At 41.1% G+C, this 279,839-nt stretch overlaps 18 protein-coding genes across 53 annotated transcripts; 12 read left to right on the forward strand and 6 right to left on the reverse strand.

Moving 5' to 3' along the window:
- Positions 1–15,688: 15,688 nt before the first annotated feature.
- ercc6 (excision repair cross-complementation group 6) lies at positions 15,689–31,905 on the forward strand. 3 transcript variants are annotated; one of them, XM_044213088.1, is made up of 22 exons: positions 15,689–15,821; positions 16,414–16,619; positions 16,747–16,975; positions 17,371–17,491; positions 17,609–17,723; positions 18,988–19,702; positions 21,040–21,171; positions 21,866–22,024; positions 22,873–23,008; positions 23,268–23,438; positions 23,752–23,928; positions 25,380–25,496; positions 25,846–25,941; positions 26,724–26,942; positions 27,486–27,596; positions 28,199–28,318; positions 28,564–28,658; positions 29,184–29,326; positions 29,470–30,078; positions 30,220–30,388; positions 30,484–30,562; positions 30,664–31,905. In XM_044213088.1, the coding sequence occupies exons 2-22, from the start codon at positions 16,424–16,426 to the stop codon at positions 31,111–31,113; spliced, it is 4,359 nt and encodes a 1,452-aa protein (XP_044069023.1). In that variant the 5' UTR covers positions 15,689–15,821; positions 16,414–16,423; the 3' UTR covers positions 31,114–31,905. The 3 variants fall into 3 exon arrangements, with proteins under 3 accessions (XP_044069023.1, XP_044069021.1, XP_044069022.1); XM_044213086.1 differs by having other exon boundaries at positions 15,690–15,821; positions 18,985–19,702; XM_044213087.1 differs by lacking the exon at positions 15,689–15,821 and adding an exon at positions 15,891–15,909 and having other exon boundaries at positions 18,985–19,702.
- A 1,589-nt stretch (positions 31,906–33,494) lies between these two features.
- drgx (dorsal root ganglia homeobox) lies at positions 33,495–39,825 on the forward strand. The gene is made up of 7 exons (XM_044213090.1): positions 33,495–33,651; positions 33,792–33,880; positions 34,721–34,821; positions 35,437–35,538; positions 37,198–37,370; positions 37,778–37,890; positions 37,991–39,825. Exons 2-7 carry the CDS (start codon positions 33,823–33,825, stop codon positions 38,368–38,370), a joined length of 927 nt encoding a protein of 308 aa, XP_044069025.1. The 5' UTR covers positions 33,495–33,651; positions 33,792–33,822; the 3' UTR covers positions 38,371–39,825.
- Positions 39,826–42,427: 2,602 nt separating this feature from the next.
- LOC122883937 lies at positions 42,428–57,230 on the forward strand. Of its 3 annotated transcripts, XM_044213093.1 has the most exons (3): positions 42,428–42,737; positions 45,071–55,429; positions 55,743–55,871. In XM_044213093.1, exons 2-3 carry the CDS (start codon positions 45,281–45,283, stop codon positions 55,749–55,751), a joined length of 10,158 nt encoding a protein of 3,385 aa, XP_044069028.1. In that variant the 5' UTR covers positions 42,428–42,737; positions 45,071–45,280; the 3' UTR covers positions 55,752–55,871. The 3 variants fall into 3 exon arrangements, with proteins under 3 accessions (XP_044069028.1, XP_044069026.1, XP_044069027.1); XM_044213091.1 differs by having other exon boundaries at positions 42,434–42,737; positions 45,071–57,230; XM_044213092.1 differs by lacking the exon at positions 42,428–42,737 and adding an exon at positions 44,724–44,889 and having other exon boundaries at positions 45,071–57,230.
- Positions 57,231–58,570: 1,340 nt separating this feature from the next.
- Positions 58,571–66,906, forward strand: vstm4a (V-set and transmembrane domain containing 4a). The gene is made up of 8 exons (XM_044213120.1): positions 58,571–58,899; positions 60,113–60,565; positions 63,597–63,650; positions 63,766–63,873; positions 64,003–64,036; positions 64,407–64,555; positions 65,486–65,553; positions 66,310–66,906. The coding sequence occupies exons 1-8, from the start codon at positions 58,851–58,853 to the stop codon at positions 66,460–66,462; spliced, it is 1,068 nt and encodes a 355-aa protein (XP_044069055.1). The 5' UTR covers positions 58,571–58,850; the 3' UTR covers positions 66,463–66,906.
- A 1,499-nt stretch (positions 66,907–68,405) lies between these two features.
- On the reverse strand, positions 68,406–110,304 carry wdfy4 (WDFY family member 4). 7 transcript variants are annotated; one of them, XM_044213101.1, is made up of 65 exons: positions 110,170–110,304; positions 108,966–109,059; positions 107,381–107,638; positions 106,181–106,292; positions 105,146–105,273; positions 104,661–104,789; positions 104,315–104,504; positions 103,500–103,689; positions 102,983–103,143; positions 101,194–101,426; positions 100,957–101,096; positions 100,461–100,591; positions 100,057–100,158; positions 99,723–99,913; positions 98,013–98,743; positions 97,775–97,865; positions 97,466–97,680; positions 97,193–97,296; positions 96,802–97,030; positions 96,377–96,453; positions 96,073–96,291; positions 95,770–95,948; positions 95,435–95,666; positions 94,710–94,858; positions 94,524–94,635; positions 94,233–94,423; positions 93,965–94,117; positions 93,749–93,822; positions 93,240–93,398; positions 93,017–93,111; positions 92,813–92,909; positions 92,488–92,690; positions 92,034–92,200; positions 91,841–91,960; positions 91,576–91,737; positions 91,340–91,492; positions 90,708–90,834; positions 89,887–90,038; positions 89,267–89,505; positions 89,049–89,170; positions 88,704–88,895; positions 88,491–88,600; positions 86,015–86,092; positions 85,696–85,887; positions 85,510–85,585; positions 85,200–85,408; positions 83,474–83,622; positions 83,234–83,348; positions 82,837–82,922; positions 82,683–82,745; positions 79,265–79,307; positions 78,936–79,055; positions 78,714–78,837; positions 78,519–78,628; positions 77,011–77,161; positions 76,045–76,136; positions 74,629–74,838; positions 74,390–74,510; positions 72,721–72,878; positions 71,734–71,892; positions 71,460–71,639; positions 71,025–71,207; positions 70,512–70,599; positions 69,712–69,841; positions 68,406–69,429 (listed from the first exon to the last, which is right to left on the reverse strand). In XM_044213101.1, exons 2-65 carry the CDS (start codon positions 108,984–108,986, stop codon positions 69,366–69,368), a joined length of 9,741 nt encoding a protein of 3,246 aa, XP_044069036.1. In that variant the 5' UTR covers positions 108,987–109,059; positions 110,170–110,304; the 3' UTR covers positions 68,406–69,365. The 7 variants fall into 7 exon arrangements, with proteins under 7 accessions (XP_044069036.1, XP_044069030.1, XP_044069031.1 ...); XM_044213095.1 differs by having other exon boundaries at positions 91,576–91,755; positions 97,775–97,868; XM_044213096.1 differs by lacking the exon at positions 110,170–110,304 and having other exon boundaries at positions 91,576–91,755; positions 108,966–109,192.
- On the forward strand, positions 79,339–82,641 carry lrrc18a (leucine rich repeat containing 18a). Of its 5 annotated transcripts, XM_044213124.1 has the most exons (4): positions 79,339–79,518; positions 80,209–80,299; positions 80,411–80,532; positions 81,611–82,641. In XM_044213124.1, exon 4 carries the CDS (start codon positions 81,615–81,617, stop codon positions 82,461–82,463), a length of 849 nt encoding a protein of 282 aa, XP_044069059.1. In that variant the 5' UTR covers positions 79,339–79,518; positions 80,209–80,299; positions 80,411–80,532; positions 81,611–81,614; the 3' UTR covers positions 82,464–82,641. The 5 variants fall into 5 exon arrangements, with proteins under 5 accessions (XP_044069059.1, XP_044069056.1, XP_044069060.1 ...); XM_044213121.1 differs by lacking the exon at positions 80,209–80,299; XM_044213125.1 differs by lacking the exon at positions 80,209–80,299 and having other exon boundaries at positions 79,382–79,459.
- Positions 109,273–117,266, forward strand: si:ch211-223a10.1 (putative ZDHHC-type palmitoyltransferase 6). 2 transcript variants are annotated; one of them, XM_044213115.1, is made up of 10 exons: positions 109,273–109,423; positions 111,725–111,860; positions 111,999–112,109; positions 112,233–112,365; positions 113,532–113,710; positions 113,891–113,964; positions 114,101–114,263; positions 114,366–114,448; positions 115,043–115,233; positions 115,733–117,266. In XM_044213115.1, the coding sequence occupies exons 1-10, from the start codon at positions 109,330–109,332 to the stop codon at positions 116,216–116,218; spliced, it is 1,650 nt and encodes a 549-aa protein (XP_044069050.1). In that variant the 5' UTR covers positions 109,273–109,329; the 3' UTR covers positions 116,219–117,266. The 2 variants fall into 2 exon arrangements, with proteins under 2 accessions (XP_044069050.1, XP_044069049.1); XM_044213114.1 differs by lacking the exon at positions 109,273–109,423 and adding an exon at positions 110,844–111,147.
- A 139-nt stretch (positions 117,267–117,405) lies between these two features.
- On the forward strand, positions 117,406–128,969 carry arhgap22 (Rho GTPase activating protein 22). Of its 6 annotated transcripts, none has more exons than XM_044213108.1 (11): positions 117,406–117,600; positions 117,846–117,945; positions 121,929–122,125; positions 122,936–123,023; positions 124,991–125,119; positions 125,293–125,503; positions 125,601–125,733; positions 125,817–125,890; positions 126,259–126,380; positions 126,518–127,535; positions 127,626–128,969. In XM_044213108.1, the coding sequence occupies exons 1-11, from the start codon at positions 117,598–117,600 to the stop codon at positions 127,843–127,845; spliced, it is 2,295 nt and encodes a 764-aa protein (XP_044069043.1). In that variant the 5' UTR covers positions 117,406–117,597; the 3' UTR covers positions 127,846–128,969. The 6 variants fall into 6 exon arrangements, with proteins under 6 accessions (XP_044069043.1, XP_044069042.1, XP_044069045.1 ...); XM_044213107.1 differs by lacking the exon at positions 117,406–117,600 and adding an exon at positions 117,654–117,726; XM_044213110.1 differs by lacking the exons at positions 117,406–117,600; positions 117,846–117,945 and adding an exon at positions 117,990–119,276.
- mapk8a (mitogen-activated protein kinase 8a) lies at positions 128,241–140,686 on the reverse strand. Of its 4 annotated transcripts, none has more exons than XM_044213117.1 (12): positions 140,549–140,686; positions 136,167–136,333; positions 135,732–135,861; positions 135,519–135,577; positions 135,221–135,359; positions 134,102–134,267; positions 133,219–133,290; positions 132,634–132,816; positions 132,384–132,508; positions 132,186–132,249; positions 131,139–131,216; positions 128,241–130,310 (listed from the first exon to the last, which is right to left on the reverse strand). In XM_044213117.1, exons 1-12 carry the CDS (start codon positions 140,582–140,584, stop codon positions 130,135–130,137), a joined length of 1,395 nt encoding a protein of 464 aa, XP_044069052.1. In that variant the 5' UTR covers positions 140,585–140,686; the 3' UTR covers positions 128,241–130,134. The 4 variants fall into 4 exon arrangements, with proteins under 4 accessions (XP_044069052.1, XP_044069051.1, XP_044069053.1 ...); XM_044213116.1 differs by lacking the exon at positions 133,219–133,290 and adding an exon at positions 133,704–133,775; XM_044213118.1 differs by lacking the exons at positions 133,219–133,290; positions 140,549–140,686 and adding exons at positions 133,704–133,775; positions 138,688–138,903.
- A 234-nt stretch (positions 140,687–140,920) lies between these two features.
- ptpn20 (protein tyrosine phosphatase non-receptor type 20) lies at positions 140,921–167,360 on the forward strand. 6 transcript variants are annotated; one of them, XM_044213102.1, is made up of 47 exons: positions 140,921–141,063; positions 143,790–143,937; positions 144,139–144,302; positions 145,209–145,274; positions 145,373–145,552; positions 145,711–145,786; positions 146,289–146,369; positions 146,597–146,672; positions 146,926–147,079; positions 147,317–147,388; positions 147,620–147,794; positions 148,037–148,172; positions 148,285–148,423; positions 148,531–148,683; positions 148,896–149,081; positions 149,191–149,353; positions 149,460–149,727; positions 149,829–149,908; positions 150,573–150,650; positions 150,739–150,846; positions 150,996–151,112; positions 151,270–151,478; positions 151,718–151,819; positions 152,080–152,173; positions 152,697–152,782; positions 153,290–153,461; positions 153,963–154,174; positions 154,669–154,767; positions 154,880–155,400; positions 156,314–156,947; positions 157,714–157,884; positions 158,022–158,196; positions 158,292–158,502; positions 158,593–158,630; positions 158,917–159,003; positions 159,735–159,796; positions 160,165–160,326; positions 160,407–160,656; positions 161,118–161,224; positions 161,390–161,472; positions 161,884–162,020; positions 162,109–162,257; positions 162,556–162,646; positions 163,842–164,176; positions 164,294–164,509; positions 165,063–165,125; positions 165,221–167,360. In XM_044213102.1, the coding sequence occupies exons 2-47, from the start codon at positions 143,814–143,816 to the stop codon at positions 165,329–165,331; spliced, it is 7,173 nt and encodes a 2,390-aa protein (XP_044069037.1). In that variant the 5' UTR covers positions 140,921–141,063; positions 143,790–143,813; the 3' UTR covers positions 165,332–167,360. The 6 variants fall into 6 exon arrangements, 5 of the variants coding, with proteins under 5 accessions (XP_044069037.1, XP_044069038.1, XP_044069039.1 ...); XR_006379764.1 differs by lacking the exons at positions 161,390–161,472; positions 162,556–162,646; positions 163,842–164,176; ... (1 more) ...; positions 165,063–165,125; positions 165,221–167,360 and having other exon boundaries at positions 140,938–141,063; positions 162,109–162,248; XM_044213103.1 differs by lacking the exons at positions 162,109–162,257; positions 162,556–162,646; positions 163,842–164,176; ... (1 more) ...; positions 165,063–165,125; positions 165,221–167,360 and having other exon boundaries at positions 140,938–141,063; positions 161,779–161,902.
- Positions 167,361–196,805: 29,445 nt separating this feature from the next.
- On the forward strand, positions 196,806–201,496 carry gdf10a (growth differentiation factor 10a). The gene is made up of 3 exons (XM_044213131.1): positions 196,806–197,511; positions 199,096–200,267; positions 200,413–201,496. Exons 1-3 carry the CDS (start codon positions 197,250–197,252, stop codon positions 200,602–200,604), a joined length of 1,626 nt encoding a protein of 541 aa, XP_044069066.1. The 5' UTR covers positions 196,806–197,249; the 3' UTR covers positions 200,605–201,496.
- A 1,472-nt stretch (positions 201,497–202,968) lies between these two features.
- On the reverse strand, positions 202,969–208,544 carry prdm8 (PR domain containing 8). Its single transcript, XM_044213130.1, has 4 exons — positions 208,336–208,544; positions 207,337–207,556; positions 206,609–206,837; positions 202,969–206,319 (listed from the first exon to the last, which is right to left on the reverse strand). Exons 1-4 carry the CDS (start codon positions 208,527–208,529, stop codon positions 205,250–205,252), a joined length of 1,713 nt encoding a protein of 570 aa, XP_044069065.1. The 5' UTR covers positions 208,530–208,544; the 3' UTR covers positions 202,969–205,249.
- Positions 205,419–232,634, forward strand: antxr1d (ANTXR cell adhesion molecule 1d). Of its 2 annotated transcripts, none has more exons than XM_044213129.1 (18): positions 205,419–205,545; positions 215,077–215,148; positions 215,231–215,302; positions 215,664–215,745; positions 216,397–216,427; positions 216,498–216,571; positions 217,311–217,379; positions 217,472–217,552; positions 217,680–217,740; positions 221,573–221,671; positions 222,034–222,103; positions 225,474–225,552; positions 225,819–225,914; positions 226,018–226,056; positions 226,180–226,278; positions 226,345–226,509; positions 226,632–226,712; positions 231,395–232,634. In XM_044213129.1, exons 3-18 carry the CDS (start codon positions 215,235–215,237, stop codon positions 231,683–231,685), a joined length of 1,485 nt encoding a protein of 494 aa, XP_044069064.1. In that variant the 5' UTR covers positions 205,419–205,545; positions 215,077–215,148; positions 215,231–215,234; the 3' UTR covers positions 231,686–232,634. The 2 variants fall into 2 exon arrangements, with proteins under 2 accessions (XP_044069064.1, XP_044069063.1); XM_044213128.1 differs by lacking the exon at positions 205,419–205,545 and adding an exon at positions 209,997–210,443.
- Positions 232,635–233,751: 1,117 nt separating this feature from the next.
- Positions 233,752–244,787, reverse strand: rrp12 (ribosomal RNA processing 12 homolog). Its single transcript, XM_044213127.1, has 34 exons — positions 244,542–244,787; positions 243,038–243,267; positions 242,682–242,765; positions 242,480–242,556; positions 242,264–242,369; positions 242,062–242,178; positions 241,799–241,937; positions 241,519–241,646; positions 241,318–241,416; positions 241,141–241,232; positions 240,922–241,033; positions 240,564–240,664; positions 240,353–240,467; positions 240,126–240,268; positions 239,908–240,029; positions 239,755–239,819; positions 239,504–239,666; positions 239,238–239,392; positions 238,942–239,009; positions 238,713–238,806; positions 238,450–238,608; positions 238,257–238,337; positions 238,059–238,164; positions 237,842–237,949; positions 237,598–237,755; positions 237,414–237,505; positions 235,612–235,767; positions 235,351–235,523; positions 235,154–235,264; positions 235,016–235,062; positions 234,834–234,912; positions 234,557–234,624; positions 234,378–234,460; positions 233,752–234,266 (listed from the first exon to the last, which is right to left on the reverse strand). Exons 1-34 carry the CDS (start codon positions 244,678–244,680, stop codon positions 234,164–234,166), a joined length of 3,873 nt encoding a protein of 1,290 aa, XP_044069062.1. The 5' UTR covers positions 244,681–244,787; the 3' UTR covers positions 233,752–234,163.
- Positions 244,788–245,211: 424 nt separating this feature from the next.
- ubtd1a (ubiquitin domain containing 1a) lies at positions 245,212–253,637 on the reverse strand. Of its 4 annotated transcripts, none has more exons than XM_044213138.1 (5): positions 251,877–253,637; positions 251,052–251,138; positions 247,072–247,299; positions 246,351–246,536; positions 245,212–246,140 (listed from the first exon to the last, which is right to left on the reverse strand). In XM_044213138.1, the coding sequence occupies exons 2-5, from the start codon at positions 251,128–251,130 to the stop codon at positions 245,926–245,928; spliced, it is 708 nt and encodes a 235-aa protein (XP_044069073.1). In that variant the 5' UTR covers positions 251,131–251,138; positions 251,877–253,637; the 3' UTR covers positions 245,212–245,925. The 4 variants fall into 4 exon arrangements, with proteins under 4 accessions (XP_044069073.1, XP_044069072.1, XP_044069074.1 ...); XM_044213137.1 differs by having other exon boundaries at positions 251,585–253,637; XM_044213139.1 differs by lacking the exon at positions 251,877–253,637 and adding an exon at positions 251,246–251,555.
- A 146-nt stretch (positions 253,638–253,783) lies between these two features.
- On the reverse strand, positions 253,784–258,586 carry zdhhc16a (zinc finger DHHC-type palmitoyltransferase 16a). Of its 3 annotated transcripts, none has more exons than XM_044213132.1 (11): positions 258,442–258,586; positions 257,128–257,376; positions 256,831–257,025; positions 256,636–256,724; positions 256,177–256,205; positions 255,935–256,068; positions 255,651–255,734; positions 255,467–255,552; positions 254,827–254,950; positions 254,600–254,670; positions 253,784–254,484 (listed from the first exon to the last, which is right to left on the reverse strand). In XM_044213132.1, the coding sequence occupies exons 2-11, from the start codon at positions 257,350–257,352 to the stop codon at positions 254,382–254,384; spliced, it is 1,140 nt and encodes a 379-aa protein (XP_044069067.1). In that variant the 5' UTR covers positions 257,353–257,376; positions 258,442–258,586; the 3' UTR covers positions 253,784–254,381. The 3 variants fall into 3 exon arrangements, with proteins under 3 accessions (XP_044069067.1, XP_044069068.1, XP_044069069.1); XM_044213133.1 differs by lacking the exon at positions 258,442–258,586 and adding an exon at positions 257,872–258,335; XM_044213134.1 differs by lacking the exon at positions 255,651–255,734.
- A 221-nt stretch (positions 258,587–258,807) lies between these two features.
- Positions 258,808–266,920, forward strand: mettl18 (methyltransferase like 18). The gene is made up of 2 exons (XM_044213135.1): positions 258,808–259,065; positions 262,227–266,920. Exons 1-2 carry the CDS (start codon positions 258,961–258,963, stop codon positions 263,193–263,195), a joined length of 1,074 nt encoding a protein of 357 aa, XP_044069070.1. The 5' UTR covers positions 258,808–258,960; the 3' UTR covers positions 263,196–266,920.
- Positions 266,921–269,229: 2,309 nt separating this feature from the next.
- Positions 269,230–278,627, forward strand: sufu (suppressor of fused homolog (Drosophila)). 2 transcript variants are annotated; one of them, XM_044213142.1, is made up of 12 exons: positions 269,230–269,621; positions 270,001–270,135; positions 270,495–270,631; positions 272,090–272,232; positions 273,016–273,101; positions 273,721–273,793; positions 274,214–274,367; positions 274,524–274,626; positions 275,032–275,166; positions 276,680–276,818; positions 276,913–276,981; positions 277,069–278,627. In XM_044213142.1, exons 1-12 carry the CDS (start codon positions 269,473–269,475, stop codon positions 277,156–277,158), a joined length of 1,413 nt encoding a protein of 470 aa, XP_044069077.1. In that variant the 5' UTR covers positions 269,230–269,472; the 3' UTR covers positions 277,159–278,627. The 2 variants fall into 2 exon arrangements, with proteins under 2 accessions (XP_044069077.1, XP_044069076.1); XM_044213141.1 differs by having other exon boundaries at positions 269,232–269,621; positions 274,211–274,367.
- Positions 278,628–279,839: the final 1,212 nt, after the last annotated feature.

Raw genomic sequence — 279,839 nt, forward strand, 5'->3', positions numbered from 1 at the left:
ATTAGTATTGTATTAAACAAAATGAAGATGTATGAGTAAGCAAAGGAAATTAGGATTTTTATGTAAGATGCTTTCATCACAGAACACTACATTATGGTTAGAGTAAATGTTTACAGAAACGCAAATGGCTTAATTGGCTCTCTGGCAAATTTGAACAGTGATGCTTCTCAAACTGAATTCCAGCTAGTCTGTGTGGTGTTTAGTCTGACCTCTATCTTTAACACGACAAATGTAGTTTCTGAATGACAGTACATGGGAAATGTAGCCCTTTGTGTGAGAGGAAATAAAGTGTATCATGTTAAAAACTGATGAAGATGAAAGTTGTTGTGTGTAAAAATATGACAGTGTTTTTGAACATTGAGAACAGTGTTGTGGGATGACTCTTTGGCAGACGTTTCAAAAGTTGTCCTTGTTTCATTTTTAGCTGGAAATACCCAGCACCCATCCACCCACACACAGCAGTGGGCCAGTAGCTTCTCTCTCTTCAAACAACCACAGACCCTGAGATCTGGAAGCGTTTCACTGTTTGGTCTTGCAGCGTTGCTTCCCAATGATGCACCGGCCACTACTCAAACCTGCCACCACAGGCAGGGAGGAGCCACACTGGAGAAAAGGAAAGCACTTGATTTTCATGAAAAGACGTAACTCGCAGTAAGCATTAAAATAGAGTTCTAACTTGGAAGAAAGTGCTGACCTCCAAAGGATGGGAACATGTTTAGGATTCTCATGTTGTAGGAAAATGTATTTACCTCCACCAAAGAGGTTATGTTTTTGTTTTGCTTAGTCGGTTTGTCTGTCTGATTTACATTATATTTTGTCAACCGAATATTGTTGCTCTGTTGACAAAACATATTATTTTGTCAACAGAACTGAAAATTTGAGGAACAATTAATTAGATTTGGTGGTGATCTAAAATCAGCAATTAATAGTCATGATTATGAAACAAAAAGAGAAACTGTAGATATTTCTATTATGTCACATGATGACACCTGATCCAGCTCCATTCACTGAAGTGTAAGATAGAAATCTTCAAAATGCTAGTAAGTGGACATTGAGTTTAGATTATTTTCTTACACATAACTAAGAGAGACACTCTCTTTCACTCTCTCACAAATTTTTTTAACTGATATTAGTGACCTCTTTAGGCATAAAGGTTTATTGAGCTCAATGGCTAACACACTCACACACATTGTGAATGCATACGTCACACACCAGTGTTGATTTCATTGCAAAAACTATGCTGAAAAATATATGTAAAACGAAAACCTTTATTCCTCAGTTAAAAAGAGACTAAAACTAAATAAAAAGTAACCTATAAAAAACAATAACTATGACAAAAAGTATCCTCCAGGTCCTCCACAACCAAAAAATATATCTCTTCATTAAAATTGATTTAGCTGCTTGACCTATTGCACTAATCTTGCATTTCAGAAACAATAAATGTCTGCTAGTAACATTAGCTAACGTTACTGTTTTTTGAGCAAAAAAAGTAACAGATTTATGGACTTAAATTATCTTTAATCCCACTGACAATTAGACAAGAAGCAGCAACAAAACATGTGTGTGAATGTAATGTTATTGTTCCTTTCAAGTTGGCTGTCTTTCGTGTTTATAGGATATCAGTGAGAATAAGTGCAGGATTAATGTAATGTTAGGCTGTTAACCATCTAAATCTTCTAAAGGAATAGTACTGCATTAATGTTATCTGATGTTTTAGCTGCTCATCTCAAGCTTAACCCAGACAGTGAGACTCAAACTAAATGAAAATCATGTGCCAAAAAGCAACACTGACAGATTTCTGAAACATATATATTACTCAATATAAATGACCTGTACAACTTCAAAGTGTAACATGCTGTCGCCTATTATAGCCACGTGACAAAGCCACACGTCTATATGTGTTGTATTGTGCTATCTCCTCATATAGTCTGTGATATTTGCAGTTATAACTGTGGAGAACACAGGATCAGGACTCACCGTTGCCCCAGAGGGATGAGCTCTCTGGGGAAGCACGGTATCTGTTAAAACAGATATTAAGTTTGTTATGTTAGCTCTGGGAGGGAGAGAGGATCTGTTTTCAGATGTAACCGCAGGGGTGCTGGTGTGGATGTTTATTTGTCTTTCTCAGTGACAGAGACTGTTATCAGTCACTAAAGTTTAAGTCTGAAGGAATCAGACTTCCTCCATTGATCATAATCCAATAAAACATCACCTGCAGATGGTGGTTAGTCACACTGACTGATGCTGGTACAACAAATATGAACTGTGATCACATTAAAACAACCAAGCAAACACCCATGTGAAGTGTTAACTAGCAGCCACTGTGAGTCACATGGCACTGTGGGGACCGAGGTTTCACCAATAACAGTTTCTTTAATTGTGCAAATTAGTGCCAATTTGTAACATCTTCACATTTTTACAGTTAACCAACATACATCACCCTCTTTCTAAAGGAAATCCTGACACATTTAGATAATCAAAAATGCTCCACTTAGAAATAAATTCGGAGGAAGGGAAACTGGGATACATTGAAAATAAATTTCATTGCAGGGTTTGGAGGCTGTTTTTAGAGCATGTAGCTGTGGTCTGGGACTCATATTGTCTGGCCACATCTGGTTTTTAGACGAATCAATAGCAGAATAATTATATGTGGTTGGATATGGGATGTTAATAAAACCCATCACAAAAATAATATATAAACGAAAGTGTTATATCATGATACTGCATTGCAACCTTAGCAGCATTATACCTGAGGAGGCTTGTTGAAAATGCACACAAACACACGACTTGGACCTTGAGGCTGATACAAACTGTCTGCATTAGAGAGGATGTTTAGATGTTTAGTCTCAGGACCCCCAAACCCTTCAGGGAGAATCTGCAATGCAGGACCCTGAAACCCCTCTAACCTCTAACCTCTCAGAGGGGCACCAAAAACATGCATTTGAACAAAAAGATAGATTTATACATTTTAAAGAGAGAGAGAGAAGAAGAGATAAAGGGAGCTGAGAAGGAGAGGCAGCAGGAACCTGAGGGAGAGGGCAGTGGAGGGGAAGAGAGAGCAGAACAGGAAGGCAGAGTGTGGCCTTCAGTAAGTGCTAAGGATAATAAAGAAGGGCTTAAGAGGGTTTAAAAGCTGTTGGTGGATAACAGCAAGACAAATGAGAGGTCCTTTCCAACAGCAGCACTTGACTGACCCCAGCTGAGTCAACAACATCACCTCGGGAAATCTGAATACCTGGATGAGGAGAGGAGCAGGAGGAGGAGGTTGTTGCTTCTCCACAAGTGTGAAAATTCCTTCACATCATAGATAACGTTGATCCTTTTGGTGTTTTATGCCCTAAAAATGACTTACAGTGCATGGGAGAGAGGTATTAATGGGAAGAAACTTTCACTGATATAGTTTCATGTATTATCCTTATCTGTATTTAGTATACATAAATGTTAGCGTTGATATGTCAGTGATGCTATATTTCAACTGGAGAAATCATGTTGTAGTTTTTGTATACCACATTTCAGACTATTGAAACTTTCCAAATGGTGCTGACATTTTCCATAAACGGAGCTTCATAATGTAAAGGGTTAGTTCACACAAATCACCCAAAACTAAAGCACAGTGGTATTTAGCCATGGAGATATTTTAGTTTTTACTTCAGAGGTTTTGAGATATCCCTTTAAGAGTTAATTGAGTTCAATGGAATTTTATTTGTAGTGCAAAAAATCTCATTTGAAAACTCAACAGCAATATGTCTTTACCCAATGTCAAGGTTAAGATAATCCAGAGACCTCATGACTTTGGCTTTGGAACGACCTACCTGAGGAAATAAGGCTTGCAGAATCAGTGAACTCTTTAAAATCACTTCTTAAAACCCAGTTTTATAGACCTGCTTTTATGTGCTGTTATCTTTTTATTGCTTTTATTCTTTTTATTTGTATTTATTTTTATTGAGATGTTTTGTAATATTTGTATCTCTTTTACCTTATCTTTCATCATCAGTTGCCATTTGTCTCTTTACTATGTTTTGCGTCTTGTGTCTTTTGTAGTCTTGTTTTAAGTTTACCTTAATTATGTCTTGCTTTTGTTTGGGCCTTACTGTTTGGCTTTCTGTTGTTATATTGCCTTCTGGGTATCCTGTTTTTGCTTTGTCTGTCAAAGCACTTTGTAAACTCTGTTTTTAAAGGTGCTTTATAAATAAAGTTATTATTATTATTATTATTATTATTATTATTACTGAAGAAAAGACAAGGGGCAGAGCTGGAGGTAGCAGAGCTTAAGATGTTGATGTTCTCTTTGGGAGTGACAAGAACGGACAGGATCAGGGGGGCAGCTCATGTTAGATGTTTCAGAGATAAAGTCAGAGAGGCCAGATTGAGGTGGTTTAGACATGTTCAGAGGAGAGACTGTGAATATATTGGTAGAAGGATGCTGAGGTTGGAGCTGTCAGGCAGGAGGTCTAGAGGAATTCCAAAGAGGAGATTTATGGATGTAGTGAGAGAGGACATGAAGTTAGTTGGTGTGAGTGAAGAGGATGCAGAGGACAGGGTTAGATGGAGGCACATGATTCGCTGTGGCGACCCCTGAAAGGGAACAGCCGAAAGAAAAAGAAGATTATTATTATCATATAACCCCCATAAAATGGCAAATTGTCATTTTTACACTTTGGTTTTTGTATGGATTAAACAAATTAGATTGATTAGTGAGCTTTAGAGGCAGATTTTGTAACAATTGGACAGAGCCAGGCTAGCTGTTTCCCTGTTTCCAGTCTTTGTGCTAAGCTAAGCTAACCTGCTGCTGTAGTCTTACATTTAACAGACAGATGTTAGAATTAGTTAAAACACTTATCCCACACAATTTATCTCAGACCTAATTGCAGCCCAGCCCAAATGGCAAATTTCCAAATTATTTGACTTGTCACTGAATCAGAATCCTTTTTTCAATATAAAAGGTTTTTGGGTGTGGGTTTTCACTGGGAATCAAGCATTGGCAGTGCTTCCCTTGGACGAACACTTTGCCAGCTCTCTGAAGCAATGAGAACATGACTGTGCCAACATTCATAGAAAACGACTTCAACTTTCTGTTATTAACTGACAAACAGAATGAGAAGGATGTATTAGATCATACTGGACAAGAGCACAAAGTAAAATAAACATCTGTTTTTAATTTCTCTGGGAGCCAAAAAGTAGTCTTACTAAAAATATTTTGTATCCAAACAACAGATGTTACTAATGTTAAATCAGCTGCTTTTTACTGGTAATTGTCAGTCAAACACATTTCCATGTAAAGCAAAGCATTAGAGCTGATGAGCAGGTGAGACCTCACACAGTTATGTTGATGCAGTGCAACTGTGAGCAAAACAGATCACGTAGTAATAATAAATAGAGTTGTATTTTTTTTGCAAGTGGACTGTTTAAGCACAGGCTTTCTGGAATAGTAAAGTAAAGACAACCATGTGCTTGAATCATTTCTCATTTCATACAGTTTGTTTGACAGCATTGGCATATGCCCTCTACAAATGAAAACATTGAAAATAACTAACAAGGCATCCTTTCTGAAAATATCTGAAAGATGAAGATTCCCTGGTTGCAGAGCTTGATAGCATCAAAATTAGGCCCAGAGGATAAATAGAGAAAAAACAAATAGAGCTATAGGTTTCTACAGAGCAACACAGCTTTTCCCCCAATGCTTAATTTTTGTTGGTAGCGCCTCTGACTCTTGCTGTCTGAGCACAGACTTTTTAGATCTTTTTACAAAAAGGATCAGATGTACTGAAAATAGCCAGGAATCATCTGTGACTTGAGTTTTAAAGTTGACACAATTCTTATCTTTATTTCATGAATTATTTGCATAAATTACATGAATAACAGAAAATTTCCCACAAACTGTTAAAAATTATAAATTGAACTGTACAAACATTTTGTGACATGAACAAACGTGATGTTAATTGAAAATTATAATTAATAAATATCAAATTATGATCATTAAGAATTAAATAATGTTGGTTGTTAGCATAAGGATTGTTGTATTTCTGTTCCTAGTCTTAACCAGCCTTTAAAATAGCTTTATAATTTGCATCAATGTTTCTGGATGACACCTCAGTTTAAAAGATTTACAGATGGTTACCAAAAGTCTTATTTTAAAATGAATGTGTGTCTAAGCTCTAAAACTATTTTGGTTCTTGGCGCCACTCTCACTTTAAGCTTGATGAGCTCTTTCCTCTCTGTTTCCTTCTGTGGAAGTCTCTGCACTCACATTTTCAACCACCTGATTCCCGTAATGCCAAGGGAACATTTGAATGATGTTACATAATTTCTTTGTAATGAAATATGCTGACTTTGCTCAATGAAAATGCCCAGAACATTTCCTCTTCTCAATGTCACCATCACTGTTGCATTTTTCCCTAATCCACATTAGCACGCTAGCCACAGCGACGGCAATTTACTGTGGGCCACCCAGATATCTGCCACAACAGAATTATGAAAGATATTCTAGTAATGACAAAAGATGTGTTACCTTAAATAATAAAAATGCATTCCGTAGAAAGCCAAAACACTTTCCCAATATATAAACAAACCTTTAGTCATTAAAATAATGTCAATGGAAATGGAATAGTGGTCAACCAATAAACATAGATCTATTTTTACATGCAGCAGAGATCTGGCCAGCTTCTTCTGAGAATCACTTTGTTTTGACCTTGTGAAGAAGTGTTGCATTCTTCTGTTGGTCCCAATTTTCCTGTTTTTCCTCACACCATTTTTCGCTGTCCTCAGCTGTCCACTCTGAACAGACCCCAGGTCATCACAAACATGTGGCAAGATAACAAGACCTCCATTAACCAGGACCATGGCTCCCCTCAGGATATTACAGAGAGAGGCAAAACTCGTTCTGGACAATAAAAAATGCCCTGACAGGAAACACAATAGCCTGTACTGAAAAATGACAATAAAAATGGCATGACCTTAAGCACTCACTACTAAACTTAGACTGCAGGCAAATAGTGGATGGATGCTGGAGTCATGAAGTCTGACATGAGAAAGTTCAGTGCTCGCAAAACTGAGATTAAAGATAACCAAGATGACAACTTAGAAAAAAACTAAAAACCATTCATCTCAAAAGAGGCAAAATAATAATGATTCCTTACACGACAATAAAAAAGCAGGCCTGGGATTATTCTTATGATGAACGATGAACCAGCTTTTGTCAGTAGTGCAGTGTAATCAATTAAAGGAATAGTTTGACATTTTGGGAAAAACACGATTATTCAGTTTCTTTGCAGTGAGTTAGATGAGAAGATTGATACCACTCTCATGTTTGTGCGTTAAGTATGTAGCTGGAGCTGGGAGGCAGTTAGCCATGCTTAGATGTTTGGCTGTTGTTCACCAAGAAAACTTTATGACACATAACTTCCCATAAAACAATAAATTGCCATTTTACATTTCTGTTTGTGTATGGATTAAAGATGTAACATGTTAATTAGTATGTTTAGTTGGGGTTGGTAGATGTTTTTGAACTCTGGAAAGAGCCAGGCTAGCAATTTCCCTCTGCTTCCAGTCTTTATGCTAAGCTAAGAACAGTGATGTGATTGCCTAGCATAGAAAAAAGTGAACAAACTACATAGTCTGAACTGAACAGAATGAAATTATTTGAACCAGCAAATGATTCGTTACTCCCACCTCTACTGCTGTCTGCTGCCCACTTCTTCAGTTAACAATCCGTGATACAGGAAGCCAACCGAGCTGAGTGAAGAGAGTCAGGAAGGAAGGAAGGACAGTTGTGGGTAAAAAGAAGAAGGGGACATGGTTGGCAGCAGCATGGAACTGTATTTTCCCTGGTTGAATCCCTTGTTTGTATTAAAGTGTGAACTGGTGGTAGAGAGGAAGTGCTGGAAGAAAGGACGCCCAAAGACACAATAAAATGGAGAAGAAAAGCAGGCATTTTACAGTTTCTATATTTGTTCATTCCATTTCTCTCTTCCTGGTCTCAATGCTCCTTGTTGACCTGTAATACACAGAAAGCATTTATTTCTCATCAGTGACATGACTCCTTTGCTGATTCTTCGGCCCAGAGCTGATATCAGATTGGGTTGCATAGCAGCTAATAGACTCTTGGCTCTCAGACATGGCACTTTATCTATTCCAGAGTTAGTCTTTCACTTTCCCAGCAATACTCCTCATTTATCTGGATATGTCCTTGGTGTATATGCATAAATCTGCTGTTCTAGAGTCCTGTGCACTCCTGGCAAGAGGTGTGCTGTTGCCTCAAACTCTACAAAAAAGGGTCACATGATGGTCACAACCTCAGTTCTTCTCAATCTTGACACAGCAGACTTTGTGCTTGCCCAGCTAATTCAATGTACTTTTGATGCATCGATGGGACACAAAGCATTTGTAATCAGAGCCTGATGTGCAGTAGATTTGCCAAGTCTCTGTTGAAAGTCTAGAAACCAGAACATGCAGCCAGAGAAACGACTTCATAAGAAAGTGACAGAGAATACTCATTATCAACCCAAGTAAGTCACAGCTGAACTGGGATTAACGTTCTGTAAAAGGGATCTGGTGTAGCACTTCATATATTCATCTAATGCACTGAGTTGTTTTTCAAGATTGGTCATTGCCTCCCACACATGATATCTTTGTGCAGCTGGAAATACTTCTGAGTCCGTGATTAAAATGTGGTCTCAGAAGACGTCAGCATGTTTGATTTGGTCCACTAAAGAGATCAGATAATCTTGTTCATGCATTTTGTTTCCCTGGTCAGTTTTTCTCACAAGATCGTTCTAACAGCAGATTTAAAAAGGGGTTACTCACATATAATTACTTATGTGTGAGAGATATAATTGAAAGTATCTGGAATGGATTATTTTAAACTCAGAATAAAACTGCATTTGTCTACACCCGCTATAGGCAGCATACTGCAAGTGTGAAGAGTGATGCGGTTTCTCTACTTTTCAGTCCACTGGGGACAGCCAGGAAGCGTGTTAGGCCTTCCTGTTATTGTCGTAAGTGCAGACGCTGCTACTTACACTGCGGCTCTGTTTGCTCCTGGCTGCATGCATGCGTACTTCCAATCATGCTGAGTGAGGACAGGGGCCAAGTCGGTGGGGATAAAGGGTAAGTGTGGCAGAAGGGCAGGAGTAGAGGAGTGAGCGGGTAACAAAGCTTTTGGCTTATTTATGTTATGACTCCCAGAGCAGATGGGGGCCCTGTCCCAGCTCCTCAGTCATGAGGAGTACCCTGCCTGGGCTCAACACCCTGTGATCCTACCCTGGAGTAAATCAACCACTCGAAACCCTGTAAACTGCGAGCTGCCTGAGCAGCCTATCATCCCCACACTACACTCCATAGGCCTGTTGTAAATCAGCTGGGCATCAGCGAGAGGGAGAGGCAGACGGAGAGAGTGAGGCCAAGGTCCTGAGAGACACAAAGCTCTCTGCCTCAATGTGTGGTTTTAGTTGAGTTTTCTTGGACGGACACACTGGCAGACAGAAACTTAGTGCATGCCCACAGACCATCTCACAAATGGACAATATAATAAAAATACCATTTTCTATTAGGCTGAAAAGATCATGACATCAGTACCCCCCCCCCCGAAAAATAGGGAACCCCCTAAAGCCTTGGTGTAATTTGAACACTGAATGTAATATATTGCTCTTGTTATTGCTTACTTAGGTCCAGTGTGTAAAATTTAGGTGGAACTATTGGCAGTATGTTTTCATTAGTGTAGTTATCTACATAGGGAGATGGTCCCCTTCCACAGAGGCTGCCATGTTGCACCGCCATGTTTCTACAGTAGCCCAGAATGGACAAACCAAACACTGGCTCTAAATAGGACCGTTCACGTTTTCACGAGTTTCGCGGCCACGGTAGTTTCTCCTACACGTTTGGAAGGGGAGGGTGATGCGAGTGGTATTCAGTGGTTCAAAACTGCAATTTCACAGCTAGATGCCACAAAATCCTACACACTGGACCTTTTAATGTACAACCACCTTTTGTAGCTCCTTGAATTTGAGCATGTTTTCACCCAACAGCAATAATCAACTAAAGACTTGAACTGCATGAAAGTTCCCTAAGACAGGACAAATGCTTTTAGAGTGGGTTTCTCGAAAAATATTTTAGCTGTGAAATAAAAGATTTCTGTGAAATAGCCAAAAACAATATCTGTTGCTGTAAGTGATTTATTTATGCAATCGGGAAAATCCTTTTTTTACCCACTTTACTTGACACCATCATTAAACACTCCAGGGATTCAATCTACTGTACATAATGTAAGTGTAGAGTTGGCAAGAAGTGTTGAGTTGCTTTCTGTTCCCAGAACATCCAGACAATGTCTCAATATGCTGACAGGAAGAGAGAGTTTTGAAACTTGGAGCTTGACCTAACCTTTGTCACCCAGCTTAATCCCACTCTCTGATCCTTTTGGCCTTGACCTTATCGTCCAAACTGTGATTCATTGTTAAAGAATAAATGATAATCTTTTCCCCCACTTCCCGGAATAAGCTTAGACACACCAGATTTTAAATAACAAGTTTATCTCCCTGCATTATTGTTTGTCCCCTTATTAACCTTAGTAAGATTACTTCAGCAATGCACTACTTGCATTACTTGTATTACTTCAGCACATCATCACCACTGATTCCTGTTGTTATGTGCTCTATAACTTGACTTTATTGGAAAACTGTTATTATGCCCATGAAGCAAATTTCCCAGTGGGCGAGGTCCCTGGTGGGCAAAGGTCCCCCTGTTAAAGTGTTCAGCACACATTTCAGACGATTGTGCACATGTTTCTGATTAGACAGACAGAACAAACATACAACAAACAATAAAGCTGTTCAAATGTTCTCTATAGATGTAACACATGTGGGCTAAATAGCATCAAACCTATCTAGCACCACAGGGTAGCGGCACAGAGAAATGTGAAGAATCTGACTCTGACTGCTAAAGCGTTGAAAGGCACGGAAAATCACAGCTCACAGCCAAATAAGTCAAAGAAACTGAGCACTATTGCATTTGACATTTGGAAACAGTTAGTTTTGACAGTGAATAAGTGAATATTATAGGTCCAAACTCGGGTGATGGACTTTGTCAGTATTAATTTACCTTGAGTCTTGATTCAGAATTTTGAATCAGAATCAGCTTTATTGCCAATTTTACACATACAAAGAATTTGCTTTGGTATTTTGGTGCAAAACAATGACCATAGTAGAAATATAAAGAACAAAGTACTGCAGGTCAAGAATCATAAATATAAAATTGAGAATAATATATTAAAGAATATTAAAAAATATTATAAGAAAATAAGAAAGAATATGTACAATATGACATTATTTAAATGACAGTTTGTGCAATGTGCAAAATATTTATTGTGCGGTTTAAGAAAGACCCCTTTACACACTACTAAAATTCATTATGAGAATGAAGATATCAGACAGTGTAATGACAGAGAGGAGGAGGGGGTGAGGATGTTGATGGTAACTTCACTATGCTTGCAGACTATTTGATTCCTGAGTACAAAAAGATTTTACTGACTGCAACCCTTTTCAAATTAAAAGTGGAAAAAAGCTGATTTCTGATTTTCTGCCTGTGAGGTAGCAAGGCAAGGGAGAGTCATAATTCAGCTTAAACTGTTGGGAGAGAACTTGGCAGACTGGAAGTTTTCCTGTTGTAGGAAGTTTAGATTTAACTAGATACCTATCTGCTCCCTGTCTTCAAGACTTCACAGATGAACTGATGTTTTTACAGGGGAAACCTACCCTGAGAGCATCTATCATCAGCTTGGCAACTGGGAATGTATGTTTTAACAATTTGTGAACCAACACTGGAAAACAGGCCCCATGAAAAGTGAAATAAGCCTGAGTTTAGGATGTAAAGTCACCAATCTAGCCATTTCTACATCTGTATTTTCTCTGCATGTGTCAGCTTGTGTTTCAGGCCATGCTCTGTGTCAGGGCACTGCTGCCACTGTATATCACCAAAACTTTCCTGATCCCATTGTTGTGGTCTAAAGCTATCACTGGCAGGAGTCCTCCAAGCCACATCTAAGAAGAGACTATATTTATCACTGGAAAGCAATGCATTGTCAAGCTAGCTCTCACAATGAAACACAAACACACACACACATAAATACACATGTACACGTATAGTAAACTGAACCCACAATGCGGTTCTGGTGCTTTCATGTGACGTGTCACCGTACCACACAGGCCACGTCCTGATTCTTTCTTGTGTGGTTTGTACCAGCTGTGTTTGAGGTCTGCTAAATACACAATTCTGTGTGAACTCGCAGTAATGTGTCGACACAACCTGACCTGGAAGAGGTAGACATATGTGAAAATGTGTTCGCTCCTGGTTAGAACCAGTTTGCATGCAGGTGTTTTCCTGTGCACTCTAGGAATCACTTTAAAACCTTTTATAGGGAGATAAAGATTAAAACCCATTTCCTCCAGCTCAACATTTTGGACAGTCCACCTCCGAAACTAATTTTCGTCTAAATGTTTATAAGACCACAGTAGTGTACAGTTGCTGTGTGGTTATGTGCCCACAAACGTACATAAACACACACCTGCTGCTGAGTGAAATCACAAGCAGATGCATTAGGCATCTACTGTTGCATGGCAGAGGTCTGATGCACCCGGATGAGAACCCAGTCCATCCCTGTAATTACTATCAGACACACAGACATAGACATGTACTAACAGGGACAGGGGAACACATGTGAGACATTAACACTGACATTATGGCCACACATGTGTAAAGTACAATATGGCTTATATAATATAGACATGATGATGCTTTACTCATGTTGATTTATCAACCAGTCTGCGGGTTAAGAAAACATCATGGTTCTCGTCTCCTCCCGGTTAGACCCTGAGGCTTTCACTCAACCCAAAAATAAAAACCAAGTGTTCCACTTAACTGCACAATATTGCAGGACTTCACCTGTAGAAATGTAGTGATTTAACAGTGTGTCTGCGTGTGTGTGTGTAGTGTGACATATGGAAGCGTGATGTACAGTATCTCTGTCTTCTCTGTGGCCTGCATGCATATGCTTGCATACCCACAATTATATCAAGTTTCAGTCAAGACAAGGAAATTGGAGGCTTGTAATACAATAACGTAAGACAATATTTATTTTAGGGCCGCAACTAACAATTATTTTCATTATCATTTAGTCTGCCAGTTATTTTCTTGATTAATCGACAAATTGTGCAGTCTATGAAATGTTAAAAAATCAAGAAAAAAAGATTTTTTTCCCAGAGCCAAGGTGACGTCTTCAAAGTGGTTGTTTTGTCTGACCAACAGTCCAAATGTAATAATAATTTACAATAATAGAAAACAGAAAAAAGCAGCAAATTCACAGATTTGATAAGATGAAACCACCAAGGATTAATCAATTATCAAAATATTTGCTGATTAATTTTCTGTCAGTCAAGTAATCAGTTAATTGACTAATTGTTTCATGCATTTACACAACAGTTTTCCATCCAATTATATCCTTGGAAAAAGCTAATTTTTGCATGTGTAAATGCCTTCCTTGAGAAGAAAACCCAGGCTCAGGAACAACTTTCTTAAATTCACAGAAATGAAGTGTGAGGGAAACAAAATGCCCTTCAGCAGTGGAATTTCTGTGGAGTTTAGAGCCAGAAAAACTTCAAATCCAGTCCAACTATTCTGAAAAGAATTAAATTCTACATCTAAATGACCACATAAAATACTCATATTTCATTGTTTTACTGTGGCACACACCACAACACACATTTCAGTAAAAAAAAGTCTTCATTACAATGTTAAAAATGTGAAAGTTCTAGTATAAGGTACAAAATGATTTCAGCAACGCAGTTAACAAGGTCAGAATAGAGCTGGACCACGCTGAAATCTATCAGAGAAGACCCTTCCAAAACCATAATCACCATACCATATTCCAGTGCAGTAATAAATCTTGTTTTGAGTAAGATCCTAGATCTAAGTAAATGATAATAATAAATAACCCAACAACAACAACAACCCTGTAGTATACTATGAATGTAAGGAAAAAACCTCTTCTTTCACAAAATTCTTTGTAAAGCAATTTTGTCCTTGAGACATTCGTCAGGTTCCAGGCAGCTGATGAAGGCCATACAGACTAAAACACCCTTTATCAAAGCGAGGAGGACAGTGTGCAGGAGATAATGGGTGAAACACAACTTCATACTCCATCACCACACGGAGAAGATAGAGTATATAGCATGTATCACCTGTGCTACAGTTTCTTGTGTTACCTCACTTACCCTTTTTATGCACATAAACACTCAGCATGTTGTGTAACTCTACAGAACGTCTCTGAAAAGCAAGCCCCACCATTTTTTTTCACATGTAAACTAAACTTATAGTGTTCTCTCTTTAAATCTGGCTCCACACTTGTTATGCTACTGTCAGGATGCAAAGCAGCACAGAGCAGCAGTGTTAACATCACACCACCGCACACTCTGGGATTTGCACTCTACCCTCCTACACCCTATAAATCTACTTACTCCTTGCATCCAAAGAAGCAGGGTTCATCACATACGCTCATGCTCACACATGAATGCATGCACACAAATAAAGTTAAGATGGACAGCTTTACCACCCACTAAATCCTGTGTGCTCAGTGTGGTCTATCAACTAAATTATGATGTGCAGAAAACACAGCCATGTACATACAGTACATATTATCGCCTCCTCTGTGATAAAAGTTGTCAAGTATTGCTTAGATAAACAAAAAATGGAGGGTGAAGACAGACAGGGGGTTTACATTCCTCTCTGCGGCTCAACCTTACAGTCACAACATTGTGTGAATGTGTATTTCCCACCATAGGTGATTCATCAGCAGCTTGATAGTTTATTTGACTTACTCTCACTCCTATCTGTAGGTTTTTATATCAACCACCCAGATGAAAACCAACAAAGAAAACATGATCAGAGCTCTGCACACAGTGTGTCTTCTACTAATTAAACTACAAGTAAAGGCCTACTTCTTACTTTGACACAGTTTCCTTTTGGTTCAGTACTTTTTAAATTCAAATCCCCTCCAGTGTCTATGGAGAGTTTCCAATGAAGGTGACCCACATATAAGCAAATAAAATAGACCAGTGTCTCCATCTTCCTACACTTTCTGAGCTAAGGCTGACAGCAATTCCTATCTCTATATAGATTTGTCTGTTTACACAAATAACTCTGTTTGGAAAGATTGCTGGCCTTTTTTACGTCACCGCAGTGCAAGGCGGAGAGAATATTTTAATTAAGTCCTTCATTTATTGTTGCAAGACACTGAAAATAAACTTCCTCTGAAATGCAAGTATTTGGCACTGCTCACATTTGTGACATCCATTAAGTACAGGCTTTCCAAACACATTAAAAAGGGATTGATGCTTTGCAGAGGAATATAAGTTTTGTCATTTGGAATGGCTTACTGGACTTATTGCAGGGTCTGGCTGGACTGCACCCTGATTGCAACACAAAAACTCCCAAACTTTCTTGCTCCCTCTTCGACACATACAACTAACTGGTTCCCAAGCTGATTATGCAAAACACAAATACAATGGGTTACATGCCAAAATGTGGTCCAACACATTTTCATTGAACTGGGGGTGGTTCAGTGAGTTGCTCTACGGTTAATTCTCCACTAAAATAAGTGGTTTCGTGGCGCCATCTAGAGGGCAAGAGCCCCTGCAGCTGTGAACCAGTAGAGGGCGCTGCCCAACAAGTTAATCATTGGACAGAGAGCACAATGCCTTCTCTGGCACCGGAAACCAGGAAGCTTGGGTAGCAACATGACATAAACTGGCTAGTGATGTTGTGTAACTACACGTTTTGTAAGTAATTTGTGTCATTGTCGTTTGGACACTCGGTTTAATGTACCCATATTCAACACTGATAACGTAGTAACGTTAACTGGCTGTGGTATGAATCTGTATGTTTTGGTAGTTTAATTTAAGTCGAAGTGCTGCTGTTTGCCTAAACAGCTGATGATGTTCGGCTCAGTGTTAGCTTAGCAGGCTAGCATAGCCACTTAAACAATGGACAGCTGAGACTTTAATGTTTGCAACTCCACTTTATGTCAGTGTTATAAGGGTCTAAGTAACCGCTTCTTGTAGTACATTATTTGGTTAGAACAGGTATTAAAACTATGAATTCCCCCTTTCTACACTTACTCGGATAAATTGCTTGAAGTCAATTATCCGTTAATGTTAAATACGCTAGCGTTAATTACCTAACGTTAGTTAATAAAGTTTGCAGTTACGGTAACCTCTTTGGATGCAAGATTAAGTTAGCCCACAATATCAATATTTAGTTAACGTTATATCCTTTATTAAAGTACCACCAGGGCTTAGAAGACACATGGGTCTTTGGGACCACATCATCTGTTTGACATCTGAATAACCAACTGACTGACTCTGTTTGCAGCTGCATCACTATGCCTGTAGAGGGTTCAGAGGACCAGGTGCCCTCCTCTCTCTCCAGCCCTGCCAGTGCTGCCCTTACCCCGGGAGGGGCAGAGGAGGATGGGGCTATTGGGGGCTCAGCAGTCTGCTCTTTCCCTGAAAACGGTCAGGGCTCCGAAGCTGCTGCAGCCTATCCTGCCAACACTGGACCTGGGGAGGGCAACAGCGGTGAGCTATGCAACTCTTGCATCAAAAGAGAGTAGGGATGACCATAATGAATAGCTTTGAACTGACACACAGAGTCATTCCTGGCCATCTAATGCTTTCATATATTGTCATCTGTGGTGTGGTACAGGTGGTAAGAGGTCTGGAGCCCTGCTGCAGATCAACCGACAGCGTATCCAAGCAGCATCCGCCAGTTCTGGAGCTGATGAACTTCATGGTCTTGGTGTGGCTGTATATGACCAGGATGTCCTTGAGCAAGGTGTCCTGCAGCAAGTGGACGAGGCAATCCACGAGGCCAATCAGGCTGCTGCTAAAGCGGAGGCTGAGAAGGAATACCAGTCTGTGCTCGATGATGTCAGGTAAAGGACAATAACTGCAATAATAGGAAGGCCTGAGCTGGTCTGAGGTTTCCTCTTGGCAACATAGTTGGGTTGAAGTGTTCGTGTGAAAGTCCTTCAATCTAGGTCTTCATAATTTATGCTGATATCAGTATCATATAATTAACTTTTATATGTTTGATGAAATGTTGCGATTGAGATACTTTTTTTTCTGTTACCTTTTAATGGAAAAATATCATACTGTTTAGTAGCTGTGGTAAAAGTATAATAAACAGTCAGTTCCTCCAGGACTCTCATCAGAATTTTAAATGTATAAAAAGCTTCTCTTTGGTGAATTTATAACAGGTGCAGTCATCCAACAAACCTTAAAGGGGCTGATAAATCTTACTATGTTTTTTTAATGGTGTGTGTTTCAGGTCCGTTACAGCGTCTCTTAAACATATCAACAAGATTATCGAGCAGCTGTCTCCTTATGCTGCCTCCAGCAAAGATATCAGTAGGAAGATTGAATCTGTCAAACGACAAAAAGAAAACAAGGTAACATACTAAATATGACAAACCCTTAAATTAAAATGATATGATTTACATGATAATGTTGCATTAACATAATATTGATAGTGACTGTGATGATGATGAAAACACCTTTTAATTCAGGAGAAACAGCTGAAGAAAGTCAGAGCCAAACAGAAGCGACTTCAGGCCATTCTTGGAGGAGAGGACACCCAACGAGTGGAAGCTGAGTTTTTGACGGAGGATGATGGAGACAAAGGTGAGGTGTCTTTATTTTTAACCTGTAATTCTTTCCAATGTATTGACTAAAAGCATTGTCTACTAATTAATGAGGGGAATCAATACTGAGTCACAGGTTAAAAAAAAGTGCTAGTTCCCTGCTTTCTATAGACAGTGTGAAACCAGGGTCATGTTCAGCACTGTCCAAAGTGTAGCTAAACAAAGCAGAAATGGAAACAATGCAAAGCATTAATACCAGTTGCAGTTATGGTGGCCAAGAAGGCTGTTCTGTGGCATTCCTCGTTTAAGGAATTATCAGAGATGATTGTAAGCAAAGGCATCAGTACATATTGGGTGGTTAAAAAAATACACTCCATGGTGCAGTGGCGGCTGTTTGGAATATCAAGATGTTCATATATGTTACATCTTCAGTGGCTTTCATCCCTGGCATACCCACCAAAATATATGTTTTGGAAAGATGTTCACTGTAATTAGAAAAAAGTCACAAATTTGTGCAAAACATTTTCACATTGAACTCTCCCCTGATGTTTTCCTTGTGACAGCTGGGTTTCATTTGGTGTTGAAATGTATTTTCTCCAGTTTATATGTTGGCACTCGGAACTGTTTACTGTGTTGCAACAGCATTTGAGATCTGTTTGCTCCTATTTGATGGGTGTGTCTGAAGTGAATCCAATACATCCATTGTGTTTATCCAACAGAACTGTGATGTACAACACCACAACAATTGTATACTAACACTTTGCTGCATGATGTCCATCCAAGAATGTAACCAAATCTGTTTGACATATACGTTATGCAATGTTTTGGCAGAGCTGAACCAAATAGAAACCACCTTAGGCTATTTGGGCAACGTATTTGAAAATTGCAACCTATAAAGAGCATTGTTGCAAGTGTCTTTTGCCAAATGTGTTTCAGTGCTGATTTAGCCTTCACCCCTGAACACCAGTTATTTATTAACAGCTTGAACAAACTAATTTAAATATACTGTAGCTGCACACTTAACTGTGGAGTTTTCTTGTTAACAAAAACAGTTGTGTTTCTCACCACATTGTGTTCAGTGCATTTCCTTCCTCATAAAATACAAACAGAAACCTGCTTGCACACATGCATCTTCTTCCTCATGTGCATGCATGAGATGCAAACAAAACAGGGACCTGCTAATCAAAACATTGCTTGTTTGTCCTACTAGTGGTTTAAAAAAAACTCCACATGGTACCTTTTTATGAACTGATACTCAACAGTTGTGTATCTAACCCTGCTTGATGTGTGTGTTATACCAGAAGCCGGGCCATCCACACTGGGGAGCATGCTCATGCCCTCTCAGGAGACCGAATGGGAGGAGCTTATCCGGACAGGTCACATGACTCCTTTTGGAACACGAATCCCACAGAAGGGGGTAAAGAAGGAGCCTCGAAAAGTGATGCTTGTTGAGAACTCGGCCTTTGACCAGTACTTGACGGACCAGGCCAAGTTGGCTACTGAGAGGAAGAAAGTCCCTCTTCTAAAGAAGAAGAGGAGCTCCGGACTCAGCCCTGATGAGGAGGCCAAGGGAAAATCCAACAGAATTGTTTCCTCTTCTAAGGATAAAAAAATGAGGAAGCGCATGCGAAAGCTCCAGATAACTGCTCTGAAAGCCCATACTAAGGCTCGTCCCAAGGCTGAGCCCCAGCTCCCAAAGCCAAGGAGGAAGCGTCGCACTGAGGGAGAGGAGATAGACAGCGAGGGGTCAGAGTACCTGCCCAGTGATGAAGGCATAGATCCTGACCAAGAGGAAAGAGAAGCCATGGAGGAGGGCTTTGGAGAGGATGATGAAGAAGAGTATGAGTTAAAACCATACAAGAGAAAAACTGAAGGGAAAGGGAGGAAGAAAATAAAGAAGAAAGAGGAGAGTGAGGAAGAATACTGCCCTGAGAGTTCAGATGAAGAGAAGGATGAGAAGAGTAAAGACAAAAAATGCAAAGATGATGGAGATGTGGAGTACTACAGACAGCGAATAAGGTATGATCATCTACTTGCTGCTATAAACTTGTATAAATTATTGGTTATTTTGTCCCCAGTTTTGTAATTTGTTTTCAGATTGTAAACAGTGGATTTGTTCTTGGAGTTATGGTTGGATGCAAAGGTGCGAAAAGTTTTCATCAGCAAGTCTTCTTCTAAAGAGAATGCATACATCCATGCCTGTAAATGACATACTAAACAAACACCAGATTGAGCCTTTAAGTTTGCATCACATTTGCAATGGCAGTGGTGCAAATGTGCTATTGTTGTTCCATTTAGTTAAGGAGAAAGCCGTCGGTTTCTGCTGGCTCCATAGTGCAGAAGGAGAGTTAATCCCAGATGAGATTGGCAGCTGTTTCTTGACTAAGCAAATTCACTCCCTGCTCTTCTTCTCTCTCTGCTCTCGTACTGGCCTAATTATCCTCCTGCACATGGTCTTACACACTCACTCACTCTAATGCTCAAATTAATGGAAGAGCAGCCCTAATGAGATTTCATATTTATAGCTGCCAAATAAATTGTGTTGGCATGTGTCCTTTTTCTACACTGCAGTGATTGAATGTCAATTCAACAGCATAGACACGGAGTGGATGGCAAGGCTAGCTTATATGAGGAATGATATTATTAGAGCGGGCAGTATTTGTAGTTGGTTGGGGGGTGGAATGGGGGCCAAAAAAGTGTAATTAACTGAACCAATGCTTAGTCTTGACTTAATTAGAGAGTGTGGTCTCCCAGGCCCAGCTAAAGGACCAGTTTCGTGGCAGGGTGACAGGACCAGGCCCAAATGAAGATGGATTCTTATCCTCTCCACCTCGCACCTTTCTGGGGAACTCGCACTACTAATTGTCTGTATCAATCTTCATTTGCTGCGCGACGACTGTGCTTCTAACTGCACTCTCTCCTGCACCGTTAAAACTCTTCTGCTTTACATTTCCCTTTTTGCTGTAGACGTTCCACTGCTCAAGGGAATACCCACAACTCAAAATATTTGCTATGCATATACCTGTGTAGGCAAGTCTTTAAATAAATCACAGTGCAAGAGGTGAATGGGACATCCATACAACTATTCTCTATACCTGTCTTGCCCTGTTTTGGGTTGCATGTAGCTGGACCTATCCCAGTATGCATATGGTGCAGGGTACACCCTGGACAGGTCACTAGTCTATCACAGGGCTAATACCTAAGCACTAACGCTAAAAGTTTAAACTCAGTTGCTTGTGTTCACTAATATTGACAGAACTCCCCGCCCCCCCAATATCTTCACAGTAAAATAGAGAAATGCTTTTTACCACTAGATGTGCTAGAACTTCATTAGTACGTACTCATTGTCTTAATAGGAGATGGAAGCGACAACATCTTCGAGAAAGGGAGGAGAAGAGAGAAAGAGGTGAGGAGCTTACAGATGACAGTGATGAAGAATTTGATGAAGGCTTCAAAGTACCCGGTTTCCTCTGGAAAAAACTGTTCAAGTAAGTTCAGTGTGATTACATTGTTATCTCAAACAAATATCCACACAATCAGTTAAAGATGTTTTCAACTGTCAACTAATGAAGTGATAGCATGTGACTAATAGCTGTAAAGCAATTACTTTATAAAAAAATATCTGTGTACTTTGTGTACTTTCTTTGGTGTTTTGGTCTACAACACACCTACTGCTTCTAACAACCTTTGTCTTGAAATGATAAAGATAAACCAAAGATTATTTGATCAAGACACCATAAACTTGATTTACTGATACTATAGGTCACTAGTATTCCTTGTTAAGTCATTTTGTCTGTTGTTTCAAAACACTTTTACTATTAAATATAGGTTTTCCAAGCCAACCTCTAGTATCTGTTCATAACTTCTCTTATGCTATTTGTTGTTTTCTCAAAACACCACGTTTGTTACAATTTACTAGAAATTATGTTCTTTTTTGCATGTTTTTAGTAATAAGTCAATTTTAAAAAATTTACTTTTGGCTTGCAAGTACAGATACATCATTCCTCTATCTGGTAGGGATTATGTTATTTGATCTGACACTTACTGGCAAGCATAATGGAGCCAGATTTTAGTTAAAATACTGTGTGATTACCAGGCCACCTTGCCATGTGTGTGCACTTTAATGCCCATAATTGCTGTCATGCACAGGTGTTTTTGCATACATGTATATCACATTGTCAGGTACCAGCAGACAGGTGTGCGATGGATGTGGGAACTCCACTGTCAGCAGGCAGGTGGCATCTTGGGAGACGAGATGGGATTGGGTAAAACCATCCAGGTCATCTGCTTTCTGGCTGGACTGAGCTACAGCAAACTGAGGACCAGAGGATCCAACTACAGGTACACACACACACACACACACACACACGCAAACAAACAAACTGTGGCCAGAGACTGTGTGTCTGTATGGTATGAATATTTGATTAGGGGGATTTCTGCTTGAGAGTGTTCATCTGAATTATTAAGCATGTTTCAATTATCAGACTCTTCACGTTCTTACTGCAGACATCAGAGAAAACACTGACACTCTGTGTGTGTGTGTGTGTGTGTTTGAGAGAGAGTGTGTGTTAGAGTAGAGTGAGTGTCTTTATGAACACTTAAAATGAATTTTGGACTCATGAAGTGGGGGTGGAGCAGGTGTGGGACAACAAATCAACCATGGAAAACATGACGCAGTGGTGGTGATAATCTGGTTTCACTGCACAAACGACTTTTAGGAGGTGGAGCTTCCCACCCAGTCAATACTCTGTCTACAATAGACGCCCACAAATTGATTGCTTGCAAACTCAATTATGGCCAAGTATCAATAGCTTCCACCAGGCAGAGGTTCATACCAGCCCATTAGCTGACAGAGTTAGTCTTGACAGAGGAGCTGAGCATGGGTCCACGCACCTTCTTTGATTCATTTGTAAGACACAAAACGAATGGAGCTTTGTAGTAAGATCCTTCTGCTGCATTATTGTACCTGAACACTTAGCTTCCTCTATTTCCCTTATGCCTGAATGCATCACACATTCTACATGCTAGCAAAGCACATTTTCACTTATTGGGAAATGGCCTTTATTTTCTATAATTTGGTGTAGAAATGATTACTGTAATTTGCTAATGAAATTTGCTGAGGTTATCCGAAGTTAAATTAACCCTGAATTCCCTTGTTACCCATCTCTGTACTGTGTGTTTGGTTGTAGGTATGTTGGTCTGGGTCCGACGGTCATCGTGTGCCCAGCTACAGTCATGCACCAGTGGGTAAAGGAGTTTCATACCTGGTGGCCTCCTTTCAGAGTTGCTGTTCTACATGAAACTGGCTCATTCACCAGCAACAAGGTAATTGTTTGTTCGTGTGTGTTGGATTTTCATATTCATAATTCAGTTAGAAAGTTTTCTACAGGGTCTTTTTTTCCTCTGGGGGGCACTAGAGGTCTGTTTATACAGCATTATCTCCTAACCTTCTCCCCTCTTCCCCTCTCTCCTCACATCACATTAAAGGAGATGCCCTAGTTTGACGCTCATGCTACCAGAGATGGTTAGGAATTGCACTGACGAAAACATGTATTGGTCTATGTGGGGTTTTTTTCTGTTGCAGGAAAAGCTTATTCCAGAGATAGCATCATGTCATGGTATCCTGATAACCTCATATTCAGCTGTGAGGAATATGCAAGACATCCTGCAGCGCTACGATTGGCACTACATTATACTGGATGAGGGCCATAAGATCAGGAATCCAAATGCTGGAGTTACCACTGCCTGCAAACAGGTATTGTTTCAGACACATTCATGAACACACAAATTTTAACCACAACACTTGAAGCATCCATAGAGTAGTAATGACTTTTTCTTATGAATACATTTAAACTTTGCAGTTGAAAAAGTAATACATGCCTTTTCATTTGTGTCAGTTATCTAGATTCCCCCTCTCCACATTCCTTCGCACCATCAGAGCTTATGTTCCTGCCTTTAGAAGAAACTATTTACTTCCATTCATTCTTGTACAGCAACATCAAATGTGCTGGAACATCACATCGATCTTTAGGAAAATATAACGTACATTCTGTCTTCCCTCTCTCTAGTTTCGCACTCCCCACAGGTTTATCCTGTCAGGCTCTCCCATGCAGAACAATTTGAAGGAGCTGTGGTCTCTGTTTGACTTTGTCTTCCCCGGCAAACTGGGGACATTGCCTGTCTTCATGGAGCAGTTCTCTGTGCCGATCACCATGGGAGGATACAGCAATGCCTCACCTGTACAGGTACTGGAATACACACAAACAAATGCACAATTAGGATTTGTTTAAATTGTGATCTTTAATCTACCTCCTTATTTTTTAACTACGAAGGGTTGGTGTACAATAGCTCCATCAAGAAATGTCACTCCATTTGAGACTTGAAACACATTTTCAAAAGATAAGAGCAAAGCAAAAAAGTGTAAAGACTGACCATAAGGGTGTCATTGTGCTGTATCTATATTTTAGATTGTACAATTTGTTTTAATTTGATAATTTTTATTTAAAGTTAGAACAAAGTACATTTTTGAAGTAACAAAGTTACTCAAGTTAAGTCAATTAATCCAGCGACCCTATAAGTAAACCTATAACCATAGCATGGGGGGAGCAAGGAAGGGCTAAAGTGTCACTTAACAACACTAGTCACACACATGCATTTACGCACAATTTTGGAGAGCAAGATGGAAGCGAGTCAGAAGGAGAGATAGTGGAGCAACAGAACCATTAAGTGCAGTGCAGGATAATGTAGGTCCATGCAAAGGAACTTCAGTACATCCCTAGTGTGTGAGAGAGAGGGAGAGGCTAAAGTGGAGAGCCTGTGAGCTAAATTGTAGCCCTTTGTCATTAGTGTTCAGTCGTTAATAACCCACTGACTGTATGGATTTAATTATTTAAGCTGGCTATTGATGCTTCTTCCGCTGTCGATAATAAAAACCTTTACTAATTATTAATGTTATTAAATGGTCAGAGAGGGCTAAGCTCTGCTGCCTTATCCTCTTCTGGAAATTCTCAGAGCAGCAAAGCAGGCCCTCAGCTGATGTTCATGTGTATGTACAACTAGACGTACGTAAAAACGTACGCGGGTGGGGTGGGGCTTGTGGATGTTGGATCCATTACTGAAGCATGCGCTTACATCCCCTTGTGAATCCACTCAGCAGCTTGTGCAGAGATCGCTGGATCATCTGCTGCCCACCTCTTCTTTTCCACTCTGACCTAAATCCCACCATGTTATTGTCCCCTCCAGCTTTGCTGAGTATGTCTTTGATTCCTCTGTGGACCCCCAGTGAGTTAATGTTTAAAAGGCTAACTGGCCTTTAGCACTGACTCTGGATGAGGTGTAGCAGGACATCTGCAGCGGGGCTCATAGTGTGGGGTGGGACTGAGTGTTTCTCAAGATTCCTCTCTCTTTCCAATGGAGCTGGCCAGTAGTACTGATGAAAGAGGAGTGCTCTGTCCCTCGAGACCAACAGCACTCTGATCAATGTTTAATGGCTCGTACTGCTGAGAGGGACAGCAACATGAGGGAGGTGATGAGAGAGGGCGGAAGACGGGCTAAACGACAATGATGCCTCAAGAAACAGCCACACTGACAGGTGTGAGTGTTGATGTGGTTGGGGTTGACACGCTGAACTGAATCTTGCTTTTGTTTTAAAAGCAGTTTGTTTGTGCTAAAAGGTTTAACTGTTGTTGCTTTTCAGGTCCAGACAGCGTTTAAGTGCGCAAGCGTGCTGAGGGACACCATAAATCCTTACCTGCTCAGAAGAATGAAGGCAGACGTCAAGGCCAACCTCTCCTTACCTGACAAAAATGAACAGGTATTCATCATACTTACACCTTAGACATTTGACATGTGTCACGTCTAAGGAGTGTTTGACGAATGTGCAAGGCCCTTGTCAGGTGAAGCCAGCTAATAAAGTAGTAAAGTAAAAGGAGGAGGTATTCATTAAGGTGGCCAGTCCCTGGTCTGTCCTCGCGGCTGACGCTGGTTGACTCCTCAGTCCACTTCTGCTCATTAAGTCAGTCCCTCAGGACAGCAGTGGCTCCAAAAAACATGTTGCTTCCCTCTAATTTCTCTTCTCAAACACTCCACTTCATCATGGGGCTTTAAAGCGGATGAACACTCATTACACACTCTTACACTGCCCTGTGTGCATGTGTGCGTAGGTTCTGTTTTGCAGATTAACAGAGGAACAGCGGCAGGTGTATCAGAGCTTCTTAGATTCCAAAGAGGTCTACCAGATATTAAACGGGGACATGCAGGTAAGCCTCACTTTCATAGTTAAAGCAGGTTTACTGTTTTTGTTTTATGCTTCTTCCATTTGGGCACTTTGTGTTGACCCATGCTGCATTACAAGGACAAGGAGGGCAAAACTCTGTCGAGGAGAAGACTTCCAGGAACAAGACTTTCCTTATTCATTATTTAACCTCCTAACTGATGAATATCAGTTCACCTCTCTTGCTCACTGGCATTTGTGTGTATTTTTATGCACTCTGTATACTTAAAGAACAAGACCTTGAAGTGGCATCAGTGGGATTACATTTTTTTTGCTATGCAAATTTTGTTAAAACCCTAATAGCTTGACTTCAGTATACTTTAAGATGCTCTCTTTAAGGATACTGTGCAGTTGGTCTTCTCACATTAGCCAAACCCTGGAGAGAGAGACTCGACCATTTATCACCACTGACCAAATGGACGTGGTTGGAGAGCCAGGGGTGACCACAGCAGATTGCGCATACACACACTCATGCTCTTATAGACATATTCAGTGGTCACGCTCAGTCCATTAACCACCATTACTAATGCAGTGACCGTTGGGCTTTCATCAAGAAACACGGCCTTTATTGTCCGTAAATAAATTATATAACTCATTCCTGTAGACTAAAGTAAATGTGTTTATTTGTTTAAAGATGCAACGCTGTAAAATCCAGTGAAATCTACCCACCTTTTATTCCAACTTGTCACCTGTCACCAATTTTGTGTTCATGAAAGAAACCATCTATTTAAGAACCTTTTGTTCCTTTTTCTTTTTTGTGCTGTTTAGGTATTCTCAGGTTTGATAGCGCTACGTAAGATCTGTAACCACCCGGACCTTTTCTCGGGCGGCCCCCGGATGTTGAGGGGAATCCCAGAGGACCAGCTAACTGAGGAGGAACACTTTGGCTTTTGGAAACGCTCAGGCAAGCTGATAGTGGTGGAGTCACTGCTGCGTCTCTGGTTCAAACAGGGCCACAGAGTGCTGCTCTTCACTCAGTCTAGACAGGTTAGGAACATGTTTCTCTGACTTTCTGGTTCACATATCAATCGCTTTGCTAAAATAGCAGTTAATATATATATAATGCAATTTTTTTTTAGAATTGTTTCTATTAATGCACTATGACAAGACATGTAATTTATTCCCTGCTTCAAAATAATATCTTGTCACATCACTTGTAAATGTTGTCTCTGTTTTTGCTGCTGGCTACCTACAACCCTTGTGCCTGTAAAATTGTGTGTGTGTGTGTGTGTGTGTGTGTGTGTGTGTGTGTGTGTGTGTGTGTGTGAGAGAGACAGGGAGCGGGAGGGCGAGAGAGAGAGAGTGTGTGTTAGAGAGGCCCCAGCTGTTGCAGTCAATACCAATGAGATTATACCTCAGAGGGAACCTGAGACCATCCCTGTCGGTATCTCTGTCCATGTAATATTAATCTGCTCTAATCCTTTTAGAGATAATCCAGACATCAGCCCCTCTTTTCCTCTCTCTGTTTCTCTCGCCATATTCCTTTTCTCACTGTCTCTTTGCTGTCTTTATCGTCTCCCTCCATTACAGATGTTGGACATCTTGGAGGTATTTGTGAGGCAGAATAACTACTTGTACCTAAAAATGGACGGCACTACCACAATAGCTTCCCGACAGCCCCTCATCGCTCGCTACAACGAGGTAAGGATTAGTCTTCCCTAATGGCTCTGAGTGTTTCCCCATGAAAATCCTGTCCTGAGGGGCAAAATGCTTCAGTGGAACCCTGCACACCGTGAGGTGGAAACACTAATTGATGACAATCTGTTGTTCAAACTGGATGTACCTTATTGCCTCTATACTGAAATACAGATATGTGGAAATATCACTGAGCATTACAACAATTAATTAAACCTTCTGATTCTGTTCAAATGCATGGCAAAACTTATCAGTGTTTTTTATGCTGCACCAGAATTGCCCTACGAGGGCCTTAAAGATTTATTGAATTGAATTGAATTAGAATTTAATCTGTTAATATCGACGTCGGATCAAAATTTACAATTTTTATGGCAATTTGAAATTAAGTTTTTCTTCTCTGTAGAGAGAATTAAGTAACCAAAAGCCCAGTTTAGGTTAAGCTATTTTATTCTATTTAAACAGGGTTTAATTCTATTAGTTAACAATTTACTAATGAAATGTATTCATATGATTATACCCCAAAGTGATTATCGAAGGGAGTATAAAACTGTGGACATGATGTTCATTAATCACTGACATTTTTCCCCCCTTGCCTTTCTTTCTTATAGGACAAATCCATTTTTATCTTCTTGTTGACCACTAAAGTCGGAGGTCTGGGAGTCAATCTGACTGGAGCCAACAGAGTCATCATCTATGACCCAGACTGGAACCCCAGTACTGACACACAGGTTAGACAGATACACACACTCAATAGTTCAAATAAAACATTTACTAGGTGCATTATTTCTCATGGATTTTTATTATTCTACTTGTGTACTGTTATTTGCAACTTAATATTACCTAATTTCCAGTTGGACACCAACTTTTCCTGTCTCCAACTATTTTTCCTTGTTTATTTAAAGCCTGAAAAAACCTTGTCTGTTTCAGATAATTTACCTGAATCATTTATTTGAATGTATTGTGTTGTTCATAGGCACGGGAGCGAGCATGGAGGATCGGTCAGAAGCAGCAAGTGACAATCTACAGACTGCTGACTGCAGGGACCATCGAGGAGAAAATCTACCACAGGTCAGAGTGCAATTTTTCTTTTTCTTTGTTAGGCCGTAAGCACTTCAGCACACATGATATTCGATCACAGAACTCAATTAAAAAGAGATTTAAAAATCCTGGACTGGCTTTTGTGCTTTCTCTCACCCAGTCTTGCATTTTAGTTGTCTTTCCATTGACTTTCATGACACATGAAATTTCATGAATATTGGTAATAACAAGACTAATTGCTCACACCACTGCTGTATTACTACTTGCACTATCCCAGTTCTCAGTAATTGAAAAGCTTTCCTGCATTATTAAATGGCCAATCAAGGACTTCTAAACTGTTGCTCTGTTTGGTTTGGGTCTGTAAAGTGCTTTTAAAAAGCAAGTTGGAAGAACAGCAGGGATTCTATTTTGATACATACAGTAGTGCGGTTAACTAATTTTCTCATCCATCAGCCAAACTACTCTGTGGTGACAGAGGATCAGGGTTGCCTGCTGAGGTGAAATAGCAAATTACACACAGGTATCTAATTCTGTATTTTATCTGTTGTAATTCAGGCAAATCTTCAAACAGTTTCTGACAAATCGTGTTCTGAAGGACCCCAAACAAAGACGGTTCTTCAAGTCTAACGACATCTATGAGCTCTTCACCCTGTCTGACCCTGGAGCTCAGGGAACAGAGACCAGTGCCATATTTGCAGGTCTGCAGATTTTTCTTTTTGTTTGTCAATTTTGTTCTTGCCAGAGAAACATTTTATTGTCCAATTAAGAGATTATATAAATCTCTTCTAAAAATAGGTTCGGAAGAATTCACCTAACATGTTTTGTTTTGATTCTCATACAGGTACAGGTTCTGATGTCAAGGCACCCAAGAAACCTGAGAGACCAAGGCCATCACACATGGTAAACCATGGCAGCCATGTACATAAACACTCCTCAGCAAACCAGAATGAAAGTGGTGCAGACAGCAAACACTCCTCAACAAACATTCATGCATTAAGAGATGGAAACACTTCTCCGTGCAGTAAAAACTCTCAGGGTAAACCAAATGTCCCGACAGACTGTCAAAGCACCAACCAAAATGGTGTGGCTGTAGAGCCAAATATTCCAGCAAATACACAGCATATAGGACAAAATAACAGAGACTGGGATGCAGCCAGGCCAGCAGTCAAAAACTCAAACTCATCCAGCTCTCACCAACACAGAGACAAAGACTCTACCCTGACTAGCCCACAGAAACACAGGGAAAAGAGGAAGCACTGCGACTCAGCTGACTCAGACAAACACAAACATAAGAAACGGAAACATTCCCAGGATGCTCGGTTTGAAGGCCACCGCATCCCTCACTTGGTGAAGAAAAGGACCTATGAGAAAGCGGAGAGGGAAGAAGATGAAACAGGGGACCAGAAGAAATCAGACGATTATGTTTTGGCAAAGCTCTTCAAGAAATCTGGTAGGTTTTTTGTGCACAAATCCTATCAGCCATATCACACATGGGTTATTTAATAAGTTATTTAGTAAGCCTCACAAAACAATAATCTTCTTTTTTGACTCGTCTTTTTTTTTGCTGCTCGTCTTCCTCTGTCCTCTTCAGGTATCCACAGTGTGATGCAGCATGACACCATCATGGAGTCTTCCAACCCTGACTATGTTCTTGTGGAGGCAGAAGCCAACAGGGTGGCCAAAGATGCCCTGAAAGCCCTTAAGGTTTCTCGCCAGCAGTGCAGGCTGTCCTACAATAAACCCCCTACACCACCTGCAAGGTACACTGTCTCACACTCACACACTGGGGTTGTTTAGACCTTCACTAATGTCATTTAAAACAAACATATCTCAGTTTTTCTGTTTGTTCTCTCAGGAAACGGTTTGGACAAAAGAAGAATTCTCTCCTGGTTGCACCTTCTGTTCAATCTGTCACTACTCCGAACAAATGCAAGGTAACAGCAATCTTATTATGAAAAGATACGCAGTATAGTTACAGCAGTTATTTTGCATTAGTGATGCAATGTTGTGTAAATCCATCTGTTTCTCTCTTTAGGATGCTGCTATTATAAAGAAGTCTGTGTCAAAGAAGCCTGGTTTAGGAGCTCATTTCAGTGGGGAGGGGCCAGAAAGTGAGTCAAACTCCGCCCCACTCTCCTCCTCCTCCCTGCTGGCCAAGATGAGAGTCCGTAATCACCTCAGCCTGCCCTCCAGCCAAAGAGAAGAAGCAGAGGAAGAGGAAGACGGCTCTGGAGCTCCAGGAACGAGCTCCCCCCCAGCTCCGCCCACTGAGCATGACGAGCTGTTGGTGGATCTGCGCAATTTCGTAGCCTTCCAGGCCAATGTGGACGGACAGGCCACCACCCAGGAAGTGCTGGAGTATTTCAAACCAAGACTGACTCAGAAACAGGCGCCTGTCTTCAGAGAGCTGCTCAGGAGCATCTGTGACTTCCACAGGACTTCTGGTCAGGAGGGCATCTGGAGACTGAAGGAGCACTTCCGCTGAGTGAAGCACAGATGAAAGTGGAAGAACTGACTGAACTGTGATGCATATTTGAGTACTTTTCAGCTATGAGTCTGTAGAGTACGAGCCTACAATATCAAGCTATTTTTCATTACTTTTTGTTATGTTGTTGTTTTGTTGTTGTCCGTTACGTTGAAATTGACAAAAATATTTCGGCCACATTATTACAATTTGTTATGGAAGGACCCTATTGTAGGAAAGCCATTTTACTGTACAATAAACTATTGGGTTAACTGACAAACTTGATTATCAGTTAATTATCCGTTAACTAAGTCTCACAGGGACAGTCCGTTGCAATGTATAATTTGTTTCAGCTGCAATGTGAATCAGTTTGGCTTTTTTTGCTTTCAAGCGTTATTGCAATTGCTTCTGTTTCTGTTCATCGTTGTTTGTACCTGGTTATACTTGAATGCACTTGTTTTGTCTTTGCCTGAAAGTTAAAACTGTATTACCTCGGGTAATGATTTGCTCAGAGATATGTGTTGTTTGCTTTCAAAATTTGTACCTTAACAGTCTCACTTGTGTCCGATTTTGTAATATGCTTCTATGAAATATAATAGGGGAATAGTGTGTCATTTTGTAAATATGACCAAATCACCATAGGTTTTGGTAGATTTTGTAATGACTTACTTTTACTATATACAAATATAGTGTGGGTGGGGGACTTCAAACTAATATTCAAATGACCTACCTCCAATTATTTGTGAAAAATTGGCGAAAAGATTTCTGTAGCTGCCATGTTTTATAAAAAAAAAATAAAAAGCTGGTGTTGCACTTTCTTGCATATATTGTGTGCAATAAACCTCTGCAACTGTTTTTCCCTTGGTTCTTTGACCTCTAGATAATATTAAAGTAAAGGAAGACCTATTAAATTAGTCCGAAACAACGGAAAAACTAATTGTATTTAAAGTAGAGGATCAGCCCATAAACAGGTAACGTAGCGAAAAACGGAAAGTTTTTGGCCTGTTTTTCCCAGTTTATGGTAAATTTCCATATTTACCACAATAATGGTTGTAGATATGCAATTGTTGACATGATTTGATATATCAAATTTGATATAATTTAAGGTCGCTGTCCTAGAACTCATTACGGAGTTTTACTTGAGTGTGGAAGTGTGGTGCTGACCAAGGTCCTGAAATGTAGTCCGGTAGATAACTAGGAATCATGTAAACATGGGACCCATAATCTGCAAAACCTAGTTAAAGTGAACTTGTGAAATTGTTTCTAACCAACGACGATGAGAGTGTAATTTCATTTAGCCATTTAAGCAATCATCAGAGGATGGATAGGAAAGGCGCTGACAGGAAGCAGATACACACATCAGGCCTGCAGTCTTGTCAGAGTTGTCTAGACCAAATATTGGGATAAAGTTATCAGCCGTTATTTGATTTCAATTTTCTCCACGCACCTCGCCGAGGTCATAATAACAACTTTATTTTCAGTGGTGCATAAATTAATTACGCGCATTTAATAACTAAAATATCATTATATTCCCCCTTTAATAACATAAACGCTGCACGCCAGGGAAACCCTTAATAGCGCGGGGCCCTGTAACTGGCCATTATCCGCCTGTAATGATATTACAGAACCAATTACGCGCCATTAGAAGGGATTTTCTGCACTTTATGTGGTTTAGTCCAATCCCGCACTCCTCTTCTAAATTTCAGCTGCTTCTCGAAGCCTCATTTTGCCTCCACCTCAGAGACGCATGGCGTCTGCGCTCTGCCGTCCCAGATGCGCTTTAAAACTAATTGAAAGGGTCCCGCAGCAGATCATTTATCTGAGGAAGCGAAATAAATCGCAGGACCCCTTGCTGTGAACAAAATCAAAAATTTGGCCTTGTGAGTGTTCTACATGCGCAACCCCTTGTAAAGTGGACCCCCTAACACACCCTGACGAGCAATTAACCCACCCGACAGTCAATCTAAAACCCAAAAGCAGTCATCCTCCTTTTTTTAATATATGAAAGAACCAAATAAAAAGTGCAGCGGGTATGTGTGCATGTTTATGGTTAGGGAATATGCTTGACTCTGGAATAACAATCACTTGTGATGAATTTTTTTGGCACCAGAGCAGAGCTGCCGTTACCCTGGGTATATCTCCCCTCTCCCTCCCTCTCTCTTTCTGTCTTTCTCTGACACACACACACACACACACACACACACACACACACACACACACCAGGGGTTGGGGGTGAGAGAGACAAAGCCGTGATAATCCGATTAGGACCAATTAGGCGTGAGATTCTGCGACACTAGCTGAAAGCCTTAACACTCTGTAGACAGTTATACAGTCATAGAGACATCTGGACACTCCCAGAGAGAGACAGAGCGAGAGATGTGTGTGTGTGTGTGTGTGTGTGTGTGTGGGAGAGAGAGCGAGAGAGAGAAAGAGAGAGAGAAGGAGGGAGGGAGAGGGAGATCTGGACACTCCCAGACAGAGAGTCAGAGAGTCAGAGGAAGTGCAGCAGCTACCTCTCTCCAGAGCGGGAAGTCACTCACATCAGCATCCTCACCGCAGGTACGACGCTCTCTCACATCTACTCCCGCACGCTGCCATCTCTTCTTAGGACGATTTAATTTGTTGAATTTTCCACCATAGATGTGAAGCAGCTGTAGCCGATCCGAGGCGTTGGGCTGAAACTTTTGTCTCTGTTCCAGGTTCAGTTTCGCAGCCCAGAGACGCGCCAGGATGTTCTACTTTCACTGTCCGCCTCAGCTGGACGGAGAGTGCTGTCGCTCTAACACATGTAAGTTTCCTCTCCTGCATTTTTTACAACATCGTTTTCAGTTGATTTCAAACAGCTGCAAGTTGTTTCTGATATCTCTCTTAAAGCCGGAGTCTGAAAAGTTTTGAGATGTTCGAGCCGCGCACGGAGTGTGTTGTTGGAGGAGCGAGGATAGGCCTGAGCATATGTTTTCTTTTTTCTATGTTTTATGATCATCTTGAATTAATAATGAAAATGACACAGGGCTATAGAAAAAAAAACTTATTTTCATACAGTGATAAATTCAAAGATTTTCATACTGTAATCAGTAGGCAGTGATCGCCATAACCACGCTATGAAAACAGACATTTTCCATCTTTAAAAAATAAAACTTAAATAGGTTGACTGTGTAATGCAGCTCCATACACATTTGTATCAGTCTAAATCAACGGATATTTTCTATTTCCCACATATTCAGAGGTGGATATAAAGGCTTCAGTCTGATTTCCCTCTGCGATATCAATCTGCTGGCTGTTTCGGTGAAAAGCGCTGGTGGTTTGGCCCCAGGGCAGAGGGGGCGTTTTGTCCCGGGCACAGATGTTGGGTGTCATGGCTCTTAGTCCGTCACGGTTCCCCTCAGACACCCGACATCAATGTTTCATGCAACTAATGGAAAAACAAAATGTGCCAGAGAATAAATTCCCCAAAATCTTGTCTGCTTTGGCCAATATTTATCTTTTTTTTCTCTTCTGCGTTTCTTTTTTTAGACATGGAGTCCAAGTTCCTTTTCACACATTTACTGGTTTAATTTAAATACAACCACGGGATTGCAAACCTCATTTTATTAAGTGACTGAATTTTCTCTTATAAACTTGTTTTCAGTGAATTCAAGCGGTTTTGGCAACCACGCCCCGGCTGATTTTGATGATGGATTTCTACGTAGAAAACAGCGCAGAAACAGAACAACATTTACTTTGCAACAGGTAATTATATTCCAGGACAGAAATATCGCGAACAAGAAATATCTGAAACTTCACTTTAAGCGAAATAGGCTTAAGGCAATATATTAAAAGTAGGAAAATAACAGGCAAAAACAATTTGCAAAGTTTTCAAAATTAAAGACTTGAGAGAGAGTTGTGCTTTCCAGATAGACAAAAATGAAGGCCTTTATAATTGGCTTGATACGATAACAACCTAAAAGAAAATAACATAATTGCTTCACACATATGAAAATAAATATACAAGATTAGGGAACCTTTATAAATTAGTTGTCGCCCTTTGTGAAGATCATGCGTGGGTATAACTAGAAATTGCCCTCTCTATGCATGCAGGCAATTTAATGTTAGGCTAATATTTAAGCCTATTGTAGGCTACTTAACTTTTTTCATCTAATAGTCTGTTATCTTTGTTGTTGTGTCGCTTATGTTTAAGCGAGTTTAAGGGTTTTATATTTATAAACAGCATAGACCTGATGAGGATATTGAGAATTAAGGAAGAGAAAGAAAGAAAAGCCTAAATAAACAGAAAAGTACCAATAATTAAAATCAGACAGAGAATGAACTTATTTCTAGTATAATTGGTGTTTCGTGTCCATGCAGTTGGAGGCTTTGGAGGCTGTCTTCGCCCAGACTCACTACCCGGACGTGTTCACCCGGGAGGAGCTGGCCATGAAGATCAACCTGACCGAGGCCAGGGTGCAGGTAGGCTGCAGCAGCGCAGTGTGTCCTGGGCACGTTTGACCATGCGAAGGAGGGTAAATTAAGCCACTCTGTCATTCCTGCGATGCACTTTAATAACATCAACATAATGGTGAATATTAGATTAGCTTGATTAATCGGTCATTCATAATTAACCAGCGATAATGTTCCTCACTAATTTGTCCGCGTCTTAAAGGTAGGAATACATCATCCATGCAGATCCCTTAACCGTAACGCAGACAGGAAACGATATGTGCTTTAAAAGAGGGCAAAGCCTGCAGTCTCCAAAACTCTCTGTCTCTCTCTCTCTCTCCCACACACCCACACACACACTTAAAACACAAACACACACAAGCACCTTAAATTTGGCAATTTATATTCCGCTCCTGCCCTGCACATATAGCCTACGCCGTTATAAACTTGGCCAGATGTAATTAAGTTATGTGTCCTGTATGTAATTTCCTGCATTCCAGATTTGCTTTTGGGTTTTGTTGTGCGCGCAGATCTAATTGTGGGAAATATAATAGTTTGCCTTTTGTTCCCCAGGGTCATCTTACTATCGCTTAAACCCAATGGCGAGGTTGATAATGGAATCCAGCGCTGTAAATTAGGGATTGTAAACAAATTATTCCTCTCCTAATCCGATTACCACATTCCTATTATTAAATCTGAACATGAATCCACCGCAGTATGCAGGGATATTAAACTTACATTATTATTAGAAAATAAATTTCCTTTCTGTTGTAGTGTTGTTGCCCCCCTTTTTGTAAAGTGTCAATGGGCCTCCCCCGCATTAAGAGCACGCAGCAAATTGAGATTAATGGAGCAATTATAGCCCATTCAGAGAGGGTGTGTGTGGGGGGGGCGCGACTTCTAGCTGGAAGGTGCAAGGGTGAGATAAGTCCATTGGTTGTATTGTTGTCCTGCCACCAAAATGTTGTCCTTTCTTTATGCTGAATGAATGCATGTGTTTTGTTTGACTGTTGACATCATTTATACCTCCGGTACAATAGGAGGGATGCAGAGCACATGCACACAGACTCTAACCTCCATTCACACATCATGATTAATGCCTGCTAGAACCAAGTCCTAATCGAATCTGATGTTGTCAAACAATCACTAAATAGGGAAATAAACGACTTCATCATAGCTGCCTCTCTCTCTCGGGCAGCACAACTGTCAGTGGGAAGTCATTAAAATATGATAATGAAAAATTGCTCAATTAAATGTTGTTATAGGCGGTGACCTTCATTCGATTAAGACACCAGAACTTGGCTATATGTTCCCAGCTGCATGGATGGTGAAGTTTTTGGGATAAGTCGGGGACTGTGGGAAACTAGAGCGCTGTTGTGACACATTCAAACACCTCTTGATGTACAAGACAAAACAAAGCAAATAGGAGCATTTGTTTAAACTTGGCTGGATCTGTTAACAAGATGTAAAAAAAATATATGTGTGCTTTATGTTTGCATTTGTTTGTGATATGCCAAAAGAATATTCAAGAGAAATAAAGAGAAATGGCATAGATAAAAAGCTGCATTCAGTGGATAAAATAAATGGATACTAGTGTGTCAGGAAACGCCGCGATATTCCAGTTTTATTTAGTAATTTAATTTACTGTAATCATTTTGCTTTTCATCTTCCCTTTCTTTTTTTATGCAGGTTTGGTTTCAGAACCGCAGAGCAAAGTGGAGGAAGACGGAGCGAGGGAGCGCAGACCCTGAAGGAGGGAAAGAGCAGATGAGTGAGGGCACTCCTCCATCTCGCAGCATTAACTCTCAGTCCCCAGTGGACCACAGCAGAAAACAGAAAGAACCACTGGAGATGCAGCAGAGGTGAGAAAAGACAGACAGATGACTGTTGTAGCTGTAATTGTTGTGAAACAGTATCCTGTTGGCGGGAGAAATGCGTGACAGAAAGGTTGCTGGTCCAGATTTTCACACTGGTGGATCGGGGTGGTGGAAAGAAATAAGAGGCAATATCCGTTCTGTCAATAACGGCCACCACAAAACTCTGATAGCAATCTAGATCATTTCTGTAGATTAAACTGTGTCCTTAATAAACTCTTCCAATTAAATTGACTATGAAACAATCAAAGTCGCAGAGAAAACCAGCTCTGCAGTGCACAGTGTAGTTAGAAAAAAAGTTGCAGATATTTCTAGAAATGTAGGTGTATTAATAGAATAATTTGCCAGTTTAAACTTCACTAGATAATTGAATATAGTATGTCTGTTTTCTCCAGTATCAACAGGACAGTGGGTCCAAGTGGTCCGTTCTTCCCATCTTGTATACCAGGGACACTCCTCAACTCTGCCACCTACGCCCAGGCCCTCTCACAGGTCGCCACACTGAAAGGTCAATATGATTCAAACAGAGATGGTGATAATGATAATGTGATGATGAAAATCTGGTTTTCAGTAGTCTCACCACAAGTCCCACTTTTGTTATTTTTCAGGTAATGGTTTGTGCTCCTGCTGTGTTTCTGACCCCATGGGCTTGTCCTTCCTGCCGCCCTATGGTTGTCAGGGCAACCGCACAGCCAGTGTGGCCGCCCTGCGCATGAAGGCCCGTGAGCATTCTGAGGCCGTGCTGCAGTCTGCCAACCTGCTCGGTGCGGCGACTGGGCCCGGTGCCGGCGTGGGAGTCCTGTCTGGAGTCGGCGTGGGCTCAGCCGGGGTGGCGAGGCCCACAGTGGGTCCTGCCATCGAGGTGCCCGGCACTGTGGGAAGAGGGGGAGACAACTCCAGTCCCAGCCTGGCCACCAAGGTCCCAGTCCTAGGCAGCAGTCCTGACAAACACCCTCACTGTTCCAAGGAACCACAGGAGAAAAAGTGAAGCGCTGGACATAAACGTGTACTGATACTCTAAATCTGTGTGATCGTGCCTGTTATTACTACTCTACTCTGGTCCTATGAGCAACTAAGCACAACTACTGACTGACTCCAGAAACAGCCTGGGAAAGACTTTACTGAAATCACAATGTATGGATGCAAACATTAAAATACTTATTTGACAGTAAATTATTATTGTTTGTGAGAAATGCTGAATATTTGGGGCCTTGTTATCCCCACAGAAGCACAAGTGTGGTTTTGGATCTATATATGTCTTCATGCACTCTTGGACTCTATTTGATGGACTAACATAGATACAACATGTGTGCAACAAAGACCTATTTGATAATGTGAATTTAAGTAATCTTGAAACAGCTCCTCTCATTTTCATAAAGAGGACAGATGCTTACATTGTGAATGTTAATGCATGTAAACTGTGTAGAACTGATGGCAGGACAGTGAGGATTTTGGCAATATGTTTATGATATCAGGTCAGTAATGGGCTCAAACAATCTCTCATTCTTTTGATTTTAAAGTGAAAGTGCACTTTAATATTAATCAGCCATTTTCAGTGTAAATGTGTACATGTGCCAGAATACAGTATGTTCATGTGTGAACCCCAGGCGGTCTGTAGCAGAACCAGTGACAGAGCAGTGGTTGTCCCTTCCACTCTGTTAGCACATCTGTAGCGTCAGCAGACAGGGAACACACAAGTCCTGTTGTGACATGTTCTTTAAAACAATTAAAGATGTAGTCGCTCATGTTCCTCTCCTGTTGCCTCTCGCTCCGGCCATCTGTTCTGATACATTATTTATCAGTTTCCCTTAAAGCCGGGAGAGGAGAGCAATTGTGACTCTTATTATTTATTTACTTTTAGGAACGCTCACCCTCTTCCTTTTTCTCTTCCTCTCTCTTCCTCTTTTTAATAAACCCCATTAAACATGATATATGCTATTTATTAATGTTGAATTTACATTTTAAAAAGTATCATCTCTCATCACCTCAGGGCTCTTCACACAGTAGTTCATCACAGGCAATACATGTGTTGATTTATTATTCCTAAATATCTCTCCTCACTAGAATGACTCTTGAATAAAGGATCAGTTGATCAGATTGAGAATACTTAACCGCGGAGCACACAACCAGTAGTTGGGCTGATTCAATTTGCGTCCTTGAGGATTTTCAGGAAATTACTTTTGATAGTCAATAACACAATTAAGTAAACTACACACACATTATCATGAATAATTGATAAGAAATTATGTATTACCATGAAGTACTGGTTCAATAATTGATGAGGCGACACCCTGATGACACAGAAGAGGGAGATAATGTCAGAAGTCGTGCCAGGTTGTACACAGAGTACAGAGCACTCACATCCTCTTTTTTTTTTTACACCATTATGTGTGCATGTTGTAAATACCCTACAAATATTCCAATAAAGTGACGCTTTCACTGACTATGAGTCACACTCTTGTGACATTAACACTTTTTAAGATTTGATGGGATTTGTATTTTATTGGAATACCATATTTCCTGACAAAAAACCAACACCAGCCATACAAATAAATTGCCACTTTTGAGACAGAAATATCTAAATGCAGTCAAAATAAAGTCAGGACCTATTATGGCCTATTTTTATTTATTTGGTATAATATTATAGACCTGTTGTATAGCAGGTACTGTATCTTTCCATGCCCCAAATAATATTACCAAAAACATCATGTCCTAATATAATGATTTTGCTTTAAGTGTATGAGAGAGCTCCAGAGCAAAGATGTTAAGCCCCCTGACATGGCAGCTAATGATAACACAATATCCTTATACAAATCATCTCCTTTTCCAAAAATGTACCAATATGGACGACGGAATCCAGCCAACTCATACAAAAGACGTGAAAAACACATTCGATCTCTCCAAAATTGAATACAGTAGTTGTGGAATTTAATCATTAGCCAAAACAAAGGATGCTGAAGTTATAATGACTCCGATCATCATTAAGTTCTGCATGGTGCCCATAATTCACTGCTTTAATATTTGATAAACAAGTCAAGTTGGTGTTGACATTCAGCTGTGCATGTGGCATCATTGATAATTTTCTGTTACCTAAAAAAAGTCCTGAAGCGGTTTTGTAGAGCATTGTTATATCAAATTAGCTGGAGAGCAGCCAGAAAAGCAGACAAACATGGTGAATATGGGGGACAACAGTTGAACTCTGTTCTTACAGTGCAGTTAATGGGCTTCTTTTGTTGCAGTAATGAAATATTTTGCAGGGATGTGGGGAAATATGTCCTGAAACAGGGAGACGTGCACATGCAACCATCCACAGACAATATAAGGCACACAAAAAGAGACAGTATGCTCAAGAAAGACTGACACATACATACAATTATTTTGCTTGACATTGGGTGCAACACCTAAATTTTACTATTCAAGATTCCAAAGTCAGACATGAAGTGCATTCGAGGCTGGTCCACTAAGGGGCCAAAAAACCCCACTACAGTATAATCTCTGCAACAGAGCTGATCAATAACCCAATCAATTAGAATCAATTAAGCTAATCTCTGAATGGACATAATACAAACAAAGCATATCTTAATGCAGCAAGTAATGTGCCTGTCTGCTGTCTGCCACATAACCACAGCTCCGCTCTCCTTACTCAGCACAGTGAAGAGCATCCTCAGCATTTGTGATCAATGCTTACAGTCCTCAAAAGTAACTATGTTGAAGCAAAGTTGGAGAGCTGCACTGTGCAAAAACTCATACTGTATGTATCAAAAAAGTCAAAAAATAACAGTACAGACCAAATGGAATTGGATGTCTGTTTTTAATTTGTCCACTAGAGGGATTTAGTGAGCAGGAAGCTTGTCCAGACTCTTCATAGGCTTCATTTCAAACTTCAGTGGGAAAATTGAGCATTTTGGATAAACACACTGAGTCATTTTTGCTGAGGGAAATTTTTTGTAAATAGAATTTTATTAATCAAAACAAATTTTTACCAAGTGCTGCGTATTGAAGGCCCAAGTAGCAAAACAAGGTGATAAAGCAGCAAGTTGCAAATTCTGGACGAGGATGTGTAAGAAATCTAGAGATGGATGTTTCTGATGGAAAAGAATCCAGTGTGGAGAGGAAAGTGGTGGATGAGAAGGGCGTGTCGGTGGAGGTGGTTGTTTAGACGGGAGGAAAGAGATTAGTTAAAAAGGGATTACCTCAGCCTTTCCCAAAGTTTAGTGAGTGTATGCGAAACCCTCTGTGTATATGTGTGTGTGTGTGCATATGTGGAGGAGTGCGTCTCCATTAAGGCCCATGTGTGTGTGTCCATCATCCCGCCAGGCTGGCCCTGCACCCGCCAAGAATCCCAGGAAACTATCTGCTACAGCAATCTCCTATTATAGCAGCGGGCTGTAGAAGGGGAGGGAGAGAGGGAGGTACAGTTCCTCCTCTTCCTCTGCCTTATGGCCTTTTCTGCTGGGGGTTGAGTGAGGCTGTAGCCAGGGAGATTAGACTTCCATAGTTTAAGTGCTGCAATAAGTGAGTGTAAAATGCATGTTGAAACGAACCTCTCAGATACTGTTTGTGGTATTAAATGAAAAACCTCTGTGAAAGGAAATTAATGAGAAAATGTAATAAATCTGCTAAAAACGTTTCTGTTATATGGCCTTATATTCAATAGAAACCTTCATTCAAGTTTATGGTGATGATAGCAGGTGGGTGGTGACATAGAGCCACTTGTTGACACTCCATATAGTGCTTGTCAGTTCTGTTCAGCGAAGACGGTAGCACTCCAGTGTGAGCCAGTTGAGTTATTTATGTCTCCCAAAGGGGCACCCAAACTACTGCCCCCACCAACTCACCTACCCAACACCCACAATAATAACAAATCTTCAGGAAATTAGGTTTTTCTCCTGGTTTAGACCCCACAACCTCCTCAGCCAGTTGTAACACTTTCCCAGTTAGTGACAGTTAGCTCTAGCTGCTAATGGCCAACAGTTAGCTGTCCAGATTTATAAATAGTAGAGAGGCTGTTTGTTTCATCCGTCTGACACTCGACACCAAAGGATCTCACAGATCCGCATGCTAGCTCAAGCCCTCATTCTGTCCCCAATGGTGGACACTCTCTCTGGGACAACTCCTCTATTTCTGTCTGGTTTCCAGCCCCTAGTCCCGCTGCCTGCCTCTGGTCAGATGCTCAAAGTGACTGTGGACTATATAGAGGTTTTCGCTTTGGATTGTTGTCAATAGAAAGTGGCAGAGCTGCCAGAGAGGGCTTTTGTGAGGTGACAGGGCAGGTTCAGATCAGCAAGGCCTTTTTGGGGGGACGGAGTGAGGAGTTTACAATAAGGCCCAAATTATGGATTATAAAACTGGAAGGTAAGACACGAGCTCACTTCTTGTTCATGTTGAAAGAGGGACACTTAAAAATAATATATAAAAAGCCTCTGAGAAAAGTTAAAACAATAGATATACTCGACCTTCCACACATGCATGCATTCTCATTTTCAATGAGATTAATTTTAAAAGTGGGCATTTTCATGCAGATAAATAAATGTTCCCCGCTTTAATCTCCAAAAGAAAATATACATTCAGTTACTAAAGGTATTGACAGAATTTTATTTTATTCCACAGGCAGCTGCTGATGTTTATAAACATTTGGTCATATCCTTTCTGCTCTCAGAAGTGACAGATTTGCTGCTGTTCAGTCCATTTGGACCACCTGTGAAAATGAGGCCTATTTGGTGTCAGGTTTTAGAGTTGGAGGCCCGTCTGGACAAAAATAAACCTGTCACATGCAAGAATGAACAAAAATCACACTGACAGTTTGATATGAGATTACTGCTGAAAAAAAGGGCTCAAATTAGGGAGCGTTACCGCAACTGCATGGTTTTTAATGCTTCTTTCCCGATGTATGTGTGTTTCTCTACTGAACAGAATGTGTTGTTTGGGTAGAGATAATGACATGACAAATGACAATGACAAAAGTTAGAGATGTTGTGTCTTCTTTTGAATATTTTCTTAATGCTTGAAAGAAGATGCTTAAAGTGAGTGTGACTATAAAATACGTGGCCTCACCAAAGTTGCTGCTTAAGGACAGAGTTGTTGCATGTGATTTTTAAACTTCCCTATATTTCTGCACCAGTTTTATTTGATAGTCACTGAGCCGGGCAGTACAGCAGTCTGGTGTGTAGCTGATCTGTAGATGCGTATGAGATGGATAGCCTCCAGGTCAGAAGATATTAATGAACTACTGGATATTCTGAGCAAGGTGACGGCTGCCGGGCAGCTGCAGTAAATTTAACCAGAACATACCCATGACGTTACCTTGTTGCCTCTAAATGTACAAACATTTTATTTAAAAAGCACAGTACAAGAGAGGGAGTATGTGATAAGAAAGCTATAAGATGGCTTTCTCCCCAGGTTGGAAGAAAGAAATTACTGAGATGTTGAGCATTGCTTTTAACTATTATGCTTATTGTTTAAGTATGTTTTGCATTATATCCTATATAACATTTTAGATTCAGTTTATTACGAGTACAGTTTTGAAGGCCCTCCACAAGCAATGCACAACACCCATCTTAATGGTGATAAGAGTGACAAAGCTAGCAAATGTAAATGTGTAAACACATACAAATATGTCACAGCACTCACCCATGGCCTTGGCTATTTCAGATTTACAGATCAGAAAACACTGATTTTATTTATGAAAAAGGATCTGCACTGAAAGCACCACTAACTCCCCTCTAATTGGTTTATGCTTTATACACTTTTTATTTTGTAAATTGGTCATTTTGGTAATGTTTTTAAGCAGTCTACATTTGTTTTTTTAATAACTTAACTGTCACATTAAAACATTTTTCTGAGGACAGATTATGCATTTGCACCAGCAATAAACTTTCTAATTTTACCACTGAAATCTCAATTCTCAATCAGCATTTCTATTTTAGGATATTGTAATCCACTTTACACCTGCTCTCTCCGTACTGTAGTAAATAATGTAATGTTACAGTTCACTAGTCCTAACCAGACTTTTTGACTCTTTCACTCAAAGAGAAACAGCTTGATGGAAGTCTAACCTGCTGGTCTAACTTGTCTAACCTCTTATGTTAAGTTATTGTACAGCACTTTGGTCAACTTTGGTTGCTTTATAAATAAACTTGATTTTATTTTATTTGATTATCAACATTAACACATTGATAATGTGAAATTATGTGTTAGTTAGTTCCAACCTCTGGTTATTGTAATGTAAATATCTAGCTTTTAATCCAAAGACGCCAAGAAATGTGTGTTTGTGTGTGTGTATGTGTGTGCCCATCTAAGTTTGTATGGATGCGTCCTGCTGTACCAAAATAACTCACGTGAGGCTGTCTTTACTGTGCCTAGCAACAGTGTAGTTTTATTCACAACATGTCTCTGAAGGTCACAATGATTGAGTAGAAGGATTTACAGGGCTGTTCAGATCCACATGCAGTACATTGCTGCTTAATGCAAAGGAAAAAAGCTTCTTATCAAGGCCAGCTATCATAAAGTAAGCACCACAACAAATGAGTTACAGTTTTTGAAATGATCTAACATGAGAGAAAACATTTTGTATATCTTAGGCTTTGAATCAAGGTTGAAATACATCACACACATTTTTATTTTAAGATGAATGGTTATGTAAGTGCCAGTGAGGTCCAGGTTAATTCTCCTTTCTTTTTTTCCTGTAGGAAAACAACAAATTCCAGGATTGTTTTGGGCAGAGGCCATCTAAAAGGCACAATGTCTTAGGAGCTACTGGCTGTACAAAATCCTCACTGGGGGCCCAAACCCTGGGTCCTGTAGCTTCCGCAGCAGGCAGAGGGTATCATTTTGCGGTCTGCGTTTGCATGAATGACTGAACAACTGTGGACAGAGCTCTTTGTTAGCGAGCCTTCATCATGACCTCAGTTGAGAAGCGCCGCTCAGGCCGAAAGAGTGGCGGGCATCGAAAGCACAGCGATGGAGGCTACAGCGACACCTCCAGTGGTGGGTCCTTTCTGGATGAAACTGACCGTGAGGTCAGCAATCTGACAGATCGAGCATTCAGGAGTCTCTGCATTGGAGATGAGGCTGTTTATAATGACTCAGACGTCTGTTCGTCTTCACCCTGCACCCAGAGAGAGAGGCAACTGGCCTTTAGCCAGAGTGGCCAGGACAGAGAAGACAGAGAGAGGGAGGAACTTAAGAGAGTTGCACATGAGAGCTTCAGCCTTAGTGTGCAGCAGTATGGACAGGACTGGATCCATGGAGGAATGTATGGGGCTGAGATCCACAGAGATCCACAGTGGGAGGTTTATGGGGAAAGGACACAGGGAAGAGTTTCTGCTACATTCCAGCACTCCTTTGTGGAAACCTCTCAACAGGAGGAAGAGCAGCTGTCCTTCCTCAGCAATGGACCCACAGAATTTAGTTCACAGCAACACAGAAGTCGCTCCAGAGTTTCCTCTCTCATCAGAGCTTTTAACTCTGAGGGACACAGGGATGGAGCAGGGATGGATGGTAAACTCAAAGAGTGGAATGATGAGACAAGCTGGGACAAATCAGCTCTGATGAGCATCCAAAGAGAACTTTCTGAATTCTCTACATCATACCAGCAAAACTTTAACAGTGGTCATTTCCCCTCAGCTAGCCCATTCTCATCCCGAGACACCAACTTCTACTCCTCTGAAGGAGCAGCAGTGGCTCACATGAATTCTGCATCCTCTTTTATGAGATCTTCCCACAGTAAACACAGCATGTCCGCGCAGGTCAACTGTAATTCTAACTTCTTTATACACAGTGAGTTTAGTCCCTTCAAGGTATGGAGGGACCATAACAGGTTTCCCTTCCAACAAGGAGAAATCTCAGGGTTTATGCACTGTTCAGAGTTCCCTAAATGGTATGATACACCAATGTACAAAGAGCTTTCACTGGAGGCCCAACCACAGGGTCCTTATAGGTTCGAGGAGAGGGGTATTAGACACCCAAGGAATAACTTGCCACCAGTGGTTCCTTCCACCCCTCCACGCTCCACCTCAACATCCACAATGCTGCAGAAAGCTTTGGCCGTGGAGAAACGGTGTGAGTCAGAGTTGGCAGGTCATTACCCCAATAGGAAGTGGACACAGAGCCTGGGAAATAACAGGCTCCCTTCCCAACGCCCATCAACTGCATCACCTACCATCGAGATGTCTCGGCGTGTCCAGGACACCATCAGCTCTGTCAAAGCCCTCCAGCAAAAAATCAAAATGACAACAGAGAAAAATATTGCAACAGGGATGACATCAAATCGACAAGCAGTACTTTGTAGCAATGATAATTTAATTCCCTTTGGAGACAGTGCAACAGTGGCATCAAATGTTGTCAGCAGTAACACAAGCACAACTCCCTTCAACATCAGCCAGTTGCTCACACCTTTAGTCCATGCACATCAAGAAAAAGAGACATCAAAAGTCCAGCAGTATGCAGTTTCCCCTCAACCTCTGGAACATCCTCCAGTGCGAGCTGAAAGTAGGGGAGCCACTCCTGATGTTCGGATGTCCAGCTACAAATCCAGAGCCACAAGCCTACTTTTTAATCTCAAAGACAACAGGAAAAGAGTAAAAAGCACCTACAGTCCTACCAAATTTAAAGGCTTGGAGACACTGGAGAAGAACAAACAACCCTCTATCCAGGAGCCTAGAGACACGGTGATAGAGATCCCTGATTTTCCAGATCCAGACATTCAATTACCCCAGGTAGAAGAATCCAGCAGGACAATTGCTGACTCACATCAATATATAAACCAGTATCACAGGCCTGGATTGTCACTTACAACACAAAATTCTCAGCCTGCAACAGCACATACAGGTCAATATTCAGAATACACTTACCAGACAGCTCAGATGCAAGGGGAGATGGTTCATCACTCTGGGTTCACTGGCTTCATACCTGAAAATTACACTAGCAATCAGCTGACTAATGGACAGAATCTCCATGAAAACTTATCGTCATTTACTCCCTATAAGCAAGGCATGATAGATGTAGAAACTCTGGGAGCAGATATATATAGACTGAAACCATCTTATAAAGCTACAGAAACGTCATGGCTAAATGCTGACAACAATCAAAGCAGAGAATATTTAATAAGTAAGGCAAATACTGAGCAACATTTTAATGAAACAATAGGAAGGGAATTCACAAAGGTGGATAGATATCAGCAGCTCAAAGACAACAAACATGAAAACAATAATGTGTCCACACAGGATAGGTGGAGACAGACAAACAGCCAAGACACAGAAAATCTCAGTCTGAAAGCAGCGATCTCTCCATGGAAACAAGAGATAACTGCTTTAATGGAAAAAGACCAACATGCACATGTTGGTCACAATTTACCAAGAGACAAATACAGAGGAGAAAATCAGCAAAGTATAAATAAAGAACTTGAGAAAATAGAGTTGAGGGAGAGTTTTTGTGCTGGAACATCTTTGCATAAAAAGGCTGGGTTGGTCAGTCCTAACATTTCAAACCAACTGCCGCAATATGCTCCATTTAGTAATGACACTGAAGAAAATCCAGCATATTATGGACAACAGCAACCCGAAGCATTTAAGGACAAATATGCACTTCAGAAGTATTACGGACACAATAAGGCAAATGAAATTAAAGATAATTATTTGACACAGAATTATAACAGATATACTGATCAAGAATACAGAAACCAACAAACCTTTAATTCGAATAAAGACAAAACTATGCTCACACAAGAAACTGGTCAGAGAAAACAATATATGCCAATTCCAAAGGGGCATGAAATGCAAAGTCTCCAGCCAATAGAAGGTAAACCACAGTTTGAACATAATATGCAGAAAAATTCATTATCGAACCATGACAATGCATCTGCCCTCACAATGGCAAACTGGATAAAAGATAAACAGTGTGATGAGGTCATGGCTGAACAGGCCATGGCAGAACATATAAAAGCCCAACACGCCCAAGCACAGCTGGCAAAGCCTCAGCACTGGGTTCAAGTGGAGCAGCCCAAAGCGGAGTCGGCTAGGTTAATTTTAGCAGGGCAGACTGGTTCAGAGAAAGTCAAAGCAGAACAGGCCAAAGCAGAACTAACAGAGCACGAGAGAGTAAACCAGGCTAAAGCAGAACATATTAAAGAGGAGAAGAGAAAAGAGGAGCAGACAGAACAGTCCAGAGAAAAACAGCCAGAGCTTAACAGAGAGGAACAGACGGAATCAGAGCGAACCAGAGTACAGAAGGTAACAGAGGAGCCAAGAAATATTACAGAGGAAGCAGGAGCTGTTCACATGAGAGAGGAGCAGGGTGAGCAGGTCAAAGCAGAACAAGCTGAAGCAGAGAGGCTAAAAGAAGAACACATAAAAACTGAACTGGCAAAGATCGAGCAGGCTGGGCAGGCAAGGATAAAAGCAGAGCAACTTGAGGAAGAGCAGGTAAGAGCAGAACAAGTTGAAAGAGAGTGGATGGAGGCAGAACAAATCAGAACAGAAAAGGTCAAAGCAGAACAGGCTGAAGCAGAGCGTAGAAAAGCAGAACAAGCAAAACTAGAGCAGATAAAAGAGCAACAAGCTAAAGCAGAACAAGAGAAGACTAAGGCAGTTGACGTGAAAAAGGAAAAAGCAGACCACATTAAAGTTGAGAATGTTAGACAAGAGCAAGCTAAGGAAGATTCAATTCAAGCCGGTCAAGTAAATGCAGGGCAACCTACAACACAGTTAAGTAAAGCCAAAGAGGAAAAAGTTGAAGAGAGAAAGGCAGAGCAGGCAAAGTGGGAACAAACCAAAGTGGAGCTAGCAAAACTAGAGCTAACAAAAGCAGAGAAGGTGCAGGAAATGTCAGCTAAACCTGCAGCAAAACTATCAGTGACACAACAGGTCAAAAGTGAGCCAGATAAAGTTGAGCAAGTTAAGACAGAGTTAGCTAAAGCTAAAGCAGAATTGGCTAAAATAAAGGAGAAAATGAGTGGAGAGCAAAAAGAGAAAGTCAGAAATACAGTTCCCACAAAAGAAGATGGGATTAAGAATGATTTTCCTTTAAGGGTTAATATCAATAAAAGTGAAGAGTACAAAGATCAGGACCAAGCAACACAAATGCATCAACAGAGGGAAGACTCAGTTGTTGTCAGCAGGCAAAGCACAGATCAAGCTAATATAGGAGCTGATGACTATAAGTGTTTTAGAGAGAAATGTGGTTTTACCGATACAACTTCAACAAACAGAAACAAACATCCAGCTGCAGGAAATGTTTCTTCAAATGATGCCAATGAAACACCAGCTTTATCTCTTGATAAAGTTGAGACAACAAATAACGAAAACTCAAAAGACAAACGTAGTCCTACAAGCAGATCTGCAACAGCTAACACAGAAAATAAGGTGGAAGCAGGCAGCTTTAAATCCAGTGAGGTGACAGAAAATCACTATGTTTACTGTGAGTCATCCAAAGAATTCAAATTATCCGGTGCTGATAATTTACCTACCGATGTAGATAAAAAAGAAAATAGTGACACTGTTACTGATAACGTGAAGGATGACACTGATGACAGTGTTGACCCTCTGAAACACGCTGATGTTTCACAGCAAAGAGATTCTGATTTAGCTAAACCTCTCCCCCTTGAAAGAAAACCCAAGTCAACTGAGCACAGTGTAGTTCCAGGTAAAGATCTGCATTTTACACCTCTCAGAGCATTGTCCAATAAAGAGAGAGCTCAGACCAAGCAGGAGATTCTGACTTCCAAGATAAAAGCTCATGCTGAAAAAGAGATTTCAGCAATAAAAGAAAAGGGTTTTGCTATACGAGATGGATTTATATCCAAAACTTCTACCAAGCAATTAGCAGGTAGTCAGAGTATTAATATACGACAGAGGCCACCATCACAGGAAGTGTCTAAAAAGCATGAAAGCACAATATCCAGTAATATTACACCAAAGCACCAGATGGAGCTTTCAGGAATAAAAATGGAACCAGTCAAGTCTGTTTCACCTCCAAGCTCTGCTACAATACCAGTTAAGTCTGCAGCAACCACCAGTCAGTTAGTAGACCATTCACAGAAACAAGTTCCCAAAGAACTAATGAGCAACGACAATGTGCCACAACCACCCAGAGAAGTAAAACTGACGGGAAGTTATTCCATGAGCTCAGATGAGGGCTTGGTAGAACATCAAAAGAAAGAGAAACAGTCTGGAATTAAGTCACTAATGCAAAGTAAAGAGCAGGCACCCAATAACAAGCAAGGAAAACAGGAAGCAAATCATGGAGAAAACTCTGGAAAACAGACAGAGGGACTTAAAGACAATCCTGCTGTAAACACTGACCATCTCAACAAGAAGAAAGAGGATCCATTACAAGCTACAGCTCTGGTTGAAGCTGAAAACTCCAAACCTATGATGACAGAAACTGATGAGAGTAAACATGAAGCAGTTCATGAGGACTCAGCACCTTCACTAAATCTTGTTTTTGGTCAGAATGAGACCCCTGTAGCTGATGACAGCTTGCAGATCACGGGAATAATGGTAACTGTACGAGAAAGAAAGCCATCTGTGAACAATGATCAGAGGAATAACATCACTCAAGAACAAATTAATGCAAAAGAGAAAGAGTGCAGTAATTCAGAGCTAGATACATGTAATCCCAACTCAGGTCTAGACGTAAGTAAAGGAAATAAATCTGAAGTTAGCAGAGTAAAGGCAAAGGACAGAGTTGTACAGAACACTCATCCTACAGGGAAGGAAGATCTAACTAAAGTTGGTATGAATAATTATCCTGAAAACGTGCAAGAAACTTCAACCCTACAGACCAAACAGAACAATGTGCCTGAAAATGTCACTGTGCAATCTTTTATAAATGCAAGCCTCCTAAGTGAAACACAACTCCAAAAACCACTGGCTGAAAAAGGTGTGCCCTCCACTGTCACTGTACCTACTATAAATAAATTGTTGGCTGAAACTCAACCCCTTCTCTACAACCAGGACATAATAGCAACAGAAACCAAAGACTACACAAATAAAACGCCAAAAGAGAACTCAGCAAAGAGCCTAAGGACAGGTGAAGTAAAAAGTAATACCGAAGAGAAAAATCCACAAAAAAGGCAAACAGCACACACCAATGAGAACCTCATGGCCAAGGTGGTAAACACCGGAATCAGCTACACAAATGATTCAAACAGAGCTGATGCTGAAACTCTGATAAAACTTGACGTCCAGCCATCAGTGACAGAAGATATGACAACGGTCATAAATCTGTACAAAAGCAGGAACATAGATGGCAAGAGTGCACCCCTACTGGAGGAAAAGAGACATGACTCAGCACTACCAAAGTCATTCAACAAAACCAGTCCTTCTAACAATTTTACTGAGAATGAAAACAGAAATGTATCTCCAAAACATCAGTATAAAGAGACTCACACTGGAGAAAATAGTCAAGTGGACGATAATGTGCATATAGGCAGCATTGCCATCAGAGTTGTGCCAGCAGTAACTGAGAAGGGCAACCTGAAAATGGCGGGAAAACATCATGTCACAACTGTCCCTTCTGATGTAGTTGGAGCTAATGAACATAAACAAATTGTATCATCAAGTCATGAAGAAAAAGTGAATACTTCAAACAATGAAGACAGAACAAAAGACCTCACTCCAACAAGCAGTGCGAAGCAGATGACGGAAGACAGTTTGGAAGATAAATTGGGATTACACTACGTGTTGTCTGATTCACTGAAAATCAGCAATCACAAGAACAGCATAAACGCAACCAGTGAGAATACTCAAGCTGAAAATGGAAAGCCTGAAAAAGTTAATAAAAGTGGGAACTCAGTGGATATATCAAAGATACAACCAACAGAGGGAGACTACTTTCAAGTGCAAGGGGTAGCGGAAACAAATAATGAACCACACAATAGTGCAAATGTTGGAGATACGTCAGATGCTGTTTCAAAGGGAAGGGAACTTCCAGGATTATTACCAAACAAGGCAGATATCAGCAATGAATTATACAGTGAAGGAAAAAAATGTGTCTTTGCATTGGATCGAAGTAAATGGAAAACAGTGGAATCAAGTTCACTTAGAGTTCAAGATGAGAACATGAAAAGGAAAAAGAGGGAAACGGAAGATGAACTGGCTTCAAAACAGAGTCCCACAGAGAGACATTATAAAACTGATAAGACAGCGGCAGGTCAAGCTATTCATATCAGAAAACATCACACAGAGAACCAGCCCAGTTTATCAGCAAGGGAAACACAGAGTTCAAGAAATTCACACCCAACAAGGGAAAAACCTGAAGTTAAACCAAAACCAAAAGAACGGGTATCCACAATACCTGACATATCAGCAATTGCGGACTATGCCAGATTAAAAGTAATTGTTTCAGAAGACCAGGCAAACACAATTCAGGAATTCCCACCCAACAAAAAGGAAGGATTCTTTCCACTTATACAGGCTCGTCATAGCAGACGTCCAGTGTTCACTGCTGACCCACAAGACCTCTCTGTGAAAGAGAAAAGTTTGCCAAATAAGACAGAGGTCAGCTCCAGAGTGAACAAAGAGCCCAAACCTTTAGTATTTCCCATTACGGAGAAAGAACACCAAAGGACGGGGATGTTCAAACTGGGAGACAAAGAAAGACAAGAGAAAATGCTTGTAGATGCCAAAGCCAATGAAGATGTATTAGACACTGGGGCAAAACATGCACAACATCTCAAAGAAATCAACATGTTGCCAACAACTCATCTTAAGAACCAGGGAAGTGAAGAACAAGTGGAAACTGATACCGAAAGACTTCGTCAAGTAGATCAAAGCATTCATCAGCCAAACAATCCTCACCTGCTAGCAACAACCTCATCTTCTACAGTCAACACGCCAAGAAACACTTCTGTGTCACAACACCTACAGCCACTTGATAACTCCAATCCACATGAAGAACTTGAAGAATGTTCCTCAAAAGTTGAAAGAATACAATATTTAAATAAAAACTCTCATCCACCACTCACTTTGGGGGAAGTATACAACATTGAGGAAAGCACAACAACTGAAAACGCACTGGTTAAGAATGGGGAAGAGAGAACAGAAAAACTGAGACAAGAAAGATTTGCAACTCAACATGAAGAAACCAAAGCAAAACAGCAGAGTGGAGCAATACAGTTGGAGGAAAAACAAGCTTCTAGGATACGAGTGGAGAAAACAGCAGAAGACATGAAAATAAAACAAATGATAGAGGAGAGTAGAGCTTCTCTGGCTGAAGAAGAGAGGAGAGCCGCTCAGAGAGAAGAGGAGAGGAGAGCAAGAGAGCGGGAGGTCATAGCTTTTAAGATCAAGGAGAAGCGGGAAAAACTGAGAGAAGCAGAGAGAAGAACAGAGGAAGAAAGAAAAGCAAAACAGACAGAGGAAGAGAGAGCTGCTCAAAAAGAAAAGGAGATGAGAGCAAAGCAAAGAGAAGAAGAAAGGAGAATGAAAGAAAGTGAGGAGAAGAGGAGAATAAAGGTTGAGGAGGAGAGGAGAGCAAAACTGAGAGATGAGGAAGAGCTGATCAAAGAGAACGTGGATAAGAGGAGGGTGAAACAGCAAGAGGAGGAGAGAGCTGCTCAGGAGGAGCAGCAGAGGAGAGCTGCACAAGAGGAGCAGCAGAGGAGAGCTGCACAAGAGGAGCAGCAGAGGAGAGCTGCACAAGAGGAGCAGCAGAGGAGAGCTGCTCAGGAGGAGCAGCAGAGGAAAGCTGCTCAGGAGGAGCAGCAGAGGAGAGCTGCTCTGATTGAAAGGCGTGCTAAACAGATTGAGGAGAAGATACTTGCTAATATTGAGGAGGAAAAGAAAAAAAAACAGGGAGAAGAGGAGAAAGCTGCTCAAATTTCAGAGGAGGAAAGGATCAAACAGATTCAGGAACAGAAGAAAGCAGAGCAGCAGATTGAAGAGCAGAGGGGAGAAAGACAGAAAAAAGAAGAATGGATGAGAACTCAGAGACAGGAGGAGAGAGAGAGAGCTGTTGAAAACGAGAAAACAATTATTAAACAAAGAGAAGAAAAGCAAGCCAAAGAGGACAGAACCAGACTCCTTGAGGAGCACCAAGCAGCACTGAAACAGGAGGAGAAGAGAGTAGCACGAGAAAGGATGCTGGCTCAAAGAGAGGATGAGATCAGGGGTAAAAAGAGAAAAGAAGAAAAGTTAGTAGCTTACAGAGAAAAGGAGAGAGCTGATCAGATGGAGGAGCAGAAAAGAGCAGCACAGAGGATGGATGCTCTCCAGTACTATGCCATCACCTCAACAGAATCAGAGAGGAAACCCAGAGAAAGACAACTCTGCTCCCCTTTACCTTCCCAACGAAGAAACAATCCATCAGGGCTTGAGTCAACTGAGGACTCAGGATCCCACACTAGGCCTTGTAGGCCACATGCCCCTGCATCTCCAGCTCCATCTCTGCCCCGCTCCAGCGCCTCCTCTCCTGCTTTGGGAGCCAAGCCCTCAATGTTCAGGGTGAAGGATAATACCATCAGAGGTTCCTTTTTCACCAAGTCAGTCAAACCACGCTTCCATAAGAACTTTGGAGAGGATTTCCGAGTGGGTTCACCCCTGGGGTCAGAGGGAGGAGAGGAGGAGCAAGAGACAATGAGACGCAGTGCTGGAACTCCTGTCCATCCTGACACAGGGTTAAACAGACTTGCTGCTATCAAAAAATCCTCGACTTTTCAGCCAGCATCTTCATCACAGGATTACTCAGCCCCTCTCCCACATCACAGGCCTTACTCCAGGAGAAGCATCGCTCTAGATGAAGATGACTGCCGCTCTGTCATCAGCAACATGTCAGAGGATGTGGAGAGTTTTGCCACCAGCGCAGCAGACCTAGCAGATGTACGAGGCCTGTATGACTACGAGAGGCCAGAATCAGCCTGTAGCTTCAGCAGTGATGTGTCCCGTTCTTTTGGCAAGCCTCCAGTAGTTCCCCCAAAGAGTGAGAAAGCTTTACGCCGTGCGAAAAGGTTGACAACTCGGAGAATCAAGAAGGAGTTGTCCAAAGCTGTAGCAGACAGCCCTGCTGGAGTTGAGAAACCTCTTCAAGAAGTCTCCTCCTCCTTCACTGAGGTACGCTCCTCCAACCGCCATGCTGTGGCTTCCCCTCATTCTTCCCCACCTGTCTCCCTCGCTCATGCTCCAATATTGGGGTCTAGCTTGCCTCTTTCCCACACAGAACACAAATCTTCTCACAGCTCTTTCTATGCTTCCCCTCATGCCACTGGTCCTATCTCCCTCCCAGTTGCCTCACCTCATGCTACTGCCCCTGTGTCCCTCCATGTTCCCTCTCCTCATGCTACTGGCCCTGCTTCCCACCCTGCTGCTCCTAAGACAGTTTCTGATGTTCCCTCTTCTCCCACTCTCCATCATACCAACCACCCAGCTCCAGTGACACAGTACCATGTAGAGTCAAGCTATCCCCAGTCCTACCCACTAACCCAGCGTAAGGTGCTGCAAGACCTCGGCTCTGGTCAGTATTTCGTAGTGGACGTGCCTGTTCAAGTGAAAACAAAGACTTTCTTTGACCCAGAGACGGGAAAGTATGTACAGCTGAATGTGCGTGAGTCTGCCCAGAGCACCTCCCGACCCCAGCCCCAGCAAACGTACCTACAGCCTCAGCTCCAACCCCAAATGCAGGTCAAACGACAGCCCCTCTCCCAGGCCTCTCCAGCTGGCAAGCCCGTTGTGCTTTATCAAGGCTACCAAGGTTATCCCCAAGGCTACCAACCTGCAGCTATCAACTCTGTGCCCCACAACACGTCATCAGCCCCTGTGACTCTCCACCAGGACCAACAGCCTGTCAGAGAGAGCCACCGCTACGGATATCCAGCCCCTGAAATGGGACAGAACTCTGAAGGGCATCGCTACAGCCCAGAGAAGACTCCATACATGGACACAGTTAATAATACAGACAAAACATATACCACAATTTACAACACACATGGCCCATATGAGTTGTTCCCAGAGTGTGACACAAACAGCCAGCTTGCAGGAAGCTCAGTTTGTGAAAATGATAACTCAGCCCACTCACGATATCATCCCCGTGATATAATAACCATGAGTGAACTAGATGACTTTATGGAGCTGTCTGACTGGTGATAACAAAGACTAATAGCTTTGACTCGAAAGGGGTTGATAATGTAAAGCAGGTAAATAAAGGTTGATAAAATAAAAATACCCAAAAGCTCAGTATGAATGGATCTTTATATGCAGTAAGTTAAGTGTTTGTAAATGACTTTTTCAAGTGAAAATAGACTCAGAATGTTTTTGGTTTGTAGTTTTAAAAAGTCCCTGTGAAATTTTGTTAAATTGTTGCTGTTGATTTTGGAGATTCACTGTTGAGCTATTTATTGTGTTACAGAGAAGTTCACCATTCCATTTGACTTTTGAATGTGAGAAGCTAAGATATGTTTCTTATGTATACAGTATGATTAGTATCCCGTTGCCTCCTAAACCTAGAGGTATGTTATCATACATCAAACAGTAACAGTATGTCAATAGTGTTTAGTAGTTAGGAGAAATTTTGGTTTCTGCTATATGAACACTGACAGGCCTGCTTACGTTTTCTTTTTCTTTTTTTCTTGTTGGAGGAAAGCTACTTTTGGCATTTTGTGATGCATGAAATTTTGTTAAACTCATGGTGATGAGATTATTGCTGTTTTTAAGGTTTAATATCGTACAGTAGTCCATTTTTAAAGTTGCAAGTTTGTGATAATGTTTCTGTGTTGCTGTGAAACAGAGTAGTGTGACACGGACTTATTCAGGCAATAAAAACAAACTTCATTCAACCAAATAATTTCTCAACACAATGACTGTCTTTCAAAATCACCTTGTAAAGCATATAAATAAACAAAAAGGAAATATAAAAGTTTGCTGCAACAGGTTGATTTCATTTTACTACTTAAAAGACCATAATAACAATATAATGTTACTGTCACTGGCATCCTGTTCTGGATCTTGAAATGTACCCTGGGTCTGAATGACTCAAAATGAAATGAGTCTTTTTACTGAGTGCATAAGACAATTACAACGTGTTATTGAGAGAGCACAATAATATGTCCTGAGAGAGTTCATAAACACACAAAGAGAAAATAACATTTTGTTGATGACATTTGTGTGTATGTGTCCTTTTTTGCAATATGAATCAATCTAAATGCTTAAATCTTTGCTTACTATACCTATGGGATCCAATGATAGAAATAATACAGTGTGAAAATGTCCTTTTCTTTGATTTGATTCACAAACTCAGATGAAATGTTCATGGCTGTGGTGAGAAAGCCTGCATATACTCCCCAGTTTCACAGTAACCTCAAGTATTGTTGATCCCCTGAGATGCAGTAACCTGCTTTGACCACTGCAGGGCAGAGGAGAGCGATTCCTCCACTGGTGCAAAGACTTGAACTTAAGACTTACGTAAAGGAAAACTTGAGGGAAATCCCAAGTAAAAGATTTAGTTAAGAAGACATATTATCTCTCCACAGTTACTAGAACTATCATTTTGGCACTTTTACACATGACCCTCAAGTGATAAAAATTGTACTACAGCTCAAACGTAAACTGTATATATAATACATTTACTATCTTTTCAAAACAAAAGATTTTGTCGTGCTTAGAAAAGATTAAACCACCTCATCAACCCAGCCAGTCCTTTTTCCACTGAATCCATGCATTTCAAGAGAATCCTACATACGACCTGAAGGGTTAAATCTGTTGTGTAATTCCATTTGGCTTTGGCAGAGCTCATAGCGCCAGCAGAAGCCCTGCCTCAGCAGTTTAGCCTGCCCAATAAAGCAGCAGGCTTCATACCACTGGGACAGTCTGACAACCACAGCCAGAGACAAGCCCATGCCACTCTGTCCAGCAGCCAGACAGGGAGAGGTCCCAGCACACACATACATCCACATAAATGCATGAACACATGCATGCAGACACAAAAACACAGAGCTCACATATATGAACACCAACATTTGCTCTTTGTAAACTTTATTGGGAGATGCAAAATGAGGATTAACCCTGGACTTTGAGAGTAACTTGGGTGATAGAAATGCGCATTCAGCGCTTTATTGTGTACACTTCTCAAAGTGACACACAGTGCGACAGGCACATGCACGCACACAAACCACGAGACTTGACCATTGCTTTAGAGTTCTGGGGTTTTGGGCCACGGTCCAAGACTCCTCACAGGAACACAGGAAATGACATTTCCTACGTTTTGCAGGACACACAGAGAAAGAGAGAGAGAGAGGGAGAAAGAGACAGGGAGAGACAGTCAGATAGAGAGTGAGAGAGTGCTGGGAGAGTGAGTGGGAGTTTCTAAGTGGGAACAGAGCATTCACTGTTTCATATTACACAGAAAAGAGGAGAAAGAGGAGAAGAGTTAATGGTGGGTAAGGGCTCTGGTGGGTTGTGCAGTCAGGCTCTGTTTTGAATGTAGCTGCTTGTGTAAGTGCTGTGCAGTTGTCTGGGTTTATGGATTCGCTGACTGTGGAAAATGTACTTCTCTATAGTGGTCCTTGTCCTGACTAAGGCTCTGGTCACAGGTAAGTTCACCTTGTTTACAGCAATATAAACTGATAAGAAAGCAAGCAAGCAGGCAAGAAAGAAAGATAATGTGTCTAAAGTAGCAACTTGATCTAACATCTAACATACACCACTATAGAACCATACATTTTGAGTTTATTATGAAATTCTGGCATGAAAATATTGTCAAACATACAAAAAAACACACCTCCTAATAGTTGTTAGTCTACAACAACCAAAAGTTGCAAGTGCACATTATTGGCAATATTGATGTAGCAAAAGTTTTTTTGCAAACTGGGCAAATTGTTTAAAATCAAACCAGTTGTGGAGTTAAGGAAGTTTGTGCTCTGTGATCAGAGAAAACCTCACTATAATTTGCATTCTATAAACTGCCATAAAGTGGACCTACAACTCTGCCCTATAATCTTTTGGTTATGTTCAGTTTTGTGTTTGGTTTGAGTCCCTGTTGCTGCTTTTGTTGTCACATTAAATAGTGTAGGACAGACCCCGAGGGAGATTCCCCAACTAACACAGCAACAACAAAAAACAGCAATGCAGCCCAGATGGTCCCTGTTATCTTGTCGTGTTTCTTGTTGTCTGTTTCTGGGGTGTACCATACTGAAGATGAATGTTTCCCACCTGTAGATTCTCTTTGCCTGTCTGATCACACATATTGTGTCCAGACTCCATGTCTCTTCTAGACAGACCTGACCCAGCTGGCAGTGGAATAAAACACAAGCACCTCCAGTCGTCTTATGCTTTCTTGCTATTACAGACTGAATTCCCATCCAGTGATGGAATGACATATATAAGTAGAACCAGAGATAGTGTGAGTTCTAACACCATAAATCCAAGCAGCCACTGTGGGTGTGCATATAAACTTACTTTGTCTAAATGCTACAATTATGCTTAATTGGCAGGAAATCAAACATCTTGCATAAATGAACTCCTTTCCATGTGGGGCACATTACCAACTCTAGTTAATTACTAATTTAAAAAGCAGGGAGGAGTCTTACAAGCTACCAGATCATAGTACTCTGTGAGTGTCCCTATGTTTGGAAAAGAATATGTTTTATGGTTTGGTTTGATTTTATACTGTAATATTAACAATACACTATGCAAGAAGTACACATATCCAAAAAAGGAACATATATTCAGTAGTGTGAGATATTAATGTGCAAAAACAAAAAATATATTTTAAGAAACTGTACTGTTTGCGTCTTTTGTCAACAGAGGTATGTCAAGCCCTGAATGTGACAATGACCCCTGGGCCTGTTATCATGGTAACAGAGAAAGACAACTTGACTCTGTCCTGCCTGGTATCTCAGAGGAAGAGGAGCGGTAGTGTCTTGATCCTTCGCTGGTTCTTCTCTCCTCTTGCTGCTCCTACTCTTGCGCCTCCTCCCTCCTCTCCATCCCCCTCTCCTCCCACACTCGAGCCCTCTCAGTTTCTGATCGTGAAGATGGGCATAAAGAAAATGAAGCTGTATGGGAACTACACCCGTCGTTTCCCCCAGCCAAAGTTTCGTCTATATGAGGAAACAGAGGGCGAGGTGTACCGGTTGTGGATTCTCAATGTGACAGAGACGGACCAGGGTTTCTACACCTGTAGAGTTCAGGAGATTCGCAAACACAGAAACACATGGAGAGCATCGTCAAATGGTACCAGCACCACACAGCTGACAGGTAACTAAAGGTGTACTTCAACAAACTCTGCTCTCCATGTCACATTTGTCTGTGGAAAGACCCAGGGCCCCCTTCTGGCTGATAATGGGGTGAAAGTTGAGAGAAAGATGATTTAATTTAAATTGAAGCTTGTTAGCCAAGTGGTTAGGGGTTTCAGACCCTTTCTCAGCAAGCATCCTCCCTATCTAGGTGTCATTGTGCAAGATGTTAGCCCTACAGCATTTGGGCAGTGTCCCCTGGTGGAGGGCACACCAAAAGTGATCAGGTGGAGAAACAAAAGACAAATACAAGTCATGTATTGCACTTTTTTAGCAGAATTAGGAGTCAGAAAGTCTTACATTTCTACTTTTTTTATACTTTTGTGCAACCCTAGTCACTGACAAGAGAGGATCAAACGCAAAGGGGATTTCTGGTGTTATTACTCTGAAAATGTTTTCCATGGAATATTCTTTTCCAAGGAATTCCCTTACAGCTGAACACAGTCAGCTGAGGCATGCTGGCCATGTTATCTGGCAATGGAAATAACCGAATAAATGAAGAGCAACAGTTTTTATTAAAGGCTAAAGGGCAAATAGAAATGTGTAGCATGTATTTTCTAACTCAAGCTGCACTATTTGCTGTAAGTTGTGCCTATGTGTGTTTGAGTGACCCCAATCCTCTGGCATTTCCATCTCAAAGCAATGAGCTCACACGGCCAGACCGCACTCAACAATATCGCTCTCTGTGTATGAGTGTGAGGAGTAAAAGGTAGAGTGTTGCTGAGCTGGCTACGTTTAAAAACTCTGAAATACATGACGTCAGCATTCTGGGTTTACTTTTATGCAAGCCTCAGGAGATAATTTAGTGGAGAATTCAGTTGCAGTGGAACTTACTTAGTCTGTGCCAATATGTACCTACAACAAACAACCTGAACAAATCAGGTTAAAAACTAATTAAAATCACATGCAGTAATAAATGTTTCTTTATACAGTACAATCCTTTACCTGATTTAACTGGACTGGATGGCACAAAGCCATCTGTCACTGTGGGATGCACTGATTAAAGGGGTTCACTATAGACTTAAGATGCTGCTATACCGTGTGGCAACACCTGACACAGTTATACAGTTCACCTTTCACTAGTTTTATGGCAGAAAAGTGTTGAGGTTTGAGTCAGACAGAGCCATCTGACAACGCCCTGCCCTATATTCAGGGCAATGTCGTACTAAGGAAGCCACCCAACCTCAGGCATCTATGACATGCAGTGACCACAGAACCAGAAACACAAGAGCTGACATTATGAGATTAAACAAAGAGAAAACTAAATTGTAACTGTAATCCAGGGAACCCCTCAGTCTGCAGATTTCAGTCTTCAGATCTCAGAGCAGAGGCTACACCCCACTAAGATAATTGGACTACGCTTATTCTAACGATTTTGCACACAAGGGAGATGATTTTTCCACTCCCACATCTCTAAATCCAAACTTCGGACCTTCAGACCTTAAGGTTGAGTGATTTCAGCTGCTTTTCTAAACTGGTAAAATGAGCAGACAATCTGCACGGTTAAATTGAATCTTATTAGACACTGCTCACTGGCTTCAGGTTTCTAACCCTGGTTAATCTTTCTACATCCTGTCTTCACAGCTGCACTGGGGGAAAGCAGATGAAAGCAAATAAATCTATACCTGATGGTTGTCGGCTTTCATGAAAACCTGCGCAGCTTTTCTTGTTGTTGCATAAACTTGGCTCTGTTGGGTAAGCAACAGCTTGTGTAGACACATCTGTAGAGAGTGTGTACTATAATAGCTCCCCAACAGCTGACCTGTAACCCAGGGCTGTGTGCACAGACGTGGGGTTTAGCATGTGTTTAACCACAGTGTAAAGGTCAGTTATGTGGTTTACTTACATTAACTGTTTACTGCTCACAATGTCAAGAGATGCCTGTTAAATGTAGCCCGTCACCTCGTCTACTTTAAAAATCTTTATCTTTGGCAGTCATGATTTTTCATTTTGCGGTAAACAGTGGGTGGACAAAATAACAGGAACACCATACAATCTAATGAAACATAGATTGGCCCCCAAAAATTAACGTAGCATTGAATTATCACCTTTATGACAGTCTCAACAAAAATTGTAGATTTAAGATTTAGAAAAATTACATATTGCAGGGCTCTTGTATTGCATTGCTGTAAAATTTGGTTATATGTCTATAATCAAACTTGTTTTTTAAGTCTTGTTTCTTGGACTGGATACATATTTTAGAAAAGAATTATGCATGAAAAGATCTAATCAAACACAGCAGTATCTTGAAAAACACATCACTTGTGTTATTTTATCTAAAGTGTCTTCTGCAGCCTTTATAGCCTGTAAAACTGATCACCGATACAGTTTTTGATACAGTTTTTCATGTTTGGTCACAACACAAAAGCCATTGTGTTGCTCTCTGACATTAATTAACTTGATATTCAGACTAAACGGCCAACAATTTTGCAGGCAGTTCAGTGGCCTGGAAACAGGCTAGAAGTCAATTAGAGTTAATATCTTATCATTTCTTATTAATATGTTTATCAAACTGTGTTTAAAATACATATTAAAAACTCATTATGGGGAGCAGAGACTAAGTAATTTATGTACATAGCCTCTGTTCACTCTCCTCAACCTCTTGCTAAATACCCCTGACCTATATACAACCTATTATTCACACAATGACAACAACTTCCTTTATCGTTCACTTTTCACTCTAATACAAAGAAAATTGCAACATTAAACAATTGTGTAATGACCAACAAAGGGAAGTGGAGATGCAGAGCGATGGGGAACTCCCCCAAACACGGTCCAAGAACACAGCAATACGTGTGTGTGTGTGCATGGTGGGTTTGGCTGATGCAGCAGCAGAATCTCCCCTCAGGCCAGCAGTTTTGATATTTCTGAAAACCACTGAGGCTGTCTGCTGTATTGGGTCAGTGCCCTCAGACAACAGCACTTAGTCTGGGCACAGTTTTCTACCCTCAATGTACTATTGTTGCTGACCTTTTTAACAATTGATTCTCCAGTGCACTTAACGCTTGAGGATGGTACCAGTGAAGGACTGTGGCGTTTATTTGCAGGTACGGTTTTCATCTGTAGTCCTACTCCTATTTCAATTTGCCATAAACAAGTCTTATTTTGATAATGCCAGTGTTCAGATGCCTTTCTCTGGGGTTATGTCTGTTTGTTTTGTAGATGTGTATCTGTGTGCTGTGCTGATTTGCTCACTGGGCCTGTTGTCCATTTTCCTGTTCACTCTGGTTCTCACTTGCCAGTACTTTCACAGAAGACACAGGCTCAAAGGTAAAACTGTCATTTGTTTTCCTACAGTAAATTCACCTTAACATGTGTTTCAGTTTTCCTATTCAAAACAATAGCTGGGTGACTTTGCTGTTAAGTCAACATGATTTTTTTCTGCTACTTTCTCCACAGCCAGTTACCTTCTGGTCAAGTGTCCAGAAAGCAGGTACGGTTGTTTACTAAAACTAGTGCTGAAACAATTAATTGATTAATCGACCAACTCGATCAACTGAGGGAAAATTAACCATCAACAATTTTGTTAATCAAATCAAGTCATTGCTCAAGTCATTTTCTCTGTTTTATATCATTGTCAATTAAATAACTTTGGTTTTGGATTGCTGGTTGGAAAAAACAAGCTATTTGATGACATCACATTGAGCTCTGGGTACTGGACATTTTTTACTGATCTGAGACATCTTACACTAAATTATTCACTGATCAATCACAAAAATAATCAACACATAAATTAATAATCTAAATAATCATAAGTTGCAGCTGTAATTCAAACTTTAAAAACTCTCCTCTGTTCCATGCAGCTCAGGAGAGACTGTAACCAGCTCCAGCAGTTCCTCCAGTTCCTCCCCAAGAGCCCAAAGGAAACACACAAGACAGAAAACTGACAGAAGAGTAACAGTAACACCACCTAAACTACCCGAGGAGCCACCACCACACATACCAGCCAAAGGTAAAGTGACTATTTGCAGGGAGGATGTCACCTCTTGGAGAGATTAAATTCTTTGAGAAGTCCATTAGGCCAATGGTTCCCAACCTTTTTGGCCTTTTAAAATGTAGCAAAGTCTACTTGTGACCTCACATCATAGGTTAAGGCCTCAGTGTGGACATGAGTTATGAGCAGTTTAAGAGTATTTTCCTTCTCAGAATGTTTAATTTAAAAGATGTGAGTGCAGTATTTCACAAAAAAGAGCAAACATTTTGAGAATAAGTCGAAAAAATCCCAAACATAATTGTGACTCCTCTGACCACTGCATTATAGGCTGTAAATATGCCTTACGCAGTGAACTTTTTTCTGATTTGAACCACCAAGATCAGATGTTTTCACAGTCTAATCTTTTGGTCAAGGGGGGACACAGTGTTTTAGTGGATAATAGTGTCACCTAACAGCATGGAGGAGCCTGGTTCAATTCCCAGTCCTTCTGTGTGAAGTTTGAGTTTCCTCTTAAACACTTGAGGCATTAGAGTCACAGAGGTCTCCAGCCCCATGAAAAGGAATTAGTGGGTAAAGAAAACAACAAAATGAAAGTATCCAGCAAGTACAAAAGCAGAAAATGATTCTCTAGCATCATTTAATTTCCTTGACAAAACAGCATAGTCTGAGAGAAACTGGGAGACCAGCAGAAAACAGTCTGAGAATGAAACTTAATACTGTACTTGGGTAAAGTACTGCTGCCTGTATTGTAAGTAAGTAGGTAAGATCAACACTGATGCTGAAATTGACAGAATGAAGCTCTTATTTCTGTTATATACAATACTTTGACTAGGGTTAATATAAAGTGGTTGTGAAGGATGATTTTGCTCTCAACCACATAGTCATATTTGTGAGTTTGTTCCTCCTGGCTGTTGTTTTGAGTCAATTAAGGTCGTCTCTGTTTTTTAGTGCCTGTTGCTGCAAAGAGACCTCAGAAGCCCAGAAGGTTAAAGACTCATCCAAGAAGTTCTGCCACTGTAAGTCTCCTCCTCACCCATCATACAAGCACAAGACCTATGTCTACTTCTTCCATAAAATAATTTCTTATTTATTAATATATGCACTTTGTGTATATGTTAAAATGTATTATCAACATTTTGAAAATATGTTTTTCATGTTACTGAGATACATGCAAGAGGGAATTTGTCTCATGACTGCATGATTGTCTACAGGAGTTTATTGCCATCTCTTCATTCAGTTATGAGTTTGATAATTCTATTTAGCTTTATTGCTTCTCAAACACAATTATTTATTTAGAGTGCTTCATTGGTTTTATATCTACAATAAAAATGTCAAACAAGTATATACAGAAGAAAACTACTCAAACTAAGGATCATCAGTATTTCTACTGATGCCGTTCTTGTGATTTTGTAGTGAAATTAAGCTCCGGAGATGTGAGCTTTTTTTTAATGCACGAACATACTGATTGGATTAGTGCAACTACGAGGATCTGAGGATGTTGGAAAGGGTTCTTATTGTACCAAATGTTTTTCGAGTAAACTGAATGTTCCAAGAGGTCCTGTAAACACATACTTTCTGCAGCTGAAAAGCACTAAGGGGATGTTTACCATGAAGAGCGGAAGAACACTACTAGATTAAATGCAGACAATATTTTTTTCTAAAATGTCTGTTAACTATATATATTTTATACATATAGTATATATTTCCTCCTTTGCCTTATCTCTGGGCTAAATTCCTTCAAGTTTATCTCACTCTTTCCCTCCCTCCTCCAGCCTCGAGTATCACAGGAGGATAGTCTGACATATGCAGAACTGGAGCTGGTCAGACCGAGGCCCGAGCCCCCAGCCTCCTCCAGCCCTGACCCCACACCCCCCAGCCCGGACACTGTGTATGCTCAGATCCTCTTCCAGGAAAAACAGCTGTAAACATAGCAGCTCTGGACACATGGATGTCATGGTACCTGCTGGTGAGGGCAGCGATTCAGCTCTCCAAAATGAACTGAGTGGCATCCAAAGGACTATATTTATGAACTATCAGTATGGCATTTAGCTTTGTTTTTTGGCTGTAAGTATGTTACAACTGTTGGTAAATGAGGGTTTTGTGTTTCCTCGGCGCAGTTCCATTCCAGCACAGCAGTTTTTGGGTCTTATAATTCTGTTGTTTTGTTTGTTGGCATCGCTGGCCTGTGAGCCAGATGCTTGTAAGAATGTTCTTACTGTTAACTATTCTGTATAAACACAGGAGACTGTGTGGAACTGTTGTCCAGGCTCTCTTACTGCAGTGTCATAAGGCATTGTAACAGTTTTCAACTGTATTTATAATTACAGCATTAATACACCAAATTAATAAATATATGCCTGGGTCTGACATTTAAGAGTACAGTCTTTTATTCATATAAATACTGTTTTAAATGATCTCTTTAAAGTGGATTGGATTGCACTTTGTCAGATTTGTCGACAATTTGTCTGGGGTTGCAAACAAAATCTGTTGTACACTACAAAAGACAAAACCAACACTATATTACAAACAGCTGCAGCGCATTCAGTGTCTGACATTCATTATAGCAACAAAGCTTGTAGAACACAAACATCACATTATCCCTGGCCTACTGAGAACCCATTTACTGATATAACAATTTGACAGATTGAGAAATGAAAAATGAATGAGTTCTGTAACATGTTAAAGCTACAGTTGGAAATTTGGGGAAATGTGCGTATTCATTCTCTGGCCGAAAGTTAGATGAGAAGATTGCTACCACTCTCCTTTTAGTCAGGTAAAGATAAGTCTACAACCAGCAGCCGTTAGCTTAGCTTAGCATAAAGACTAGAAGCAGAGGGAAACAGCTAGCCTGGCTCTGCCCAAAGATAACAAAATCCGCCTACCATCACCTTTTGTATCCGTACAAAAAAAACCAAAGCATAAAAATGACAACTTCTGGTTATACAGGGTTATGTGCCGGACCTTTTCTTCAGTTCTGTAAGTCTTGTCATCACCGTGAGTTTGTGAGACAACCAGCAGAAACCCCAGCCAAGAAATAGTCTGACAACCCTTTGTAAAACTGCAACTTGTTGTTTTTACACTCAAGAGCTTTAGAGATGCCAGTAGTTTGTTCCCTTCAAACACAGCAAGGCTAGTTATTTCCCCGTTTCCAGTCGGTCGTAGAAAAGGGATAGAAACAACACAGGGAGTCTTCTGCTTCTGATTTCGAAGTCTGATCAACATGGTACAGGCATAAACAGCAAATATAAATGCTGGAAGCAGCAGGCATTACACTCAAGTACCCAAGAAAGGTGAAGGGTGTAGGCCATTTTGTGAAGGTCAGTGTGTGAAAAATGGGATGAAGATAAGAGGTGCATGGAGAAAGAGAATGATGCACATCCACACTCTTCTCTCTCTGAGTGGGAGAGATCGAGAGAGAGACCATCATCCCCCACAGTTCAGACTCACTGACTAGGATGAACCCGCTAATGACAACATTTATTCAAATTAGACTAATTGTAATCATGGTTAATAATTAGCTTTACAGTGCATTATAATTGGGTTAGGCTACAAGATGGTTCTGCCTAGGTGCAATAATTTATTTGATTTAATTATTCTGAGGAACCCAGTGGTTTGACATTTTATATCATAAAACCAGCGGTGTAGAGAGAATGGAGATGGCCGTTGTCTTTAGAGAAGGTCATTGCTCGCACTCTGGGAAAATTATGAGGACTATTTTCCACTCTATTAAGCTACTCCACTTAGCACAATTAGCCACACACACAAAGGTTAAAGAGAGAGACCTCTTCCTTTATGATAGAGGAGTGGTGCATGTGCATGAGAGAGTAAGCAAGAAAAGCAGACATAGAAAGAGAATAAGCCTCCACAATTTTGACAATCTACCATAATTTAATATGGCAACTTATTTATTGGAATATCAGTGCATTGATGTAGGTCAGTATTGTACTTTTTCACTGAAAGCTTAAGATACATTTTTAGAAAGGGTTAAGTTTCATACCATCTCTCTTCAAATGGGTCAGATTTACCCAGGAGTGTGTTGTCGAGGCAGTACAGTGATTACAGAGATTGAACAGTCTGATGTGGCTAAAAAGGCATATTTGTCCTTGGTTAACCATAAACACACACACACACACACGCGCACACGCACACACGCACACAAAAAGCTGTGCCAAGCAGAAAGAATACCTCAACAAGACTCAAGCACATTTTACATCATCCACAACACACACTTGACATGATCATAGTAAACTTGTGGAGGATAATGGTACAATAAATGAAAAAGCAGTCCAATTCTCAAATACTCATAAATGCCACATTACAAAGCAGATTGAAAACACATTGTACAAAACAACAAAGAAAGTTCAGTAAACTATTCACAACTAACTAAACATCCTGGTTTGTTCATACCACATTTACCAAAGTAAAACCAAGTAAAACTACAACCAAGTATTTTTATGATAATGGATGCTTGTAGTGCAGTTCGTGAGGAATGAACTGCTCCAGACTCACAGGAGAGGATTTAGGCAAATGGCTTTCAATAGTTTTATTTAAAGTTGTTGAAATTCAGTATTTACAAAGAAAAATACAGAATTAAATAGTTATGTAGGAGATCAAATATTCTATATTGTCTGAGACTTGAATATACCAAATATTGTAACATAGTTCTCCCTGAATGCACACACAGAACTGAAGTGAAATACAGCAGGTTTCAATGCTCAACTGGCGTCAGACCTGAGACAACGATGGATTTTCTGTCAGAGTCTCTGAGGATAAAGGATGTGTAGAAATGGTGGCTGGAGACACGATTCTGCTCAAATCCTGCCACCTCTCACTCACAGGTCCAGGTGAAAACTCTGCCCCAGGCATCGCCCGCCAACAGAGTAGCATGGCTCCTACACAGAAGAGAGCGTGCTTAAATAATGTGAAACTCGTTTTAAATCATATGCAAATGTATTCTGTTGTAAAGCACGCAATAATACACATACAACATGAGTCAGAGTTGGTGAGAATTCAGTTTTCAATCGGTTAGTTCCAGAAGTGTATTAGTTTTGAAATTAAATTTAAAATTAAATTTAAAATTAAATGTTAAAGAGTTAAATGTAGTTTGAAGGTGTCAAGTGTAAACTGAATCCCTCCTCTCTTTGCTGTGAGCAGGCGCATGATATTTACTGTACCTGGACATGGCCAGCGCCGTGATGGCTGGATTATACTTGAAGCGGCGTTGTGACACAGCCTGACTTTTGTTCAGCTCTTGACATAACACCAGATGTCTCTTCCATCCTTTAACCTGGCATGAGCTGCTCACTGTGGATACATCATGAGAATACATCAATCCCCATTTATTACTGAATCACAGGGCAGGTGTCCACCCTGTCTGTAAGCCTGACCCAGCAGTCCCCACAAAAATTTAAATGTGCATTAACCCAGTGTTTGTCTGTGGTCAGCAGGCTGTTAAAGGGAGAAAAATCCCTTGAATATAAATGCTTCAGTGTTACGTAAAGACTGTCTCAATGTAATTTAGCAAGCATAATACTCCTATGAGGTGACGCGAGGCTGTAACCAACGTATGCCAAATTGGATCTGGGTATTATTGCTTTCTAAATTATACAAGCACACACACGTCAGCAGAATTACTCATCAGTGTTTACTGCCTCTATGTTTAATAACTTTATAACAACATAATTCCTGCTAGCCCTAATGCTAGTGAGGGATGGGGTAAGCATTACAAGCTCTCATCTGAAAACCACGCTGTCTAGCTCTGAGATGAGCGGTTAAAAATAATCATCTCACATTTAAGGATTTATCTAATTAGATAGTGATAGGTTTCTTTTTGAAAAACAAAGTTTAAGAATAATTTCTTTTTGTGGATTAAAGTCAGTCTCACAGTTTCGCTACTGTCAGCCCCTCCCATCATCTGTGTTGTCATAAGTACAATACCTATATGCATATTCTATCCTACTGCCTGTAACATTACCGTCTTTCTCTGTTCGGTCTTGCCCTGGGGACACAGGCTCTTCTGGAGGGCCAGGTAATTGTGTTCTGGTGTACTCTGTCTTCCATATCTGTATGAGAGACACATAACGAGTAGCAAAATCAGACATAATTCAACATAATAACACACTCAAATACACACCAGCGTACACACCTATCCCATAACTCAAGGTAATAATAAAGTAATAATACCATTTGTGTGTTGTGCATTTGGCATGGGCACTCACTCCCAAGTGAAGCCCAATTTAGAGTTTGCAGCTTTGATTGCAGAGAGGCAGCATATGCTTATATGCAGTCACACACCACACACACAACCCATATGCTGTTATTATTACATCAAGATATATATAAATAAATAAATAAATAAATAATACCTTGATGGACATCCAAGCTGCTACCTGCGAGACTAATACCAAAATACAAAGAGCTGGCAGACAGTGACTTTAAAGACATTCTCTCTCATACACACAGTAACTGCACGCAAAAAAACCCTCACCCGTACGATGCCATCTGCACAGCCAGTGACGACGACATTCTTGGCATCCCACTCGTGTCGCTGTGTGAATCTGACACACAGGACATCTGCCCGAGGCCCGCAGGAAGTGTCAGTGCAGGTCAACAGCTGACCCTTCATGGTCCACAGGTAGAGAAGAGGTCCCGCACATGACGCAATCTCCCCCTTGGACAGAGTAATATGGTGTTGACACCCATGTGCGCAAAGATACACACAGAGATGTATAAAAAAGCAAAACACACACAAAGAGGATATGCATGCTGTCAACAATGAGAACCCTTCCTTCCTCATGCTGTGAGCTGAATGAAGGGTAACAACATGACAAAAGTGAGCCAAAAATTATAAAGAACAGATGAAAGAGAGATTTTGAGAGAGCAGGATAGGGAAAGACAAAGGAGATCAAGCAGGTGGACTTACGGTGAGTTCATTAATAGCCAGTGCAGAGATGCTGGTTGTGTGTCCTCCTAACTGGGTGACGTAGCTTAGCTCCTCCATATCCCACAGGATACAGGTGAGGTCACGGGAGCCACTTACTATCATGCTGTGGACCTCAGACACAGCCAGGCATGTCACTGAATCTGTGTGACCGTATAACGGCTGTGAGGAAAAACTGGGTCAGTATGTGTGTGCAAATACATGCTGGATGTTTCTGTTAAATCTCTGTCGCAAACAGACATGCAGACAAACTGACCTGTCTGAGTTTCATGTGAGTGACTTTGTCCTTGTTGACTGATACATCCCACACACACACCACAGTGCTGGTTCCTGCAGTGATGATGGTCGTCGGGTTGGGACAGGCGGCGCACAATGTCTCCCCCCAGTCACACAAACTCTCACATACAGCAAAGGTCTAGAGATGGACATACATAAGTAGACCATTATGACACTGATTATGTATGTATCTATTAAGTATATATGGTGGAGTGAGTTTATGGATATGTTTTAGCAGTTTAATTCAGTTTATATTTAATATTTTCATAAGATCATGTGATGCAGACTTGTAGTTGTCAAGGAACCTTGATGGTAGTTAAAAAAACGAATGTGTTAAATTATCTTGTGTTAAATTGTCTTGATATTAATTTTACTTTTATTTATCTTGCACCATTGCATATATGGTGAGTGTTGTAAACCCCTCAAATGCTGTACGAAACAGAAACCAAGATATTGCTGAGATATAAAATACAGTGTGTAAGGCAAGAGATGGCATTTCCAGGTATGGTAAGTAAGTAGTAACTATTTAAATAGCTGTCAAGAAATCAGTTGACACAGCTAACATGTCCGTGTGGAGCATTATGAAGTGAGTGAAAGCTTGGCAGAACATAAAGATTGCCTCACTGTTTTGATAGAGCTAGTGATTGTAAGAGTCGACTGATACCGATTAGCACACTGTGTGTGGCCCAGTGAGATGCTTCATATGTATGTGATTAAATTGGGTAAAATTTTGTTTCTATAAATGTGAACTATCATGAGTTGAAAAGTTGTATACTATTAAAGTTTACATAATTTATAGATCCAGTTCTCACATTTAAAAACAAATCTATATTTCATCGCCATGCATTGTGGGCCTGCATAGGATTTGCAATTTCATCATTTCAATTTGATTCATGCAACTTGGTGGAGCTGAAAGGTTGTGCAGTAATACAAACAATGTAAAATGGATCTCGCCTGACATACATACCTTTTTTGTGGCATTGTTTATAAAGGCACAGCTGTTGTCAGGGAAGCCCCAGCTGAAAAGGCAGCCCAACAGAGGCGACAGGAGGAGATGGTTTCTCTCCAGGACCATGACCTCTTTTTCCAGGCACAGTATCTGACCTACCGGGCCTCTCTGCAGCTCTGCAGAAAGGTTTACAGTGTTACTGAGAGTGGGGCACCATCAGCGAGAAGTTGTGGAAGAAAGTAAGAGGGTGTTTTTTGTTTTGTTTTTGTTTTTTTAAATTGTCATTTAAACCATATGCACCCATAAAAAGTTCATTCTGTCTTTTGTATATCTGAATAAACTTGCCTGACCAAATAAAGGTAATGGCTCTTCAAAAAAATCCCATTAAAAGAGTTTGGTAGCTCAGTGAACTTTTAAAGAATTTCATTAAAATTGACCATTGAAGACTGGGCAATTAAAACTGATATTCCCAGGTTACAACAAGCTGAGGCTCTGTCCTAGGGGGACACCTACCCTGCATCATGGACAGCACAAGTTGTGTGTGTGTGTGTGTGTGTGTGTGTGTGTGTGTGTGTGTGTGTGTGTGTGTGTGTGTATATATATATATATATATATATATATATATATATATATATATATATATATATATATATATATATATATATATATATATATATATATATATATATATATATATATATATATATATATATAGAGAGAGAGAGAGAGAGAGAGAGAGAGAGAGAGAGAGAGAGAGAGAGAGAGAGAGAGAGAGAGAGCTGTAATTGTGCCTGTAACTGACCTATTCATGCAGGTACAGGCAGAAATCATTATATCCTATCGCCAGTTCTGCTTCTAAAATCCCCAGAAAGTAGTGTCTGCATTAGTCTTAGCATTCCTCCTCCTATTCATCTCTATCTGCTTATTGATCAGATCAGACACTCTAAGATTTAATATGAAATGTAATTTGCAGGAATCTCTCCCTGAGCATTCGCAGATTCATCTCCTCTCCCTCAGTGGGCCTGTAGGGATATTCAGATTATTAAGTAGGGCTCAGTGGAAGAGTCATCTCCATACTGTAGCTCTAACAGATAGCTCCTTCTACTCTTCCATAGTGTAAATTAACCTATGGACATTCTCGCTCTGTTTCAACATTTCCCTTGAGACCTGGGCACATCTTGTATATAATAATTTACATCAAACGATGTGAAATAAAGGAAGAACAATACATAGTGCCAAATGCAGATGACTAGAATTGTTTGAATTTAGTTTACTCAGCAGAAAATAGCTATGTTAATTCAGTTGTTTGGAAATATATAAGCCTTTATAAGCCTATATTATTATTTGCTTTAATTTTATACCATCATGTAAAGGAATAGAGATTTCGGCTGAGAGTACGTTAAATATGAAGCTACACCCAGCAGCTGACTAGCTTAGCTTAGCATAAAGACTGGAAGACTGAAACCGGTAGCCTGGCTCTGTCCAAAAAGATTGTTTTTTACCTTTGGACAGAGCCAGGCAAGCTTTATCCCCCTGCTTCCAGACTTTGTACTATCTACTATCAATCCTTTCATCTAACTGTTGGCAAGAAGGCAAAAAAGCTTATTTCCCAAAATGTCGAACAATTCCTTTAAGATTAAGATAGCTTATTTGCTGCCTGAGCTCCTCTTTTACTGTCTATCTGTACCTCTGAATGGCTGCGCAGTGGTCTTCAGTTTATCCAATTTGAAGAAAAATGGTGTTGGATGGGGTGGCGAAGATCCCTCTTTCTTAGAGCCACTGCGGGATGGATGTGGCTTGGTGAAGAGCTATGGAAAAGACAAAGATGATTCAAAGAAGGATTATTTGTTTAAAACAATATGATACAACTACATGCAGGAAGCAATGTACTTTTTCTGCTTTCCCCACTTAGTTTATTCTTTTTACCTGTTTGGGAACCTGGCCAAAGTTGCTGATGTATCCCAAGATGGTGCTTTTGATGACAGGGTCCTTAGCATTCTGCCGGCCTCTCTGAGCATAGAAGTAAGGGTGGAACGAGTTCACACTTTCTACAGCAGCAGGGCCTTGTTGCCGGTACCCGAAAATCAGGTCGATCCACAGGTGGAGGTGGGAACTCACGTAGTCACTTTCCAAGGCCTAAGGGAAACAGTGCAGGAGATTGTTGCACAAACTAAGACCACCAAGTAAATAATATTACAAAACTACTATACATGCACTGTGCAGTCTTAAAATACAGCGGTGTGCAGTGCTCAGTGTTATTACAGTGGGACCAAAACCATCAGTCAAACTGTTAATATGAGAGTTTAGAAACACAAGAAACTTCTGTGAGAACGCACAACCAATCAAATTATTCAGGTACTGTATGATTTCTTCCAAAAGTCCATTTAGAAGTCTCAAACAGCAGGAAGCACAGCTGTGTTATGAGCATATCTTCATGTTTGAATTAAAGAATGATTTGGGTAGAATTAGCCAGAAAGTGGTTTTGAAGAGTTAATAAGGAAAAGTGGGCATTATGACCAGCATGTGTATCCTTGCACCCATTCTTAATAAACCCATCCTGGAATATCAGAAAACTGAAGAAAAAAAAAAAAAAAACACATCATAACAAGGATATATTGTCCTGAGTTAATTTGTCTATGGATGAAAAAACAATCTTCTAAAGTCACAAATTTTATGAGAATGGTAGGCAATATGAGTAGTTCAGTAGATTACAGAGTGATAACCAGCTTAGATGCCCCAGGATTGGAAAAAGGGAGGGTGACACTGTAGAAATCAGACCAACAGAGAGAAAAAGAACAGAGGTATACAATAACCCCATACATTTAAAGAGAAGAAAGAGCTGAGAAAAGAGAGAATATTCAGCCCATGAACAGCTGGCAGAAATAATGGCATTATGAAAAACAGAGTCTTGTTGTCCTTCAATATCTGTCATCTAAACTTCAGATACAGGCCTTTTGATGTATTTTCTTGATAAGAAAGACCACTGGTCGTTATATTTGAATAGAAGTCAGTACTAAAAGAATTTAACTGAACCAAACTCAGTGAGAAAAGATGGCCTTTAGAGAATTTAATAAATAAGACAGTGGCTGCTGTGAATAAGATCTGTCTCTTATACTATGGTAGAAAGAATGAAGACAAACAGACTGAATGCAACCAACACTATTGCAGTGCGACTATTACAGTGGATACTTGTTTTAGAAACTAAAACAGTCCATCTTCTGTGTACATACATCAGCTAGTATTGACAAACATTATTAGGTCTTATGGGAAAAATCTCTGTATGTAACAGGCCAGACTGGCCAATTGTAGCGGACATGCCTGGTGAGGTTGGGGGTCACTGACCTCTCGATGGATTCTAATGAACTCCTGGGGGTCCCCTTTCGCCCATGGAGGCAGCTCCACATCACCCAGAGTGGTACCATCTTCCATACAGCCTATAGAGATATGGATACACAGTCACATCACATCACCGTGTGTCATCCTAAAGATACCCTGTGGAGTGTTTTGCCACTGGTGGCACTATGGAGCAATGTTTTGATGAGTGGTTCCCCGTTTTGCTACCACATGCACGAGGATGTACGTGTATATGCATTAGCACCTGAGTAACGCGATCCACATCCCTGCCAACAGCTTCACACAATTCCACTGATCGACTGTTGTTGGCAGTAATGTGCCAATTAACAGCGATGCGCAAGCGAAAAGCAGGGAAGAAGACTGCCAGCTGATGTAAACAATTTATAATTTGTTTTCTTTTTTCTTCTTCCCAAAACTGGCTTTGCAAATGTTTTAAAAATAAGGAAGGAAATGCATTCCACACATCCAAGGATTACAAGAAAACTTAACTAGGCACATTTAAAGGATAAGGCCGGTGATAATGTATATTGTTCTCCTTACGATGAACATGGGCACTGTAGTTTATTATTATTATTTTCAACCCCAAATACACCATCCTGCTGCTGTAAATACTCACTAGACCACCAAATGTGCCTCAATCTGCAGCTTAGCCTTTAAAAAAAACAAACAATATATTTGTGACCAGGTTTTAAAGATTTACGTCTTCTAGAATGGGCTTAGGGCTGAGAGCCTCAGACAGGGTAGGGAAGTCGGAAAGTACTGCAAGACTGAGATGATTGTTGGTTTGAGTCTTTTTATGGGATTTGTTGACAATAAGAAAACTATAAAATAATGATAGTCTAATCTTTTAAGCAATAACTAACAAAGGCACTTGTACATGGCAAATATCTTAACAGGAAATTCATACTTTCAGTCATTCATTTAGATACACAGAGGATGATTTTTGTGCCTGACCCAGCTGGATGTGGTTGGAGTTGAGCAGGAAGTCAGGCAGGTAGAAGAACTCTGGGATCAGTTCTCTGACGTCCCCCATGTTGTCTCTGGAGGCCGACTCCCAGTCCTTCTTTACACTGTGAAACATCCGCTCTGGGATATCCAACCCACCCTGTGGAAAGACGAGGCACAACACTCAGTACACTGTTGAACCAAACTTTGCAATAGGCATATTAATAAAGTAGTCTGCCTGATTCAGTGTAGTGAACCATATTTTATGTTCTTCACTGTATTATATAAGCAGGAAATATTTGCTACTATTTGAAGGAAGCGTTTCATCTTTCTGTAAAATTCCATAATCTATGATGGAAATCTCATGAGAGAGAATGTAATTTAGAGTAAAACAATTACCTCAATGAATGAAAATAGCATATATACTGGTAAACTCGGTTAGAGATGTAAATCCAGTTATGGATATTACTACACACCCGTTATGCGCTTCACAAGACAAAAAGGCACTGTAATTCACCAGACTAACATCTTTATTGCTTTATTCTGACTATCAAATATGCATGCCTTTTCATTATAATCAATTGGATGCTGTACTGTAAATTGGTAACATCTGTGGCTATTTGCATTGGCTTCTTTTAGATGCTTTCTGTAATTATTTGCATATATATTGAAATCTCCCTATAATCTGCTTTCATACCAAAAACAGCATTGAAACAGGTTTTGGAGGGCTGAAAATAGCTCATATTAGAGTCATATTATTAGCAAGATTATGTTTGAAAATAAAAAATGACAAAGTGATGAATGTCAATGGGAATCTGGAGCACTGGGAAGAGCCTGTGGGTTAGTGGAAACAGACTGATAATAAAATTAAGTTTCTTCCATTTCTTCAGAAATATCAAGACAAAACCTTCAGTGATCAGCAGTGATTACACTCAGAATTTGACCTTTATACATTACATAATATACATTTATCATTTACTGTAACATGCTTTGGTGTGTACATGTATTTGGTGTGTTCATGTGTGTGAGAGCCAAGACTTCTGCAGAGCTCCAATATATAAGATGAGCCTTGCATTCATGCCAAAGAGACACAGTTAGTGGCAGTGAAATCTTGTGCTACAGCTGTCAGGTTTAGATTTTATCTGATTCATCAAAAAACACACATATTTGCTGTGATATAATCACATTAGTGAAGTGTTTGTTTAGTATTATACTTTTGCATATGATGGATGTATTTAATGTTAGGGCACAAACCAATAAAGTGAGAAACAGAAACAGAGGAAAATGCTTCCATTTTCTATTCTATTGTGAACTAAAGTAGTAGATTTTTTATGATGTGGAAATGGGTCAATAAGACAACAATTCAGGTAATTTCTTCCTGACCTCCCCACTGTGGGCACTAAGCCACAGAAGTTTATCTAATACCAGCTTATCCATTTTAAGGAGATAAAAATGACCAACCATGATTTGAGAGTCTAGCTGTATTGCATTGCACTTCCTGGTGTTCAAGGCCTCACCTGCAGTGTCTGGAAGGTGTGTGAAAACGGCTCCATCCTAACAAGGAAGGACGCTACGATGATGGCTGAGGAGTAGTGGGTGCAGTAGTGGCATTGAGCCGATAAATCTCCTAAGGAATAAAAGTGTGTTGAATAAAAAAGTACAGTGAATAGCAAAAGAAAAGAAGAACGAAAAGTTAAGAGCTGAACACATACCTTCACCCTCAATGTTCTCTACTTCTTCATATCTCTGGATGAACATCTGTCTCCTTTTCTCTGTCTGAGCTCCCATTGGCTTAGACAGGTCACGGAAAGTTGCAGGATTTGACAGATCAAGTGTCTATCAAGGACAGAGATAAATCAAACCCGTAACCCTTTCATTACCCTACAATGAAATATGAATGTTCAAGACAAAGATGTTACTGTGTGTGATCTTACCTCTGATTGGTAGTCAGCTAGGACCCAGGGGAAGACTGGATACTGCATCAGGTCATTGTATGTCCTCCCAGCGATGGTGTTCAGATGCATCAAGTACTCAAAGTTACTTATTTCCCCTCTCTGGAGGACAGACAAGAGTAATATGAAGCAGATAACCACCTCACAAAACACAGGAATATAGTTATAAACAAACGTGGAACTGGGTTACTATTAATGTCATATCTATTCAACATTTTGGCAGTCTCTACTGATGTCAAAAGAAGTGAATCCGTAAGCACAAACAACTCTGATAATTCAAAATGGATGAGGGGCCGTGTTTATTACATTACCTGCCATTTAACAAGGGCTGCCTTTTCAACCACAGGAGTCTTCCTAAAGCACAATAAAAAAACAAATACCTTGAATTAGCATCAGAGGCTGTTTACTGAGCAGTGCCTACCAACACAAAGTTTTCTGCTTGCATTGTTGCCTAGCAACCAGTATTGAAATGTAACACAGCAGAGTTCTGAAGCAGCAGAGTGGAGGTGAGTGAGTGAAACAGAAATCGTGTGTACACAGCTGTAGGAGCCGTTATGGGATTGAGGTGAGCTACAGCATAAATAGTGTAGTACAGATGTGGAGGATGTAACACACGGTACCACCTGTAGGTTGTGAGGAAATATACTTTTGGTAACACTGTAACTTGTCTGACTAGTCTCCATCAGCAAAGTGAGCTATTTAAAAGAGGAAGTAATATTTTCCTTGTAAGGTAAGTTTTTAAAATGACAGGCAGAGGTTAATGATTACTGGTCAAACAGGAACAACACCTCTCTTTCAAATTTCTGCCTAAGAACAGTTCACGGATTTACAAGAAAAACATGTAAGATTTCCTGCTTCATTGCTAAGAAAAACAATAGCTTTTTCTCCAGCTGTTTCGCTAGGTGTTTGTTCATAGAGTGTTGTGAGGTGATTCACTCAAATAGAGTACACTTAAGAGTACAAAAACTGCTCAATCAAAATACCTTGTTTTCCAATTAATCTACCAGAATATGTGTTTGGCTAAACAAAACATCTATACTAAATGACAATGTTGCTGAACATTTCATTAGTATTTTACTCGTGGAACACCTATCTAAACTTGTTTAATCTCAATCAGGAAAGCATTCAACTGCTCCTGAAATCTCTTTTCCCTCTGTGGCCTGTAACATGGCAATAAAGTCCTGGCGCCAAGCACCCTAGTTGCTAAGTAACGCTATTAAACAAGAGGAACCTTGACTTTCCCTGTTCGGTGTAGGGAGGCTAGGGAAATGCTGATATCACAAACGGTGCATTCCTGATCTTTCCTCTTGACTTCAACGCCACATTTTGTGAGATAGGATTGCCAGGTATTATTAATACAACTTCTACATGCTGACCAAATTGGAAATGTAGTTTTAAGGTGTTTTTTTTTTTGTTGCTCATGACTACAGTAATGGAGGTTTTTTTTTGGTACATAGGTGAGAGGCTTCAAGCTGAATGGCTTGTTCACAGGAGCTAAAGCTGTTGGTATGTTTCTAAAACGGAAGACAATCTCATCACTTGATTAACATCAACTCAGGAAAAAAGAAGATAAAATATGGTGAGTACATACCTTCATGTTGGAAATGTAGATAAAAGTTTTAAAAACAAGAATACAGAAGGATACAAACTGAAAAATTAAATAAGGATGCATACAGTAAATGGATTTAGAGAGCAAGGTGCTACTTTAAGTGTATCCATTTTTTCTAACACCAAAAAATCCTCCCCTCATCCAATAACTCCTGACCAAATTATTTTGTAAAACTACACTAAATCAATCATTGCATTTGGCCCAGTATGTGTTATCTAATTGCAGGCAATAATTTCATGCAATAGTTTTCTATAGGAGGTTATAATGGGAACAAGCACCAGTGGATAACCTCTCTCATCCTGAGGATGATGAATGAGGCGAGAGAGGGCCTTGGGGTGTAACACAGACACAAACAGACACACACCTTGCTCTTTCAGACAGGGAGGGGAGAAGAGCGAAGCCCTCATCACACTCCCAACACTCCCCAACTATCATTTATCAAAGTCCTGATTTGACTCTTTGTGCACGCGCACACGTACGGTAGTACAGTACATCCATGTTTGTACACACACACACACACACACAAACAGAGTGCTTGCCTGAAAAGAGCAGCTCAATCAGTTGAATGGTGAGGGAGCATCAGCACTCATTTGTTTTTGTTGTATTACCCAGTGTCGCCTCTCTCCTATTGTTCCCCTGCATTAGCCTTAATTAGAGAGTCGTGCTCTTAAATACCCCCATGGGCGACACTGGGTGAACACGCACTAGTGCAGACAAAACACTGCGACACACGTGTGCGCGCACTCTCAGAGACACACACACACACACACACACACACACCACTCAAGCTCTCATACCTCAGAGAGCATGCTTTCCCTACTGCCCCGGGCCATACATAAGCCCTTGTATCTGAATAAATCACATCAGGCTTACACACACATATTTACACGTAAACATACACACAACACATTTATTTGCTATAGTACTGTGTGGTGGTGTAGATTAGATAGATTATTGTAAATAAGCCTCTTGGGGGCAACTATCATTAAAGTGAGGCTGAGCTGAAATTTTAAACTGAACTGTTACATAGTAATTCTCTGTGTTGCAGTACCATGCCCAAAGGGAAGGGAGCCAAAGGGACAAAGGTGACCCTCAAGATTGCCAAAAAGGCTATACGGATGACCCCAGATGGACGGCGCAGACTAATCCTTAGCAACATGGGTATAACCATCTTTCCAAAGTGTCTCCTCAAACTGTCCAATGTGGATGAGTTGGATCTCAGCCGCAACCTGATACAGAAACTCCCAGACAACATTGGGAACTTCTCGTCACTCAGATGGCTGGATCTACACAGCAACAAGCTGGAATCTGTGCCCGAGTCCATCGGCAACCTGGTGGGACTCACCCACCTCAACCTTTCTAACAACCGCCTAACCTCTTCAGGTTTACCTTCCACATTGGGATTTCTCACCAGCCTGAAGAGTCTCAATCTGGGGATGAACCAGCTGGACACCCTGCCTCCCACTATGCTGGCTCTAGATAGCCTCCAAGAGTTAGGCCTGTTTGATAACCTCTTCATCAAGCTTCCAGAGTTTGTGAAAGTGCTACGCAACCTCACTAAGGTGAACATGAAACGAAATCCTCTATCATATGCTCAGGGGGATGCTGAGGGGATGCTGAAAGAAAAATCTGAACCAGAGGAAGATGTGTACCTGGTCCATGAGAGCAGCCTGTGTAGGACATGCCTTAAGAGATGTAAAGAGCAGAGGGAAAGGCTTACGAGAGGGGGAGGAGGAGGAGGAGGAGGAGGAGGAGGAGGAGGAGGTGGTGGTGGTGGTGGTGACATGTTTGAGGACAAAAGGATAAGAACTTATCCAGGACTGATGGTGCCAAACTCAGTGGCTACAGTCAATCAAGATGTGTGGAGAATAAAAAAGGTGGTACACAAGCCAATCAAATGACCAAACAGCTGCTGACATCATCTTAAACTATGGAACAAATTGAATAAATGTCACTTTTAGGTAGCCATAAAAACTATAATAATATTTGCATAATATCTTACTATATGTCACACAACTATTTTTTGATGTATTTTCCATTTCAATTGATGAAATAAAAAGAGTGATTACATTTCTAGAAGTATTGCTGTTGGATGACTGTGACTAACGGTGGACACTTACCTGGCATTAGCAATGACCTCAGCAACCCCTCTGCCTTTTAATGCTGACACTACCATGCACAACCTGCAGGGAGAAAGCGAGGGGAAAGAATAAGGATCATAGTCAGAATGCTGAAAATAAAAACTTTAACATCCAGTTTAAATAAATATGGTACCTTTTATATGCAGAGACATGGTCTCTATTCAGGAATACCAGGAAGGCTGAATGTCCGTTTTTCATGAAGACCTCGATAGCATTGTCCTGATTGTTACAGAGAGGCACAGTGGCTATTTAGTAACTCAGACGCAATGACATTTGTGTCTAGTCAATATTTTTATCCATATGATCTTTTTTAGACCTGGACTTAGCATGCATCTTGACTGATTCTCTAAGCCACATGCAGAAACAACTAAACAACTGCAGCAGCAAGCAAAATGCACAACAAATCTGATTTCTATGACAAACTTTAACATCTAATGTGAATGTATTCCAACTAAATCCTGTGTAGACACAATCTGAATATAAGATGAATGTTAATTCAAAGCATCTGTGGGAGCATTTGGATGTCTAACCTCTAAAAGGAAACGCATGAAGCGGGCCTCCTTGATATCCTCATAGAGCCAGCGTCTGCAGCTGGCTGATTTCAGCTCTTTACTCAGCATGGTGGAAATAAAGGAATCTTTCACACTGGCAGAGAATGAAAGGGACACCGAGGACAAAAGATGACTAATTGAGACAATGGAGAAGCTAATGTATGCTCATTAGATGCTTTGCTATAACTGCACACAACTGTAAGGCACACAGAGCTGTACCTGCTGGGGTGGTGTTTCCTGCAACAAACATCTCCGGCAGGACTAAGAGTGAATCCCTCACACAAGAGCAGGCTCCCCTTCCCAAACAGCAGCACCCCCTCCGTCACTCTGAGGCCGCTCACCATCACTACACACATCTTAGCCTTTACCTACAGAGAGCAGAGAGAGAGAAAGAGAGATACATTAAGCCCCATGTGAGAGGCACAATACACATCAGCACATTTCTCTCCCGGGACATGACATGGCAGCATCACAGGCACTTCGGGCTTTACTTGATTGATCATTTTAATCACATATTTTAATCATTATTAAAAAGACACAGTTGAACACTTCATTATCAGAGTTGATTGATGGGGAGAAGAAGGCCCAGCCCCTTTTTCAGCCATGTGACTGTGTGTTTAATCCAGTGCCAAAGTGGACCCACATGCTGCTTTCAGCGCTGGTTGCAGCTAATGCTAACTGCATTGTGATAATGTGTGGCTAATTCTATTGTCTCCCCTCATTTCACAGTGAGTGTGTGCACCTGGCTGTCTCCCTGTGTTGGCCCCTCTGCAGGCCTTCTGGGACACAGCGCCCAAAAAACCATATGGGGCCCCAACATACCCGCAGGCCCCTCACAATTTATACTAATCAAATAAGACTCCCTACCCCCAGACACAGAGTCACACACTTGGTGGAGGACGCCCTGTCTGGCCATTATTAGGAGAATTAATCACTGCCACACACACAATGGGAAACCTGCTAAGTGATCAGAACCTCTTGTCTGAATGCACACAGAGACACACTATGATAGATATGGATGTGAAAGCGTTTAAGAAGAGTCAAGGTGAGTGAGTCTCAGCTACATGGCACAGAAAGCTTACATTGAGCTATATCATGGTCAGATTTTATGGTAGTTTCCATCAGTGAACACAAAGTGGCATCAGGCCTACTCTCCCTAACAATGACAAGATTTCAGGAAAAAAAACTAGTTAAATTTATTGTTATCAAAGATTAAATACATAACAATAAACTTGTTTCCTTATCTCCTTACTGTGCTCTGGACAGATATGCGTTATCAGTCTGTGGGTGATTTAGCTGATGATGGGAAGAAGGAGAGAAAAGGAGGACTTTTATTGACTGAGAGCCTAATGTCAGACCATTGATTTCTCCCCACACACATTACTGTCATAATCACACTATTGGCGCTGGCAAGCTAATTATGAGTGGGTCTCCCTTTGTGTGTTACTGTGTGTGTGTGTGTGTGTGTGTTAGTCTGTGTGTGTGTGCATTTTTCAGAGCTAATGACTGTGTTCATTTGACAGGAAGCTCAGCAGGACTCACACACTGAACCACTGCAAGAATCAGGACACACGTGCACACATCACACACTTACTAAGCGGATGTAAGACAGCTTGCATCACCTCCTACTGTTTTTATTAATACTTCTGTCAGAAACATTAAAAGCCGCGGCTGGTTGCCGGAGCGATGAGAGTCCCTGTCAACATGTGCCTTGGTTTCTAACTCACTGGAAGAATGAGAAGAGCTGAGCTGGGCCTCGACATTAAAACATTACACTAATGAGGAAAGATGAAATTCTGATAGCAGCGCTGGGCTATTGGAATCCCTTAGTCTACATCAGATAATTATGATTGTGAATATTAGCAGGGTGAGAAGGAGTAGTGCTTGTGTTTAGGCATGTTGTTTTTAGCCAAGCCTTCCAACACACCCTCCTGCGCTACAGTACCTCCTCTCCAGGGTGCAGCTTCTGCAGGATGATGCGTATGTCGGAGCAGTCTTGTGTGTGGGAGCAGGGTTCGGGGGAGCAGGGTTCGGGGGTGAAGGGGTCAGGTGTGTCATTCAGAACAGGGAAGAAGGTCAGATGGTCACAATCCTGTCCTCCCCCTTCTTCATCCTCTTTAGCCTCTGCTCCAACTTCACACAGGATCTTGGGCTCTGTCACAAATGAAACAAATTTTCCCACTAAGCTAACATTCAGCCTCCCATATTCTGGTAAAAGTACATTTTACAAAAATAACAGGCAACACTTTTCTTACCTGTATCACCTTCTGTTCTATTTTTGTTCTCCTCAGACATACCAGTGCTTAAACCCAGACACAGCATTCCTTGCACCTGTAGCAACATATGGCATTGTTAAAGGTTGGACTGCGAACTAGTTGTCACTAACACTAAATAGGACCCTGCTCCACCCAAAGATCTCACTCTAAACTGAAAGGCTATACCCGTTTGGACAGTCTCAGAGCCTTTCTGCGGACACGCGCTCTGGTCCGGTTGGGTCCTTCAACAGCATCTTGCACCCAGTCTCGGCTCAGCATCACCCCTGGGCCAGGGCCGAACACAGATCTCTCCCTCAGCAGCTCGGCCTCCACATGCAGCCACATGGAGCTCACTCGCTCCCACTCACTGGCTCGTAACTGGGACACAGAAACGAGCCCGTGATAGAGGGAATACATGAGACAGAGATACGCGTTATTACAGCTCCAATTTTTCCTTTTTAATAGCATTTATTTCAGTATACTTATGGTAACATTTCTGTCAAACCTGGAAATGGTTTGTCCTCATATTCTCAAACATGCTGTGGCCTCTCTGTCGATGTGACTCCATGTAGGACAGAAACTCCTACAAAGAAACAAGAGTAACCTGATGGGTGCAAATGAAAAGAGCGGGCGGCACAATCGCTCTTCCTCTAGCTCATATTGTACACACACGACACACATCATGTTCACAGAGATTGTATATTCATAATGGTATTGTTGTTTCCTCATGCAATTACAATGCATTCATATAATTACATCTGTTCTAAATTACATTCACTGGGCAAAATAAGCTAGTGGCTACAGCCTTACAATAACCCTGTCTGGAAATGTAATCATTTGTTGGTGTTATCTAATTAACATAAACATTAATATCACTGAGCCACGCCACAGTCAAGGGCAAGGTAAAAATGTGTGTGTGCCTTTATTGTGTGTGAGTAAGTATGTATTTGTCGATTAAAAGAAAAGAAAAGAAAAAATGGAAAAACCCAAAACAGAGCCGTGTTGACACTGCAGGATACTCATGTTCAGCAGACACACTGGGATCATATTCTGACTGTTAACTGCTTCATTAAGCCCATCATCACAGCAGTGCTCGCTGAGAGACTAGTGAAACAACATGTGTCCATCCTCACAGCTGACCCAGGAAAGCCATTTAATTGACTGAATGAACATGCAGTAACTCTTTATTTCGAGTCTTATTTACAGATGCTAATTCTGCGTTTTGTGGTATAACCCCATGAATGTAATAATTGATTTCAAGTACAATAAAAAAGCAACTACTTCTGTAATACAAGAGATGCAAAAATTCAACATGATTTCAGAAAAAACCCATGCATAAAAGTTGACAACAAACTTTGACAAGCCCTCTGGAGAATGAAAACTGTTTCTCTAAATAACTGACTGCCTATCCAAATGAGAAGTTGTGCAGAGAAAGAAATAAAGGAGTAATCTGAGGGGAGATTATAGAAATATTACAGACAAAAAAGAGAGTAATAATGAAGTTTGCGAACTGGAGCCGTGTTGTGACAGATAAACAGCAAGTCGGCGTCATCATCTCCTAATTTCATTCCTTCATTTGGACAAACATAAGTAATATATAGCATTAATTACCCTATTTAGCAGATAGGAACCTCATTGGCTTTTTAAATGCTGCATTAAATACATAACTCATCTCTTCCCTCTGCAATTAACATCAGAACATCACACTCATTTCCATTTTAATGACTTCCCAACAATACGCCACCTTTGATGATAAGGCAACATAATGTCAACTTCATTCTGGGCTGGCAGTGAATGTGTAATGAACTTAACGTGATCATTAGTGCTGTTAATTATCTTTCTAATATGAGGACACAGATATGATTATGGAAACTGCATTCGCTGATGAAATAAATCTCTAGAAGAATTGCACTGAAGCTTGACTGAGGACAGAGTCTCATACTCTGCATTCTCATTCATTACCTACAGTAGGCTTTAAAACTCAGTTTTTTGCTCAATAAAAACAGAAATCTGAGACTCGGAAACTATGCTCAGTGCTCTGTAGAAATACATTACTATGGATCCAATGACTGAACAGAGACTCCCCACAAGCTCATGACTTGCCAACCAAAGGTCATAAGTTGATGATCCAGAAATTAATTAATGACTCACTTGTTTCTTCATGAGGATGAATGGAAAATGAGTAGACTGGCTGACCACTACTGATGATTTGAATATCGTTTTTTGAACACTTGCTGCATGTTGCAACCTACTAAGAGCGAAGTGGTGCAACACAACGAGAAGGCAAATGTCCCTCCCTCTTCTTCTCTGCCTCTCAGATGGAAAAACAATTCATCACCCTCCCTGATAGCCTGTCAAGGACTGATATGATAAAGAACAACATCAAATGAATAATGTTTTCATCAGATTGGTACCACTATAATTGCCAACCCGAATTCTGTCGGCAAGACACGTGCACAAACAAGAACACACACATACACTTTGTGGGGGTGAGACAGACACACAGACGCGGTAATTTCATGCCTGTGTGCCTGAGTAATATGTCCCCGCTCCCTGCTCCAGATGGCTCGACGTCTTAAGCGTTGTGGGGGAACTAATGATGTGGGCCACGTGTTTCGGGGGGAAAAACAACAATAAACGCGTCTTTAACCTTCAGCAGCAAACAGTGTGTTGTAGTGAGTGTTCCCATGGATAGGCCTAACAGATATCAATTACTATGCCCACTCAGGGGCAATCAGCTGTGATAATCCAAATCCATTTAAAGAAATAATCAAACACCCCCACAGGGCTGGACGGCCCACAGCACAAACACAGCAGTGACTTTGGGATGAGTGTTTGGGCACAGTGCTCAGGGATGCAGGGGCACCTGGGAAAAAGTAACAGCCCTACACTCCTCAAAGGGGAGTCACAAGCATACACATCTCTCCGTCCTGTCCTGTGCAAAAGAACCAAACATTGAGAGAATGTGAGTGTGTATTTACCTCTACTGTTACTGACTCTTTGCCTAGTCTGCCCAAAGCTGAGCGAACAGCGTTGCTGATCATATCAAACTTCTTCTGAGAGCTGCTGGCCACCTTCTCCTTCTGAGACTCTGAGGAGGTATATAAAGACAAACAAAATCCAAATGTCAAGAACATAAAGCTAACATTCAGGCATCTTCTCGTTCTGCAGTTATTAGTATAGTGAGAGCTAACGTGTGTGTAACAGCCAGGCTTTGTGTGCCGTCTCCTCCCACAGAGGGCTGATGTCAGTCATGCTGACAGGCCCTGTCTCCGATGTGTGGCTCGCTGAGATCTCTATCTTATAGGTTTCTTCAAGCGTGTGTTGCCTCTCCGTCATGACCTTTGACCAGCAGGACTCCGTTAAGGACACTAGTTCACTGTCATCTGGGACACACACACACACACACGCACACGCACACACACACATTTGTTCTGAACTCTCTAGTGACCCAGGAAACCTCCATAGACTTAGAAAATCTACAAAAATGTCAATAAATGAATGAATGTAAATAAACCCTCACATACTGGCCATCATACCTGTGGTAACGTCTGCTCCATTGCTGAGGCATGCAGAATGTCTGGTTTTGGTAGCAAATAGGTGGGACGAGGCTTTACTGTTGTGCAGTTTTCGTGCCATACATCCGAAACCTTCAGGGTAGCTACAAAAAAAGTGTGATTGTGTGAATTACCAGTGAATCCTGGTTTCAACTACATGTTTGTGTGTGTCTGCATTTGGGTTTTGCTTTCGCTATTACCTGCCAGATCGTATCAGCAACAAACAATGAAGAAGGCATGTAATGAAGTTCACATTTGCATTGTAAGTTGCCATGACAACATCCCAGCGTTCCATGAAGGTCTGTAACGCCCTGATGACCCCTTCCTTTCCTTCTTGGGAATGTCGCGGTTGAGACAAGAAATAAAGCAGGACTTTATTGGTGCACGAGTAGAGGGCTGACACTGTCTTCTCTTTCTGAGTTTGGCCTTTCTCCAGAGCCTAGAAGTAAACAGCAGTGTATCTGTTATCAGCTGGTATAAAACTGAAGTGAAATATTTGTGACATGTGGGCAGATTGTACATTTTCACAATCCAGAGCTCCAATTGGTTAAAATTCAATTTCATAACTTCAATTTACAAATTAGCAGAAGTTTTCAGGTTTATGAAATTCAAAAGTCAGATTTACGGTGAAAACATTTTTTCCATATTTTTTCATTTTTTTTCCTTTCTATTGCCTTTGCTATTTATTACTGATATGTCTTGTGAAGCACTTTGGGCTGCATCTTTGCATGAAATGTGCTATTCAAATAAAGTTATTATTAAGTATCTATATGAGGTACATGTATACTGCTGTATGTACATGTCTATGTGTTCGTCTCACCACTACAATCTGATCTGCAAGGAAGTTGAGCAATCTCCCAGAGTCTCCCAAGAATGTTCCACTGTAAAGTTTCTGCAGCAGAGTCTTACTGAAGAGCACCACATTCTCCATTAACCTGCCCATCTGTCCTTCAGGCCTCTCACTCTTGCAGTCTGAGAGGTAAAATACAATTAAAAAACATAAGAAGCATTACACAGGGATCCAGACTAACTTTTTACATTGGTGGCACTGGTGCGCCTAACTCATTTCATTTTTAATAATACATTTTAAGCGTTTTTTGTCAGTTCCCATACATATTGGTAATTTCTTAACACATGTAAATTATTGTAAACAGGAATAAAGGTGCAGATAAATGTTTTTTTAAATGGACTTAAATTTAGTAAAAGATAGCTTTTCTTTGGCTATATTATAAACAGTATTAAATTTTATTATCATTTCTGATTCCTCACTGCCTCGGTTTGCCGCTGTCTGGGGCTGAAATGCTGCCGGGAGACTGCTCTGCCAGCTATGCTTTAACGTTTCAATAAAAAAAAAAAAGCACTGTTCCCAGCCATGCTTTGGGCGCACTCTTTGCAATAAATGCAATGCATAGTGCACACCCAATTGGTGTTTGTTAAGAAATATTTTTATAAAAAATTATGTTAATCAGACCTGAAAATTTCAGGCGCACTGGTGTGACCAATGAAAATGTTTGGTCGCACTTGACAGATTTTTCGTCACACCCTGGAGCCCTGGTACATTCAGATGAGAGATTTTTTTTTTTTGCATGGAAATAGTTGGGCCAGTTTGAGATATGAGGAAAGCATGCATTGCAATTCTACCTTGTGAGTTGAGATGAGTGTCTTTTTCTTCCTCATGGCTGAGCATGTGTATGATGTCCATAATCCACTCTAGCAGCTCAGTCTGGAAACTCTGCCTCTGTTCCAGCAATGCACCATCAGGGGAAAACTGTGACATTTAAGCACTTTATTAGTTAAAAAAACATGACTGAAACTAATGAACAACAAATAGAAATAAGAGCCGTCACATATCAAAAGTTCCATCTATTATGCTTAATAGTGAGGGGAACACCTTGTCTAATATGTTGTCTCAAGTGTAGGTGTTGGTAGGTGTGTGTGCATGCAGGTTTAGCTTATCTAGCTGAAAAACACCTCTACAGAAATCTGTAGTTCTGGGTCTATTGGTGTTCTCTACCTCCTAGTGGTGAATGATTTTATAAACACTACCTTGGCTCTGCCTTATTTAGTAACTGAGCAAAGAGTGGCACCTTCTGGAGAAATTAGAGTTTTGCAGTATTATAGTATATTGAAGAGCCTTTTTTAGTGGGAATGCATTTTGGCAATAATGTGTGCATAATGTGTTGCATGTATGTCGATATTTGAGTGTGATCTGAACAAAATAAATTAAGTAATTGGTTGTATTTGTGTGTGTGTGTGTGTGTGTGTGCATTCACCTCCAGCAGCAGAACAAGAGGATGTGTGCTGGTGTTGGCCGACACATTAAGAAGACTGTCCATTAGCAGAATACGGATGAAGTCGCACACTGGCTTCCTATTTGGATTGAATGTGACCTCACCTCCACTTATTACGCAAGGCTCAACCACACCCTGAAAGAAGTGGACAAACCAGTAAATAAGACCAGAGTTATGAGAACTGTTAGGGTTTCACAAACCCAGAGTAACGCACAAACCTCTGAACCGTCCAGAGGGTACACAACTCCAGCGAGTGCATGGAGGAACTCTGGTAATGCCCACAGTGGGTCTTTGGGCCGGAGGTTATGCAGTAGACAAAGGAACTGCATCACACTTGCTGGGAGCTGCAACTCCCATGATGCATCAGCGCCTGACATGTGCTTTGTTGAAAGAAAAGGCTGTTAAAACATAAGAAAAATGCATTATACATTATCAATTTGTGGTGAAAAATACTGAGAAGATATAAGGTTAGTTCATTCTTACCTGATTAATGATGACTTTGACTAATTCCAGCAGTATTGTCGCAGCTTCAACACAGAGCTGCTGAGCAGGAGTGTCTGCTTGGCTGTCAATCAATGACTGTAGGACATCATCCAAATGCACCTGTAGATGACACATAATAAGAGCATTATGACAGGGATGATGAAGATGATTTGCAAGATGAACAATAACTCACCTCTCCCTCTGCAGTGTGACTGGCCTTCTTCCCCAGCAGCAGAGCAGCCAGGGCTTCATGCACCTGAGGCAGGTGAGAGTGTTTGATCAGTAGCCCTTTTAGAACATCAAAGCCAGGACATGTGGTGCTGGAGCACTCATAAGACCAAGAATGGGCTCGGAGGTTGTCTGCAAGGCAAGAAATCAATGATAGAAGTTGATTTTGGATGAAAGTAACAAATTCACAGTCATAAGATTTTAGTCTAAGATGTTCAATATGTCTAAAAATATTTAAATACAATATAACATCACTATCTAGTTTGATTTATTTATAAATTACACACCATCATCATTGTGTATCAAAATATCTAAATCTTCCCTTCATATGGTCACAATATGATTCCAGTGAAAGAGGCAAAATGACAACACTGAATTATTTCCCTGCTTCACATGAGAAATTATTCAACTTTATGTACCCATGACAGCAAAGGGTTCCTCCATGCCCTCAATGAATGTTGCTGGGAGTACCCCCTCTCTGAAGCTGTTCTGCTGGCTGGGACTCGACAGAAAGTGTGTGAGCAGGACGAGACCCAGTTTCAAGGTGGAAGGGTGAAGGTGGGGCTGAAGGAACAGCAGGAACCAATCACTGCCCAGGGCATCAAATAAGGCCTTCTGACGACTAGTGGGGAATAAGAACATGATGTTCATGTTTCTGCCATGACATTAAGGCACATGAAATACTTGGATAATATGTTTTGGTTCCAGTTTTGGTTTAGTTAAGTAGTAACAGATGCTACTCACTCTTTGATTAGGAGGCTGTCTGAGTTGAGGATTTCGCAAAAAGAGAGTAACATCTGGTTGCGGATCCAAATGAGGCTGGCTGGATCAGAACTCACAGCTACAGCACAGATAAGACAAATCTACGTCAGCACCGGTAACAACTTGTGTCATCTGTGAGACATGTAATGCACTGTATAGAAAGTAGTTATGTGCTATATGGTGTACCTGGCATATCCTGTGAAAGATCACTGTCAGATATCTCATTGCCTTCATTCATGTTACTAAGAGGAGGGAGTGTGTAGACCAAGAAGAGCCCAAGTCTGACCAGATAAAAAGAACATATTTTAAATACAGAGCTATTCCTAAAAACTGAATTGATCTGACATCTTTATGTGAAAACTGTATGACAGGAGCACTTTGTTGTGGCTGATGTATTCCCAGACCGTACCTGCATATGTCCAGAGGGGTGAAGTGAGCTTTTAGGAGGGATGTGATGACACAAGAAATGATCTTAACCTTCTGAACAGTCACAGCAGGATCAGAAAGTTTGAATAGCAGCTTTGGTAGCAGGCCCATACTGTGCATGACCGCTGCATTCCTGCTTTCACTGCAGAGAATCCAGAGATAGAAACGGAGAGAGCATTAATATCAATCACAATCTGTTCCCACAGACAGAAAATCTAATTCAGCAATCCATGCACACATTCAGTCATTCTCTTCAGCCTCTGTGACTGATTCTGTTGAACATTCCCTTGACTATTTCAGTTATACATTTCCGTGATATTGATGACAGGCTGCTGCAGATGTTGACAGAACAGCCGATAAAGTCTGTCCTGAACAAGACCCTCTTTATTGTGTTATGTAACTTGTTGGCCACGTGAGTTAATAATTAATAAAGATTAAAGCTACAACATATTCTGTGTAGTCTGGTCACACGCTGATAGCTGTGGAAATTACCTTGAAGATTTCAGGATTTCAGCAAAGTGGTTCAGAACTGAAAGGTCCAGATTATCTGTTGTCTTCTGCCATACCTGAAAACATGGTATAATGAGAGAGCAACAAAACTTAGCTTCAAGATGCAATTAAAAACTTTCCAAATAAATACAGCATGGACATAAAAATGATCCATTCCCTACTTCCGCTGAACTTTTATGCTAGAATTTGGATGCTTACCTCCAGGTCACACAGCAGGGCCTGGAAAGCAGGTATGTTCTGTAAGCAACCAGAACCAGACCTCAGCTCCACTGAACTCGAGAGATACAGAACCAACTGTAAGGTTCTGTGGCTGACCAGACTGCTTTTCATCTTCAGCAGGAAAGCTAGCAGCTACAAGGAGTGCAAATGATATATAAGAACAGATCACAGTAAGGTAAGCAGATTTCAGATGTCTGTTTATGCATATTGTGTAGCTACTCCAGTGATTTTACAAGATCTGGCAGACCTTGTATCCACTGATGCGGTTCATTTCCTGCTGCATGGCAAGGTTGGTCTCCAGCACAAAAAGAAGAACTTTAACAGCTGCATACAGAGCGCTATCATCTGGTGCCATTGCAACTAGACTGAGAACAACTGCAGGCCCACCGCTGTAGAGGAAACCATTAGATGCACTGCTGGGGGTGAACACACGCACACCTAGAACAAAGAGACCATGCACTTAAAAAATGAGCCTGCAAGAATCAACTAAAGCGGAAATAAACTAAATAAACGGAAATAAAAATAATACTTTATTTACCAAAATGTCCAATCAGGGCTGCTCCTATGGTGCGAGCTGTACCACTCAGGTGCTGGCTGATGTTTCGAGCTAGGAGCACAGGGGTGGAGTGATCCCGAGATGTTATCCCCATCTGTAATTACACACAATGATTGCTACTCTGTATCAAAACAATAAACACATAGGTTCAGCATGTGCCTGCCTTACCTCTTTAGCAATCAGTCTGCAGTCCACCTCATTGTAATCCTCTCTGATCTGTGCAACAGTTGTTAATGTAGAAATTGCTGGGTTGATGCCAAATGAGATCCTCTCCTCAGGAACCAGCCTGAGAGGGAGAGACTCATCTGGATCATGGCCTGGCCACAAACAGAGAGGTGAGACAACATAGGAAGGTTAAGTAGAACTGCCTTACAAAAGTCAAATGTGATGCGTCACCATAATCATCACTATCTAAAACTAAGAAAAAAATAGCTGTGCATAATGCAATTGCATTTAATTAATATATTAATTAGAAAATATGTAAATGTAAATATATTTGTCCTCACATAACACATAAGTTGTAAGAATTTGAAGTATTTATAGTATAGTTTGTTGTTCTGCATCAGTATATAAGATACTCCTATATATCGAAGCACATCATCTGTTCTGCAGAGAAAATCATGAATGCAAGCAATGAGCACCATGGTAACATCATTTACTGCATACCATGGCATGGTGGGAACACATAAATAACACAAAAAAGATAACCAAAAGATTGACTGATCAAAACTATATTCCTAACGTATCTAGAAACAACCTTATCTTATTCTAGAATCATATGTTACTCATAAACCACAACAAAATACATTTACTGATTCAGCATGTATAATTTTCCTCTTATCCAGGATGACTTAAGGGAAGTAAACAAAAGACATAAATTGCACAAGAATCACCTGTGTTGCGCAGAGCCAGGAAGTTGCCCAGATAGGTGGTGCCTTGTGTGTACATGACAGCCACAGCCTCAGGGCTCAATGCCTCTTCAAAAAGGTAAGAAGGACCCACTCGCCACACTAGAGCAGCATGCTCCTTCCAGAGAGCTGGTGTTCCTATCAGTCCGTACACATCAATCACAGCTGTGGGGTCCATGGAGACATACTGACCAGGGAATGGCTGAATATACCTCATCTGACAGAAAATGCAGAGGCTATGATACATGAATAGATAAATGCCACATTAGAAATAGAATCAATTCCATCATCAGCTCCTCATCTCTCTCCTCTTGTCTTACCTTTCCTGTCCCCACTGCCTTGCCGTTGAAATAGGCTGAGGCCAGACAGCTCTTCTTCACGTCTTTGGCCATGACCACAGCCAGATGGTGCCACTGACCTGGGACCAGCATACTGGAGCAGCGGAACCTCAGCGAGGTAGGCAAAGAAGTGGGAGTGCAAACCTCTGGCTCCATCATGTCTGTTAAACAGACATGAAGAAAGACATTCAGTCAAACTCTGCAGTATAAACTGATGATTGTGCAGTCCTATGTTGTGTAAAGTTCACCAAGGGCAAAAATTGACAAAACTTTTATCACTCTTACCCAGGTATGTAAATGCTTCCTCCTCTGTCGAGATAACTAGACAGCCGTCATAGGCTGAGAAGGAGATAGAGAGACAGATGTATTGTTGTTCAGTCCGGGACATGTGGCGAACCACTGACAGTAGACGGATTGGGTGGGAATCACAGGCTGAACTGAACCTGTTGATCTGGAACCAGCAGGCAAATGAGAGACCAGCTGTAGGAGGGAAACCCCGGCAGTCTAAAACATGAGGGAGATGGTTAGACATTTTATCCACATTTATTCACAAATATGTGAGTATTAAACATTTAGACACATCGCTTACCTCCTCCAATTCCACCTGTTGAGATTGAACCAGCTGTCACTCCTTTCACTGTGGCCAGAGAGGGCAGGAAAAGGCAGCTGCAAAGCATACCGTCACATGCCAAGATATTGGTGAATGAATGAATTACATTTTACATTACATAGTGATTTCCTCACGAGTCAAACCTCACTGAGGTCATTTTTGCAGCACATATGTTATATGACTATTTTATGTATAGCATTTGTACTATCTTTCATCAAGGAGAGATAATAATGCACAAGTCTGAAATTTATTATACTTAATAATCATCTTTTTTCAATATTATATGCACTTTTTTTTCCTTTCCCATCAATTGGTGCTGCAACATTAAGTTCCATCTAGTCACCTAGTCTAGTCTATTTGATACTGCAGAGACTACAAAGAAACCCAGTAAAACAGGGACTCACCCATATCCACTCTCACTCATGTCAAACTCTACAAAGGCAGGTGAGGAGGAGAATCGGTGTGGTCTGAAAGTGCGCGGTGACGTCATAGACACCAGACTGATGATCTGGTGGACAGGGATTGCAGATCCAGCAGAGGATCCACTTCGAGTTGTAGACTGTAATAAGCTGAAGGTCCGCTTCAGTGTCTTTACTGGAGATCCCGATGAGGCATCTGCCTCTGAACTGTGACCTGGTTTAGACAACACAACCAAAATCCAATGTGTGCCCAGCTTCATGTCCGCGTTTGAAAGACCAAATTAAACCTCAAGACGATTGAATCTAACATGCATCAGTAAAAAGCAGGCATAAAACAACAGAAAGATTAAGTTATTAAAATAAAACAAGTATGTACCATTTGAAACAGGAGCTTTGACTAGTGGGTGACATTCTAGTTTCAATTGCTTGGCAGTTTTGTCTGCCAAGCACATGAGAGGGTCCCCTAAACACAGGAACTTTCTGAGGAGGAGAAAGTAACAAATACATCAGACACAGAATATTGTAGCACAAATATTGAAAATAAATTAAAAAAGCAAAACAAAAAACAAAACAAAAAAAATACAAAAGCCTCTTCATCTTCAATACAATAAAGACATGCATTTGTCTGAATAGTCTGAGTATGTTTGACCTGAAGTCTGAATGTGTGATGGCCTGGGAGGAGAGCTTCTCCAAGATACGTGTAACAGGTAAATGTAATGGGTGGTTTGGAGCCATCAACATGCTCTGACAGTGGGCCAGGAGTGTGGAGACCAGACCCGCCTCGCACATTATCTGGCGGTTTCGCTCAGATTTGACCATGGCCTGGATGTGGTACGCCAGTGAGAACTGGACCTCCATAGAGAGCTGGGAAAGAGGGAAAAAAATCAGTCTCATTCTGGGGCCCGTTCGTGTATTAGCATGCAACATTAGGGACTATAACAAGTCTAGAAAAAGGTACCTGCGGGTCCTTGGGAGTAAACACTGATGGAAGTAGAGTCACAATAACTCGGATTGCTCCTGGATGAAGAATAATATGATCACAGGTGAACCTACTGTAAGCCAAGCAAAAAACACAAAACGAAGAAAAATATGGATTGATACTTATGAGATCACATATACACCCCATATGAATGTAGAGGAAATTCATCTTATAGAAATATGGCTTCCACCACCTCCAAACTGTTAGAAATATCCACCTGTACTGAGACTCTGTGCTGACTGTAGAAATACTAGGTGCTGTGTTTCTGGATCTTCCCTGTGTGTCCTCCACGGACTGTGGGTCTGATCCCAAGTGGACAGGAGGGGACCCTGAATACACTCCTTCATGCTCTGCTGGTCCATTTTGTTTCTCTTTGTCTTCGTCACACCCATCCTCAGGCTCTAGTCCCAACTTTAACTCCAGAGGAGAGTAGGTCCCTGTGGCGAACTGGTCGAGATAAGAGAGCAACCTTAAACATGTCCGAAGTGTGACAGGTAGATTGGACTGCGGTGTGGTGGAGGGAGAGGAGGGAGTTTCAGGGGCCTCTGCTAACTCAACAAACTGGTAGAAACTCTTTCCAGGAGACTGGTTGTCCTCTGCCGTCTGGGGACAAGAGCCCTCCTCTCCATCCAACTTCTCTTTCTCAGGGCCTTCAGTGTGGAAGCAGCCCAGCTGGAGTAGAGCCTCTGCTAGCCTTTCATAAAAGCCACCAGTCTCAAAATGGTGTGCGTTTACTGTATGAAGATGTACAGCCAAGGCCAGAATGTGGAGAGTGAGGAGGAGGAGGTCCAGCAGCGGTTGATGCCCCAGGGACTTCCACACTTCTCCCTGGGGAGGGTCAGACAGAGCTCCTTCCATGTCGATCACCAGAGACAGCAGTCCGGTGAAGCCTCCTGCTCTCCTGAAGGCGTCCCAGCTATTAGGGCTCTCCAGCACCTTCAGTACAGACTGAAATACAGAAGAGAGGAGTCGGTCAGACCATTTGGATCAGTGAGCATGTGGAATCACACAGCTTAATCATACACGTGACAACGTAGATTCTGTTTACTATACTTTAGAGAGAATGTATTTTGATAGACACTAAGCTTTGCTCAAAGTCTCAGCTTTTAAAAGCATCTCCCTAGTCAATTAAAACAATGTCATGAAAAATAGATGAAAGATATAGATATATCATAAATCATTTCTGGTAACTAGTTTTTGGAGGTGAACAAAATCACATTATCTTTATTCAATTTAGAGACCTAATCCATCAGGTAGGTAATGTGTGAGGCAGAACGCAGAGGGAAATGTGATTAACTGAAACTGGAGTAATCACAATGCCTCTTAGCACTTGCCAACCCAGGTCGTACCCAATCTGATTGCCATCTGCTTTAACCATGTTAGCACAAAGAACACACACACACACACACACACACACACACAAGCTCCTGCATGCATGCACAGACAAGCACAAGCGTACACACTCACACACATTGAATACACACAATATCTGCAAATAAGTGCTCTTCTCGCTGCCATCTATAAAAATGGACACATACAGTGGGTGTGTAACTTAGTTAGGCTTAATCAGATATCAGTCCCATTCACTGATCTGATAGAGGTGGTAATCTTCAGCGTGCCACAGCACAAGGCTGCTGGCCTAATCAAATCGGTCCAGAGTTAACACCTAAACTTGTTTTAGCAAATCAATCTGCATTTGTCTATAATGTAATCAGGGTCCCACATGCTAAGAAAATAAATTCACTAGTGAATTTATTTATAATGTTTTAAGTGCATTACAATTTGTTATGATTTGATGTAGAGTGGAGACTACATTTACAGTTCAGCTGAAGTCACTGCATATCTGCGTGTGTGTGTGTGTGTGTGTGTCGTGTGTGTGTTGTGTGTGTGTGCGCTGTTGTCTGTGACTGTGGGTGCATGTAAGTACCTGCAAAAGGTCCCGCTTCAACCCAAGTTCCTGCTGTGTAGAGGAGCAGAGGGCTCCTATGGCTGTACTCATGAACTCCTCAGGGTTAATCTCAGCTAGCTGCTCCAAAATGCTCAGAGTGGGACCTCGATACTGATCCTCATCCAAGAAGATCTTTATGTAGGGAACCATACCAAGGTCTCGCACTGAAACTAGAACACACATGCAAAAATCAAGTATACAACAGCAGTTTCTAGCCATAACATAAACAGAAGAAACACAAAATGATTGCAGATTGTGAAAGAGTAAGGAATTTAATTAAAAATTGGACATGAAAAGAAGCAAATCTGTATACCTGTGTTTTTGATCGAACGCAAAGTAAGGCTTGACACCACTTGAAGCATACAGGTAGTGAGCAGTCTCTCACTGTCCTCCACACAAGGCAGCTGCTGGTGATCTAAAGAGCACAAGAACTTCAGATGCAAATTACAGAGTAAAATATACAAGATGAGAAGAAGTTCCACATGTGAAATTAGGCTGCTGAGCAACACCTGCAGACCAAAGGACAAAGCTCCACATCAATTATATTTCAAAAAGGACTCACTTTGAAAGTAAAAGTACTGAATCATGACTGGGTGTGTTGCTCAATCTCACGTTTGATGTAATGTCATATTGTTATGTCACACAATGACTCTCTGCTCTTAGTTGTTTAGTCATGATTACATCAGAATTTGAGGAAACAAATATGTTAGTTCATACTTATTTGAGGGGAAGAGACAACTCCAGCCTTCCTGAGGATCTTAGCTCTCCTGCGAAGATCACTGAGCAGCAGCTCCAACAGACCCCAGTCACTCAGCACATCAGCTAGCATACCACTGTGCACTGTCATCCTACAGAGTAGAGGAGATAGATTTTATTCAGCCTACATCAAGGAAACAATGGGCAGAAACAAAACACTTATTTTCCAGAAGTTGCCACCTGTGGTGTTGGTCATTAATTTAAAAAGATATATACTGTATTTATACCTAAAATTGGCAACTTTATCATGTCCTGTGTACATCTGTCTTAATGATCAGACAAACCAAGCCGTTGCAGTACCATTTGGAGAAGGTTATGTTTTTGGCTATTTCTTATTTAAACTAGCTTCACACAACAAATTCTGACTAGCATCAGAGGATAAATTTAGGCTAAAATATTTTAAGCAGGAGTATCCTGAACAATTCTTATTAATATGTTACCAACTAGCACTGCTCACCTGTGAAAACACTTGAGAGCCACCACTCCAAACTCCATCCCCGCCACTCCTCCAGCCAGTGTCCCAGCCCAGCTCTGCTTCAGCACACCCAGCAGTGCCCGCAAGGTCTCATGGGGGATGTAGTTCAACTTAAATACCACCTGTAGGAAACCCAGCAATGAAATCAGACATCATATGAATGTTGTATCAAAGAAAAAGTATTCACAGGGACTTTGCTGTCAACATTAGAAGTCATACCATCTCCAGCAGTGAAAAAAATAGTTTTTGAACAGGTGCTGGTTTACGCCACACACAGGCAGCCAGCTGGGCCATCGACTGGACAGTCCACTCCAAGAGGAAGAAATTGGCTGGGTCCCTGTCCCATATTGTCTGCAGGGTTCGAAGAAGCTGGCAGCACAGCAGAGAATCCTGAGAACGCAGCAAGGAGGCCTGCAGCAGGTGGAAGGCAGGCAGGTTCTTTACTGCTGCACCTGAAGACAAAGGTACATTAGGAGATGAATCGTTAAAAGTGTCAGTACACTTAACTTGTCAAAGGACATTTCAGCTCTTTAAAACATATTGAATTGAATATGGTCTGCATGTTTCAATAACTTTTTGAACTGGGAGAGAATTAGAGCTTTTACGATTAATTGATTAATCAATTAGTTAACAACTATTAAATAAATCGCCAAATATTTTGATAATCAAGTTTTGAGTCATTTTTTAAGAAAAAATGTCCAAATTCTCTGATTTCAGCTTCTCAAATGTGAATATTTTCTGGTTTCTTTAGTCCTCTATGATAATAAACTGAAAACAAGACATTTGAGGACGTCACGTTGGGTTTTGGGAAACAGTGATCAACATTTTTCACCGTTTTCTGACATTTTATGGATCAAACAACTCATCGATTAATCGAGAAAATGATCGACAGATTAATCAACAATGAAAATAATCATTAATTGCAGCCCTAGAGAGAATGTATTCTTGTACTAGTCTATGACATACAGTAATGCAAAACAATATCAGCCTGAGGTCAATTTAGCTAAAAGATGTTTTGAATTTAAATCTCAATTTATCAGATTTTGCTCTGGCAAGGTGAGACAGTCAATTTCTTAGAAAAAGGAAAACCAGTAAATTGCAAACAACCTTTAACACAGAGTACACGCTGAATCCCTGAATCCCACAATTGAGTTACACATACATAGATAGATTGAAAACAAACAACATAACATGCATGAAGGCAAGAGAAAAGTAGCATAATCTGCCTTGATAGAGTTTGTTTGCTGTACTGTCAAAATATTTAGAAGAGGTCTTAGATTTGGGAGCCAAAACACACTTGTGTTTGTTGTGAATAATATATACCTGGTTAGTAATAGGATTCATTTTCACACTTAATCAAAATTGCATCAGAACCAAATAAGATCAGCACAAAACAGTCCCTGGTCCCTCTGCTGGAAAAAGATCTACTCCTTGATGTGATGGATGGGTGCTGAGTGTGTGTGTCTGTGTGTATGTTTGGATGGGTATGTGTGTGTTTATTATGGACACTCTATTTATGAGTGTTGGATGGAGGTGTGTGTGCATCTATGATAGATGGCTGGACGCTGTAGGCCAGTGGTGAATGGATGTGGGGCATCCTAACAGAGTTAGAGGGGAAGCCTCCACTTCATCATCCCAGACATAATCACCTCAGCTTCCTGTTAACCTGAGGTGTGTTGTGCACTGCAGTGGGGTAGCGGTGGGTAATGGGGAGTCAGGGTGTGTGGGAAATCAGGGAAAGGGAGTGGTGTAGTTTGGGTGGGTTGTATGAGGGAAAAAATGCAAAGGAGGGATGAACTGTGTGGGCATTTGGGGGGAGGCCCATTCCCCCTCCCTAAGCCTATCTTTGCTGAGCCATGCATGTGATGATAATTAGATAGTTTGGAGTGTGAATTTGGAAGGGATGGTTCAGAGTTCATCCTCATGGTAGAAATCAACTGTTAAGAGATAATTAGGGAGAGGTGGCCAGAGAATAACAATGAAGAACTTATGTGAAGACTTGACCTACCTTTGGTAAGCGGCGGGTCAAACTTAAAGCCTGGAGGTTGGGGGTTGGTGACACAAAGAGCCACTTTTAGCTCAGTTTTTCCAAGCAAGGTAAAAGACGCGATGAGAGCCAGCAACTCCTCCACAGGCTGGAACTGATCCGCAGGAACACCTTCCTCACAGCTTATGGTGGTAAAATGATAAGAGACAAAAAAAAGGTGAAGTTGAATGAAAGGCAAAGAGGGATAAAGATTTCTCTCCACTGACTAAGAGCAGACAAAATACATTTATATAAAAAAACTGCACCCTTTGAAGGGGCTGGATATTCACACCATGAAATTCCACTTAATTTGTAAGAATGCCTATTTATTCTTGCCTCAAAAAAAAGAAAGAAGAAAAAGAAAAAATCTCTTTCTTTTGATGCCTTTTCATTTCTTTAAACAAGCATGTCCTCTCTAAACGCACTCTTTGACTGAGTCTCATTTACTCCTGAAATCTCATAGTCACATTCTTTTTCTGTTCATGTCCTTTTGCCTCACCGTTTCAGGATGTTCTCAAGGGCCTCGTAGCCATTGTTGGTGTCAAACTCCACGAAGAGGGCTGGACTGATGGCATAGGTGTCTCTAATGAAGCTGAACACAGCCACAGCCACCTCAGCTAGCAGCGGTCCAGAGACATCAGCACTGATGTGCAACAGGTTCTGGATGCAGATACGCAAACAGTTCTTGCCTAATGTGAAAAGACAGTGTTCTTGGTTAGTGAAGTAGTAAAAGATATGCCATACATCAGAACAATAGCGTCTGCACACTCAAAGTTTCCAATGTATCACCACAAACAAGTAATGCTTCAGGTACACTTCTCCTAAGACTGTTTTTCAGCAATACAGTATATGGAAGAATAAAATCCTTCACTCATAGCCTGTCTTCACCCAGGTTTAACAAACTGCTATAGAATGATGATTCTATAGCAAAGAGCTATAGTGTCATGTGAGCAAAAGATCAAATGCTGACAACTTCTTGATGTCCCAAACAAATTAAAGTTAATTTGTGTGTACCAGAACATTTGAGTGAATTATCTGTGCTGATGGAGGCATCATGTGAAACATACTTGCAGTATGTCTCTCTGCTGGGATGTGGGGTCATGAGTCTCTGTATAATCAACTCATTATTGTAACAAAAATATCTGTCTACACAAATAACATTCCCTGATAAAATCTAATTATTCACTTTCTGTGCAGCCTGTTTTGTTTTGTGTTTAGTGCAATTGATGGAAGAGAGGCTATTAAACTAGGAAGCAGAACAATTAAATGACAAACAGAAATGTTAATTATCCCAATAGTTTTGAGCTACCTCACCTAACAAGCTCAGGACAGTGTTGCTTGTTGCTACAGCAGAGACTGCCTTGAGGACACAGGAGGCCTGATGCCTCCAGGTGGCGCTGGTCTGGTCCCATAGTGATGTGAGGCCAATGATAAGACACTGCAGTTCCTGAGTTTCCACCAGTCTCTCCACATTGACTGGCTGCCTACAGAGCTGAAGGAGAACCTGGAACAGGGGGAAGACCAAACAAAAAATTGAGACCAAAATCCAATTAAAAGAATAGAAGCAGCACAGAGGATAGGTGAGTAGAGCTTGCATGATGAGGAAGAAAAATGCTAAGAGTAAACAAACATGTAAAATGAGGCTATTGCCTTAATTGACCTGTGTTAGAGGCTCCGGAAGGGTCTCTTCTATGGCCATGTTCTCCTTTTTAGCTGGAAGGCACACTAGCAGGTACAGACATTTCACCAAAGCAGCAGGGAGCCCTGGGTTTATACAGGACAATATATCCTACACAGACACACACACACAAGTTCACATTTTGATTAGGAAATGTTCAATCCAGCAAAAACGTTCCAGGTCTTTATTTTCAAAATGTATTTATAATACTAATAACAATAACCCATATTGTGCTAGTTTGGGGAAGTTTGATGCATTGTGAAGATATGTGTGGAAATTATCAATATGATGAATATGGTGTAACGTTGTCCAGCGTCCAATGCCAGTCAAGGACTTAAATAAGGGCAATTTCCCTATGAATGAGTGACTCAAATGTAAAAAAGGTTGTCAATTCGACAACATTGATGAACTGAAAGTATAACCTTCACCCTGAAAATTCACTTCACTTAAAGTAAATTATCACTCACTGAGCTGTCAGCTGTCAGCAGCAGCAGAGACTTTAACAGCAGCCATCCCTGATTGTCTCTCGCCTCACAGTTTGTCTCCTTTGTATCTGGCCTCTGGAAGAACCGCACCACCTCACCACGAGCCCCCTCTGAAAACATAAAGGACTCAACATGTGCTGAACAATGACCCCCAAAGACTAAGGGTCATGAACAAGCCAAAAACAACAAGACAGCAAGACTGTCAACATACTGTAGCTGCTTCTCTTCACCATCTACTGTCACTGTAATCAGTAAAATCTAAATCCATATTTTAGTCAAGTGTACCAATGTTCTAATAGAAAGCAATAGCACATCTGAAAAGGGTTTGGGTGGATAAGCATTCTCATAAATACATTTTTCATTTCAGTTTCAAGAGAGAACATTTGCATTGTGTTTCTATTTTGGCAAGTTTAAGTTTTGTGCTACACAAGAGCTCTTGGTGAATCATTTTTATACGACAGTGGTGTGCACCTAAAAAGACCAGCCTCGAATCGCAAAAGAAAATTCACACCTTTGGCAGGTAAAAGAGTTAAGTACTAAATAGCTACCACATGCACCATGTTAACGCCTTATTAAAAACCATACCAGAGCTGCATCCAAAACCATAAGTATCTACTTCCCAAAAAACAAAAAAAGCTTTCTCCTTCCTACCTCCAGAAAAATACAATTGTACATAAATAACCAGCAACAGAGGGACAAAGAGTAAGACATGGGAGACATACAGAGAGAAAACTGACAACATCAGTAGATTGATGTAATACCAGAAAAAGCATCCCAACCTCAAGAAAGGAACTACGTATTAGGTGATCCCATATTTTTGTGAACAGACTGCTTGTGCTTTGGTGTTCCATTTTCAACATGTCAGTAAACTGAATGAAACAAGTGATGTTCAAAACATGAGAAAAAACCCACTAGGAAAGAACCACAGCAGACTGAAAAAGCAGAAGTAGACAGTGGAGGTCGAAAGTCCCTCTATTTGGAAAAAAACTGTATTTGCTGATATGAGATTGTTAATACCTGCAGGTCTTTCTGCCAGTCTGTTGTGAATGTTATGGATGACAGTGTCAGCAGTGAGAGCTGCAAGGCCCTTAATGTTCAAACCTTCAAGTCTGCCACCATCCTCACAGACCTGGGATCAGAGAAGAGAAAGCCCATCATACAAAGATACTGAAGAACAAAAAACAAGTTAAAGCCTATATTAATATATGGACAAAATGAAAAAATGAGATGATGTCTGTAGCTGTCCACTGCAAATGGCATTTTTGAGTGAGAATGGTATCAAAACGTGTCTCTAATATGAATTTTAAGCTGTTTTAGCATGGAATTATTATTACTGTGGTGCTCATTGGGTTGTACTTTGTCATGTACTATATGCAATCATGTATGACATACTTTCTCTGAAGGTTTCCGGTCTACTACATTTGGTGCATGATGAGATGCAGTGAAACAATGTAACCATAACATAGTTGGATCTCAACTACTTTGGCTAATGCATTACTCTATAAATAATAGAAGCCAGTGCGTGCCATGTGCTTTTTTCAGTTCCATAAGAGGATATCGCATTTCACTGAGTTTGCTGTTCTTAAGTGAGGCCCTACGTCCTAGTCAAATCTCTGGTCTTGAGGCACACACACACGCACACACACACACACACACACACACACACACACACACACACACACACACACACACACACAATTTACACCGAGTGTGTGCACAGGTAAAAATAAGTGGGGAGGTTTCTTCATCACTGTGATGCAATTCAGGTGCGGAGAATGAGAAATTCCTCTTTTTCCAATTAATCAAAGCGAGACCTGAAGCGCTTTTGTATTTCATGTGACAGTTTAGTAAACTGTATAGATTTCCTAAGAGACCACATCCACACTCATTCAAGGGAGAGCGACGAGATCAGCTGAGGGCCAAACATCTGACTCCCGCCTCATGTTGTTTTAATTGTTCATTTAAGCGGTCTGGAACAGTTTTGGAAACCAGTGTCCTGAGGCAACCAATTTAACCTTTTCAAGGTTGCGTATACAACTGTGGCACCACTAAATTTCTATTTATTTGTTTAAAACATTCAACACACTTCATTCAGAATAAAGAAAACAAATAACTCACTTGGTTGATTGATGAACTGTAAAATACAACTCTGAAAATGATGAATGGATGAACAATGAGAGATAAATAGGCACATATTCTTGTCTCAGTGCTCCATACCTGTATGTAGAGAGGCAGGATTTTGACTAGATGCTCCTCTCTCTGCTCTAAAGGAACATGGTCAGTTCTGCAGTCAGGGCTTGAGGATGTGTGAATTCCCAGCTCCTGTAGTTGTTCTCTGAGCACTTGTGGGAGTTGGTGATTCCTACAAGAGCCCTCCACTTTGTCCACCTTCAACTCCACAGAGACAGATAATTCCCCTGAAGCACTCAGCTCTCCGGTTTCCTTATTGATCCTTTCCCCTTTAGCAGTCTTGTCCTGGACGGAGGAAAAAAAAAAAAAAACAAGAGAGCCAAAAGTGAGAAATCCTCAGACTGTTCCATCTTTTTTTAGATACACTGAGTTTACATCCAAATTATCTTTTAATCATACTTCCTTGGTCTGTCTCCCTTCCTCAGATAAATGTGTCCTAAATCTTCAGCCCTCCTTCCCTACCCTTCGAGCACACTGTCTGCATTGAGAAATCACCAGACAGAAGAACAGACCAGTAGCAGTCATGTGCCATTCTCATTAACTGGTTATCAACCTCTGTGAGGGATCAACATGGTATAATTGATGCCTAATTTTCAGTAAATGGAAGCATATAATACCAGTAAATGGGACTTTTGACAGTTCAAACCCCAAATGTTTAAAGCTTTTCAAGTTTCAAATTCACCACAGCATGGAAATACTAGTCTCCAGTGCAACATTTATTCACCAACAGTAATTGTGCAGCAGTTTTGGGAATGCCTAAACAGTCATGTCACTTGCAAGTGAAATAGATTTAAACTATTTTGTTCTTACTAAATCAAATTGATCATTGTCAAGCTGATAAAATCCTTGGATGTTCTGTCCCTCTCAGTGTTGCCCCTAATATTGCCAAAATCATTGATCATGTGAAATAATTCCTCTACAATTTCACATCTTTCACATAGAAGGCTGCTAATATAAGTGTTATACTACTCTGTCACACCAAGTGTGGATGAGTAGTCCTGCTCCCACGCAGAGATGTTAATGCATGACTGATGCCTGAGCATTGTTTCCTCATTACAGTGATATTATTTTGGGCACTTTCTGTTTAGAGACACATACTCATGGTGAACAATGAGGGACATTGGTAGAGACAGACTGCTAAACTGATTAGCCGGAATCAGTTATCAGAAATACATTAATACTTTGATGTTTTGTCATGTGAGAGTGTGTGCAATGAGTGTGAGAAACCAACAGCAAGAAAGCACAAAAGCATCCAAAGGTCACTGTCTAAGACTGCCCCCCCATTATACATTTATTACTATTCCTATTTAAAATCTTTTTAATGCACAAATTGAAGGAACTGGCAGGATTACATTTCACTGTGATTGTACCTAGTTATTACATGGGACAAATAAACTTGATTGATTGATTACAAAATACAAGTCACTCCTTACTTGTGAAATGGGAAAGCAACACATACCTCTATTGAGTTTTACAGTGACATACAATCAAGTATGTCAAAGTGAAAAATGCATACATGATCACAGGTACATTGACACTTCTGCTGCCTTCAATATGGCTTTCAAAATGAAACTTATTCATACAACACACAGTTAAGTACTCATATTCTTACCTGGACTTGTGTGAGCGCCATCTGGGAGTTTCCTAGCTCCAAGAGGACACTGTAATCTGTGTTGTGTTATTCCAACTCAGTGAGTGGTCTGTCTCTGTTCCCATGACAGGAGGAAAGACAAGCAGAGACCTGCTAAGACATGACTTGTGCCTACTGTGCAGACCCTAACTGTAAAACTACCCGCCCCTTACTAATCTGCACCAAGTAGACTGAACTTTGAACGAGCACAGCAACTCACATCAGCTGGTCCAGGTCATGTGCCTTCTTACTTCCTTAGAGAAGCAGAAGTGAAAAACTGTTGTTTAGCTGGTTGGATGGGGCCCTCCCACCACAGCTCAAAGAAGAGTCCCTTTTCTTTTTATAGATGTGTCATATAAGGCTGGCATGTTATGAATCAGTGACAGAGGTTCAGAGGATGATTCACCAAGGAAGCCAGCAAACGCAGCTTGTAATTACAGGTTTGTGTAGATAAATTCATGGCTTAAGACTTGTGACTAATTACAAACAATTTGTGTTTTGTGTGTTTGTCCGCAGATAATAACTGGAAAGACAGGCCTATTTTACTGTGTTAAACAGTGTGTAAAATGTTTAGTAAAGTAAACAAACCTTTAACAGCATCAGAAAACATCCTAACATTGTGTTGGTGTTAGATCTTGTAATAGAAGAGCAATCAATTTAGTAGTGCTATAATAAGATTTGTTTTTTCTTTTACATTTGGCTCATGTATTGGGCATTCAGTGATAAGGAATGGGTTGGTGTGGTGTGTAACTGCACTGGAATTGGGAAAGAAAAAAAGCAGCGCTAACATAATTTAGCTAAACAACGCCATCTTGTGGGTTTTAATGATATGCTGACAGCAGCCTGATATTTAGAGAAAATAATCCAAAAAATATAGACAACCTTGAAACCTGGTTACTCATGTACCTTGGACCTTTTGTTTACTGAAGACATATTAGCATGAAAACCACAGGTGTGACCACTGACATTAATGATGCAGCCATGTTAGTCGTTATGTATGTTTTTCCCTGCGGTGGTATGGTGCATGATAACTCAGTGACATGGCTTATTTGGGCACTGAAATTGAACGAAGCCATTATTAAAGTGATTAATTACACCTTCACTTAATATGAAACGTTAAACATTTCTACCATAAAAGGAGTCTGCTGACTTTCATTACGAAAAGCACACAAAAATTACCATTTACCTGCTGTTTTCACTCATTAACACAGTCACAGGGTCACCATCACCTGCTGAAGTCAAAGCCACTCTCACTGGACGCTCACGAGCTCCATAGCGCGACACCCCCCCCCCATTTTCAGGCCCTTTTATTCCTTCTGCGGGCCTGCTTAGTGTTGCCTCCAGCCGGTAACGTATACACTTAGACAGAGCTTTGGCTAACCTCACATCGTGGTGTTGTTGCCGCGATGTTTTTCAACTTTTGTAAGCTGACAGTACGTGCAATGGATACTGTGACGTGTATCCCCTCCTAGCCAAAAATGCACTCTCATTTCAGCCAGTGTCGCAAACACATGCAGTCTCTGAACACTGCAGGTTCAAGTCTTGCTCTCTTATTACCTCTACCGTTAGTACCGTTCGTCGCAGTATGAAACTGTAAGAGGCAAATAATAATGCCTTTTCCTTCAGATAACTTCATTAATTGCTTGCCTATTATAGTTGTTTACATTCCAAATATTTATTTTAAGCTAAAACGTTCTCTATTTCTCTGCAAATAAAGTGTGTTTCAACATGCACATGTTCATAATGACACTACTAATTAACTTTTAAGGTTGCGTTTTATTTATAGGGACTACGTATTTTGTTGAGGCGGGTGACATCACCGGTCATGTGACCTGCTGCAACCAACGAGGGGTCCAGGGCGTGGTCTGCTTCAATCAGCTTAGCACAATGAAATATCGTTACTTTGCAGCGAAAGATGATCTCCCTTCTCGCCTTACATTTTGATGTTGTGACTTAGTGCTTCATCCGAGGAGCTGATTTTGTTTCCGTTGCAGTTTCTTCTCGGTGGAAATATTAGCAGGCCGCTTCTGTGCACCCATCATAATGCATCCGATGCCTGTGTGCTCCGTTAGCGATGGAGACATATTTGACTGTATACAGAGAGGAAATATTGAACTGTGTATACACTTCCTTCAGAATGATCGATCACTCCTCAAGCAAAAAGGTAAGGTAGAATAAGATAAGATAAGATACACTAAAAGATCACATCTTGATCTGGCCACAATGCTTGCTACTGTGTTCCTGTCTGCATAGTTTTTAGCCTTTAACTGTCATGATGGTATTTCTTGATTTGCTCATTAAAAAGCTAGAAAACTGCTGATGAACATTTTTACCAAGAGCAGCAACCTGTTACACCTCTGTCTCTCTGTAATACATATGTTGTCTTTTGAAATCTCTATCATATAACCAGGCTAAGTTATAATGTGCATATATTATATCATTGAACAAGTATAATTTTACATTATGTTTTTTTCAAAGAAAACTTTATCACGCTCCAATGGCTCCTGATGTGATTTTGTCTCAACGCCAAAGGGGAAACCTAACCCTGCTGCAGCTCCTCTGTGAGATGGTCTGGCACAGATCTAGATAGACAGATCCTGTGACAACACAGCACAAAGTCACATTGTGTCAAAAGGAACCTTAACCCCGACTCCAGAGGGTTTTAAAGATCAACAGGCTGACAGACTGTGTATTTACGTCAGGGCTTCAAACCTGACTGTGATGTGTTTGTCTTCATCCAGGCTGGGGTGGTTTCACCCCACTCCACTACGCCGCCCTCCATGGTAACCGCGCCATGGTCGACCTTTTCCTTAGTAATGGAGCTAACCCTAACCTGACATGTGATGCAGGACAGACAGCCTTTCATTTTGCCTGCAGGTGAGCAGCAGTTACATATTTAGGTGTTAAACAAACATGCCTGGATTCTCGAGGTGACAATGTCATGATGTGAGCATTATGCTTTTTGCCTGTACTTGATCCTTTGTAATAACAGTTCATGCTTTTGACTCCTATCAGGCAAGGGAACATCTATATCATACACCAAATGGTGCAGTATGGAGCTGATTTGCGTCTCATAGACCTGCAAGGAAAAACGTCGCTGCATCATGCAGTCACTGGGGGGAACATGTGAGTGGAGGAAAAATAACACATCACATACTTAGTTGTTTTTGTCTTTCGTCTTGTGTTTTTGTGGCTACACAGTTACACAAACATATCATGCATGCACTAACTGTTAGTGATCTTTCCCAGTGTTGCAGTACACTATTTGTGGGAGACTGGAATGTTCCGGTTCTCAGACACAGACATGTACCAGGTGACACCCCTTCACCTGGCTGCATCCACAGGCAACACAGAGGTAGTACGGTATTTGCTCAGAGACCAGGTATGACATAGTCTTCACTCTCTCACTCACTCACATGCTCTAGTTGACCAATATTAAGATCAAACCTATATCTTAAAGTTTTAAAGCTCCATAAAAATGTTTTTGATGGTAACATTGATTCATGAAAATGATTTAAAAGGGTAGCTATTGCTACCACACCCACTGAGAATTAACATGCAACAATGTACTTCTATCAACTAACTATCTAACTCACTAGCAACTTTTAGCTGCTTTTAGTCACTTTTAGCTCATTGTTTTGATTCTGAAACCCACAAATTTACAGTATGGTTAAGTGTCTCTCAATAACCACTCATAAAACTGTAGGCAGCCATTTTCAACAAATAAATTCAGATGAGCTTAATACCCGTACACAATCCTGCACAAAATACCTAAAAGCTGAAATAAGCGTCTGGCTGGTGAAAAAAAGCCAAGCATTTAGCAAGCTAAAGAGCCAGATTTTCACAGGCATTGGTAGCCCAAACCAGAGCTAAGAGCTAAAAGTTAGTATTGTATTAGACTTACATTTACCAGGTGTTTTAGAAACACAACTCCTTCGGGATACTATTGTTGCTGGATGTGTAAAAAGGCAATCATTTGCTGACACCTTAGCCATAACAACTTGATAAGGTGAAGGTATATGAGGGCTGTCTTTCTTAAAGATATTTTGGAGTCTTTCTGCTCCCTAATGGTCATAAATTGCTCAGTGTAACTTTAAACAAATGAAAATGTGGTTCCGATGTACGCCGAGTTGCCATTTTACAAAATTAGCTACATCAATGCAATCCTATAAACAGCTCTGCAATAAAACCTGCCTTTTAGGTGTTGATTCAACTCTAGGGTAATTTTTGCGGCTGTAGTTTGTGGTGCTGAATTGTATTCCATTATATTGAAAAGTGTGTATAAAATGATTAGGGTGGTTCACATAAACAGTTTAATCCCAAATCATCTGTCAACTACAATATGAGCAGACGCAGGATCAATCCATCCACATAAATGTAACCAGAGCCGTGAGTCCCTAAAGCCCTTTATAACAAAGATAATCTTAGCCCATATACATGGAAATGTGACAAAGATCAGATAACTCTTAAGATGCTTTTGTGAAACAGGGCCCAGTGCAGAGGTGACTATCTTTTTGCAGCTGTGCACCTCAACCGTTTGTGTTTCAGAGATGTGCTGTGGATGCAGTTGACCAGCAGGGAGCGACAGCGCTTCACGTTGCAGCAGAGAGGGGTGGAGTGGAGGTGTGCTGGACACTGCTGCAGAGAACAGGGTGCAGGATGCTCTACCAGAAGAACCACAGCGGCCTCACACCACTGGACCTCAGCAAACAGGGGAAAACATTTAGGTGAATCTGCTGTCTCTAAAAATCTCTGGAAAAACACTGACCAGCAGGCTACTGCATGGAATAGTAACACCCCTCAGTACCTTTTTAAATATCCAGTATGTTCGCATTTCCAGATACCTTTATTTCTCTTGGGATCCTGATGCTGATTAATGCATTGCTATAATGTGTATTTTTCTCTAGACATCAGCAACTCACCAAGCTACTGAGTCGGTACAATAATGAGCCAATACACCACAAACCCACAGAGTCTCATGGTAAATATTACTCTGTAGTTTAATTTAAATGAAAACAAGGATGATGATTATGATGATGACAGTGGTTATGATAATAATGGCACTGTAACATTTAAAGTGCTGCGTGTGCGTTTATGCGCATGTCTTTTCTCACCAGTTTTGTATTACTGGACATTGTTTTTTCCATCCCTGAGTGGAGCTGCCATCCTGCTGATAGCAGCCATGTTGGGAGGCTATGGGGGGCTAACCTGCGGTTTGCTCTTCCCCTGGCTGGCCAGAAGCATCTTCACACAGTACCACCGCATGACCACGTACCAAAGGTTAGACAAAAATAGTAGATATGTGAAATTTTTATCAGTAAGTCAACATATTTCACTGTTTGTTATATCGATATGTTAAGATAGCATCTGTCTTCCTTCCAGGTTACCTAACCCGATCTACTTGGGGACCCTCATAGCTGGCTTGTTTCATTCCCTGCTCTGCTTCTATGGAAAAATAATGCTTAATATCCTTAATAAATGTAGCACGTTAAGTGTCATGCCCATGCATATTTTTGTGTCTTCTGTCGGTCCGGCCAGCACTTTGGTTCAGAGAGGGATATTCTCAACCAAAGGCCGGATTGCTTTAAAATTTGATACTGATAATCATGGCCCTCGCAGGATGATTCTTAAATATTATGGTGCCACCCTCAAGTCAACCAACACTTTGACCAACATTTTGCTCTATGAAGATGGTATTCTAAAAGTGATGGATTCACAAATAGTCATGGTCCCCAGAGGATGAATCCCAGTGTTTTTCGTTATCCTCTGACCTTTCCTCAGTGCCACCATCAAGCCAAATTTTCTACTTGTATTCAGTGAATATCAAAATTTAGCATAATGCAGTAAAATACAGGTAAGCACATTCATGCTCCCCAAAGAATAAATTTGCATTGTGGACACTCCACAAGCTTTCTTGTGAATATTGTCAACCAACCAGTGCTCTCCTAGTTTTCCTCCACACCCAAATATACACAATAAGTAAATATAAATGTAAAAGTAAGTTTAATCTAGGATTTTGTATATTAAAATGACAAGTGTTCATCCTTAACCTTTTGAATGTGTGTGGCCAACCAGTGCTCTGGTCCAGGTGTCAATGGTCCACTTCTCCCTAGTCCTCGGTTTGTTCTGTAAGGTTCTGACTCAGGACCCGGGGACACTGGACAGAGCAGATGCAGATCCTCGGTTCTCCTGTATCGCTGACCTGGTGGAGAACAACCAGAGTCCTCACAGGTTCTGTCCATACTGTGAGGTAAGATATTCACGCTGGTCATGGTTCAGAGAGCCGTGGTGTTTTGCATACCCCCATATCTACCTATGTATCTAGTTACCTAATTATCTAGTCATCAGTGTTTCTGTTTAGATCTAGAAATGTACACACAGCCCTTCTTTTTTGGCATGTGCTTTCACATGGTTCATCTTTAAAAAATTCTTGACACACCCCTGCTAAACTCTCAGATTTCACAATGAACCAATCATGTGACAGTAAATGTGATGAAATATTTATGGTGATTAAGTCACTACAAGTCGATTTTTTTTTTTATCCTATAGTGAAATTAAAAAGCAGTAATCAAAAGCAGTAGATGTCTGAAAGTTAGAAAATAAAACACAAAACCTACAGTATAATTTTGAAAAAGGTTGACGGTAAAGTTAAAGATGCACATTTTCATAGGTTACATCATACACAAAGAGGGATTAGTTCTTACTTATATGTTGCTCTCCTTCCCACCCTGTCTTTGCTTTCCTCATAGTTGTTTCCGCCTGACTACACTAAACACTGCAAGCTGTGCGATATGTGCATTAAAGACTATGACCACCACTGCCTTTTCCTCAACCGGTGCGTTGGCCGGGGTAATCACCGCCTCTTTCTCTTCTTCATCCTCTCCATGGTGATTGCCCACCTTCTTTTTGTTGCCACAGCAACAAGTTACCTGTATGATAAGATGCCTGCGGGCAGTCGCAGCTTGTCATTGTGGCTCACATTGTTAGGGCAGGAGTTCTGGGTTGTGGTCATGATGATTTTGAATGCACTGACACTCCTTTGGGAGGTGTGGCTACTGACCGAGCAGTTTGATGCTGTCGCCACGGGAACGACCACCTACTTCAGACAGTGTGAAAGCTCAGCGCGACAGAGGTCACTAGGACAGCGCTGGGTTATAGTGCTGTCCTTTCTGCTGGAGGGTCGAAGACGGGTGGGCAGCGGCCAAAGAGAGGACAAAACTGCCATAGACATTTAAAACCATCTGTCTTGTATCCAGCTTGTTTCATCATCGCTCACTTACAAAAATACATTCTCAGTTTACAGAGTCTTTGTGAGAAATATAACTCTCTAATGCCATATTACATGTTGTACTTGAATGTAAAATTTGGTTATATCTTAATATTCTATTTTAATACACAATAGGCTATAGAGTAGATTCATCAGCAGATTTGTTCACAAAGTGGCTAGCAGGATAACTACCACTAAGAGTTTAGATGTTACCACCTAGTTTTTAGAGACCTCACTTAATACTTTTAAGATAACAGTATTTTTTTAACTGGTTTTCATTGTTCTGTGTAAAGTACTGGATATTTCCAAAACTGTGTTTTAGCAGTGAACGCTCACATTCACACCTGTTTTTGTATTCCACATCAGCATACTTTTTTTAACGTCATTGTTATCGCTGTTTTAAATAAAAGTGTGTCATGGTGTAAAGCATAGTTCAAGGTTGTGAAGATTTGTCTACTCGTAACATTAGCAAGTCATGTGATTAGCTAGTGTAAATGGTTAATAGTGGCTGCCCTGAAAGGCTTTGTTCCTAATGTCATTACCTCTCTGACCTGCTCCTGGTCATTTGGGCCATGTCACTTCCTCTGCTCTCACTAATGGGACATTCTTTTTTCATGCCTTCAATTAAACACAATCATTTCCTATGTGTCCCTCTGGACCATATTTCTAGATTATAGATGATGTTCCCCACACCGCTGAGAGGCTGGTGTGTCTGGACTATGTGAGTCGCTACATCATGTGATATTATTTAGTGTCTACTGTACTGCCTGTCATGCATATGGACTGGTTAAGATAAGCGCATGTAAGCCAGTAAAACTGCGTGCTTTTACTGTATTTCTTTGTCCCTGGATAAGTGTTTATTGTATTTAATATCCCAATATAGTTTATATGCACTAACATATTTTATCTGTGGTGACACAGTTTCTTTTGGTTTCCAAGATGATACCTCATTTGTGCCATGTTGTTTTTATGCTGTATGAAAAATAATGTAAAAATAATAAAAAAATTCACTGAAATCTGCCTCGATTTACGTAGAGAAATCACTAACAGCCATTGGATTTTACTCTGTGGTGAGCGGGAAAATACAAGTACAGTAATAACATCTGAAGGAGAAACTCATAATATGTTTACACACATGTCAGCAATTTTCACTTCTCCATCAAGACAGCTCACTTCCTGAATGAAAGACGAGGAGGACAGCAGGGGAGCATCGCACAGCTGTGTTTTATGTCTCTGTAAAGCAGTACCTATCACAGCAGCTGCTTGGGACTATGTGATGCTTCCTTGTCCAGCACATAGAGTCTGCCTCCGGACTGAGAGTCGTATGGTCTGCCCATCCGAGATGACATGGCAAGTAATACTCGCATGACTGTCTTTATTTCCTTCCTTCTATCACATTCTGTTCACTTCAGCATTCTTCAGGCGCACGTCATTGGTGTGTTTATGATGGCAGCTATAGTAGTCCCTTCTGCTTGGGTATGTGAATGTCATTTGATTTATTTCTTAGTGATTATCAATTAAGTAGAGGACTGAGATTTCATTATTGCCATTGTTTAGACCCTAACTGTGCCTTTGTGTGTGTGTTGTGGCTCTAGAAATGGCCCTGGTGGAGAAGGATACAATGTATAGATGAGTTCGCTGCCATTAAACCATCCAGGACTCCTCTGACCAGTGACAAGCCAAAGGAATTGGCAGGTAAAGCTCTGTTTTTAGTTTCTTTTGCAACAATGATCATTGTATCAAGCAAGGTGGTGATCTGTTTTGTTCGTTATGATGCAACTTTCTGGCTATCTCAGCTCTCATATAAAACTAAGCTCTAATTTTAAGATATTTATCTGGGTCTGCACCATTTCTCTATCATTTCTATCTGTATGAGCTCTTCTCTGTCTGTCAGGGTATGAATTGTTTTTATGAAAGTGTAAAGAATTACATTGCCACTACTGCTACTCCTTTATAAAGCCTCCATTAAGGCAGCTTATAGTGTTAACCATTTGTCATTAACCGGGTAGGTTATTTTTTCTTATGAGGAAAGCTCAGTCAGCTCTCCCTTCTAGCATTGCCTCTGTACTGCAGTGTTTAGCTGCTTTATCACATCCACTACAACCCTACCAGGCAGAATAGAAACAAGAACATCCCACCCTTGAGTGCTGTGGCTTTCACCATACAGATTGCCGAGTGACTGAGTAGTGTGGCATTTCCCTTCAGACTATAAATGTGAAGCTGAATGAGTTGGGATACTAAATATGAGTGCCGTACAGTGGAGTTTTGTCAGTTTTAAACACATGTCCACCCAAATCTATTATCCATCTGCAATGGTTTATAGGCACAGACAATACAATGACTTGGCCGCTCTGCATCAAGCATTTAATGGTAAGAATGGTGTCAGTTAAATCAAATGTATTGATCTGAGGTTGTACTTCAGGTACAGATGAGACCATAATCAAATCTCCATGATCAAACAGCTAAAGGGATTGTGAAGACTGTGGAGCAATGGGAAGTCGATGTAAAGAAATGGGTTACAAGACAGAGGACACACAGCCAGACATATTTATAGACAGTGAGAAATTGATACTGAGAGTGTGCAGCAGGGAGGGAGAGAGAGAGGGAGAGAGAGAGGGAGAGAGGGAGAGAAAGAGAGAGAGAGAGAGAGAGAGAGGGAGAGAGAGAGGGGCAGGGCCCGAGGTATGTGAGAACAACAGCACGCCGGGCCAGTGGGACAGAGAGGGGGAGTGAGACGAAAGGAAGGAGGGGAGAAAGAGGAGAGTGTGCGGTTAAGTGCTTGTAAGTGTGTGCGTGTGTATGTGTGTGTGAAATCAGACGGAGACGGTGTCCAAGTGCAAGACAGTGAGCCAGCGAGAGAGATGCTTGGAGAGGATGAGGAGTAACAGGGCGAGGCAGCAGCGAGAGGCGCTGAGTGTGTGTGTGTGTGTTTGAGGAATAGTGTGTGAACAGAAGGATGCAGTCATGTCTCTGTGAGCAGGAGCAGCACAGCAACGGTAACCATGCTGAGCCCCAAGATAAAACAGGCACGTCGGGGTAAGCACAGTCCCTCCTCCCCTTTCTCCATCCCTCCTCTGTGCTCCATCTCTTTTCTTTCTTTCTTTGCTCTTTTGCTTCTGTCTGTCCTCCCTTCAGTCCATCTCTTTCTTTCCCTCTCTCACTGCCTATGCAGAGCTCCATCTGTCCTGCTGTCTTTGTAATAATGTAACATCAATATTGTTGTCCGTGCTTTCATTGATAATGACATCAAAAAGGTGTAACAGCGCCATGTTAGTACCAAATCTGCACATGTGTCATTCTGCATCCCAGTGACTATCAGCAATGAGTTTTTTTTTTATCTGAAGTGTTGAGGCTTTATCTTCTGTGTCCAATGCTTATTGAGAGTTAACAGGCTCTACTACAGTGATGTAATCCCTCGTGTCTCTTGATTATACCGTCCTCATTCCCAGAAGATTTGATCCTGATGGAAATACTGTGGGTTGTAGTAAATATGGCTGCTGGAAGGATAATGCTCCCTCCAACAATGGCGTGCATCCGGACATGTTCACACCTGAACATGTGACTATGTCTCTTTTTGCTCAGGGTTTATTGGGTTAGTTCTTGGCTGGCATGGTTTTGAGAAGGTGACAGATAGATCAGAGGTGGTGAAAGGAATATAAGGCTCTCTACTCCTGTAAATCACAACAGCTGACTGTCAAACATAGTTCTTCTAACACGGGGTAAAATCCACTTGTGACCGCTGAAATTGGGACACCACATATACATGCCACTCACATGACTGTAAGGAAGCTGTAAATCACAGGAACAACTCCTGGCACTGATATTAACATGATGCTGAGTATAAATACTTGCTGTGCTCTTCATATCAGGTGGTTGCTATAGACAACCGACACATGCTGTTTCAGGTGGCTTGGGGAGTTGTGACAGTTGCCAACTTATCTGGAGGACAAGTATTGGTTTTAAGAGAAGAGTATCCACATAATTGCTATTTCAGAGGCATTTGCACCCTGACAGAAATAGAAGTCTCCTTAAATTCTCCTTGAATTAATTTCACATTTTTGTAAGAATGGACTTAATGGAGCAATATATTGGCGAGCAGCAGCTTCAAGAACCCTTACTTTTGTGTGTGTGTTTAGGCAGGGTTGTTGCTTCATTTCTCCCCTGGCAGTCTTTGTCTTATTCTAGACCAGCCGTAAAAGTAAGACCATAAAAGATGATGGGAAGGAGAAGTGCCTCTTCTTTCTCCTTCACGAACACAGTTTGAGAGTGCAGCAGCCACTTCAGTTTGCTTGCCACGTTTTGTGCGCTTGCCATCTCTCATTTGCTGTAATGGTATTCTCCTTTGATTAGATTCCCAGCTCTGCTCTCCTCTGACCCTTTTATGCAGCATCATCCAGGGCAAATTCATACAGCATCACAGAGTTGGATCTGCACTCAGAGCCTTACATATAAGACCAGAATCCTAAAGCAGTTAAGTAGTGTAGAGTCTTACTGGAATATGTTATTGGTGTTTGAGGCTTCTCTCCATTATCTGTCTGGATATTTGGCAATATGAGGACATTTGAATGAATAATGAAGGGTTTTAGTCAACAAGATATGATCCTTTTGAGACGTCATGCCATTTTATTATTTCCACAAGATTTCATTTATGAGACCCTGTCCAAACTGAAGAAATTTGATACTGCACCATGTTAATTATAATCATTACAAAATATTATTATGGTCTCATTTATGTTAGTATAAAAGACCATTAATACGTGTGTGAAAATGACATTTGTTAATGTTTTATGATTTAATAAATCATAATCTATACTATACTACTATATTATTTTATTAAATATGAGGGAATGCAATTTGAGCAACATTTTCTGAAAAGATAACAATTTGATCCTTGTACACTAATAGTTCTATGCTGACAGTAGATTAAAAAACCAGTTCCTCTGAGATTTCCTGTGGACAAGACATGGCCATGTCTGCTGTATTTATAGATCCTGCTTCTGCTGTCAGCATACAGTTTTGTTAACTGACTGCTTTACGTGGTCTTGTCTCTAGTCTTCTCGCTTCCCAGCAATCATGACTCTGCAAATGAAGGCCATCAAGAAAGGGGAGAAATAAAATGAAGAGTTCAGAAAGAGAGCTGATGGGGGGGGGGGGTCCAGGCCCTTGCAGATACCTTCCCTGCTGTTCTCAGCAGAAAGCAAGATGCAATTAACAGGAAAAAGACGCCACTGATTTCTCTCTCCTCTCCCTCTGCCTTCTGTTTATCTCTCTTCCTCTTTCTCTCTCCGTGACTGCCTAAGGATCGCTCTACTGCCGCTGTTTCTACTATATACCTCTGGTATAGAATTAATAGATGGATTTCATCTTAAAGCAGGATGTCTTTGCTGCAAAATGGAGGCCATGCCTTGGTAGATTGATTTAAGAGGAAATCTGGATGCCTGGTCAAGCCTGTGGGCTCAGCTGCACCCACTTGGGAGACTTCCGTGAATAATGATTCATGACCGTCTGTGGGTGAATTTTTTTTAATAACAGCAAAACTACAAAGAAAGAAAATCCCAAAACAAAATGTATACTCTGTCTTTATGTAACTCTATTTCTTTATCTCTCTCTGTCTCACTCTCATTCTGATGCTCTTAATCCTCCGAGCTCACTTTATCTCTATGCGTGTGTCCATGCAGCACGGTCTAAGAGCATGGTGCTTGGAGAGTTGTCCCGGGTCTCCAGGCCCTGCTCTCCTCTGGATCAGGAGAAAGCACTGAAGGCAGGCTGGCTGAAGAGACAGCGGAGTATCATGAAAAACTGGCAGCTCCGTTGGTTTGTCTTGAGGACTGAAGCTCTGTATTTCTACAAGGACCAGGATGAAACCAAGGCACAGGTGACTTCCACAAAACAATACATATACAAGACAGTTACCTGATGTCACCTGTTGCCCCAGGAGGCTGCATTGCTGTTTGTTTGGATTAATTCTGGTTTGATGCCTGATACATATTCAAGATTCATGAATTCATCATTTTCAGGGCCAGTCGATCCATTGTGTGTTCTCCAACTCTGAAAATAGCTTATTGATCCTTTTAAATCAGGCAACAAAATACATTTTCTAGCCCTCAAGTAAAATAAAGCACTTTTTTGCATTATGTGACCATGATTTTTAAAGCTACGTTATCTTGCTCTTATCTTTATATTTTTGGTGTTAACCAAAAAACTATAGCTGGATAAATATTCATTCATCTTTCACACAAAAGTCATCCTCCATTAAGACATCCCAGCACTCTTCATTTAAGTCGTAGTATGTTGTTATTGCCCTGACACGCACACACTGATAATGGGGTAATTAGCTGCCCTGTGGTTCTGCTGTAAGCACTTAGTGGGTGACCTTTGACCTTCTCTATGTTGTAAGGATCAGAAATGCAAGTACATCAGGAAGTGCCAGAGGGATAAATAGATGAAGAGATGTTTCCCTGAGTCATCCCTCCCTCCATCATCATTACCTCCTTCTGTTGGACAGATGCCCAGAGCTCAGTGTACTCAGAACTCTATAATGTTTAACACGCATTACACGTCCAAGTCCAGAACCAGTAACTGATTTCTTGTTTGACCCTTGAATACCATTGATACGGGTGTTTTCCTCATGCCTGCCTGTCTGTCTTTCTGTCTATCTCACACCTTTCTCGCCTTTCTCCTACAGGGTTGTATTCCTCTTCAGGGCAGTCAGGTCAATGAGCTGCCTGCCAATCAGGATGAGCCTGGTCGCCATCCTTTTGAAATTGTTCCAGGTGAGTTGGCATGGTGACAACTCTGTTGCATAAGGAAGTGACTAAGTATGTAATTCTTGTTCAAGTGACACTGAACCATCTGTTTGGTACTGAGCCAAACAGAGAAAACATTGGGCTCACTTTAGATTAAATTTGTATGTTTCACTAAATCCTGAGGTATGATCAAGCATGTCTAATATAATTTCCCACCAGTACCAATACCAAAACTTAACATGTTTTTTGCAGAAAAAGACATCAAGATCAAAGCTGGACTCAGGCTAAGAGTGCCACACCTAGCTATACCTGCCACCCATGAGTTTTTGGTGTTCAGAAGGTGATGAAACCTCTGTGTTGCTTGAAATTGTGATCATACTGTACATACAGCAGGTCATATCCTCTATGTAAACCTTGTTGACCCAGAATCAAAGTGATAAATGAAAGTAAATCAATAGCTAGGCTACATACAGTATGAGTCAGGCTGTAACACATGCATGAAATATGCAGAACAACAGAAGGGATGTGATGTGTCTGAGTGTGGAACAAGGATTTCATTCATTTCTGCTCTTGACAGCGTGGGGTTGGCATGATTGCAGTCAGAACAGTGGACAGTATGTGCAGCACATAGATCAGAGGGCATGCTTGATAGAAAAGAAAGAAAGAAGTTGTAAGTTGTAATTGGATAGACAAGAAGTTAAGAGTTGGAAGATATAAGACAGTTTGTTTGGCTGTGATCGTAGTGCCTCGGTTTGGCTCTCATGGAATGGCATCTTGGGTCATATCAACATAGATTCACCTGCTCAGTTGTAGCCCCTATTTCCCACTGGCAGTACAGGTTCAACATGGGCCATTACTGCAGCAGGTTGCAACACCTTGACAGTTTATCCTGAGGATGAGGTTTCCATTAATGATGGTACTAAGTACATTTTCCTTTGCTTTGGAAAATGTATTGTAATGTTGCAATACATGTAAAATTTTATATTGATCTATGGTTACTTTGTTTAATACTGAACTGTTCCAAATTGTTGATTAATAACATGCAATAATCTTCTATAACAGAAATGTTTTCCACTTTCCAGCCTATTTCTTCATTTACCACCTCACAAGCAGCCGCTGGTTTCAGTTCATTTCACTGCAGCATGAAAATCGACTTTGATGGTCATGAAAAAAGATAAGATGCTCATTCTGATAAATTACCTTCAGGTTTTAGTTCTCTGCAAGCCCATTTCCATAAAAATGAATGGAGACCAATGGCTGCCTATAAGTTAAGAAACACACTCAAAAATCTAAAACACAACGATATGCTTTGGAGAATGGTTGGCAGTCATGCAAACTACACCGGTGCAGTCTTTTAACACGTGAGATGGTGTCTAGTGTCACCTTGTAGAGAAAATTTGTTAGTGAAAAGACACAGGGGAAAAGGTCCTGGACAGAAAGAGACTACGTTAGAGGCATGGTGCAGTTGCTGCTGTCCACAGGGAACACTACTCTTTCTGGGTCATTTCTCTCACACAACACACTAGGCACCACAGTGCAGGACTTCGTAATGAATGCAGGTACTGATATATAGCCTACACACCAAGGCATATGCAACTCCTACCAAATCCACTTCAAAAATCTATTTAAAAGTCACATAAAGGGAGAGAATTTCACATAGTGTAATCAAAGCTAAAATGAAATAAACTAAAATGTCAAACTAAAATGTCAAACTGGGTGGTATCAAGCTGCGTGTAGCCAGAGGAAGGAGAGGCAGAGCTGCGTGGGTGCGTCTTTGTACTTTACAGGGGTGCTGGAGCTAATGAGGTTGTTGAAAATACTGATTTTTCTAGTTGTTTGTTTACAGATGATACATTTTATGTGATTAGACAAGTCATTTGCAAAAGAGGTGGTTTGTTCTGTGTATGATTCCACATATTTGAAGCACAGTGGTTTTGAGATGTGCTGGTCCTTTTGTTCCATTGATCCAAAAAGTAATATGGTTGTGTTTTCAGGGGGCACTGGAGAAAAGGATCGAACAGGTATAAGCCACGAATCATTCCTGCTGATGGCCAACTCTCAGAGTGACATGGAGGAATGGATCAGAGCCATACGTAGAGTCATATGGGCTCCACTCGGAGGAGGTGTGATTCTCAAACATATCCATACACACAAATGTCTACAGCACTGTTTACTGTAATTAAGCAAATACATTATTAATGCTTTAAAGAGGGGACTTAAACCTCTTGGGTACACATAAGGAAACATTCTGAGCTATTAATGACCTGATTGGTGTTTCTGTGTTGTATGGCTGCAGGTGTCTTTGGGCAGCACCTAGAGGAGACAATGTTGTACGAGGCCCAGTGTGGCCCTCAGCGACTGGTCCCTGTGCTGGTCGAACAGTGTGTGTGTTTCATACGTGAACATGGGCTCGAGGAGGAGGGCCTTTTCAGGGCCCCTGGACAGACCAATCATGTTCGAGAGCTGCAGGATGCATTTGACCGTGGCGAGAAGCCAGTGTTCGACAGGTGATGCAGGGGGAGGGAGCATTTAATCTATAGCAGCATACCAAGCTATAATCTATGATAGATGGCATTCCTTATGTCCACTCTCTGTCTCTTACAGTACCACAGATGTCCACACAGTGGCATCACTGCTAAAGCTGTACATACGGGAGCTGCCGGAGCCTATAATCCCATTCTCCAAATACACACAGTTTCTCTCTTGTGCTCAGCTTCTTACCAAGGATAAAACAATGGTAATTACATCTTGGCTTAACGCTTAACTGGAATATTTCCAAATTCTTGCCTTGGTAATAAACATGTCATATTTTTGTTCAAGGGTATCATAGAGCTAGGCAAACAGGTGAAATCCCTCCCTCAGGTCAACTACAACCTCCTTAAATACATCTGCAAGTAAGTAAACACTGACTTGTCATTTACTGTATATATCAGCAGGTGTTAAGGTCACTGATGTAACTCTGATGAGTTTTATTGTTACTGCTATTTCCCCATTCACTGTTTGATGATCTGTCACCCTGTCATACAAGAGAAGTAACATTCATTACACCCACATCCTCCACTCTTAGTGGGTCTAATTGCATGTCTTCTCTGCCTTCTGCATAATGATCATCAGCTGAGCCCACACACCAGCCAGAATCATGACTCAGTCCTCCTTCTCATTAGTTTGAATAAAAAAGAATGAGGGGATTTAAGCAAAGCAGTCAACACTGATAATTTTACACATGTGGAAATAAGTTCAGCTTTTGGTTCTATCTGCTCAGGTTTCTGGATGAGGTTCAGTCTCACTCCAGTGAGAATAAGATGAGTGTTCAGAATCTGGCCACTGTGTTTGGACCCAATATCCTTCGGCCCAGAGTGGAGGATCCAGTTACCATGATGGAGGGTTGGTGATAATGTCAACATATGTTAATCTGCAGCAGTATTTGTGACATGAACTTGCTTTCCAATCAATGTACAATGCCATGAAACATTTCAAGCAGCTGTATACCCGTGTGTATGTGTGTTTGTCATTATAAACAGGAAGTTCACAGGTGCAGTACCTGATGACTGTGCTGATCAGTGAACACGCCCGACTTTACCAACAGGAGGAGCCAGAAACTGAGACAGAGATTCCCCCACAGCAACAGCAGAGTCCTATCCAACGATGCAAAGTGGAATGGCTCTCAGAAGAAGACACTGACCCCCCACTCTCCTCAGGCACTGGCTCCAAAACCCCTAAAGAGAAACCCCAATCTTCCACCCCTTCTACAGACAGTACAACGACTGCACCAAGCCTTATTACAATGTTGGAGAAGGGTGAGGATGGTCAGATTGAAGGGAAGGGCAAAAGTAAGATAGAGGAGAAAGTGGATGGAAAAGCACATAGCAAAACTGAAGGGAAAGGTGGAAGTGAAGTAGCTGTTAGCCCGAGTAAACAATCTAAAGCCCTGCCCTCCTGGAGGTGCTCCTTCAAAGGCAGTGCAACATCTGGGGGGCCGAGGGGGAAAATAGGGGGGTCAGCAGGGGATGTGTCAGCAGCTGGTGGGAGCAACTGGCTGATGAATGGCCTGTCGTCCCTCCGAGCTCACAGGCGCACCACCTCATCAGGTGAAAGACTTAAAGACTCCTCTCTGTCTCTGAAGGATTCCACCCTTTCCCTTAAAGAGACCACTCTTTCACTTAAGGACTCACAGAGAGACTCTGATGAAGACTCCCCCCAACCATCTCTGTCTCACAGAGCCCTCCACCAATCCCACAGACTGTCTGCCTATGACAATGTTGCCCCCTCCAGTCTGAGTCTGCCTGCAGACACCTCCTCTATCTGGACGTCCTTTGAGATCTCGTTGGCCGAGCCAGAGCTAAGCGACAAAGCAGATAAATTAGGGCAGGGTCAAGAGAGACCCACAGAGGTGAGGGACAATACAAATACTCTGGACCACAGTGCAAGTGGCACTGAGAATGATCTCCCAGGAACAAATGAAGGTCTCACCAACATGCTGACTCAGCTCAAGCAGGAGCTGAAGAAACAGAGGACGAGCTATGAAACCTGCATTCGCAAGTAAGAATGATTCACTTGTCATTTCCTGTCAAATAACCTATTAATATCAGCATGAGGTGTTATTTATAACATCTTCTTCTCTTCTTTGAGGTTGGAGGAGTCCTGTTCTAAGTACCAGTCCCAGGTAAACCACCTTGAGGAGGAACTGGACCAGGAGAAGAAAAAGTTTCACATGCTAGAGATCCGACTCAGGAACTCAGAGAGGGCTCATCAAGACGCAGAGAACCGAAACATTCTCCTCCAGCAAGAGATGGAGGAGTTCTTCAAAACCCTTGGAGATCTGACCACAGCAGCAACACGGACCAACTAGACCAGACCAACCTGCCTTCATCTGGTCCATCAGAGGAGCTTGATTACTGGGAAGACCAGCCCCAAAGCTTTTAAGACCAAATACCTCTAGTGCAGTACTACTTGCCATCGCATCCTCTTTAGTACAGCCGTCTTGTGCCTACACTGAACAGTGCTGGTGCCAAACAAAAATTCCTCTGGACCAAGCACCTCTCATTTTACCATTTCACAAAATTCCTTATTCCTATTATACACCATAGGTTATGTAGCGGTTTATTTATTGTGAAAAGTCCTCTGTAAGAGAGCAGAAATAGGCTTATATATGAGGTACAGTCTTTCCATACACACTCTGTTCATTTCCCCTTAGAACTCGTATTCTTGAAAGAAATGTTGACAGTCAAAGAAACAACAATGTGAGACATTAAAATTCAACTCTTTTATTTGCTGGAGTTGAAGGTAGACAGTTTCCATTTCTGATGTATATAATTAGTCTGTTAGTGAGGCAATTTCAGATCCAAAGGTCAAAATTCACACAGCTGGCCTTACCAAAACACACTACAACAGGTTCACTCTTTGCTGTCAATGTTTGGCCAAACCATCAGAAGACTGCAGCATCATCCCAGTAGTGCTGAATGGCTTCTCTTTCTTTCCTCTAAATGTACCTGCACTAAAACCAGATTTGCTCAGAGAAAACTCATGCGTAGTCTATTCTATCTTTTCTATTTTTGAGGAGATGGAGGAGAGGAAAACCACAAAAAGAGGAAGCCACAATAGTCACTTGAGATGTGGCCCAGAAAGGGTCAGGACATGCGTCACAATCCCCAAAGTACATTCTGGGAGCTGATGCTAGGGGTTACTGCCTGGAGTGCCCATGAAAAGGGCAAAGGGACAGGTTGGGAATTTGAGCCATCAAATACATCCAAAGGTTATCATGGTAGGTAGCAAATGCCTGTTTCCTGACTCTCAGAAAACATACATCTACAGTAAAATGTACAGATCAATCACTGACTATACTAATCTATGAATTATATTGCACAGAAAACAAAAAAATTAAACAAAATGCATATAAATAGTACTTCTGAGTGAAATGTACATTACATACAATAGACGCCTCCTAGCTTGAAATAAATAAATAAATAACACAAATACAGAAAAAAAAGGATCTTTTTTCGCATTTCTGTCAGATGACGTGTGCCATGATATACATACTGTATTTTCAAAAACGTGTGTTTGAGTGTGTGTGCATGTGTGAGGTAGAACTCAGAAAGACGCACCACAGAAGAGAGGGGCATCTGCCACGGAGAGGACTGAAAATCATTGAACTGAGTAAGGGCACTTAAATTAAATATCTTAAATATCAGACAGCTGTGAATAATGTCTGAAAGAACCTGCCAAAAGGGTAAAGTGACTAATTTAGACTTAGTCTCTGGTGACAGTCCCCAAATACAGAACTCATTCTAGCCAGTGGAGTGGCCTACATTAACTTGTTACAGCGCTAACAGTAATTACTCGCTCCTCACTATGCCACATTTCTATTCACTTACATTCACCCTGTTCTTCCTCAACAAACAGACCATCACCTACAAATTACATCTAAGTAAATAAACAAGTTAAAATACAGTCAGTTTAACAGTATGCTGTAGTAAACAAGAAATTCAGTGTCGGGTTAATAGACCATTTGTCTTGTCAAGATGCACACAATCAGAGGTGACAAAATACTAAGAAATAAGTTAACTTGGATACACCAAGGGACGCTTTCTACAAGAAAGATGAGGAACAATATCAAAATAAAATCATCTATTTTCAATTTGGATCCAAGATGAAATGTGCTATAGTCTACTGCTAAAGAGAGAATTGGTGTAGATTCATTCAAATGTCCCAAAAACAATACAAAAATGCCAAATGAACAATTCAAAAATATACTCAACATAATTTTGCAGTGCTAACAGTATGGTATTCAACTGTGTAGCAGTAGCTAAAAAACAGCAATGTGTAAAGTACACTCGAATCCCTCTCTTTCAAAACATACATCACAGATTCACATTAAAACATACTCTGATTCTTTGCAGCAAAAATACAGTAATAATAATACAATTTCAAACCACAATCATTTACAGCAGTATAGGGGGAGGGGAAATAAAAACAAACTGTACATTAAAAAGCGCAGCTCTACAAACTAACATGAGAAGTTCCATTGGCCTAAACCCTCTCTCATCAAACACACTGATGAGGAAAGGTTTGTGTGTGTGTGTGTGTGTGTATGTATGTGTGTGTATGTATGTATGTATGTATGTGTGTGTGCGTGCGCGCGTTATCTGCAGCAGGCCAGTGCACCCAGAGAGGTGTGGCTGTCCAAGCTGCTGTCTGTTTCAGAGGTCATGGTGGGGTCACTGCTCGGGTCAGTGGGCTCTGTGGACATGGACGAGACATCGTTGGCCGAAGAGGAGGAGGACGTGGGCTGAGGGGGGCTGTCGATCACTGCTGCACCTGTGCTGCGAAAAACACACGTCAACGAATAGGTTTCATTGAAATACACAGGATACTGCCATATATCTGATGAGTCACATATGCACATGTAAGCAGTGCCTCAAACTTTTAAGTTCCCAGGAAGCACTGATTTGGTCATTTGCAGGTCATATTACATATTACATATTTACATATTTTGTGTAGTTAGGGGCTGCGTCACTTTAATGGAGTTAGGAAAAAGTTTTATGAGATTTTGAGAAAAAGTCCTATTATTACAACAAAAAATATTATATTATATATCATATTATAAGAATAAAGTAATAGCATTATGAGAAAAAGGTTGCTTTGAGAACAGAACGTTGTTATGAATGAAGTGAGTAGACTGGATTACATGTACATCTTTTACTTTTCCTGGCAGTACATATACAGTACACTGTACAGTTACTATTTTTCCTTGCAAACACTTGTGTCTGTGTTGTCACTATCCTATAACTGGTACACAGCTGCTGGTCCGTGTCTGCAGGCTATGTCACCTCTGTGCCCCCCTACATGTCTAGGTTAAACCTGCAAATCACTGCATTAGTTCTTACTGGATTGTGTGCATATATGAAGTATTCAGTGACCTTCATATCAAATAAAAAGTATTAGCATTTTTGCATTATTCAATCATACAGACTGAGAGTCAGAATCTTGTGACACAAGACCTTATGAAGTTGTACCAACACTCAGGCTTACATCAAACCTCTGATAAAAACCCATAATGTGCCTCTAACAAACAAAAATAATATTGATTCGCTGTAATTCGTCTTTTCCACCTTCTTATCTCCCAACATTATAATGATTACTCACCTAAAGGAGGTGGCTGGCCTCTTATCACTCCATTTTTTGTCCAGTCCTCCCATTCGCTCACTTCCTTATAAATTAGCCCTACAAATGAAAGAACAGGAGAAGGTTAAGTGGGGCAGGAAAGACAGAGAGAAATCATTGATACATGTATCATAGTATGTGATACACTTTTTGTGTACAGTCAGGCGTGCATTGCATACTGTACAGTCCAAACAGCATCATGTTTCTAATTTGGACAGGCTGTGCTGGTGTGTCCCTTCTAAAAAATGAGTGAGGGGTCATTATCACCTGGCAGGGGTTAGGATGAGCTCATCCTGCTGCGCAAGTGAAAGTGATATTTACTCACAATCTTAAGCCCTCCCATGCTCCACAGAATCAGGTTCCCCACAGTGGAAAACACTAACGGAGAGGCTTTAAAAGGGGATTTCAGGTCACGCAAGGCACCCTCTGGCAACTATAGTGGAGATACAGAGCTCCTTGGGCCACAATGTCTGTGACCAAATGACTGCATGTCCACATATTCACTGGCTGTCCCACTGGATTTCTTTAGACATGGTTTATTTTTGCGCTTTCCATGAATAGAAAATAATCATGTGACCACTGATGAACTAATGATAGAGTCTGACCATTTCTATTTCATTGTAAACACATCCGATTTGCACAAAATTGAATGTATTAACTATAGTGGATAGTTTTAATAGTGACTAGTAGTTGCATATTAATATAGCAGATGTTCGGCTAAATTAACCAGTTGGTTTGGTAGCTAACTTGAAACCAAAATTCAGCTATGTACGTTGACTTCTTCACTTATAACTGTGTTTTGAAGTGGTAAAACAACGTGGACACCGAACTAAATTTCTAAATAAAAATGTATTTTATCAGACTATTCACTTTTAACATTACTGAATGAAACATCTTAGGGAATACATCCTAGCACTGTGGTTAATTCCTGTGCTGCACCAGGAGCCAGAGGGTAAATAATACACTGAAACTGACAGTGAAAAGTGAAGTGTTGAGTGTAGTGTTAAGAATTTTAATGTGCTGTCTAACCTTTCCACTCTTCCACGGTATGCTCCCTCTCATCCAGCTGTTTGTCTAGGACCTTTGGAGGGGGCTGAGAAAGAGAAAATGGCTGAAATGGCACATTGGTGGTACAAGAGCGATGCCAACTTTCCACTTCAAGTGATGTAATTAAAATCTAATGTGACCCATTTAAGGATCGTGCATTGCGATCAGCGTTCCACTTACTGCTTCCACTTCAGCTGGGTCATACCAAACATTGATATAGGGATGCTGCAGGGCCTCATCTACAGAGATGCGCTTGGAAGCATCAATCACTAACATCTTGGATAAGAGATCTCTAGCTTGGCTCGCTATGGGGAGACACAACAAATAGATAAGATGCTGTGCTATTAATCACAAGTCTACAAATGTAATTTGATGAAAGAGTTCTTTATGGTTTATGGTCATGATATGATAACACACAAAAAAACACTACCTTTCAGTTTGTTGTGGTCAGAGTCGGCAGGGAAGAGCACGTCTGGGAAGAGTTTCTCAAAGCTGTATCCAGCATAGCGTGGTCTGTTTTCTACGTACGTTCTGACTGACTGGTTCAGCTTCATTAGAAAATCCTGAGATGGTGTACCTAGTTGCTCAATTACCTTGTTCCACTGGTCGATGTCTGAAGTGTAAATGTTAAGGAAACAGGCCACACATACTGTAACACACCATTAGTGCAGTGTGACATTTATCTTTCTTTGGAGGCGCACACACCAACAGCTCTACTTACGTAGCCTACACACACACACATATCTAGATCATATGATCTATAGTGATGCAGCCACTCACTCCTTTCTTTTGCAGCTAATACATAACTATTGGACATACTCTCTCAGCAACTACTGACCTTTATTGTATGTTCTCACAATAGATGGGTGCAGCAGTGCAAAGATGGAGGTCATGTTTGTGGAAAATTTGGCAATGGATAGCACAGTGACAGAGGGAAACTCTCAGGATGGTGTTGGATCTCTTCACACAGAATGAAGTGATGACACAGTGATCAATCAATGACGGGGAAGGATACGATCAGTGCCAGGGAACAACACACTTCCCCTGATCATCTCGGCCACTATGCAGCCCACTGACCATACATCCACTGGAGGTGGACGTTTAGATGACAGGGAGGTGGACATGCAAACAAAATGGTGAGGAAAAAAAGCACAAAAAAGTGAGAAGAATGCAAACAGAATGGCAGTGGTGTGATGATGTGTGGAAATGAAAATGGAGACCATGCAGCATCAGCCAGATATATGAGAGAGGGCAATGCAGTGTTGAGCAGATAAAAATGAAAACTGACATGTAGATGAAAATTTACAGCCCATGACTGCCAGAAAGCTTAAAAAAAAGGCATGTTACACTGGTCTATAAAAACAAGTCCCCATAGCCTGGCACCAAATATTGTATTCAAGCCAAAAATTGACCAGGGAAAGAGCTGACAGTCTGCACAGCACGAAGCACAAACACTGTTAAGATTAACAGTGAAGAAGTATTTAAAAGACCCAAGGATACAGTCCCTTCCTGGGAAGAGGATTTTATGGCGAACCATTTCCGCCAGAATGCAGCCCACAGACCATATGTCCACTAGTGAAGTGGAACACGGTAAACACAGCCGATAAGATGTGAGAGGAATGCACAACAACAGGTTAGTTACACGTAGGAGGCAAGTTAGTGAGCATTCTTACAACAAATCCCCATTATTTACAGCAGCACCATGCAGCTTACACAGTGTTAACAGCATGATTATCTTCAGGTCCCTGTCTATGGTTTATAATAGATCTAACACAAATATTTTAATACTACGGTGCACTACAGTGTAACTGCAATTAATTTTTATACATTGAAAATAAACAAGGGTTGACAGTGTAGACTGATTGAGTGACAGATACAATACATAAATAATCACTAACCATTGGCTTGGTAGCCCATGCCCAGGATAACTTCTGGTGCTCTGTAGTAGCGTGTAACCACATATGGTGTCATCAGGAGGCCTGTGGCAGCCGTCCGAGCCAAGCCAAAGTCCAAAATCTTCAGTGTACAATCTGACTTGACAACTATGTTACTGGGCTTGAGGTCCTAAAGAGAGACACACACCAAAATGTAATTTTTTACATAAAGGGAGGGAAACTCCTAACACCTAACTGTCACAAAATGCAGCCCACATTACAACATCTTGACCAGCTGTATTGTTCAAACAAGTATTATTCATAGCTTTATGTTTGCTTTTGTGGTCACAATATTGTCTGTACAAGTCACATGATAATAGAGTGCTACATTATTCATCATGACTAAAATCCAGCTGACAGCCTGTAGGTTCCAGCTCCTGCTACACCTATTTTCTAAAGACTACTTTTGTCATTTTTCTCTGCAGCACAAATTGCTTATTGAGGTGTTTTGCTTTCTAGTAGCAAATCCATTTCAAGTTTACAGTTTCCAGATGAATCATGTAGTGGCATTTTACAATATTGATTTTGGGGTTTTTTTCCCCAGAGATTGGCTGCTTGTTCATTCTAGCTAGGAATAATGTTTTGTTGAAGATGTAACATTCCCTTGAAAGGCCTTTGCTTCATACATTTTTTAAGAAACTAGCCATTATCGAGCTATTATCAGTGATTAGATTTCTATTGTCAATATTTCATTTGTCGTGAGTCTCTCTTCATGATGAGGTGCAATTATAAATCAGAGTACATACATTTTACACCTGCTTATTATTGATCCATATGGGAAAATTCTACATTCACCTGCCCTATTTGATATGGAGGTCTGAAGTCTGTACCAGCTCACATCAGCTTCAGAAAAGTTTTCAGTGTGTGGTTACAAGGACATTTCATTAAGAATGCTTTCTTTGAATTTAGGATTTTCCAGAGGGTTTTGTTGGACTATAAAGGACTATATTCGTCATCTAATAGTGCGCCAGTTGACTGTTTGCCCTTACACTTCAGTGTCAAGTATCACAGAAGGTTTAACAGTTCCTCTTCGGGACACTGGCCTGGCATTAGTCTGTGTAGTCATTGCCAGCTGATGCTTACTCTGTGAATGATGCCGGCAGCATGGAGGTGTTTGATACCACATAACATCTGATAGAGCAGATAGGACAGCCTCTCATGGTCCAGCTCCATTTGAATGACCTGGCACAGGTTGGCATCCATCAGCTCCATCACCAAGTATCTGACAGAGCAGAAACAGTTCACACAAGTGGTTGAGAAGCATTTAAGCAAACACGCACAAGAGGGAGTATTTCAATTTTATGAACTGATACATACTGTGTGTTCTAAAACGAAAACAAAGACACACAAGTGCATCCACACTTCACATCTTGTTACTTACACATCTTGGAATTCTTCTAATGATTTTTGTGGTGTAAACACATTTAATAAGCCAATGATCTGTGGGTATAAAATAACATGAATTAGAAAGATGTTGTCATGCCATTTACATGTCACCTTAAAGCACAATTTGAGTGACACACAAGTAAGAATATGAATAAAACATTTTGCCAATCTAAAATACCACATCATGTCATGTGACTTGCATACTTACATTTTTGTGATTGACACATTTCATTAGGACTAGCTCTCTGAACGCCCTCTTGGCATGGGTTTGATTTTGAAATGGCCGACTCAGCTTCTTGATGGCAACATTTCGTTCAAGTATTTGGTCATAAGCAGAGCTGAGGAACAAAGTTAGCAAATCATTTCAAAATATGTTCACAAATGTAGCATAATAATAGGTATTAGACATCACAGGTTATGGATGTGTCACTAAACATCCAGTAGTCTAAACATCTCTGCTTTTTTCATCAACACAAAAATACAAAAAAGTATCCAAATTTACAGTTTATATTGTCATTTCTTGAAGCGACATTAAATGAAAGAGTTCTCATGAATGTTCTGGTGACGTATTAATAACAGCAACCCATATTTCAAGCAACCCAAGTAGCTGTTGACTGAATATGGATGAGGTTGCGACACTCACCAGACGATTCCCTGTGCTCCTGAGCCGATGGGTCTTAGATTCTGGTATCGCTTCAGTACTGTGAACGTTGAATCCCCAACATCTAGGCTGTAGAACTCTCTTTCTCTCTTGTTTTTGTTCATGGCGAAATCTTCGATTACTGCTCTCTGTGCATCCAAAAATGTCCTCTGTGAACACAAAGATGGGCATGTGTTCAAATATTTTGCAGCGCCGGGACTACACCACAGATACCACAATAGCTGCTGAGCAGACTGGCCAAAATTTAGAAAGTCAAATGAAAATCCCTGCTCCAGAGAAAGCAGATTAGGAGTAAAGGAGAAAAGACACTGCTGAATTTCACACTTGAGGCGAGCACTGCAGTTCCTTATCTCAGCAACTCAGCAAAACACACCAGGATGGAAGATTTGATATCATCAGCAGTGGTGGCAGAACAGCGGGCCATGGGGAAGTCTACTCCATCATATGAAACATGACTCTCAGAGTGACTCTGTCACACTGGAAAACCAAACCCAGTGATAATTCCTGTGAGTTTGGACCCCAGCCCAGGACTCCAGCCCAGTTCTACAAGGTCTTCCACAGGCACATGTTAATTGGGTCAAGTTGCACCATGAGGCTGTGAGCCCAGATAAGACACAACACAGAGACACCAATTTGTGTGCATGATGTTCCCGAAACATGTTAAAACAAAACCGCCTAAAATCTAAAAAAGGAGAAAACTGTGACATCGGCTTCCTTTCCTTTTCTTTAGTTCTTATGTAAGTGGCGTGATCACCCTCCCCATTCTTCAACTCTCCCGACACAGAGTCCATATGAGGGATATAATTGCCAGAATAAAATGAGTCAGCTCTCCTTCTGTTCTTCCAACGTCACAAAGACGTATATAACATCCACCTCCCTCACAACATGAAAATAGACATGTAAGTTTCAGACAGGAAGACAATTACACTTGTCTGAGTTATGATGGCTTGTCAGTGGTATGTACAGTTATCTGCTGCTCTGTTGTAATGTCATTATTTTTTGTAATAATGGCTATAAGGGCCATGAGGACAATTAAGGTCAGGTCAGTGCAGGGAGGGAGTAACAGGCTGATTTTTAGTCGCCTGATATCTTTTGATCCTCTATATTCCTATTTAGAGACACACACTAATGTTAATGTCCCTGCTGTGAAATAACTAGTACTGATGGTTACAACTACATGCTGCATCAACAAATTCCTCTGAAATCAATTACACACTATTAGATTGCAGTTATGTGTCAGCTGCAATATTTACAAGGAATGCAGCAGCCACATCAGTAGTCTCATGCAGCACCTAAGAGGTCTGCTCGTGGATAGATCTGAAGGGAGGGAGCTGTAATACATCTAGGTGTCATGTGTATCCTGCAAAAGCAGAAATACAGCAGGGTCATTCCTGGAGCGCACTGCCTTCTAATGACTTAACCACTGTTTTCTCTGAACAAGCTGCTTCAGCCTAATGATTTAATGAATGGCTTCCAAAGCACATACTTAAAGGTAATTTCCCATCCTGGCAATGGTGGATAACATATATTATACTACAAATTCTCACAGAGACTGGAAAACTGTGTCACTGTTTTACCACATAATAACCCAATATAACATGATATGGTGCAGCTTTCTTGCCTATAACATCACATACCATAAAACAAACCCACATTAAAACTAGTAACATGCACATATCTATTACAAACAGTCTAATAGGTAGAATAAAGTTTCATATTATTTCCATAGGTAGAGTACCATCTCATGATCTCCCAATTTACATGCATCACTGATCAGCAGATGAGGAAAAAGAAGAAAAATCTCAGCCATAGGCCTACACATATCTACTATAACCTCCTTTATGGATAATAAGATACCTTCTGTCACATGTCATCCTCATATATGACGCTGTGTACCCAATCTAAAGCTGAGACAGCCTTTTATTCCCCAGTCCACACATGCAAACTGTCAGCGGGTGGGAGAAAGACACAGAGAAACAGAAGACTTTGCTACATCTCCCAGGCACAGATTAACAGCAGAGACTGTAGTAGAGGTCCACTATCGGCCCGTTGAATATTTTCATTCGATGTCAGCGTGTTAACCTTGGCCACACGACCCCTCATCTCGTCCGGAAGGCAGAGGTAGCTGGCAGGTAAATGACTGCTGCACCAGAAAAGGGCCGTGCATGCTAAAACGTAGCAGTCCGAATATATACACTGCACAAGAAGACATTATTGCCGTGATAATGACTCCCATATCGTGATATGACAGGGCCTATATGTGAAACACAGTGCGCAGTCGGTGGTGATACTAGCTGCTGCCTCAATATACACGCGAACACTGGGTACCGACTTATTACATTGTAACCACACGAAAAGGGAGTGTTTTGGGTAAGTAAGTGAAGCTACCATGTAACACCCTTAAACAACAACCACGTCGGTAATGCAACATGCACATACGACCCTCCCCCACGGCCAAACAATAAGCACGTCTGAGGAGCGGAGGTGCGAATTCTCATCTTACCTCTGTCGTTAAATCAAACTGTCGATCCCCCCGCGGTCCGATCAGCGGTGCAATGTTCCGAAGCAGCGCGCTATTTGTTTATGCCGCCGGTGAAGGATGATTTATTCCGTTGTGCGCCTTAAAAATACATGACCTCACCAAATTCACTTGCCTACGTTTCCATCTGGCTGCTACTGACAGGCCAGGACGCGCAGTGCGCACGGGGCATGCGTCCCAGCAGCACGTCACTCTTTCACAGAGACACACCCACCACCACCACCTCCTCCATCCATCCTTCGTTCCGCCTGCCTATCTATCTATCTATCTATCTATCTAAAAACCAAGACACAAACTTGTTTTGGCCCACTTCCGATTAAAGCATGATCAATTAGATGTCATTTTATGCTCTTTACGCCTGCAGTAAATGGATTGTAGAGGGCTGACATTAGCCTCACTGAAAATATAGACCCTATACTGCATGATAATAAGTCAGAGTCCAGACATTGGCCATATTTCTGTCAAAAAGCGCATTACACAAGTAGCGTTAGGTCAAATAAGCATTTCCAGTATTTAAAAGTGGAAGATGAGGCTGCATATTTTCCTGCTTTATATTTCATAAAATGTATTTTTCTGGTGACAAAGAGAATGACTGAGAGGGAGTACCAGGCTGTACGGTTTATGGATCACTGAGCACACAGGTCAAAAAGGCATTCACATTTGTTCTGTTACTTAAACAAAATGCATTGGAAACTGATGCCCCCCACAAACTGTCCATGCTGCAAAATCCTTCGCAGAGGTAAATGGAAGGACATACAGTGAAGCACGCTCACAGCTAAAAGCATAATAGCCTAGTATATATGGACAAATGTGGCTTTCATATGCGTAATTTTTTGTAGATTTCTTTCTTTCTTCATCAGGTCTGTCTGATTTAAATTAGGCTAGTTACAGTAGTTTAAATGAGTATATGAATTCCTTTTAGATTTTTCTTTTTTAATATGAACAAAAGGGCAGTCCCGGAATTGGAACCCTGCTATTATGATTGACAGGTGTTGTATTTGAAGACTAACGGACAACTAGATTATCAATGTTTTCTGAAGGGGGTTCTTACATCAGAGATGTTGGTGAACGCAGAGGGGGAAACAGGTCTATTTCAATCAGGCCATGATTTGTCTAAACAGACAAAATACCATTTTCGCCTTAGTTAAACCCTTGAGTTGTGTATCAGTTTACTTGTGATTTAGTAAGAAGAAAATGTTCTTGGAAAGTTAGTTACTCGGTTAGTTAGTTATTCAGTCAGTTGTAGGAGGGACGTCAGACTGGGTCCAATGGGAATGCTAAAGCCTATACGGTTTTGTATATCTGTTTCCAGGGTAAACAGTGATGCTGCAGTAATCATATAGGCCTACACCTATAAATGAACTGAGGGCTATTATTTGCCTGATCACATGGTCATCAGGGCAATATTTGGCTTCTTCTGTTAGCCCGTAGATCTTACCGCCTGTCCATATTCAACTGTGGGATCATTTGTGGATTATGACATACATAGGCTCTGCAGAAATCCATAGCATAGTAGTTAGGGTACCATCTAGAGTTCACCTATCAGTTCCTATAGGCTACGCTACAACGGAGGTGTATCCACGTAGCCATGCTCTGCGAAGGCATGTGACTGAATAAGGACCTTAGGTAAAATTACGTTAACTTAGCGCTGAGTAGTTTAAATTCTCCCTGCACCCACCTGACAGCCTTGGATGGTTGTTATTTATCCTTGTCCCTGCGCAGATAACCCGCGGCCTGCAGAGACAAGCTGCGCGCAATAGACCGGCATGGATAAACGTCCCAGCACCGACTCCCGCAGCAAGACACGGCTACTACGGTTTCTTACCCCTTGTTCGAAGAGAGCCCGCAGTGTTATGATCATTGTGGGGGAGCAGCCTAGCAGCAGCAGGCTACAGTCCACTCGTTTGGCAGAAATCGTTCGTCCTTCTCAGGCTTCTCTGTAGCGCACCTACCGCCGGGGATCCACCGCACCTTTGGGCGTCAGACGGATTAGTTAAATCGGTGTAGCTGATCTCACGCCACTCGCTATTGGTGGCTCTGACCTGTCGCTGTCAAACCGCGAGGCTAATCCAATTAAGTGTTTAAATGCGAGAAGCTAAGAATAGCACCAATTTCAGTAAAAAGTTTCAGATCTTCAGCGTGGCGCTGGTGGTGAGCAAATGAATGGGGCACCATGTATAGTTAATGTCATTGATGAATTACCTGCCAGAGCGGAGCAGCCTTTACTGAGAGGACGTCAAAGCAGCAATGCGATGATCACAAGGATTATTTTGGATCAGTGGGAGCACTGAAGATAGTACAAAGGATCAGACCGCTGACATAGGTTACATATGGTACCAGGTAATGTTGAGCTATTCTTTATCATCTTCCTCCTTCCTACAGTGTTGTTTGACAGTTGATGTGGGTGTCTTCGTGTTTAGATACATTTGTTCTATTATTCAACTAGAGATTTCAGATGCATATTCACTTTAGGCACTAACCCTAGCTAAACATTCACTGGACTGTACTGAGATTTACCTTTAAGAGTCATACAATGCATAGTATATGCATATTCAGGCCTGTGCCGACAAAAATCATGACATTTGTTGTTTGTTAGAGCCTGCTTATGCTGTAGCTACACAAATTGGACTCTGACCACAGTAGCTTAATGTCCATACTATCATACTTTGTTTTTCATGGTAGGATACATGAACGTGGGAATGTATTGTCACTTTGTACTGTAGTGAGAAAGAAGCCTGTAGGAGACCTAGATCTTGAAGAAGCACGTTGTCCCAAATTCCCAAGAATACAGTACAGCTTCTCCTCTGTCTGTGTCTACATCATGTGGTTGTCTGCTTAATAGATGAGTAAGGTGGTTTGTCTGTAACAGGATAATAAGACTAGTTGTTGACTGGTTCATTAAAATCATGGCATGCTGTGCATTTTAGTCCCAGCATAATGACTAGGAGGATAAAGATGATTTTACGCCCAGTGAGCCAAGGAGAAAAAAATTGGGTATGCAGTGGCAACTGGTGTGTAAAATGGACACAGCATCAGATTATTAGATACTAAAAAGAGTTGGGACAGCAAAAGGCATCCTGCAATTTCATGAGAGATCTTTCTTTATGCTTTATAGTTTATAGTTCCACCTTAATTATGAAGTTTTAAAGGTTGTGATTTAGGGAATGCAGATGTTTGAGAAATTAATGGGAAGGTTCGATGTTAATGTTGAGAGAAAGCAGGAGCGGTCAAAATTGGTCTTGCCAATCAACATCCAAATGTAGACGTGAAAGCCATGTTGTTATATGCACAACACAGAAATCCAGCAACGTGTGACAGTGTGGTGTCGATATAACTACCAACAAATAACCAGGTTTCTATGTTGGTCCCTGCAGCAGTGTATGGCTTCACAACATTACTGCAGTCGCTTTACACCTGTAGACAGACCACTTTGAGGGAGTGCAGCTGCTAAAGTTTTGCTCAAGAGTGGATGGGTGGGAGCACCTGGCAGGGTTCCTACTTTCTTCTTCGATCCTTTCTACATCACAACGACAAATGCATGCAGGGATACAGTAGACTGATTTTATATTTTTCATTAATATATTGATTTAATCACTGATCTAACTTGTGCAGTTTTAGAAAACCTCATGACCTCACAATTTCACAATTTTTGTTTTTTGCCACCCGCTTAATCTTGAATGGCTTTCCTTGTATTCAGTCGACAATCTGGGTGTCACAAGCCGAGGAGCCGAGAATTCAGTTTAAGCGAAGGATTTAATCAGACCTAAAGTAATTGGGTTGGTTTGTATCAGCAGAAGCGTGTTGCTTCGTTCAGTACACTATGTGGTTGGCTGTGAGTAGCCTATTGTATTACTGCTCAGGAACATTTAGAGGAACAGACCGTCATAATAGAAAAACAGATCAAGTGGAATAAAAAGCACAATGGTTGGGTTTCATAGCCTTTACCATGCGTCAGGAACAACCACATTCTGTCTTCTGTAATTGAGAAAATGTAGTTAAATTTATTAACCTGGAAGAAAATAGCATGTTGTCCTTAAAAATGAATGTTGCAGTTATTTATGCCCTTTGAGGCAGCTACTAATGGAAATGTTCATGTTAGTTTTTATAGTAATCTTCTAAAAATTATGGCAATTTCAGGTCAAGTCTAACTGGGTGTTCTAGATAAAATAGTGATCTGCCCAAATTTACAAGAACATACAGTCTTTTAGAAAATTGGGGGAATGTGCTTTGTCAGAATGCATTGATCTGAATGATATAGACATTTTCCTGTGAGATTGGTTCAGTTTTAATGTAAATATCTACCTCAGCTAAAATGTTTAAATATAAATGTAAAAAGAATATAGTCAAAATAATATGTATTATGCATGTTATATAACTGACGCATAGCAAAAACATGACCAATGTTCAATGTAAGAAAGCTTGTCTTTGCATTTCCTATAGCATCCTTTGTCTGTCAGGTCAGGCTTCATTTTTCCCTCCACATTCTCAACTGTATATAGTTGTGGTAATACCTGCACAGTATGTGACAACAAACTAACATGGGATCATGACACAGTTGCTTTGGTGCCAGAAGCAGAGCTCCCTCAGAACTGCCCTCTGGTAAGAAGAAAGCCTATTACAGAATGGGAGGGGCAGAGAGAGCGAGAGGCAGTGAGACTAATGGAGTAAGATAATCTAATCAGAGTCCAGTGCAAAGAACTGTCTTTTTCTGCAAAGTGTCTCAGAACTATTTCTCATAACTGTCTCCGAAGACAAAATAATGTTGACAGGCTGTAACGACAACAGTAAAGATGAAGCAGAAACGTGTAGTGAAGGTGATGAGAGCATAACACGCTTGACACCCAGAAAAGAATAACGGCTCAATATAGAGTTTACATTGTTTTAGCGAGTGGTGAAAGACATGTAAGATGTTCATTAAACTCCTGTAGATGTTTGATTTGTATATAAAGTAAAAGCCAGAAAAGTTTAGTAATATTACCTTTAACAAAGGCTCTAATAGGTGATGTTTTGGGTTTGTACGTGTGTGTGTTTTGTATGTATGTATGTGTACTATGTTACATCCTCAGGTGCTTGCTGGGAATGTGTGCAGGATGAGCAGCACATTTGTTACTTTAGCTGAAGTATTGGAGGCACGAGGGGGACCTCTGCTGGAGGAGGAGGTCTGGTCCCTGCTGCTGGGCACTGCAGAGTCTTTAGAGGATGTCTCCTATATGGGTAAAACATTTTAGATAACCTCCTCTTATTGTAGGTGCACATACAGCTTGTCTTAATGCGAACTTACCATTATGTCACTGCAATGTAAATGTAACATAAACATTTTAATATATCTTGCAGTATTTCTGTTTCATTCAGTAAGACTTTACTGTAGAACTGTATCAGAATCATATATATTATGGACTTCCCACTTTTTTCCAGGTCAGAACAATATGTGTAATATCATAAGCCCCACCTCCTTGCTGCTGTCAGCCACTGGTACCTTAGCATTTAAGAACTGTGGCCTATCAGATGAGGTATCCACCTTCACTGCTCCAGAGATGCTGCAGGGCCGTGCCAGCTCAACCAAACCTGCCATAGAGAGGGTCAGTGCATACATCCTCGTACCTGTTCTAATAGCTCACATGAAAGCTGATGGCAGACTTGTCAAAGACTAAAGAGTATCAGTTCATATTGTTCTTTTTTTATCATTAACTTTAAGCTCTGTGGTGGCTTGGAATGATTGCAAGTGAGTGCTGTTATTTCCTGATGTGTCTCCTTGGAGTGTAAAATCTTAGGCTGTTAGGAGTTGAAGGACGACTGAGGTGTAAGCTCGCCATCTAGTGACTGAGCAAAGGAACCTCTGCCCTGAATTCTGCACTTCAGAGCCCTGATTTATTAACATTTATTTACAAAAGACTCTAAAGTAACCCCTTAAACAAATAATTAGAATGTTTGTACATACAGGAAAGTTATTAAATATGTGTGTGCTTGTCTCACACACACGTTTAAGTAATTTGCCTTGATAAATGTCTTAAATTTGTAATCACAATATGTCCTATTTATATAACCCACAGAGGGATAAGCATTTATGTTAGAGAAATGTGCCTTTAAAAACTTCAGGAAATGTCACCCTTTGCCTTTTTCTTCATAGTTTGATCATTATATCAATTCCTTCACAATTTGTTGGATGAAATTTAATTTATAGTTCTCCTGCTTGACGCAGCAAGATGCTGTGTGTCAACGTAGTCCCGCACTATAAATCCCAAATTCCACACTTTACCGAGAAATGACCACACACATCGTTCATATCATTTCTGTTCGTATGTAACCATAATGATAACGACTGACGCTCAGGTTAGGGTTTTAGTTATGGTGCAAGGGTTGAATATAAATTATTATAGAAAAAACATATCATTGAGCACAAACATTATACGTATGCATGTAAAAGCAAATGGTTTTATTTTATGTTCAGTCTGTCTTGTCGTTAACCAGTTAATTTTGTTGCACAGATGCTGGTGTATTCACTGGGTATGACTCTCTACTGGTCAGTTGATTTTCACCTACCTCAAAATCAGGTGGGAACCCCCGATACAAAGCTGTAATTCTTAATTCAGAACCATCACAGTGTCACACCTCTGTTATTATAATTATTTTCCACTCTCGTTCCTCTCAGCCAGTCCAGTTGAGTGACCATCTAAACAGCCTCCTCCTCAGCATGTGTGAGGACCTGGCCCACCGCAGGGTAAATCTCAACTCCATCCTGGAAGCCTGCGAATCTCAGCATAAAGCCTCCATCCTGCCACCACCCGCCAAAGTCATCAGACAGCTGGTGGAGGAGGTTTTTCATGAATCAGTGAGTCTAGATATCCACCTACAGTGTGTTCCTGTCTGTGAGCATTTCAGCTTCTCTGCAGGACCATTGTGTATGTGTCAGAATTTAAAGGCGTACTGCATAATAAACTGCATTATGATGAAAATAATTGTAAATAGTGGTGGTTTCGTTTCCTCCAGATGGACCATGGCTCTCTTCCAGACAGTAACGTCCCTTTGAGTGGCAGGAGCCAGATGATCAGAGAGAGACTTCATGGTGAGCGTGAATCCTGATAAACTTGAGTTTTATTAAACGTGTTGTACTGTAAATGCAAGTAGCATCCAAAGCATCACATAAGAGAGGAGAAAGCTGACCTGAAATCTTTGATGCTGAATATAAGCTTAACACTGGGAAATACGTGTATTGCAGAGGAGTGTCCTATTCTGCTCTATTGCTTCTATTCATTTTGACATCATAAATCAATTTGACCTCTAAGAAATTGTTGTCTACATATTAACAGAAAGTAGTGGCAGTCATTGCTCTTTTGACTCAAGACAGTGTACAGGTAAACAGGATTAAAATCTTAACCTAAAGCAAGCCCAGGATTAGGCTCCTGCGAGAGCCAATAATCACATACTGAGTGTGGATGCTCCAGCCTCTGGGACTAAAGCCTCTGCTAGCCTCAGTGCCTGCCAAACATCTCAGTGTCTCTGCGGAGCACAGAGATGGACAGGACTCAAACATTGTTGTCATCTTTCATCTCTTACCTGGTTGACAGGAAAGAGAGGGCCATTTTCAGACTTCGGCGAAGGGAGTGCTGAGGGGAGAAGATACTCAACAGATTCTGACTCAAAGTCAGGTACGCATTTGAAACCAAAACTGAAAAGATGATAGAAAGAAGGAAAACTTAACTACTGTCAAAATAATTTGTTTTGTGTCCACGTAACAAAATCCCTCACTCTGGTGTGTGGATGTAATCCTTAATTAAATGCAAAATATTCATCAATAACTTCTCTTTAATGTGTGTTCCATCAGTTAGATGCGTATTTTGACAATGCAAGCTCTCATTTTATGTCTGTTTTCTAGGGAGTTTATCTCAGAGACCTTGGAGACAAAGACCAAGGAGCTCTCCCACAATGCTGTACCAATCTTCTTTAGACAGGTATGTACTATATGCATGCATACGTACACACCATCACCACCAGTACTGTAGTTAGAGGAAGATTCTTCAATTATTAGAGCTATCTGTGTGTGCACGTCAACATAAATAAATCCATCCGCTTCTCCTCTCGCGCTCCTTCATTGTCTGTAGTGACTTTGAGGGGACATGACATTGTCTCAGAGTTTGACTTTTCCAACTTGTCTGCACAGCTATTAAACAATCCGTCCTTCCCAAACCCTCTCTCTCCCCTCAGACTCCCTCGTGGGGTTCGTCACAGGGACAGCAACTGCAGTTGGCTTGGTAGGAGCCCCCACCACGACATCTCTCCCAAGACATCAGGCAGATCTCAAAGTCCTTCCATTACCTTCAGCGAGTCCTCGCTCAGCCTGAGCCAGAGGAAAGCTAAGGTAAGAACAGGGATTTTTTTAATGTTTTTTCAGTGAGATAAATGCAAGGGAAATGTTTTTGTAGAACATAAACTAAAAGTGTATGTTGTGGATCTGTACTACAAGCAAGAGTATTTAGTGCGGGTGAGGGTCAAATTTCATTCTAACATTAGACAGCAGAGCATTTAGAGAGGCACAAAAGCCTGTCGGATGTGTTGCTGCTTCAAGATTTTATATTATAAATGTTTGTTTTGTCAGGTTTTGGGTCCTGAGTTCGTCAGAATGTCAGATGAACAACAAATTGTTCTCGAGCTTCCAGGATCCATTGTGGTAAATTTATCATTTCTGTTCATCTCCTCTGTTTCTATCTGCTTCTAATCAATTTTAATGTAAATTGCTTGTTTTCACAATATGTGAACTTGTCTTTTCGTGCATCCTAAATGTCTGTTTGCATAATTGCATGTACAGTATTTGTATATTTATGTACATGTATGCGAGTGTGTCTGTAGGTTTTTTTTTCATGTCCATGTGTGTCTGTGTGTTTGTGTGTGTCTACCACAGTCCAGAAAGGGACGCTCTTGTTCATCTCAGAGAGAAGTGACTGTAGTGCTGCCTAACGGACAGTACATGGTGGTTCGCTGTGACATTAAGTCCAAAGCAAGAGATGTGTTTGATATGGTGGTGGCTCATGCAAACTTGGTGGAACACTTCTACTTCGGTCTTGCCTTCCTAGATGGTAAGAGGACATATTATATGGGACCTAACCTATCTTGATAGCACTGATTGCACAGCAAACATTCAAAATAGAAATTTATTTCAAAATATTCATAGTCCAACGTGATATTATGCCCTCACAATTGGCAAAAAAATAAATTTACAAAGAGAACAACAAAGTTGTTTATTTCTTTATGCATGTTTTGTTGTTTCAGTCACTTCAGATGTCTGTGGTTAAAGAGGCTTTTCTTTGTCATTCTGCAGATGATGAATATTTCTTTTTGGAGCATGAAACAAAAATCTCCAAAGTTGCACCTGACAGTTGGAAAAAAGGGCACATATCCTCCTTTTTGGTGTTTCTTCGAGTCAAATATTTTGTTGATGATATATCTTTCATTTTGTAAGTATACTACTGGTGTTTTACTTATATGTAGTAAACCCATTTATAGAAATACATAGTTCAGAAAACTGCTTTTACTTTTTTACTTACTTTTTTCCCCCATGTTTCCTAGGCACAGACTGACTCGTCACCAATACTACTTACAGCTGCGTAAGGATATCTTGGAGGACAGACTTTACTGTAATGAGGAGACAGGCTTGTTTCTGGTTGCTCTTGCTCTGCAGGCTGAGTTTGGAGATTACATGCCAGAGGTACCGAGGACAAAAAGAAAAATGTTCTTGTCTTGTCTTTAAATACCAGCATCATCTTTCAGTGTGTGTCACGGCAGCACATTTTGTTGTTTTTTGTGTCTTTTTAGTTGTATGGTAAGAATTACTACCAGCCAGAGCATTATGTGTCCAAGAGGATGCTGGAGAAGCTGGCCCTGCCCAATGTCAAGGAAGAGTTGCCAAGACTACATGCAAGTCACGCTCAGATGCTCCCTGAAGAGGCCGAAACAGAGTACCTAAAGGTATCCAGACTATCAGTGCATCCACTCACACACAAAAACACAGATTCCATTATCCAGTAGCTCACTTAGTTCTTTGGCTATTCCTTTACTTTTCTCTTGTTATGATACTTCTACTGTTGCACTTCCTGTAAGTCTAAATGGGTGATAAAATAAATGGCTACAACTTAAAATGTAATGCACACACGCCGTCTAAAAAACTATGTACCCCTCAGATTGCCCAGCAGTTACCGGAGTATGGGGTTATGTTTCACCGTGTGGGGAGAGAGAAAAGACCAGTGGTGGGAGAGCTGGTTTTGGGAGTCTGTGCCAAAGGAATCATCGTGTACGAGATGAAGAACCACCTCCGGACTGTCACCAGACGCTTTCTCTGGAGGGAAACTGACTCCATATCCACTGGGGTAAAAATAAGTGGCATCTCAGTCAGATTTTGCTAAATAAGATATTAGTGCAGCTCATTTTGTTATGAAGCTCAAAGTAAATGTATGATGACTTGTGCCTGTCTTTCAGCGGCGTAAACTGATTATAGAGTGTGGCGGGCCCAGCGGGAAGAAGCACTGTTTTGTAACAGAGAGCTCAAAAATAGCACAGTACCTCTTGAACCTCTGCTCAGCACAGCACAAGTTTCATAGCGAGATGACGTCACGACAACTTAACCACACCATGATTCCAGGTGGGAAAATTTTAGTGATTACATATTAAAAGAAGGCAGCTCACAAAGGTCATAGCCAAGAATGACAAATAATATAATAACACCTGATTCCTCTCTGTTTCTCCAGATGAAAACATGGATAAGTACATGTCTGTCTACCAGGGTCGTAACTTGAGCCTAAAGCAGATGTCCTGCTCAGAGGGCATGTTGAACCATGTAGGTTTGACACCTGGTCAACCAGACTCCATCTCCAAGTCCTGTGACGACCTGACTGCCAAGCTGGAGGCGCGGCTGCGCCAGCAGAGAGAGATGAAGAGGGAGATGAGCAGCGAGCTGAACAAGGAGCTCCCTGATACAGGAGACCTCAGGGACATGAAAGAGCGACAGTGTTGGAGGTAGCCCTTGATGATAATAACAATCATATTCTTTGTACAGAAACCTATTATCTGTGAACATTAAGAAAACAGTTGTGTAATACTGTGCACATTTGTTGCAGCACTCCAGAGCCGATTCCCAGAATGATGTCCAGTGTCTCACTACAGAAACAGGACTCTGAAGCCTCTTCCTCCGTACGAGGTCAATATGTGTAGTTTTTGTGAACACATACAGAGGGGTGACATTTAAAGGAAAAATCAATATTAAGCATCTTTAGTAAGGTGTTGGGCCAACATGAGCCTCTTGAACAGCTTTAATCCTCATTTTTCCAAAAGATATTCCCTCATTTGGAGTTTTGATGGTTGTGGTAGAGAGCACTGTCTTACATATTGCTCAAAACTCTTCCAGAGGTGTTTAAATGGGTGGAGATCTTGACTGTGAAGGCCATAACATGTGATTTACATTTTAATACTCGTTAAACCATTCGGTGGCCCCTCATGATGCCCTGTATGGAAGTATCTGCACTTGTTTTGTTTCTCTTCCCATTTATTGAGGCTTTTTCTTTGATTTGTCACTCGTCTGTATGTTGAAATTTGGGAGGCATGGTGGCTCAGTCGTTAACACTGTCATGTCACAACAAGAATGTGTGTTTTGCTTATTCCACAGTCCAAAGACATGCAGATTATGTGATGTGAAAATTCTAAATTACCCATAGGTGTGAATGTGTTTGTCCGTTTATGTGAGCTAACCCTTTGCTAGACTTTTGACCTGCCCCTGTGACCCTGAACACGATAACCAGGTATAGAAAATATATAAATTAATTTACAGTTACCCATTTACCATGTGTAAAACATGTGCTTTGCAGTTGATACACCAACCAGGACCCCACCAGAGAGAGAGATAGTCTGTGTGAACCTGAAGAAAGATCCCAAACTGGGCTTTGGTGAGTTCATTAATGTGGACTTAGTCCAACGTATCTGATTCTTTAACAGGAGGCTTTTGTCTTCACTTCCTCTCTGGTCCTGTTTCAGGCTTTGTGATTGTGGGCGAGGACAATACAGGTAAACTTGACCTTGGGATCTTCATTGCTTCCATTGTGCCTGATGGGCCTGCAGACAAAGATGGACGAATCAAACCCGGTACGAAGCACCAACAATGGGAACTGGATACATAGACACTGGCTCACATCTTGACATACAACGTAACATTGCTAGAGACAGAGACAAAATTGGGCAACACATGATAACCTGTAACAAGGATTTTAAAAATGATTTGTTGATTTTTCCAGGTGGGCGTCTCATCTCCTTAAATAAGACTAGTCTGGAAGGAGTGACGTTCAGTGACGCTGCTGCCATCTTACAGAGCAGCCCTGAAGAGGTGGAGCTCATTGTGTCCCAGCCTAAACGTAAGATCTGCTCAATGCTTTCTCCTCTGAGAGGTCCATACAGTCATGCAAATATTCATAAATCATTGTCAAACCATTACTATGTATAGTAGTGACACTTAATACAACCTGTATGTGTACTGAGGTACTTTATCCCACATGGTTGTTTTCCTATCAGAGTCTCTAAAGGACAGTAAGAGTTCCTTGAGTCAAAGTACTCTGGGTTTGGCGTTGGAGAGGGGCTTTGGGTCACAGACCACTCTGAGTGGCACAGACTACCGCCCTGCCGTGGAGGAACTGGAGGATGCCATCACTCTGTCCAACATGGCAACCCCAAAACAGAACAGGAGGCTTCACATTCCTGTCGTGCGAATACATGATGCCCAGGTTAGAGCCAGCGCTCAGCTAACATTGGTTAGAGATAAGTGACTTTGTTTCCATGGAAGCAAAGTTGTCAACATGAGGTCAAAGCTGATAAAAGACTTCAACCAGTTCTAATTGTTAAATGGATTAAGCGCTCTGATTAATGTGATAAAACTCATTCACCTGCATGAGAAATGTCCTCATTTATGCTTTTCTCAATCTAAAAGTTTTTTTCTGTTTACCTTTTTCTTGCTCTTTACCAGAATGCTTGTTCCAGGTCCCCCTCTATTTTAAGTTTGAAAAGTGGGGAGCGGTTTATAGTGGAGCTGAAGAAAAGCAGTGGTAGTCTTGGCATCAGTGTTGCTGTGAGTTTCCAATTTTTTATACAGCATTTACCTTATACATTCCAGTTTATTAGGTACATCTAGGTGAAACTAATGCAGTCTAATACAACAGTCCTGCAATAAATCCTGCCTTCAATGTGCGTTGAGTTGCACTGTAAATGAACTGTATTGCATTAAACATAGAGGTGTTTCTGTTGTTTACCCTCATTGATTTAAATCTAGTTTTTTTGAGGCCTGTGACATTGACTAATCACTTCTTTGTAATCTTATTTTGCTAAAAGGGAGGAATAAACACCAACGTGCGATATGGCGGCATCTACATCAAGAGTCTGGTGCCTGGAGGTGCTACAGAACAGGATGGGCGCATTCAGATCGGTAATCTTTTTATTTGTCATCTCAATATGTGATCGGGTGGCTGCCAAAAACCTGAAAGGCTATGTAAAGGTTTGATTGGTGCTGGATGTTCACTCAACTTCTAAGTAGGAAAACAGTAGCAAAAGCCATTGTCATTTATTTGCAATTTCTCATCTGTGAGTTTTTTCAACTTTGAACATTAATTAATATTAAATAACTGAATGTGAATTGAAGAATGGTGCCCAGACCCTCTAAGATGAAAGGTCTAAAACCTGTAAAGGAGTAGAGAAGCTGTTCTTGGGGCAGTTTATGATAATGTTGCCATTGTTTTTTAATTTGTCAGTTATTTGTATATGGGTGTGTCACTGGAGCCATTGTGCTGTGTCTGTGTCTGCTTAGTTCATGCATCAGTGAGCAGAGACAACTTCTAGATTTGTTGACAAGCCCATCAACCACACACACACACACACACACACACACACACATACCGTTTATGTATTGATGTTGCTAATGATGATGAGATTTGTGTTTGTGCATATGACAGGTGACAGACTACTGGAGGTTGATGGGTCCAACCTGAGGGGTGTGACTCACCATCAAGCTGTCGAGTGCTTGAAGAGGACAGGGGAGGTATACACACACACATGCACACAAACACATGCAATCATGCACATGCAGTAAAACACAAGTACACACAAACATACTTTCTCTTATATCTCTGATATGATTGCTTTAATATCAGTACAAAATGACTGTCCTCCCCAGAAAACAGTTTTAAACAACAGATTATGTTCAGTATCAAAACATATTTCCTATCCTCAGTCAATGACAATCCTCCCCTAACCTTATCGAAGTAGTTTTAGTTACCTAAACTTTGCTATATCATAAAACTTAACTGAGCCATAAAGGGATGAAAGATCAGACAACCCTCATATGAGTTGTTTTGGAATACACTATTTTATCATTTAGTTGCAAGGACTTGTTGGACCCTTCAACCTTATCTACAGCAATCTAAAGAAGCAATTAACTCCTTCTAAGCTGATACTGTATATTATTTTCTGTGCCTACTATGGTGGTGCATGTTGAAGTACAAACTATTGAACATAAAGGGGGTGTGTGTGCATCTATTCCCCATAGGTGGTGAGCCTGCTGTTGGAAAGGGAGCCCACAGTGATATTGGAGCCTAGACCTGACTCACCCTGCCCCCCCTTGGCCCACAGTCCATCATACACACAGCCCCCCAGGACTGAAGTCTCCATGGAAACGACCTTGAGTGGTCGCGCCAAGGACTACAGCTTTGTGACTGATGGTGAGAGGGGAGAGGAAGGGGCATATACGCTCACAAAAAAAACAAGAAAAGATAGACAGTGTCAGGCGCACACACACACACACACATACACACACTTGCACACATGGCCCAGAGGTTACTGTGAGTCATCTGACAGCTACATTGTGGTTGCTGTCAGAGTTATCCAGAGCTGACGCTGCCTCAGTCCCCCGAGACTGCATGCATTAAAACCTTGAAGCTGCCTGTTCATCTTAGTTAAAGAGACAGTTACTCATCTCTACAAAGCATTCCTTTCTTTACTGGAAATGGTACAAAGAAATGTGAAGAGAAAAACAAGAGCGTGTCAGATTTTGTCATTGGAGATATTCCTGCAAAAATAAATACTTCTCATATGAAGATATGTGTGTTTGAAGGATTGATAAACATTTTTTTGATCACAATGTACCAAATCGCAGTTTAAAGATTACACAACACACATTAATGCTCCCCTAAAGATTCCCCTCCATCTCTTCTCTTTTCTAGAAAACACGCATGAAGTGGTACTGAAGAAGAGTTTGTCTGGACTTGGCTTCAGCTTTAACATCTCACAGCTGCACTCGGGGCCAGACCGTGGCAGTGTGGTTCGCATCAAACGTCTATTCCCAGGTCAACCAGCGCTAGAGAGTGGCCAGCTGCGAGAGGGAGACATCATTCTGTCTGTCAACAAAGAGCCTGTTAAGGATCTTTCCTATCAGGTAGGGTGTGGGGTTTTTACAATGATTATTTATCCATATTATTACCAGTCAGTTAACAAACAGTGAATCTCCACATTCATAAATGGTTTTGTTGTGGTTGTAGTTTTGTTTGATCTTTTTTCCAACATTGAAATAGAGACAAAAAAAAAGTGGGTGCACAATGTGGTCAAACATTTAACAAGAATAGACTGGTTTACAAGGTGCTAACTAAACCCTAAAAAGTGTTCAAAAGTGGCAGCACAGTAGGGAATTTCTGTGGACAAATAATTGCAAATGGCCTGGTGAGTCTTTCTTAAGATCTCGGCCACGTCATTGGTTCACTAATCCTTAAATCTCATACTACCGAAAATAGCAAGCTGGTTGTGTCATAGCGTCATTTAATCTTTTGTGTACTGCCAAGGAGTTACAATGGCATTCACACAGGAGCATTTAAACATGTTACAACTGAATAGATTTGCACACCAACGCACACTGTTTTTTTGGTGTTGTTTCAGAGGGTTTTGTTCCTGCTACGTGGAGCTCCATCTGAAGTTCATCTGTTGATCTGCCGACCAGGTCCTGGAGTACTATATGATGTAGATGACAACACACTGGTGAGTTCACACGCACACAAGTGTACACACATATATGTACATACTGAAAAAAACACCTAAGTTAGACCCAGTTATCCAGACAGGCCGTCTTACCACCTGTCTGACTCTGCAGAGTCCTGCACTCTTCCGTGAGGTTCGATCACGGTCTCTGGACATCCGACTAGGAGAGGACTACAGCCAGCTCCTTAAGTTTCAACATGATTTTAAAATACGTGCCCAGACCCAGGCTCCCACCCAGGAGGAAGGTCTGACCAACACAGCAGAGAAAAGCCCAGAACCTCCTGCACCTCCAGCACTCCCGGAGACCCAGGAGAGTCTGAACGGTGACGTGCAGGCCAACCAGACTCCCCCATCTCCTCCTCGCTTACCCCCGTCGCCCACCTCACCTACATCACCTCCTTCACCAGTCTCACCAGCCTCACCTGCCTCCCCAGCATCACCTACTTCACCTGCCTCTGGTTCTCCTGCTCCACCAGAGTCACAGCCATTCGCCGGGGAACCAGAGGAACAACAGGAAGTAGAAGCAAAGGAGAAGAACAAGGACGGGGAAGAGGAGGTTGCAACAACAACAGGCTCAACTGTGATGCTTATGGATGTCTGTCCTAAGACTGCTTCGAACTATGTATATGCCAGGTAATGTATCAGATGTAGACACACATGAAAACTATTATATTACACAATAATAAAAATGTTTGTATCAATAATTCTCTCTTGTAGCCTGGCATGCCAAATTAAAAAGTTTGTACTTACATGTTTCACAGAAAATAGAGCCCGCAAATATTGTAGCTATTTCTGCAACAATGGATTTGACTTGAGAACTGCTTTAAGAACAAAACAGTCTCAAACTACTCAGCAGGATTATCCAAGTCTCCCATGTCCAGGCGTATATTTAGTACTGCATTAGTACCACAGTAATAATGCATGTTCTTTTGCCAGAATATTGGCATAATTAACAGTTTTGGCAAAATCGTGCCCACCTACGACCTATTCATTGACCAAGAGTCCTGCTCAGTCAAAACTGTACTGGCTGTCCTCAACATCAGAGCAGCTATGGAGTGAGCTGTGTTTAGAGTTTGTAGTGTACCATCAAAATTTTAGCCATTTTATTATATCATATATATTTTATTAGTATTATTATTATTATTATTATTATTATTATTATTATCAAATGATGCATTTATACATTTATATGTAATAATCATATTTCCTTATTCTATCTTTAATCATTGAATTATTAATTGCATTTTAAAATGTCCTATCTTATCTAAATCATATTTGTATCCTGATTTAATATTTACAGTTTCCCTTTCATGGTTTCTTTAATTTAAAGACATAAGCAGTGTGTCACCTAAAAAAAAAAAAAAAACGTCCAACCCACAAAGCAGCTCTGATTGGCTGTTTCATGTTGGTGCGAGTAATGTGTTGGGTCAATCAGACTTCTGTTCTTTCATTTGGACATCATTTAATATAGATGAATGGGATAGAAGCTTTGAAAGTACTATTTTATGTACCCTATATACAGCATGCACTGTTTGTTTATCTGCAGTGGAGTCAGAGAGGAGGCAGATGGAAGTGTGACCTACTGCGTGATGGGAAATGGACTCACTATCATGGCAGATGAAGAGTACTTGACCATAAGCTCCACACTAGAGCCTCCTCACAGCCTTCCCTCCAGTCTGGCCACTCACACTCCAACAACCAACCTCACAGCCCTCCGCTCTCAAACCTCCAACAGCTCCTCTAGTTTCAGCGCTCAGAAGCCAAGCCTCGGCCCTCAAATCCCCACTACCACCACCTCGCCCCTCAGCCTCTTGTCTGACACCCCGACCACTTGCTCCCTAGCCCACCTATCTCAGCCACTCACAACACAGCCACCGAAGGTCAAGCACCACCCGATCCAGCAGGGGTTTATTCCAAGTCACTGCAGAGCCATCTCCAAGATCAGTAGGCCTATGGTGCCTCCACCCCAGCCTCCTGCTCCACCACTGACCCCCATCACAGCCCAGGTCACCCCCTCTGTGCCTCCCTGTGCCAGTCCACCTACCCCGACGGTGCTACCCACAGTGCAGCCCCCTCTTGCCCACACACAGCTGAGGGAAGAGCCAGAGAAGAAAGAAAGGGAATACAAGGATGATTATGATGAAGAGGATTATGAGGAGGAGGAAGAGAGTCGTAGAAAGGCAAGTTTATGATGTTTTGTGTTGTTGGCTCACTTTACATTTTTCTACCCCAGTAGATTTATCTACCAGCAAAAAACTTTTAAAAACATTTCTATGACGTTTGGTGAATAGATTGGCTTTGTTTTGCAGGTTCAAAAAATCTATATAAAGCATTTACCAGGACATTTTCAATCTGTTTTTTACATGTAACATTGTGATGCCACTGTGTAACCAACATAAAGAAACAAGAGCACTTACAAGGATTTCAGCTAATTCTGTATAATGTTTCCAAATTTCTCTCAGCATAAATCCAATTTACCAAACCCTACACTGTTACTCATATGCTTTATGTATCACTTGTATGCTACATTTAATGCTAAATAAAAAGCTATGTACGCTACAATATAACATATATTAAAACTTTTACTTTATATAAAAGATGTTTCACCATTGCTGTACCATAGTTAGTAATCTTATGGAGCCGCAATAACAGATGCATTAGCCTACCTTATCATCATGCAGCTACTTTTCCAAAACACTGCTGTTTCCATACCTCTCGCTTCCTCTGCATAGCTGATTTACAGCAAATATTATGGTTATTATGGTTAGTTGATGAGAAATCTGTGATTAGAGGTAAAGGAACTGTCCACAGGTTTCACCAAAGACAACAACAAAGTTCAAGAAAGTTTCAGCTTAAACATGAAAGTTATGTCTTTACTGTTACATTTATTTGAAGAATTCCTGTAGCTGTCAAATAGATAAATTGTCATTGTTTCTTGGCTGTCAGGGATTGGTTAAAGAGTTTGAGCTGACAGTGATTCTGACCAAGTCCAGGAGTGGAAGCTTTGGGTTCACCATCACTCGAAGCAAGCTAGACAACTGCTACTACATACAGGAAATACTGGACAACCCAGCCAAGGCAGATGGACGACTCAGGGCAGGAGACAGGCTCATCACAGTATGCACAAACACACACATGCACACACATCTGTACATGTCTGCTCATTTAAAAACATCATTTTGTTGTGAGCTGTTTGTGTAGAGTATGTGATGGTCAAGTTGACTGTGAGCAATTTCTTTGTCATTTGTTTCCAGGTAAATGGGCATGATGTTACCAGTGTGGCAGATGATGTTGCCATGACGATTCTCAGGTCATCTCCAAGAAGACTGAGTATGACCCTGGGGAGGGCAGTTACCAACCTGGTGGCCGCGCCTTCCTGTGACAGCCTGCCTGATATAGTTCTCTACAAGACACCTTCAGGACAACTGGGTGGGGCCCTGTACATATTTTCACACATTTTGAAGACACAGCACATTACCAGTATTATTTGATTATATCTACTATATGTGTGTTCTCCTCTCCAGGTATAAAGCTGACAGGAGGCATTGGCAGCAAATGGCAGGGCATCTACTGTCTGGAGGTGGTGCCAGGCTCCCCAGCCAGCGAGGAGGGCAGTGTCCAACCCAATGACAAGATCCTCTATATCTGTGGCAGGTGCACCCTGGGAATGACCCTGGAGGATGCAGTCAAAGCCTGTGAGATTGCCCCTCGTAAAGTTAAACTTAAAATCATCAGGTATGTGCCCTCAGAGGCTAGAGAGATAGACAGTGAAATAGGTGTTTTTTATGTTTCTTTGAATGACTCTACTGTTTGTGTCTGTCACAGAGAAGACCAGCCAGTGAACCCCAAGGCTAAGTGGAACGGTAAGGGCTTCTTAAGGATTTATGGGATGGTTTCACCTGCTTGAGTTAATCCAAAGACACATACGTTTGGTTCTTATATGCACTGATGGATTGCCTAGAAACGAGATATGTTTGTGCTCAAGTGAACAATGATAATTTAAGTTCAATCATTACCAGAAAGCGTTCTGAGTTCTGGGAAGGCAAGTAATTACTGTACATTTTTTGTGATTTAGCACCTGTCATACAAAAATGTTCCTTGTACAATCTATGGTAGTGCATCTCTAAACAAGTTAATCTTTTTTTGTAGGTCTCTTTGACTGGAAAAAGGACAGGAAGTTCTTTACTCGTTTTGAAGAGCCTGTCTCACCAGAGAAAGACTCTCCTACCGAAGATGGCGAGTTTTTTGTTTCTCTCCCTCATTTATTCCTCTGTGTCTATCTCCTCCGAACTCTTGCATGTTTTCTATCAGCAGCATAACTGGTTCCCTTTCACCCTTTTGCTTGTTGCTCCTTTGTCTGCGAGAGAAGCCGGAGCTCTGTGCTGAAAGATTGTTCTCTTTGTAGCTGCGTGTGTGTGTGTGTGTGTGTGTGTGTGTGTGTGTGTGTGTGTGTGTGTGTGTGTGTGTGATCTGAATGCTGACAGACAGATCCTGGGCTCTCACAGCAGGATTAATAATTAGCAAGCCTCAGCCCTCCACTGGTGTATTGGACTGCAGGGCTGTAGCCATCATACACACACACACACAGACAGACAGTGCTATACAGCCAGTGGTCTACAGGGCAGGTAGCTCAGTTGCCTGGTGATGGTGCATGCAGCGGTAAGGGACAGTGGAGAGGGTCAGTCTGAAAAGACCAGCCTTGTTCACCTGTCGTAGTAGAGACGTACCCATCAACACTTCTCTTTCAAAATGGACGAAGAGGTGGGAGGTTGGTGTGTGTGGTTTTTTTTTCTCTGTGTCTGTTGCGGAAATTCCATTGGCTGAAAATGGTCGCATGGATGGAAATTGCTACAGAAGGGAAGTTCCGTTGGCTTGATTTATCGAACACATAATTTTGGATGCAATATCTGGAGATGTTTTGTCTGCATTGGCTGCTGATTCAATGATAACTCTTCTTGTTTTTTCAGTTGAAGCTGTGTGTAGGACTGCTGGAAATTTCCGATGTCTCTCTCTCACCCAAGAACACGATGTAAGTTTCTGAACATATTTATCTTTGTCCAAAAGCTCATTCTTTCTGGTGTACCCAGTTATTTTTGTCACCTCTTGCCATCTCTATTTATTTATTTTTTTTAACTACACATCTTTTGAAGTGTCTGTTGAAACACACACTGTAACATGAGTCTACTGTGTGTCAGTCTGCGAATGCATTCTCTGCTGGGGGGTGTCTGTCAGGCTTTCTTTACACCTGATTCATTAACAACGTAATGACGTTTTTCTGCAGAACATAAGGTGCTTCTGTAAATACACTGGAATAATACTGACAGTAACTGACACTCATTCTTCCCCTACCACTGATTCCTTCAGATTCTTGTTTTCTTTCTCCTTGTGTCCCGTTAGAGTTGCATCATGCAAGTGGAGTTCACAAAACCAGAAGGAGGAGGCCTTGGCTTTGCTTTGGTTGGGGGGACCAATGGCAGCATGCTCAGAGTAAAGGAAATCTGCTCTGGTGGAGTAGCTGAGCAGGACGGTCGGCTGAGAGTGGGAGATATTCTATTAGAGGTAACAACCATCATGCATCTACGTCTGTTTTATTACCCTCGTAGTGGGAAAAACCCTGATCCTCACTGTGAATATTCTAGGTGAACGGTGTGATTGTGTCCGGGCTGAGCTACAGTAAGGTGGTGGATATCCTGCGTAAAGCTGAGGGCAGTGTACAGCTCACCATCTGCAGAGACATCCTGCCCCTGACCTACTCCGAGTCACCTACACCGCCCAACATGTCAGCTCAGACTGAAGCTATTTTAGCCGAGCAGCCGGCTCCTGTGTCCAGCCCTGATACCTGTTCCTCACCTGACGTCATGCTGAATAAGCCAGTTGAGCGCCCCCCTGGTACGATCTCTGACAACTTTCTTTCCTTTTATCATGAAGTTTTAGAAGGATAATAAATAAAAAGCTGTAGACTTGAGACTCAAGTCAGATTTAAGCCACAAAAATTAGGACTTGAGACTTGACTCGGACTTCACTGATGTGCTACTTATCTTACTTGAGACTTCACTGCCTAAAAACTTGACTTAAGAATTTAAATTTTTGATGTGGTAAAATCACAAAACATTAAAAAAAAAGAAAAAGAAGACAGCGCCAGGCAGGAATTGCAAAGCTATATACTCATACTTAATTTTTAGGACTATACACTGAAACACAGATGCTGTGTCTTTTAAATGGACAGCATTCAAACTATTGTAAAATTTATATTTTGGCTTTCAATTTGCTTTTGACTTTACTTGGACTCACCTCAGAGGACTTAAAACAGCCCTAACTGAATATATTGTGTCCTACTATCATTGTTTCAGAGGCAACTTCAGACCCTGTGGTCACTGAAGCTGATGTGTTCCTCACCTCACCACCTCCTCCACCACGCCAACTGACTGTTGTAACAGATGAAACCTCAATTAAACAGGTAACATGCACACTAACAAGCATACATACACAAGTACATGAACTATAGGTTCATAATTATGATGTAAACTTTTGTTTAAATTAAATCATACCCCTCCTTACCTCTACTACTAACATCTTGCTCCTCCTGTGTGGTGCCTGCTCTGTCATCTTGTCCGTGGAACAGGAGAGCTGTAACAGCACCCCTTCTCATCAAGCTTGCTGCCCATCCCTCAATGTCACTGACATGTTGCATGGAGCTTCTGACAGGTAGTAACTTCCCAAACTACTTTCCTCTGGTATTGTCTACTTATTTCCTCTCCTCTCTGCCCTTCTCCTCCTCCTGCTTCTTCTTTTGTTTTGGTCTTCTGGAGTTCCACTCTTTACCACAAGGGAGCAGCAGAGAGCAATAAATAAAACACCACCTTGGGAAACATACTGTTGCTTATGGGCTGTGAACCCCAATGAGACAAAAAATAGTGTAACAGTTAGGAAGTGTATAGTCTGTAGCCTCAAAACAAAAGATATGGCAGAAGTATAAAAACATTTTAGCTTCTTGTCTATACTGTATTTTAGGTGGAAAAGTCGCAGGGAAAGGAAGCTCAGCCTTGCATGATTTCATCCCCTCCTACCGGAGTGTAAAAATGGTCTGGTCTCACCCCTGCCCCCTGACTCCCCCAGGAAACAGATTGTGACCAAACTTTTGGACCAGTCCTGCAAAGACATCCGGAAAACCCAGTCAGACGGCTGGAGCAGCGAAGAAGATGATGATGATGTATTTGACGCCACCGGTCGGGAAATGACCTCACGCCAAACAGGTGTCTATTCCTCTACTGTTGTGAGTGAAAATTGTACCTATGCTGAGCAAAACCCTTGTCCTCCTCTTTTCCTCTTTTGTTTCCTCAGGCCCACCCATTGTATCAGAGGAGGAACTGGCCAGTTTAGCTCTCATTAGCCCGGCTAAGACCAGCCAGTATTCAGGCTCCAGGGTCAAAGCTCTCATCCAGATTCTGCAGCATCAACTGGACCAGCAGGAACTGGTCAAAGAGTTCATGGTGTGTATGTGTCACAATGTACACATTTGCCAGTCGGTGTAATTCATAGTTGTAGAATTGCCTTAACAAAGGGTAAAATTACACATTGACCCGTTAATGTGCCATTTAACCTTGTCCCATATTGATCCTGACATACAAAGGAGGTTAATATTATTATTATTGCACACACACACACACAGATACTCTGTCATTATTAAAAAATTGCAGTTTTAGACTATTTTTATGGACAAATATACTGTGATCCAGCTGCAGTGATTACATTTTCTTTTTGTTATTGTGCTCATGTTGTGCATTTCAGGCTCTGGAGCATCTGAAGCCCTCTGACAACTGTCTGGTGGGAAAAGCCCCTGAGAACAGAGATAAGAACCGTTACAGAGACATCCTACCCTGTAAGTCTGAAAGACGACTTCTTTTAACTTTTACTTTCTCCATTTGTTCAAACCTCTGCGCTTCATTTTATGTTCCCCTATTGGAGTTTTTTATTGGTGAGCTAAAGCTTGTAAAAGCTGGATACTCACAGACTTGGCATTTATAAGAGAGCCTGTTTGTTAGCATTTTTCTTAGCCGTTCAGTTTAAGCTGACTGTTACTGAAGGGAGTGGAGATATTTGTTTACAACACTTAACTAATGTCTGCGCAACAAATCCTTTTCTACATTAGTATCAATATTTCACTGGTGCCGCACTTATAATTTTCTTGGAGTCAGCCAAGTATGTGATGATGAAGAAGATGTTATTTGTTACCAACCATGAAATTATCTGGGATTTATATTTTTAATAAATCAAGCAGCATCTGGAGAAAATAATATTACAAACTGCATTATTAATATGAATTTCAGGGGGTAAATACAGAGAGACAGGATGAAAGGAAAAAGTGTGTGTCTGTGTGTGTGTGCTTAAATTGTGGTAAAAAAAAAGTTAATCTCTCAGACATTTAGCACTAGGGACGTTCTTAATGTAAACCAAGCTGGAAAACACACACACACACACATATGCACAGACACACATACAGGAGTGTTTACTTCTCCAGAGTGTGTTACAATGAAAAGGGTCAGAGTTGCAGCTCAACCACTGCCCCAAATGCCTTGTTGCTTGCAGCCTGTTACAACTGCTGTTTGTGCAAAAGGTCCAAAAAAAAGGGCATGTTATTTACTGATCCCATCCATTGCTTGTAGCCTTTAACTATTTTATTTGGAATGCCTGATTTCCAATCTGTGGCTTTTTTGACCTCACAAGCAGGAGGTGGGGAACTAACCCAGAAAACATTCCTAACTGCCTTCAGTCTATCACCCCTCTCATCATCAACAAACTTCTTCACAGCGCTGGTTTGTTGAGCCCGACTCCAGACCTCAGAGCTGTTTACTTGGCTTTATTTACTGTACACTTAGATTGCGTGCTTTTGGCAAAACAACAAGATAAGCAGTGTCTGTTGCTTATGATGAAGAAATGAATGGATTTATCAAACATTGAGAAAACAGGGAATATCTGTAATTCTGTATGTGGGAGGATGCTGCTGGAGGTGTAATTTGTGTATTTCAATTATGAATTCATGCAGTTTAGGGTGTTTTTTTCCTCTGTCTCTTTAGATGACGAAACCCGTGTTGCCGTTGGAGACAACCAGGACTACATCAACGCCAGCTACATCCGCTTGCAAGTTGGCGATGAAAAGTTCTTCTACATCTCCTGCCAGGGCCCTCTGCCGTCCACAGTGCCGGCTTTCTGGCAGATGATCTGGGAAAACAAATCTGATGTCATTGCCATGATGACCCAGGAAGTAGAACGGGGAAGGACAAAATGTCACAAGTACTGGCCAGAGAAGCTAGGCATTCCTCTGGACACCAGCAGGTACCAGCTACACCTGGAGAACCAACAGTACCTGGAGTATTTCCACATCAAGGTCATCCGCATGGTGGAGACAGAGGTGAGAGAATACCTGCCTGCCTGTCTAATGTCGTTAATATTATGGTTTACTCTAAACTTCGAAATTCTGCTTGAAGGGGAACAATTCTAAAACTTTCAACTTAAATTGTTATTCCAGACCGGTGAGACCCATTTTGTCCGTCACCTGAAGTTCACACACTGGCCTGACCACGGCGTGCCGCACAGCTCCGAGCAGCTGGTTCGCTTCATCCGCTACCTGAGGGCGGTGCACCACAAGGGACCAGCCACTGTGCACTGCAGCGCCGGCATCGGACGGACAGGAGTTCTCATCTGCACTGACATTCTCCTCAGCCTCATTGAGAACGATTTGCCTGTGAGTGGAAGCCATTTTGTTAGGTCAACTAATAAGTTTACCATACCATTTTGTATTTTTAGCCATGCTAGTGGTATGGCTCTAGGGACGGCAATGTCGCCCTCTCCACCACTTTGGTCCAGACTGAAATATTTCAATAATTATTAGATGGATTGCCATGAAATTTTGTACAGACATTCATGGTCCCCAGAGGATGGATCCTACTGACATTGGTGATCCCCTGACTTCCTCTAGCGCCACCTGCAGGTTGACATTTTTTCAGTGAAATGTCTCGACATGTATTGGATGGATTGTTTATAAGCAAATGTTATCAGGTGGTGAACATGGTAAACATTATATTTATATATATATATAACATCAGCAGATTGGCATTGTTATTGTTAGCATGCTGACATTAGCATTTAGCTCAAATCACCACTGTGCTTGCAGAGTCTGCTAGCATGGCTGTAGACTCTTAGTCTTGTTAATTTATTATTGATATTAGATATAAATTATAGACTTGTTCACACACATGCTGTAGTTGTGCCTAACAACCTTCTGTCTCTGTCTTCAGATTAATGTGAGCGACATTGTAAAAGAGATGAGGCTTCAGCGGCATGGGATGATTCAAACCAAGGTCAGTGCCAACATAAGAGTTAAAGTTCAAAGTTCAAGCTTTAAAATAAGACAGTTCCCAAAAGCTAGACATGCCCTTTGTGTCTCTCGTTTCAGGAACAGTATCTCTTCTGCTACAAAGTTTGGTTGGAGGTTTTACAGGGCATTTTACAGCTTCACGGCAACCAATGGCAACCGGAAAGTCCCAGAGACCACAAAGTAGTTTGAATTTTTCCACCTCCAGTTCACCTACCTGTAAAGCACAGACTGTGTTTGAGCAACCATGTGCAGTCTATCACAGTATAGACTGGTGAAACAGTTTTCTTTGGCTGTATTTAGTTTAGTTAGCTATAATATGAAACCTGTACTTCTTCTCTGTTTTGATACTTTGCGTTGAGGCCCGTTGTAGTGACAATGACTTCAACTCAAATTTTTTTGTTCTTGTATGTGCTCTCGGTGCTGTGATTATGTCAGTTTAATTTAGATCACTGAGGTTGTTTTGCCTTTTCAGGCTTAGTGATTTGCCTTCTGCCTTTAGCATCTTTTTTAAATTTTGTCTCACTATTTGAATGTATCTCATTTATTTTTCTCTGTGTCCTTTAATTTTGAAATGGCATTCATTTTTAAGTCATATTGCATGGAATTTAAAATCTGGTAATATTCACATCTATTATCTGACAGATAAACGTGCACAAGTGTACTGTAAGATTATCATACCAAAGGGAGTATCTGTTTGTGACCTTGATGAGTAGCATTTGATTAAGCATTGTGTTATTTCATTAAGTGCATTTGTACCCTGGAGAAAAGGGCATTAGCAAAAGAACACTATTGATTTTACAGTTCATCATCTAAAGAAATGAAAAGAATCAAGTGCCTTGGAATGATTTACACCGCTTGCTCCACATTGACCCTGAGCCACTCACAAGTGGTCGGGGATAAAGAGCAAGAAACTGATTTGAGAGCACCTGGCGGTGGTTAGATTGAATGTGCAGCTTTCAGTCTGTTTGTGGTCTGAGGAGGATGTTTGGTTGATCCAAACCAGAGGAGGATTGCATCTCACCTTTTAGTTTGTTAAATTGTAACTTAGAAACAATGTGAAGTTTGCACACCGCCTGTCAATCTTTTTTTGTTTGTGGGCCCATTTTATACAAAACACTATCACAATGAAAGTCTTACTACACATAATCACAACTTGCACATCCTAATACAGATAAAGAATGATTTAACATAACAAATGTTTGGATAAATTAATACATTTTCAATTCACTCTTTTACGAGGCGTTAATGCTAAATATTCAGATTATTTTGTAAAATGTACAAGACCAATTTAAATGTCACTTAAATAATTAGTTTAGACTTTTAGGTGTAATTTGTTATGTGACACCATCCTTTATCTGTATTCCATAGCTATTTTAATACAAACTCAGCCAAAAATGCAAAAAATATTATGAGGTTTACAAACTTTCCGTTTTGCCACTTTAGATGTATACTGTATGATGTACAAAGCAACAGAGCTGCATCTCAAAGTCACAGATCAAAGAGGATTTATAGCTGCTGGTTTGAACCTCAACCTTTGGATGTAACTGCTTGTAAGCTTTGTTCTTTTAGCTGCTATCACACACAAACACACACACACACCAGCTCTCGTATTGCATGCAGACTCTTAGAGTGCAGAAGTCTGAGCCTGGAGTTTGACTGAATGACTTGAACATGATCAAAATGTGGAATGTAACAAAGCAATACTCTCCATGAGGAGGGGAGAGCAGAATGTCAACCTCTTATCCGATAACATCTTTCAAACTGTTTGGAGCATGTCGGTAAGACATATGCAGTATTGTACCTTTGCCATGTGGATGGCTTTGCAGAGCCATCAGCCTCTGTAAAGTGTATGCAAGATCTTTTCAGTCAGTGCTGGTCGGTTGGTTTCGAGCAAAAGGTAACACTTTGTTATGTGCAAGTTCATATTCTCCTTGAGATCCTGTTGATATGGTTTTTTTCCCTCAGATCTTGGAAAATGATTATTCTTGAAAGAACAAACAAAAGCACATTTTGCATTCATCTGTGAAAATGCATCTTGTACAGTCAAGCAAGTGCTTATGCAATAGCATTGTGGAATAGTGGAATGAAATAACCCTTAATTGCACAACTGCTTATTTATGCTAAATTAATATCTTGTCACTGTACAAGCCACTATGTAACCAATAGCTGAGAACAATGTAATACCTCTCTCTTTAATTAAAATCTATTCTGAAACTTGTTTGCATGTTATACAACACCCCCTGAGTCTGAACACAACATAACTCAACTTGAACAACGGAACAAGAGCAGCCGGCTGGGTTTTCCCTAACGGCACACACAGAACAGAAAGGCGGAGGCGGCCCTAAATCTAATTCCACTGAGCCCCCTCTCCACTTTTACTGCAGGGTATACTCCCTCTCGGGTTTTACTGCAGGGTAAATAAGCTGGTCTCACAGGGGTCTTTGTGACAGCATGGAAACCCCTGGAAATACACTGCACGCTCCGCACACATATAAACCTGATGCTTGGGGAAGCCACGGAGCAGATTTACTCCCTCACCTTCTCTGTACTCTCGTTCTCTTGCTGTCTACTCCTGCTGCCCTTGGGCACTATCTCTACAACCACCCCCACCCCCACCCCACCCCCCTGCACACACACACACACACACACACACACACAAACCCCCAGTCACCTACCCTCCTCCCTCTTTCTCCTTGCTCCCCAACTCAGATCTTGTTATTGTTGTAAGTTATGGCAGGAACGACAGCAGCTCTGTTATTCAAGGCCCATTCGCATTTACGGTTGTACCATTTTATTAAACAGTTGTCCTTTGAATTTCAAACCACAAGACAAGGGAAGAATTACTGACTGGCTCACTGACTCAAAGGTGATATTGAAAAGTAGCAAGGGTGAATACTGAAAATCTGTTGAGCCCCAAAGTCAGCTGATAACGTCAGCATTAGAGGAATATGAGCATTAGGCTGGAATATCGTCTGTACAGTATGTGTGCAGGGGCTGAGAGTATAGCAATCAGGAGGATGCAGAGACATGGGAACAAAGTTGGTGGTAAAGTCATTAACAGAGTCAGAGTGTGATTTAAAGGCCTGAGGAACGTGTCGAAATGAGCTCATGTGCTCTCAGTAAATCCTCCTGCTCTCTGCTGGGCTCACAGAGTAACACAGACACACACCTGTTTTCTTTTTCTCTGTGTAATGATTAAAAATAGCACACAAATTATGAGCTGCCGCAAACTCCCTACACACACACACACACACACACACACACACACCCCAGTGTTGGTCCCATCCTCCTTCGCTGCTTCCCTATCCCCTCCTGTCAATTTTCACCTTGAATTGAACAGGCAACTGCAAGTCTTTGTAAGACTTTAAAAATTATGTAGAACTTGTTTTTTGTGTGACTGATTCAGCTCCATCCTTCTGTTATTCACATGAATGAGGCCAGAGGATATTTCAAATGTTAGGACTAAGTAACCACTTGAACCTCAGTGTTTTGTTTAATTTGCATCGTGAATAGATTAACAGTTACATGTAATTTCTTTTTCACACCATACGACACTTTCACATATACATATATATTCAGTATCTGTTTAAATCCAAACATTTTATGGCTGAAACATTAGTTTAAATGGAAAATTCTTGATAGTCTCATACATCACTCAAAGCACAGTTTCCTGTATTTCAGCCTGGCATTAAAGAGAATTTGGGATCTTGACTAGAATTTAAGAAGTTCTGTGGGTTGAGATAAGGTCTGCATTTGTCATTGTGATTCCCCTGAAAGGTCTTTTAGGTTTGAAGAGGTTAAGTATGACCCTCCCACTGCAGCTAAGCTCAAGAGGGCTGAGAGTTATTACCCTGCAGGATGCTTGCAAAATAGCCCCCGTCATAGACCATTTGGATTCTCAGAGAAACACAGGGATGAATTCCAGCTTGTGTTTTCTGATCAACCAGCAAGATTAAACTCAAGCTGATAAAGAAGAACTATCAGAGACCAGAGAGCATTCATGGAAGCTGGAAGATAAGGTTGGCCAAAGTAGGGGTTAGCACTGAGAATGCCTCACAATTAAGAAAAGACTGAGTTAACATACCCTTACAAAAAAGCAGATGTTCATGTGAAATCAATTTCACATATTAATCACAGAATTTCATGTGATAAATTCACATGTAGGCAAATGGGTTTTTCAGATTTTTCCCATTCCCATATCACATGTAAAAACATCCACTTTTTTGCAAGGTATGATAATTGAGAATGACTTCCGGATGGGAGCCGAAACGTCTTGATTCTGAAAACAGTGTCCAGATGACTACCACTGAAACCTTTTCTACGAAAGGTATGATAATGTTACACGTAAGACATAAAACTGTACATGTGAAACAGTATTTCACATTTGACAAATTCATATAAACATATCTAGTCTTTGAAATATGAAATATTTCAAATGTCCAAACACACATTTGACATGTGAAATATATTTTACATTAGAATTGTAACATTCTGTTGCTGTCCTGTGAAGTACCTCACAAACATCAGCTTTCCAGAAAAATAACCTTTATTTAACCTTTATTTAACCAGGAAGGTCCCATTGAGATACAGTTTCTCATCTGCCAGGGAGTCCTGGTCAGAGTCCTTCTCCTTTTATCTCTTTTTACCAACCCCTGATGTTTTAGCTGCTAAATGATCCACTTTGTTCACCAGCTTTGTCTGTCGTCTACAGTTGGTTCTTAGAGCTTTCCTGCCTGCTGTAAAATTGTGTTTGAATTGTTTCTGTGGATTGTTATAGTAGCCACATGTTGCCAAATCTGACTTTTCCTGGGTAAAATTGTGTTTGAATTGTTTCTGTGGAAGTAGCCACATGTTGAGCGCAAGCGGACGATGGAAGGAAAAGTGATGTTGATCTACCTGTGTGTTACATAGAGTGTAAGTCAGCAAAATACCTTACTGTCATCAACACAGTGAAAGAGCCTACAACAGTTCTTAATGTTTCCCCATGCTACAGATACCAATTTTATTACACTACGGATACTTGTGTTCAATGAACTGAACTGTCTCTATATTCCAAAATGTGGTATTTGATTGAGTTTCAAGCAGTAAAATAAATGAGCATTAATGTGTTTTTCAGAGTTGTTGTTGACCGTGCCCTTTGTAAGTCGACCCCATAGGCTCCTCTGTGATGACAGCCTGCTGACAGAGACACAGAGAGCCATTCATCCCCTGTATGAGCAGAATGTCACTTTTGTGGCTTTCCAGACTTTCAGAAACCACAGACTTGTCAAAAGAAGCCGATCATGATTACGGCCTCCTCTTGTATGTTCACTTGTAATTATCTTTAGTTGGTTACGTAAAGACTTAGCTGGGCTCGCCATTGAGTTTTCTGTGGTGAGCTGCAAGTGGGGTCTAGAATTACATCCAGTGGTGCTTTGTGAAAAGGATTTAATTTTCTGAGACTGTTAGTTATCCAGTGAATTTGTGTCATTTCCTGGTCTGTTCCATTGTGTCTGGTTAAATTTGAAAACTATAAAACATACAACACAAGACAAACTACACACCACATCAATACACATGACAGCTTGGTCTGTAACTGTTATGTTTTAGAAATACAAATGTCCATAATGTGTCCAGTAAATAAATTCAGAAGTGAATTTTCTAAAGACTATACAGACACATCGTTCCAGTTTTTGGACTGAATAGATGCCATCTTATGGTCTGGTATCCAGATCATATAATGATGCTGCTACTAGCGGACGGGTATGGAGGAGCCTCTGGTGCGAACAAGCGGCAACCTCCGGGTCTGAATAGTGAAGCCAATGCAGAAGTGGATTAAACCTGCATTCTTTCTAATGGCCAGCTGGGGGCAACTCCACTGTTTGCAAAAAGAAGTCCGATTGTATAGAAATCTATGAGAAAATCACCCTACTTCTCACTTGATTTATTACCTCACTAAACACTTTCCTAATGAGTTTGTTGTCTCAGTCGCTACTTTCAAGTCTTAATAAAGCATGATGTTCATCTTGTAAATTAGGGTCCCATTTAGAGTAAAATGGATGATAAAGCAGGGTATGCTTTAGGGCGGGGTTAGCTTGCGATTGACAAGTCGTAGTCCACAAACCAATGGGTGACATCACAGTGACTACTTTTACTTCTTTTATACAGTCTACAGTATGATAAAGATGGACGACATGACAACTCCCCAAAAGTGAAGCCAAAACATCTTGATCGCCCCCTGATGGCTGGCTGCAGCATAGGTCATAAACCCCGCCCCTTCCATGTTAGCAGATGGGACATGAGCCAAACTAAAAACTCAAAGTACACATAAATTTTTCCCAAAGATGTTTTCTGTCATTTTAGGTAGTTCTTATGTTTAGGTTTTAATTTTTCTGATAAGTTTGGTTTTGATTAGTTATTTGATGCTATATATGTCATGATTGACAGCTGAGCTCTGCTCGCGATGTATGGGCGGAACCTCGATCACTACTGCACAGTCTCTGGCTCCAAATAACGTCACCAGTTCAAGATGGCAGCGCCCATAGTTTGGCTTCATTTTTGTACAGTGGGAGGACGTGATGACGCGTCGTGTGAAAGTCTGTCTTAAAAGATCTGATTTGAGGAAAAAATCAGATTTGCCTGCAGTCTGAACAAAGCCTAAATCTGCTAGCTGACTGTGGTGTAAGCTCCATGTGCTGATAATGTAATAAGAACATTGTGGAGAATTTTGTCTAAAATAAGACGTCAGCGTGCCATTGATTTATTTTAATCACACAGCAACACAGTTATTTATTTATCCCTCTCAAAGGCCGGAGAAGTTGAACAATATTGTATTTTAGGTGTTTGGCTTGTGTGCTGTGGAGCCGCAAGTCCATCAACAGAACTCAGGAAAGGCCTTTTTCCAAGACCATAATTTGCTATAATTATCATGTGACCTCTCCAAGCAGCCAGAGTAAATGAGCACCTGTCAGTGGGCATAAACTTTGGTTTTGTTGATGCTCTGTACAGGAGGGAACAACAGTATGTAACACAAGAGGACTACTTTAGTAACCAAAAACAAATAAATAAATTCAAAATCTGCTAAATATAGGATTAATGAGATGCTCATATTTTAATCCTTCTTCCATTGAAGGTGGCAAATCTAAGAACAGACAATCATGTGATAGGGACATTTGATTAAATGGAAAATGGACAATAGAACAAAAACTGCAGCGTGCAGCAAAAGGCCCTCTTTGTGAACTGAATGGTCTGTGTCACTGAGTGGCAAGGACGATCTTCTCTTTGTCAAACTCCCTCCTAAATCACGCGCCACATCAGAGCAAGGTTGATTAACACCTGCTTTCAATTAAGTGACTTTCTCATCAAGCTCTGGTTAAAAACAGGGGGAAAAAGCCTCACGCCTCGTCACGTCGAAGATGTTCCTGAATTAGAAAGCTATTAAATCAGAGAAGCAGACGCATGGCGTTGCGAGGGGCGTCGTTTATCTTCATTTGAGCGGGCCCTCCATGATCATCTCCACAGGGGCAGTTAATTGAAAAAGGGCTTCAGAAATGCGATTGTTAGCGGCGATAATAATTTATTACTCTCAGCTTGTGGAGTCCTGGGAGTCATTTGTATTCATTAGTGTAAATTCAAATTATGTTTGCGATTAAAATGTGACTTTGACAGGCAGAGAAGCCTCAGATGGGGACAGGCACTGATGAGACCTTTGCTCCGGGTCATTGCCTCCCACATTCGCCTCTTACTAAGTACGCTGCAGAGAAGCCTTCTTTGCCCCACCACCATCAATCTGTGTCTGATTCAAGTTGAGACGTTAGCTTTGATGGCCTCTACTTAGGCGTGTGTGTGTGCTCTGAGCACACTTAGTAAGCAAATTAACCTACCTTCTGAAAGGCAACACCAATAAGATGCAGGATAAGACACGGGCGCTTCTCAGTAAAGAGTCATTCTTCTCTTTTCTCTTTTATTTAGCCAGTAGTCGCTGTTATCAGAGGGAGTGCAGGCATGCCTGACTAATATTTACCAAGCTTTTCTCCATATGTCAGGCAGTGATTTCTTTGACATCCAAGAGGAGATGGCAGTTAAGTAGGTCAGTGTCATTGTGATGAACATCAACCATGGCGGGTCACTGACTGGGCTGCTCCTCCACTTGCCCGCCTGTCACAAACCACTGAGCCAGAGGAGGTAAAGGAGCTGAGTGCTCCTTTATTGAAGCCCGGTAAATTACTCCAATACAAGCTGTCACCACGTAAAGTGAGGAACTTTATCAGATGTACACTGCCAAAGGTCATATTTTATTGACCTGACAGGTCTCTGGCGGGGGCCTGCTGGAAAGGGTGACAAGGCTGGAGCAAAGGCTGATGGTTAAGGGCTGTTTGTGTTGGATATGAAAATGTCAAATACGGCAGTTTGGAGGAAAGACCAGTTTAGATTTTTCAAAGCTTTTTCCTCTGCTTTTTTATGAACTCAAGCCACATGCAAATGTCCTATGTTAGTAAAGGTTTAGTCCCCATCTGCAGAAGTGATGGTGCAGATATTTAAACATGTGGGAATGAAGCATTGCACTGAACATGGCTTCCTCCAAAATCATTTGATATTTGCTATATAATGCACTATATTTACTGTCCACCATTCTATTTAGTAAGCAAATTCTCAATGCGAATTGTATGCTCTATATAGTGGCCAAAAAAATTCAAACAATCGAACAAAAAAGTCCAAGGCATGTACACTACTTTCTGCTGACAATCCCAAAAGGTGTTGCATTTTATACATGTGAAAAGTGCACCTGTAGCACTAACAATGCTACTTTATATGCATAGAATTACAGCCATTCACGGTTGTATGATTATTTTTAGTAGATGACTGTCATTACATTACAATACATTTTTTCTGACTCCCCGGAGACTTTTGTTAGAGGTAAAAATCATACTTCTGAAGCTCTTAGCTACTTCGGTATTATCCGATCAGATTTTTTCAAAATTTTTCAAAACATCTTGGAGAAGCTGTAATGATATTGTAAGTTTTTCAATAAACAATTAAAAAGCTGTGTGTTAAGGGGCCTCAGGACAACTCACTATAATTTATCCTCCTCCGACACAGGGCCCACAGAGGAGCATCCGTCCCCCTCCTAAAGCTCTACAGCATGAAAACAGATTTCCCCTCTCAATTACGCATGAATCACACACTTTAAAACGTCATACATTTCTGTGCAAACATGGGAAACATGCAAACACACACACACACACATGCAAAACTGTATACCTGTGGAAAATCCCAGAGTTTCCTTCTGACCCTGGTCCACACTTGACATGGGGACAGGAGCACCAGCTTACATCAATGGAGCTTTTCTCTTAGGTGGAGGGAAACCTCACACACACACACACACACACACACACACACACACACACACAGAGCGTGCATGGGAACACACTCACAGGGCAACCCCCTCACATACTCCCACGCTCCAGCCCTCTGTAAATGTCAGACCGTGGGAGAGAGGGTTTATCTTGGAGCAGTATGGTATTTTTACACCTTTCGTTACTGCTTCTCTCTCTCTCTCTCTCTCACACACACACACACACACACACACACAACACTCCCCGTCCAATGAAGGGTAAACCTGGGCCGTGGTGCGCTACCTCACTGTGCATAACACAAAAATACCAAAACACTTGAACATTTATGCTCTGAGACATCCTTTCATGTCATTGCAAAGTTTAACCAAATGTCAGAATTGGAGCCAGTGAAGTAAATGATGGGTAACACTACTTGAAACTCTTGAAGGTGAAAAAGAGTTTCATGCCACAAAGGCAATTTCAATTTAAAGCATTATGATTATTTTTATTTGGATAGTAGTTCTTGAATTCATACTGTATGTGTTTTATATAGTTTTTGTTTTCCACTTGAGGTTGCTGTTATTGCACACTGTTGTTCCACGTTTGTTGTGTTTTTCATCTGTTATCTGTGTCTCTACAGCTTTTCTCTTCCTGAACCATTAGCGAGCTCCATTGGGGACTTACTGACTTCCTCTGTTTTATACAAACAACTTATCTGCATGCACTTGTGGAAGAGAGTGTATATTTTGTGAATAGATGGCCTTTCGTTCATTGAAAGGTAGTGTTTTCCTTGTCTGGGCTGGTCTAGACTTGGAAAACATTATGAAAGGAGAGTGCAACTCAACACCTGCCGTCTGGACAGTCTCATGGTGATAGTATAAGAATACGAATGCTTTTTTTGTCAGCAAGGTATATGAAGGTTATAGATAGTGGACTTCCTGCAAGATTCATTGGGAAGCGCAACTTTTCACAGAAACCACTTTTACCTAATAATAATATGCTTTGCAAAGAGACACAGAGTTTGCAATAATAGCTGATAAGAGCTGACATTCAGCTTCAATTTGAGTGTTATTAAACGTTAGATGTATAGGTCAGTGGAAAATACACTCTTCTGTAAGTGGCTCAAAAATGACCCAACGTTTTTTGATCATAATAAATAGATGCTATCTTCATAATTTTCCTCAAAATGCTTATTTGAATTCCACACAAGCATCATTTAAAGTTGGAAATGTTTATTTGAATCTTCATAATCTTCAAACCTGCCAATATCAGAGTCTATCTCTCTAAATTATGCTACTTAGCTGCTGTCAAGAATGACATATTAATCTCAAGAATTGTCGAGACTTGGGATGGATTTGTCAGTAGATGTTATCAAAGCGCTGTAAAAGTACAAAGCTGTGATGAAACTTCACCATTTGAACAAATTGTTCTGAACTGCCCCTCAGTGTGATGTCATAACTGGTGAAAATGAAGGGTAGGTGTTTTTCAGTGAAGATGTACCCAATATGCTTCATAGACAAACAAATCTACCAGTTTGTCTCAAAAATGAAAATTCTCTCCTGTACATGGTTTGTTTGGTTTTGAAGACTAATGTTCACACAGTTAAAATTACAGTCCGTGTGTTGGCTGACATTCAAAGAACTAATTGTAATTGTGATGGAGATCTTAAAACATGAGTGCTGTTCAAAACTCAGTCAGTTTAAAGCGTTTTATTTGTTACATGAGTTCAGTCAACATCTAAAGTAGCTTTAAAACAAATAGTTGACAGTTGATATTAAACAAACACAAACACAGTTACCACAATGTGAAAAACCATTATTGTAAACAGTTGGGATACATATTGTTTGATATAATTACACTGGTAAAGCTGAAAATGTTATCCATTTCATTTGTAACCAATACATAATAATTTACTCATGCAAACTTACCTTTTACACCTGTTACATAGCAGAAGAGTCTGCAGGTACTACAACAGCTCATATTGATGCAACTATACATACAATGGTGAGACTAAATAGAATACAAAAAACAAAAAATATTGAATTTGAATGAATTTATTTACTTTTACTTTCAGTTTACCATCTTCCCCAGAGAGCAAGCTTGGTGAGGCTGGTACAGCCTGTGATTTTTGGCGACTGTGGCAAGGAAAAACTCCCTCTGGCAACGGGACATGCTCATCATCCATCATCCATCATCATCCTTCACTGTGGTCTTCATCCTTCTTCTGCTGGATGTGATGGTAGGCCACCTCAAACCCCCATGTTCATCCTCACCTTGCAGTGAAACCTCACAGAGGGTGCCAATACTTACCTTTTCACACCCCATGGTTGGTCCTCTGGACTCCATCATGTTAGGGAGCCTGACACATAACTTGGTGAGTTCAGATCCCTGCTCCTGCTGATGGGTTTCCATCCAAAGACCTTAAGGAGCATCCCGCCATCTAGTCCTGAGAATAGAAACACACTTAGAATAAATAAATACATTATGGGTTGGGGAACCTGACACATAAACATAACAAGTCAAACACATGTCAATATCATTAATTCTTCATTGACATGTTCACAAACTGGAGCTCATTTTCTCCCAGTAGCTCTGTTTTACTTTGATTTGATGGATTCATGTCTTGTGTGTGCAGATGTACAGTAGCAGCCGGTAGCTCTTTCAAACTTTGCTACATTTTTGTTTTAATCTGTTTGTTTGTTTTTTTCCAGCTTTAATGCTGAAACATCATTGAATGATGTCTGATTGGATTTGTTTTAAAGAGCTAAAATTGTTCAAATCAACTGTAACAGGAGATTTTGACTATAGCATTGCATGCACACCTGTAGCTCCTTCAAATTCCACTACATTCTTGTTTTTTTATCTGTTATTTCTTTAATTTTTTTCAACTTTATTGCTGAAAAACATATTACCTATGACAGAAATACATCATCGTCGTCATCGAAAAGAAAGCTGGGGTTTGGATTAAAGGGCAGCAGACCTTGAGCCAGATCAACCGGACCAGGCAGGCACCAAGGCAGCTGCTGTGATCACCCAGGAGGAGAGGAAAGACAGCCGGAAGGAGCCATGCTGGCCAAGCAATGGGAATCAGAGACTGTTGTGCCCACATCTTTACAGAGACCTGCTCCATCAACATCCTTGGATAAAGCACTCAAAGGGCTAAAATGACCAACTTTAAGTGTAAACATGAGCTGTGTCTGAATTCAGGGGCCACATCCTTGAAAGGCTGCATCTGAAGACCAAATGTGTCACAGTGGGAGCGACTAGGCTGTCACATTTCGAAGGCTCCTTCAAATGCGGCCGACAAATGTGACCTTCTATTCCTGAATTTGGAGGATGCAACGGGTTCTTCGCAGTCCAACCTATCCCAAGATGCATTGCACACCTGTGATGAATATGGTGTCCCCAAACGTGATGTTGGCTGATTGCTTTTACTTCGAACAAAGATGGAATGGTCCAGTGGGGGTCCTACAACCCACAGAGACAGAGGTGGGGGGACGGAATAAGTCAAGGCCAACTTTCCCAGGGCCGGCTATTGCACGCTAACTTTTACGTCACAAAGCCAGAGCAGGACACTCTGGAGCTTTTTTTTATAGTTTCGAGATATGGCATGATATTCATCCCGTGTGTGCTCTTCCCACCTGTCTTAAATGACCTTAAGTGTGTTTATGGTGGGTTATTTATTCTGCTCATGGATGAATTGACCCTTGATTTTAGAACTATCCTGCAAGCAGGTTTAATCTTATATAGTAACTCTAAGCCTGGAAAAAAGTTGACTTTACTATCTCCTCTTCCATCCTTTCAAACTCAGTTTAAGATTTGTGCAAGGACTCTGCTGAGAGTAGTAGGCTAGGCTAAGCTACACAAACAGGAACATTACACATTACTATCACCTTGGGACTTGGGTTCTGTCCAATCACAAACAAGAAGCGTTGTCCCTCCTTTTCCGTAATTCCGTAAAATGTTGTGTTTTGTGAAATGTTGTTGTTTTTTGACCCTTAGGGCCACTGGGGTTATATGCCCATACATACTTAGTTGCGCATACCCACATACAGGTAAGATACAGTATGACACACCTCACATCACACAAAATGTGTTACATACATCTGTAAATGCATATGCTCACCTATATACACACATTCATATAGTGACATAAGATTGCTATTGCAGTCAATCAAAAGAAATTTACAACAGCTACAATTAGCTAAGAGCATCCTGGATTAATATCAACCAAAATTTGGATCATGGTGCAAGGTCCTTTGCATATCAATCTGGCAGTTGCTTTAAGGTCAACACACACTGGAGGTGTATGACACACGTCAAAACTCCTGCACCCATTGTTTTCTATGTAATTTCCATTTTAACTTTATGCTAATTAAAATTCGTCTGGAGGCTTGCCGAAAAAATTACAACGAAAAAGTGATGCAGCAGTGGGACAGGAAGTTTAGTCTTCACCTGCAGTGAATGGTTATTTCTGGGAAATGCATCGCATTGAGCATGGCATTTTGAAGGTATACTATCATAGTAGTCCTTGTGGCAACATGTGCAATTAAACAACCTGATCTAAAACAGACAAAAAAGCAACATTTAGCTACTGATTTGGATGCTAAAAATCATGTTCATTTAGCATGTTCCAGTGCACAGGCAGCTGTTGTTTGTTTCTCTAACATCCTCAAAGAGGCTATGTGTGCTGTAGGACAGCGGTGGCTGGCTGTGATAGGGGTGACGGGGGCCACGACAATGCCTGTCTACCTCCCTGCTGTTCTCCCCAGGAGCCTTAACTACTAATGGCCCCCTAATGTATAAATACCATTCTGCAGGCATTAGTCACACTTTCTCTCGTTCTCTGACACACACATACACGCACACAAACATGTATGCACACATACACACTCAGAGAGGCAGGTCTATAAGACATTAGTCACAGTGGCAGCTCTGCCTATGGTTGGATTGCAGATGAGGGCCAAGGCCAGGGGCTAAGGGTCTAAATTCTCTTGCACAAACAATGCTTGTCAAAGAGGCCCATGAGAGGCATTCTTTAAGGACGGGAAGATGTTATTTAGAGCACAAAGAGAGTGCAGCAGGTCCATGCTAGAGACTGGTGAAGATAGAGATGTGTATATCTAGAAGCACAGGTTGCTATTGTAATGTGTGTGTTTTTCATGAGTTTGTATCATCACTGCGTGTGCATGCAAGCCGTTCTGTTGAGTAAATGTCCAGTGGGATGTGTGAATAGAGCAGTGCTGACAGTTTTGGATGTAGAATAGAATTAGAAAACATGTTTACTTTGAAGCTGTGTGCGGATGCAAATCTATGCAGGCGAGTGGCATTTTTCTTTTAATTTCTGATGTTGTGAAGTGAGACCACAAGCAGGGAAAGACAAAAGCTTCTCCAATCCCCGGGGGGATTTGTTGACAGCTAAATATCTTCATTCTCACATGAGGCATTACGGATGCAAATTTCCATTTAGGTTCATGTATGCAAGAACAGCGGTGATAATTAATTCCTGTTTAAAGCATCATTTATCAGAGTTATATTTGAACGGTCATTAATCACTGTATATTGAGTACAAATTTTGTATTCAAAAATGTGTGTGTTTCTATGCTTTTTTTTAATGTGTGTGTGTGTGTGTGTGTGTGTGTGTGTGTGTGTGTGTGTGTGTGTGTGTGTGTGTGCATACATGTGTGGGTGTGAGTAAGTGTATTAGTGTGACCTTACCCTAACTTTCTGACATTTTCCCACACATGTCAAGGAAGCTATGAGCTGACAGCCAAAAACACTTTGATAAATTCATCATCTTCCTCTTTCCACTACATACATGATCAATCAGATTTTTTTTTATAATATTCTTATATATTAATGAACTAGCAGGGGCCCTTTTTGTCCATTTTGGCGGGAAACTTTAAATTAGACATCAAATTCTTACACATTCATGTATGTGCAGGAGCTTCTGTGACAAATTTTAAAAATCCTTTGATGCCAAGAAAGTCTTACATTTTTCAACTGAAACTAACAGATGGTCCTGGGTCAAAAGCCTGTCATGCTGCTGCTAAAGTACAAACCCATATTTCAGTCTATTTAACAATTAGTGAACCTCACAGCATGGGACATGGAGATCATTATTGGAGAGCATCAATCAGACCCTTGAAATCAACCATGGCCATGCAACTATTACTGAGCTGTGACCACTTTGAGCCTGTGACCTTATAACAGGGGCTGTAAAACATATAAGGAGGCTTTTTCACTTTTTTTATCTTCACAGTATTCTCCAATCACACTGCTTTAACTAACCTATTTTAGAGTGCAAACAATTTGACAGTCTGGTCTATGTAGACACTCTCCTGGTCTATGTTGAGCAAGACTCCGATTACAAGCCAAGACAAAATTGAGAACATTAGAGAACATTAATACCTTGTTTTCATCAAAAAGGTCATGTATGGTTTGGCGCATTTGTATTCGTGTAGGCTGTTATGTGACTGAGCAGGAATGTGTGTCTGTGTGTGTGTGCATGTGTGTGTGTGTCTATTAAAATAACAGTGTTTCTCTTAAGTGGCTGGAAACTCTAACGAAGTAGCAGCATTTGGAAGGGGATTCCATGAGAAAACACCTCACCAGGGCTTTCCTCAACATCCTTTTCCTCCACCGGCGCAGGCACCCACGCTTGTACAGGCTAATAGACAGTGACATGCATACATGCAGAGAGAGCAAGGCATGCTAATTTCTGCTTCTCTTGGACAAAGATAAAACCGTGCAGGAAGTCGGCAGGTTGTTTGGATTCATTTGTGTTATTAAGACATCAAATAGCTGGAGCGTAGAAGTGTGGTTGCACCGAACTTCACTGTGACTCTGTTTCATCCTTCACCCTCTGAGGACCCCGAGTGAGGGTGCAAAAGACACCTGAACGTGATTCTCTCATGCTGTTGCTTTTCCAAGTACGGTGATGAATCAGTGTGTGTACATTAAATACTTCGTAAAAGTCTCCCTGTCTCACCTCCCTCTCATTAGATCCATATTTTACTCCTCATTTGTTATTGTGGTTCAGTCTGTGGTCTCCAGCTGATGTGGTTGTAATGTTTTATACCTTTGCAGAATTGCTGGGCAAAGGGGAGCAGTGCTCCCCAACACCATGAGGCACATTTTCCACTGATTTAGATGTTTCTCCTGTTTACCAGGTAAAGACCCCAGAGAGAACACAGGCTGGAAACTTAAACGAGGAAGCCTGTTTAACGAGAGAGGGGAAAAAAGCCTTTGCAATTTGATTTCACATTACGGCAAAAAAAAGGTTGGCCTTAAAGAGTCCATGGAAACCGCCAGAGGTAGTGGAACACAACTGCTTCTGACCTTGCAGGGAAGCAGACAACGGTGAGGGTAGCATTTTGGTGATTTTCATTCCGAACATGGGATTTTAGATAAACAGAAAGATTGGCATCCGCTGCTTATAACGGACAAATTCTGGAAGTGAAGTGTATTGAAGCTGAAGTGCAACATCTCAGCTCTAATAGTTTCCATAATGTCACACTGCCAGAAAGCACACTGGCTGATTTCGACTGGCAGGATGAACTGTGTCGTGGAATATCATGGATCATTTGGCAGTTGATGTCATGGGTAACTAAACAAAAGCAACATTTTTCTCACCTGTGATTTGGATACATGTAAGAAAGAGGTTCCATCTCATCAACTAGGATTGGATGATTATAGCCCTCAGAAGGTCCAGTGTGTGACATTTAGGAGGAGCTATTGGCAGAAATGGAATACAATATTTATAAGTATGTTTTCATTAGTGTATAATCACCCGAAAATAAGAAAATAGCAATAGCCAATAAGAGCGAGCTGACCAGATAGCGTCATCAACCGGATGTTGTGTACTTGCTCGCGTTGAAAAATGTATAAGGGGCTGATTCCATCTTCTCAGCCATGTCTTCATCCACACTTTTTTCTCTTTTTTTGTTTTTTGGTGCAAAACATAGCACACACAAGTGCAACCAGCTGACAATGACATAGTCCACCTCCATGTTTGTTTTTTTCTGAAGTCACATTTGATCATGCAAATTTCTGTGAGACAAGTCCCTGGAATCGCTATTCTGAAATCATTTAGTAAATGCCAAGTGTGTGGTCCTGCATCGTCTGGTGTGTCCGTTCTTATGATTAAAATATTAAAAATCTGTTAAATCTGTGGTCTCCCAAAATCAGTTAAGATTTGAAAATCCTCTAGTGTGCACCAAGCATTAGGCATATCAACTTATCAGCTGTAACGCAATAATATACTGTATCAGTTCTGTGTTTGTAGCTTGTACATGGCCAAAATAATCAAGTAAAGCAGGTTTAAAGAAGATCAATTATTGTCAGTTATCTTTATCAGTTGTCTCTTCTATGTCACATGAAGAGACAACTGAGTACATGTACAACTGATTATAACTGGTTATAACTAATGTCATGCCCAAGAAGTTACACAACCTAATAAGCCAGACAGAGGCAGGTGTTATTCTAGTTTTACAGACTGCTATCCATGAAGCTGTTCAGGAAAATCACTTTCTCAATGCCCAATTTTTATTAAATGGTCAATACTGGTTCTGTATATAGAATAGGTCTAAACTTAGCACTAATGAATCTGAAAGGAAAGAATAGGTGATGATAGGCAAGGTACACCTGTTGGATGTTGCTATGTCCATATCTGACAGCCATTACATCCCAGGTCAAATCTCCAGTCCATTACACTATTACGCTGTTACCATGATACCACGATACCACCAAAGACGACAGCCTCATCCATCTTCTGCTGTCCTTGAACAAACACACACAGACACGCACACCCACACACTCATGGCAACTGACAAGCCTTTCTCCGCTGCACTCAGGCCTCCTCCTGCAGGGAGTTTATTATTCTTTCTCCTCTGACATGTTATGTGCGCTTTTATCTTTGAATAATGCATGAAGCCTTTTTGAAATCCAGTTGTACATTTGGCACCAACACTCAGTTTATTTGGCTTTACCTTTAGATGTCGAGGTACCCCACACATTATAGAAGTCTGTCAAACCTCAAACCACTGCTCTCTTTCTTTTTCTCCCTCCCTTCTCAATAATGAACACAATTTACAGAACTTTCTACGATTGACTTTGAACAGCAGGCCCCATTTCTGCAGCAGCCATGTCGCCCCCTGTTTTAGCATTTATAACTCTTATTTCTTACAGTAGGTCCCACTTAAGAGCGTCCAAGCCTGTGACTGGGATCTTTCCCTCCCTTGTGTATTGTCATGGTGTCTGGGCGATAATGTAAAGTGTTAGCAGCAGGCCGGGTCACTGGCTGCTGTTTTGAGGCCTCTGTGTTCTCCAAGGCCTCTCCTTTCCCAGCTCCTCTCCCCTGAAGCACTGTGGGTGTGTTTAGAGCATGCCCAGCAGGCCGCCCTCAATCACAAAGCCCTCTTCTTCCACAGTCCGAGGCTGCCAGCTGGTGAGAGTGTCCAGTGTAAGTGTGTATGTGTGTTTGAGAGAAACAGAAAATGTCTGTGCTAAAAAAAAAACGACTTTATCTACTCCTCCCTGTGCCGCTGACCTAACCAGAGAGGAGGAGAATGAAAGAAACAGACCTGGAAAGAGACATGCAGGACTTGGATCTCGAGGTGGAATAAATCAACAAGCTGGACTCATTAGACCCAGCACTGCAGGGTTTTTTTTATCTCCCCAGCAGGCAAGCAAGGTTGATAAAGCTCCTCCACTCAGTAGCAGCTCCACAGAAGAAAAAAGAACATAAAACACAAAGAAAGAATAAAGTACTGGCTTTGGGCTTTCAGGAATCCAAATTAACTGTGGGTCATGTCATGTGAGAGCCTTGCTGCGGTAAAGCAAGAAAATGAAATGGCTGAACTACATCACCTTTCTGGGGCAGTGGGCAGATCAACCATTCCCATGGGAACTCACATGGTCCCGATGACCCGCCCACCATGAAGGCCTTCATCAAAAGATGCGAGTTCTCAAGCAGAAGAGCAGAAATAAGCTGTGAAAATGAATGACACAGTTTCTCGATATATTTTGTGTTTGTTTTGTTTTTTTAGGCCAAATAATGTGCCACACACCCTCTGGACCTCGCTCAGCTGTGTTCTGTGAAGGAGACAAATGACAAGTGGTTGATGAGCATCACCCTCCGATCCAATCCAAGTCCTCAAACAGCACCAGTGGCCACCAAGAGCGATGCATCTGTCAGCTGTCATCTTCCTTAAAGTCTCACAGTCATAAAAAAAAAAGAGTCCACTTCCTTCCTCCCAGGCGTCGTGCAGCAGCCAGGTTTCAGAAGAAAGACATTCTGGTGCTCATCACACACCCCTATGATTATTCACAATAGTGCTGGAATGCTGCTGAAGCTGGAAGCTGCTTAAGATGTGGCTCTGGCCAGACTGACCGCAAAAGACACACTGATGCTATGATGTCCAAAAACAATCAGACGACTTCCCTCAGGGCTGTCAAAACAGCTGGTCATGTGCCATGTGGGTTTATACAGTAAAGGACACAAGAAGGAGTGGACCCCAGTCCTCTGGCCCTTCACCAAACTCTGCTGCAACACAGTGTTAACCCTCCTCTTTGTTTATTTCTTTCCCTTCACATTCTCTCATTTTTATTTACGCACATTCATAACTAACTGAATGTGTGTAAATAATTTGCTTTTTTAACTAAGATTTTATTGGTTTTCATTATGTTGATACTCCACTTAGCCCAGGGTCTTTGTGATTGAGTTCTGGTTGCTGCTAACAGACCTTTAACAAGATCTCAATCCTCGTGTTCCATATTTTCATGTATATGCATATTTTATTGTCAGGTTAAATACAAGACAACACATGTCTTGGGTATTTCCTAACCTATTATCACTTTCAAAACTACGCATACATCATTCCAAAATGTTCCCACCCAGAGTCCAGCGTGATCCGCATGCTTCTCTCCATGCAGTCTCCAGCATGATTGTCATATAGATGAGACAATTATGTAATGTAATGAAGAATGTAACTATATTTCTACAACAGAATTTTTCACAGCCTTGAGCTTGTGGTTGTTTTAAATACAAAAACAAAAAACATATTTTCTCACCAACTCTTACTGGTATCTAGAATGCAGACAGTTTGGGCTTTATTTGATTTGGCTTTGAGATATCTGTGAGATTTCTGCCTCCACAACAGTTCGAGGGAGGTGAATGTGATTTCATTTGTGGTGCTGAGAGCATTAAAAAACTATATTTAAAATATTCAACAGCAACACGTCTTTCCAGAACCAGAGTCCCCATTAGTCTGGATAATCTAAGAACATGCTCTCAATGGTTTGAGAGCATGTTCTTTCCTTTTCCTTTGAGCACCACCAAAAAATTGCATGGGGTTAGGGTCATTTTTAGGAGACAAGGCTGCAATGACTGATATCTCAAAACCTGGGCAAATACCATCAAAACTATCTGCATGGCTAGATGCAGATAGTTTTGATGGTATATTACCAGACAGAGCATAAATGTCCTGAACACATTGGATCAGCCCCCACACTGTTAAAGCTGGTTGTTGTGGTCGGCCAAATTGCAGAGCAATGGAGTAGATCTATTTTCAAAGATGCTCACACTGATCTCTGCTATTAAAGCAGACACTTACAGTGCTATTTCAAGAGCAGGCCTGCGGGCCACAATAGCAGTGTTTTACTGTTGTGGATGGAGCTTAAACAAGCCACTTTTGAGCTTCTCTGAAACAATTTCAGTGGAACAAGGAGAGGCTGACTTAATGAGGTGGATTTGGGTGGATAATAATAGGAACGATATGAATTCAGAACACATACTGTACTGGATGAACAATGAAATCATAGGCCTTTTGACTCATGAGGCATACGGAAGCACTTCAGAGAGTATCCTGCTTGGCTACGGTTTCAGTTTTCATTCCCCACAACCATGATTATTCTTTTGAATTTCACCCCATCAAAACTGCACTCAGACCTCAAGGCACCACAGGAATCCTCCGAGTCTATGATTTGCATTTCAGGATTTATGGGAACACGTTTGAAGATAGCCAGATCAAATGCAATATTAGAACACTGAACTATTCCCCCGGCTCCATAATAAAAGAAAATAATTACATAAACATAAACAATCCTAATGATATATTAAGATATGATGAGCGACGCAAAGCAGAATATTGGATATTTTTTACCTTTGGTGCATGAAGCCAACGAGGAGGAGGGGCAGAAGGTCAAAGGCCACAACTTCACAAATGCAAGTACATGAAGGATGGTTTTATTTCCTGTTTAACCAACTGCTGCAAATGTGATTGTTTAGAGAAAAGCTAAATGGCCACATTTACAATTATCACTGACGATTACTAATGGTGTTAGTCACTGAGTAGTACATTAACAATATTGATGTGTTCGGCCCATAATTTTTAAGTTTGCTGAATGGAGTGTGTCCTCCACAGCCTAACAAGCTATATGTAACTTCTGGTGACCGCAGTCCGTTCTTTTGAGAGGGAGAGTGACTTTCTGGCCTTTCGCCTGTTTGTCTTTGCCTGTCCAGGTTTGTATTGGCAATGTGGTGACTGAAGAGAAACACAGTCAGGTCCAGAGTGCTACTCTGTGCCCTTCATTCATCCATCACATCAAGGGCTTTCTAAACGCAGAGCTCCTACAAGCAATTAATGCCACTGAGCTCCAGTGCTGGGTGCTGCTCAGTGTAAAGGCTGCCTTGAGGCGCAGACTGTAGAGGTCACAAAGCACTTCCTATACCTTAACCTCTCCCTTGTAGGGGAAACAACAGACAGGCATCAAAGCAGTGTCAAATCAAGATAAAACTTTCTTATTAAGTTCATAAACCCCCTGGAGCGATTTTCTCCACACAGTGTGTCCCATTCAGCCACTGATTGCACATAAGCCTTGATTTCCTTCATACAGCTGAGAAATTTCTTGCGTCCTCAGCAGAGGTGAGGAGTTCAGCCAGAGATTTTCTAAGTTTATGGCAAATCCCACTTTATCTTTTTAAACAGACAATCTTACAAAGGTATTTGACTAGCAGCATGTTGCCCAGCAGATCAACAAAAGACTGGCAGTGTGTTTCCTGTGTGGAAAAGAAGACTTTACACTTTTTTCTTGCTGTAAAGTTCCAGTTTTCAGCAAGTGTACTGATAGGGAAAAGTAGAGAGTAGCTCAGCGTGGCAGTCCAGGCCAAGCAAAGTGTTTTCCTTGGCTCCAGTCAGAATGGGTAACATGGGAGAAAAGTATGCTCACAGATTATACCATGACATGTTGTACTTACACATGTTTTAAAGGCAAAATCAAACGGGAGTTTACTTCATCTGTTGCTCAGAGGTTAATTTTCACTTTCTCCAATATCCCCCCTGCAGGACATGCAGGGGGGGATATTTAGTGGACACAGACACAAATGCACGCAAAAACATATTTTTCCTCTGACTGTCAAAGACCTTCACTCAATCATGTTTCATGTTTCATGTTTCGTGAAAGCTTTTCACGCCTGCTGCCTTCAAGGCACATCAAACTAACATAACGTCCATGGGAATCTCAGAACTGCATTTCAAGTTGAATCTGTGGTTTTATGCTCTATAAAATGGATATTTTATAGAGCATAAAACATAAATCTTACTTGACTAAGACTCTTTTGGCATCACAACTGTGACAGGCATGGGTCTTTTTTCTATATTAGCAAAAAGTAAGAAGATGATAGCAGACAAAAGTGTAAAGGCCAGATTCAGCATCTACTAACCAGGCATCTCTTCACCTCATGGCTCCAGACCTCCAGTGTGGTGTGGCTCTGGGCCACTGGGCTATAAAGAGAGATGAGATAATCTGGCAATGGTGGAGGTCCACTATGGAGAGTGTATTGTCTGTGATGAAGCTAATAAAGTCCAGCCATGCTGTCTGATCCTTGATATTTGGCCCAGGTCCAGACTGGGCATACTGCTCTTGTCTCTCCACTTATCGTCTCCCCGCTGCCCCCTCTGAACTATGACAGGAGGGCTTCCAGGAGCAGCTTTGATCAGTATCTGCCTGTCATTCAGCATTAGTCACCCCATGAGTGGGGAGTCCTCTCTGGGCCCAGGATGGACCAGAGAAGGGCTGGATCCTGAATGGAAGGGCCCATGGCTGTGGAACAATCAGCTCTGTGTGGTACAGCGGACGTCTGGGTGTTTGCAGACATACTCTGGTGTGTGCCACATGTCTCACCCCTGACACTGTCATGACCCAATCTGTGCTTCCCTTACAGCTTTATCTCCCTAATATGGCTCCACAACTCTATTAAAAAGGATGTGTTAGTGAGATCATGGCTACTGCTGACACTTACACATGCTCATTTGACAATGATTTAATCGATATTTTATGAGTTTTCCAGGGCAGAACTCCTAAAAATAGCGAGGGCATCGAGTTATACTCACTGCATCCAGAAGGTAAAACATACAGATTCCAAGTGTTTCAATTCCAACAAATTAGCTTATTTCCCATTCCATTAGAATAACTGTACTAACGACTTGTTGGACTGAATATTGTTCCTGCTCCAGGTTTATTTAGCAGCCAAGTATGACATCAGACGTCTCCATTTCAAATCTATCATCTGTCTCTACCTCATGTCTGAGGTACATCAGGGAGTACAGGAGGAGGAGTGTGCATTTGTGTGAGTGAAATTTTCATAGTGGAGCCTCGAGGTCACTAGGACTGATAGGACCCTTTTTTCTTTGACTCCCATTGTTTGGATGATTTTAAGTTGAATGGGAAGATTGTGGAGTCAGTATGCAATGGTATGAGAGGTTAAACAACAGACATAATGTGAAGACCTCATGGTCCATGGCCATGGCCTCGGAAGCAGTCACGAGTGCAATACAAGCACGCACAGACACATGTGCACATGCACACACTCAGTATATACACATGTGCTGTAACATCTGACACCGCTTCCCTGCTGCTCCCACCGTGTCAGGAGGGGAAGTCCATTCATTTCAGAAAAATGCCTTGTGAATCAGAAAGACTCTAAACCAGGACTGAGGTTTCGGTTTACATGGAGACTGAATGTTAACAGCTTTTGTCTGCCACATCTGAAACCATTCATAAATAATATTTATATTTTATATGCAACGGCTATGATGAGGAGGACTGGGACCATCGATCATGAAACGATGTAGGCTCCATTGAACCGTGAGAGTAAGGTAACAAGAAATTTGACATTGTTCATTTTAACCACGCAGTTGTCAAATGTCTGAAACTTCAGCAGCTAATGTCTTATTCTAGACAATCTGCTGCATTCCATCTTGTGGCTCTCTACCACTCAGTAGCAATCACACAACTAGCAGACATATCAGTTATCACAACCCTTTTAGTATTTCCTGTTCACAAATCAAAACTTGAGCTTCATCCAGAGGCAATCTATCATTGACATTTATGTTTCTGTATGGACACACACATACACACACACACGGTTGAGTCAGAATTAGGGAATGCTGTAGGGTTCCAGTTTTGATGAAAATGTTAAATATAGTCACCTGCAAAGAAGTGAAAAGTGGATATGAGCCAGAGAAAGTCAAAGAAAAAGGGAGAAAAAACTGACAATTAAAGTTTAAAAAAAAAAAGAAAATACAGACTGGACAAGAAAAAAGTGAACTATTGGACCACAATTACACCCATTTTGCACACCTAACAGCAATTTGCACACTTTTTTACTTTAACTCCTGATAAGTACTTGTGTTTGATATCTGTTTTCTTCAAATTCCCATGTTTTTACATTGTGCAATATTGCTATTTTTCATAATGATTCATTATATTTAACAGCATCTGTGCAGCACCACAACTCTCCCTACACACTTTTTCTAAAACATTTTGTGATGCTTGCTCCCAGTGTTAATTAAAAAAGTTAAAAATGTGCCCCCATGTCTTCTTGTCTGATGCCAGAATGGAAGCAATAACGCAGTGAAACCTGAAGGTTCACTTTGTTAAAAACCAGGAAGTTATCAACAAAGGGCCTTCACTGATATTAATTGAATCTGCGTTCCTGTGAGATTGGCCACCGCTGCTCTGGCCTTGACCTTACAGCAGGCTTTCTAGGGCTGACAATATATATGGGTCTCACTCTTTCATACTGTATGTTTATTCTGTAGGCTGACCTGCCTGTAACTCCACCAGAGACAATGGATCCCATTAGACTCAACAGATTCAATGTTTGCTCTTGTGTCAACGATTGCCAGAATCGTGAAACATCAAACTGATTCAACATGACTTGGAAATATAACAGCATGTTTCTTTTTAATCTCCACCTTCCTAACTTTCAATAATCAGTCACTTACCACTACCGGGCTTTCTTCTTCCTGAAACAAACTAACATGACATCACCGGACCAATGGTCACGTCCAATTAGAGCCCGGAGATCGACAGGAGGCCTGAACCTCCACTAAAGGGAAATAGATATTACAGTTATTACTCTGCAAGGAGGGTAAATTTATTGGGAAATATCACACACCGCCTCGCTAAATGATGGAGACAGAAGCAAATTAGAGCAAGGGTCAATCTGACAGATCCATCAAGCTATGAAAAGACCCTGCCATCATATTCCCAACACGTATTACATATCTGCTTTCTTTAGAGAGCCGGAGCTCTGGGATAACAGGCTTTTTTTAAATGAACCTTGAGGCCATTGGGTAAAAGTCAGCCCAACAGAAACAAACCCCATGTAAATCTCAGCAGGATATTGTACTGAATGTGTGTGGGCATATCACATTCTGGTTAAACACCCATGCATGCGTGCACAAAATTATCACATCTCACTGAAGAAATACACTCTCTCCATTCTTCTTCTCAGAACTCAAATTAAAAAACACAAGAAATGTGAAGTGAGGAGGAAGTGACAAATAAGTACCCTTTGATTTGTTTTACAGTTAAAATACTCAAACTCATTCCCAAGTGTTCTGTCTACGTTTTCTGTCAATATTATGAAACCTGCTGCAATTCCCATACCTCAAATTTCACTTGAAATTTAGGATTTAAAAAAACAGTGTGGTCTCTCAAGAAGGCCAAACATTCCCATCTTTGTTTGACACAGTCGACTACCAAAGTCACAGTCACTCAGGCCCCATTGTGAAATCCGAATAATTAAAGGATTTAGCCAATCAATCTCCCAGTGCAATTTCCTCCATCCTGGCTCCAGCCCAATGGGGTTTAAGGGCAGCCTGTGGAGGTGAAGGTCACAGGCCTACGGGACGTGTTCAGGAAGTAGCAGCACACAGCGCAACTGTAATGAATATCATGGGCGTCAGAGTAAACACAACACCACCAGTCACAGCTCAAATCACACTCTCTCTAGAATATTCTGCATTACCAGCTAACACTGCACGCTCAGTCTCTTCAGTGTCTGAGTACAGAGCTGCTCGCTTACTACTGTCTGTAAAATAAGTCTAACTGGAGACTGTATTGTATGAATAGATAATAAGTGACAAACAACATATTTACGGTATGAGAAAAAAGCTTTCATGGAGGCAATTATAGTTGGCATGGCAATTGGTATTTGCACAGAAACACAACATGAATGTGAACCACAAAAAATAAGTTATTAGCCATTAGTCAATGTACATAGTATGACATTGATGTTTCTGCCGGTCAATAACATGGTCATTGAGAGATGGAGAGAAACAGAACAAAGGCTGTATGTCAGACCTGGCAAAGGACATCAATCCTGCAAGTGTTTGAAAGGCGCACACACACACACACACACACACACACACACATTCCATTTATTTTGCTTAATAACCGATCGGCCCTCCTGTCAAGTGGTTTGAGCCATGCTTAGAGAAAATACTCCGTCAGTCAGTGAGCTCTTAAGCACAATACGTCTCTATACCTCGCCACGGGCTGTGAAGACAGAAGTGAACCAAATTGACATCTGAATCAGATGTCAATTACACATGGAATAATACTCCTGTTGTACTGGATGGTTTTTCCATACAAACTTCAAGATGTCACGTGAGGTGAAGTTGTGAAAAGTCAGGTTCTGTCCTCCAGTTTTCAACCTTGGTTTAAAAGAGGACAAAAGAAGTCCTATCCTGCCTTCTGAGATTACATGGCCACCTGTGTGTTCAGGCGTCTTCTATCAAAGGCAGCGAGCCAGAGGAGAAAGAAAACCCCACAACACAAAACTATTTATTGAGACAAATTCAGAGCAGGAAGGGAAATATTTGGTTAGCTCGGCGGCGAACGGTCGGCGGTGTTGGAGCAGTCCATGGTTGAAGTAGGGGGGAACAGCCGGCCCTTTGTTTGCGGACAGAATGGTGCACTCCGTGGGGTCACTGCAGGAGGCCCAACATCACACATACACACATTCACCCTCTCTCACACACATGCATGCATGCACAAACACACACACATGTTTTCCTGCACATGCATGCACACTCACAAAAACCATTACATTCCTCTGCTTCTATGAATGTTTTATTAACCATGTGAATGGGTCACAGAGTTACACCCCCTAGCATAACTATAGTCTCCGTAGTCACACACACAAAAACACGCTCCTGCTCTTTCTCACACTCACACACCTACCTACAAGGCGGAGTGGATGACATTCGCATGGAGGGATTCCTGGTCTTTCATAACCTTCCAACCTGTGTCTCCTTGTTAGGTCACACTGTCTGGATCTCCAGTAGTAGGCAGTCTGTGTTTTACTGGATACTTGTATCCTGAATCCTGGTATCAGTCTTACTGCTGAAGCAGGGCACTCTTTGCCACAAATAGCCTAAGCATTGAAGCATTAGTTCATCCAAATCCCTAAAAACATATTTTCTCACTAACCTCCAGTGGTGTCTAGCCATACAAATAGTTTTGGTTTTATTTGCTGCCTCTGAGATTTCTGCTTCCACCTTAGTACAATGGAATTTTGTTTGTGATGATTACAGCATTGCAATATTAAATTTAAAAAATCTCTCCAAAAATGTCTCCAGGATTCTCTGAGACTTCATGGTGACAACAAGACACCAGGAAGCTGCAGCGCCCAGACAGAAATAGTTACAGAACGCAACTAAAACCACAACTTGTTGTTTTTACATTTGGTTTCTGTACAGATTAAACAAATCAGATGTAATGTGTTAATTAGTCAAATTTAGAGGTGCTGGTAGGAAGAATTCTTTGTTTGGATAGCGCCAGGCTAGCTGTTACCCCCTGCTTACAGTCTTTATGCTAAGCTAAGCTAATTTCCATGCTGGCTCTAGCTCTATATTTAGCATATAGGTATGAGAGTGGTATCGATCTTCTCACCATGAAAGCCAACAATTATTTCCCATAATGTGCATGCATGTGATTTGGATGACCTAACCCTGTAATGATATGCAGACAAGAAAGAGAGCCCAACAGAAAACTCCTAAAACAATGCAGTGATTTCAGTGTGGCAGCAGTTTTTGCCTGGATGTTTTTATCTGCTTAACAGGATCCTAAAAGTCTTAAAACAGCCTTTAAACTGACTTTGGCGATTTCCCCACTGAAGTCCCTACAATCCTGAGTGACCTCTTCTATGTGAGAGTGTGACCTGTTGTTTTGTCCACCCATAAAATATTCCTGAGGTACACCGGAAATTCACTTATAGCAGCTGTAAACATCCTGGAGGATACACCACATGAGAACATTTAGCTCAAACTACCCACTCTTTATTTTTATGAGCACAAGACATTACCAGTTAGTCCCGTCCCCATACATACACAGCACTGTTTATTTTGGACAAACCATGACAACATCAGTCACTTAGAGGATGACTGGCCAATAGTCGATCCATACCAAATCCCCTGTGCCCACACACAAACATCTATCAGACCCCCACTGCTGAGCTCTAGAACCAGAAATTTCACCCAATACCATGCAAAGGTGTTAAACTAGGAGCATTTCCAGAACCAACCATCAGCCCTTGCACCACACACAGACACACACACGGGCATGTTAATTCCTCACTCTCCTCCATACCCCCACAGAGAGCAGAACACAACTCCTGTTTGGTTTGGATGGCCCTACGAGGGGACCTCCATGTTGAACAAACTATAACACACAGCGGCCCTGTAACACAGCCCCAAGTAGTCAGATACAACAGGCTTCCCAGTGCAGTGCTGCTGCAGAGATCAATGGGCAGTAGCAGCTCACAACTCACAAGATGTGGATTATAAAATAATCATTCAAACCCTGCAATGACAAATCATATTCTATCCTACAAGCCTTGAGTCAGTTCATGTAATAATATATCAGTTTCCACAACCACATCCATGTGGCAAATTCTGTTTCATGTCTCTTTCAACTCTATGGTGCACTGGTGCCAAAACAACAACAACCGAAACTGCTGCCACTATGATACACAATGCACAACATACATTGTGTATCATGGTGGCTGCAGTTTCGGTTGTCCTTTTAATGTGATTTCTGATTCTAAAGATCACATTGCTGCATGTCCACACTTGGCCTGAAAGCATCTGTTATGTATCTGATGTGGCTGTATTTATCAAACTCAAAATGTGTGGAATTCTGATCGCAGTGTGAGCCTGAACACTTCCACATGTGGCTTTGAAGATCCAACAGCCACATAAGCAAAATCTAATGTATGTGTGCTTTGACCTGTCACTTAATACACCCGTGCTTCAGACAGAAACATTAAAGTCGTACTGAAATGACACATGTAACCATAGCCTTAGATTATGCGCCTGGTTGAGACCAGTGGTTTCCCTGTCCTGCTGTTTTTTTTTTTATCTTATTTGATCTGCTCACAGTGATGCTGCAGTTCTCACAGTCATGATGGAGAGAGGAGCATTATTGTAGATAATGCCCAACATTAATCTCACACTGCCCTACATATTTAGGGTTAGAGGTCAAAACAATTTCATTATGTTGTCCTCACGCTTGAACTTGTATTGGGCAGTCTCCTCCCCAGGACTATTTATTATAACCGTAATGCCCTGGTTTCAGATATCATTTTAACTCTCCCTCCCTCTCTGCCTGATCACACGTGTTGGGTCTGCTCAAAATTTTGAGGTATTTCAGTATAAACTCCTGCATTTTAATGACTCAAGCCACTCGGCCTGTCTAAAATGCAATGGTCTACTTGTTTATTTCCATGTGCTACTTCAGAAAAATGCAACAAGATACTCCCATGTTGTCATAATGACAAGAGGTCTTTAATGGCATATTAATAACAGAGAACAACAGCTCATTGTTGGGCAATTATTGTTTGGTTTTCAAATTTTATTACTTCCAAATAAACAACTGTAAATCTTTCAATATCTGTTTGTGTAGCAGGGTTTTGTTGTTGAGGGGCTTTGTTTTACAGAGTGGTCATTCTCAAATGCCACTCTAAATTCTCACTGGATTTCTCATAGTGTTTTTCAAAGATGACACTTAACCAAGCAGAAAACAGGATTGCATGTATTCAAACAGATAACCACAACAATTAATCATATTTTGTTTTTCAGCAGCGCATAACTCAACATGGTATGGGAAAAGGCAAAGCATTTATGTGTCTGTGTGCTATGACAAAACCATAGAGCATGCCACTTCAGCCAACTCCTTCATAATGCTCCTCCGCTATCACACACACAAACACATTTCCAGAATAGTCCAGATTTAAGACCTGTCCTGCTGTGGAACATAGTGAAAAGGAGTATCCTGTGGGGCCCTTGGGGGCCAGAAAGATACTATGTAGCTCTATATGTGTGCTCCTGCATGCATGTGTGTGTGTGAGTGTGTGTAGTGGCAGAGAGTGACCCGAGAGGCCCAGCTAGTTACAGCCTCTCTGCTGGAGACCACCACTTCCACAAAACAAGCATTGTTGGTACAGAGCTCCAGACACCAGAGACACACACTGGAAACAACTCCTATGCGCACACACATACAAAAATATATACACACACCAGATACAAAACTGTACTGAGTTTGAAACTGTCAATCCCAGCAGAGATCATGTTCTGTTTTCCATGAATAAAATCACAGTAAGTCCCTCGAAAGAGTCTCATCTCACAGCTCCACCGCAGCCTTTCACTACACTTTACTAGTCACACACGGAGAAACACAGCACACACAGCACGCTGTACAAAATGTGGATCACTGTCGCTAACAATAGCCCTTGGGTGGTTGGTCAGGCTATCATTGTAGGTGTTTCTATGCTAATTATGTGTGACTGAGAGCATGTCAAAAGCAGTTACTGGAAATAATGTGGTGAGCTGGAAATTGTGAGATGGAATTACTTTGCCTGCAAAGAAAAAAAAAGCAAAGTTTGTTGAGTTTAAACAGTGGCTTTGTCTGACCTAAACAAATGAGTACTGCTCTGAAACACTGTGCCAAAGCCCCTGGATCGATGTTATTACTCCGCCGATGCAAAACAACATAAGGAAGACATCATCATCATCACCATCATCATCATCATCATCAAAGAGAGGGGGGGTCAGCATCATGACCTCCACTTCTGGCTGTGTGCTCTGCAGAGACCTCGTTGGCTGACAGGAGTATACGTCAGCACCTCTCGCCTCTCCAGTATAACCCCCTCAAGCCTCTGGCGGTCACGCAGACGCAAGTGTAAAAGTAGCAGCGCTCAACTGTTGCCCGGACTAACCCACTCAGCATCCACGTCCCACACAGTCTGACACAGAGGAGTGAGACGGCTCACCGAGCACGAAGCGGAAAGTGAGAGAAAAGGTGGAACATTTACGCACAGTCTTTTTAGTCTGGATTGTTTTGGCGCGTCTTTAAAGTCCACATTGGATAGTTTTGGACAACATTTTTCTGCACTGTTTGCCTCTTGGATTTTGATATTGCAACCTATTCATTTCAGCACTTAAATGGCAGCTCTAAGTATTATTTTCTCGCACCTGTTCCTGTTGATGTTAAACTGTTTCCTGGGTGCTGCATCAGTTAGGACCATGAAAGGGGGCTCTGGGAGCGCAAAGGACAGTAGCTTCCTCCAGTCCTCGACGGTCCCGTTCTCAGAAGACCTGGATCAGGACATGGTCTCCCAGCACATGTCCAAACTGTACGAGAAATACAACAGGGAAAACCGCCTCAGAGAGGGAAACACTGTCAGGAGTTTCAGAGCCAGCCAAGGTGTGTGAACACATTGATTAACCTGCCATCGATAGTTATCGCCTCCTCCAAAATGCAGCAATTTAGATTTCATTATGAAAAACAAAGAGAAAAAAATAGCCTTGTGATCCATTAGTGCACCAGTAATCCGACGCGAAAAGCAAAAAATAAATATCAGATGTGGTTAGAAAGCTCGCCTGATCCTCCCTATGGATGGTTATTAAAAGTGCAAGCGCTCAGTGGGGCTGCAAGGCTCGGCCAGACGCTCTAAATAGGTAGGATTGTTTTGGAACAGTCTGAGAATGCATCTAAATGATTTTGGGACGCTGTGGGCACACTGTGTTTGTGGCAGCAGCTGTGCCCCTTCTGCTCGGAGTCTGATCAATTACCGCAGACAGACGCGCAATATGCGCAAGAATGCATGCGAGTCCCTGCGAGCAATGCCCAGCTTCAATACAGTAAAACCTCAGTTACGCGCTGCAAAGGGTCATTGTCGTGGCTGCTATGTTCCTGTTGTGGCTACAGGACATGTGTGACTCCACGTCCTGGAGTCAAGGGGGCTTAAAGCACAGTCGTTCCTCTCTGTCTGATGCTGTTTTTATAAACACAACTCATAGACATTTATATCCCACATAGTTCTCAGATGGCATATCATAACACGTGTGTATTTTTACTGCAGAGGCTGAGTGTAATCCAAGGAGAGATGTAAGAGAGTTTTCACAACAATCTGTTAAAACAGTTGATTATGTCTTGGTGTCTGGGCAGACAGTGCTGGCTGTATTAGGCTTAAGGGGAAGCTTTAAGAGAAACTGAGGTAAGCATTTCCATATGCAGGCTGAATCCGAGGTAATGTATATCTCTTGAGTCAGTCCATACTTCCGCTGAACTCTTATACAATGAACAATAACTCTGCTGTTGAAGTTAATGTTCATCATGAATATGTAGCTCTCTGCTCACCCCCCTCAACCCCTGCCAGCCTGATCCCCAGAGTCTGGTTCCTCTTAAGGGCACCTTCTGCAATCCTACCAAGGCGTGCAGCCGCGAACAGGCCACACAGCTCAGTCATGTAATGATGTATGTTTAAAAGTGCTAGAATAAGATTTTGACCACAGCAGGAGTGCTTTTGGTACAATTTGATCACTTTTTTTTCCAAATCCCTTTCCTTTATATATAGGACTTTATTTTCCAATTGTTCTTTCCTTACTTACTGATAAATAATAGTGAAAGTACAAAATTGTAGATTGAAATAAGGTTAAATTTCTGGTTACCAGTGCCTACATTGGTAATCACTTCCATCATCTAATGCCAAATGCCAAACATATCGGCCCATCAGTATGGACCTTTCAAAAAACAACCAAAGAACAATGTAACAAATTTTGTCTTATTTATCCTTTTCAAAACAAGAACATAGATGCAGCTGTGAGCTACAAAACTGCGCAGTACTTTCAGTGTGGATTCATCTTTTATGTCAATGATAAGTGTCAAATCTTTTAGAATAAATTTTGGTTTTACAAACATTCTGTGGATTAAAAAAAAGGTTTCATTGTCAGGTTGTTCACCTGACTGACTGACACTGATTGGTCGATTGATTGATTGTCTTTGTAGATTCTTCTGACGACAGGACAGTGTATCGGCTAAACCTTACAACCCTCCAGGACTCAGAGGTCATCCTCTCAGCCACATTCCACTTCCTGCTCGATCGGCGCCCTCATCAAAAACCCTGGTTCTGTAAACGCTTCAAAAGCCCATCCTGTCGTTCCTCAGCCATCCACCCTTCTCCGTCCATCAGCCTGCTCCTTCGCTCTGTCTCCTCTGGGTCAGAGGTCAGATCTGGGTCAGTGGGGTCATTTCTAGGCAATGTGACCTTCCACCCCCACAGGAGAGGGGTGTGGCAGATGAAAGACGTGACCCAGGTCATAAAGGAGGCACGGGACAAGGGTCATCTCCTGGTGTCTGTGGAGTGTGACTTTGGACAGCAATACCAGAGGAAACCAGAGGAGGCACTGTCTGCTGGCAGCCTGCCCTACCTGTTACTGCATGCTGATGACCAAGCCTTGACAGAGCCCAACAGCGTGGCTGCAAGCCTTCAAAGATATGACCCGTTCAGCGAGGGAGGAGAGTCCTCACATTCCTCCCAGGCCTCTCAGTTCCAACACAGACCTTACTCCTCACTAGAGTCGAAAAGACGCGTGAGAAGAGAAGCAACTCTGCTCTCTGATCCCATTCAGAACAATGAGCTGCCCGAGGTCGACTACAGGCCTGATGGATACAAAAAGGATGACCTTTGGGAGAGCACTTGGTACCTGGCACTCAAACCTAAGCCTAAATCAGGAAAGAAGGAAAAGAAGAGAAAGAGCCAGGAGGAAGAAGGAGATGAGCAAAGTAGAGAAGCACATGATAAAGAAGAACCTCTTGTTCTCAAAGAAGGCGAAAGAACATCACAGGGGCTCAAACCTGATGACTCAGCTGTGAAAAAACTCAAAGACAGTCGCATGCTGACGAATAGTGACGGACAAAAGCATGAGTGGAAAAATGAGGGAAAGGATGGAAAAAAGCACAAGGGGGGCGCAAACTCTCAGTCACCTGTTCTGAGTTTTGATGAACAAACGATGCGTATAGCCAGGAGGAGGCAGTGGGGCAACACCCAGCACAGAGGCTGCTCCAGGAGGAACCTCAGAGTGGATTTTGCAGACATTGGCTGGAGCGAGTGGGTCATAGCACCCAAGGCATTTGATGCCTACTACTGCACTGGCACATGCGGATTTCCCATGCCCAAGGTAGGAGCACAAACATCTAAGTCACTCTTCATCATCTCATGTGGTTCCAAAATAGCATTACCAAGTTATATTGAGTAACTATAGTGTGTTTTTATTGATCTTCTCCTTTACATGCCTCTCCTCCACTCTCTCCCAACGCTCCCAGGTGGCGAAGCCGTCTAACCACGCCACCATCCAGAGCATAGTCCGAGCCGTTGGGATCATCCCTGGAGTTCCTGAGCCCTGCTGTGTCCCAGAAAAGATGAGTCCTCTGGCTGTGCTCTACCAGGATGAATCTAGTAACCCAGTACTCAAAGTTTACCCCAATATGTCCGTCCAGTCCTGCTCCTGCAGATAGGGAGGGGTGGCCAATGGGGGCAGAGGCAGAGGACAAAACAGGGTGGATGTGGAGAGACATAGAAAAAAGGACTAATGGAGACAGAGCCATACCTCTGTTTGTTAAGTGGTTTCTTGATACTGAGAAACAAAGTCACTTTTCCTTGAGGAACATAGGCTGTAGAGAAATCACTTGCATCTCTTCTGTCCTGCGGCAGCAGATTTGAAGAGACGCATTGTCTGGCGTCTGCCTTAGCAAGAGGAACAGAGTCACACATGTAAAGTCAGGGCTCCACATGTCCAAGAAGCCCAGTTGTTTTGATTCTGTGTTTGAGATAATATTGAGGATTTCATGGAATTTAAGGGATGTTTTCATTTATCTCAGAATGTACTTGCTTTTCGAACAGCTCACAATGAGTTTGTGTTCATGTTTTCTTTGGACACAAAGGCTATAAATAAAAGACTTTATCAATGTGTCATCGGGCAGCTTACACAGTCCTATACAGATGACAGAAATTATGAAACATATTTCTACATTTTTGCATACTGTGTACAGCTGTTCTTACTTTTAAGTTAATCACACGTCACATTGTACATACATGCAACGCTAATTTCTTTGCAAGACAGGGAGGTTATTGTACATTCTTGCTCTGTATATCTTAAAAAGGAAATATCCAATGGATTGTAGAGAGCATCTGGAATTCATTTACACCCAGCTAACCCCCTCATAACTCTTCAAGAATGTTATAATGAAACGAAATATTTTTCTATTTTGAATGTGAAACTTTGTAAAAACTAATTTGTAATGGCTACTAGGTATTACTATATTTTAGTTGAGATGGTGTTTTGTGTATTGTTTAAATTATGAAAAGGTAGCCTTCTATAAATTAGAATAAAAAAGTAATTTAATCCAATGCTTTTGCTGGAATGTTATTGTTTCATACAGTTTGTGTTATTCTTGGTCATTTCTACACATAATGTTTGATTCTCGGGGGGACCTTTTTTGTCAAAACAAGCCTAAAAGGGTACCACTGTTCTAAAATAGATTAGAACAAAAGCAGGAAGGTTCCACTCAAAGATAGCCAACATTCCCCTAAAGCCCCTTGAACCCATTATTACACCACTCCAAAGGCTCAGACGTCTGTTTCCAGCAAATAATGTGACTGATGCAGTTGCCGTGGGTTAATGGTTGATGGAGGAAGCAGGCACGCACCTATTAGGACGTCAGACACTTGAACTTCAAAACATGGTGCACTTCCCCTTTTCTACCCCCCATTCAAAAGCAGAACATTTCTAAGTGCAGGATATGCTCCTCAATAGCCTTTTTTCGACGATCTCAACACAGACCCATGTGGTGCCTAAACAGTGTGCCAAACTGACAGTGAAATGACAGAGGGAACCTTTTGATTATCAACCCATCACTCTGTAGTTGTTTTGATTTGAGCCTGAAAAAGTTGGCACAGAGCACCACATGTGTTTGCAACAACAGAATGCTCTGACGTTTCTGTCATTTTGTCTCAAAGACAGGGATATTTAATAACCATTTGGTGGGAAAGGAACAAAAGATTGAGCCCTCATACTAATTATTGCAGTTGAGAATAATGCTGTAAGTCTTTTTGCTTGTAATCGTGCACGGATCGCTAAAAAAAAGGAACAGTCAGTCACTTGTTATCCACTGTGCCGCCTCTCCTGTTTGCATTGCTTTGTCCATTAGATATACAGACTACAAAAAAGATTCACCCTCTTTGGAAGTTGTCATGTTTTATTGTCTTACAGCACTGAATCAAAGGGGATTTAACGTGGCTTTTGACACTGATCAACAGAAAAAGTCCTTTTAATGTCAAAATGAAAACAGATCTCTACAAATATGATACTTCAAGATACAGGTGTATTTATACTGCAATCAACTAAAACCCCTTGACTACACACGGGTGATCTCCATTTAACTCATGTGATGATTTTGCTGTTTTTTATTAAAGGGGGTGAATACTTTTGCAAGAATGTATTTTGTATTTTATATTTGTAATACATTTTGATCACTTTGTAGAGATCACTTTGTTCAGTTTGACATAAAACGGCCTTTTTCTGTTGATCAGTGTCAGAAAACCACATTAAATCCCCTTTGATTCAACATTGTAAGACAATAAACCATGAATACTTCCAAGGAGGGTGAATACTTACTTCCTACTATTAAACCAGTAAGTATAATATGAAGAAGGAAATCTTATCATTTTAGCTTGGTAATAAGAGTTGTGATAAACCCTATTTTACCATTTTGTTTTGCAAAATGAAGAGTGTCTAAAAAACACTGGGTCCTGCTGCGGAGTATTCACTCACAAAGTGTGCTGCTCTGAGATGTGATGATGAGTTGATGAACACTTTCACAACCCCGAAGAGATTATCTTTAATCCATATTTGAGTATGAGGGAGAGAGGCAGATGAGGGGAGAGAGAAATGTCTGAAATACCAAATGCATGATTCAGTTTTCTCCATTTTGAACAAGTGGAAATGTTCAGCAACAACAAACCTTTTTACGAATGCACCCTTTATGGGGTCTAACATCCATTAAAATTATGATGATGACTGTAATTAGGGTTATTATGAATCATGTTTACATTAATAGATGTTTTAGCTTCAAAGTAGGGTGGCCCAATTGTAATGAGCACATCCAGGTTCATTTTTTCCAAATTTCCTAACAGATCCCTTTTACAGTCCGGACACACAGTCTGCTATTACAAAGTGAACCCCATGTCAACCGCAGTCACAGGCACAGGAGAGTACTTACAATGGTCAATTCCAGCTGAGAAAATCACAGTAGTCTAGGCTCGTGTTCAGAGCCCAGTATGCCTAAAAGCCAAAACCCAATGAGGCAAGCGGGGAACCAAGAACAATATTTGTTTTTCCACATGATGACTGTTCAATTAAAGGAGAGCAATACAGCCATTATTAGACAACAGAGGATTTTCTGTGTCCAGGCTGAATTGGCTCTTTCCTCACATGGTTACTGAGCTCAGAGAACTAATAGTTCTGTTCATTATGACATAGCTTTAATAGAGTGACACTGTACCTCTTAATCACCCATTTAATCATGTTGGCCACTGGGTATTTTATTTAAAAATCTTATTTTTTCCTTTAGAAAGTGAAAAATAAAATTTATATATATATAAATAAAACTTTTAGAACTTTTATTCAGCCAAGAAGTCCATTTTAGTCTGGAAACAAAAAATATTTGGGCTACCTAAAGATAAATTAGGGTTTCAAACTCAGTGAAAGATTATGAACATGTTGCAGTGTATTAGTGCCAAAAAAGTTTTGGGTGTTTTGTGTGCAGTTTTCATGTCCTGTGTAGGTTTCAGTCCCAGTAGTAAAACATATGAGTAATGATGTCCAACTGATCATCATCACAAGCAAAACATCCATAAAAGAAATCTGACATATTTCCAGAAAAGTATTAATGAACTCCCTGAAGGAACCCTCTGATAGTCTAATCAGTTTGTGGTGCGAAGAGACTTGGAGGAGAATCTCTGTTACTCAAATAAAAGATAGATAACAGCAGTGTGGGCGGGTTTACATCCCTGATTACATTACAGAGTGACTGAACAGGGTCGAGGCTTGACTTTCCCATGAACTTCGTGCCTTCTTCCCGCCTCATTTACCTGCAACAGAGAAGGCTATTTATGTCCATCTGTCCGCAGCCTGATCTAAATGGGACGTACTATTGGTGGAGAAACATAAAATCACAAATTCAAAGCAGTAGGGTTATGTGGACTCCATCCATGTCTGATGAATGATAACCATTAAACTTTTTAAACTCATTTTTGAGTGGCAGGCTGAAAATCAGCCTCTCATTGTGTCAACTTATCTTTTTCAAATTGCATGCTGACATGTTGGGTGAAACATCTCAAATGGCTTACAGATATTGTATTGATGCATATTTTAAACAACAACATTTCTGTCTTGTATTGTCAAGTAGTGCATGAAAGCAGAGTGAGAACAAAAAGATTCCCATTAGTTCATGCACTATTCTTTCTTTCTAGAAATGACACAATCCTCAGTCAGGACAGTCTAATCACAAAGCAAATATATTTGATAGATATTCTTTATATTGAATAATCTACAGAGGGGAAAAAAGAGAAAAGTTGGTCTCAGTCGCCGCCTATTGGAACAGACAAAAACTGACACCATTTCTGAGTTGAACCAACATGGTGGTGGAAGAAAATACTCGACACGTCTGTTTCATTTTCATAGTTTTAGATTGCAAAACGAATTTGCAAACACACTCAATCCATGTCTCTTGTACAAATCAGAGCAGAGAAAAGCGGACAAATAAGACGACTGCGTCGAGATATTTATGACAATCATGAGCTGTCCTCGAGATCTCTCCGTCTTTCTTCCCTCCTGAGTTCTATAAGGCACAAAATAATCATCAACCTAACATAAGGGCTAAAGGACAGACAACAAACTGCAGTGAGATCAGCTTACACGTACCTCTATCGTCATCTAGTGGACAGGCTGTGATGGCCACGTGTGTCCGTGTTGCTATTTTCTTTACAGCTACCTACATTCACTGTTATACACCAAAGCTCGCCCGAAATCTGGAGTCTAAATCTGTTAAATACGAGCATCATTTAGGAAATAAATAACGTTTTTTGTTGTCCCCTCTTGTCTCAGTTGTGAGAAGTCATGTGTCTGGACAGGTGGTGCCGCTCTCGGAAGTATTCGTGGCAGATCGGGCAGGTGAGTTTCTCCTCCCTCCTCCTCCTCACCTGGGACTCAGCCGCGAACTCCTTCTTGTGATGAGAGCGCATGTGGAAAACGAGGTCGGAGGTCATGCGGAAGGACAGGTTGCATTTGGCACACCAGTTCTGCACAGATACGCCAAATGAGGTGAAAGTCGGCGGAAGGACCGTGAGAGAAGATGTTGTCTGCAGCTGAACGCCAATGTTCCGGGACCATTGCTCCGGTGCGTAATGGAAAGCACTGTTTATTGCAACCGGGGAGGGTACAGTCTGTAAGTCACCGCTCAGGATGTTGGATGCCATCAGATTGTTGTATCCCATAACAGTCCTGGAGGTAAAGGCATCACTCATCTCTGGAGCGCTGCTGAGATGCGCCTGGGGGTCAATAGGAGATGTTCTTTTACTCGGTTTACAGAAAGCGCTTTTCTGCTCGCCCCGATTGTTGGAGAGGACCAGAGAAAATGCACTGCTGCTGCATGAGTGCACATCAGAGCTCTCACCTGTCTCCGACCGTGCGTCCATCTCTCTGCCGTGCGTAAAAGTCCCTTTGGCTTCCCCCGCTTCAGCAAAAGCATCATTCTTACATCCTAAATGATTCGGTTTGATCTTATCAGCTTTCAGTTTCTCCGCTGAGGAAGATGCATCTCCTGCTGCCTGGTCGTAGCCCTTACTCAGCTGTGTAATATTGTCATCATTTGAAATGTTCGTTTTTTCTAACAGAACCGTTTTCCGCCCTTTGGGATAAAGAGTTTCCTCGTATTTCCTTCTCTTGGGGGAAATCTCTGCTTCCTCGTTGCTGCCAGATTTTTTGTGTTCCAAATCTCTGGCGATGTTGTGGAAATCTGTCACTCGATGTTGCCTCTTAATTTCCACGTGCTTGTGTTCGTAAAACTCGCGGCTCCAGGTGTCACTCTTTACTTGAGTACACAGGAATCGGCAGTGAGCGAGGAAAGGATTCTCATTCCTGAAGACCTGGTAACATCTTCCACATTTGAACTCTGAAAGAGACAAAAAACACGATATGACTATGTAGAGATACGTCCAAATACAACATATAAATATGTATTTTGGAGTGAAATACACTTTAATTTAAATGTGCATCCTCACAGAAGTCCAAACATATTGGTACATTCTGCAATAAAATACTCAGACGCTCTGATGCTTTTTTAATTAAAAGGTGCTCATGATACTGAAGAGGGGCTTTATAATTAAAGCCCATGTTTGGCAAGGCACAGAAGCCCTGCCAGTATCCTGACCTTGCACTCGCATTACAGAGCTCCGCCTCACCTTCACTCGATCCTCTGGTCATGTCTGTGAAGCCCAGTAGGTGAGACAGCTCCTGGTCGTACCACACCAGCAGTTCTTCCTCCTGCCGGATGTCCCGGATAGTCCGCACATACAGCTGACCCGCTTTCAGGAAGGCCTCTGTGTTCTGCTCCTCTCCATTGCGCGCAGCCTGCATGAGCCGCAGCCAGGACAGCACCAGCGCAGAATTACGCATGGCCTCGGGGTCTACCTGTTGACAGGAATCATTGACATTTTACTCGAGCTCCCAAATTATCACATTTTAATATTTATCTTTACAAGCTTGGTATTCCTAAAAATAATCAAAAGATTCCATTGTTAATCTGGCAAAATTTCGTCAGAGGGCACTTTTAACCGTTTAAATTATTTAATCCATGTTTTTAAATGTTAGTCCTTTTGATATAATACCCAAGCCAGCAGCTTCATGACAAACACAAAATGCAGATGGACAGCATAAACATATAGTCACATAAAATAAATAATAAGGTAGGCTACATCAAATGTGTAAATTCAGTCAAAAATAAAATATCGAACAAACAAATATAGTGTCCAAAACACAGTGGTCATGAAATGACCGGGCTTGTGGCTCACACCGAGTTATATAATAACTAACTAAAGCAAAGCTGTTTAGAGATGCTATAAGAGACCATCTCTTTGAAGTTAAAATGTTCATGCTGCATGACAGCTGACCAAAAAATTGTACAACTCACCCTGAACACATAGGATTTAGCTCTTTTGTCGCACGATTTCTGCGCTATGAAGGCGATAGTGTCGTAGAAAGTGTTTTGGAGCACACATGGACCAAAGCACGTGCCTGCAGGGATGCTGCGCGTAACGACCACACTGGTGTAGAGATCCGCTGGATGCTGGAGGAATTTACTGTCACTGGTCCAGATGGACCGAGGCAGGAAAGTGTGATCCATCGTTAAACTGTAATAAAAAACAACGGTTGTTATTAGTTAAAAAAGGGCAGATAAACAATATAGGTTTTAAATGGTTTAGAGTTATTATTATTTCAAGATGAAGGTAAAATCACGAGGCCTTAATCTTTAATAGAATTAGACTAAAATCACGAGTACTGTAACAACTAATACTCATGTTTAATTATCTGTTTTAGTCAAAATATAGAGCGAACCTAGCCGATATCAAATAAAATATGTTTTAGTGGTGTGACATGTCGTTAGACGATTTGGATTCAGATGCTCTAAACTCACGCTGAATTGTCTTGCATGCAATAATGGGGGGAAAAAATAAGCGCAACAGTATTTATTTATTTATTTTGCTAAAATTACTCGTCCCAACCGTGAAGCAGGCACAGCCGGTGTCGAGGCAAAATGATTTCTAACGTCCTTTGTCTCAGTTTTTCTGTCGGTTTCTCCTTTTGTCTCCCCATCTGCCGTGGAGCCCAACTGCCTCCTCTGTGCGCAGGATAAGTTCTGTATGTTTTTCCTAATTTATGAACAATATTAATGCGATAGATAAAAATATTACGTGACTATTGATTTTTCCCTCTCTGGTCAATAAAAAGTATCGGATCTTTAGGGTTTTGTCCTTTTAAAAATATTGACAGTTGACCGCGAAGCATCATAACAGAATGATCTGGTGCCAATCTGAAAATGCCAGTAAAAATAATGACATTTGAGAGAAAAATCGTGCGTCACTGTGAAGAAAACAGAGAAGTGCATTAATATTGTTGCATGTGGACTCACCCGCCGGACATTGAGGAGGATGTTTGTGCCGTGTGGCAGCAAGTTGCAGCAGGTGTAGTGGACCTCTGTAACGATGCCCTCTCGTTTCTTGGTGATGAGTTACTTATCCGACTGAATCTTCCTCCGTACTGTCGCCCCTCTCCTCTCCCACTCCCACTTATCCCCTTCAGAGAGCGCACTGAAGCGTGGCGCATTGATGTAAACACGTGCGCGCACGCGCACACACACGCGCGCGCGCACACAAGCTTTGAATTGAGTCCCTTGGCAAAGTCTCCCTTGTCTGATGTACGGTCATTTCCATGAAGAAGAGAGATGGGCGCTAGCCAGGAAAGACAGTGAGAATTTGGCCAATAATGCACAATACGGGGTCTTTATAATATGGTTGTCCGTCCAGTTCAGCATGCATGCAGCTGACTGATGTGGACATACTGTGCACCACATATGAACAAGAGTAACATTTTCACTTTTTAGAGAATGTGAAACGTTTTAAATAATGTTCCGAGTCTTATACATTGTACAATTTGAGGGAGTCCGCCTACATTTCCTAAAACTATGAGCTTAGAGGACCACAACCTGCGGCACTAGACCTCACACAAGCCTGCTATAAAAATCATTCTGATGTGTGCATGAAGCTATGCTGACATCGAATTGTCTATCATGGTTTTAAATTAAAGTCACTCCACTAATTGTGCGCAACAGACATTCAGACTATATAGCCTATACACGCTATGTGGGATGTGGGAGTTTTTGGTCACGTTTCTGGAAACAATAGCCGCACGAGAGTTACACGAGTGGTGGAAATCGTCCTGGCTAATGTGGGCAATGGGAAATTGTAAAATTGGCTACCATTACATGATATGATGCAGGGTGGTCTGGGTTTGCCACCGGCAAATGCATTATTCATAAACTAAATGTTTCTGTCTAATGAGCATTTAATGGATTATTCTGCATCAAAGCTTTGGTTTGGGGAAATGTCCTGGTGGTTATCGAGCCAACTTTCTATAATGAGAAAGTGGGAACACATAAAAGCCGCTGGGGACTCGGGCCCACTCTAACTGTCTGGTTAATTACACTATAGGCTGAAAAATATTTCATTTAATGTTAGATAACATTTCCTCGAATTTTAGTAGCATATCACATTACAGTGTGTTGGGGAGTTTGATGGCAATCTCAGGAACACTTTGAAAACCTTTCAGCATCACATCCTGTTATGGGTCGATTTGCATTCAGGCCCATGATTGAGTTGCGTCTTTGCATGTTCCCCAGTTTTTCATTTGAGGGCGAAATGCCATGAGACAGTGGATGGGGGGCGCAAATTCCGAAGCACATTGATTATTTAAAACAATGTACAAAATGATGGATTTGCGACACTGACCTGCTTATTTTATTTTAAATATTCTAAATAATCTTAAGTAACTAAGAAGCAAAAAATATTGAGGAGAAACGTTGCATCAAAGGACGCATCATTTTAATTATTCATACGTCATACATGTTTCTGGTCTGGTGTTTCAAAACGTGAAAAAAAAACAAAGGCAACAAGGCAGATTTATTCCAGGACAGTCTTGATTTTTTTTTTTTCAATTCTCAAATAGTCCGTTGTTATTTAGTGTAATCCCACCGCAGACAGTAGATATCTGCTCACTACTTTTCATGGGGCTCCTTTTTGTGTGTTAAAGTGAAGTTTTGTATCTCTCCTCGGGTGTCGCTCCTCTCCTCCATCCTGCCCTGCTTCAGTGCATTTTTTTTTTCTCAGCTAAAAGAGAAGACTTGGAGAGCCCGGCTTATACTGAACAAGACTCCTGCAGGCTGAATGCACTCAACCTAACAGGACAGAACACCGAGAAACAAAGTCTTATATACACACAGTCGATTCAGAAACAGACGATAGAGAGAAAATGTGAAGATCGTTAGTTGTCACAGTGTTGGAGCAGTCAACTGTAACCGGGAAAGATGGCGAGGACACAGACTCGCATGTTCCTCGCCTTGGCTTTGCTGGGAATTTTCTTCCTCGATGTCTCGGTGAAAGGAGAGCTGCAGGGAGAGCAACAGGAGGAGGAGGAGGAGAGGTCCTGTCAGGGCGCCTTCGACCTCTATTTTGTCCTGGACAAGTGAGTGTCCGATATTATTTATGGCTTTGTTACTTTCTCATCGCTGCGCATTGCCATGCAACCGCCCAGTTGTTTGGAAACGCGGAGCGCATCAGTCAGATTCAGTCTCCACGTTTCTGTTGTTGTAACGGTAAGAAAAGTAACCTACAAGTTTCAGCTTGTATATTCGGAAGCCTTTATCAAATTGCTTTTTGTATCACAAAACCAGTCTAAATAGGATAGTGGTGTGACCACAAGCAGAACACGTCCAAAACCATTTTAACCCTCATTGTTTATCTTTAAGCGTCTTTTCGCACAGGTAGACAGCATCGTATTTGAATAAGGAAGAATATTTCGGACATTGGGGCATGCTTTTCTTTTCTTTTCGTCCGGTTCAAAGTGGAGAGGCAAACAGATTGAGCTTTACCCACGGGATGTGGGCAGGGCGAGCAGGACGGATAGAGTTTCAGGCTGATGACGCCTGCGGACACAGCTGTAGCAGCTGCCCCACAGCGGTGCTATGTGGCCTGGTGATCCTTTAACTATTCTTCTCTCCATTTACTGTGAGCCAATTGTATACTGAACAGGTCATGTAGTGATTAAGAGCAGGATCCATTCTTTGTGGGGGGGGGTAGGTTAAAAGTTGTAACAAATGAAGTTATCACTGGTTAACACGTTATTTATTAATGCTTAATATGCCCTTTGGTTGCCAAATTATTAAAAATCCCTTTGGATAGTGTGTGTATCCTCCTCCAGCTTACTTTTTAACAGGTTCATTAATTCACCCGGATGGCGACCACTAACCTTCCAGAAAAAGGCAGCAGAATATCTCAAATAAAATCTGTTTATTTTACAATTACAATTTTAAAATCCTTTTTCAAGTATTCCTCATAAACTGTGCTGTATATAAAATGTGTATAGACTGTGTATAAAAGTGGTACTACTACATTTTTAGAAATGTAACCCTAACCTTGATCTTAGGCTTATCCTAAAATGACCCTTTTTTCCCCCCAACTATTCCTTGGGCATGTTTGTCTTCATTTGATAGGAGTCAGTAGAGGGTTGACAGGAAATGAGGAAGCGAGGATGACAAACAAAGGTCCCCAGCCTGATTTGAATCAGAGACCTTGCGATTACTTACGCCTCTTAGATCTCTAGGCCACAAAGACACCCAAATTCTAACATGAATACCAACTCTCAGACTAACCCAGATCAGTCTTTGAATATCTTTACACCATTTTTAACACTTTTATCAGCTGAAACTCAATAGACTTTTGGGTGGCACCATTTGTAAGCCAAGAGGAATGCACATTAAGCCACTCCATAGCCCCAGCAAACATACTTGACTTATTAAAACTCATAATAGTAAGATTTTTCAGGCTACATAGTCAGTGAGGATGTTTTTGCCACCTTTTTGGATTGTGTAAACCTGATTATTCTTGTAATTATCCATGTGTGATCTCTCTGCAGTCTCAGACTGTGCTGCTGTTCATAGCAGCTCAGACATTATAATTGACATTTTTGTCTTATCTTGGCTTGAGTTGCAAGGTGAAATTAAGCGTGTGGACACAGAACATGCAGACATGTCAAAACATGCTAAGTGAGCAGAGAGAGAGAGAGAATGACAAGAAAAAAACATAAGCTATGACTGAATTTGTTGTGCTATTTTTGTAGAAGAATAACAGGTCATGTCAAAAAAAAATAGATTATGTTTTGAAAAGAATGACAGTGTGCAGTGATTTTGCGGTGAAGCTGTTAAACAATGCGGTATCTGTGTATAACATTTGGGAATACGGTGAGGTAATGGTTTAAAAAGGATCGCTGTATGTCCTCAGCTGCCCCATGTGCACCACCTATGAGCTGTGAGGTGGACACGTTGAGTGACATTTTACTTGATGATCTTTTGGATGTCCACGGCAACATCTTCAGCCGCTCTTCAGTCTTTACCCTTTGCTTCAAAAAGTTTAGCAGGAGCCTGGGGAGCGTGGCACGTCACGCATGGCCAAGCCTCTGGTACGCCTCTGTTTGACTGTCTGGACCTGTGTGCTTCAGCAAGCCTCCAGGAAGCTTCTGCTCTTTTTCCTGAGATGGCACCAACTTGTTGGCTGTTTTTTTAGATCTTAAATGCCACACAGTGACCTAATCTAATGCTTCAGTGATAGAGAACAGAGCAAGATCATGCATTAGGGATGTTTTTAACGTGTCTAGGTTGGTCTTCACCTCTTCAGTATTTGTCTTACTCACATGTTTGGCTTTGGCTTTACTGTCCAGAAGGTTATGAGGCATGCTGAGTAGAGAATGTGTGTCTGAGCTTCACTGGACACATCTCAGCACACAGAATGAACATTAGAAAAACTAAAGCACCATCAGCTTCCTGCATTCCTGTATTCTACGTCTGACCCACACCAAATACCAGGCTGCATTTTTCCTCTTTATCTGGTTGCCCACAAATAGAATAATAGGTGTTGTGTTTTATGGCTGGGATCTGAACAGAGATTTGTTTTCACTGATGAAATACTTTCGGGGGCAGATATATTAGACAAAAGGAGATCCTACCCTAATATTATTCAAACTAGGAATGATGGTAGAAAGGTGAAGATTAACTGCTGAATTGGTTGGATGATGGCAGTGATTTGGCTCTGTAGCCTTCTAATTAAAGTAGGAAAGATACATTGTGTTTACAGTACATGAAGTGACTTTGAATTTATTGTACATTTGCTGAGAATGTGATTTTCCCAATGCATGCAGTATTTAAAAGCGATGAAATTCACTCATACTGTGTGTAGAGGGATTATTATTATTAGTGATCAATCTCTCAGTTATTTTTCTAATTAACTGAATAATATTTTATTCCAAAAATGTCAGAAAAATAATTAAAAAATGCCCTGAGCCCAGGAAAATGTCTCCCCAATTACTTGTTTTATCTGAACAACAGTCCAAAACCCAAAGATATTAAATTATATAAAACAGAGAAAAACAGCAAATCTTCGTGTGTGAGAAGCTGGAACTGGCAGATGTTTGGCATTTTTGCATGATAATTGACTTAAACAGTGAATCAGTAATCAAAACCTTAACCTGTTAATTTTCGATCAATTAATTAACCAATCATATCTGCACATAGAAAAGGACTAATAATGCTAATGAGGTGAATTCCTCCTGTCACTTTGATGAAAAGACTGGTACACATTTTTTTTTTTTTTTAGCAGTGTTCTGTCCTGCACACTGGATCGAACATGAGCTTTTATTGTGTACATGTATCAGTAAACTCTGAATCTTAAGATTAAGATTTTTTCTTCAAAGTGGGAAACTTGTTCCCCCAGGAGACTCCTCCTGGATCAGGGCTTTTATCATGCCCTCAATTCCAGGGGAAAGGATAAGTGGAGCAGGAAGTGACTGGTTAAGTGAGAGGTACAAAGGAGCCATCATGAGTCTAACCAGCTCAGACTTTCACTCAGTTTATGACCCTGTTACACAGACATACACATGGCCCTGCCCTTTCCTGAGTTTGGTGTATAAGCTGTTTGATGTTGCATCCTTAACTAGACAATCACACTCACATTTACCCCCCTGCTGAGTGCTACTTCTGCATCCCACTGTTGTTCATGTCACAGCCTTTTCTCTCTACGGACACCCAACCTGTTGTTAGACTGGCTGTGCTCACTGGGACCATCTGTTCCCTCTCACAGCCACACACACACATGCACGCTCACATAAACACAGATACTATACACACACGCACACGGACACACAGGCCAGCTGCCTGCTACATGGTCCCTGCTAGAGGCAGACTGCTACATCTGTCTCTGTCTAACCTCAACCCTCTGGCCCAGCAGCAATTAGCCCCCATTAGCAGCCCCCTGGGACTGGGCTTCATTAAGGAGACTGTCATGGACACAGTAGCATGTAGCAGGCTAACCAGCAGCTCTCACCACTGACAGGTTACTGTACAACGTAATGGTATGTGACTGGGTGGCCAGAGGAATGTCCTCGAATGTGGATGAGATAAACCGTTACGCTTGTTCCTGAAACATATCTCATGGCTTTTAAATCCAGTCTGTATATTCATACGGATCCTACAAAACCTACACTACCCTTGAATCACATCCAACAAAAAGTAATGGCATTATATTAACCATGTTCACTATCTTAGCGTGTTAGCATGCTAGCACTAGCTAATTAGCACTGAACACAAAAGTGCAGTTGAAGCTGATGGGATTGTCATTAGTTTTGGAGGTATTGGTTATAAATTTTGACCTGATGATTGCACTAGATGAAAAGTTTAGGGATCCTCAAAGTTATTTCAGTTCATCCTGTGGGGAACATAAATGTGTGTACCAAATTTCATGCCAATCTGTCCGAAGGTTGTTGACATATTTTAGTCTGGACCAAAGTGGTGGGCTGACAGACTGACAGACCGGCATTGCAATCGCTAGAGTTAGCATGGATAAAAACTGCCATAGTTTCACACAGTCAGCTTTGTTTTTAACTTATCAGACAACAAAAAAAACATTTTTATTTTTGTATGAATTAGCCCAGACTTCATGGGAGAGCTGACCCTGTTCCCTATAATCCTATAATTCAATAATTGGCAATGGCTGATGATAATTAGTCATTTGTGGCAACAACAACATCACATTTGTTCCTTGTTTTTCAGATCTGGGAGTGTGAAGAATCACTGGATAGAGATTTACTCTTTTGTGGAGCAGCTGGCAGAGAAGTTTATCAGGTACAAGCAGGATTAGTGATTCAAGAATCTGGATGTTTTCTGTTTGGTTCAATGTTAATGTAAAACAACTGTGTGTTTGCAGCCCCATGCTGCGAATGTCCTTCATTGTCTTCTCCACACGAGGAAACATCATCATGAAACTGACTGAGAACAGGTAAGACCCACACCTGAAATGTTTCTGTTTGGTCTGTGGTACTACATTACACTAGTACTACATGTCCTCTCTTGTTGTGTTTATCTTTGTTTGTCCAAACCTCTGGAAATTTAATTGCATACAAATTTCATCCAGCTTTAGGCAACTTTAATACAAAGCAGTGCATTCAGTCTACAGAGGATGGATTTGGCTGAGGACTAACCTTGGATACTACTTGAACCACACAATTACTTGGCAATTCAAACCACTCTCTACCTCCCTCTTTCTATCTACTGTAGTGGGAGTCTTTCTCAATCTCTTTCCCTAAGAGAAGCTTTCTTCCAGTGTATTTTATCAGACTGTTTGTCTGTTTATCCTACAGGGAGGCCATCACTGGAGGCTTAACGGCTCTGAGAAGGGTTATCCCTGGAGGAGACACATTTATGAACTTAGGCCTGGAGATGGTAAGTATGAGGCTAAGAACCCAACACATTAGTAAAGCCAGCCTAAATCACACTAGCTTAGTCTTCACTATTAAATTTTATTCTGAAAAATATTCACTGAGGATTAATTAAGCCTGGCAGCTGGAACCAGGACCAATTAGATTAGTTTGAGTGGCTCAGATCATGAATGACTTGCTGCTTCTTGAAACTACTGAGCTTTCTGAACGAGTATTTAAGCGAGGCATTGTAAAATTAAGGACGATTCCAAACTTGGTCTGGTGGTCTAGTCCTCATTTTTAATTCAATTGGCGGTTAAAGATTTAACAGCATTTCCAGATGACATCCAAGTTTGAAAATCTAAAGCAAAGACCAGTGCTTGCATGCCATTCATCCAATCAGGTGTAGGAAGGGTTGAAGGGTTCATGTTGATGTCCTAGCAAAAGAGCACAATTTTCAGTCGTACAGTATACTTGAAATGACACCTGTCCCAAGCTAATGTGTACTGAGCCTCATCAGAACACACTGAGCAAAGTGAGATTTGTGGGCTGGCTTTGCAGAAATATCAACATGTTTTATCGCAATGCAGGCTATTGTAATGTCTGAAACTGTACTTCTTTTCTTTTCAATTAACTGAACTGGTCCAGAATCTTTACTCCTTTATTGTGATTGCAGGCTAATGCGCAGATATATCAAGAGAAGCACGGTAAGCGCTAATATGCTCATTACATCACAGTGCATTGTTTCAGAGAACATGAAAGTTTTGTGTTCTGCAGGGACAGCCAGCGTTATCATTGCTCTGACCGATGGAGAACTGAATGAGTGGCAGTTTGACACAGCTCAGCGAGAGGTAAGATGTATTATCAAGTAGAGGGGTTTGAGGGGGATAGACAAAATATTGTAAACAGTTGATGAAAAAGGATTTTAGATTTAAGTCACAAGCAAACATTGCCACAGGGGCGGGTCTTGTTATTGTAGGTTGCATGCCAGTTAAATCTATTTATTGTATTCTATGTCTATTCTATTCCTGTTTGTTAGGTTCAAGTTGTAATCGCTGCTCTGTTTTATTGCTCTTTGTGATATTCATATTTTTTAGACTGCTCCCCTTGACTTAAATAATTTCACAGTTTTGTTTTGATTGATGCACCTACAATTTTGAGGCAAATGACTTGGCCTCTCTGGTGCTCCATTAATTATCATTACTTAAAAGATTCAAGATTCAGTACTTTATTGCCAAGAATTTGCTTTGGTGAGCTCAGGACATTAACCACACTGAACACAAGTGGTAAAAGCTCACAAATTCCTGTGGCTGTTTTAGTTCCTGGGACTATTTTTAATGTTCTCATTGTTAGATTCCTTTCAAAGCTGATAAATGCTGCCAATTGGTATTCAACTAAATATGGCCCACCTGTGTGGCGGTGTTTTAATTATGCTGCTTCAGAGGTAATGTACATCATGTTGTCTATCTCCTGTCTAAAAATGTCTACTGTAAAATCAGGCTGGACTGAGGCAGCCTGATGTGCTTTTTTGGGATATATTTGGCTCCATTTAAGCTCACTGCATTTTGGTTTATTTGTTCTTTTTTGCAGGCACAGAGGGCCAGGTCTATGGGAGCCATTGTTTACTGTGTAGGCGTCAAAGAATTCAACCAGACCCAGGTAGGATCCACAGAAGGATATTGAAGATATAAAAAAATACATTAAAAAGGAATTACATTTATTTTCCTTTCTGTGTCTGTATGTTTTTCTAGCTTGCAACTATTGCAGACACTGTGGAACATGTGTTTCCTGTATGGGGAGGCTTCCAAGCCCTCAGGGGAATCATTGACTCGGTATGACACATACATACCACATGTATACACATACAAACACTCATCCGCACACAGAGAAAGACACACAAAATCATATTATGTTTTTAAATTGTCTTTTGATTGTATTGTCTTTTGTCTGATTTCTCAGATCATCAAGAAGTCCTGTATTGAGATTCTAGCGGCAGAGCCATCCAGTGTGTGTGCGGGAGGTAAGAGGTGTGAGCGGCAAGGGTTTCCCCTCCTTGTTAAAACGCTGGGCAGTCACGGTGTGCGATTGTGTCAGATGACAGTCATCTAAAGCCTCTGGAGTGGAACATGAGGTTGAGTAATCGCATGGACGCTTATGACTGTGGAGTGACAGAGAGCGTATTGTCATTCACGGCCGGGGGAAATTAGCATAGCCGCTTCAGCACAGCGTGTGTGCAAAAGGGGGGGGGGGGTTGGTCGGAGGAATTAGCCGTGAATCTTTAAGCATGGCTGCTTCTCTGGCCTAGTTTACCACATCGTATATGTTAACTAAACATTCTGGCTGTTTCAAAATATCCTCTCCCTCACCTCTTCTTCCATGTCCAGCTCTTCAGCAGTTTCAGGAAGTAAGAAACAGGATAACAACTAAGAGAGACTGTGTGAGAGAGCCTTTATGTGTAGCCAGCAGGATGGATGAGCTTTGACACGACCTTATTAGGACTCACTTAAGAGAGTGCATTTGCAGCCGTGCTACCAGGACAACCAATGGAGATTAGCATCCATTACGGATTATGAAGGACGGGAGAGGATATGGAGAGGGGAGAGGAGAGTACAGCAATGAAAATGTTACCTTGAAAGGACAAAAATGAGGAAGGAATAATAAATCACAGTTGTCCCCATGTGATAATTACAGTGTCTGGTCTGTTGCCAGAGCCCGAGTGTGTGTCACTCGACATGTGCCCAAATATCCTCCAACAGCCTCATTTATTTTTCGATTGATGAGAAGCCTAATGGTCAGTGAACTAAGAAATCAAGGAAGACTGGCCTAATTAATGAAGGGCAATGATTGTAATATGCTGAACACATGCTTATAGTGCGCTGCATTTGCCTTTGTTGTGACATGATGTGTATGAATAAAATGCAGCTCTTATTTTAGACATCCAATGTTTACATCTTATGCATCTTAAATTTGTCCTGTGGAGAAATAACCAGCACTTCTGTCCCTTACTCAAGGCTTATTCTTGCAGTATAATGTGATATAATGTTAGTGTCAAGCACTTGTCACAATTTAAAGAATTTAAAAGAGTTTGCTTTTATTTTAAACTGCAAGAATGTGGAGAAGATTCCTGAGAGGTCTAAATTTAACCATCTACCCAAGTCCATCCATCCAGATGCATTTACATATGCGTACATGCTGACATACTGCATAGGTATTGTGACAGTCTCTCTCTCTGCCTTCATGTAGTCACATACCGTACATGCTTTACACCAACACACACATGTTAAGATGTTTTTTAGTCAGCATACACACACACACATCTTCAAGCACATGTACACACATGTCCCTCACATTGATGTGAAGTGACCAGACCGAGCTGCCTGCAAACAGGCCATCAGACTGGACAGTGAACGTTGGGCCACACTATCCGACATGACAGCACTGATTCCCCTCACACACACACACACACACACACAAAGAGAAGACAGTGAGAGTTGGGCCTTAGATCTAACATGACAGCAGAGATTGCTGCTTTCATTAACAGCTGACCCTTTCCTCCCCGTTGTCCCGTCCTGCTTTGCCCCTCCCTGCCCTTCACTGTCCCGTCGCACTAACGTGATTGAAGAGCCGCTGTTCGGACAAGCCGTACCCCATTTTCTCCACACACACACAAGACACACATGCATGTACATGTGTATAGTCACACACATTCATACAAATCTAATCCTTGTCAAACGTTCAGGTGTAGATGTAAATGGACATGCAGCCACAGAGGCAGGCAGAAAGCGGAGAGGAGAGGGCAGCAGCATATTTGTTGTACATGTCAGCAGGGCACCACCAGTCCCTGCCCACCATGTGTCTGACAGCACTGACCTTTTAGCCCATCTAGCCTCGGTGTTTGTGTGTGTGTGTCAGTCAGGGTGTGTAGAAGATGTTCAGATTGAGACTTATTCAGCTTTTATCCATCACTCAGTTATTAAGATTAGAAGGATAAAACATCTGTGGAAACAAACAAGATGTTTATTTTTAGCAAACATTTTGATTTGGAAATATTCACGATGACTCAGAATTTAATATTTGAATGAATAAGATCCTTCTCTGTTACATGTAGTTATAATACAATGTACTTCTTAACTGCTGATGAATAAAGCAGAGCCAGTAATCATTTGTAAGTTGTTTTCTATTTCATTTTTTACTTTTAATAGAGTAGGACAATAATCAGTCTCAATGTGAAACAGTTGCCATTGGAGTAATATCTGCCATGTACCATTTACAAAGTATGTGTTTTTGTGTGTGTGCACATGTGCCCTGTCACAGTGCAGCTCATGCTATTTGATGGTAACACTGTATGAAAGGGGGATGACTGCTTAAAGCAGCCAAGGCACTGAGCATTAGAAATAATTACTGTTAAGACCTCTAATTAAATTGCACATTGTTGTGGCTACAAACCAGTACAAACCACATAAACCATCACTTTATGTGAATACAATCCAAGATATCTGGTATTATACTATATAGTTGTAATGTATTGTTCTGATTGCTGTGGTTGTGTTTTACAGACAAATTAGGGCAGGAGGAGGGAGAAGACATGGGGTGTGGTGAACAGTAAATTATTAGGCTGTCTGTAATGAAGTGTGTGGTTAATCAGGTGACATGTGTGTTTGTGTATATGTGTGTGTATACACATGTAGAATCTGAGTCTAGCTGAGGAAATGACATGAGCAGTACTGACAAGTTGCAAGTCATTGAACATATGTAAATAAGCATGCACACACACATGCAGATATACAACTGTATGAGGTTGGCTGTGTGCATCCTTGCAGAATATTAGAAATTTGACTGAGAGAAGGTTTGTTTTCTCCACTCAGCTCTGCCTCTGTTTGTGTATCTGCATTTATGGCTTTTCAAAGCAGCATGTCTGACCTTTAAGGAAACATTGTCACATATAAACCCACACCCTGAGATGTTTTTATCCAGTGATCTTCACGCTGGAGCTGTAAATGTTAAAGGTGTGGCTAATGTTCACTTCTATCAGCCACGATAATGCTAGAGGAAACCTCAGTGCAAAGCTAGAGACCACACACACACACACACATATGCACGTTAAACGTATGCCTGCACACATTCCTGCATGCACATACTGAAGACATGCAGACGCTTACAGTTTCCTCAGAAAAACACAAAGGCAGTTCATACATACAGTACACACACCAGTATATACGTATCCTCACATGCACATCCTTCACACACACATGTGCTAATGGTGCCATAGGTAAGGTCAGACCTACTTTGACAGTGCTGTTGTCAGCCCTACAGGTATGTTTTTAAGCAAGTGTTTTTTTCCCGCTCTCTAACATATGCTGGGTAGCAGCCACATAGACACTCACAGCATATGCTGGCAAGCCTCTGTCAGTGCGCTTTAACAGTGCCTGGGGGAAACTAAAGGTCAAAGACACACACACACACACACATACACACACACCTTCTGGCTACTGCACTCATATTTGTGAATAGCAGCACTTTTAGCATTAGCACCATTGGAGCTTATTATGGCCTTTCCACACATACACGCACAAGCACACAGATATAAACAAGCAGTAATGAGGCATGCACAAGTTTCTACTGCTTAAGTTAAGCACATCAGAGGAAGGGAATGGCCATCAGCACCACCATAATAGTACATCAGAAATGTTCCTCTACTTCAAGCTAAAATAGGAGACCAATGTTTATCTTTTACATCTCTCACATTCACATGCAGCTGGAAATATGTGTCTCAACATTGTTATGCATGTGTGTATATATTGCTAATCATTTCTGATGGTGCATGCACTCTTTTTGGTTTTTTTTTGTCTCAGAGCGTTTCCAGGTGGTGGTGAGAGGCAATGGGTTTCTCCATGCTAGAAACATTGACCAGGTCCTCTGCAGCTTCAAACTGAACGATACACACACTGTGGGTATGTTCTGCAAACACAGACACACACAAAAGAGCAGGACATGCTTTGCATGGTTTGGCAGGATAAAAAGAATAATTCATGTTAAAGTAAATATCAGAAGTTATAAGGCAAAAAGTTGTGACTGTCACTGATTAATCAAGTTTGGGACTTGTACACAAGACTTCATGCTTGTATTTAGTCTCTTATAATATATTGTTCTGGAAAATACATCCAAACTAAAAATGATTATCAGAACAGATACATCAATGCTTAAACTTAATGCATCGTGGGATTCTGGTTTGGCTTGTGCATTTAAACAGATGTAGGCTGCAGATGTTAAAATTTCTACTACATAAAGTGTGATTTTGTTTTTCCCTGTGCAGATGAGAGACCAGCTGGAATAGAAGATACTTTTCTGCTCTGTCCGGCTCCTGTTGTAGAGGAGGTTGGGAGGTAAGCTGCATATCTCTTTTGGCTCTCACTGCCTTTTCATTCCCCACTCTGTGTCTCAGCCACTACTCCAGTTGCCAAACTCTCCATGTTCAGCTGTAACACTCTGAGCCCAGATATTTGCCAGCTGCACGCTAAGTTTGGTGTGCACACAGAAGACTGCTGTCCTTGAACAAATTAGGGCCAAAGTCATTGAGTGTCTGTGATCAATCAGTGTTTGTCACAGCTAACGAAGCCAGACACCAATCACAAGGGGACAACAGGAGTAGAGCCCAGGAACACAACTTAATGAGAGCCTGCTGGAGAGGACCTTCACAACCATGCATGTGTGTGTATGTGTTTGTGTATTTGCGTGTGTGTGATGTATCCCACTCTCTGTCTGACACTTTGGGAGAGCGAAAGTGTGAGTGGAGTCGGCGGGGCAGTGTAAAGTTTCCTCTGAGGGCTTCCAGCTTTGCCCTCGGTGATTCAGAGCAGAAGTTTCTTGAGGGGGCAAACAGAGCAATGCTGTGGGCTGAGCTCGGAGAGGATCGAGGCCCAGCAGCCTTTCCTTCCCTGCTGCCTTCAGTCCTGTGCATAATTATACACTTCAGCCTGCGGCCTCAGACACCTCCCAGTCATCATCTGTCTTGTTGCTGTCACTCAGATTTTTAGCATGATTTGAGCTTGTCTTGTCCGTCAGTGAAAAGTACTGCTTTGATGGGGAAAAAATACATTTTGTTTTCACACTGTGGCAGCAGGGAGATTTAAGAGTCTGTCACATACAGTATATTTCACTCACACGTGTTATAATAGATGTGGCACATGGAATTTTAATTGTAACTCACAGACAAGTCTTGTGGGATTGACAAAAAGACAGAATTAGAATCAATAAAACAACATCAGTTCACCTAATTCACAATCCAGCAAATATCCGGTCCCTTGCCTGCTTTCATGTCTGATAGTTGTTGCCAGCGTGGCTTTGTTGCAGGTTGGGCTGCTCCTCCTGAGAGCAGAGCAGAACAGGGAGCAACATTACACACTGCAATGGTGCCTGAAGGAGGCATCCTCCCATGTAACAGAAGCCCATTAGAGCAGAGTCAGCACTGCTTAACACCCTTAGTGCTACTAAAGAGGAAGTCAGCTGTGAATGGCTGAAGGGCCCAGAGAGGAGGCCAACAGCTGGCTGATGAGTTCAGGGCTGTGATGCAAAAGCGTGCAGATAGACGTGGAAATATGTAGTGAAGCGAGAGTGCCACTGTGCAGGCCGGACAGGTTTGTGATAGAAAAGGATTTCCTTTGTGTACTGTTGTGTGCCAAAATTGTTTATGTTTAGTCCTCTCAACAAAACACCAGTTAAAATCACCAACTATTATGTTTATACTATATTTATAACTATACATATACATCTTCTCGTTTAAGCCACTTATCAGCAAAAATGCTAAAGTTTTACTAGTTCCAGCTTCTCAAATGTAGAGAATTTCTGCTTTTATGTCATTGTAAATTGAATACCTTTGGACCTTACTTTTTTTTAAAAAAAAAAAGAAGAAGAATACGAAAACAAAAACACAATAGATAAGACACATTATCAAAAGAACCTACCAACACAGACCAAGATAACAGCACCATCCATCCAACACTGCTGAAGTCTTGACAAAAACAATTCTCAGCACAAGGTCTACTTGCTTGATTTTTCTGAAGCTTTCATCCCTGTTTCATGGCCTTCCTCAGTGGATTGAGTTGCTCAAAATTAAACACCAAGTAAGTGGACCTTGTGTTGAGAATTTTGTTGTCAAGCTGCTGTTTTTAAGGTCAAGAATGAAGCTTGAAGCTCAACTGTTGAAGTCCATTATCACAGCCTCTGTCCGAGTCATTGAGTGACCAGTAAATGAACGGCAAAAAAAAAAGCAACAAAAAATAGTCATGACTTATTAAATAATACAGAGCCAGAAATTTGGGGTAAAATAAATTGTAAGATTTTATTCACTGATATACAACGAGCCATGTAGCTAGAAAGAATGCTGAACCCACCCACACATCAGGAAGTAAGACAGATTATACCAATGGTATAAAGATTGCCTCCCAATACGGCAAAATGTTCACAATTTTCTGCTATTTTATCGACAATGCTCAATCAATAATGAAAAATAAACATTAGCTGCTGCACTAAAAATCACCCTTACATGTCAGATCACATTATAGGTGAACTACTTCCTGTTTTGGGGTTGTAAAGTCTATACATGAACTCTTAGGGACTCCAGCTCCCAGCATCACCCAAACCCCAAAGACCCTCACTCACCTCCCGTTCCACCCGAGTCTTATCACATATAATGAAGTCATTGAGGTTGCCGTTACACAAATCTATGTTGACTGGGAACCTTCCGGATGCAGCTCCCCCTCCTGCACATGCACACACACACACACACACACACACACACACACACACACAGGGCAAGACATATATAGTGGGCAGATTGATGATTGATAGGGGCTGAGATCTCTCTGTCAGAGAGGAGCTGATAGCTCTGTGTCCCTTGCCTGAAAGGAGGGCTGACCATATGATGGGGAAGGGGGGAAGAAGCAGAAGAAAAGATGAGTGCCACCTGCACCGCCAATTTCCTACTCTGAAGTCAGTGTCAGCATGAGTTATGAGACGAGCTACAGAGGATACAGGAGGGAGCGAGGAGGCGAAAACAGACTCAGTGATTGAGGAAGTGAAGAGGGGGTCTCAGAAGGGAGGGACAGTGCTGAAGGGATGTAGAACAGGAAAGGCCCTCCTCCTACCATCCCCCTCTCTCTGTTTCCTCTCCTCTCTCCCACCCTGCAGTGACCTCCCCCTTGTCGCCCCCTCCTCAAATCTAAACCCAGAGCTCAATGCCCCCCTTGTCTCTGCCCCCCTGCCCCCCGAACCATAAGAACAGCACAAGAAGCCTTTCTCTATTCTTTTCCAAACCTATAACTACAGTCTAGCTGTCTGCGTTTCCACCCCCCAACTATATGTTTTCTATCGGCTCTTGTCCCTGCCCTGCCTATCATTGTGCAGTTATAGCTGCAGATATCATCACTGAATACTGGAGAATAAGAAGTAATTTAGCTGTCTGTGGTTTCCACATTAGAGTCTGGGTCTGATCCAAACAGAAGAGATTCCTTCTGTGGGTGGAGAACATGCTGACCTCTTTAAAGCCTTTGGCTTTGTGTCTATGTCAGCATGTTTGTGTGCTTATAAGGCAGCAAGTATGGACAAAGTAGATGGAGGAATGCATTTGACACCTCAGGCGAGCTTCTACAGTAGCCGAAAGCAGAGCGTGAATGGGTGCACACAAGCAGATGTGCACTCAAGTGTATGCATTTCTGTGTCAGATGATCAGACCATTCACGAGTTTGTGTTTTGCAGGGTGATCTACCTGCAGGTGAGCATGAATGAGGGCCTCTCCTACATCACCAGCTCTGTTCACATCACTACTACTGAATGTGTGAGTACATCTTGTGTATATAATCTGCACTATCACAACAACACATGCTGATATTTCCCTCTGGCATGCTGCCTTATTTGAATAAACTTTCTTTCTTATTTTCTCTTGGTTCTCTAGTCTTTTTCTTCTCTCCTTCCTCTCTGACGTCTCCTCTGTTGTGTCTGTCATCAGAGGAGGCTGTGAGTACTCTCGCTTTTCATTTTCACCTTTTTCTCGTCTCGTACTTCAGTTTAATATTAATCCTGCCATTCTGTGTTTGTGTGTAGTTCGACGGCACCATCGTGCTAATATCGTTGCTGGTGGTGTTCCTGCTGTTGGCTCTGCTACTGATGTGGTGGTTCTGGCCTCTCTGCTGCACCGTGGCAAGTTTGAACTTCAGACATCAGTATTTTGATATTGTGGTCATTTGTTGATTATATTTTTGTTTCCCTCATGACGTTTCTTTTTTTTTTTTTCAATTGTCAGGTGATCAAAGAACCACCACCACCTCCACCTCCAGAACCAGTAAGACTTGTTTTTTTTCTCTCATTGTAAGTGTTGTTATTGATATGGTAGTATCAGTAGTATTGGTGTTAATATTAATAGTATGTTTGGGAGAATATGAGCATAAATGAGTCTCACTCTAAGGACTCAGATGATGATGATGGGATGCCCAAGAAGAGGTGGCCCACAGTGGATGCATCCTACTATGGAGGAAGAGGAGTGGGTGGCATCAAACGCATGGAGGTACGCATGCACACACACAAACTTTCAACGCTCAAAAGAATATACATATAAATGAGGCTTTCCTAGGTGCGGTGGGGCGAGAAGGGGTCCACTGAGGAAGGTGCTAAGCTGGACAAACCTAAAAATGCAGTTGTAAAGATGCCAGAGCAGGAATTTGAACCGTATGAGCCCAAGCCTCGAAAACCACCCCGCCGCCCCCCACAGCAGAGGAGGTGGTACACACCCATCAAGGTTAGTCTTTGATGTAATTTCCTTCTGAAGTTAAATGTGTATTTTTAAGTTTATGTTTTTATTAGAAAATCTCCCTTTGAAATATAGTTTATTGCATTTATTTTTCTTTCTGGGTTCTCTAGGGGAAGCTAGATGCTCTGTGGGCTCTGTTCAGGAGAGGTTACGACCAGGTATCTCTGATGAGACCACACCCTGGAGACCAGGTGAGTCTGCCTCTCAACTGCAGTCACATTTGATTTTCATCTTCACCTAAAAACATGAATAGAAAATCCAATGTACCACAAATGGGCAAAACAACTGATACAAAACTATAATTTGGTAATTATGTGTAATTTTGGGGATTGCTCTGTGGGTAACAACCACTTTAAAGCTCTTTATGAGCAAGTTGGATGGTACAGTGTGTTTTCTGTCTCTGTGTGTGGACAACTGAGCATCTGCATTCTGTTTTTCTGTCCGTCACATTGTATAAAGACAACACGTGTCAGTGAGCAACATGTACAGCTTCAGCACAGTAGCTCAGTACTGATTTTCTGCATGCACACTGACACACACACACAGTGAGTCAGTGAGTTACTGATACCAGTCTCTTTGACCAGTCGTCAAAGCTGCCATTGTTCACGCACAAGGAGTACTGTACTCTTCTGTACTCTTCTGTACTCTTCTTTGAGAATTCCCTGTGACTCCCAGAAAATGACTGGGTTTCTATCACATTTCCAAATAGCATGTTACACACCCACGCTCTACCTTATAGTAAATTATAGTAGTTATATAGTAAAATTATAGTAAAAACAGCTACTGTGTCAGACTGGGATTTATTTGCTTGGTTTCCTGTAAAACTCAGCTTAAAATTTTAATGTGCTATATTACTGGCCACTACTGCTACTCCCAAAAATAGTCCTAAATCATGACATCACTGTGTGCTGGCCAAGTGTGTGTGACAGAACAAGAGAGAGCAGAGTGACCCCTGTTATCTAACCTTGACCCCGTGTATGGCATCCCATAACCCCACAGACGTGCTTTCATCATCATACTGGTTGTCATGGTGAAACATCTGCTCCGTAGTAAATGGTTTCATTGTCGCCTCTCATAGCTGAGGCCATATCGCAGTGAAATTTATTGATTTGTTCTTTGAATGGTGGGATTCAGCTTTACAGTGTGAGTGTGTGTGTCTACAGTAACTGGAGTCTATAAAAGTGGTCATCACCAATGGTTTTATCCCTTCTTTCCATCTTAGACTTTATTTTTTCTAAGCGGAACAATTAATCTCTGTCAGGACAGAAGTTTCTCGAGTCTTTGTCAGCCACTTTCTGTGGGGCTGTGGTTCACATAGCCGATCAACAATGACCCCCACAACTCCCTTCACGAGCCATTAACTCAGGAAAATAAAACACTACTTCTGACGTGGAAAGAAATGAGGGGGAAAAAATCCACTTTTGTTGCAAGGGAGATAGTTGTTCAGAGCGGGTGTCAATAGCCATATAAGACATGAAAGCTGATGATTTCTCTTGTTGACAAACGCCAGGCACAGATCTAAATTCTCAAAGGGAATTCCTCACAGTAGTAACGTCAAACATCTCTGGATGACAAACAGCAGAGCGGGATTACAAAAAGCCTAACAAGGTGGCGAAAAGCACAGCGATAACGAGCACGGATCAGACTCCTCAATGCAGATTGTTAACCAGCAGCTCAGGAGGAGCTCGTCCTGCTTTCTCCCCACATTACTCCTACTTCACTGCCTCTGCAAACGGCCATCAGCGGGCTGCCAGTTTCTGCCACACTCCGTGTTCGCATTTGATCTCTCCCTGCTGTGTGTGTGTGTGTGCGTGCATGTGTGTGTCACTGTAACGTGTGTGTCAGCTCTCCCGAGTGAGCGTCACACAAACAGATGGGGAGTTGAAAGGCCACGAGCCATATTGTGACAGAAGAGATTCCCTTCTTTTGTCCCCTGAGCTGATGGCACCGATGGCCCCGTCACACAGCAGACCAGAGGGCGGCCACCATCCCTCCGTCCTCACACACACAGGCGGCACAAATGAACACAGCAGCACCTCCCCTTCTTCACCCTCTTCTCTGTTTTCCCCCATTAAAGGATCAGTTCACCCAAATTACAAAATATTTTCTCACTTACCTCTACTGGTACCTAGACATTTTGAGGTTGTGAGATGTCTCTTTCAAATATCTGCCACCACCAAAATACGGTGGACTTGAATGGCGCTAAAAGGCAATTTAGTTGACAAAACAATCTCAACTCAAGGTCCACTTTCATTAGTAGACTGAGTTTGCTCAGTTGCCATGGAACTGAGATTTTTAAATGGATTTTTTTTTATTATCAGCAAGATCTGTTTCAAGTACCAGTTTCTCTGCCACTCTGGGTAATCCACAGAAAATGCTGTCAACAGTTTTCATAGAGACTATTTCTTCCATAGTAGTATTTCTTCCAAATAGTTCTGGTGAAAACTGTTTACAACTGGTTTGAATCAGTTGTAACACCCTAACACCACGTGCTGCGAATTAGAGTTTGTAAAAACTAGTTTTCAAACGAGAACAAAAGTTGAAATAGATAGCTGAACATAATGAATGGTTGAAACGTCCAGCTTCTGCCACTCCAAGTGGTAATTGTTGTAGGTGTCTATGAAGTAGTACTTGAGCTGATTCAATAGGGCTGTGGGGTTATATATAAGACAAAAAAAGGTTGAGAACTACTGATCCTGAACAACCGAGCCACTGATTCTGGAAAAACAACAACCACAAATAGAAGTTTACCTCCATTGTATTGGTGTGGAGGAAGACATCTCAGAAACTGATATCTAAAAACCTCAGTAGATAGAACCTAAAACTATCTACATGGTTAGATGCCACCAAACGTAAGTGATAAAATGTTTCTTTGTAATTTGGGTAAACCGACCCTTTAATACTCAATCTCTCCATTTCAAATCTGTTATCCTGACATTTTTAAAGTATTTAGCATTTCAGAGCCGCATATGTAGTCTATGAAGTGTATTCACACTCGTGAGTATACATGGAGCATTTTCCTTATGTGAGTGGATCACTGTAATGTCATGCGAGGTGACAGGCAGAGCTGTCAGGTCAGATGTGTGTCTCCACTCTTGTCTTTCTCCCGTTTTCTTTACTATAATAGTGACAAATGTGCACATGCATTTGTGGCCTGTAAACGGGCACAAAGTATCTGCTTTATGCGTGTGTGTGTTTGTGAGGGAAAGGCAAAGTCTTGGGGCTCAGAAGGAGAAGCAGAGGCTAGACAGAGGAATGGTGTGAAGAGGGATGCTGGAGGTGTTTTAGGGTTTTGTTTTTCTCCTAAAAAGGAGTTGAGGGTTTGAAGTAAACAATCGCTGAGAGGGGAAGTAAAGCAGTGACAGACATGACAGCCAAAGGGGCACACAGGGAGGCTGACCATCACAAGTGACACATTGCTGACCTCTCACACAACTCATCTATGTATATATCATCTACTTAAGTGGAAAAATCTCTTCTTTTCGCCACTTTTCTGCTGCTCTTTTCAACCCTCTCATGGTGCTCTCTTGCAGCCAGCCCCATAACCTTTCTCTCCTGCTGTTTCTGTTATTCATGAGGCCGAGGTTTCATTCAGGCCATATGTTCTGGTGGAGGCATGCTTACAGTCTCACACACACACACACACACAAACACACTCATATTCATGAGCTTGTGTTCTCATTGTGTCCATATGCTGTCTCTGGTGTTGTGCTGCTGCTCTGCTGCTCACAAACTGGCCTTTTCACCGCGGCCTGGCGACAAGACCCAAGTAGTCACCCCCTCAACTGGGCTTCCCCCAATCAATTACACACCCCTCATATATACACACACACACACAAACACACAATAGCCCCTTCAGTCACAAAGCTGCTGTTGGGGTCCTCTTATTGGCCCCTGTGTGACTTTAGGGCCTCTCTGCTTAATAAGGTGTTATAATCAGACCACCAAGTGAGTCTGTGACACAGAGACCTACTCTCCATCCTTCAACACACTGGCTGAGCGAGACAGATGTTTTTTGTGTGTGTGTGTGTGTGTGTGTGTGAATACTTGAACTTACTAAAAGTGAGGACATTTTTGTAAAGTGAGGACATTTTGGCTGGTCCTCACAACATCAAAGGGCTGTTTGAAGGTTAAAGACTTGGTTTTAAGGGTTATGTTAGAATTAGGTTATGGTGAGGGTGAGGGTTAGGCATTTAGTTGTGATGGTTAAGGTTAGGGTATGGGGCTAGGGAATGCATTATGTCAATGACAGTCCTCACAAAGATAGAAGTACAAGGGTGTGTATGTGCGCGTGTGTGTGTGTGTGTGTCTGCAGAATGATGCTATGCAAGGAACAGGGAGGAAAACCATCAATGAGAACAATAAGAGAAGCGTTCCATTCTCCGCGACTTGTAAATTATGCTAAACGCTAAGGGGCCTCTGTTAACTATTGTGGGGATATTGAAATCCCCCCTTTACATTCCAACAAGCACGTAAGAGACATAAACCACTTTCTGTTCTACATCGAGAGGCCCAGTCACAGCAGAGGCTCAGAGAGAAGAGGAGGGGAAATGGGGAAAGCTGCAGACTGCAAAAGTGTGTGTGTGTGTGTGCATGCCTGTGTTGTCAGTGCCTGTCTTTGCTAGCATCACAGCTATTGTAGTGCAGGTGTGGACAGAAGACAGAAGCAGCTCTGTGCCCTCCGGGGCCTCAAACACACATGCCTCTGTCAGCAGAGCTGGGCAAAAACTCACACAAACCACTTTGGCTGCTGGATCTTAGAAGCTCATTGATTTTGCACAAAGACGCACTGCATTTTAATCTGTATTCCACATTGAAATGATGATGTGTCGTTGTGGTTTAACCTTCATCTGCCTGCCTGTGTGTCTTGCAGGGTCGCTGTATTAGTTTCCAACGGGTCAAAGATGGGGAGTCCACCCCAACCAACCAGGCTCCTCCTCGCACACATCACTCTCCATCGCCTCCTCCTCCTCCGCCTCCTGAACAGCGACCTCTGGTCTCCACTTCTGTCACCCGTACAAAGCCTCCATCAAAAGGGCCCCGCACCACGCCACCCTCCCGCGTACCCCCTTCCGTGGTCCAACCCCCTCCAGGTCCACCCCCAACTCGTGCACCACCGGGGCCCCCAGGACCCCCGCCATCTCGACCCCCACCCAGGCTCTGATGATGAAGAGAGGGCCTCCAATAAACAACTGATACATCAGCTCAATCCATAAAAAAAAAAAATGTCCTCCTTTCACCCCAAAGACTCAGACAGCAGAGAGGCGTAAAATCTTAAAAGGCAGGAGCGCTGACTTGAAGCTCTGTGCTTTGTTGCTGGACAGCAAAAAAAAATATTTATCTGATCAAAATCAGCTACTGAGTTTCATCTAAGATAACATTTTTATAAAAACACACATAAACATTATAGAAAAAAACAAGCATGTAGTTACTTGATTAAGCTTGTATGTACAGTATTAAGATGTCATGTTGACTTAAGTGGTAAGAGTAAGTGCAATCCTTTCTGGGAATTTAACAAAAAGTGTGTTGTTGAAAGTTAGATTGTGACAGTTTGTGTATGAATGATGATGGTAAATAGACCTGTTTACTTTGTTGGTAGGTTGGTAGAGAATAATAATGTTGAGCGAGGATGCGGTGAAAAATACAGCATGTAGTGAAAGATGACAGCAATATCAGCTATGGTTTTTAAATGTACACTATCTGAGGTTACTAAAAATCACTCATTCATCAAAGAAACTTTTTCTACATCCTAGTTAAAATTTTGTGTAAAAGTTCAGTGGTTCAGTTATTACAACTGCAGGGCAGTTTCTACATATTTTATTTATTTGTAATACAAGCCCTGTCTGCATCTGTTTTCTATTTAGTATCAGGTGGGTTTCTGGGTTTCCAAATCTTTGAGGGAGGAGGATATGGAGGTGGATGGAAGCATTGTGGCATGGCATCCGATGTATTTGTGGTCTTATTAGCACCTTCAAATGAAAGATTGCATTGAATATGAGTATCTTCAGGGTTCCTCCTGTATACAGCATTTACTGACTGAAATGATCATTTGCATTATTTCTTTATTAACAACCTTTTGTGTCCATCTTTAATAAACAAAATGGTTTTTTTAATGTGCTGCCTGGCAGTGATTTCTTGCATAGTTATTAAAAGTGTTGAAAAATATGGTATTATATTTCAATAGGACTTTTTTTGCAGTCATATTGTGAATCAGCTTACAAACTCATTGGGGCCAGTACAACAGTGACCTAATGGCATATTTATTAAGTTAATTGGATATTGCAGGATGCAACATTTGGTGATGTTATATGTACCTCTTTAATTAAACTAATTACACTTCCGCTGCTGTCAGGACACTAATAATCTATCCATGACATTTATATAGGTAGCCTGCAAAATTAATACTAAATTCTTTCTACTAAAGATTTTTTTAGATGCTTTTGGGTTTTTTCAAAGTTATATTTCTACAACACGTCACTGCTCTGATATAAATCGTTTTGTCACTTATTTCCCATTTAAACAACCGATGCAGAAGTCCTGCAGTGTACTTACAGTGGCTTTGAAAAGTATTCAAACCAAATCATTAAAAACGTGTTTTCACTTTGTTATTAAGGGTTATTATGTGCAGTAAAAAAGTACATTTAATCCATTTTAAATAAAATCTGTAACACAATAAGGTGTGTAAAAAAGTTAAGTGGTCTGAATACTTTCTGAAGCCACTTTATATACATTTAACCTCAGTGCTGTTCTGAGAATGTCCTGAATCAGGATATCTGCACCCCTCAGAAACAGAAACACACACTCAGCTCAGACACACAAGAGTGCGATTAGGAGGTCAGTCTGTCACTACATGACTCATTTTGCTGCAATCCATGTAGGGAAATGAATCACACCAGGCTAATGGTATGTTAACTCACCCCGCACAACGACAAGCTACAGCTTCTTTCTCGATGTCTTTAAAGGAGCTGCATTAAAGGCACACTGCCACATGAAAAACGAACCACAGGCTGCAGATAACTCTGATTTCTCTTAAAAGATTAACAATTGTCCTTATCAGAAAGAAAGAGTTAAAGAGGAAAGTATTGTTTTATACTTTTCAGTACAAAAACAGCTTTAAATTTGTATTTAAATCATGTTAAATGCATTTATGAACTTGCTTATTTACTGTTAAAAAGCCAGAAGTCTACAGCGCCCTCAAGTGACCAAATAGCACAAAAACAAAGGCAGACATTACTCTTCCCAAACCAGTCTTATTGTCTGTCCACATATCTAGACAATGTCCATACATAAATACATTTATGTTTATCAAAAGGGAGAGTTTTATCTGATGCATACACAACAGATTACAGTTAAGTGATTTTTTGACAGCCAAAGGATTTTCCATTTGGTCTGTCAATATCCATCAAAGCAGGGACAGCACATCCAACACATTGTTATTATTGACTGTTGCGAAAGCATTGCATCAAAGCATTTCTAGAGTTTTCACCTTCAACGACAGTCTGTCAAAAACACACATCCAGACATACACACACATCCAATGTGTATGTCTACATTTTAGTATGTTTATGAACACACCACCACCACACACACACACACACGCACACACACACATTTAAAGTCCACTGTGTAATAAGTATGTTCTTCAGGCTTTCCCCTTTTTCCTCTGCATTTTCCTTCCAGACATCGCCCCCTTCTGGGCTCCTCTCACCATGCCCTTGAACTGGCCCTGCAGTTTGGCACGCTTCCTGTGGCCACACAAAGAAATCAAATATGTTAGCGTCTGACAGTCTTATAGAAATTGATTCGTTGTCTGATAAGCTTATGGAATTCTACAATGGCAAAAATGTTGCCAGTACCTGCGATTGAGCTGGGCCTTCTTCAGAGGGATGTAAGCGTAAGGATCAAGCTTTCCTTTTTTCTTAACATCTCCTTTTCCTTTCTGAGAGATGTTAGGATGAAAGAATAAGACACTCAGAATTATAGTTTCTAACCAACAACTCCTGTACTGTGTGTTTCTGCATGCTGTTGGACTCACCTTTGACTTGTAGTCTCCCCCGATATCTTCCCTTCCTCCCAGGGGTCTGTGGATACCCGAGCCCCCAGCTGAGAAGAAAAAAAAAATGTGCTGCTTAGTCTAAATTGCAATTCGTCATGGACATGACACGTTGCTTTCTGGTCATGTTGGACCTCCAGAGCCTTCCCAAATTAACCTAAAAAGACTTAATGTAATCCCAAACTCTTGCCTACAACCCAAGCTTTATGCACAGGCTGATTTACTAACAATTCACTGAAGATGTTTGTTCCAATCCTACCTTTATATTTTTGCTGGGGTTCAATGTCCATGTCCTCATCAAAGTTGTCATCTTGGAACTTCCTTTTCTGTGACTTTTTCTGAAGGTGAAAAAACGTAGATGACAAATGAAACAGCAATAAAAATGTCTCTATAACAACAAGAAAGCTACATAATTACTGTGTCACATATCGAAGTACTCACACTCTTGACTCCAGCCTCTTCTAGGATATCTTTCATCTCTCCCTCATCTGTGGGAAACGTAATGAGATATTGTCACAGCCTGTTCACACATAAAGAAATGTACGAGACATTTGGACTAACTGCAGGATTTCCCCTTACCTTTGTCTTTCACATCCTCCTCATCATCCTCTCTGATGATTAGCCGCCCGTCTGACGTCACCTTGAAGCCATGTTCAACCTTGGCACTCTTTTTTAGCGCTGGGTTGGTCGCTGAGAAACAACAAAAACCATGTGAGCAAATACCTCCACAGAATAGAGTATGCTTTTAATACAGGCTCACAGTAACTATCTGTTACCTAGTACTCTCTGGGAAACTTTGGAATCCAGGAAGTTGAGTGGGTCATCTTCCTCCCCTTCTTTGAGCCAGGCCCGTCCTTTCTGCTGTTTGCCTGCTTTCTTCTTAGAATTTCCAGCCTTTCCTTCATCCTCTGATAAATCACTGTCTGACTCTGCAAGGATGTCCTCAATACTAGAGGAGAGGGCAAAAGGTTTTTAAGGAGGAAATGGGTAAATGTATGAGGAAAGGCAGTGCTTTGTGTTTGGGAACAGTGGTCTACCTTTTGCTCTTCATTTTAGGTGCCTCCTCTTCGCTCTCCGAGTCGTCCTGCTGCTCTGCGGCCTGTTTCCGTCTCTTGGTGCGAGCCTCAGCCTTGCGGATGTTTGCAAGCACCTTGTGGTGTTCTGCAGGCAGTATGCTCTTCACCAGCTCAAAACTGGAAATACAGCAGATAATCAGACACATACACAAAAAAAACACAGTACATGACAATGTAACATATAGAAGCAATGTAGTTGTTATATTTAACAACTACATGCAATCAGTCAAGTTGCAGTTTACATCCGTGTCTGTCCAGACTCATAATTTATGTAGTAAATACTTGAATATGAATAAAAAAAAAGGTATAAAGTGTATTTTTTGGCTAAATGGAAGTTATCACTATATTGATAATACATATGTATGATTCCAGTTAATATACATTGTTGAACTGATTAATGAAGGATTATCATAGATGTATTGGCTAAACAGGTACACATGTACTTGATTACTATGTAAAGATGGTAAAGATGGATTCTTATAGAGTACAGCTACACAAAACGTGGTGCTTTTGTTTTCCCCTGTGGTTTTTAGATGTGAAGCCTCTCTATGAGCTGTAAGTGAAACAGCTACGGGAGGAAATCCCGTACTGTGCTAGTTATTATTTACTCATTGTGTCGTCTCAGTCAACATGTGTGTGAAATCTGGAATCGCCCAATTCATTCTTAAAATCATGGCTAAAAACCTGTTTTGAGGTAACAATGACCTTTGACCTTTGAGTCAAAAGTGTCACTAAGTCATTGTCCACTCAGTTCTTGAGTTATGGCCAAAACGTGTTTTTTGAGGTCACAGTGACCTTGACCTTTGACCACCAAATTCTAATCAGTGGACATTTGTGCCAAATTTGAAGAAATTCCCTCAAGGTGTTCCTGAGATATCGCATTCACGAGAATGGGACGGATGGACAGACAACCTGAAAACATGGGCCACAGCTATCGCCGGTGCTGAGGCATAAAAAAAGACCTCACCAAACACATGAAGTAAGGTGAATGCAGGTCAAACCACAAATGGTATAGATACAAAAGAATGGCACAATAATGTCGACATGTGGAAGCATCTTTAGCCCTAACCTCTATTCCAAAACAATCAGAGTTTAAGAGGAGTCAGCTGTGTTCATCTCAACAAACAGCTGGTGTCATTATTAAACAAAGCACCCTTTTGTAAATGTTAGCATATGATCAGTATTATTACTAACATCTTCTAATAATTTCCCTGGACAGTGCTTTAATCAGTTGTGTTTATAACAAGGCTGTTTTGGTTAACTGGTAGCAGACAAACTGACATTATTTAAACTAAACAAAAATCAATCTGATGCATCCCTGATGCTCAAATATCAGATCTCAATCAAAAACAGCACATAAATCAATCAACTCTGTTCACTTATTTTGGGAATACAGTGAAAGACATTTGTTATCCAGGCTCCAGATCATGTCCACATCCCAAGACACAAACACTTACAAAACATGATTACGTACAAGTTCCAGTGTACACACACAGCTGCTCAAGTGCCAAAACAACCAAGAGGAATTATCAAACCAAATTCCACATTTGTTTAAAAAAAAAAACAAAAACAAAAAAAACAAAGCAAACAAGAAAAACAAGATTTTACACCAGAGTAAAACAATCTGTTAAATTGGACATTTTCTGATGTGCATTATTACACACGACCATGTCTCCTTCAGAGCCACGAGTTAGCTGAATGGTGCCCAGTTGATGCTTATCTTATTAAAAAAAAAAAAAAAAAAACAGAAAACCAGCACTTACCCAAACTTTCTGATGAACTTAGTGAAGATGTTCTTCAGCTTGGTTCTGAAGTGCCTCCTCACGTCATCTTTGATGTTCCCAACGCCCTCCATCTGAACACAACACAGAGTGAAATCTGTCTTAAATGAGGGCACAACTATCCACTCTTATAGTGGACTCAAGCATCTATGATGTCAATGCCTACCATGACAGTGGCATGCGATGCCAGCGTCTTGGGATCCATGATGAAGAGGATGACCTTGATGAAGCCTAAGGAGGCTTTGACTATCTCTCTGGTACGAGACGACAGCAGCAGACAAACATTGTGCAGCAGCTGCTCCCTGGTGGCCACCTCTATAGCATCTGGGAAAGAAAGGGCACCACATTGAGTCCACAAATGTAAGCATTCCAAACACCAACGGGAAATTGCTGAAAGTCAGCTGGCGTACCTTTATACTCAAACACTAATCGAGTTAGCGCCAACACCGTACAGGTAATCATGGTGACGGAGCCTGTGAGTCCTGCGTACACCAACACCAAATACTGCTCCATGGCATCTGGATCAAAAATACTCAATTACTATTTTAAACCTTCACAGTCCACTTGTCAAATCTTCAAAATGAGAAACTTGTGTACAAACATACACAACAGAAGTGTGTGTGTTACCTTTTGTGTTCCCACAGAAACGGACAAATGCATTTCCTATTTCCACCAGCAGATTGTAGGCATTCTTACGAGCTCCAACAGACACCTCCTTGGTGCAGATAATCACCTTAAAGAGAAAACAACCGCATGAAGATGATAAATATCAGTACTTTGTGTGTGTGTGTGTGTGTGTGTGTCAGCATTTATTTGTGTTTGTACCTCTGGCAGCAGTGCGGTGATAAAGTCTTTGTGTTCTTCGCTGAGCCTTTTTACGATGTGGATCAGACACTTCAGTCTTGGCTGAGAAAAGCAATACAAATAGAAAGATAACATCAGTCAGCACTGTAAATCAAGGTACACAATCCCATCTAATGCCTGGTTTATTTTTCATCTCTCTGCACAGCGGTCTCACCCTCTTTGCTGGTGAAGAGGCGTTTTTCAGAGTCTCGAGCAGGACGACTTTGAGTGTTTCCAGATTAGCCACGACAAACGACCTACACTCATCTCTCTCTCCGCCGCACATCTCCTCCAGCACACGATACGCCTTCTTCTGCATGCCTGGCTCTTTGGTCTGAAAACAAATGCACCAATAGACACACAGTTAACAAAACATATACTTAGGTTCAATAGCTTCAAATTAAAAACTGGATAGCACACTGTGTATACCCTCCTTACCTCCAAATATGGCCTAATCAGCTCAAAGGTTTTAGTCATGGTGACCTCATCTACAGAAGGAGCCATGGCAACCACAAGGTCCATCATTGACAGCCTGAGAAGTAGAGAAAGTCAGACAAAAGAAGAAAACAGATGGAAGAGTAGGTATACGGATATCTATTCTAAAATATATAAGTAATGATTAAGGCAGACATAATTCTATAGCAATATATCCATGTTCATGTCCTACCGTGTGAACTCAGTGGTGTCTGTGCTGCTCAATCTGTCTGTGGCTTTTTGCAGGAACGAGCAGACCATCTGAGGATAATCATTTTCATTAGTGACGTACCAGCACAAGAAATATGGCTTATAACAGGACAGACAGGCTATCAAAAAGTGATGAGTTCTGTATGAAAGAAGACTAGATGTGGTTTTTCTGATGCAAGTCCAACCCTCCACCCCTGGCACACTAAGTTATGTAAACAAACATGAACTGCTTCATCACTGCACCAAAGGAGAACATTGTGCAGCAGAAACTTAACTGACCTGTGTTTCAGTGACGGTTAAGTAGACCTTGATAGTGTCTAGTACAGCCATCCTGTAGGTGCCGGACTCTCCAGCTGCAGGCTGCTGGCTGTACACGTTGAAAAAGATGGGCAGGAAGTTCTTAGAGAATCGGCCCACTTCAGCCTTTTCTTCCTCTACAGACATAAAGCAGACACGACAGGTTTTTGAATTACTTGATTCAAGAGTAAGAAGTTGCAGTAGTTCTTATGTATCGTCTCTCTCTGTGAACATGCGTGTCTTCCTACCAGTGGAGCAGCTCTTGGTGATGAGAGTGCGTAGAGCCTGGCACACTATGAGTCTCAGTTCTGGCCGTTCATTAATAGCCATACCGAGTACGCGGGCAATGCCTTTGAAGGATGCCAGCAGGTCCACAGGACGTGTACAGAAGCCAGGGAGCATAGTCCAAATCTTAAAGAACACACATGCACTTCTTAACAACTCATTCACTGCAACTCTTTACTCTGAATACATCAAAGTTAAGTCAATGTAGAGCTACCTGTAGCTGTAATGTCTGGTAGACTTTGGCCTCAAGTTTCTGTCCTGCTTGCTCCAACTCTTCAGCTATAATACAAGAACACAGTCATCAGTTAATACACATAAATAAAATAGGGTCACCCAACCCTCAAGTGGAGCATCACACGTGGTTTACCTCTGTGCTTGAGAGTAGATGCCAGAGGGAGGAAATAAGAAGCAAAGAAACCGAGGTGAGTGTTCTTCACATGATCCCGTATGACTGGGACCAGCCAGCTGCGTGGGAACTCCAGGTCATCCCTGGTGAAAAAAAAAAAAACAAACAACAATACGCAGTCAGTTAAACCACTAGAATGATAAGATGAGTGTTTGTGTGTCCATGGTATTCACACTTACTCATAGCCGGTGATGCTGAGAGGCACAGCACCCAGCACAACTTCAGGCCCCATGCTCTCTACAGCTCCTCCTACAGCCAGGTCCAACTCACCGCTGAAGGGGAATTGAGGAGTGGAGCGCAGGTCTGCCAGAGACTGCAGGGACTGTCCAGGACACAACACTAAGACTCAGGCAAACTTCTCTCTTTCTGTACTCACAGAGTGATCGACAAAGTTGTGTGACTATACCTTTGTCATTATGGGGTGAGCTTGTTTCCCTGCAACTCGATAGAAGCAACCCAGGATCTGCAGCACAAATGGCCAGGAGGCATGGAAGCGATAGGACAATCCTTCTTCTATGATACTGAAACACACACACACAGACAATAATTATGATGAATCTCTACAAAGAAAAGGAGAAAAGACTGAGACTAGCTTGGCAAACAGTTAGGGAACATACCGAAACATTTTGCAGACATAGGAGGGGTTCCCCGCAGAGGCTGTGGCAGTGATTATGCCCATTTCCTCCATGCGAGGGGCAACACATTCAGTCAACAAAGTCTGAAACAGATAAACATAAATCAATTAGGATCCTGCATACACTGTAAAAAATGAAAACCACCAACTGACTCTATTGTAACACGTCTTTAGCCAGTTAGGAGGATTTACTGATTTTGCAGACTTTCCAGTCTGGTATGCATCTTTAAAGATTCAATTAAAATCCAGAAATACCATGAGCCTGGCAAGCATTGACAAACAAAAACATCTCCATCAACTTGAGTTACTCTATGTGGATGTCCTGAAGATAATTTATTTACCTTTAGTGTATTGGTGGCTGCAGAGACCACCTGTTTGTGAGGCGACAACAGGCAGGAGGTAGCAGCAGAGAAGAGGCGAGGGAGGTGACCCAAACTCAGAGAACTCTGCAAACTAGACATAGACACACAGACTGTTGACCAATCTGAATAGAAAACACACAAATACATGATTACAAGAAAGGATTTGTTTTGCAGTTCAGAGAAAACACAGTTTATTACTTTGCTAAGTGAACATGCGCTTTCTCCATGACAGCGAGCCAGGCCAGCAGAGGCTGCAGATCGTTCTCACTGGGCAGGTAGTCATACAGAGCCTGAGGATGAGAAATGGCCTATTAGCTTTCATACTGCATTTTGCATTATGACTTTGGCATATTTGTTTTATTTGTATTTTCTCACCGTGATGATCTGTGCATTGAGTTCGGGAGAGAGGGATGAAGCATTTGGCTTCCCGCTGAATAGCATATGAAAGGCCTGCATGGCACTTGCCGTCACCAGCTGGAACCAGAAACACAGCAGTCATTAAAAACTAAATCTGAGTATCCATGAAGATGAACAAAGGGTATCTGGCTGCAGCTATGAATGTTTTTGTGTTCTCACCACATGGCTGAGTGTCATCACTCGCAGCAGAGTCTCACAACAGGACTTGACAGCTCCCAGAGGAAATGTCCCAATCAACTCCTTTAGGAGACCCAGCACATGAAGTGTGGTGGTGTCCTCTTTGCTGCCTGAGGGGGAAAAAATAGACAAACTACAACTTGCTGGACAACCACAGACTCACATAAACTATTATCTTCATCACAGTAAAAACAACAAACAGGTACATACCGGTGCTATACAGCTGTATGCATCATTAAAGTCAATGACCATGTTGTCTTACCTCCTGCCTGCTCCATTTCTTTGATGCAGAACTTGGCTGTGGTCGCTGCAGCAGGGTGATGGGTTGGGGCATTATCTGTAAACAGGAAGTCACTACCTCTGAGAATGGAGCAAACACCTTGCTGTGCTGCTTTACGGATCTGAGAGGAAAAAGTGGACATAAAGTTAAACGGGACAAAATTGTACGATTTTAGCATCTCATTTAATGTTGAATTAAACATGTAATACTTCTGAGGCAGTTACTAGTAGGCTGGTGAGACAGACCTTAGGCTTGCTGTGCACTGTGAAGCTCAGAAGGCCGTGGTAAGCCTGAAGAGTAGTTGGGTATGTCCAGACAGATGCATCCTGCTTCCTTAACAAAGTGGCCAGGCATGACAGGATCTAAAGATGCAAAAATTACTAAATCAATCTTTGCTGCAATTTTCAACAATGAACAATAAAAAGACTCAGAGACAAATCTACTCACCCATCTAAGAGCTGAGGCGGTCTCAGACGTGGCCTGTTTAGACATGACGTCCATCAGAGCCTTGGTGGTGTCCGAGAACTTAGACATGAGCACTGGAGCAGGAACCCTAAGGAACACAACCCACCAATCAGATGAGAAACATTTCCAGTCATATCTAATTAGCCTTGACATGATGAGGGTTTTGTTTTGGAGAAAAAAATGTTGTTAAAGTCCAACCGCTTCATGACGAGGTTGAGGAGGTACGCCACAGCAGCCTGTGACTCTGCTGAATCCACAACCTCCAGGGTGGTCATCTACAGAAAGCACAGACATGCCTCATTTTCAGACAAAACACCTAAGTTCACCATCACTTTTCAACACACCACAAGTTATTTGTTAATGTCTTAGTGAACATATTAAAACAAAATGCAGCACTCACCAAAGCAGCAAAGTACTCTGTTTCAGTCTCCTTCCCTCCTTGACTACGAATCACCTCAGTAACAGCTGCCAACACTGCACAGATCTGTAATGCACATCAAGTAATAATGTTACAGCTACAGGAAAATTATATATTATCATCTTTGTTAGTAGTGTTGGTATTATTGCATCAACTCCTAGAAATGTCAGCAACAACTTTTCAGCCCTACCCTGATTTTTTTAGCTTTTGCTCCTAATGCAAAAGGGCGATCTGACTACATCAAAACAATAGGTTTGCAAACATTACAAATCAGACATATAAAGCTATTTATTCATGGGGTGCTGTGAATAAACGATCACCCTCAGTGTGATGCCTACCTCTTTGTGAGCAGCTGAGTTGGACTCCCAGTAGCGCTGCACCTTTCTGAAGGTCAGGTTGGAGCAGTCCGACAGGCCGCTGAGAAAGGTACCTGAGGTCCTTTCTGACAACGCCTCATCTGGCTCCTCTTCCATACAGGCATCCTTACGGCCGCCTGCACTTAGCTCTAGTGGACCTGCCTGCAGCTCATTGTGTAGCTTAAGAGCATCAACTGTTAGATCACTCTTTCCTGTGGGATAAAAAGACGAGAGGCACACTATTACGTTTTGCTGACCTTCCCATAAGACAAATGGAAGCCATCCTAGTGCACGATGGGGTTTCCACATTCAGCCATCAGAGTCAAGGACCCAAACATTTTACATTGGCACATTTTGACTACGGTCAAATTTACATTTTGGGAACACTGGCATAAACAAGGATACATAAAATACTGGCATGGGACAAGGCAACTACAGTGCTGCCATTAAATATCTAGAGAGAGCCATTCTTTGTTGTTTTGGCTCTATTCTCCAGCACACTGAATTTAACATGAAATAACAGTAAGGCTGGGTGCTGACTTGCAGCTTTAAGGGTGTTTGAAGATGTCCACATCCATGCTGGGTGAACAATGGAGGAATCAAACAACTTTTTTATATTTACCCCCCCCCCCCAACATTCTGAGACAATGGAGATGAACAATGATTGTAAATATACAGCCAAAGTAAGCAGGGCATTTTAGGTCTACACATAACCTTGATCCAACTATGCCCATGTTTAATTTGCTGAGGATCAGACTGAAGGCAATAAGCCCCTGAAACAAGGATGATGATGCAGCACAGGCCTAGCAGAGCAACACCATGAAGGGTACCAAGTATCTGATGATGTCTATAGGTTATAGACATCAGTCCAGCAGTCATTACCTGCAATGGATTGCAACCAAATATTAAATATGATGACATAATTGTTTCAATAATTACTTTTGGTACCCTGAAATCCTACACTGTTCGCCCAATGTGTGGATGTAAATACCCTCAAATTACAGCTGAAAGTCCAAACTTTAACTTTAGAGTAATCATAAATACATTTAAAATCTAATGTGCTGAAATGCAGCGCCAACATAACTAAATGTGTGTGTCTCTGGCCAAATACTTACAAACTGTTTGTACTATTATTGTCAATGCTGTCTATTTCAGGGTGTTACCTATAGGACAGCAGCAATAATGAACAGTTATCTTAATTTAACGACTCAGTTGAGCAATGTGTTTCTTTGGCTTACACAGCCACAAACACACTAGCTGTTATCATTTTAAATCGAAGACCAAACTGACTGACGACTTATTCCAGCTGACCAAAGGGAAAATATAGAAACATAGGAAGTCTGATTTTCCGCTGACAACTTTATTGGTATTGCTGATAAACATTTAATAGCGCAACACAGAGTTAGCTTGGACTGTTACAAGTTAAATGGCTGACGCTTGCTAAGGTTAGCACTAGCCAGAGACCCACGTGTAATAGGAAGCTTACCGGTGGGTCGGCTGAAGAAGCGGCTTTTAGCAGCCTGCCGAAAACGACTCGTCTGCGGGTTTGAGTCGCTACTGTGTCCTTTCTTCCACCGTTTGAGTTTCGACCCTGTCCCAGACCGAAGTTTCCCCGATTTGACCATTTTCGGGGTTGAAAATAATCACGTTACCCCAACTGTGCAGCGCCAGATGACTCTGTCGCTTACCACATGACGTCACGGGTGTGCTCACGTGTCTCGGTGTTAGTTTGTCAGTAGATGACGCTGTTCACCACTAAACAACACACAACATAAAAAAACATCACAACAGCTACTGAGCCACAGACAGCATTTATAAAGTACTGAGCTAACTTGACAACAAGTCCATCTCAACTGAGCAACCATTATCCGCTCATGTAGACTGTTTGATGCGGTTAAAAGCACCGGAAAAAGCTAATGGACGCTAATGAATTGCATTGTTGATGAAGACTGTGTGATATAGTTGAAAGCTCCAGTAATGGACGCTAATGAATTGCAAAATCCCGTAAAACCATTTTGTGATCCCCCAGACTTACCTTGGGATCCCTGCGGGGCCCCGACCCCCTGGTTGAGAGCCATTGCTTTAGGATAAGTTCTAACTTTAAACATTTCTATAGAGACTTGTGGTGCCTCAGAATCAGGAAAGCATAGAATGACTTTAAATTTACACTATTTATTTTTAAGTTATTCAAGTACAGTGAGCATCATATTGTACAGAAGTCTACAGTATCTTGTTTGGAGTGATGAAATAAAAAAACGATCTAATCATCTCTTATTACCTTTCAGAAAGGTGCTTCCATTACATTCTGTGTCTTTATTATGAACACACAGTTGTGAACTGAAAATATAGTATGCACATAGTTACATGACCAAACAACACATATTGAAACTGTTATTTACATTTTCCTTTTTCTCAACACTCTTACCCTACTTCTCAAATCACATGAAAAAAGAAAAAAGAGAGAAATGGATTTTCCTTATTCGGATCCCCAGGTGAACCATATTCAGTTTTTCAATAAGCACAAGTACAAACACGCATGACAAGAAGGGGGGACCCGTGTAAACAATAGAGCTGTGAGTTGATGTCAGATAGACAGACAGACAGACAGACAGACAGACTGACAGTGGGATGTGCATCTTATCTTTATCTTTTAATCTAAAGTGTTTCAGTGCTTTTCAATACTTCATTTGGAAAAAGGAAAACATACAAAAAGGAGCAATATAAAAGCAATAATTTCTTATATAAAAATTTACACAAAATTCCACTGCAATACCAGCTGGAAAATTATTTCAAGCTCTACTCCTATTCCTGCACCCCTCTCTGGCACGTCCTTTATATTTTCTTCACTCCATAGCTCTCTGTCTCACTCCTCAGTTAGCTATGACTGAAGGGTTCACATTGACAATCACTTGGACGACAAAGTCCTTCTGGATCTTGGCGTCTTGCAGACGAGTCCTGTCAGTCAAGAGCTTCCCGGAAAAGAACCACCTCTGGCGAGTCACGTCAATTTCTTCCTGTTCTTCCAATTGTTTCTTTAGCTCAGCGATGGAGTCCGCCATGCTGGCTGACAGACGCACATCCTTTCCTAAGAAAACCACAAGGCATAAACAGAATTGACAGACTTCGGAACAAGCTGTGAGACACTAAAAATCTATGAATTATAAATCAGTTCCCAGCCTAGATGAGAGAAGATGCAATGGAATGTCATATGCCTGGGGAAAGCTGCATAACATGAAGTTCTTTAGATTTAAATGTCAGATTATATATATTATAGGTCATGCTGGGTGTTTCTTACCTGATGACAATCGCACCCGCAGCTGGAACTCTTGTCTGCACGGAGGGGGTTGAGCTTGTTTTTGTGTGGATTCAGAAACTTTGCTCTCACTGGACGTTTCGCTGATGAGGTTGACAGGCGGGGCTAAAGTGTAGGCTGGGAGCTGGTAGCGGTTGCCCAGTTCATCATAACTCTCTGTGAGAGAGCCTGCAAAGGGAGAAATGACCTACATAAACAACAGTTTCCAGAAACCTTTCTATCAGTAACAGCAACTAACTTTAACCCTGATACATAAACCCCTTCTCTACTCCCAACCACTGTCAGTACACCAGGGGAAGTATGAGGCCACATTTACATTATAATTTCTTACATCACATTTACATCAACAACACCAGTGTCCTTGAACTAGTAAAACCGTTAAAAGCAAAAACACTCCCGCGTGTGACTGAGTGTTTTTTCCACCTAACTATGTCATGGCTTTCTGTGAACCAATCTATTCACAGCGGTCACGCAGCACTGCGACTGTTATGTAACTATTACAGCAGTAATCTCTGGACAACTGATGTATGGGATTCTGCAAACTGTCCTTGGACATTTTGAGAATTATTACAATGAGTTATGCATTTGTGCTGGAAGTTCCAGGACATTTACAGCTTACAATTGATAGATGGATGAAGCACATTTCCATATCTGAGAGGGCATGTGTGTGCGTGTGTTCATGTGCCTGTGGGTGGTTTCATACCGTGTGGCAGAGTAATGCAGGCTCCGTCCACTATAGCCTGTGCTAGCTCCAGGTCATTGCACTCTGCAGCCAGGGCTGCTGCTCTGAGTGCATCCCAGATCTCTTTCCGTCCATCAAAGGCCGGAGCCGTATCCCAGAACTCATCCCTCTTACTCCTCAGCTGGCCCTCCGTCATCGGGTACTCACTCTTCCACTTTGGACGCTCCTTCTTGAGGGGCTCATTGCGTCCTGAAAGAAAAAAGAAGGCAGTGCTCAATCTGATCTAAAGACTGATCTAAGAAGTGATCCAAAGACTGTAACCCAATATAATTAGGGCTATGCTCTGCTCGACAGTCATGCAAACAACTTTTTTTTAAGGGTGCCAGGAACTACATTTGCAGTTAATTTATCCGAATGACATAATGGCCGCAGCTAAAACAGCTAAGGTAAAAGGGATTATAGGGCAGTAAAACCAAGTATCAAGTAGTGAAGCTCTGAGAAACCTGCTTACTATGTAGATGCTTGCCAGGTTGGCTCAGGTCACAACTGCTGTAAAAATGGCTGAGCTCTTTACCATTACCTCGGACACAAGTGAGTGTCAAGAAATACTATTGTGTAATTCAAATGTATTACCAATATATTGTCATAACCAGAACTATAGCTTCAAAATAAAGCACAAAAATCAATTTGTGTCAAAGTTTTAAATGATCTGCCTCTTTGAACTCACATAAGAGCATCATCACTGATATTCTACTATTCTGAGCAGAAGAAACATTTCCCAATATAGGACAGAACTTATGGAAGATATTAGAGAAGCTAAATGTGTCAAATGTACTATAACTTTACTGTTTTATGTACACTGGTCATGTAAACACCAGTGAGGTCAGACAAGGACAAAAACTGCACGCAACTGCTCTATGTCAGAACTCCAACAGCACATAAACCGAGTAATTTTACACTGCAGGTGTTTCCACGCTGGCACATACGGTATATCCACTGCACCAGCATACCAAGAAAGTCCTTTTGATTCACAGAGCGTGGAAAATCAAAGTGATTATTTATAGTGTCATGGATTACTGCAGTGGCTAGTGACACATACATGTGCAATGACATGCAATCACACAAACAAGCACACACCAGTGGATTATAGGCAGTAATCAGGTTCCACATAACAGGATTTATCTGCTCCTATCCCATATGGCATTGGTTGGAGAGATGAGCACTCTTTGGCCAATGAAAGCCAGCAAAAACAAGCAGGGACTAATACAAGTCACATGGAAATAAAAACACAAAGCTGCTACAAATCAATTATCACATCATCACTTCTACAAACTAGGCCTCACTGTCACTTACTGTCAAATATGTAAACTCATATCTGGTGCAAAATGTTTCATAACAAGAATAAATGTCTACATCTGTTTACAAAGTTGGGCCTGAGGTGTCATTCTTATTACATAATATTCACAGATTTAAATGATTTTCTATGCCAATAACAACACAGGTCACCATATATTAATAAATGTGACACCATGACCTTTAGAGATGAGGCCAGTTTGGATTTATCTAAGGTGTATTTTTCCCTTGTGTGCCTGTATATGTATTCATTCAGAAGTACACAATGTACACATTTTATAATTTACATTTTATGCATTAATAATGAAAGGTTATGTTTTAATATAAAAAAATATAATTACAATATAGCAGAAGTGTGGAGAAAGTAACTGCTATAAAAAATTATACTCCTCCTTATATTCCTCTTATCCAGTGTCTGTGACAATATTATGTTAATTAATATTCTATTTGTTTTACTGCACAAACATGGGTTTTTAGTCTTCATGTCTACTTTTGTTATTGTGGACAGGCAGCTGCAAAGTTGCAAAGGAGTGCATTAACATGCCAGGCAAACAAATGCAAATATTATGGTCGTCTGGAATCCTAACAAGCACCCCAACTGACAGAGGCAGAAAGGTACACTGAGATAAGTGCAAGTTGCATTGATCTGTTGTGATGCCAAATAAATTCAAGAAGTATGCACATAGCAGCTTGAGAGAAAAACAATTATCAAGCCTGAGTATCCTGAAACACATTCAGAGACAATATAAGGCCAAAATCCATTCTTAGGTTTTATTTCGGGGGTTCATGGGACATCTGTCGCCATCAAAGTGACGTCAGTGTACCTATTTGTGTGGATCTCAGTAAGAGGCAGCAATGTGGATGTGAATTATATTGTTATGACCTCTTTCTGTTTGTTTTTCGTGTATTTTTAGCCATTATTTTGTATCCTTTTAATTGCTTTTCATTTGTTCTATTTCATTGTTTGTTACACAAATGCACAAGAAAAATCTAAAAACATTAATACAATAACAGCATCAACAGCAAAGACAATCTTGAACTCAACATACACAAAACCCTCTGAGACAAAACACTGTGAGCCGCGTGTGATGTGAAAACATGAAAGCATTTCTTTCACCCTACACAAAAATCTATACTTACTTTTCAGCAAAATCCTGAAGGGTGTGTTTGGAGCGTGATAGTAGTTGTATTCCCTGGAGTTCGGTACTCCCATAGCTGTTCTTTCTCTGGGGTTTGATGTGAGTCAGTTTCAAGTCCGCATTAATGAGCTTCAGACACACAGACTGCTGTGTCCAACCAGCTTGCTGCAGTTGACGAGACAACCACCTGATCTAGTTTTACCACGATGTGCAGACTCAGATTCAGAGCTCAGTTAACCGTTGTGACACTTCCCCAGTTGCTTAAAAGTGACCACAGTCTCTGCACTTATAACCACACAACCCCAAAACATCACAGGATCAGTTCATGGAAAGAGTTCAATACATGGGGAGAGTAAGTTGAGTGTCCTAGCCAGAAGGTAGCTTCTTTACAGAGGAGGCCTAATCCTATCAGCTCTATTTAGGGACAGGACAGAAGTACCCAAAGGCAACACGCTAAACCTATTAACAGACAATAAACCCCTGTCAGACTATTACAGTCTGTTTGAAGGAGAAACTACTGTACTTCTGTGAACTGCCCCCAACAGGTGATTGTTTTTTCTCCAAGAAGGCTATGCTATTTACACGAATAAACGCAAATATCTCTCTGAGATGCTGCATTTCCACAACTAATAGTCAGGCAGTTCATTACAGAGGGGTTCTGTGTGAGAGGTCATATCTGTCTTGCAGGTAAATTATCTTTCTCTGCATGTAAATATATTTTGCAGCAGGCTGACATAAGGCAAATCACGCACCAAGTAGGTCAAACTTGGATATGAAAAGTCTCTGTGCAGGCCCCCCGGCTGCTGCTCAATACATAATGCATGACAATCCAGCCCAGTGCACAGGCGCTTCTTCCGCAAGAAATGGATTGACCAGCGTTTATATAAAACACACTGTCCTCATCACAGATTAGACACATGACAGTAAGCTGTCAGACTGAGAAAGATGTCCATGCAACAGCTAGGAATCCTGACCCCAACCTGCAGTTAATCATTAACGCATGAATTGTTAAGGCTCCATCTTATAGCCCATCTGGCTGGTGCTATATATGTATGTATATCCCTTTGCACTTTCCTGTGCAAGGGTTAATATAGTGAAATTGCTGTGTTGTACTGGTTCTGACAGTGTGTCCTGATATAATTATGTCTGATGTGTCAGAGGATGTGTGCTGTGTAACACTTGCATTTTAATGCATCACCACAGAAGCAATTTCCCTTAGCGATGATAAAATAATAATTTGATTGAATGTAACAGTGCTAGGTCTTTAAGAGTATTTGTAGGCTCACTCCAGCTCAAGCCCCATATTGTCACTACCTTTCGTCTCACTTCTAACAGCACTCTCTTCAAAAATAAATGTACAAAACTGTCCCAGTTTCTGGTTTAAGGACATCATCATCATACTTAAAGCACTACCCTTTGTGCAGCAGTGTTTCTAAGCATTCACAAAAAAATATGTGCTTATTTCAGCACCTGAGAGTCTGCAGTCCATTATGTGTTCCAGCTTCTTACCTCCACGTTTTTTGCTCCTTGTCGAGCTTCGGGCACTCCCTTGTCCATCCATCCGACTCCTCCCCACACAGCCTCCCATCACTGTCCCTAGATTCCACATCAAGGAGAAAAATCATCAGTCTACCTACATATTTGCCACATATTCATGTATAAATGCTTGAAAATGCATGTGTGATCATGTCGGATAAACAAACAGTTAATGATGATGTAAAATGAAGTGCATCATCAGGGAGTAATGACAGCTCAGCACTCCTTGTTCCAGCGAGGTCAGACGAGCTGCGATGTTTACGTCACGTGTAGACTACTGCCAGCTGACGGGGACACGCGCCTGAACCTCATGCCACCGTTGCTCTGAATTTCCATTCACATATTTTTTTTTAACAATATGTGTTTATGCAATATTACAATGTAAGTTATCTGTCTGTAATTTAAAATATGCACTTGATTTATTTGCAGTCGTATTAGTCGCAGGCCTTTTGCTATATCAGTTTTTGTTTTTTTTAAACCCCCCAGCTGTGACTCATTTTGCCTACCGGATATCCAGTTTGCTAAATTATGCATTCGTCTGCAGTTTGCTTGCCACATCCGAACTCGCTTCCAAGTAAAGTTATCACTGGATCCTGACGCGACGATCAGCAGAAGATGCGAGTCAGCAGGTTGACAGACACAAACTGGGAGCCGTGTGTCCGTGCAGGGCTGGCGGGCTGGTCACCAGTCTGGCCCTGCAGAGCCTCCGGGAAATCTCAACAGCTTCTCCAAAAAAAAAAACAAACAAACTGCAATCAATATAGGTATGTCCCCCGAATCATAACGCATGGGACTCACCTGCACAATCCGTTTGCGCTCATGTAGAATTAAAGCCTCATCAGTCTGCACGCATGCGCAGTTTAGATCAATTCTTCTATCCTGCGTCAAACTCATCAGAATAAGAGCGGAAACTGAGAAGTCACCCCTCCAGTGCAATAGTGCCGATTGGAAATAATTAACCATTCAGTTTGCAAACAAGCAGAATTTTAAAATGATAAAACAGTCATTACGATAAACTTGGTGAAAAAATAGAATTGTAAAATAAATGTTAGGGATTATTGTGCAATACACGTTTGTATTCCATGACTGAAGTTTTAGTCTGAAATGCAAGGCATGCATGCAAGGAAGTTGTTTTTTTTATTACAATGGCTGTTCTAAGTTTTAATTGGCGTTTCTCCACAGCCAAAGTGCATCTTAATTTTTTTATATAAAATCTGGTATTTGCAATAAAACACACACCTGGAGTTTTATTTATATAATTTACGAATTAAGAAACCAACTGCTGGTGTTTCCTCTTACAAAATTCCAATTTTCCCCAAAAGTCTCACTTATTACCTATACGTTTATTACTTAGCTATTTACTATTTATGTTTAGATATAGCCGAAATAAAATGAACTATCAAGTTTAATTCTATATTGGATTATGTTGTATCTCAGTCTGGGAACAAGTTAATCCCGTCCAATTTAATCTTGGCGCAAAAATTCAGTTAACTCTATATAGCCTTTCTATTGATAGGTCTGTACATTTATAGTATATGCAGCTGAGGGTGAAACAAAAACACCTCACAATATAAATAGCTTCAGGTGCTTGATAATGAGGAAGGTTACCCTTTGCATTGCAAACAACTTCAGTCTTCCCACAGAGAGTTGTTACAGAAGTGTGTGTGGTGGAGTACTTGATTATTCCTCATGAAGCCAAGCATCCAAATCTTTGAGGGTTGATGTAAAATGTACTTTCAATAAAAATGAGGAGAAGTCACTCTGTAGCCAACTTGATCCTGCCTTCATGACGGTGTGTGTTTGTATAAGGTTGTTGTCATCTTGGAATAAGAGCACATAATGGATATGGTATGGACATATTTGCACAATATAGCCTAACCTTCGGCCATCATAAATCTATGCCAAGCATCCACCACAACATGTCAGCTAATGGCTGCCCATGCAAGCACAACAGAAATCGTGAAAATCAAAACAGTGGAATGTAACACACCAACATACCCAAGTACAGTAACAGGAGAGGAAATAGTCAAAATAAATTATGTTGTTTCCTAATTATCAGAATTGATGATGACCTCTAATATAAACCGATGATATAAAATCCTTTCAAAACTGCAGGATTCTTTTTTTTCCTCCATTATTATTATTAATTATTCTTATCCTCCCAACATACTGTACAGCTTCTGACCAAACATGACATGTAGAACACTGACATCTGCTGGAAGATTGAATATTGACAGGCCTGTGTGTGTGTGTGTGTGTGTGTGTGTCTGTTTCAGAGGAGTGGGAGGGTGATGAGCAGTGGCCTGGTGAAAGATGGTTGGAAACAGGCTGAAATCTATTATCATCTCTTAACCTCTTCTGTCTTTATCTGACAATCTCTTCCTCTTGCATTCACCCGTTAACGGGTGAGTGCAATATATAATATATGTCTTTGTAATAGTTTCATGCCAGCAAGATTTTGCTCAACTTTCATATCTCCTCTTGTTCATTTGCTTTCATCTTCACACTGTGCATCTCCACTACTGTAGCTGCTCGTTTCTGATGTAATATATTCATATGAATCTGCTGATCAAATCTGGTGTGCATTTAAATTAATCCTCCCATACTATCAGCATGTCTCTGGGTCTGTCTGCGTAAGCAACACTGTGACATAACACTGGAGCTATAACAGTTAATGTGCATCTTTAATAACTGAATACTCCATGTCAAATTCTTTAAATAAAGCAATTTTTAAAGATTTATTAACTTAACAGGTACAAAATACAGATAAATAACACAGTATCATGGTACTGCAGTTTGCCTTGAAAGTTCATTTCAAATGATAATATTGGACTGGAGTGTGCACGTGGAATAGGGAGGAGGATGTGTTGGGAGTAACCATTATGTCCCAAACCTTAGTGTTTTTTCTTTTTTTTCCTTTTTTTAAATAAAAATCAGCTTGGGTATTATTTTAAAAAGGTACTTCAGTCCAATAATATATCAGTCAGTACAGCTTATAAAATTATCAAACCTATCACTAGCTCAATGCTCAGAGTCAAGTATGACCAGTCTGCAATACCCAGCCCCCAGTAGAGAACAAACCATCCATGACACAGCGCCTTTTCACTGGTAAAAAATGTAGACCGTCGAACCATGAGCAATGCCACAACAAGTGGTATTGAAGGTTGACATGACCCCATTTCTTCAGCTGTATGGTGCGACCATGCGAGGATCCTTTAAGCCAACCAGATCAAATGACCAAAGCGGGTTGAACCCAGCAAAAACTGCTGAAATTAGGCTACAAGTATGCTGAAGTAGAGTCTGTCATACAGGTATTAAGTCCTTTTTAACTGGGAAGACGTCCCACGTCAAACCATCACTATGTGGGGCGTGTCCAGAGGGAAGGAGAACGCGCGTTACCCAGTGACTAGTGACAAAAGATAAAGCAGAACACAGGTTACAAGAAGAACAAGGCAGCATTTGTCACAGTTGATGCATGGGTACTTTAACAGAAAATCATTACAAATATCAGAGAAACACACCTTCTCTTCTCCACGCCAAAGAAGACTTTCCAGTTATTCAGCCTGCCATAATCGAAAGGGTTTCTGTATACCTAGCAGAGCAGTTAAAGAAAAAGAAAAGGAGCAATTAAAAACCCATTAAAAGGTCACTGCCATTTAAACCAAAAGAACATGTTTCTTTTAATTGGTTTGTGGCTCATCATAAAAAAATCTCTGTTAACTTATAACACCCTGAATTACTTGCTCACCTTTCCTCGTTTTGCCATTCGTTTTGTTTCTTTGCTGTTAATGTGTCTTTCTATGCTGGTCTCTCCTCTGGATATGAGAACTGCATGCCAAAGAGTGAGAGCTCCCAGAGCCACTCCCGCTGTGCTAAAAGAACAAAACACATTTGATCTGATCCGTTATAATAAGACAACCGTCATGTCTGAAACAAATCAATGTACTTTATTGATTTGTACTAACAGGAAGTGATAAAAGATGTGCGATTCAAATTGTAAACTTGGATTGGCTCTGCCAATTATACGTGACAAAAAAGGAGGCTATGGTTTTCCAAACATTTAATACTTTTGTTTGTTTTCTGAGATCTTCCTGGAGCTGTTTCACCACCATCCACAATTTGTTTGTTTTTTTGCAGCTGTGAGTAGCTCCTCCATTTCCTTTGTGCATTGCATTGTGGGACATCAACAGCACGCTCAAAAATTAAGCAGATTTAGGGTGCATATTGATATCTTTGAGTATACTTACTTTTGTCACTTTTCCAGTGTGAACACACTACATACACACAACCTGCTTTGAATTAATTATAATGGACTAATATGGACTTGGGTAACAGTAGGGGGCATGGTCCTATGAATGGCAAGTGGCAACATGAAAAGTATTTTTTACCTGGTAAGCACCCACATGTAGATGACGCTCTTATGAATCATCTTATCCTTAAAGGTGAACGGTGGTGCTGGTGTCTGATAGTTGGTCTTGACAAAAATAAAAAAAGCACATATTACATAACTAATGGATAATAAAAATGCATAAGCTTGATAATGTTATTGCATGTGTACTTTTGAGACTGTACCTGGCCAGGGGGGAGAAGCCCTATAAGAAGTCCCATCCCTGTTACTGGTACCCCTGGCTGGTCCATGTCCAAATGCTTAAAGCGCTAATGGAACAGCCCGCATACACAAACCCAAGTGTAAAAGACAGAAACAAGGCAGTGTCAGTAAGGAACAGTTAAGCCCCGCAGAGAAAGACACCAGGCATGGAGGAAAAGTAAAAGACAAAACCAGCCTTACAAGGACAAAATGCCAAACATGCCAGCAACAGCAGTCCAACAGTGTGGGGTGAGTCTGAGCATCTCACCTCAATAGCATTGTATGCATCTAGGAACAGGTTTCTGCCACTGATGCTACAGTAGACACAGCCCAAGGTCATGAAGAGGCAGAAGGAGAAGAAGTAACGGTGGTTAAAGTGGCCAACGCAGTTATTCAACCAGGCTGAGATGCTGACATTAAGGAAAACCAACCATCTCTTCATAGTCCCATTTTGGGGATTTCTGATTACTACAAAAAAAATATTTGAAATAATGTTAGCACAAAGGATACGACAATGGTGGTCCATTTTTAGAATGCACCTGCAAAGGAAAAAGAAAATATTCAGTCTGGTGCTTATATGGACAACAACATGAGGCTATGGTACCCAACAGGCCTGCTCCCTCTAAGTCCATTATATTCCACTAAGCAGTCGACAGGATCTTGGACGACCAAGACATCGTTACTCAGTTGTTGTTTTTTTATGTCTTTTATGGAGATTGAGCAATTAGATTTTAGCACAAAATGATAGTCACATTGCTAACACCAAAATCATATTTTCACAAACACAGTTCCATCTTTGACACCTTCATTACCTGTGTTTAAGAGCCCCCCCCCCCGCAAATTAGCTTTGGTGATCAAAAAAACATACATGGTCCCAATTAAAAAGGCAGCGAAACACCTGATACTCCAAAGACAAACCACTCATCAATTAAGGAAATACAGAAGAGAAGAAAAACGACACTGACTCACCTGTTACAGATACCACAGTGGTGTGTTCTTGCTGGTTTGGGCATGATGCATTTTTTGCAGACTGCCACAAATGGACTGTCATTTTTTTCCTGATTGAAAGAAGACATTTTTGTTGCATTACGATATGCAAGTTTCATTCAAGGCCAGATTAGTAAAGCTATTTGGTTCTGCAGAAAAGTGTAGTTGGTTTCTTACTGTAGGGGGGTACCCAGGGGAAGTCTTGGTGGCCTTGTAGTAATGGAAAACAATCATGACGAGGTTCCAATGTCCATAACAAACATGCCAAGCAATCCATGCAGGGGAGTACGTGTTGAGTATCAGAGGCAGTAGGACCACATAGGCTATCGCCAAGATGGAGCTGGTCAGTATCACCACCAGACAAACAAACACCTGTCAGACAAAGGCAGGGGACACCCATATTGAGCTTTCTTCAGAGAAAACTTTTAAAACTCCCTTTTACTAATAAAAGCACACAGACAAACACACACTCACCGTGCCAAACCAGCGGGTGACATAATCCACGGTCCAAAACACTGGTTCAAAGACAGAGTCGAAAACCACATCTGAGTCTGTGAGGGAGTTAAAGTAAAGTGACTGCACCAGCAGACTCATGTAAGCCCATAATTCCCTAATCCACAAAGGCAGCCTGTTCTTTCCTCTCCTGCTGCATGACCGTAACCGCACGCAGCGCAGCACTGAGCTGGGACACCACCGCATCCTGCATCTGTAAAGTGCACACACCTTCAAAGAAAACAAAGAAACAATAAACAATAGACTCTGACAGCCTTAATGCCAAGTTGAAATTCAAACAAAAGCAGCCTTGTTTTGATCAATTGTAACACTAATGCACTGCATGTATAATACATTTATCTACAACAAAAAGGACATAGAAAGTAATTTCAACTAACTATCTAATGTAGGGCTGCAATTAACAATTATGTTCACTATGGCATAATCTGCTAACTATTTTCTCGATTAATCAATTAATTGTTTGGTGTATAAAATGTTGTTTTGTTCCAATTCAAAACCCAAAGATATTCAATTTACTAAATTCACAGAAAAGCAGCACATCCTTACAAATGGGAATCTGTAAGCAGACAATGTTTGGCATTTTAGCTTGAAAAATGACTAAAACAGTTATCAGATAAACTAAGATTATCAGAATAGTTGGCAATAAATTTTCTGTCGATCGACTAATCGTTTTAGCTCTAATCCAGTGTATTATATCAAACTTACCAAACTCTGAATTTGGGAGCCAGTGAATTTGGATTTTTTTAAGTTGTTTATATCTTAACTCGCCACATCAGTCTGTGGCAACTGACACTTTAACTTCCTCAGGTACGGCCACAATCCAAAGGCGCAACGTTAGATGAGGTAGTATGTATGTGTGAAAAAGGGCTGGCTGCTTAGCATGAAAAAAGCCTAGAAATACACAACAATCTTGCTTTGCTGCATTCCAGACAGGGTGGAGTCTGGGTGGAGGTTTTGCAGTTACCTAGGTGAGAGGGTCAATGGTCTGGAGTGGAGCTGACTTTTGCCAGCAGCAACATTCAGCTTCACTCCATCAGGCACTGTAGGCTATTCAAAAAACACAACAAGGCAGCTAGCTAAACTGTCGCCCCAGGAAAGCCCTGACAGATCATTTGTGCATAATACACGTTGCTGTAAACAGTCTCACAGAATCCTAACGCTCCCAAATCCCTTTTGATTGGATGTCATACAGTGTTTTCCTATTCAAAAATCCGACGCTGTGTGCTGCGTTCTAATATTTACTAACATTTCAGACTTATTTTAGGGAATACTCACTGTTCTATGAAGGCAAGAAAACTGCCGAAACACCCCTCACGTCGACATTTTCAAGAGGCAGTCAAAAACGTGAGAATTGCCACATATTAGCGGAGTAGTGCAGGATCAGGGACCTTCTGACAGTTAACAGATCTGAAGCCTGATCTGGAGTTAGTGCGCATGCGCCACAATGGCGGCGAAAGGCATCATGGTAGTCTGAGTCAGGAATTCATTATTTCAGACACGGACGGTTTTTCCAGAAATGTACATTTATGTGCCTGCATTTCCTTTGTTATAGGGGCTTAAACCTAATCTAACTTAAACGAACTTGTAACGGCTACTTTATTTCATTAATAGAAAGGTAATACGCCGGGGGTCGGTTACTGTGGTCCTAGGAATTCTGGGATTTGCAGTTCTTACACGCAGCGGTTCTGCTAAGCTACACTTGCACGCCAGTTTGCTCGCCATGTGGAGTCAGTAGTAAACTAGGATACTAACTTTCCAATCTCAAGCTAGCTGTGTGCGGTGTTGTCAGTCATCATGTCATTTCGTTTTAACTTCGACGTTCCAGCACAAACAACAAACCCAGACGACGCGGATGGAAATGAATTGCAAAAGAGAAAGAAAGACAATGCTGCTAAACCTGTGAGTAACGTTAGTTAATAATGTGTTCTAGGTTAAGTTACTCAAATTACTCAAAGCTGTCAGCAGATGTCAGATTGTAGATTCCTCCGACTAGGGACTGCCAATCGACCTGCTGGCATGAGTATGGTCGTTATTAAAAGAAAAATAGAATATGCAGTGGCGTGTATAGTTTTGTGAGGGCTAGGGCAGTGAGGGGAAGAACAGGACCCTCGGTATGGCACTAGGCGTAGTCGGCACCTGTCTTTTTTTTTTTTTTTTTTTTTTTAACAACAACTTTATTACTGTACAACATCAACATTGCATTCACATATGTAGCAATGCAAAACATCGTAGAATAACCAGGATAGCATCAAAGCAAGGAAAACAGTAAAACTAAACATAAATAATTCTTTAAAATTATTAATTTTTCATTCTTAAAATAATCTTAACTCAAGGTCCACTTACTATCTTACTTCTTGGTCTTCATCACTTATTTATTCATTCATTTATTTATACAGAAATAAGCTTAGATTCAAGGGGCTAATAACCCAGTTTATTAAACAGATTACCTAAAAAAATCAATAAAAATGGAACTGAGATGACAAAAAACCAAACTGGTCAACTCTTAAAAAAGAGAAAAGGATACATGACTTGATACAATTTCTGGACTGGCTGGTGTGCAGGTGAAAAAACCATTAAGGAAGAAAAATAATTGTTAAACTCTATACTGATAAACACTCAATGCTGGAAAATAAATTACAATCATGTTTAGAATAATGTTCCTATATTTTATTTGGACCATTGGCTCCATGATACTAACTAGCTTGTCGTTTACAAATCACCCCATCAGCCAACACCACACCGCGCAGCCAAGCCACATCCAGCCGGCCAACCCCAGCTTAGCTTAAGTTACATTTAGCTAGTTGGCCGCCCCTGCTTTGCATCGCTCTTGGCTAGTAGAAAGCAATCGTTACACCTATACACCTTTGCTTTGTACCATTACATCATGTATTGTTGGCTAAAATGAACACCATTTGTCTTAATACGAAAGTTAGTATCATGGATCACGTTAGCTGATGTAGTAATTTGGCAAGCTAGCCAAATAACATATCTACTCAGATAGTATTTTGCTAGCAATAAGGTTAGCGAGCGAGCAAGCAAGCAAGCCAAGGCTAGCCAGCCAGCTACAACCCAGCCACGCTGCATGTATCAGGCTGCCCCACAACGCCAGCAAACCGATTTACCAGCCAGATCAGCCCCGGGAGTCTGGATGAATTAAGTTTGCTGACGTTCTCCACCCAAGACAGTATTTTGCTACATTAGCTAGCTAAAACCACAGTATCACAATATATTTCACAGGTTTTGCTGTAATGTTAGCTTTGACTTTGGACTCTGTGTTTTGTGGGTGCCGGTCGTTTGTTCGCGGACTCCATTTTTAAGCCAAATTCAGTAAGCGTTCACACAGTTGCTGCTGCAGAGGAGCTAAAGAGGAGGCACTCGGGAGCGGGCATTAACATCACATCTTGGATTTTCCCAGAAAAACCGACCGGAGTGCTTTACATGGAAATCAGTCCACAGGCTGCTACAGACACCCAAGAAAGTCTTGGAAGGTTTCATTTTCTTAAGTGTACTTACAGCCCGTTCACACGCTGGCAATAAAAAGCGATTAATACATGTCAAAAACTACATATAGTAACTTTAATGTGGTTGTTTACCAATAATAATGACGAATAATGTATCCTTTTTAGATATTTAATTTTACAGGCTAGAGTTTTGAATAAATCAAAGGATAGGATAGTATTGATTTTAAGATTTATCCAGCTATGAAGATAGACCTGTCTTGTGTTACAATATATACAGGGAAAGTAAAAGAAAAATGTTGTTGCCTCTTGAATGTAGCGCAGGAGAAAAGGGCAGGGACATCCCCCTCACTAATACACACACACACACACACACAGGCTACGCATACATGCAGATTATTTAATTGAGTCATTTCCACTGTATGAGTGATTCCATCACAACAATATAAATTTGTCTGTTAGGTGTGGATCCACTAGAGAGCGTAGGTTGACAATCTCCTTGCCTATGAGCCTTGATGTCTCAGGGTGGAGGCATGTCAATAAAGAGACAGAGCGGAAAAATCATACAGATTCATACTAATAGTAGCCTGTATGAGTTGTTATTGTCATGTCAGACACCAAAGTTCTTAGGCATGCAAAAAACTCGCCAGACATTTTTATCTAAACTGTGCTCTGTTGGGGGTGACTACATGAACAGTTTGACCAACCAGTCCACACATGACATGTCACACAGTGAATCACATGGCTGATTTCTAATAGTCTCGTGTTCATCAGCCAGTCAACCAGTCTTTATTAGTAGAGCATATTTTAAAGAGGTAAGAGCATTAAGTAACCAATAAATACATATAAAATTAAACACAATAAGGTGGCTAGTCTGTAACATCATTGTAAACCAGTTAACATTCAATCACACAGCACTGGTATAGATTTGTGTAAATCTAAATTCTTACATGTTAACAGTGTTTTCACATCCAGAAGGATCCTATAATAACAGAGCGTTTGCTTCATTTGACCTCACAACATTCACATCATCAGCAGATGTCACGTGAGCCATGATAACTGAAACTTGGACATGTGAACCCATTTTAACCCATTTTCAGTATTGTTGTCAAAGCCTCGAAAAGCCTTGTTTCAACATCACAACTAGTTATATTGGTAAATAAGAAATAAAAGTAAGTTAAGGAAGTAAAGTACGAAAGTAAGTAGATATTGTTTTATGTTAAGTGACTGCTTTAATATGATTTTGATTGGTTTAATAAAACATGAACAGTGTTCATTTCGTTTCTTACCATAACACTTATAGCACACAACACGGCATACTTATGACATCCACAATTTGTAGGAAGGAATTTGTATGAAGACGCCATGCTCATTTAAATCTGACAATTTCCGTACTGTGAGTAGTTTCCTGTCGCTACACAGCCTCATTGTTTTGCTGATTTATCTCTGTACTGCCAAATGTGCCTCAAGCCATGATATTGTCAACTTGAAAAACATGTTTTCTATATGTATGTCATATATTCGCACAGAGCCATCCGACACATACGTAGCTGAGGGAATGCATTTGTTCTCTAACCATGCATACTGCTTTGTATTTTTCAGATGGAGGATAATACTAAACCAGCAGAGCCAGTAAAAGAGGCCAAAGAGCACCTTCTACTATCTGACCCACAGCTCCTCCTTATGGATGCTGTCACTGAAACAGTTACCATAGGAACTCTTCCTCCTCTTCATTTCCTCAACGAGACAGTTTTTGAAAAAACGGCCTCGGAGAGAGAGGACGGGGAGAAAATTCTTTCTCGCACTGCAGAGCAGAGGTCTGATCTCATCTCTGGCATTTACGAGGGAGGGCTGAAGGTGTGGGAGTGCACTTACGACCTTTTGGAGCTGATTGAGAAAGACGTAGAGACCTTTGGGGGGAAGGCAGTTTTGGATTTGGGCTGTGGTGCGGGCCTGTTGGGGATATTGGCTCTGAAGAGAGGAGCCAGGCAGGTCCACTTCCAAGATTACAATAGTACAGTTATTGAACAGCTCACAGTGCCAAATGTAATACTAAACTGCCAAGAGGATGATGAAGTAGAGAGTGGAGATGACAAAGAAGGGAGGGGCAAGGGAAAAATACAGGAGGAAGATGGTTGTAAAAAGAAGGTGAAAGAGAAACAAGAGGTAAAAGATGGCAGCCCACCACCTAAGAAGAGATCTGTAGACCTATCTCAACACCCATTACAAGCCAAGTGTCGTTTTTTCTCTGGTGACTGGAGCACATTTCTCGCTTTGGTTAAAAAGGAGGACCCACAACCCAAATATGACATTATATTCACCTCAGAGACCATCTACAACACTGCATACTACCCTGCTCTACATGAGACCCTCCACAAACTGCTGGCCCCAGGTGGACTGGTCTACCTCGCCACCAAATCCCACTACTTTGGTGTAGGTGGTGGACTGCACCTGTTTGAGACGTTTGTGGAGCAGAGGGGTATTTTCTCTTTGGATCACTTGTGGGATGGGGAAGAAGGACTTCAGAGACATGTAATAGTCTTGCATTTTAAAATGGCAAAGGACACTTGAATTAGTAAAGCAGTCCTGGATTTATTATGCAGCTTTATTCATGTAATAACTGTCAGAGACTCCTGTGCTATTTAAAAAAAACAGATTGGTGATTACTACACAGTTAAATGCAAATAAAAATATCAGGATTTCCTTTTAATCTTCCATATAATGTATGTTAGAGCAACAGTTGTAAAACAAGGAAAAGCTGTAATAAAAGATGTTGTCTCATCTCCTATTTGCTCTTTGGTTGCCTAAACATTTTTTCACTTCCTATAGCCATTTGAATATGTCTGCCAGTAAGGGAAGTGCAGTTGAAAAGGGCTGTTACAGGTCTTTAGATGCATGGGGAGGAAAGAAAGGAAATGGGCTCAGTGACCTTTGCGAGTGATTTCCCCAGTGTTCAAACAGCATCATGAAAGCCAGGCTTGTTTCTGAAGTCCGCCGCAAAATGTCAGTTGCAACTTATCCCACCAGCCCAAGGATGTAGTTTGAAAGTGGAGTCTAGAGTCACTGCACATCAATGGTGGGACTCTATGGGGTCTCTGTACCTCTTATTCTAGTAATGGCTCCTCTTGATTGATTCGGATTTTACTTTCAGTTAAAGTCACTACATAGTCTGGGTGTGCTCCATTGCAAAACAAAAAGTCATGACACATTATAATGAGTATATACATCCAGGAAATATCTTGTAAATGTGCATCCAAGTACACGAAGGGAACTATGCTGTAATCTTTCAAACACCATGTGGAATCCCCTTTTCGTCCAGATCAAGGAAATCCATTGAATTAATCTGGCAGGGCTTTTTTCTGAGGAAATATGCATGAACTCAAAACTAGTTTCTCGTATATGAGGTGACTATGTAAAGAGGATGAGGAAATCAGAGAGTTTTTACATGGTCACTGGACAATGAAACTGTTTTAATGTTACTGTCCGCTAGCTTGTTTTAAAACTGTGTTTCACCCTGCTGACCCAGTCCTGTCATGTTCATCTGATTGAACACAATCAGTATCACATCCCTGTCATGCTTGACTATCACCAGAGAGCAAACAAAATCATTTTAGGAAGGTTGTGTTATTGAATACACCCCTATCAGACCTCACCTAAACAAATGACTCCAGCTACGCAAATATTCACAAGAATCGATCTCATCCTACCCATGACGCAATCTATATTCACTGCCCTGCTGATAAGTAATATAGCAAAGATAAAAACACTTTTCTAGGAAACATAGTGTCACCAGCTTAAACATGACTCTGCATTTCAACACCTACAGCGTGTGGACAGAATTTCCAGTCACTTATTATTTAAATATACATAAATAGTGTTAAACACAATTTCATTTTTACTCTCATACAAAACACCAAACACAGTTTCTGTTTGCATATGCCCGGACAGCAAACTTCCAGTGTGACGGCTTCGTCATCGTCTCTCATCTCGACAGCTGTTCATGGCCTGTGGGGGAATTCCTGGTTCCTCGAGCAGACACAGCCTTTCCCCCGCTTACTTTATGGGAACAGGGGGCAGGGCCAGTCAGATGGTTTTCCTCAGAAACTATTATGTGTTGATTCACTGTGAGGGGGCGTGCTGTTCACTCCCACTGTTTCCTTCTTACTGGGAAGTGACTGTCAGGCTTACCGAACAGAGGGAGCGTATGAGAAACAGATAGAGAGGAAGGAGGGTGACTGATAGGTGATGTGGAAGGTGGTGGTATTTAAGGTTCTTTGCTCTGAATGTCAGACTGTGCGCTGAATCCTTCCTTGGGACTTGGAGGACATGGGAGAGTGAGCAGAACGTGCAGGTGAACTGACGACGGATGGCTCACTGTATGTTCATTCAGATTGGAAAGACTTGCTGCTGATTCAACGCTAAAACATCTTATTGTTGAGATGGGACCGCTAAAGTGCGTTTAAAGCTTGACTCTGCAACAGCACAGTCATGGGAGGCCTTCGTGAGGAGATGTATTTCTGATATATCCAAGATCTGGAAAGAACGTTTTCAGTGAATGTCTGGGGTAAGTATATAGGTAGGTAAACTCGACAAATAATGATCAATTTAAAAAAAAGAATACTGGACACGTGTTATCTAAAATTGTCAGATATAACTATACAAAACCACAAGCTACAAACTTTCAACATGTTTTAAGTTGTGAAATGTTTTGAAATATGTAGAAGAGTTCTTAGAAGAAATGCCAACTTCCACATTTTCTGAGCACCAGCAGATGAAGTGTGTTAATGCTGTCATAGTATGATAACCAATCTGATCTTTGTATGAGCACTGTTTAAATTAGTGCAGGCTTTAATACTGGGTTAATGCCCTAATAGGGGATTTCTTGTCTAGTGAAAGGCTGTAGAACCGGTTGTTTCCCAGTCCAACTGCCGGAAAGATAGGAGTTTCCTGAACGTGTTCAGGTGTGGCTTTCCTCAGAAAGTTCATTGTACTGTATTGCATGTATCCTAAAAGAATGTATACTCATACTGAATAAACTACAGTAACTGAGATAACATTGAGGAATTATCTCACTGTACCATCACTGTCAATATTGACTCCAGGCCTTGAATGAAGTGTTTTTTAGATGAAGGAAGAGACTGTGTAATACAACGCAGGTCAGTTAATAACAAACTTACTTTGGAGGGTTCAAAGATACATCAACCAACTGTATGTGAGTAATCATATTGTCCCAACGTTCTGCTCCTGGGAGTGTACGGCCCTAACTGGTGAGTCATTTCATGCCTTGACCAGAGCACTATCACCACGATCTGATTCAGTGCGTGCATCAGCCCAGTGGACAGACTTTCGTTTCAGTGGTTGTGAAGCATTTACAGGAATACTTAAGTTGAGAAGATGGTTGGATTCCTCAGATGACCCTGAAACTCTCCATAGGCTCTGTCTAACCACAGCACTGGATCCAATCAATTGTAACCACATTTCTGGAGGTTTGTTTTCCACTTTGGTTTTATTTTACTTACATAAAATGCCTCTAAATCTGTTGCCAGTTTATGGAAAAGTAGATGTTTTAAATTACATATTGCACTACTGTATAATACAAATGCCAACTATGATTGATCACTGTTTAAGATCAACTTTAGCTGCCACTGTGTAGACCTCTTGCTCAATCTTCCAGTGACGTTATCAACTCATCACCCTGCTTTTCTTGAGAAAGATGGTCATGAGTGACTTAACCACAATGTGCCAATGTTCATCATATCTCTTAAACCCACTTGTATTGTTAATTTCAGAAGTATTTATGTTGTTTTATGGTTATAGACGGCTTTATTTTGGTTTGATTTAATTAATACTCAGTGAACTGAGTTGAAAAGAGCATTAATAATGAAGCATGATCATGTACAAGGATCAAGCGGCTCCTGAGGACCAAATTTTGATAAGTGCTCTACTATGAGAACTGAATTCCATAGATGGTGGCATCTTCAGGTGTCATCTATGGGCTCAGTTCTTTTGGCATGGTACTTGTTTGTCAGCCGTGCTGCACAGCACCACGGAGCGGAAATCATGACCTTCATTGTGCATTAATACTTTACATAAATTCCAGCATGTCTTAGGTCTACTATGCATTACTTTTGTTTGCATGTTTGTATATATTGTTACCTTTTTTCAAATGACGAATAAGGAGTTTTAAATATTACTGTGAATGAAATTTGCACGTTTCTAAATTACCGATCAAGTTTATCAATGTTGTTGATGTTAAAAATAATGTAAATTGTTAAATTAAATCAAAGCAATTATTATTTGCCTCTGTAATTTATTGATTCTCATAACATTTTGTTTGAGTTTTAAAATACTGTAACATTTAAGTAATACATTTTTGCAATAAAGAGTGAGAGCATTCAAGGACAATGATTTTCAGAAATTTAAGGCCTACCATGCTAAATACTTAACCCACACATGCGGACCTCTTTTTTCACAGATCTTATCTCAGCTCTAGTTCCATAAAATCTGCAGCCATGGTGATGGCATTTAGAATATGATTAGATACGACAGCCAACATCCTTTTTAATTACAATATCATGGGAATAAAGATTTCCAGCTGCAACTATTTAAGTATAATATACAAAACAACATGTTGTTATGTGGACTTTTAGGAGAGGAAGACTGGATCGTGGATAGTTGTAGCACCAGTGCTGGTTTAAAGCAGTTCTTTTTGAGGTACCTGTAGTGTCTCAAAGTTATTCTGGGATATGCCATGCACTGTACACAGGACCCTCCTGATGACCTCTATTAGCTCCATGACAGGACTATACACCCTTTCCAATCTCCCCCAAGAAAGCTCCCATTTTAGGTTATCATGGCTCCTGAATTTTCACACATATCTCCCACATGAATTGAGCAACATTACAGAAGAAGGTTCATGGTAGTGGTTGTATTCTTCACCATCTTGGTTGTGTCCTAAAGTTCCTGGCTTCTAGGCTCCAGGTATAGCTGTGTATACTGTGTGGTGGAGAAAGGTGGCTGCTATTATACTACTGTGTGTGTAGAGTGAGGTATAATGGAAACATCGCTCTATTGTAGCATGTAACGGGGTAACATGTCTGAGAAAATCAAGGCATAAAGAAGAGATGTGTGAAGAACGGCTGACACTTTGATGCCTGACAGGCAGGTTTAGATTATCTGTGCCTAGCAGGAAACCTGTTGGCTGATGAATTACTGTCACTCTCTACTCTTGCATTCAGTATTATGCAAGAGATGACATGATTATCTCTTATCGGGGAAGTAATGGAACTTAAAAACTTAAGTTCCTCACCTTAGTATGATGGTTATGATAAATGTCTGCTAATGTATATTTTTATTTTTCTGAAATAATAAATAATAATTTAACAAATTTGCACTACTTCCTTGTTATCACTCATTTGGGGTATAATAAGGCCTCTGTCATGTGGCCCAAAAACAACAGTAGCCTATCCAGGCAGCAGAAAAACCAGTAGGATACATTTAAATCCTGTTAATGTTTAATGAACATCTCCTGTAGATATGCACATTCCAGATATTCTATTTTCTAATTCTCTTAAAATTGTAGGATTTTAATTCAAAACACGCACTACACAGCATGTACAGCATACAGTACAAGGATCAACAACCCGGTGGCTGCACAGTCATGGAACTATTAGGCCCCCAGTCCTAAAACATTCCCCCCAAAAATGACTTCTAACATACTCAAAGTGAAGAAGTATTTTGACAGAATTCTTTGACTTCACAAGAAATGTTAATAACACTTACTTTATGAAGCGGCTCTGACTGAAGGGCTCCTTGACATTAACGATTCTTCCTTTAATTAAAGGTTTACTTGCAACCAACTGACAAACAATTTGTGAATGGAAAAGCCAAAATTGTATTTAATAACACTAGTTTCAGTAGTTGAAAGTAACTAAGCACATTTACTCAAGTACTTTACTGAAGTAGTTTTGAGGTGCTTGTGCTTTACTTGAGTATTTCCATTTTATGCTGCTTTGTAGTTCTAGGCTACCTCACTGCATTTCAGAAGGAAATGTTTGACTTTTACTTTGCTTATTTTTATTGGATCAAATTATAAAATATGATACATGGTTATAGATTAAACAATGCAATAAGGTAGTTAAATTAGCTCCACCTCAACCAACTACAACATTAAAATGATGCTTACACATTAATGCATCAGTATTTACAATTCCATAGTATAAATAGTATCTCTCACAGGGGCCATTTTTATGCTTAATGAATACTTTAGATACTTTTTATATTTTTGCTGACAATACAGAAAGTATAGAAGTACTTTGAATGCAGGACTTAGGTGGAGTATTTTTACATTTTCGTATTGCTACTATTACTTAAGTAAAGAATCTGAGTACTTCTTCAACCACTCGTTAGTTAAACGTTTCCTTAAAGACCCATTTCGTCCATACGTCCATCATTTGGCCCCTGAAAAACTTTGAAGAACCGACCCTGAAATTGCACCTTCCTACTGTTTGATTGACAGTGTATCAGCCAATTATAATCATCTACAAATCCACACAAACCTAAAATCCCATTCCTCATTGGCCATGAGTGGTCGTCAGTCATACGTCATGATCCCCATCCAACCAATGCTTAGGTAGTTTTTTTGTAGAGGATGAGCAACAGGCTCTACCATTGCGAGGTGTAACACAACGATCGGGGTTAAGCCTGTATTTTGTTGGTTAACGTTAACTAGTGTGAAGCGTTTATGATCTAGGTTTGTTTAGTTTTTGTTGAACTGGTGGTAGATAGCAGAAGATAACTGCATATACGTTGTTTTTATAGAATAACCAGATTTGTTCGAGGCCTTGGTATGGATGAGGTACGGCCTACCAGTGGTGCTCAAGCCCACGGGCTAGTGCCGCTGTTTCCTCCTGGACTGCAGGCTATCTACGGGGAATGCCGGCGACTTTACCCCGAGCAGGCCAACCCGCTTCAAGTTACAGCCATTGTAAAATATTGGTAGGTACCCGGTTCTGCTGTTGCTGGTCTGACACATCTGTAGGCACTGAGTTTGTGGAACAAGTTTATTGAGTGATGGCTAGACGTTTAGCCAACTGTTAGCTTAGCTGCTAAGCTAACCTTTCAGCTAACTACATCCAGGAGCCATAACTTATTGTAGGTAACTGCTACTATGTTTTGGGGAGTTTGAGGATTCAGTATCAAACTATACTAGCTTAATTAGAAAATCTTAATTTAAATGTATCTCGTTACTTTTATACAAGTTATGGCCTCCCAGCTAAGCTAACTGTTTACATAGGTGTACTGAAGAGTAAACACAGTCCACTTACAACAGTAATTTTTGACATGGCCGATGGTTTTCATTTTATGCTTCTCACAGGTTAGGGGGACCAGACCCGTTAGACTACATCAGTATGTATAGGAGTACGGGCTGTCCAGCTCAGGACATCCAGGAGCATTGGCACTATGTCAGCTTTGGACTGAGTGACCTATATGGGGATAATAGGGTTCATGAGTAAGTACACTAATGTAACAACTTGACTTCCAGTTGCAGAGGGGCGTTGGGGAAGTTTCAACACATATTTGATGGGATAGATGAGCTTTGTTGGTCTGTTTCTTTTTCATTTAATTAATTTTACATTGTAAAAAACCTGGGAAATCTATACATCACATCAAGCCTTTCTAAGTATGCCAAGTATTTGCTTAAGAGCCCTTTTAAGAGTAGACCACCTACTGACTAACATGGCATCTAATGATCCTCTTTTATTCTACAGCATGCTGTTGTTCTTCACAAGCATTGTGATTTTCACAGCCCTCATTTATATAACAAAGGAATAATAGTACACCTTCTGATGGTGTGTGTGTGTGTGTTAGATTCACAGGGGCAGATGGACCCAGTGGGTTTGGCTTTGAGCTCACCTTCAGACTCAAAAGAGAGATGGGAGAAACGGCACCACCAACCTGGCCAGCTGAACTCATGCAAGGCTTGGCTCGTTATGTGTTCCAGTCAGGTAAGTGCACAAAACAAAGCGGTACTTGTGTTTTGCATGTTTGCATGGAGTAAGCTACACAATAAAACACCTCAAGGTTAAGACAAGTCATTTAATCTCATACTCTATTGTAAAACAAATTGTAAACGAGTTTGAACAACTTTATTGTGGACAGTTTTGTAGCAATAATGATTAAGAATTAGGAGAATGCATACTCTTAAAAAGTGTGATAAGGAAACTATTTAGATTTTATTTGTCATATTAAAAACACCAAACATTTGGTATTAAAAAACAGTTGCATGCTTTTCTTAGTTTAGTTACATTTTTTAGCAATTTTTGAGATATTAATTTGGACTCTGGAAATGTCATTGTATGTTATTTTAGACATTTTAAGAAGGAACTGATTAATTGATTAATCAATAAAATAATTGACAGATTAAGAGGTAATGAAAAACCTTGTTAGTTGCAGTCCTACATTCTTCATCCTTCACCTGGTAAACTTTTGTCAAAGAGTAATCATTTGTGTTTTTCATGTAGTCAGTTTGTTAATAGTCTAGTAAATGATTTATCTGCGTTGGTTTTGATAGAACAACTCCCTTTTGGCTGCAGTTGGCACGCCTCCTTGTCATGTCTTTGTGAATGTGTAGAATGCATTCTTTGTAAAGGTAGCTTGTAATTCTAGTGATGCATTTAAACATGCAAGAATAGAGGGGTCTGCTGTAGGCAGCAGTCTTCAGTTTAGTACACATTTGTGATTGTTGGAGCTCTGGGTATTGAAGTCTAATTTCCCCTTTATTTCCCTTTTCCATTTGTGAAAACAGTCCTATTAAAATGGTAAACAAGACCGTTGTTGTACTGTGTGAATGTATACTCTGTGTGTAATGGGTATATACTGTGCTGCTAAGTTCTTTAAATCCTTTAGTCGTGTATATAATGTGCACAAGAAAGCGTTGTTGAGAAGGGAGGGGGCATTTAAAAGCCATACAGAAAGAGAAGAAGGCTATTCTCTCCAGGCTCCTCTCTCCATACCACCCAACCCTTCTCTGCTATCCAGCTGGGGTCAATTTGCGTGTGGGTGGGCTGGGCTCCTGAGCTAAATGAATGCTGATTCCTGGCCATCTTCCCCCTCGCTTTTCTCCTGCAGGGAATCTGGACTGGGTGCATGTTACCTCCCAAGCAGACACATTCCTCAGATGGAAATGTAGTTTTTATGCTTTTCTTGCCACATTTGGGTCTCAATTTCTCTCTCACTTACTCACTCTCATTCTCTTGCTGATCTGTGTCCCCTCTTTTCCTGTTACTGTAACTTTCCCTCAGCAATTTTGAACTGTCAGATAATGGAAAGTAGGACTGCTTCCCACTGGTGGCTGAAGGTACAAGCCCAAATGCACTGTGCAGACTAACACTCATGACAACTTAAAACAGCATATTTTGTCATACTTGAAAAATTAATGTGTCCTTTTGTTCATTCTTCTACAGAAAACACATTTTGTAGTGGCGACCATGTATCGTGGCACAGTCCACTAGACAACAGTGAATCTCGTATCCAGCACATGTTGCTTACAGAGGACCCACAGATGCACCCGATTCAGACGCCGTTTGGCTCAGTGAGCTTTCTCCAGGTGAGTTCAAATATGTGAGTGTAAGTAATTTCACATCAAGCCCTTTTGGGATCTTTTTACCTATTGAAGTAAAGCCGACAGGCATCTGTAGTGGACTTGGATTGAGGATTTGGACAAAACATGGAACGGCATTAGAAGAGATGAGGATGACAGTAGCCCTGCAATTTATTGTCAGTGATGATACAGTTATTGTAAAATTCAGTGCCAAAATACCAAATTAAAATTATAAAAGTTAACGTATGATAGAAAAACTTTGCGTAATCTAAGTAAAAATTCACTTTTAGTGTCTAGTAAAATGATAGATCTTTGGGGTCCAAGAGTGTGTGTACACTCATCTGTTCTTTTAAGTACGTTTTTAAGGAAGTAAGTTCATTCACTGTATGTGTAAGATCAGTCCTATGGCAATAGGAGGCTGGCAGATCAACAGTCTTCAGCATGTTGGTGTGTGTGTGTGTGTTTGTTCACTTTGCATCAAGTCACATCAGCTGAATTATTAAATGAATATATTATTATGCAGCTGACTAAACGCATTGTGACATTTAGTTAATATTACATAATGGTAGCAAACATCAGTAGAAATTCTGAGGCAGCCACAGTACGCTAACCTGTGACAATGTGTTTTCTGCAAGCATGATGAATTTCATCTAGCAGTTGTCAATAAAATTCATACAACTTAGAGATTTAGTTGTTGTCATAATTCATGAAAGTAAAGTAGTGAGAAGCACTCAGAAAGTAACAAGATTGTAGACCCCACCCCTTCATGCTCTGCATTGTCTCCTATAGATTGTGGGTGTGTGTACAGAAGAGCTACAGGCGGCACAACAGTGGAACGGCCAAGGCATCCTGGAGCTGATGCGTGGAGTCAGAGTGTGAGTGCATCAGCAAATGGTTTGGCTAGATGAAGAATTTAGATTTTAAAATCATATTTTACATTTTGTGCTATGTTATTATTCTTAGATTTTATTTTGTTGCTCAAATTCATAAATGAATGTTTATTAGTCAGACCAAGCTAGGTTAGTTCTGTTTTATAGCTTAGGATTGCTATGTCAATGTAAATGTCAGTCTAAGCAATTCTAGTATGTGATTTGCAGTAAATATAATTTGACTTGACACATGCTTCAAGTCATTATCATGTCTTGTGCATTTGTGTGTAAAAGATTTTTCACCATAGCCTTATGACATAATGCAGACACGATCTGCTTGTGTTGGATGGTATTAGCAAATCAAATATAGATGATCTAATTATCTATTGTAACACAATATTTACATTTGCCTCCAAATGATCAGTCATTGAGCAGAAGTGAACTGAAAACAGAACACACTGTTGCATCAATGCCACTCCAGTGTAAAATGTATGGAGTCCAGTTTGACAGATGCATTGTGAGCAGCAAGTGAATAGCATAGTTACTTTTTAATTTATTAACTTTGTGTTTTTAACTTGAGGTTAATGCTGTCTGGGACTAATGTTGATGATTGTCCTGTGTACAGAGCTGGTGGCCCTTGGCTGATCACAGACATGAGGAGAGGGGAGACCATTTTTGACATTGATCCACACCTACAAGTAAGGCTTTATTAAGTTCTGCACACTCAGCAGCTAATTTGTAAAGAGTTAAGTTTAAAGTGACTCAATGGAAACCGATTGTACATGGCATACAGATATAAATAGATAAAAGGAAGCCATTTATAACTTGCAGTGCTAACTGGAGCTGGCCTAGAACCGGTCAAGAATTTGTCCTGGATATTGGAGACAAAGTGACCCTTACATCTACAAAACATTTTAAAGGGAACCCTTTATACATAATGTAGTGTTATTTTACAACAACAACTTGTACATTATTTTGCTCTCTGACAGTATTTAGAGCCCCCCGTTGGCCCATAAATCTTTATGCAGTGTCTTCTCATTTCCAAAAATGTTAATGTTATGTGAGTTTTATTTGAGCTAGTGTTAATGATTGCGTATATTTCTTGCTCATCTAAGCAGGAGAGAGTGGACCAGGGTATCGAGACAGAGGGCTCTAACCTGAGTGGGGTCAGCGCCAAGTGCGTGTGGGACGATCTGAGTCGACCGCCAGAGGATGAGGAGGACAGCCGATCCATCTGCATAGGATCACAGCCACGGAGGCTCTCAGACAAAGGTATTCCAAGTTCCAAAGGAGTGAAAAGATCATCTAATTAAGACTGAGCAGATCCAAGAATGCTTAACCGCATCTGTACACAGGAGTTCTGGTTTCATGCTGTCAGCAGTGCATTATGGGATAATTCCATGCTGATCTTTGTCTGTGTGTTGACAGACACAGAGCAGATCAGGGAGACCCTTAGAAAAGGACTGGAGTTTAACAGCAAGGCAGCACTACCACCTATCACCAGCCAGAGACAGAGCCACGAGAGACCTCAGTGAGTGTTCTCCCACGCACCAACACACACACACTAACATGGGTTCAGCTCAGCGCAAGGGTTGTAACAGGATAACTCCCTCCACTGTGTGCAGTGACTCACAGCGCAACTGACATCTGAACTGTTATCACCATTGTTACTTAGCTACCAGCATAATATGGTGGTTTGTCACTAATTTCTTGCTATTTTTCTGTGGAAGTTTTAGGGTTTTAGAGGAATTGTGAAATCTGTGTCTGTACGTTCCCATTTGCAGACAAAGGCTAAGGAGCTGCCATTTCCTTAACCGCTGTTTTTCACAGGCAGCCATTCTCTTGTTGCTGATTGTACCATATCAGACTTCCTCACTTATATTTCCCTTTTGTTGCCTTCCACTCTTTCTTTTCTCTTCTTTTGTCTGTTTCTCAGGAGTCGGAAGGACAGTTTGGAGAGTGAGAGTTCAGCAGCCATTGTTCCTCATGAGTTGGTCCGAACACGACAGTTGGAGAGCGTCCATCTTAAATTCAACCAAGAGTCAGGCACACTGCTGCCCCTCTGCCTGCGGTACTGCACCATTCTCTCTCCTACTTCCACACACAATATTTAGCCTTTTTTGCAATGTCTTTAGGACAGACAAATAAAAAATTGTCCAGACATTTGTGTTGGATGGATGTGGCACAATATCTTAATAAAATACCAGAGTCAAACCACAGATGATACCAGTTTTTTAGATGTTTAAAAAGGGGCTTTCTGCAAGTCAGCCCCAAACTCTGATTTTCCTCCTACTTTCACTTTTATGTCACTTCAAAGTGTCAAGAAAATAAACAGGTAGCCAGTTTTTAGTGTGTCCAGTGCTATTTTAAGTAATCAGAATGTGTTCAAAGTGAAACCACTTGAATTGAACATAAATTAAACCTGTGACCATCATGCATTTATTATTGGTCACTTGTAACTTAAAGAAAGGAAATGGACTGGTTCTCTGTATTTGTCTGGCATGTTTATGTAAATAGGTGTGCTGTTTTTACCTCTTTCCTGACCCTTGATGAACTAGAGAAGTCAGCAAAGGTTATTACTGTACATTGATACCGTAATTGAGCCACTGGAGTCAACACAGCTCATGTAAAATGACTGGCTGTCTTTACTGCTCGCCTACTCAACCAGAAGCATGTCAAACAGCAGGAAGTAGCTTTAGAAGGAGAACGGTCGCTGAATTAAAACAGATTTTCAGTGATCATAAATTCTATAATAAAGTTGCCGTATTATTGTGCACTAGCTAACACATGATCAATGGATCTTCACCATGTCAACCAACTTTAAATTTAAGTTTCACAGGCATAAGGAATATTTATCTAATAAAAGGCTGAAAACATGCGCACTATGAAAACAAAAATACCATACAGACACAAAAAAGACAGTTATTACATTACATGCTATGGTGACAAAAGAAATGGCAGAATTAAGAATTAATTAAGTTTGCAGGAACATTTGTGTTTTGGCTTTCTCTGATATGCTCTGTGTCTTATTAAATTTACACACCTGTGGCTGATAAGTATCTGGGCTTTCTTATTTGGAACATGTGACATTTTTTGGAATGTGTTTTCGTAGACACAATACCATCTAAGCAATTACTGTCCAATAGGAACTGTAGGATTTTTATAAATGCTCCTCTGCACAGGCAGAAGACAAGGATGAACCTTCTTTATGTAATCTCTATCTGAGGAAAGACAAAGACCAGAGTCAGTTGACAGTGAAACCTTTTGTGTGAGAGAGGGAGGGATGTACAGGGAGTTAAGAATGAGAACGTGGTGTAAAGGGCCCAATTATGCGATACCGGCATGGGGTGTGATTATGTCAAATGTTGCCTACACTATATGACTCTTGATTTCCGAAAAGGTTGTGAAAATATGACCATAATGGATGCAGCCATTGTGAGGGGTGGGGCTTTGGGGCGTCGGCCCAACCCTTACCATAAAGTCAACATTAAGTTTCATTTTCATAATAATATTTGCTAACATTTTTGTGGTGAATTCTTTCAAAGCTTCATACTTAATAATGTACTGTATTTAATCTTTTAAAGGGGCCGGTTGCTCCATGGGAGACACTTCACTTACAAAAGTATCAATGGAGACACAGCCATTACATTTGTGTCTACGGGAGTTGAAGGAGCTTTTGCTACTGAAGAGCATCCATATGCAGCCCATGGCCCCTGGCTTCAGGTATACACACACAGACTCACACATAAACTCAAAGTTTCCGTGTGGTGCTTACATATTGAATGTATTTCTTTGACCTTCTGCTCTCCCTGTATAGATATTGTTGACTGAAGAGTTTGTGGAGCAGATGCTTGGGGATTTACAGGAACTTAACACTCGTGAGGAGGTAAGTAAAATCCCCCTGTATTTTAACTTTTAGTTTTGTTCAACTGCCTGCCTGTTTTACCTTGTTATATCCTTTCTCTTTGTATAGACAAAGTTACCAAAGGAGTACAGTTGGCCAGAAAAGAAACTGAAGATCTCTGTACTACCAGACTCTGTGTTTGATAATCCACTGCAATGAGACAGAGACATGTAATCACTAGAAAGTACCAACAAAAACACCTGCAGACACACTTCCAGAGTGCACCATCATGAACAGGAGACCTCCCAAAACATGCAGCGACCCTGAGCTGTCAGGGCGCACAGATATGTTGCTCCCACAGTGGATGGCCAGAGACTGTTTCACTCCTGAAGATGATCTGAGGGATGATCTAAACACTTTTGACTGTTACTGCATTCTCAGACTAGCCTGACTGTTTACAACTTTTCTCTGAGGCTTGAATGCTTTTGAGAATGTCAAATAAGCCTGGAACCAGCCTGTCCCGATGTTCGACCGACCTGTAAGAACAATCATTATAGGTGACACACTAGCTGTAGGGCAAAACAGGATGTTATCATTCCTCCAGTAAGGCCTGCCAAGGTCTGAGGTCCAAATGTACGTCACTAATACACTTGAGCATGCGTCTTGTGATCACCAGATATAGTGTCCCAAGTGATAACTGGGTTGCTGTTTTTAAAAACAGTTATATTGATTCCATTGGCCTTAGAAAGGACAGAAAAGTGACATGTTGAACCTTTTTATAAGTGTTTTTTCAATTGAGCTCATGTGTATAGTATTTACAAATGCTGGACATTTTTCTCTTATGTGTTTGTGGTCATACCAAAGTTTGACCTGTTGGCAGTCCGCTGCCAGTACTGTCTGTGTCTCAAATGTGTCCTGATTCTGTTATAATGACATGACAGGCTGAACTATGATGAACTATTATTCACTTCCTGTTTGTCCGGGGTAATCAAACAAGCATCTGAACTGTTTTCTTAGGTATCCGGCAAATGCTGCAGGTATAACCACCGCCTCCCTCGTGTGCCAAGAACATGAATCCTGTACTGAATAATATTTTTTTAATGTGTCCCCTTTCAGTTTTTTCACGCATGATGATGCGTGTTTTAAAATTATGAAATCAAATACATCAAGTCCCTTGTAAACGTTAAAAGACTGGGAATCCGTGTTCATTGTCCTCTCAATTGTTGTCTCCAGTGGCCACATAAATATGATTATTATTTTTTTTACAGTAGGACCTGCTTGAAAATAAATTGGAGTAAAATTCCTCAGTGCCTTGAGCTAAAACGGACCACATATTCTCTGTTGACTCTTAATGCTGCCTACAGCTCATAGATTGTTAAGAGCTATCACTTTGAATCAAGGCTGCTGCGTTTATTGTCTTTTTCTGATACTGTCGTTGCATTCCATTTTAACACCACAACAGAGAACAGACTACTTTTACTACAGTGTCTTCTTACGAAAATGTACTCTTATACATGGCATCTTATTTTTGTTTGTCTTTTTTAATTCAGTGACAAATGTAAGGTTTAGGCATCGTTGATATGGTTATTTGTAATTACTATCTTATTGACTGAACTGACTGATTGTAATCCCAAGTGCATTAAAGAGTGTAGGCATTTACACAAATAAAGCTACAAACTACTCCAGAATTACAGAGGAACTTATTTCATTTCAAGATTTTGTGTGTTAATGGCTGCATTTATTCAGCCCTTTTATTCAAAGTGCTCTACAATTTGCATCTTATTCACCCATTCTCACGCACACACACACACACACACACACACCAATGTCACTGTGCAAGGTTACTAGTCTTGCCCAGGGACACTTTGAGTTGTTTACAGGAGGATAATGATGATTATTTAATTAATAATAATGTTAATTTATATGATTTCCTATAAACCCTTTCCTATGCACCTTTTTATAATGGGTTTATAAGTAGTAAATAATGGCATTATTAATGGTATTAATAAATAATTTACAAATGTTTTATAGATCCATAGATATAGAATCCATTAATAAAGAGCAAGTTTTGGTCATGAAAAATCCCTTAATCTGGTTTTGACCCATTCTATATGGTTATAAATGTTGGTCATCGTCTAATAAATACTCATGGGTTTCTTCACTTTCTATTTACCCATCATGTCTGCAGTCATAAATTATACTGAGTCATTAATAAGGGTCATGGGTTTCTCACTGTCTAATGAGCCATGCAGTCTAAAGTTGTAAATGTTAATAAGTTGTTAATCAATGGATTTTGGTCCAGATGTTCTTCGAACCTTTGCCAGAAGGTAAGTTGAATAATGGTCCATTGGAGTGGTCTTCTTATGGCTGAATTACCAACCGAGCAAAGAGGGCACCTGCTCCAGGGCCACAAACCCTGAGGGGCCCCCGGAACCCCTTGTTCATTGCATGTTAGTTGGTTTTGGCTATTTGATTGCTGCAAATTTGCAGCACTCTGGTACTATATCAACAAAGGCCTCATTAACTAATCACCATTTCCATGTCTTTTAGAGGGGCTCTGTGCCAAATATTATTATATAATATTGCTTTACATTGTGCTAACATGGTGCATATTTCATTATAAATTGGTTAAATCAAATTACCACAAACCATCACAAATTATGTATTTAGCTTACATTCAACAGGGTACATTCATTGCACAGAGGGCAGTAGATGAGTCCCAGTAAGGGCCCACCAGCAAATTTTTGCCCTGGAGCCCTCTAACCGGTTAATCTGGCCATTAATTAAAAGCTCAGTAGAAAGACAAAGCAAATGACAGGCAAGAAGAAAATAAAAACCTCAATAAAGAAAGATTTTTCACAACCTGGGCTCTTGGCTTATAGCATATCTATAAAGCATTA

Source organism: Siniperca chuatsi, linkage group LG11 (genome assembly GCF_020085105.1).
Source record: "Siniperca chuatsi isolate FFG_IHB_CAS linkage group LG11, ASM2008510v1, whole genome shotgun sequence".
NCBI lineage: Eukaryota > Metazoa > Chordata > Actinopteri > Centrarchiformes > Sinipercidae > Siniperca > Siniperca chuatsi.

Excerpts from the sequence above, each read along its gene's own strand:
- antxr1d (XM_044213128.1), top strand. The coding sequence starts at position 210,286 with ATGGCGAGGACACAGACTCGCATGTTCCTCGCCTTGGCTTTGCTGGGA. Across the intron at positions 210,444-215,076 it reads CTCTATTTTGTCCTGGACAA|ATCTGGGAGTGTGAAGAATC; the intron begins GTGAGTGTCCGA and ends CTTGTTTTTCAG. Across the intron at positions 215,746-216,396 it reads TGAACTTAGGCCTGGAGATG|GCTAATGCGCAGATATATCA; the intron begins GTAAGTATGAGG and ends TTGTGATTGCAG.
- ercc6 (XM_044213086.1), top strand. The coding sequence starts at position 16,424 with ATGCCTGTAGAGGGTTCAGAGGACCAGGTGCCCTCCTCTCTCTCCAGC. Across the intron at positions 23,929-25,379 it reads GCAATGCCTCACCTGTACAG|GTCCAGACAGCGTTTAAGTG; the intron begins GTACTGGAATAC and ends GTTGCTTTTCAG. Across the intron at positions 27,597-28,198 it reads TCATCGCTCGCTACAACGAG|GACAAATCCATTTTTATCTT; the intron begins GTAAGGATTAGT and ends TCTTTCTTATAG.
- lrrc18a (XM_044213124.1), top strand. The coding sequence starts at position 81,615 with ATGCCCAAAGGGAAGGGAGCCAAAGGGACAAAGGTGACCCTCAAGATT.
- mettl18 (XM_044213135.1), top strand. The coding sequence starts at position 258,961 with ATGTCATTTCGTTTTAACTTCGACGTTCCAGCACAAACAACAAACCCA. Across the intron at positions 259,066-262,226 it reads AAGACAATGCTGCTAAACCT|ATGGAGGATAATACTAAACC; the intron begins GTGAGTAACGTT and ends TGTATTTTTCAG.
- LOC122883937 (XM_044213091.1), top strand. The coding sequence starts at position 45,281 with ATGACCTCAGTTGAGAAGCGCCGCTCAGGCCGAAAGAGTGGCGGGCAT.
- ptpn20 (XM_044213102.1), top strand. The coding sequence starts at position 143,814 with ATGAGCAGCACATTTGTTACTTTAGCTGAAGTATTGGAGGCACGAGGG. Across the intron at positions 149,354-149,459 it reads TAACCACACCATGATTCCAG|ATGAAAACATGGATAAGTAC; the intron begins GTGGGAAAATTT and ends CTGTTTCTCCAG. Across the intron at positions 151,479-151,717 it reads TGCGAATACATGATGCCCAG|AATGCTTGTTCCAGGTCCCC; the intron begins GTTAGAGCCAGC and ends GCTCTTTACCAG.
- wdfy4 (XM_044213095.1), bottom strand. The coding sequence starts at position 108,986 with ATGGCGCTCACACAAGTCCAG. Across the intron at positions 90,039-90,707 it reads CACTCATCTCAACTCACAAG|ACTGCAAGAGTGAGAGGCCT; the intron begins GTAGAATTGCAA and ends TTTACCTCTCAG. Across the intron at positions 70,600-71,024 it reads GTGCAGATGGCATCGTACGG|ATATGGAAGACAGAGTACAC; the intron begins GTGAGGGTTTTT and ends TCTCTCATACAG.
- vstm4a (XM_044213120.1), top strand. The coding sequence starts at position 58,851 with ATGTACTTCTCTATAGTGGTCCTTGTCCTGACTAAGGCTCTGGTCACA. Across the intron at positions 64,556-65,485 it reads ACCACACATACCAGCCAAAG|TGCCTGTTGCTGCAAAGAGA; the intron begins GTAAAGTGACTA and ends TCTGTTTTTTAG. Across the intron at positions 65,554-66,309 it reads ATCCAAGAAGTTCTGCCACT|CCTCGAGTATCACAGGAGGA; the intron begins GTAAGTCTCCTC and ends TCCCTCCTCCAG.
- rrp12 (XM_044213127.1), bottom strand. The coding sequence starts at position 244,680 with ATGGTCAAATCGGGGAAACTTCGGTCTGGGACAGGGTCGAAACTCAAA. Across the intron at positions 240,665-240,921 it reads CAGCCACCAATACACTAAAG|ACTTTGTTGACTGAATGTGT; the intron begins GTAAATAAATTA and ends TATCTGTTTCAG. Across the intron at positions 238,609-238,712 it reads TGATTAGGCCATATTTGGAG|ACCAAAGAGCCAGGCATGCA; the intron begins GTAAGGAGGGTA and ends ATTTGTTTTCAG.
- ubtd1a (XM_044213137.1), bottom strand. The coding sequence starts at position 251,636 with ATGTGGCAAGCAAACTGCAGACGAATGCATAATTTAGCAAACTGGATA. Across the intron at positions 247,300-251,051 it reads AAGGAGCAAAAAACGTGGAG|GACGCAATGAGCCCCTCAAG; the intron begins GTAAGAAGCTGG and ends TTTTTCTTTCAG. Across the intron at positions 246,141-246,350 it reads GCGGGTGCGATTGTCATCAG|GAAAGGATGTGCGTCTGTCA; the intron begins GTAAGAAACACC and ends TGGTTTTCTTAG.
- drgx (XM_044213090.1), top strand. The coding sequence starts at position 33,823 with ATGTTCTACTTTCACTGTCCGCCTCAGCTGGACGGAGAGTGCTGTCGC. Across the intron at positions 33,881-34,720 it reads GTGCTGTCGCTCTAACACAT|TGAATTCAAGCGGTTTTGGC; the intron begins GTAAGTTTCCTC and ends ACTTGTTTTCAG. Across the intron at positions 35,539-37,197 it reads TGACCGAGGCCAGGGTGCAG|GTTTGGTTTCAGAACCGCAG; the intron begins GTAGGCTGCAGC and ends TTTTTTATGCAG.
- gdf10a (XM_044213131.1), top strand. The coding sequence starts at position 197,250 with ATGGCAGCTCTAAGTATTATTTTCTCGCACCTGTTCCTGTTGATGTTA. Across the intron at positions 197,512-199,095 it reads GAGTTTCAGAGCCAGCCAAG|ATTCTTCTGACGACAGGACA; the intron begins GTGTGTGAACAC and ends TTGTCTTTGTAG. Across the intron at positions 200,268-200,412 it reads GCGGATTTCCCATGCCCAAG|GTGGCGAAGCCGTCTAACCA; the intron begins GTAGGAGCACAA and ends CAACGCTCCCAG.
- zdhhc16a (XM_044213132.1), bottom strand. The coding sequence starts at position 257,352 with ATGCGGTGGTGTCCCAGCTCAGTGCTGCGCTGCGTGCGGTTACGGTCA. Across the intron at positions 256,725-256,830 it reads CCCCTGGGTACCCCCCTACA|GAAAAAAATGACAGTCCATT; the intron begins GTAAGAAACCAA and ends TCTTTCAATCAG. Across the intron at positions 255,553-255,650 it reads GGCTTCTCCCCCCTGGCCAG|ACCAACTATCAGACACCAGC; the intron begins GTACAGTCTCAA and ends ATTTTTGTCAAG.
- arhgap22 (XM_044213107.1), top strand. The coding sequence starts at position 117,694 with ATGATGGCAGCTATAGTAGTCCCTTCTGCTTGG. Across the intron at positions 123,024-124,990 it reads TCCTTTTGAAATTGTTCCAG|GGGGCACTGGAGAAAAGGAT; the intron begins GTGAGTTGGCAT and ends TTGTGTTTTCAG. Across the intron at positions 127,536-127,625 it reads TATGAAACCTGCATTCGCAA|GTTGGAGGAGTCCTGTTCTA; the intron begins GTAAGAATGATT and ends CTCTTCTTTGAG.
- prdm8 (XM_044213130.1), bottom strand. The coding sequence starts at position 208,529 with ATGCGCCACGCTTCAGTGCGCTCTCTGAAGGGGATAAGTGGGAGTGGG. Across the intron at positions 207,557-208,335 it reads TCCTCCTCAATGTCCGGCGG|TTTAACGATGGATCACACTT; the intron begins GTGAGTCCACAT and ends TTTTTATTACAG. Across the intron at positions 206,320-206,608 it reads GACCAGAGGATCGAGTGAAG|AGTTCAAATGTGGAAGATGT; the intron begins GTGAGGCGGAGC and ends TGTCTCTTTCAG.
- si:ch211-223a10.1 (XM_044213114.1), top strand. The coding sequence starts at position 111,027 with ATGCATCCGATGCCTGTGTGCTCCGTTAGCGATGGAGACATATTTGAC. Across the intron at positions 112,110-112,232 it reads GCAGTCACTGGGGGGAACAT|TGTTGCAGTACACTATTTGT; the intron begins GTGAGTGGAGGA and ends GATCTTTCCCAG. Across the intron at positions 115,234-115,732 it reads GGTTCTGTCCATACTGTGAG|TTGTTTCCGCCTGACTACAC; the intron begins GTAAGATATTCA and ends CTTTCCTCATAG.
- mapk8a (XM_044213117.1), bottom strand. The coding sequence starts at position 140,584 with ATGATCATAACACTGCGGGCTCTCTTCGAACAAGGG. Across the intron at positions 132,509-132,633 it reads TGACCACAACAAACTGAAAG|CGAGCCAAGCTAGAGATCTC; the intron begins GTAGTGTTTTTT and ends GTCTCCCCATAG. Across the intron at positions 131,217-132,185 it reads TACCGTGGAAGAGTGGAAAG|GGCTAATTTATAAGGAAGTG; the intron begins GTTAGACAGCAC and ends TTTCATTTGTAG.
- sufu (XM_044213141.1), top strand. The coding sequence starts at position 269,473 with ATGGATGAGGTACGGCCTACCAGTGGTGCTCAAGCCCACGGGCTAGTG. Across the intron at positions 273,794-274,210 it reads ACATTGATCCACACCTACAA|CAGGAGAGAGTGGACCAGGG; the intron begins GTAAGGCTTTAT and ends TGCTCATCTAAG. Across the intron at positions 275,167-276,679 it reads CTGCTGCCCCTCTGCCTGCG|GGGCCGGTTGCTCCATGGGA; the intron begins GTACTGCACCAT and ends AATCTTTTAAAG.